Genomic DNA, 249,907 nt, shown 5'->3' on the forward strand with positions numbered 1-249,907 from the left:
GATAACCCAAACCTATATAATCCTATACCTATGTGCAAACTATAAATTATAAATAGTTCGTCGACCGGCGAGCGAAGCGACTATCGCGTCGGCTGCATCTCTGTACGCAGTCGCATACATGTATGCACAGGTAGAACGTAATGTACATAGTACTAATAGAATTTTGTTAATATCTCGAAAACCACGAGTATGCTGCACTTCGGACCACCATATACAACGAAATCTGCATCTTAAGGCATAAGCTTCCAGTGAAGGTGTCACGTGCCCTTTTACTCGTTTTATCCCAATAACCAAAGCCGTGTTCGGTCATTGCAACAATTGATAGCAGAATATATTTTGCAGCGTGTTTTCCTTTGAAGAATAGTCTTACGGTGTTCGAGATTTCTTTCTGCAGCGATTTTTTATATTCCATATCTTTTCACGTTACTATTTAGCAATTTTGTAAGCTGTTTTGGGATTTTCTTGGAAAATAAGTTGGTCATTGTAACAATTGATAACAGAATATCTTTATTTTAAGCACATTTTCCTTCGAAGAACAATCTCGGAGTCCAAGATTTCCTTTCGCATTTCTAATTTTCCATATTTTTTGCACAATTTTTTAAGCATGTTTTGCTTCTAACAACAGGGTGACGTCGAGGTGTTGAAGATTTGCTTCGATAGCCACGTTTTATTTATTTTTCTTTAATTGTTTAAAATATAGAAAAGATTTTTCAGCGAGAGAGACAAACTTTTATGACGAAAGTTTCTAATCAGCCTGGGAATAACTTGCATCTTCGTTTCGTTCCCGCGAAATCAGATTGCCGATATATTGTGTATGTTTCACGTATTGACAATCATCGAGTTTGCTGAAAAGATCGGCTGAACAAACGATTGAAAAGCCTGTGGATGGTGATGAACAACATAATTATCGATTCGACGATGAAAACTGGTTGATTGAACCGAACGATTGAAAATATGATTCAACGTTGTACGGTATAATAGAAATTAATATGAATCGATATTAGTATTAACAATTTTATAATTAATACTAATAATGATGTAATACTATGATAATTCTTAAAGTACTTAATTTATTTCCCACATATGATTTTTTAATTGAATATTATCGATATCCAATTAAATTTCTAATTAAATATTATCGATATCTGATTGAATTTTTAATTGAATATCTTTATTTTTTCTTTTTTTTTTTTTTTTTTGAGAATAACTTTAGTCATTTTCCGTGGAAATTACGATCAGTGGTATGTTTGAATTTTAATTTAATAAACTAAAATTTTTAAGTACGTAATATTTTCTTTTCTTATTATCGTATATCAATGCGATATTTTTAATTTTATTCGAGTAAACATTCTTCGAGAAATATAATTTTTAAGAATTCGTCATCTTATTTTAGTGATTTCTTTCTTGTAAGAGTTTCTTTAAGACGTTTCTAAATGACATTTTTATACGGGAAAAGTATCGCAATATATTTTACTCGGTTGATCTTTTCATCTATTTCATTCAGATAAGAAGATAATTTCTTTCAAAATTTGTTTTTTAAATTATCTTTAAACTATTCCAAGTAATTTAAAACATTTTCTTTATTAATAAAGGTAACCATTCATGTATGGCAGTAATGTATAAAATCTTCCTCCGTACAAATTAAATTGCTAAATATATACGGCACTGAATTACGAAAAATATGATAAAATATAATTATACGCGCGAATATTATGCTAATTTAATTTTTCGACATAAAAAGATAGATTGTTTCTCCTAAAAAGAAGCATGTTAACTTCTTCTAATTTCGCAGCGAAAGCTACAAATTTCGCATGTAAAAACGACTGCTATAAATGTTCATTAACACAATTATCACGTTATTTCGCTTCGCGAGAATAATATACCAACTCTCTCATTCATCTAGCAAAGATCATCTCTATTAAGTCTCATTTAGATATCGTTCTACCTACAAGCTTCTTTTCACCGTAGCGAAACAGCTTACCTCCTCGTGCTTCTTGTCACATTTTCTCTTCAAGCGTTACCGGAGCGCGTGTACATAATAAAAGTACGATTCGTTGAATAACTAACGTTCCATAGCATGTGAAACCAATTTACGAGCATCAAGTGTAAGTTTATACGATGTCGTACGAAAAGATCTTTAAACGAATTTCTTGAGAAAAGCTCCATCCCAAGAAATAATTTCTCCTCTGGCGCAATATCTTTCCCATCTTTTACTAAACTCGGATGTGAAAATCTAAGGAACATATTTCTTCAAAAAATGAATTATAGATTTGTATTTTCCAGATATCACACGTATTTATTACGTTATATTTATTATTACTTAAATCGAATTATAACGTTACTAAGATCACGTATCCAAGCATTGTTTTTATAAAGTTTACGTTAACGTGAAATTTTCTATTTGTTTTTACGAATATCATATGCTTGTATGTATAGTCAGCTCTTCGTTTGTTTCTCTAATTTATTTTTCGATTGGAATTCAATAAAAAAATCAATGAATGAGTAAATCGTTCTCAACGAGTTTTGTTGTTGCAATATAGTTTTGATAAAATCCAATTATTTTATTTGCACCAGCAAATAATTAGCAATATTACAAATTTTTTCTAATTCAACTTGAGCAAGGTTGGCAAACCAGTAACTTTGTCGAACGTGTTGACCATAACGATGAAGTAGGAGATGAAGTAGAAGTATAGCTTATCTCAACTTTCGAAATGTTCCTAAGCTTAGCGAATTAAGACACGCTTCAAACTTTTTTTGCACTTGCTGTTATGAGAATACACTTTTCGACCTTTTAAAGTATTCTTAATGAAAGTGGCGAACAACTTCGGCGAAGAAGAGGGTAAAGCATAATCTTTGCTACCGCGGATGAAGATGCCTAATTTTTAGATAAACTGACGATTTTTAAGAACTTTTTACTACACTTTCGTGATTTTATTCTTAAGAAAGTGAAGTATTTTATCATAATTTTTAGACTTGAATTCCTGAATTCCTAAAGTGGCAAAAATAATTTGCCATTGCGTCTTCTGCAATTCGAGAATAATGTTAAACGATTAATCGTTATTCTGACGTATCAAAAATTAGCACAATACTAAAATAAATATTTGTTCTATACTTATTTTTACATATTTCTTCTAAAAAGATGCATTTCGAATTTCAATTTGTACGCCGTCCATATTAATATTTATAATCATTATTAATATTTCACCTTCAGTTTATTAAATCATATTTCAAAACAAATAACTGCCTAACTTATTTTCAATAAAAACAAGCTTGTTTTTATTTCTTATCATTTAAATTCTTAATAAAGCACAATCTAACATCTACTTTTATCATCCAATTATTTTATCTCGCGTCAGTAAATAATTATCATTATTACACGTCTCAGTTTCATTTGTCTCCGACTTGCACCCTCATCTTTTTTCTCGGTAAAGAATCGCAGATATTAAACACACGAAGAAAGAACAAATTCATCGCAAAAAAGAAAAAAACAAAAATTAATTTTCAAACTAAATTTCAACAGAAACTAGTAATACGTTGCCGAACCAAAAATTACACCCACGAACAAGGTACAAAAAGAGTGTTAAAAATTCTCACCGAAGATCAAACGATTCTGATTGCACGTCGTTCGATTTGTAAAATTTGTTGTCAAGATAAAGTAAGAAGTGAGTCGTCAAGATACAAAAGATACTTCGAATAACTACGATAACAAATTCAAAATACGCAAGCAGCAACGAATATCATAAAAAATTGAGTAAGACTTTCGATTATTAAAAACCTCATTTCTCTTCCCTTTTTTTCAAAATAAAATTGCTGATTCTTTTCAACTCAAATTTAATATACAAACGACGATTTTGACTTTGGTTCGTATCACTGGTTACTTTGAAACGAAACTGAAGCTAAGTTTATTAGTAAACTGCATATTAAAAGAACGATATTTTTCACAAACTCACCTATTAGTACGCTCGATGAAAAGACGCTGGAATCTCCATAATGAACTCGTGTCGAAGATAAGCGTCTCGTTCGTCACATGGTCGTCGAAACAGTATGTACGACCGATGGTCACGAACGGATCCAGATGCCCCAAATTGATCGCATCGCGGAGAATCCGTGGTTCGATTTGATCGACGAGTCAACACAACAAGATCACGGTCATGAAAACATCGTCGACGACGGTGAACACGAACTTTGCAAAGAGACGAGAAGCACGTGGCGAAGCCACGACGCGTACTGGCTGCCTCGTACAGGACAGCTGACGAGGGGTGGCAACTCGGCGTTTGCCACCCTGCGCTTTCCCTCTTACTCTCTCGCTGATGCTCCGTATCGCTATGTATGTGTAGCTCTCGTTCCCCGATCCCCCACCAGTTTCTCAAAATTGATCAGATCGATGATTTATCGATGGTCTCTGTTTTTCTCTTCGTCCTCTTCTTTCGAGATTTTCCATCTTGATAAAGCGCGAGACCTGAAATTTTTTAAATGGAAGCGTTATCCTTAGCAGATGTAGGACGTAACAGAGTTCCGTTTTCGATACGTAGTTTTCAATGTTGTTTTCTGTACGTGATCGAACTAAATACTAAAAGGTAATTTGACGTTAGACGATAGATCAAAAAGGGAAAAATACGTGTTCGTGCGTTTATATTCGTTTAAGATTTTTCCTTTAAAAACGATTGTTTAGACGATACATAATTTATTTGGCCAGACATTATGTTATTTCGAACGAACGAAAATGCGAAAAATTTTATGTGACCTGTTTCGCGGTTATATTACAATTTTCGATACACCTCGTGCATATGCGATATACTTAGATACTACCACTCTAAAGGAATCTCCTCGTCTCGTTCATCGAAGAAATACTTTTCAAAGTTTAAAAGTTGAATATCGAGCGAAATTTGAGGAATGGTACGCACGTGCTAAGTTTGAAGCTAGCGTGCAGATATCATTCCTTGCATTTTCTCCTATATTCGATTGCTTGAAATCATATTGGGGAAGAAGAAGTTTTCTAGTATAATTCACGTTCATCGTATATTTTAATCGATCGATAATACGAACAGAAAATATCCGTAAAATAAATCCTGCGTCCTTAACAGGACAGAATTACATTATTCAATACAAGGTATACGTATAATATATATTTTATCCAAAGAAAAGAAATAAAGAAGAAATATAGTGTTGATTAATAATATACAGTAGAACCTTGTTTATCCGAACAATTCTGGGGACAAGGCAGTTTGGATGACCTAATAGTTCGGATAATAGGGGCTCCCTTAGGAGTTTGTATTTCTGAGGTTGGGTTTGAATTTGTTTGTACACACGAGGTGCGGATAACGCGAGGTTCTACTGTAATACAATAATATAGTACAATAGAAATATAGGTTAAATTTTATAATAATTAATTACGGTTTGTGCAGACATCGTGGCATTTGCACGTGAAGTAGTTGAAGTCAACAGAGCTCGAATTCATTGCAACAGAGAAAGAGAGAGAGAGAGAGATTTCCTGGTGAGAGATCCATTGTTGACAGTGCATTAGCAGTCTCCTGTGGTTCTACGGTACTCCATTCAGCGGTGGAGTTTTCTCGATATTCACTCGACAATGGGATTATCGATACCAAACCCGTGAACGGAAGTTATTAAAATCCGACAAACCTCGCCGGAAGGAAGATCGCAGCACGAAATATAAAAAAACATTTCCAAGATTGAGTGCTACCGCTATGCGCATTAAGCAAAATTTCCAATCGATTCTTCGATAATGTCTCAAGTGGACGACGTTTTTCGAGAATGAGGCACGTTTCACTATTGATTGAAACGCGTCGTTAGTATGTATAGCGTAATACGAAAACTTTACAGATCTTACTTTTAATTTATAATTTTGCGTATTTTGGTACTAGTATTTAGCAAAGGGCTGGAACTTGAAAAGATAGAGGAAAAGCTTTGTTAAATCGAATCGAATCATTTTATTATCAAATAAGACGGAAAAGACAAAATTTCGATCGTTTATCGTCGTAATGGTTATAATATTTTTTCTGTTTGAAAATGTCAAACATGACTAAATATCGTAACGATAATAGCACTGATTTATTTGTGCTTTAAGCTCATAGTCTATTACAAGGAAGATGTTGCGTTCTTATTCCTAGTTTCTTACGCTGTACTATATTTTTACATTGAATTCTTAATTCCTGTATTATATCGTGATTTTATTTATTGTTATACTAACTTAATCCTTTCTTAATAATTGCAACTAAGAATAAAATTCTGGAAAAAAGGAAATCAATTAATTCACTTTGAAAATTACTAAGTATCTTCTAGGATTTAGTATATGCTTCGTAAGCATCCCACAAAGATACATACCGCGCGATAATTCTATAATTATTGTTCGTATAAAAGACCTAGATATGATTACGACGAAATAATTTTTATAAGCATATCATGGCTTCGCCGATGATATTATTTCCACTAGAAACACAACGAAGTATAAAGGAACGCGGACACTCGCATCGATTTAAAGCCTCGTTATCGTCTTATTAATGGAGGAGCTAGGGAACCATATTTCTCGAATCGAGGTTGCTAGTGATTACTACTATTTACGTAGCCTTTTTCTCCATCGAAGTACCAATGAGATCTCAAGGAATTGGTAATTTAATCCGGAAATCGATCTCGCGTCTTTCCTCCACCCTGCCTGATTGCAGCCGCGATCGTTTCTGAAGAAATACAGGCAACGATCTCAATTTTTTTCCTCGGTATTTTCATCGTTACGACGGCAACTTAATGGCAGATTTCACCACAAAATCGCGAGGCGTAATTTCCAGACTTTGCCGAGTTCTCAGACGGTTCACCGAAAGAATCACTTCCAGTGTTACGATTCTACTTTCCCGACGAAATATTTTTCCGTTCGTCATATCGGCAGCGTTTAATAAGTTTTTATTTATCTTATCTTTTATTTTATTTAATTTTATATTCACAGTCTGAAAATGGACTTTTACAATATTTTCTGAAACTCACGCATACTAATACGTTTCTTACACTTGACTTCAGCTCATTTGGCATACAAAATTCATGAAACTAATCCTACTCCTCTATGTATGTATATGTATATTATAACTTAAACTCTCTTAACATATATATTTCTGTAGAAATTATAATTAATATGATAATATATATTAATAATAAATATATAATAATTATTATAATATGATTATATATATGATATAACACGAATACGTTTGCATTTGATTTATATAGATAGTTAGTTTCTACAACATAGAAAAAGAAATGAATATTATACGTGTCTTTTCTTCTGTGCAAATGATTGGAAATTAAATTTATGGGTGTTTTCGATTTTTGTGATAATATCGACATTTGGTTTACAGGAACAAATGTTTGATATTGCATAATTTTCTAATGAAAACACGTTCAGCTCTTTAAACACGATCGTTTTCAATAGACAACTGATGCACTTAACTATGTTGAAAAATTTGTACAAATGTTTTATTCATATATTTACATGCCTATATATATATAAATATATTTATTTATTTATTTATTATATATAAAGAATTGATAACAGATGTTCCAGAAAAGATATCTTATTTGAATTTTCTTGCAATCCTTATTTGGGTATTTTGATATAAATAGTATTTTTTTACTATATCAAAGAGCATACGATGGAATTTAAATTTAAAATTTTACAATGTAAAAACTACATGTACAGAAAAACATAAATTGTGTGTCATATCTATCCGTATCGTTTAGGATTCAGATTGATCTTGACTGGGTACTAAATAGCAGAACTATCTTCCCCTTATCTGTCAGAGGAATGCCTGTAGGATTCATTTACGATTTCGAAGGGATTGCTGAGCAACATCTGCGGGTTCTCGCGAAAAACCATTTCCTTGATAACACGTTTTATACATTTTTTTACTGTTCTTGTTGGTGCTGCTTGATGGATTATAGAGCCCCCTCCTTGTATCATCAGCGATATATTGACGATATAGGACCACATAGGTACACATGTAAATATATAAATATGTACAATGCTCTAAGAACGTTCCATTCCTTCACGGCAAACGCGAGAAAACGTTCATACAAATTATGATATCTAAAAGAATCGAACAAACGTCCTTGGAGCATCCTTAGAGCATTCGAGTGTTCGATTTCCGATTCGGCAAGCAATCGTCGAACTTCGAACGAATGTTGGTTTACACATTCGTTAGCTTCTATCAAATGCTGATAAAGGGAAAGAAAAGCGAGCAACGTTCGCATATTGTTAGTCTAAGCGCATCGTATTAGTACAAAATTTCAAGAGACTATAGCAAGCCTTTTTAATAGATACACATTAACGTGTCACGCATAATTATATTACCTCAAGAATAATGTCGAGATTAGCGATTTAAAAACCTTTTCTCAATTCCTATAGGAAGAATATTTTTATTTACGTATTCTATTATGTATATTTTATATGTATGCATACTACGTATGCACGAATTTCGAAAAAAATTTGTAATTATGAAGAAGCTTCATGAAATATCTATTCTCAAAAATGTATGGACTCTTTGAGTATCCGATAGCGTTAGGCCTCTTTCACACGCCGATACATGTATCGCGATACGTGTATGACATTATGGAAGCTATTATGAAGGCGATGTATAATCGGTATCCATCATACACGTGTCGCACATATGTATCGCTGTGTGAAAGAAGGTTTATTGTATACCTGCTACTTCTTCGCGTAATATAAAGATAAAAATTCTTACATAGAATCTATAAGATTGAGGTCAAGCAAAAGATTACAACAAATGATACACAAAAAGGATATCGCGAAGGACAATTTAACGAAAAGAGACTAAGACAAACGATACAAGGACCAATCAAACATTAAGGACGATTACACAAAAACAGATTACGACAGAATTGAACGAAAAGGTGCTCCGATAAACGATACATCGCAAGAAAGAATGAAACATTAAGGACGATTAAACAGAAAAAGATTACGATAAATGATACACGCAAAGGATATCGTGAAGGACAATTGAACGAAAAGAGACTAAGGTGAACGACACATCATAAGGAACAATGAAACGTTAAGAACGATTAAACTAAAAAAAAGATCATGATAAATGATGCACAGCGGAGGACAATTAAAACACATTAAGAATTGATGCAGGTTTCACCTGCACCACTTTCGCTATCAAGAAAAAGATTAGAAGGGAAGAGGAAATAGCCGAAAGGACTTCCAACTTCAATGAATCCTTTGAGCTGGATGCTCGTCGAGCGTGTATTAAATCGGATAAAGTCGCGAGATGTGATCATAAAGGTAAAAGGTATTTCGTAGGCAGCGTCCCTACGTATGAGACCTGTACAGGTTCTCGTTTTCACCACGTTTTCGGATTAGCCGCGTGTTCTTTCTAGGTATCGAAAGATCGAGCCGGCCCGTGAAAGCACGATAAAAGATGGATGATGGGAAAGAAGGATGCCGGAGAAACAGCGAGTTAAACGGAGAAACTCCGCATGAAGGGTGCTCCAAGATGGCATCGTCAGCGATATTCAGGAATCTTCTTTGTCCCACCTTCGCCCCTTTGTGTCTGTCTCGCTTTCTCTTCCAGCCTGCCTACTCTTTGACTTCGACCTCCGTCGCAGATACCCTCTTTTCGCCTTATACCCTCGATAACCTATATTTGGCGTTGCAACCGCGGAACCTCAAGGAAAGAATTTCCCTCTTAACCTGTATACGCGCTAACACCAGGCCCGTTGATTTTCATCGACAGTGGAATGAACCCGGAAATTCCCAAGGAATCATAAAAGGATACCCTGCCCTTTTTATACCGCGCCACCGACGAGAACGACTCTCTTTAAGACAATCGAACCATTTCGACGATGAAATTTACCAAGTCTTTGTTGGGTGAAAGAGGCGGGGAGCAGGGTTTGGGGGAGGATGGAAGCTATTTGAAGGACGTGGATAGGGAAGAGAGCGGAGGAGATAGATTGGTTTTGATAGGTTCGACTGGTATTATGTGGCGAACGTGTGCTTATATAGATCAGTCAGATAGTTATAGAAATTAATAATTGCGTAGTTATTCATTTTAATTGAATATCCACGGTATGATGAATTGATGCATTGTTGTTTTGAGTTACGGTAGGGTAATAGTAGTATTTGGACGAACCGGGCGACGGTTTTATGTCAGTTCGACAAGTCGGTAATCGGTGCGTCAACTGTCGAGTATGCGGATTAAATTTTCAACGAAATTTGACTGATATAGCGGAGTGTGAAAGATAAATTCAAGAGATAAGTAGTAGAAAGAACGCCATGATTTTAGAAAAAGAGTTCGTGATTGATAAGAACGATTAACTTGTTAGTGGATGTAATTAATGCGCGTATGTGTGTGTCTAGAATAAGCGAATGTTATCAACGTGGTAATGAAAATTTAGTACAAAATTATTATACACAAATAAGTAGTTCAAGCTTTCTCTTGTCCGCCACTGTATATACGCATTCGCATCTCAAACACGGAACGTTATTTCATCACGAACAAACAGATATTCACGCATGTAAAAGAAGAGAAGGAACAGTTTACTTTGACATTTCGAAATGATCTCTACGAACAGCTTTTTCATTTGTATTCCACGAAACGAGATAAAACGTCGGTGTCTCGAATGAAATTAATCAGTAGTCGATCCAGAAGCGGCGGAATGTTGAACGGAAGGTGGGATATACTCGAGATCGTGGAAAAGCATCGAAAGTACTCTGCGAAAGTTCTTAGGTAAAGAGGCTTCAGTCGAGCAAGCTCGCGTTCAGCTCACACTATCTCTCTTCATCGTCCTTCTTTTTTCCTATTTCCTTCTCTTTTTATCTCTACAAGTCGGACCTACATCTACTTGTTACGGGCATTGCTGATTTTTTGCAAAAAGAACGCAAAGAAAAAGGAACAGAAGTTTTAGGCGCTTTTAAGATCTCATAACAGGAAGCCGGCTTGTTTCTTTTTTTTTTCTGAGAAAGTTAAATTATACACTGGCAATCTGAAACGGAAGTCAAGAACAATCTTCAGGGAGATTCTCTTTGGAAAAGGAGATCAAGCCTTTATAGGAGAAGAGCTAATGATCATACCATTTTTGTTTTTATATTTACAGTCTTTATGAATCGTTCCAATTAACTCTTTTATTCTATCTTCACTAAAATGTTTATTAATTTTTGTATCGATTTTCTTAATTATCTTTGTCAGTTTCTAAGATCACATATTTCTTTATTTTTTAACGCCTGATACTTCGTTGAAAAAGGTGAAACATTTAGATAGACTAGATTATAATTAGATAGATTGTGTATCATAATAGTAGGCATAGATCGTTATTGTTATAATCGTAAATACTGTTGTTAATTGTTCATTTATCTGTTATTTGGTTATTGTTTATTACAAGTAGCTGGATTCGTTACGATGCAACGCTGTGATACGAAAACTTTTCCTTTTTCTCTACAAATGTTCCCATGATATAGCGATATAATAGATTTCCAACGTATTTTTAATTCATAAATTTAACGTCTATGCGTTTCATCGCCATACTAACATATCTTAACTTACATACATGTGACATCAAATATTTGAATTCGATACTTCCACTTGAGCATCGTGCAAAAAGGATGAGCAAAGACACCGACCCGCGTTCTAAAATTCTTCTTCGAAAACGTTCAATTTTGCTTCAGAGTATTCTCCCGAGATCCACTAAATCTCCGCTGCAGAAAGCTCCGTGCCCGAGATACGCGGAAAAAAGCGACGTTTCTTGCGCTTTTTCGTTCTTTTGTAATCCCATCGATCCGAGATTTCCAGCGAAATTACAGAAAATAATACACTGTCAAGATATTCAACTGCAGGTACATTCTTGAAGATTAAGAGAAGGAGAATTGGCCAACCGAACATCAAATTCTTCCCCCTTCTATTCTTTTTCCGTTGTATTGTTCGACAGAGAAAGTAGTTGGTCCGATCGATACGAAGCTTTAACGAGCTTCTCACAATCAAGGATAAACTTATACCTCGATTTACCGTAATCTGTCAAGAGGGACTCCACAATTTTCCCAACTCTTCTAGTCATAATTGGAATGACTGCTATCGAGATACAGTGGTCGCAAAAAGTATTTACACATCGATATATCGTAACATTTACATAGATATTGATCGATCAGGACCAAGTATATTAAATCGTAAATTTTAAATCACTTAATGCTAGTTTTATGCGACTATGAAAATTCGAATGAAAATTCTATGAAAATGAAATATAGAATACGATGAAAAAATATTTCACTGGAGAATAAAGGTATATGTGAATGTAAAAATTATTTAGATTTGTCAGCTTCTAGCTCAAAGTTGAAACTCGATAAAACGTATTTAGATTTATCATGAGTTATTTATGTACGTTAATTTCCAAATAGAAAAGATACATTTGAAATTTGATATTTTAATATTCAATTGCAACGCGTATACATATGGCGCTGTACATTGTTAATTCGTTAGCGTGTTGAACTGTTTATGTTGGAAGCACCCGATAGTTTTAGAAGGGAAGAACAATCGTAACGTAGTCTGTCATCGTTTAACGATTGTTGGAACAATTAACATGTACAAACACAATCAACGAGCACGAAAACATGTGTACTCAAAGTATTTGGAGGCCCGATATTTGAACAGTAGCGCTGTATACTCGACAAACAAATTAATTTTATAGACACACGAAACTGTTGTTCACTTTTTATTTGAACGCTGCATACCTAATTTCAATTTTATGTCTTTTCGCGGAAATTGTATTAATGAAAATTATATTTTTCGGGTTGTGTGAAAAATTGAAAGGCGCTAAGTGAGCAAAGAATCATTAAATAGAGAAGAAAAGAATTTGAAATAGGAAATCAAAACTTGCCTCGCACACAAGACAAGGAAAAGGTAGATACGAATAGGCACGCAGCCGAGTTTCATTTGCAATATTCCATGTTTGCTTGGCCCACGATGCTCACGAAAATCTTCTACTTTCCTGAGAACCCTCAATTCGGGGTCGCCTCATCGTCTGGCGAAATGAATTTGCGAACATTCGTCGCACAAACACAGCACAGCAAAAAATCATCTCGGTGAGATTTACTTCTCAAACTTTCGAATAAAATACCGCAAAATGCCTTCACCTTGGCAAATAAGTAATTAACGTAACGAAGATAAAAATGAACCAACAAGAGAATCATTCCCAACAGGGATAACGAAGATTCAGGAAGAAATGCAGCAAGTTGGAGAACGTACGAATATTTTTCACCTATCGTTTAATTACTTGAACTTTCTGTTCTTCTCTTTGGTATATTCTTGAAACTGAAATTCGTATTATAAAGCGTCGTTTTTAATCAATATTCCGCTTTAAAGTTTCCCGTGAATAATATGATACACCGGCGCTTTGCGCGAAAAGTTTCCTATCGAATTGACTTCTCGACTTTCGAATATACCGAAATTACTTTCGCGAGTAAGTTCTGCCACGAGAAACACCTTGAGACCAAAATCGTATGTTTCGACTAACGGTATAATGGAATTTTGAACAGCACGGTCTGTCAATATCGAATACAGAATCAACCTTGAAGAGATAAACGTTAAGGGCGAAAAAGAATTATTACAAGTTTATAAATAAAAAAAAAGGGTGTAACTGATCAACCCCGTTCTTTGTCAATTTTTCAAGTTTATTACATAAATACACGATCAGTATCCGATTCTTAGAAAACACTGATTATCCACCGCCATGAGCTCGTTTGGTAAAAACAGATAATACGAATAATAATGAATTGCAAGGTAGGTTTGAAAATAATGTTTATGATATATCATCACTTTTTTTACTTTTCAATTTATAGAGTTGAACAACGTGGCTCCTGAACGACGCAATTTATATACTCAAATTCTTGTCCCGTTTTTTAAAACATCCTATACACTGTTCGACTCTACTTTGGTTAAGGTAAAAGAAAAATTAAAATAAATCACCCTATACATCTGATCTAATAATCGGTCCTGACATTATAGAGAAATGTATACTTAATGTTCCATCCAAAAATGTACGTCGTTGTGAACTACTGCAAGTTGAACATCGTCGTACATTCTACGGTTATTTTAGCTGCTTCAACCGCATGATACTACATGCCTTTAGCATGCATAGCTTTTTTCTGCAACCACCTCGCTTAAACACACACCAACGATTCCTTATATCGTTTTAGATCTTGTCTGCATCATTGTTTTTGTTCTTATTCTATTATAGTTAGTAATTCCTGATATTTAAGTTATATTTAAGTACTTAGTTATTTTTTATCAATTACTTACTAGTCAGAATTATTGTTACAATTAGCTGTTAAGTTTCCAATAATTATAATTATTAATCCATTATTCACTTACTTGCGCATCTTTCCTCCCTCGTATTACTAATGGATTACTTACAATATAATATAATATTATGATATAATAAATAAAATAGAATAATGTAAAAAGAAGATATAAAACGAAGAATAATATAATAATGAAATAAAATAAAATGTACCTAAATCTACACCCTCTACTCAACCATTTAATTTAATTTAAAAAATAGCGTATATAATATTATTACTTTTACTTTTCCATTTATAGAATTGATCGATATAACTTTTGAAGTATACATATCTCCCGAAGATAATTATTTCGTTCGTAGAAAAGTTTTATCACCGAATAATCTACTATCTTTAAAATTCTATTTTATTCCCATAGGCTCCTAATTTTTTTAAATAAATTTAATCGCGCTTTCATACAAACAGGTATGTAAAAGATCTCAGATCGAAAAATATGTCTGTTGGTTCTCAAACTTCTCTCGGTTTTTCGTTCATATTTCTCCCATTTTCCGCTGTTTATCTCGCAGATGTTCATCGATCTGCTGGCACAGCCTCGATCGTAAGTCAAGAATGCAGTCTAGCGAAATGGAGATAAACCAGTGACGATTGATCGCGAACGCTTTCAAGGGTTCTCGATATCGTCCTTGACACCTGGTCCTTTGTCTTCTATTCTGCCTATGCTTTCGCTTATAACCGAGCAACAGAACTTTCTTAAGATTCTTTTTTAAAGCCATCTTCGTTGCGCGCCAAATTTATCACGCCACTCGTAAATTCAGATTTCGATCTCGAATTATCGACTTATATTTCACCTATTCTATATATACGTCAAAATAGTTCAACAAATATGAAAAAAGAACGACAAAATTATTTATTTCGTTAGCGAATATTGTTGAGAATAAATACGCGATATGAGTGTTTTTATCTTAAAAAGATTTAATAAACTGACGGTCTTTATGAAAATTCGATTAAATTATTGATCAAATGTAATTCTTAAGTTTCTTAAAAATATAACTGTACATTCTACGTGAAAGAAACTATTCCTCCGTTTTAGTCCTCGTTCAAGCATCGAGTCTTAATAAACGCGTAAAGTAATTTTCTCATTATTTCCTGCTCAATTGACGAGGTTCTGATGATCTCCATCCGAAGATGTTCTTCCCGGAAGATCCGGAAATTGCGTACTACCTTAACGGAGACATGATGGAAAACGTCACTGCGGATGAGACAGAATCCTTTCAAGTTCTTGAAGTCGATTATCGTTCGAGAGTCTTGATCTTGGCAGAATTCCAGAAAACAATCTTACCACGCATAGAAAGATGTCGTAAAATAATTTCTCACGTATAATATATTCAATATTATCCCTTCTAAAAAATCCTCTCTTCGTATCGAATACATTATCATCCGAATAAAAATCTATTCCTAACAGTAGAATTATCCGAATTCTACAATACGAACAAGAGTATTTGCTACTATTGAGGGTTTGAATAATTAATTTATTCCAAACACATTGTGAACTCCAGTACCGAGGAAATATCGAAATTATGGTCGTAAAAAAAATGTCGAGTACAAAAGTTTCTTCTTTTCCCTCATAAGAATCTGATTAACCGAATTCTTAATAGGAATCTACAGAAAACAATATATTTTTCTAATTAAAAAAAAAGTTGAGCTTCAAATAATCTTGAAAATGTTCTACATCTAAATTAATTAAATATCTTCTATTTTATATATATATTATTCCACGAGTTGCAGTTTTAAAGCACATGCAAATATTTAATTTACAGCTATAATATTTTACCAAATGTCCTACTGGACAAATTGTAAAATTTAAATAAATAAATAAATAAAAAAAACATGCAAATATTTGCCAGAAGTACAAGCAAATTAAACGTTATTCCTTATCGCTATACTTTTGCTTGTAAATGTTTTCCGAAGAGTTTGCGAAACTGAATCTTAGTACGAAAAAGCATGGACTGAAACGAGAAAAGTTTCTTGAAGAGATCTCAACGTAGTGTCCTCGCGCTGTCTACGTTGAACGAAACCACTAACGATTCCTTTAAGATTTCGGCTGTATCAATTTTTCAATACCACCTGCTCCCATCTCGAGAATGAATTGATACGAAGGGTAAATGGAAAAGGGACGACCAGGGGTTACGTTTAACAAAGGCTGAACGAAATTCAATTTCAGCTGGAAGTTGGAGCCTTCGAGGCTACTTTTTCAAACTCTTTCATACTGATCTCTTTTACCCTTTTGTAATTATTCGTTACAAATTACATATTACATGTTTCTAATCTTTTCTTATTAAGGATGGTCGCACTCCTTTGACTTGAGCGATCATAGCTAAAAAAAAGAAAATACTAATACTATGTAACATTTTTGGCTATCGAGACTGTTCACGACCTTTTCTTGCAAGTAACCTTCGATGCGAGCCTTACAACTACAACTCATGAGTTTACATATTTATTTTGTATCAAAACGTCTGAACCAAATAATTAAGAGAAAAAATATTTTCTTTTTCTTCTTTTATTTCGTCTCGTTGTCCTTTATTTCTTTCAGCTAATTTAGAGCGTCTATAATGTGATTCTTTGATATCAAAGCGATCTTTCAATTCAATTTGTACTTAAATCTTTGGGTTTAGATAAAAGATATTATTATCTAGCATATAGCAGCTACCCTTATCTTATATGGATGTTATCTGGTTGCAAATTATTGGTGTTGTTTTGCATAGGAGGTATTCGTGAGTGATTTTCGTGTGTCCGATTCTGAGCCTTGTCATAGTCGACTTTTATTTTCTATTTATGTTGAGAATGGGCGTTTGTTGATAGAAGTCTTTTACCAAGTCGTGTTTTCGTTCCTTTCGTCGTGTTCCATTTCTCTTTCTCGATATTGTAGATCGATCCGAGGAGGTCTTCATAAGGGATTGGTTTTTCTATTGCTTTTTTAATTTTTTTTTCTATTGTTTAATGGACCCGTTGTTGCTTCCTTGCTTATGGTGTCCGCTTTTTTGTTTCCAGGTATGCCTTGATGAGCCGAGACTCAGGTAAATTACTATATTTTTTTTTTATTTAATAATTTACATTCACAATTTGTCCAATTTGAACATTTGGTGAAATTTAAGTACTATATGTCTATTATTGTTTATGAGGTTCGAGCAGGTTTCTCGAATGGTCTGTATGATTTCACCTTTCTTTTTCTCGTTTATGGCTGTTATTGCGCCGACTAACGAAAGATATATTTATTTCCATTAAAAAATTAGAACTGTATTTTATGAAATCAATGTTCCTATTATCATAGTAACAAATGTACAACGTAGTCCCTCTTATTTTTACAATTGACTCGATGTGTTACGCCGCGTGAGACAATACACACGCCATCCCTCGCTGTCGGGCCTTCTACGGCCCACGCACCGTTATTCCGACCCTCAATAAACCTAGAAACCCATCCTAAACCGAAACTTCTAACTTAAGTATTTTAAGACCTACTTTTTAAAGTAATCCTTTAAAAGTAATCCACTCTAAGGGTTAAACCGGCTGGCTACGGAAACGATTAACACAAGCATAGAAAGAAGACTAAAAAGGAAACACCCAGCTGATCTCACAAAGGATATAACCTAAAAAACACGAAGATGGTACCCCGCTGGGCGTAACCATCCATATGCTATTCAATCACATGTTACAACATTTTACCTAGTGTCCCACTGGACAAATTGTAAAATTAAAAACAAACAATAAAAAAAATTTCCTCCGTAATCACACGAACACGAAACTCACTCTTTCTCAAGCTCTAGAACAGTCAAATTCTCTTCCTCGGTTCGCATCCGTCAATCATTCTGTATCTTACATAACGTCTTATCCATATTGTATATGAAGTTGTTGGAAATACATATATTTTATATCCTGTTAACGCGGTGTTATATCAAAACAATCACCCCTATTATCTTAACGGAAATCAGGGGATCGATCAACTCGTGGTGTCGATTATTATAATCGTAACGGGAATTTACGATTCCCGCTGACGTGATATCTCGCGAACGCGTCTCTCCGCGACTGGTTGAAAATACATGGTCCTCCGAGCCGGATTCAGTGTCAGTGAAGAGTACACTCACCAGTGACCATATAGTGTCACGTGAATCCACGCAATCTCCCGCCGCAGTTGTACTATCATCAACAGAAGTAAATTCCAACAATTTCAGTATCAATTATATAACAAATAATGGCAACCGGAGACGAACTCGCCGCCTTGCGCCGACGCCGAGGCAATTGTACCGGTCACTTTACACGCTCATCAAAAAGATTTGACGAAATCGAACAATCCGTCTGTCCGTAAGAGAGCGAGTTAATCCAAATTAAAAATGAGAATCCCATTCAAAACGAGATTATAAATATAGATGAGGGAGAAACCGCTCGCGGCTTTGAAATAGCAGACAAATATGAAAAATTAGAACTCCGAGTAATCAATCAACTAAACAACATACGACTAGTCACGCCGTCGAAATCGACAAACGGCGAATCAGCCGCCGGTCGCGAGTCTGCGCCGTTTAAACTATCGGAGATTCGGATACCTACCTTTGATGGCACCCTCGAGAATTGGCATTCATTTTACGACTCCTTCTCGTCAACGATAGATCGGGATGAACAATTGACACCATTCCAAAAATTCTATCATCTCCGATCAGCATTGACATGAAAGGCTGCGCAAATCATCCAGTCGTTGGACGTCACGGAGTCTAATTACTCTATCGCCATAAACATTCTGCGAGACAAATTTGACTGCTATCGTCAAATATGCGCGCGTCACTAGCATGCACTCCTCTATTATCCCAAGATGGCGAAAGAAACGCCCGAAACCGTAGAGGACCTCATCAAAACTTTCAAGATAAATTTGGAAGCGTTAGAGAAATTAGGCGATCCGCTGACGTCGAATACCGTAATAGGCGACCTGATCGCCTCGAAGTTACCTCAGTCCACCGTCCAACAATGGCATCGCACGTTGCCAAACGAAAGACTGCCCGATTATACCCATTTGATAGACTTCCTCCAAACAAGGGCAAACGGCGATCAGACGAACGCTCCAACACCAATGATAAAAGGGAATTCCTACCAACGCCCCCGTCATCGTCGGAACGCGCCACGAGGACATACATTCGCCACAACACATCGGAAGTTGGTGTTTAATAAAATTAGAAAAGCGTAGGACAACAGGGACAGAAACTATTAGCGCCGCGAATGATCACCAAACTAAGGAGTTTCGTAATGCAGAAGGAATACATGTCTCTGTAACCTACTCTTAATCCTATTTAACTTTGCACGAACCAGAGTGTCGATGCTCGCAAACACCGACAAAGCCGTTTCTTATGAAATTAATTTAGACGCGGCTCGAAACCATCTAAAGGTGCGTTTAGACCAAACGAGCAAGAACATAGTACGTTTTCGATTTTAACGAGCAAACGACGAATAAATGCTCGTTTATACTTTAATTTTAATAAAGTAGAAGAACTACTGTTTGTTCGACCAGTCGTGGGGAGACGCGATCGCGAGGAAGCGCATCAACGGGAGTCGTAAATTCCCGTTACGATTAGAATAATCGACACCACGAACAGATCCCCGTATTTCGGTTAGGAAAATAGGGGTGGTTGATTTTGTAGAACACTGCGGTTAACAGGTTATAATATGTATTTCCAACAACAATTTACCCTTTATATTTGCTACAATGATGCAAGTGTCGACTGCCAAGCTACGGTTGAGTACGACCTGAGACTCGTTTCGTGTTGGCGAAGGTGAATGAGTGTTGTCGAGATCTGACTGTTTTCGAACTGATATGTAACTCTGATGTGTATCTAAGATGTGTATCTGAGGTGTGTAGCTGAAATGTGTATCTAAGCGCGGACCGCTTCACGCGACGTAACAACAACAGACATTGGTTCGCTTTGAGGTGGATTATTATACTCGTAAAGAGACGAGTAATAAAATTGTAATAGTCAATGTATATTAAAATCACTGTAAGTACAAGTACAGAGATAATGTATGATAGTGTTTGGTTGTCGCTTGCTCAATGCTACTATTCAACTCTCTAATTGTTCAACTATTCAACTCGCTATAATGACTCGCTATAATGACTCGCTATAATGACTGTCCTAGAGAGCACGTTTATCTATTTGTATCGACCGGTGTTATTATAAAAAGTTCAAATGTAACTCTGGTTGACAATTACAAATAACAGCGATAATATTTTGTCCGGAGTTCGTTTACCTTTGAACCTAGCAAACCAAAATAACGTTGATATTCCAAGGAAGAATAATACGAGTCTCTCCCAATTCAAATTTTCCGTTGAGTCATGTGCTGCTACAGCTTGATCTAAACACACCTTAGCGGTGCAACCACGAGCGAGCATTCGCTCAGGAAAGTAAACCTACAGTGATGGATAGAAGAACACGCTATGCATTTTTTACAAGGACTAGAAATTTTTCACAAGTATTCGTTACAATCATAAATTTTGCCTTAGATCGCTTTTATTGAATTTAGGTCTAGTTAACAAAATTACATTGTTTTTTACATATCTTATCTTATAAGATTTCTTTTGTTCACCACTGTAATTGTGTAAAAAGGGCAACATTTTTTACAGTTTTGTTATCAAATTATTCTGACAAAGAAGACCGAACTCTCAATTAATTACATCGGCAGTTTATCGTAGCAACATAGTACACTATAATGTAGATAAAACGGATCATTTAAATTAATTTCGATCTTCGTGTGAAAGTCGATTTCAAATTATTCTGATTCCTTAACGAGATGCTACGCTACATATATTCATGTACAATGTATTTTGTGAATTTATTTAGCCAAATGAGAAACAAACTAGAAACAAGATTTTTAGAACACGCGATCACGAAACGGAATCGTCGATAAAGCGATGAAAATCTAGCGCGCATTAAATTCCACTTCACACAACTCTTATTTTCACTCAGACAGATGCTTGAGAAATTTTCCATGCGTCGTTATCTTCGATCCTTGATCGTTAAATAAATAATGCATTCTGCCTTTTGTACAGCTCATTTACTACTTCTCTCGCGTATTACAGCTTCGCATTATATACCGGGTGTGTTCAGATTTTCTTTCTACTAAAATAATAACTTTTCATTTCCAAAAATCCGCCCATTAATGATATGATTTAATTCAATGAAATATAATATTTAATATTCTTAAATAATGAATACTTTACATCAATATAACACACATATGAGTTCTAACAATAAATACACCGTTATTAAAAATCCAAGCTAACGAAAGAAAAATGTAAGTATATAAAGTCCCGTAACCCGGATGTTACTACAAAAACAATAATCTCTTAGTTACAAGAATTATTTTAAATTCATAAGGTCCCTAGATTACAAATTATTCTCGCGTAAACAAAAATTCACGTATGTAATTATTTCTCATGTAAATAAAATAATGATGACATGTAATGTGAATGAACAATATGTAAAATATGTAAATAAGATGGAATAAATACACGTACCAAAAATTCGTATAATCGAAAGAAACGTACGTGTTATTCATTCGTTAAGAATCACAAAATCTCCGCTTAATTTATTGCACCCTCTATACCGATCGTCTTCCAACTATAATCCCCCACATTCGACCAAGATAACACGTCCGATTCTCATGACAAAACGATTCTCAGGATGGCATATTTCATAGCTGTAGCACGTGTCGCTCAAAATCGACGCAGCTGTTGCATTTCGAAAATGTATCCCGGCCACCTCGTTCAAGGCAGTCACGTACGAATCTTCCGCCAAGATTAAAGCTTTCGATCCCTAATTCGAGGACACTCGTAAAGATACGATACCCGAAATATTATATCAATATATGGGAGCATTTCGAGTTTCAACATTCACGCAATTATTAATATCTCTTATATTATCGCTTTTAACGTCCGTTAGTCCTTCGACGTTTAATCAAATTTACTTATTGGCGACTAATGACGTTAATAGATTGTTTCAAAGATTACATTTTATTAATGTTCTAATCCTTATTAACCAGTCATTCTATTTCGTTAACAAATTCATATACCTTCCATAATTAATTATTATGTTAATTACGCCCACCACTGAATATATTTTTCCGTTTCGAATATATTATTTTATTACTATTATATATTTATATATTTATATTTTATTATATTTTATTACTGTTCGTGCACAAAGTGTCCTTTGCTTTATTCGATTCAGTGAATTCTGATTGGAAGGATTTAATATGAAACTAATAACATTCTAACGTAATTAAAAAACTGGAGAGTGGAGTGAGTGCAACGGGATCAGGAAAAATACATGACGTTGAAAAAGCCACGATGACGACATTAAAAAGCACAAACTTGATATAGAATATTGTCTAAAGCAGGTAGATCTCCCTGGCAACAGTAAAAAATCTTAAATATACTAACGCAACGAAATGTTTTCATCGCGATAGAGACGATTTCATAGAAATAGAAACAGTGAACGCTGTTGGCAATGAAGAGATGCCTTCTGACGCCCAAACGTCCGAGGCATTGGAAAAAGCGTTTCGATAGTTTAAAATACTAAAAGAATATAAATCTATGCAGTTATTTCTGGTGAAAGAATTATAATAAGATTTAGCAACCAAAAAGATATGGGATCCAGAAATATTTAAAGAAACTGCCAATTAATTTTAATCTATATTTGAAGAAGAGAAATTTTATATGAGAAAAGTGATATCATTCAATTATCCGAACAATTTTGTTTTTTCATATTATTTTGGATAAGCGAGATTTTTTGTTTATGCTATTTTTATATCGTCTTTAAGTTTAACTTTAGCTTAAACTTTAACTTTAGAACTATTACAAAAGCTATAAAATTATTTTCTTGTACAACAAGAAATAAGTGTTATTACGGTATGCAATAATCCAAATTGTTTGAAAAAACAAACTCCGACAAAAGATTTTGACATTAAATCGCTATTCTCAAACTCATCGTATTGTTAATATCACGTTGCACTACTATTTCCTTGAGTAACTAACAAAAGTTATTTTATTTCGAATTATTTCGACGTCGTAAACTGTTCCAATTTTTTACGACACGCTATATGTACTAATTAAAAACAGAAACAACACGTAAAACGCCTTTACTGCTGATGACTGACCGCTTTGTTGAACAATAATAGCGTAAATAACTATGTGGTCAAGGTACAATAGAGATATTAACCTAACATTGAAATGCTCTGTTCCGTGCAGATTTATGTTCTTTGCCTGAAATTGGTTTGCACTTGCGTAACGAATTATATGGAGTTTTCGCTAACAATTGAGCTGTCAGTGATTTGCATGTTTTTCGTCAATGGAATTTGGAAAGTGAAAGGCAATTAAAGGCAACTAATACGATGCAAAATATAAATAACAATTGTTGTGTTTGTTATAGATCATAAGTAGAATTTAATAACATAGAAATGTTATGAAATTTATAGAATCTATTTAAAATCGTATGGTTATGGAAATATGCAGACGTTTCCAAGTTGAAAATCATAATTCTTAATAATACCATAGAAAAGAAGTTTAAAATCTTTTTAGGTGATAGCAAAGAAACAAATACAATAGATAACACTGCAATACGAAAGATATCTATATTCTCTATATTTATTTTCTTATATTTTTATATTTTTGTTAAAGATATGTAACGAGTTAGGCTATAATAAGTATCGAATTTCTTATTTCATTTTGAATTTCAAAATTCGTAACATCGATCGTTGTGATACAAGTATTCAGATATATTCTTTGTTTGAAATTCTATTGGCCGTGATTCAGAATTTCATATTCGTTCCAGTTGTAAGAAGAAAGTCGGAGTTTGTAATTTTGTTTTATTTTTTTCTATGCACTTGGTAGAAGCGCTGTAAAATATGTCGAGTTTGAGATTTTTTGGCCACGGAACAATGTAATTATAAACATTTCCTTCGTATGTAAATGCTTTAATTAATTTTTTATTCAACTTATATAGATTTCTTAATTGTAGAAAAATTGTACTAATCAATACGTCAGTTTTAAAGTATATATTCATAGAACGAAACCCTTGGCGAACAAGAAATTAGATGAAATATTTATCGAATCAATTTAACTATAGAGATAAAATCAAACTAAATTTATATTTCTGGAAGCAAGCGTCAATTTGGAAATCCATGATTTCGCAGAATGGTATTGAGTAGAAGACAGTATTAACCACACAGTAGCTAAGAACTTCATAACTTTCTCAATCTAGATGAAATGAAAGAGTTTTGCATTATAATCGCCAAATACAGTGGCTGACTTAAATGGAAAAGAACAGGAATCAAGTTACTCAGATAGTTGCAGTTATCCGTTCATAACTTCATATTCTGCCGAATTAATAGTTTGAAATGAATTTAAATGGTTTGAATTAATTGAAAGTTATTCGACGGAGCGTAGAATTTAAAAACGCAAGCCCATTCAGCGAATATGCTTAGTAAGTTTATGCGAAAATAGGAAAAGAAGCGTCTGTTGTTTTACTCATTTTTTAATCACACGTCGGCAATCGAATAAACACGAAATATGTGCAAAAACTCTGCTTAATTTTGTTCTTTCTATTCATTGCACTCTAGCAAACTTTTTTATTTCATTTAGTAATACCGCAAAATCTCTCTCAAACTTATCTGTTATGAAATTGATTTAAATAAACTGCAAATGTTCAAGATAATTTTTTTTTAAAGAATTACGCAATTATGAGCTCTGAGGAAGAATAAATAATTAATTGTACGATGAATTTTTCTGTCTTGTCACAAAGATAAAAACAAAAATAAAAACAAAAACTCGATAACAAAGTTATATAACAGATGTTTGAAAAAGAAGAAAGTGGTCTACGAGAAGCGACATTGATATTTATTTTAAGAAATTCGTTAAACCAGAATAATTTTTTTCATATAGTGCATAGTACCACAGTGGATTCGATTATTTCCTTTCGAGTCACAATCGTTCATGGACGAAATACAAAAACTGTTCTCGAGGTTGTAGGAACGCGCAACTTAAGCGTGAATTAGATAAATCGCAGTCTCCTTCAGTCTGGCAAAGAAGAACGTGTACCATTGTATTTTAAGGTAAGTTCTTGCCTTCTTATATACCTTATTAAATATATATAATATATATAACAATATAAATATAGATAAATAATTCCAATTATTGTTTCATGTGAATTTTACACGAAATCTCGTCTAGATAATTGATTGTTTTTAAACTGATTCCTGAGCACAAGGTGGTAGGTTAAACGTAACCGAGAAACATTCAGTCTATATACTCAATATATTACATCGATATTTGTATAAAAATAATTCCATTATGTCAATAATTATAAAAATATAATTAGTAAAATTAATTCCTAAAATTTTCATTTTTGTAATTTTAAAACATTGTAATTTTAATCATGTGAAAATTGTAATCTTAGCAATTCATTAATATTTTATGTATTATAACTTCAAGATTATTATGTGAATTTATATCTTATATATATATAATAATTTCAAAATTAATACGATTGCGTATGATGTAAATGAGTAAAACATATTATGTCTAAAGCGTTTTACGTATCACTCTTATTTCTTAATACTTTCTATTATGTCTCTAAAGTTTACTAAAAAAAATACTACTACTTTCCCTCTGTTTTTTTAACGAGTATGTAATTATACCTTATATTTACCTACTTCCTTAATCACTGTTCCATATCTGATTCTTTTCAAAGTAATATATATGACTTATTGCAGTAGATATATACTCTAAATTACATTCCAACAACAATTTAATATTTACGTATAACAATTTCTTTCCCTTTATGGAGAATTACAATTATTTTTAAACTGGAAGAACAATTAAGTAAATGGAATAATCATTATTATTCGCTAAGTTTATAGTAACTAGTAAATATTAATTAATATCTAGTAACTATTGCCATAATACTTAACTATATACTTAACACAATACATTATTGATGCACAAAAAATATCTACGAAATTAATATTTATACTTTATACCACTTTCGTCGATTACTTTTTATTAGGTACTTTTATCAACAACAATTAAGATATATGTCGCGTTCGAAATATGTAGTCAGATCATCGAGCAGCCATTACAATGAATCTATTGAATCCAACGGAACTAAATTATAAAATAAAAGTCCCGATAAAATGAAATAAAATTTCAAACAAATTTTAATTACCTTGAGATATTTGCAAAATGTAAAATAATTCGTAGAAAGTAACAGCTTCGTCATCAGTAACTCTGGTTTTCGTTGATGCACTCACTTCGAATAAATTACCGTCTAAGAAAACTATGTAGTCCATTTTCATTTTACGTTCGTAAGAAACTATTTTCTACCTTTCGCGGAAGTAAAAGTACAAGACTATGTCTATGACATAACTTCGTTTTTAGGTATACACAATAAGCAAAAATGCGTGTGCTAAAGAAAAAGTGTCAGAAACGAATAAGATATCCATCGAGTTTCGAAAAATTGAAATGCGTGAATTAGGCATGAAACGAGTTTACTGGAGTGAATGTAAACTAATGAAAATCAAGTAGTGTCGCGTGTACTATGTACACATTTTACTACGCGAATCAGTGCATAAACTCCGTTCACGTCGTTTACAAATAAATCCTGTTACGTTTCACCCATCTTAATCTCTCCGGTACACGCGTCGACTACAAAAACTATGAGCGCACTAGCGACAATTTTTCGCGCCACAATCTTTTCACTTACGAAAGCACGATAAGCGCATCCTTTAAATATGAACAACGCGATTGCAGGACGACTCTTTTGTTAATACCTCGAAGGAGAAGAAATTGGACTTTTGATTGATGCGAGTAAAAGCGATAAAATTGTTGCGCGACAATTTTTCGTTTGTGCGCATAACCTAATAATCAAGAACCATTCAATGCGACTCCATAGTCAAACGTCGACTGAAGTCTACAATACGATATACAAATGCGCGACATAGCTGTTAATTGATACCATACAGGGAACGAGCGCTGTACTAAATCAAATTGTAAATCAAATATTCAATAGAATAAAGAAAAATCTTAGCAAATTCTTAATTGTATCGATATTTGTTAACTTCTTCATTGACTGAAATATCATATTAGTATTCGCAAGAATAAGAAGTCCGTCTATTTAAACTATAGGTATATGTAAATAAATACTAGGTAGATAATATGTACTTAAAAATTTGTTTCGTATGTTAAGAAATTGAAATATACGACAATATATGCATAATTAAAATATAAATTAAATTTGGTTCCTCGTCTAAATTTTTAAATTCGACATTAGAGTCTGTAAGTTTCGAATAGTTTGGATTAAAAAATTTTTGATTACAAATCTTTCGATTAATATTTAAATAAGTAATAAATGATGAGAAAAAGTAAATATTGATTTCATTCTCACGAAATTCCAAATCTAAGAAATATATAAGGAATACAAAAGTACATATTACAAATCAAAGTTTTAGAAATTTATGTTTTTAAACTTCAAACTTCTAGAATATGGGATTTGATAGTATTTGCTACGGCTGCACAGAGGGACCAACGATATTTTGTATTCAAAGAAAGTCTAGAAATGACAGAAACAAAGAAAACACGTTTTATCTTATAAAATAGGTCGCACCTACGACATTCTTATCAATACCATAAAAATCAAACATTCTTCAAGGATTTAAGATCGAAAAGAATTATATAAGATATTTTACCAAATTTGGGAGAAAATTGCATAAAAACATTTTCCTTGCTATTCCAATATTTATACCGATATCAAATAACAAAACTACAATATGGACTTTACAATAAATAAATTGAATTTCTACAAAATAAATAGCTTTCAGAATACAAACGGATGAAGTATTTAAATATATGTTTGTATTTCATCAAATTAATTCATCTGCTAATTACTTTTTCCACGTACTGTACATTATTAACGCGCATACAGCTACATCTTTGATTTCGGTTAATTTACTCGCAATATAAATCGTGTTTCACTACGTCGTTTCTTTTTACATCAGAGTCAATTTGCTACTTAATTTGAAAGAAACCAACTACATTCGTCGAAGTAGAGCTACATAGCAATAATTAAGTGCATTCCTGTATATATAGTATGATATACAGTACACAATAAAAATATTTGTATATCTCTTCTAACATAATTTATCTATCATAATGTATATATAGTGGTTCGTTAAATCCAACGTCCATTTATTAATTTATCCATTATATAGGTGCATACATATAAAGTTTCCATTATTTAATAATATCTTCATTCAATTACAAAAAGTCAGTGTCCAATTAATAACCATAGCAATGCGCATATGCTTTTTATATCAGCTGAAGTCACGGGTAGCCGTACGTAGAAAATCTTTGAAAAAGATAGCCTTCATACATGAGATCGCGAAGGAGATTATAAATTATAATAAAACGAAATACGAGATGTCAAAAACTAAAAACATATCTAATTGAACGAACTGTGTATAGAAGCTTTCATTGTAAACATCATTTTCGTTTATACCGATTCTAAATCATAATACATATTATTAAATAAGTAATGTAATAATATAAATATATTATATTCCGATCGACACGATCTCATATGTGCAAGTATTTTGCTTTGACTCTATAAAAATAGATAAATATGAAATAATGGAATGCCCCGTGTAAAACTAACAGCAAAACGTAACAATCGGAACAAATTGAAGAAATTAGCGACAATTAGCGAACGTTTTCGCAGCTTTCTGCTTATGACAATCTGAATGTCATGCCGATTGAAAATTTAATTACATCGCGACGCAAGCTACTGCAAGCTTTACTTGTGTTTCCATCCAATTATTCAAATCATATTTGTCCAAACTGTGGCACCGTTCCAACCAATAATATGTACTATCTCATTAATATAATATAATAATTCCACCGGAATTATTGGTCCAATCGAAATGCTACATCAAAAGCTATATCACCTTAGTTTCTTGAAATAAAAAGTTGTTCGTTATCAACTAGTGTCATCGAATTATATAAATAATAATAACAGAATAGATTTGAGAATATTATTAAATAAGAACTATCTTAGTACTATGTTTATCCCGATACTTATAAAACATTTAATTTATTAAGAAAGTATTTGTGTGTGTGTGTCTCTCTCTTTCTCTCTCTCTCTCTCTCTCTCTCTCTCTCTCTCTCTCTCTCTCTCTCTCTCTCTCTCTCTCTCTCTCTCTCTCTCTCTCTCTCTCTCTCTCTCTCTCTCTGCCTAAATATCATAAGATTATTAAATAAGATTTTTCCATGGCATAGTAATTTTACATACACAAAAACCCCAGTGATTTGAAAGGAACGTTGAATCTTCACGTATACATACACGACGCACTGCTGCGACTTCTCATACTCGCCTCCTTCATTTTCCTCCCCCAGAACAGCACTTTCGTTATGCTCCAGATCCTCCCTTTGCTCCTCGCCGCTAGCCATACGGAAAATCTAAAGTGGTAATAAGCCAACGCGTTTTGAGTTTCCCAGTTAGTCGGTTCTCGCGTTGGCAAAGACCAGCCGAACGAAGCTGATCTCTTTTATTCCACGGAAAGATGCCACCCGGACATAAACGGAAAAAATGTACAGCTTACAACGAATAGTTGGATACAGGACAGTCATTCTTCTCCTTTACCATGAACGTAAGAAGAACTTTCTTCCTTCGCTCTCACGTGTTTGAAAGATATTTACGCATTTCCATTTAACGCGGCTGAAATTGTGTCATCGATAGAACGTTATTAATTAACATAATTTTCCAATATATAATATTCTAATGCTAATAGCATCTTTACAGCACAATGACGTTGATTTCTTAGGACTAAGTTGCAACAATAAATTTGTTAAAGCTTACGAATATTTTATTATTTGGGAACTATCTTATTGTTTGGAAAGTCCAAACTGTTTAATTATCCGAACTCTTATTGCATATTTCGGCCTTATTTTTTCTCGTAGAATCACTCTACACCCAATTGTATCAATGGTTACGGACCACTTTGTATAAATGAGATGAGGAAGCGATCTTTTAAATTCATACAACTACTGATATTGTCTCATACGTCAAATAAAAGTCCTGTGGATTGATTGATGAGTAATTAATTATTAATATTTAATATTTAATTTGTTATTTATTTATATATGTATTTAATATTTAATTATTTGATTAAAAAGAAAGATATATATACTATAGCTAATTCTTTAAATAGATAATTTCAATGTATAATTTTCTAACTTCATAAGTACTGTTTTTAGCTACTAATTTGCCATTAATTTGTACTTTTTAATAAAAATTCGCATACTGTTGCAACAAATACTGTTACTGTTGAATATTTACCGGCGGCAATATATGGATTTAGCTGAAGATGGATTGAAATAAAGTAGTAGAAAAAAAAGTAGTAGAAGACGCTCTTCACTTTTATTTAGTCTCTTGGATTAGACAATTGCCTGCTCATATATTAGAGAAATATCCTGAATATTTATTGTTCTTTTGTTCAACATTTCGTATATAAGCCCAGGTCTTCCAGATTTTTGAATCAGTAATGCCAATGGCACTACATCTATCACTGTACTATCGTTACAAGTGCTGGACTAAACGTAGAAACATCTGATATTGGAGTATTACTGTCACAAACCATGTACAATACTGTATTATTAATTTACTTAATTACTTTATTTAATTAATTATCATTATTGTTTATTATACTATTGTTAAATTATTAATTTGTTTCCTTCTGTAATTAACTTTTATGTTGGAATTTCAAGCTCGGGATAGTATTTTATTGATATTTGTACTTTGAAATTTTACACTTCGTTCTCAATCAAATTTGTAATTTACTTAATCAATATTTGTGATAGCAGCTAAAATTATAACTATTTGCTGTACAATCAGTTCTACGAACTGTATGGGTACCTTAATAGATTGGATCAGTTTTTAAATTTGATCTGTAATCAACTTCTGTGAATGGTAAATTTTATTTGTTGCAGCTGATTTCGAGATGAACCTCGCACTGATACTACAGTTTTTTACCGTGCTATTTCTCTCGGAGTTAATAGTAACAACCGTGGGCACGATTTTCTTCTCATCCTTATTTTCGCGGCCAAAAGTGAAAATTAACTTTCAACCGCCGAAAACTAAACAGAAGCCACATATTATCATTATTCTTGCTGATGACATGGTATGTACAAATAACCGCAGAGAATCGATATATCGTATCCGTAAAAGAGGATGTTATAATTAAACAAAGTAACGTTATATCAGATGCGAAGAAAGACATTCTGAAAATAAAACTATAAATATCCTAAAGAATTACGAATTTTGTATCTTTTTAGTTATTAAGAATATTTCTCGCAAAATCCATATCAATTTTTATCGTGTCGCTTTAACTATATTCGTGATAATCATCTATTTTTATTAATATTTAATAGAAATTATATTTAATATATATTTAATATAAATTAAATAATATATCATTCAGATGTACTGAAAATAAAAGGCGATAATAATCAAATCCTCGATTGCTTAAAAAATGTTTATTTAAAATCATTGCATAGGGCTGGAACGACGTAAGCTTTCACGGATCGGATCAAATTCCTACGCCGAACATCGACGCCCTTGCATACAATGGTATCATCTTAAATAATCATTACGTTCCGGCATTGTGCACGCCAAGCAGATCCGCTTTGATGACTGGAAAAAACCCGATTCATCTGGGTATGCAACATTCTGTTCTCTATCCGACCGAACCACGAGGGCTTCCTCTAAGTGAGAAACTATTACCGCAGGTAGGTTTCTGAACGAATCACGCAACGTGAGTTTCTTTCGACTTTATCTTCTTAATAAAGTATCATTTATTGTAGTATCATAATTGTAGTATCGTGACTACTATAGTTAGTTTATTAATGATAAGTAGATTGAACAGGTGTAAATTAAACAGAAAATAATGTTCGTTAAACATGAACTAATCGCAGCAAACGTATAATAATCAGCACAACTAAGTAATTAATTAACGACTCGACTCTCACCAACGCAATCCGCACTCTTTGACATCTCAATTCGTACTGTTATTAATTCGTTCTTTGTCCCCTAGCAACCCCTTGCCTTTTGTCCTAGCCTCACTTCGTACATGCTCGGCGACCGCTCGTTTATAATTCACACGACACCCCCCAGGCCCCTCATTCATGATATCACATTTATTAGGAAGCTTACTAAATACTATGTTCTACTAAATATATAATATAATATATTACATTACATTAAATATTACATAGCTACTTTGTATTAGTACTATTAGCGTAACTTATATATATTAATATATAATTATATATATAATATATATATTAATAGTAATATTTGCGTAGCTTATTTACATAGCATTGATAGTGGCACAAGTAAAAAAGATTTCAAACTTGCTTTTATTAAATACGAAATCTACATTATATTTCTATTTCTATCACGCAAAATGGCATATTTATAGTGGCATCAGTTTTGCGTTAAACGGCAGTTACATCAATAGTATTTAGCATTTTCAAAAATATAAATTTTAAAAAGTCTCTCCTGTAAAATTTACATTTCTTAAGTTGTATCACTATTAATGCCAAGTAGCGATATTAACTATATAATATAATACTATCTACATCAAATAGTATTTATTGGGAAGTTTATTTAAAATATTTTACAATTCTTCTCACGAGTAGCTTCTATGTATAATCATAGTAAATTCTTTGTTAATCCATGATCATTTGCATGATCAAGCAAATTTACCATAAAGCAAATATTAAAATATCAGAATCTGCTTGATCAGAATACAATAGCATTATTCAAATAATAAAAGCTAGAATATATTCTTCTATATAATTCTCTACTTTCTATAATAATTCTCTACTTTCTATAATAATTCTCTACTTTGAAATAAAAAAAATTTGACGTAACTGCTGGCAATACACCGAGAAATGCTTATTCGAAATATTGACAATAATTTTTTATATCAATCGTAACTATTCTTCTAAATTACTTTCCCGCAAATATACTTCAATAACTTAGTATTGCCTATGGTCTCGAGTGTACCAAATTATCAGAATTCGTAAATTCATTAGTAAAGATATGTTTAATTATATAGTAATTTCGATTAAATATTCATGTTTTCTGTAATAAGAAAATCTTACTCTAATCAAATCACTGGATTAAATTACCGAAATTAATTATAAGAGACTATTTGCTATAATTTTCTCTGCGTTATCGATATCACAGGAAATACGTAAATACCTCGGAAACTATAGATGATACGAAAAAGGATTTGAAACAAATGTTATACGATTTCGAAGGGTACATACTGTGCTGATATTTACTTTACCTTGCAATGATTTTGAAATGCCCTGTGAAGGTCACAGATACATTTTTAAGTGAGAATTATGTATATGTTGTTATATGATGTACGTTCATATATATTTTTATTCCATATTCTTGTAGACGACATGAAAACATTTTAAAAACACTAAGCGAATCATTAATTTAAGTTTAATGCATTAAAGTACGATTTGGACAAAAACTTAATATATTTTTCGTACGAATGTTCGTTTCAGTATTTACAGGAGATAGGCTATAAAACACACGCTGTGGGAAAATGGCATTTAGGATATTTCAAAAAACAATATACTCCGACATATCGTGGATTTGACTCACACTTTGGATATTGGAACGGTCTTGAGGATTATTACACTCATATCGTGCAAGAACCGGTAAATATTTTGAAAATTAACTTCGTGATAACTTGTCATCTCTAAAATTTTATTTTCCTAAATATGAAACGTTAGAATATAAAACCTATATAAATCAGTTTTATATAAGAAAAATTTCCTTAGGATCCACTATATAACGAGTACAGAGGCTTCGATATGAGGCGAAATCTGACAGTGGCATGGGACACTGCAGGAAAATACGCTACCGATCTGTTCACAAACGAAGCTGTGCGACTGATTAACGAACACAATACTGAATATCCAATGTTTCTATACCTGGCTCACTTGGCCGCCCATAAAGGCAATGAAAATCAACTACTACGAGCACCGGAGGAAGAGATCCACAAATTTTCATACATTCTCGACCCGGAAAGAAGAATCCAAGCAGGTAAGCGTTAGCCTTTTTCTTGATAAATTGTCTACTTCAATTATACCTTAACACTTTGAGGACGGTATGCTCTGACAAGCATCTAGCCAGAATTCCAGTATTTTTGGAAAAGGTTCAAAAGGTCGCTCGGAAAGTTCGTTCCGATTTATGTTCCGATTCGATATACATTTATTGAATTATATAAGTTTTTTATATATAGATATTTTATTCCACGATCTTTCTCTATCTTTCACGCAACTTGAATATTCCATCCTTGCAGAACCTCTCAGATTTTTCGGCGAAAAACTTTTCAATATGATCTTTCATGTCGACCAAATTCCTTAAAAATCGGAACGAACTTTCCAAATAGCATTTAACAAGTGTAATATCTTATTAAGAATCAACGACTATATTTAAAGATATTTCTAGTAACGTTTTTTAGTGTGATATGCTTGAAAACAACTTCACCGATGAAGAGGTACTAAGCAAAATCTATTATTTTATTAAACTCCTTAAAAATCGGGACGAACTTTCCAAGCAGCCAATATTATATCTAATATATTGATAACGGTTTCATATTATTCAAGCATGTTTTGTAGCATACACTGCTTTCTTCTTACTGTTTTATTTAACAGCAGTTAACATTTTTAGAGGATTCTCTCATCGCCAACAGTTGAAAAATGAAAGACGCCAATTCGCGTCGCACGTGCGCAAAGTGTTAACTTTATTGTTTTTCAACATTTCCAAATAACAGCGTCCACAACGTACCTGCAGACCGCGGATCTGCTTTTTTAAACAATTCAAAATGGCGATCGTAATGTAAATAGATATTTAGCACTCTGCAATTAAAATATCAATTATCATACTCCCTTATCAAATTCTACGTTTTTCTAGGTAAAGAAACAATTTCCGTCGATAACGGAAGTTTCTGCGTGCGTGTTAAAAGAATAAAACATGGAAATAATATTCTAATATCGCGCTGAGTTCAAATATTATAATTTATACCTGTACTTACAGCCGTTGTATCGAAATTGGACCAAAGCGTTGGTGATGTGATGGACGCACTGCGAAGTCGCGGCATGTTGGAAAATAGCATAGTAGTCTTCATGAGCGACAACGGTGCACCAACCAACGGTATACTGAGCAATCAAGGCAGCAATTACCCTCTTCGTGGCGTAAATATAATCTACATAGAACGATTGTACGTTCATCTGGAACAGCTGAAACTTTGAGAATTTTTCAGATAAAGAACAGTCCATGGGAAGGTGGAACGAGAGGAGTCGCAGCTGTCTGGAGTCCCCTGATTAGAAAATCTAAAAGAGTGTCGAATCAAATGATGTTCGTGTCCGATTGGCTACCTACGCTTTTGTCTGCAGCAGGTTAATAGAATAATGTTAAAAGTATTAAAATCATTCTACGATATTAGAAATTCGCGTTCCATTAAATTCTCATTTCTCGCAAAATTTTCAAAACAAGTGTAAAACAAATTATTAAAAGGATCAAGATTTTGCTATAAGTCACTTTACGTCCATGTCTCTATAGAAATACTTTACCATATTGATATTGCAAGATATTACGGTAAAATTACTAAAAACGTTAACAAACGCTAGATTAATTGAAACGTTTGCGAAATCAGATTGATACATAGTAAAGTTTATTTTATTCAAAACTCGTGTAACCTTTAGGAGTGGACAGGATGCAACTCGGAAACATCGATGGATTCGATCTCTGGCCATCCTTGGTGTCGGACAAAATCAGTCCCAGATCCGAAATAGTGATCAACATCGATGACCTCGCCGATTATGCTGCTATTAGACGAGGCGATTTTAAATATATCAACGGCCGGACTGAAACTGGTATCGCCTGGCTTGGGGCAAGTGGAGACCCATCCGAGGGCGTTTCCCCTCGATACGATCCTTACAAAGTGTTGTACAGCAAAACTGGTGTCGCTATTTCTGGTATTATTACCGCTAAACAAGTGATGGAACTAAACGAAAAGAAAAAAGAAAACATAAGAATTGTGTACGATACTTCTCCAAAAACCAATTTTCAAGAGAAGATACTTACCAGCGAGGACATTATCGAAATGCGAAAAAAAGCACAGATAAAGTGTAACGTTACAGAGAGAGATAAGGTCAGTGTCGTACGAACAATGATATATTTTTTTATATCTTATAAAGATTTATTTTTATTTTCACTGGTAAAAATACCATAACTTATAATAAGTTTTATAACCGTCTTGTGTTGCAAACCGCTAAAAAATTTGTCTACAATTTTATTACAGATCCCTTGCGAGCCAATGACAGCACCATGCCTCTTTAATATAGAACAAGATCCTTGCGAAATGGTGAATCTTGCTGAGAGAAATCCTGTGATTTTAGCTATATTTGAAACGATTCTTATCAGGCACAGATTAACCATGATACCTCCTAGTAATTTAGATGGAGATCCCAGATCGGATCCATCGCTTTGGAATAACACCTGGACCAGTTGGGCCGAACCTAATCCATTAATGCTCGCTAATACGAATATTAAGCAGCTTAAATATTCCGCCGATCAGATGATCGCAATAAATTCTATCATTTTTTGTTCTTTATTCATCGGAGTAATAATTGCTTTTAAGTGTCGGAAAACTAATTCGAACAACTTGGAGAATTCTGAATATCAGAATTATCATGAAGGAGTCACTTGTACTATAGATGACAGCGAAAAAACATTTTCTATATCTAGTGTTGTACCAGATACAAGACGAAATGATACGCCTAGACACGAAGATATAAATTGACATCTTCGAATGAGATACACGAGCGCTAAACCTCTTTTAATTACCGTAAAAATTTATTACACTCGTTGTACTCTTTTGCAAAGATATTAATAATATTCTATTTGAATTCTAATAGTTAAACTACACACGATACTTGTTCATTTATAAATTCACGAAATGCATTAAATGAAAGCGTGTGCAGAAGTTTCACGGCTTTTATCTCGTGTCATCTCGTTCTTTACTTTCTTATAGAAAATGTGATCCATACGATATACAGAAGTATTATATCGTTAATAGGATGACAACGATAAAATACAAATTCCAAGTTTAAAGGTACCGCTTGTTCAGTAAGTTTGTTGTACTTTGAAGAAAATTCATCGAATAATTCGCAACATTTGTAAATAGTCGACAATCTTAATTAATGCTTACGAAATATTCATACTGACTAAAAACAAAAATTACACCTATGACTAGATTATATCACTTCTAACATAATTAAACACACGCGCACGTGCGTTCATTCAACTAAGATCTGTCACATGAATGATCAACAATAAAAACACTTTTATGAATAAATACTTCAGTTTCATAATTTATTTATTCACCGACGCTTTCTTGTCCCTGTACAAAATTTCGTGGAAATAGAAAGTTCGAGTCATCGCATTTAAAAAGCAACAAATACGGCACTTCCATTTGCGGTCGATATCTAGATTTCGATGATCCTGTGTTTTGCCAGCATTTTATTTCAATTTGCTATCAATTTCATCGATACCATTCTCTAGAAACGTTTACGTCAATAAATCGCTGGCAAATCACAGAGAATTTGCATGAAACGCATTTTGAACAAAACAGTTTGCAAAAACTAAGAGTAATCATCGGAACAAATATTCTTCCATCAAATATCGGAACTCGATACCCGAGAAACATCTTATACTATTAACAATTTCATAGCTAATAAAATAACTGAAATATACAGTTTTTCTCCAAGGCAATGTTTTGTTATAATATATCTAAACATAAAAGCTATACAACGATTATAATACAGTTTAGTCATGCTCTCACACTCTCTTTTCCTCTGAAGAGATGGAGCGACTTTTTCGTTTTAAAAGCTTCAGGAGAAGCTCCTTTAGAAGCATGACGCGATTAATGTTCCAACGCTCAGAATCGTCACATTAAAAATACAGACATCTTTGCATCCTTGAATCACAGGAATACGTGCGTCACATCTTTAATCACGTTTATCTCGTTCGATCTAGTCTAATTACAGGAATAGCCCCGGCAGTTGGCACTTGGCAGGAATGTATCCAGAAGGCAAGGATGGTGTTCACTTCACCGTCATTAATATTCCATCACATGTGCACCACCTTTGGCGTGCTACAATTACGTTGACATCATTTTATTTTATGATAAACATTTCTTGGATATACAAATTTCGAAAAAAGAAATAATAATGCGTTGTCTCGCGATTCTAAATATTTTCTTGAATTTATAAATCAAAATATAGAATGAAAGGGACAGATGAGGGAAAAAATTTTCATTCAACATTGAGATTAAGCATCCAAATATTTTATAGAATTAGAAACAATTAGTTAAAAGGTCAATGACTGTTATTATCTCTTTTTACTAATCAAAACTAATCTATACTGATATAATTAGAAAACTACCTTTTTCCCCACAGCCAATTCAGCAAAACGCTCGATTGACTCTGAACATCCCTAGCTGTAAGCAGAAAATTAGAAGATCTATAGCCAACGCTTTAAAAATACCTTGAAACTTCTATAAAAATCTTACAAAACACTTTCCTAAAATTTTATATCTTGTTAAATTTCTCTTCAAACTAATCAAATGTTCTACTACATCACTTTTATGATAATGATTAAGATTAAAAAAAAAGCTTAAAATATAATGAAAAACAAAATACGTACAAAGCCAAACGAGAGTCCTACGTACTATTGCTTAATACTCTGGAAGATGAAAACAGGAAATGTTAAATATGCCTGAGGATACATACAGAGTGTATAATTTGCATTGACGAGCCGGGCAGCTGCTTCTGGGGGCAGGGTACTTAGAACGTCTTTGTGCGCTAGCAAAGACATTTGCTGTGTGTGCCTCAATTCTCGCTCATCCCTCAATCGCACGTCTTTTGCGTGGCTCACCGTTTGCAGCTGCGACAGCCTAAAGGGAAAACTAGCTTGTACAATGAAATAAGGAGCTTACTATACTACTCACAAACACATCTTAACATATTTCCGCCGAGGAAAATGTAAAATTAATTCTCTTCTTACGAATGAAGTGCTCAGAAACGAATTTACCACCGCATTCACACATTTAAAGCTCTTATAAGTAGCTTATGTCTTTACGATCCGAGAATTTATTAAACAGAACCCATTAAAGTCCAATATCTATGTTTTCTTTTCTTTTGTTCAATCTAGAGATTCTATACAGGATGTCTCTGGAATCATGATACAAGCGATCGGGTGGTGATTTTACATGCAAAAATAGAATATCAGAAAAAAAAGAATATCACTTTTTTATTTAAGGCTCCGTTTTCGAAAAAATTAAGTTTAAAAGCCCATCAGGTACCCTATATTAGCTGGAAATTTCGAATTATGAAACTTTTGTTTTTGTTCGTGTCTGTATTATTAAACATGGACAATGTCACGACTTGCTGAGCTTTCAAACACACTTCTTTTGAAAATGAAGCGTTAAACGAAAAAATGTCATTTCTTCTTTTCGGCTTATTTTTGCACGTAAAATCACCACCCGACCGCTTGTACCATGATTTCGAAGGCATCTTGTATATAATTCAAGAAAAGAGATTTGAAAGAAAATTTTGCTTATCAAACCTTTGAATCTTTAATGTGCTGCGCGTAACAGGAGCTCCAAAAAATTGACACTCATTCGTTTCTTGAAACGCATTCATATTTAATTGAAAACATTTGTCTTGTTCAGATTAATTGGTGCAGAGCTTCAAACAACATGAACAGATCATACAGGGCTACAGAGGAAAGGATGAATCAACTTGGAAAGCTTGTTTCCAGATCTGCTACGCGCTAAGCAAACTTAGGGGCTAAACAAATGTGTAATCCTTTAATTAACACAATGTTAAAAACTCTTTTTATTGAATTATGATATCTTATTTAATAGGAATTATCAGCTAAACGAATAAAAAATATTACAGAGGATAATACGCTAGAATCAAACGAGTAATTACTTTCCTTGACACTAAAAGTATTATTTTTAAATAATAATTCTTCGACGAGATGTTTGAATTGAAATTCAATAATAATACATTTTTTCTTTGTGAATAAAAAAGAATCAAAATAAACCATGTCTGAAGACCACTTCTATTTAAAAACATAGAGATATATTATATGTATTAAGTTGTCTCAAATGTTTCTTTCGTTTTATAAGGAAATAATAGATGCACAATATTCTTTTGTTTTATATTATTTTATTGAATTACGTATGATCTATTTTGTTCCATTGGAACTATAAAACGAAAGAAAGAAACATTTAGGACAACCTAATACATTACCTCATATAAAGTTAAATATTAATGCCTCAACTATTCCAAAAAGGAATGTGTATAACACTATATAGCGACTATAGTAAATAATGATAGATATCAATGAATTATGTACTATATATACAATTTAATTAAGATAAAAGAATATAATACATACTTCAGAGCAAGAGTTTCCTTGTCTTCTCCAATTGGAGTATCAATAGCCTCTTTCGCTATCTCGACTGGTCCCTCAGACTTTGACGGTGAAGGATGTTCCACGATTGGTTCCACAGTGCTAGAAGATGACGCCTCCCTCTTTGGACTGAGGTCGGAGCTCGCTGAACTGCCCATCTTTCTCAGCTCTTCGTTCACTCTGATTGCGTTAGAGAGGCGTAATTGCAATGTGTCACGTTCTTCGAGTAACTGCATCAATTCATGCGTCAATTCCTCGCATCTGACATCCCTTTGATGAAGCATATACAACGCAAGATCTAGTTCTTGCGAAGTCGACGCTTTGTTTTCTTCGTCAGAAGCTTCTACGCTTCGAACTGCAGAAGTATCAGTCGCAGGAACGTCTTTCGTTAAAACATTTCGAATTAATTCATATTCCTTCACTTTCTCTTCTAAAAGTGTCTTCAATGAATTTATTTCCGTTTCTCTGGCCGCTAAAGTATTTTTGAACTCGGTAAGTTGTTTTCCTGCTTCATCGTATAATGCTAAAACTTCCTCTATACGTTCCTCCTTCTCATGAATTTGAATTTTCAAATTGTGAAGCTCCGCCTCTTTGGTGATACTCAATTCGGCCAACCTACGTTCCTTTTCTGCCAGGTCGGAGCTTACTCGAATCAATTCTTCGTCCTTCTGGTGCAATTCGTTTTTCATTGTCTGCTCTATCGTAGAAAATTCTTTCAGTTGCTTCTTCAGATTTTCAATGTCCGTATCCCTCAATCGTAGTTCGTTTAAAATATTTTGATTTTCCTTAACTAATCTTTGCTTTATTTCGTCGATCTCCATTTCTTTCTCTCTCAGTTTCTTCTCCAAGAATTCATGAGCCTCCAAACGAACCTGTTCTTTCTCGATATTAAGTTTTTGTATAACATCTTTAGTTGTTTCCGAGAGCCTCTCAAATTCTTGCAAACGAGAAACTTCTTTCTGCAATCCAACAATTGTTGATTTCAAATGTTGAATTTCCTGTTCCTTACCATATAATTCAGTAGTCAATCTCTGCACCATTTCACGCAATTCAAATTCATCTGATTGAGGCTCCATGCTGGTTTGAAGAGACAACTGAGAGTCTTTCTCAGCTATGACATACTTTAGTTCGTTAATTTCCTGTTCCTTGGCATACAACTCATTTTGAAGCCTAACAATTTGTTCTTGATCTTGAACCGATCTTCGATCTTTGGAATGAAGACTTGCCTCTTCTTTGGAAACAAATTCTTGATTTTGTATCTCTATTCGTTGTTTCAAAGCATCAATTTGTTTTTCCTTATCTTCGGCTCTTATAGTAGCTACTTCCAAAGCAGATTCCAACTCAGCCTTTTCATTATACAGGCAATTGATTCTTTGTTGCATTTCTTGAATTATAGTGGGATATGTATTTTCATTTAGAATGTATTTCAAATGCTCAATCTCTTCTTCCTTCCTTTCCAATTCAACCTGCATGTTATCTATCGTACGCTGTAAATTTTGTTCATTATTACCCATTCTAAAAACTGGTAAACCATCTATAGTGTTAGAAGAGCTCTGTTGGTGTTGACTCTGCTGTACAGTAGCTGATAATCTATCAATTTCCATTTGTTTCTCATTTAACATTTGACTGCTCTTCTCTAATAGAGATACCTTTTCATTCAAACTATGATGAGTTTCTTCTAATGTCTTACGAGTGGCTTCTAATTCCAAATTTAAACTGTCTATTCGTTCTGTTTTCCTTAAGAGCTCATTTTTCAAATCCTCTACGTTTTGTACCTCTGTACGAAGTTTATCAATTTCAATTTTATTGTTGTCTAAAACTGTCTTCTGCTCTGTGATTTCCTGAATATGGTGCTGCAAAATCGATTCTTTTTCCATCAAAGTTAACGTCGTACTTTGAATTTCTTGCTCTAAAGTCTGAATACGTAATATGTATTCATTTACACTGACTGATGCTGCTTCAGATTCATTCAAACGCTTATTCAGTTCTTCAATCGTTTCCATATATCTTTGATTATCCAACGACAATTTCTGAACTCTTGCCTTGCTTTCAGATAACTCTAGTTGTTTCTCAGTCAACTGGTCAGTTACTGATATTAAATTAACCTGAATAGATTCTAGACTTGACTCCTTTTCCATCAAATTCTGCTTTAAAAGTTCCAGTTCTTGTTGCAGAGCATGAAACTGAGAAATATTATTCTGGTTTTCAAGTGAATGCTCACTTATAACTTTCTCTAGCGTCGATAGTCTTTCATTAAGATTTTGTATCTGTTTTTCTTTTTCCTCAATTTCAATTGCATGTTTTTGTACTAACTCTTGAGTAGCTTGACTGACAGTAGCACTAACAGTTTCCATACTCTGTTGCTGAATACATTCATTTTCTTTGTCACTAAGAGATTTCTTCAGAATTTCCAGCTGTTGTTTCTTTTCACTGAGCTCCTGATTCAAACCCTGTATAGTGTCCTGCAATTTTAACTTTGCACCTTCATTGTCCGTATACTGTTTTTGAAGTTCCTGCTTCAAGTCCGCTACTTCTTGTATTCTGATATTTAAAAGATCGATCACTTCCACCATCGACGCATTCATAGAAGATAATTGTTTCTCTGAAGATGTTGTTAAAGCGGTTAGCTTTTCTTCTGCAGATACTTTTTCTTGTAGAACATCCTGTAATCTTTTCTGTAGTTCGATGGCATTTGATTCGGAGATTTCGATTTGTTGACGCAAATCAGCTATTTCCATTTCCAATTTATTAGTTTTTTCAAATGCTTCCTCCTTCAAAAAATCAGTATTTTGTCTCATGGCCGTAACTTGATCATTGGCATCCATCAAACTCTGTTCGTACTGCTTCCTCAATAAATCATATTCTTCTCTAGATTTGCTTAACATTCCCTGCAATTCCGAAATTCTTTTATTTAAATCGTCTACAATCTGGATAGATTCATTTTCTTCCGCAGTTCGTTTTGATTCTAAAGCAGATAATTTCATCTTTAAATCTTCTAAGAAATGTTGAAGTTGTTCATTTTCAGTTGCAAGCGCCTCCATCTCATCCTTAAGATCGTCGATCTCATCCTTATATGTTTTACACAAATTTTCATAATCTGCTTCTTGAACAGATCGCTTTTCTCGAGAACGTTCCTGTGTAGCTGGCTTAGACTCTTCGTTCGAAGAAATGTTTTCATTTTGAGAAATGTCATTTTCGTCTAACTTAACTGCACTTCCCTGTAGTCGTTTGTCAAGAGCCTCAACTTTATCAGATAATTCCTTATTTTGAATACGTAATACTTCCATATCCATGTCCTGTCTTTCTTTCATTTCCATATACCTTTCATTCGCAGAAACTACCACATCTAAACGTTTTATCAAAGCCTCTTTCTCAGCAACAGTATTTTTCTGTTCTTCTTTAAGCTCTACCAAGGTCTTTTCCAATTTACTAATCTGAGACTTCAATTCTTCCTCTATTGCAGAATCCAATTCATAAAAATCACTTGCTGACTTCTGTATTTTTATCTGTTGCTGGAGACTCTCCAACTGTACCTTGTACTCCTTCAATTTTTTTATCATTTTTGCATTCCTCAATTGAGTAGTTTTACTTTCTTCCATCATCTTCTCCTTCTCCTTCTCTAAATCTTTGATCTGATCCTTAAGATCATCTATTTTGGCTTGTAACTGCATTTCCTTGCTTGGAATCAATGTAGTAGTGAGATGTTGTTCATCAGCTAACTGAGCGTCATCCGCATTCCATCCCCAGGTTTCCTCGTCGAGTTTTTCCATCGATCCAGCATCCCATGCTGCTTCCACATCTAAGGAAACCTCCTGCTGAATTTCCTCTGTTGTAACTTTTGTGGTCTCCAGTTCTGTCTGTTGTCCAACAGTAATTTCCTCTAATGGAGTAGATTCTTTCGACGTATCCGTGATGGTAAGCGTTTTATCGGACTGTTTATTCGCCTCTTCCAGAGCTCGAGTAAGGTTTACAACTAGTTCTCTAGCTTCATCTCTCTCGTGCATAGTTTTCTCAATCTCCATCTGCAAGTGTCGTTCAACGTTTATAGAGTCCTTCAACTCCTCCATAGACCTAGACAAGTCATTCACTTGCAGTTGCAACAAATCTCTCTCTTTGGTAAGAATTGATACACGATTTTCCAGCTCTGGTATCAATTCAAGATCGGTAGAATTTTTTAGTTCTGCTTCTAAGTTATTTATTTGTAATTTGCACGAGTCTAAAAGGACTTTTTGTTGGTTTTGATCTTCAACAGTTTTGTTTAATTCTTCCTTCATGGAGATTAAAGTCATGTTTAATTTCTCTATCTGATTATCTTTAGCTAACAATGAATCCTTGAACTTATTTTCGATATCATTTTGCTGTTCCATCATTTGCGTACTAAGATTATGTAACTCTACATTCAGTGAATCAACCTGTTTTTCTTTTTCAGTCAGTACTTCTTTTAGCTTTTCCACATTTGCCTCTGCAGCATGTAATTGTTTCTGTGAAACTTCTAATTCTTCAACACGTTGACTATAATTCTGAGATATCTGTGTCCTCTCTTCAATCATCAATTTCTGCAGATGATTAATCTCTTGAGTTAGATTAGAGCACTGTGCTTCCTTTTCGTTTAATAAAGTCTGCAATCTTCTCACTTCTTTGTTAGTTAAAAGATCGGAATTGGAAGCAGATGACATACCAAAGATTTTAGAAGCATCAAATAATTGGGGAGTATTATTCTGAGGAGCATTGTCAAGAACGGGTGACTCTTTCTTTGATTTCTCTATAGATTCTGTATTCAAATTTCTATACGCATCTAACTCCATCTTTAATTCCTCCATTCTTTTTTCACTGGATTCTTTATCGACTTTAAGAGACTCAATTTCTTGTTCCAAACTGTGTCTAGTATCTTGCAACAATTTTTCTGCCATTTCTCTCTGTGCTTCCATTGATTTAAGAGAATCTATTTGTAAGCTCAATTGTTGTTCTAGTTCATCAGCGCGTTTCTGAACAATTTGCATTTTTTGTTGCATGTTTAATAATTCTGTTTCCCGTACTTTGCATTCTTTGGTTAAATCAGAATTTAATAGATCAGCACCTTCCAATCTTTCTGTGTTCTGTTTATTGTCTTCCAATATCTGCTCTGTTCTAATTATCTTCTCTTCCAAAGTGGCATTTCTAGATTGCTGTTCTTCAACTTTTCCTATCAATTCTTTATTTTCTCTCAATGTTTCTTCCAATTTTGCTTTCACCTCCTCGTGATTTGCTATCAATGAATTATACTGGAACAAAAGATCATTATATGGATCTTCTAATGATCTGTTTCTCATACTAGTTTGATTCATCAAATCGTTGAATCTAAGAGATTCTCTCATCTGAACAAAGTTACCAATAGAATTAGCTAATTCATTATCCAAATTCTCAATTTCAGCTTCTCGTTCTTGTAATTTTGCTTCCAATGCTTGCACCAAAGTCTGGCATTGTTCACAATGACTACAATGTTGGATTCCAGTCATTTTTGTATCATCCTCAGTAACTTCTTCTTCCAAAGTTTGAGTGGTTTCCGTTGATGTGTTAATAACTGCTTTCTCCATCTGCTCGATCAACAATCTGCGTTCTTCCGACTCTTTTTCAACAATTTCCAATTTTTCATTAATATGCGCCTGCTTTGACAGTAATAGCCCATTTTGAGCCTTAAGATCATTAATTAATGCAAGCTGGTCAACATACTCTGCTTCCATAACTTGCATTCGTACACTAAGCTCTCTAGCTTTCTCCTTTATGTCTTCTAGCTCCAATTGTTTACGTTCATTTTCTTGAATAACCTGCCGTTTATAAGATTCATATTCCAAGATTATATTCTGTTTGCTTTCTCTTTCTGTTGCAAGTTCTGCTGTAGAAGATTCAATATCTTTACGTAACTTCACAATTTCCTCTTCCATTTCTGTAAATTGTTGCATAAGGAGAGGCATCTTCTCCTTTGAATTAGTCAAATCATTTGTTAATCTTTCGATATTTTTGGAAGCTTCTGTGGACTCGTTTCTAGCTTGTATTAGTTTCTCTTCTAAATCGGCTATTCTATTATCCTTTTCGCGTATTGCAATCTCCACATCCTGAATTTGCTTGTTTTTAGCTTCTTTTTCATCCTTTTCGGTCGTCCACTTCTCTTCGAGCTCGGTAACTCTACTCTCAAGCTCTTGACATACCGCTGTCTTCTTCTTTAAATTAGCGGCAATTTTTTTCATCTTTTCTAGCTGCATTTGTATCTTGTCGTCCGAATCCTTTAACTTTTGCTCCAAATCGGCAACTTTAGCTTCTAAAGCAAGTTTAGCTTCTTCAGTTATATTATGACCAACTAGTCTTTCCTTTTCTTGTAATTCACCTTTCAAGATTTCACATTCTTGCATCTTGGCATTCAATTCTTCAATTACATTTTCAAGTCTTTGGTTTTGCAGTTGAGTATCTTCAGTATGCTTCACTTTTAATTGTTCTATTTGTTTATACGTGCTTCTTAATTCTGCTTGCACATCATTCACAAATCCTGTATTATTATCTATAATGCTCTGTAATTCCCAAACTTGCCTTTCAGCTTCACTTTTTTCATTCTTAGCTTCCACAATTTGTACTTCTAGATGATCTTTCATTGTAATTAAATCAACAAATTCTCGTTGCTTCTCGACTAATTGATTTTGAATATCGTAATTTTGCTGAGACAGATTTTTTACTTTTTCCAATAAATTACTATTTTCTTTCGTGGTTGCATTGATCTTACACTCTAGTTCATCAAGGATCATATCCTTATCTTTCAATTGCTCTACCAAAGCATCATAATCTTTCATAGGTTTTGATTCCTTTACTTTGTTATTCAATTCGACAACGTCTTTTCTCAAAGAATGTATTTCTTCTTCTTTACTTTTCACTAGATTACTAAGATTTGCTACTTCGTTAGATATCGACGTTAGCAATGAATCTTTGTCTTGGATTAACATTTTATAGTTATTAAGTTCATCCTGTAAACTATCTATCATAATCATTTTATTTTGTAATTCTGCATTTTTAGCTTGTAACTCTTGATTTTTGTCTTCAATAATTGCTTTAAAATTAGCAATTTCATTATCCTTTTCAGAGACAGCTGCAATCTGCTCCTGATGCCTTAATTCAAATGTCGTCGTTGTACTATGCAATTGTTGTTGCAGTGAAATAATTTCTGCATCTTTCTTTTCCTTTTCATCTAGTAATATTTTGTATTCATTTTGCAAAATTTTGAATCCCTCTTCGATGGAAGCTTTTCCTGCTTCCAGTTTCTCCATCTTTTCTTGCATTTCATTGCACTTATATTTCCATTCTTCTAAAGTATTAAACATTTCTTTTAATTCATTTTCCAAGCTTTCTGCTTTCTTTCCAGACTTTTCACATTCCATAATCTGTTTACCTTTTTCCTCTAATTCTTCTTCCTTGTTTGCAAGTTTTATTTTCATTTCTTCAATTAAGCCTGTTTGTTCTGTGATTAAGCATTTGCATTTTTCTATCTCATGTTCTAAGGAAGCAACAATCATGGATTCTGTTTGTTGAGACAGAGCATCATCGGATTGTGGAGTTTCAAATACTTCCTGACCCGATTTCTGTAAACCAGTGCTATCTTGAACAACATCTTGTTTTTCTTGATTTAGTTTTTCTAATTTTTCAATAAGTTCTAACTTCTCATTATCAGGATCATCTTGCAACATTTGATTCATTTTTAGATGTAATTTTTCTTTTTCTAGCATCACTTCAGTTAAATTATCTTTCAATTTTTGATTAAAACTTTTAAGTTCCGACACCTTTGTAACTACTTCTTCATTTTCTTTCAATAATTCTTCTATTTTGGTTCTCAAATCATTGATTTGAAGATCTTGAGTCGTTTCATGCCACTGATCTAGTGAATTACGTAATTCTTTTACCTCTTTTTGTAAAAGACTTTTTTCTTCCATTAATATATCAACTTGTGCTTTAAAATCAATTTCTCTAATTGATATCTCAGAAGCTTCAGATAATTTTGTTTCAATTTGAGAATCATCATCTAATTTGACAATAGTAGACAATGTTTCAATTTGTTTCTGCAATTTACTATTCTCTTCAATAAGATTTGTTATTTGAATTCTGAGGTTAGATAATTCTACAGACTGATTATCATTTTCTTGTAATAAAGTATCAACTTTTAATTTCAAATCAATATTTGATTTAGATTCTACATGTTCTAGTTGTTCCTCAAGTTTTGTAAGTTTAATAACAAGTTCGCTATTTTCTTGTGTGAGAAGCTCGATTTTTGTTATACTTTCGTTGTGCTCTGGAATCCGTTCAAAAGATTCTGTCGAACCCGTATCAGAAGATCCTTTCTCTTCCACTCTACTTAACTTCATCGTTAAATCTGTATTTTCTTGGGTTAATTGATCAATCTTCTTTAATAATTCATTTTTATCCGGGTCATTTATAGATTCTGTAGATTCAGCATGGAAATTTTCTTTTTCTTGAAGTTTGTTTAATTTAAGGGTTAAATTACTATTTTTCTGTGTCAAATCTTCGACCTTTTTCAATAAATCAGTCTTGTCTAATTCTTGTACAGTTTCGAACGACTCTGTTGACCCAGTGTCAGATGTTCCTTTTTCCTCGAGTTTTGATATTCTATTATATAACTCGGAATTTTCTCGTGTTAAGGTTGCCACTTGTTTGATCAATTCTGTATGATTAGCTTCCGTTGAAGATTCTAATTTACTTTCATTTTGCAATCTGTGCATAGCTTCTAATTGCTCTTCAAGATCAACCACTTTCATTTCTGCAGTTACTCTAAGATTTTCGGATTCTGCATTTTCTGCCTCTAGAGACGAAATTTCCCGCTTCGCCATATGGAGCTCTAAAGTGAAAATCAAATACTCATTATGGAATAATTAAATCTATATTTTATGCCTTTTAAAATGTTTTTTAAATCTGGTATTCAATATTAATTTTATATTCAAAATAATACAAAAAAAAAACAATACATAGATTACCTTGCATAAGATCCAATTTTTGATTCTCTAGAGTAGCAATGGCTTCAATTTGCATTTCAATTTCTTTCGTTTGAGCAGAAACTTTACTTTCAAGATCAACAACACGTTCTTGCCAATCTCCTGCTGAGGCTATGCAAATCGTACAACATGCCAATGATGTATGTATACAATTGATATTAATTGATAGTAAATGCAAAAGCAAGCAACTTAAATATTACATTATTACAAGTAAATCCAAGTCAACAATTTTTAATTAAACATATCAACTGTTCTCTAACTATTAATTAATCTTACACTAATTAATTAATTTTAAGATTAATTGATCTTACACTAAGCATGATTAATATTCTTCAAATCATTAATTCAACAAATAAATTCCCAAATTTAAAGCAAATATAAATTGGTCTGTTTGTTAATTTAATTATCGCCTATTTATTTATTAATATATCCAAATGTTAACTTGTATATTTTGAACCATATTAGACAGTTATTTTATATAATATTAATGATATTATACAATATTACTGCAAAGGTTTTAAAAAAGATGGCAAAATTGTTTTTTTTTCTAATTGTTCATGCAAATAAGTTAATTATACAAAAAATCATGTAAAAGATAATACAAAATTAAATATTTGCTAACAAATAAATCTAGTTCTATGAATCAGAGTGTAGCAAACTTTGACAAGTAAAGTAGGTACCATGTTATGTTAAAATAATAAACCTGATATAATATAATTGATTAGTAATCTCAATAAATATTTATATACTTTAGTACAAGTGTCTAACTAATCAGGTAAAAAGATTCCATCACCGAAAATTAGCACAATTACAATTGTCTCAATAGCAATATTTCTCTTATAGGGTAAGCAACAAGAATACAAAAAATATTAACAATTTCTGCTATATATATATATGTATATATATAACTATTTCATATATACAAGATCAGTTATCAAAAATTCAATATAAATTTCTTATATGTATCATTAAATATATATGTATAAATATGTACATAGGCATTGAAATTTCTCTGCAGTAAGGAAGACAACAACAGGACTTATGGATAATTATTTTAAGAATAATATAAATAGACAATGCATTGCACGTAAAATTGATAACAAAACTAGAACAATGAAAACAACGATGACAGAATTTCTGCCCTGGTTCCTACCTTTAAGCTCATCAAAGTCTACCAGACTCAGCTGAAGGTTACCTTTCTCTTCCTCTAATAATGCCACTTGGTTCCCCAATCTGACAAGTTCTGCATTTGTATCAGACACCTAAATTGCAAAATTACATGTAAATGAATTTCATTATTATTTTAAGTAAATAATTACTTATACTTTCAAATAATTGATCAATTTAAAAATTATAAAGCTTTGAAATGATTAATAAATTTTTGGCTTTATAAACTTATAAATTAATAATATTAATATATTTTACCTTTTTAAAGTTCTCCAACTGTTTTTGTAGGCTTTTTACTTTACTTTTATGTTGTGCTTTAATTTTAATCATACTCTTATTTAATTCTTCCAATTCTTTGGTAAGTTTCATCACTTTTTCACCTTCTTTAATAGTACTTTCTTCTGATAATTTTGCCACGATTTCATTTTTTTGTTCTTCAAGTTTATGTACCAAATTTTCAAGATCGGTTATTTTATTTGAATATTCTTCATTTTTTAATGTTAAATCTGCTACTTGATTTTGCAATTCTGCTTTAGATTCTTCTTCAAGAAGCTTATTAGATTGTTTTAACTCTTCTACTAAATTTTCAAGTTCAACTATTCTATTATCCTTTTCCATTATTGCACCATTACCATGCATAGATATATTTACAATTTTATCTTGTAATTCTGCAACACCTTTTTGTAACTCATATTTTTCATCTTGCAACTGCTTATTATTATGTTCCAATTTTTCCAATTTAAACTGCAAATCATCAACAGTCGGATCTCTGACTATTCCAATACCAGATTCCAATTTAAATACTCGTTCATTAGCTTCTGCTAACTTCAACTCATAATCTTTTAACTGTTGTAATAAATTCTCATTTTTCGCTTTAAGGGAAGATTCCATTAGTACAAAATTTTCTTGCATTGATTTCATTGCTTCTTTAGTTTCTACCAAAGCATCCATTGTGGAACGAGAAAAGTCAGCACTTGCTGACTCAGACAACTTTTGCTTGTTAATTTCTTTCTTAAACCTAAATAAAGTAATAGATAAAAGAAATAATAAATAAATATATTTTAATCAGTTATAAAATATATTTAACAAGTTTATAAAATTACCCATCAACCGAATTTTCTAGTTCTGTTATTTTATTATCCCTTTCTTGCAATTGTATTAAGAGATTTTCGTTCTTATTTTTCAGGGATGTCTCTAAAAGTACAAAGTGTTCCTGCATCGTTCGCATTTCGTCCTTCGTATCTTCGAGAGTATCTAACGTCGTTTTACCCTTTTTTGAAAGATCTGCGGACATAAGGGTAACTGCCTTTGTCTTAGATTCAATAACAGAATCTTTTTCTTTTAAATTTTCCTGGAGATCCATAATTGTAGCTTCAAGCTTCAAAATTTTATTAGTAAGTTCTGCAATTTTGTTTTCTTTTTCCTGAATACTCTCAATTTGTATTGGTGACATGACCTATAATTAAAATATTAAGTGTAATTACCAATAGCATAGTAAAAATATTTATTATCAAAAGGATGTAAAAATTATTTGCTAACATCAGAAGTAATCATGACTGGTTTAACAGGGGCAATGGATGATAATTGATCCCTTTGAAAACCCACTACTGCCACATCTTTTTCTTCTAACTGTTGCCTAATAGCTTCTACTTTCTCTTCAACTGCACGTTTAGTTTCTATTATTTCTTTGTTACGTTGTTCAAAAGCTTTTCTATTTTCTGCTAGCTTCTTTTGGAGTAAGGTAGACTTTGCTTTTGCAGTTTTTGCCTGGCTAATATCATCAATACTTCCTTCAGATGTATCTACCAAAGATGTCTCAGATGTATGAGTTACATCTGTAGAAGTCAAATTTCTTTCTCTACTCCTACGTGACAATTTAGCTCTGGATTTAATTTTGGAAAGTCTCCTTGCATATTCCTAAATTTAAATTTAAATTTTCAATGAAATGTTCAAATCTTTTCATTAAAATTTTATAAATTAATATTTATTACCTGAACTTCCTCTTCTTTCTTTTTTAAACTCTGTTTATTTTTCAACATAATTTCTTTAAGAGATTCCAACTGGCTTTTATTTTGTTCACATTTTTCTTTCGCATGCGCCATAGATTCAGATGCTTCCTCTTCCATGGTTCCTGGTGGTTCTTCTGATGCACCCCACATTGTAAACTGTAGAATTAAGAACAATAAAAACCACTTCATTATAATTTGTATACAACAAACTTGAACTCTTTTAAATAAGAAATTATGATGTCAATGGCAGTGAAAGTTTCTATAAAGTGGTCAGACAGTGTGTCACCCACTGCTCTCATTTTCATAGACTAATTGGATGAAAGCTAAATGGGGGTAAACTAATTGTATTATCTATGTGTATAGATATTGAATGTCAGAATAAACACGAGTTACCTTGTGGCATATTTAATGCTTACAACACAGCATTTAAGTAGGAACTTTTTCAATGACATCTTATATAAACTATCAGATAAGAAATATACTAATATTATAATCAGACTTATGTATTATACATAGACACTTTCATTAATGCATACTTATATATCACATATATTAATTTTAATGTATACATATTATATACAGCAATAAGAAATATACATTTAATATAAATCTAGATATAAAACTCTTATTACTTATGTATATTTAATATGAATTTATTTTTATATATCAAAACATTTATACAGCTACAATATAAAACATATATAAAATATTTATATATTTGCTTAATATAATATCAAAATATAATTAAGCAAATTCTACATACAATATTCTAAATTGAAATTATAACATGACACATATGGCTTTCTAATGAATAGATAACTGAAGAAGTTAACCTCAAAATATGTTTAATTAGAAAAAGAACATAATATACGTAAATTACGAATAGATAATATGATAAACAATAAATAAAATTACATAGATAAGTTTAAATAGTAACGAGATGACGTAATTTATGTTATAAGAGAAAAGCACATATTCTAACATTCTTTGACACTAAAAACTAGAAATCATATCAAAATAATTGATTTTCATATATGTTCTAAATAAACTTGTATTTTTATAAGAACACGAAGTAATTATTTTTCAAACTGTATTTACCTTTATTTATATTTCTGAAATTGTCAAGATGGAAACCCGTTATCATTCGTGCACATATTTTATTAAAGTATTTTTATCACTCACATCTGTATGTAATCAATACCGAATCCATTTATGTCCATATTTCATTAATTTTACAATATTTACAATAATTTTACTAATAAGTACATAAAAATACCAGGCAAGTTGTAATCCTATGCCTCAAAATGTAAAGTCTACATTACTCCCTTTACATACGAAAGCAGTGGGAGTTTGAAGTGTTGGTTGGATCTCTTAAACGCATATGTGCTGCCACATTACGGAAGTCTTTATGACTGTTAGATGATTTAGAATAATAATTTAAAACTTATACAATTCTATTCCGAATATATTCCCTAATTTTTCTTCATATATTAGAATTTTCATTTTAATATTAGTGAAGTACAAATTGGAAACCCCTATTATGTACTTACTATGAAAACCATAAATTTAATGATTTAATTTTGCAATATTTTATTAAAAACATTAATAAAATTGTTTACATTTGTCAGACAAGATTATGTAGGGTATAAACATACCACAATTGTAAAAATATAAGATTGTATAAGTATTGTTATTGAAAATAATTTTTTAGCAAGATTCACTATACCATTTTTTATTCATATTCTAATAATATAGGCGTATATTTAATAAATCGTTCATTAAAACTAAACAATTTTTTATACAATTTTTGATTCTTTTATTATTTTGGTATAAATAATTAAAAATTTATCTATATATTAATTAGTTTTTATTTCTTTACTTTTATACAATCAATAGTCAGTTTAGAATAATTGAATTATTGTATTTTACAAATAATGAATTGTTTAACTCCAGACGATCGTTTAACAGTAAAGAAAATAATCCTATTGTAACCTGCCACGTACGTTTCAATATAGGTACATACATCGTAACACAACAGGTGATAACAGCTGATTCTTATGTGTGTTGTGCAACAGAAAACATTTCAACACCTACAGAATAGCATGCAAAATCCAGTTACTCTTTATAGCGCTCTTTTTAAATGTTAAACATCTAACAGTAAATACATAATATTTATTAACAATTATTAATAAATTATATAAAGAATAAAAAAGGAAATGAATGTGAATGAATAAATAGATTTCAAATATTATTCTAATTAAATTTCTTTCTCTTTTAACACGTTGATAGTAGTCAGCTCTAATAAGAAAAGAAAAAAACATAAGTACAGTTCTAACCTAATACGTATGCGTAAACGCAGGTTTCATACACACATGTATATATAGATTGCATTGTACACTATAGAATAAGGTTTATTATATATACCCATCTATACAGATCTATACACATCTATATATATATATATATATATATATATATATATATATGTATGTATACACACATGTATATATATAGTTGTACACATGAAAGTGTATATATATGTATACGTATATTCGAGCTGGAGGTACGCGCTTGGTGCTACGGCGCATTTGCCAGTATCAACGGTCTGCGTTTATCGACTATCATGTATACTGTGGCAAATGCGATCCATTGACTTCAGACGCAAGAATTTCCGTGGCTTTTTCATTAAACGCTACCATCTTCAACCATGATGGACGTGCAGAACCAGTTCAAAGGTAGGAAGAGACCATTTCGATTTCTTCCTGTTGACACTTGAATAAAACACGTCGAAACAAGTCGAGTGAATCTACGGCGACACTGTGACAGTTACCACAAGCAAAACCATAATTCGTTGAACTTATGTTTTCGTTTATTAAGTATAGTTCATTGGCAGTTGATTGTATTTCTTTCACCTTCTCTACATTTTTTTACTTATTCTACGATTTCAAATATGATGTCGATGTATATGTGTATGTGTATGTGTATGTGTCGATATGCATTCGATTATTGACATACACTTTTGGAGGGAAGAAAACTGTAGGCGGAGATGTAAATAAACGCGCATTAATTGATCAATTTGGTCTTTTGTCTTTTGCTTGCTAATAAGTTTGATTTGTATAGCGGTTATCGTAATTATGAAAGGAAATTATCGTTTCTATTTTACCAACTTGTCCATAGCCACGATCACAGACACAAGGTGAGCGATATGAATTTAATCAATAATGAAATTAGTGTTTTCATCAAGACATTAACATGACCCCGCTTATCGTATCATGCAAAAAAATAAGGATATATACACCGTTCCCACTATGGAAGCTTTTATTTACAATGTATACAGGCAACGTTGGTATGAACGTAGATTAAGTTATTTATTTATTTGTGTTAAATAAATCCTTTACTCTATTTAAGTAAGTAATCCTTTTTGTTATAGAGAGATGAATGTATCATACAATAGTATCGAAGTTATAAATTGATTTCGAATTGAAAAATTAAAGTTATTCAATATTGAAAACATTTTAGTATCACATATAACCATCAATATTTTTCAATTCACGATGTACTCACTTCTAAAAATAACAGAGAGAACTGTTTTTTATAATAAAATAAATACATTCTCGAACACGCAAGAAGTAAGTATGTGTTGAATGTATTAAATAGTCTGTATTAAATTTAAATTTCTTTATGTAATGTATTAATTAATTCCTCACATATTATCTAATTATTACACGCAAGATATAGACATGTAATGCTTTGTGAGTCGAACTATATTCCAGACAAAATAGTATATATCCATAATTCATATTATGCAACAGATTATTGCACAGATATAAATCAAATAAAATTATAATTGAACTGTTTGAAGATACGCGGTGCAATAGGACAAATTATGCAAAAGCAATGTTTGACCTTAATGGGGTTAAATTGTCACGTGCGATTCAATTTTCGAATTAAGTCATATAATAAGCAAAGTTTCTTCATTGTAAATATTTTTAACAAAATCTAGCAAGAATGTTCAACGATGTTATGAAATTCATCTTCTTCATCTCCTTTTTTAACAAATGTTTATAATTGAAATTATACTTAATTGTAGTTACAATTAATATATATGTACATATTTCCTTATGCAATTATTTTATATGTACGTTACACTATGTACTTAATGCAAATAAAATAATGCAATATTCTAATATTTCATACTATTTCTATAAAAAATGTATATTATTGAATTTTTTGTATTTCTATTACTATATATACTGTGTTGATGCTTGCAGATTATGAATGATGGTTCAATTTGTATAATGCTTACACGTTATATGTATTTCACCTTTAATCTAGCTCGACATTTAAGATAGTTGTTATATGCTTAGCATTTGAATTATATATGTTCTCTCTAATATAACTTACCTAAGCCTTTAATCCGTTTATGGAGTTTTAAGCTTAACCAACTAGTTAAAACTTTGGATTATTTTATTTTTTTTATAAAAGCAATTTTTTATATGAAAAATTATTATCTATTTCATCATTTTTATCATATGACTCACATATACGTAATTAGTATAAAAAGATGTTTACATATTCGTTATGTTTAAAATAGAATTCGTGTTTATTTAGAATAGAAAATTAAAAAATAATGATGCTTTGTTCTCTACTATTGTTTTCACAAATTTATTGCACGAACATAAGTAAGACATATTACAATCGGATCCATTTATATCCAACTAGTATAATTCTACATGAAATGCATCAGATAATAAAAAGAATAATATATATAGAGGTCGTGAATATATTATCGTCATCATCAATGTTATACTTTAATGTGTTGTAAGTGCTATAATGTTCATGTAGATAGCGCAAGTAAATTAAAACTTAAAGAGCATCTTTTAATTATATCGTTTAGATGTAAAGTAACGCGTTCGGTGACTCGAATATTTACGAATCAAACAACGCTGGTCGTCAGGACGTCACAGGGGCAAGGGAGGTACTGTTTTCTATCGCTCACCGTCACACGTTGCTATATTGTTCTATCTGCATATGTGACACTTTTGACCAATACGTGTGCTTATCTTTATGATTGTGTTGAGTCTAACAGAAATAACCAATCGGACCCGCATTCTTCCCATCTGCCAACTTACCAGCAACGCATTATACATACACTGTACTGATGAATTATGAAATGTTGCAATTTAAATTTTTAGTATCACAGTTTTAATACTTTTCATGTAAGCTACATATATTCTTCTCTTTAGTTGGAAATTAGTTATTTTTATTCGAATATTTATCAAATAATTTAATGCAGAATGACTTGTGAACAACATTTTAGTTTTACACATTCATTGATTCAATCACAACAGTGATTCATTTAAACGTGTACGTTCATATTTGGAATACTTAAGCGTCAGCGAAAATACATTGTATATGCTCTTTGTCATTATGACATATAGATATATACATATGTATATTATACAAAACAGTGTAGTTTTATATGAAAAATATTTACATAAATAAGAATTAAGATTCGTATAAAACAAGAATTTCATGACTAATAGGAAAATATTTAAAAAATAATTAAAGCTATGGACTTTATGAAGGTAAATTTGATGATGAAATTATTTTTCATAATAAAACTGGGAAATATAAAGATAAATCAATTATAAGAAAACCATTGAATTCTTATCTCCGAGAAATTTTTAATCCAAAAGTTAGAACATTTGATAAATCTACTGATTTAACTTCCATTCAAAATATTCCAAAAGTTATTGTCAGAAATCAAACATAAACCTATTTAGCAGCGGTTAATGGACTTTTGACGATCTAATATTTACTTTCACGGACTAGTAAAAGATTAAGTGGTATAAGTAAAAAGGAGCGAATGGTGGAGGGGCAATTATATTGTCTGAGGTATAGTTAAGGATGAAAGAACACGAGTTCGGCCAGTATGTGTCACTCGACAACGCAATGCCGTACATCAGAGTCTGAACATAAAAACGTGAATATAAAAGGTGCGTGTTTTAATCAGATCCTGAGGACAAGTTTCACGATGGCACTACTCGAAACTTTTTTTCGACGAAAAGGTATAATATCAGTGAAGACAGAGACGAGAATATGTCTCGAAACGCGAATGAAGCGTGTCACTGTGCAAATGTACATTATAAATACATACTTCGAATTCTCCTTTCTTCGAATCCGCGCTTTGTGACACACACCATGTGCGAGATGTTCAGTAGAGTTTGTGAACCAAAGAGGGAGCTATGTATTTACTTGACACGTTAAGGAGACTTTCTTCGAATCTTGTTACGAGTAAATTGTGGATATTTATAAAGTGTTCCGACAATAGCAGTACGACCGGGTAGGGGATGATTCTTCGTGAAAAAATTAATCAAAAAAGTAGTAGAGTAAAGTTTTTGCGTGTGATACTTTATTTTCTAGAAAATCAAGTTTGAAAATTTGACAAGTATGCTTGAACTTGTATAACTCCGAACTGAACAAGACTAAATAATCGACAGAAAGTTATTCTGCATGTGACAATAAGTAAGAAATGTAGAATAAAATTTTTTCGTAAGACGTTTTGTTTTCGAGAAAATTAAATTTGAAAATTTATTATGCGCCTGTACTAAGCCAGTTCTTAGCCAAATATGTCCAAACTGTCGAGAACTTCTTGAAAACAAGGTTTGAAATGGAAAAATTTTATTTCACATTATTGTCTTATTTTCGCATATAGAGTAATCTCCTACCGATTGTCTCCTATTCATACCTAGTCTCTGATTAGCCGTTTAAATATACTTAACAAATTTTGAAACTCGATATTCTCGAAAGCGAACTCTCGTACGCAAAATCTGTACTGTATGTTTTTGACTCATTTTTTTACAAGAGTTCGCACTACAAAAATTTTCTTCACCCACTAGATATTATACATAATGATATATTTTACATATATTTTCTTATATATTTTCGTATATAATGTATATAAGTACACTCTATGCATTTTTTGCATCTTTAAATTTACCATAAATGCATAAAAAGATAAATATACATATCTTCAATAATAGAAAATGATAAATTTTCGAAATAAAACAATCTCGAAATAAAGATAATGAATACGAAATCTATCCATACTCAAAAACTCTATCTTAGAAAGATCACTATGGTATTATAAATCCTATCATTGAATTATAGGTAAAACAATGATCCGAAATCATTGATGCTACACAAGGAACTGTTACCGAGAAAATTGTTATAGAAGAATCTAATCTTCGAAAGATGTTTGTAACTATAATATGAACATTAAATAGAGGTTGCGAAATATGTCGCAATCGTGAAACAAAAAAAATTTTGTACAAATTTTCCATGTGTTATTGCATGTGCGGTAATGATAAATTTTTCCATATGAAATGTTAAATTTGAAATTTTCACGATAGTGAGATATCATGATATTGGTTTTTCGAGAAGGAGCTGTTACACTTACAACACGATTATATAACAATGATAATATCATAACTTTTGAAGACTTATAACTTAAACAAATATAACAAGTATGAGTATCCACGGCAAATTACAAATCAATGTTACGAATACGGATTAACACAAGTATATCTGTCAATGTTATCGAAAGCGTAAAAATAAACTCTTGGAGAATTGATGTATTTATTTTACAAGTGAAATCTTATTATGTTTTCAGAGCTCGTGAAACTTTCACCCTTACGTATTACGATATTATAGCAGAAGTCGCTTTTTAACGTGACTTGAAAATTCTACGTCTGACAATTTATAGAAATTATTTTAAAAAATTATATATATATATATATATATATAAAATTATATATTATCAAAACATCAGTAAAAGACATAACAAAAGCATGACATATTGATGTGCCTTGCATACAAATTATTCGATTAGACAAACAAAATTTTCCAGCACAGTATATCCATTTATAATTAGTTTTATCTGTTCATCTCATCAAACAACGCACTACTTCATAATCAGTCCAAATTTTATGAAAAATCATTAAGAGGATGTAATTTAAACTGATCTTACTGTGAAAGATAAACTAAATTTTGTAATATATATATGTATATATATTTTAGAAAATAAATTAAATGGCATAATAGATAGGTATATTTTAAAAATTAATGTACATTGAAAAGATTGAATAAGGGAAGATAAAGGGGACTTTAAATAAACATTAGCTAACAGGAAGGAAAATCGAAGCACAAAAAAGCCAAGGACATATTAATCTGATTGATGCGCGATAAAATGCTCAATAGATAGTAACAAAATAATATATCTAACAAATGATTCATTAAAAAAAGAAAATGAGTCACATAGATTTTTAAGCTCCACTTCCAGAGCAATCATATATAATACGTTATATGATGCACTATTCGAAATCATATTGTTTCATCTAATGAGATTTTTATTTTCCTTCTATCGCTTCAAAGCTGTAAGCTGTACGACACCTCATATATATATTAAGCAATACTTAAATCAATTTTTAAATACATTACAATATTAATTAGATCTTGACGTACAGGATGGCATGTTCGTAGCTGATTTAAACATTGATGCCAGTATCCGTTTATAATAGTCTTTTTTATGTTTCACGTATACTGTTTCCATGTAAAAATTGTTATATTTTGTAAAAATGTTGAATTCGTAAATATGGTATGTAATAATTCGAACGTCGATAATCGGTTTCGTGCAACTTGTCCGCGAACACGTTAAAAACGGTAATTGCACGTAATCGCACGTTTGAAAGGGCTAAAGTCGAGTGGCTGTTCAGTGCATTGTCGATCGAATCCGGGTTATCTTGTATAATGTCCTGTTGTGCAAACGTCGCACCGTCTTTCCTCACACATTTTTATTTGAAACCGAACTTTCTGCCATTACTATACTTTTCTGAAACATAATAAGAAACAAAAAAATTATACGGGATAAGTAATTAAAATAAGTAATCGCTCAATGTAATTATTAAATGTGAATTTAAATTTTTGAAAAAAAACGGCGAGCTTAAGTAACAATAACAACAAGATCAAAGAATATCTCTTCCAAATTACATAAATTAAATACCATTTGTGATGATATAAAATTGACGTAATCAAAGGAACTATAAAAACTATACATAAAGTTAATAATAATCTGTTCTTTACAGTGACGCCTGCGACCGGCGATGATTGTAAGAATCAAACACCACCAACTTTGCTTTCGAGTTTAAGAAGCGTCCTTTTCGTAATCGGAACCGTAGTGATCGGATTCGCTGCTTTTTGCAACTCGTTAACATGGTAAATTCTAACGTATGACGTATACCTATGAATATGGCTTCCGCATTTTTGCAATTCGATCAAATACTAAGAGATATTGTTACCTTTAAGATTGAACGACTCATGTTTACCATAATCATTTCACTGCTTCGATCCTTTCATTTATTAGGCATTTACAAAGATTTTGGGGAGCCTCTGGTGATTTCTGGCAAGCACAATGGGACAAAATCTTAGACAAATTAGGAGACGATCCTGTCACGCTTTGGGTTCATGGTATATCAAGATAAAACAACGAGAATATATACAATATACAGCAGTTCCTAGATAAGTACCATTTAAAATGAAAAATCCAGTTCGAGATCGATTGATGATGATGATGTCATCCGAATTGAATTTTATCACAAAACTATTTCAAATACGTTAGAGATATTAATAATAAGGAAGATGCTACACTTCTATGAAACATGATATACAATAATATACAATTGAGTTATCTTTTATTTCCTCTTTTTTTATTTAAGAAAAAAGATGTTTATACAAATATGATATTTTGTTATACGAGAACAAAAACAAGATCTACCAAAGAAAGAAGTTATTTGAAACTTATCTTGGAACATTCTTGTCGTCTTACGTATGTTTACCGATTTCTTGCAAAAATGTAAAAAATTACAAATTTGGAACTAATACGTTCCAGGCTCATTGGGACTAATGTTCTTCGTATATTGGTTCTTCGGTGGGATTTACACGATTCTAGACATAACTAATCGACCGGCTGCTTTGCGGAGATACAAAATACAACCGGGTACGAACGAACCAGTCGACACGAGGGAATTGTGCAAAGTAATCGCTCAAGTACTATTCAATCAGATCATTGTTGGAGTTCCTCTAGCGTGCGTCAGTTATCACTTTATGGAATGGCGCGGTTATCCGCCTGTACGCGAATTGCCGACCTTCCACTGGGTGCTCGTTGAAATCGCCATCCATATATTATGCGAGGAAATTGGATTTTATTACTCACATAGGTATGCAATTTCTTTTTTATCCCCTATTAAGGTATCTTGTTAACTTTGCTCTTAAGTCGCTCATAAAGCTTCATTAGAAAACATTTTATCGTTAATAAATATGGATTATACGAGATGGCCTGTATTAATCCCTAAATTAATTCATCTTGAAAGGTACGTATACTGAGTTAAAAGAAAATTAAATGTGCCAAATATCAGTTTCTAAATCTTTTTTGTATTATTTTTTGTACTAAATCTATTTATGTGTGTAGTAGATTAAAATGATTCATTATGTACATTGCTTAAAGTAATTAAGAAGTAATACTTTTGTATAAATAAACAGAAAAATAATTTTTAATTATCTTACTAGGCAATTAAAATCACATTTGAATAAATGTTCCTCTGCATTATTACGTATGTGTATTACGTAGTTTTATATGCTTATATTGTTGTAAACAAACTTATGTAAAAGTAAAATTACATTACAGATTTCTGCATAGCCGTTATCTCTATAAATATATACATAAGCAGCACCACGAATGGACGGCCCCTATAGCTGTAACATCGCTATATTGTCATCCTTTAGAACACATTGGCTCAAATCTATTACCACCGTTTTTGGGAGTATTCATCGTAGGTTCTCATGTGGCTACTGCTTGGCTTTGGTTCTCGCTTGCTATTCTCTCTACATTAAATGCTCATTCTGGTTACCACCTACCGTTCTTTCCATCTCCAGAAGCTCACGATTTTCACCACTTAAAGTAAGTAATTTTCATACATTTTTTCTTTGAGATTATTTATCCCTAACATTAAACAGATTGAACTGAGTTGTACACGCGCTAATAAAATAATTTGTTTACTTTCTTACTAGTATTTCATAAGTCTCTAGCGATATAAATATATTTTATATGGAAGTTTAATATTGAGTATTGGACTTATTATATTTTAGATTTAATCAATGCTTTGGAGTTTTGGGAGTATTGGATCGAATTCACGGAACAGATACGCAATTTCGTAATTCCAGAGCTTATCAACGTCATGTAATGATGCTTAGCTTGGTTCCTCCACGAGAAGCTTTTCCGGATGAAGTGAAGTATAAATCTAAGTAGAATGTTTTATCGAACATCGTGATTAAATATGAAAGTTCAGTACGAGAATATGTTTAATATGGAAATGCAGTATAAATACTTCTACATTTGTAGTATTTTTCTGTTTCTTTCTTCTTTCTATTTTATTAATTTTCGTGGAGAACAATCGATGAATTAAATTTAATCAACAAGATGTAGTAGAAGTTAAAATTTTTTAATGTTTATCGTTCGTCAACTAAGTACTCTTTTTTTATGTAGAAACTGTGTATTTTTCATTACTATCAGTTTGTAAACAGTTTCAATTACTACAAACTTTATAATGGTGCGATTGTAATATTATTATTATTAAACAATTTATCCGCGTAAACAATTTTTTTGTATGAAAACACGACAAATGTAACTTTCTGTGAGTATTTATAACGAATACTTTCAGATGTAAAAATGATCGTTCTAAAATTATAACGGAAAGAATTTTACTATAACTTTAATGGGCGAATTTTAGATTATTAGAATATCTTTTTTACGACAAATACATTGTTGGGAAATTTAGAAAGATATTGAGTATTTCATCTGGATATTACCCTGTTAATAATTACATGACATAGCAATATTCTGAGAACATCTACTTAACAAAATTATATTTATATTGAAATTACAACATTAAGATAAAGCTATTTGTGACAATTACTATTTTTATATTTAATTCAATAATAAAAGCAATAAATATTTAATCTAAGATGAAATTACGATTGTAGTATTATAGTAAAAATTATAATTGCTGTAGATTGTTATTAGCCATCAAAGATTATGCACTTTAAAACTTTAAATTTGCAAAATAAGTCAAACTATTTAAAAGTATTGAAGACATTAATATCAATAACTTCTTTCTCTAATCAAACTTATTTATATACTAAAAACACAGATCAAATCACGGAATTGAAGCTTTTTTTCGTATAAATTTTTACATGTATAAATTAAATTAATACATGTACACAAAATTATATATCATATTTATAACTGTCCTATAATTTGTTAACGATTATTATCAAAAATGGCTACATTATTCTTTGTCATTATAGACTTTGTAATTTATATGCAATGCTAATATGCATAATTTTATGTATCTACATAACAAGCTTACTAATAAAAAGAAAAAAACAAAACTACGAATTTTCCTTTACATTAAAATGTAATTATAATATATAACATGAAAGGTAATATAACGTAATATATAATGTAAAAAGTAATCAAACATTTTTAGTTACAAGTATTTATATTTTATAAGAATATGAATGATCTTATTACATATATATATATTATATTATATTATATATTATATATATAATATTATATATATAAATAGTTATTGCTTTATTACACCCAGATAACATACAAATTTTACGAACATTAAATAAACAAGAAGAATATAAAATTTCATCATTACTAATAACAATTGCAGAAACCTTATTGGATAAAGTAATTACATAAATCATTGCTTATATTTTCTATAGTATAATAAATTTACAAATGGACATTTGATTCCTATTCCATTTGCATATTTATAACAATAATTATTATTTTACATAAACATATCTTTCCAAAAATGTAAATAACAATTAACAATTATAGGAATTAAATTGAGATATCAAATTATTCAAATCAAATACTTCTTTGGTGAGCTAGATATTATTATTTTACAATTCGTAAATTATTCTCAAGAGCATTATTAAATTTAAAAATACAACCAAAGTATAGTGAGAAGGAAATTATATGGAAATAGAAAAAACCAATTTCCTTTAATGTGAAAACATTTTCATACTGTTACCAGAAAAATTTTACTTTGAGTTATTAAAAGAAATTATAATAATACTGTTCCCACAATCAAATTTGTAATACGTTTATTTCTCTATTGAGAACTTTTAGTGATAAATTAGCATAAGTTAATAATAAATCATTTACAGATAAAATTATTTGAGTGAAACCATTAATCTCAAAAATTATTTTAATGTACATTTCTTCACCTATAAAAGTTATAAACAGGTTAATAATTATCTTACAAAATAAGATTAAAGTTTAACTTTGAAACTACTTTATTTGTACAAATCATAAAATATTGCTATTGTTATAATTGTAAATTTGTTATTATTTCCATATTGTCTTCCCTAAGCACCATTTATCCAAATTTACAAACATGAATGTTCAAATTTCATACATGACATAGTATATATAAAATAACAAATCTCATATCAAGGTAGTAAAATAATAAAAATATATGCAGCAAGTTATAGTAAACCAAAAAATTTATAAGTATTTGTATATGGAATATATATATATGTTCATTGCAGCAATAATGGCAGAATAGTATATTCAATTGTTATATATTGCATATATGAAACTAGCATTAGGATCCCACTTTTTAAATGATATTTGTTGACATTAATCGTTATACATCCCATCAATAAGGAAATCCATTCTCCGATAGTGTCTTTTATCCCAACAATCTCTACCTTGTTTGTATATCATGAAAATAATACCACCCAAAACTGGTAGAGCTATAAGAGTAACAATAACTGGTAAAACATAATCAATTTTCTTTGGCATTCCTAAGCGTGAACCTGAGTAGTATGAGTTAGCATGATCTATAAATGCTTGCTTATCACTATGAGAATTTGCCTGTGTTCTAGTTGGTTTATGTTTATGTTCTCGGACTGACGATGCATTGTTTATTACAGCTGTACTTGGTAGTTTCTGCTGTATCACATTTGTAACTTGCAAAGTACTATTTACAGTAGTATTTGAAACAGTATTTGTATGCTTCTCAGTAATATTTGATTTTAATTCATTCATGTTTGTATCAATCTTTCCAATATTATGAACATTTGTTGTTGTTAAAGATTTAATTATTGTCTTCGTATCATTGGATGATATAGTTTCAGTGGAAGAATTTGCTCCTTTCCTTGATACAATTTTAGAAGTGGTTTTTTTACTTTTTACATAAGGAACATTATCATCTTCTGTCGATACATTAACTCGTACATCTAAACTGTCAGTAGCATTTGTTATATATTTATGTGAATTAGTAGAAAATGTTGGTTCAGTAATAGAAATAATTGAAATTGGGCCACCTTCCCCTGCAACTAAAGGGGTGGCAACATTTTTCTGTAATAACATTTACATATTTCAGTTATATATTTACTTGTCATCATTATATGTAGCTTATTTAAATAGAAAAGATTGTAAACATATTAAACAAACCGTTCGTTTTTTAAACGATATGATTTAAGTTTAAAGATAATTATTTCTATGCTTACTAATTTTCAAATACCATTACTACATACGTTTTGGGTTTTAGCAGAATTAACAGATTCAGACGTAAATTGAATTGGCGAAGATAAAGTTCGATGTTCAGTTTTGGAATCTCCATCAGTAAAGCTTGCATTTAACGTTAACGTTAAAGTCGTATCACCATCTGTTTTAATTTCATCACTGATAGATAAGGTTAGAACAGATACGAGCCATATAAACAGAATTAATTTATGGAATTTCTGCATCATAAAGAAACTCATTATTTTAATTATAGAATTGTATTTCTTAATATGGCCAATTGCAGATAAATCTGGCTAAAACTTTTATAAAAATATAGAAAAACTAAAAAAAAAAGTGGCCTCAACCACTAAGAAACTTCTCGTTCCATCGTAAGCAGGCATTAACTATTGCGTAAATATACATGTAGAAACATATAGCATAAATATATTCCACTAATTGAATGCATAGTTTCACTTTTTTTCTTGTTATGATTTTAAATAATTCAATTTTAGTAATTTATGTTTAAGAAAATATAAATTTAATTTCTTTCATTCTTTCTATTTTCTTTTTTTTTTATCTCTATACATCTCACATAATTGATCAAACACTTTTGCGTTATATAGTAAAGTAACTTTTCTGACTTTCCAGAATAATTTAAATTGTTTGGTTCTATTTTAAAAAAATAATTCTATTTGAAAGAGTGTTTGATCAATTATGTGAGTAACTGTATATACATATATATCTTGTTGAAATTTTTCACATTAAGTTTTTATCCTATTATGGATAAATGAATATCTAATGACAACAAAAAGTATGAAGATTTATTTGATATCGGGAATTAAATATGTAATTACACTTTAGACACCAAATAAGATTAGGAGATAAATCTTTTATAGATTTTTATTAATAGGAGCACAGGAGCATTTGATTGGATATGTTAAATTATTAGCTCATTTTGAATTTTAATAATTATGTTTTTTCTGTAAAATTTTTGTACTAACAGGATAGAAAGAGTGATGTTAAAAATACCAAGTATATTAAAAAAATTGTTAACTCGTATAATCATTTGCCACCCATTTAGTATAAAAAATTTGTAGTATATGATTAATACATAAAATATTACAGTGATTGTTTATTGTTTACTTAATGTAAAAAATGAGAATTATTGATAAATCACATACTGAAGTGCAAAATATAAATTTTCACATTAATCGTATCGACAATTATTTCAAAATATGGGCTATACAAAGTTATATTAGATTCTCGATACGATTAACTTATCATTAAATATGATACCTACATACCGTTACGAAGAACATTATATAACATTACACATATATACATTGTACTTCGAAGCAGACAATACTTACATTTATATTATTATAGCATATACCTAAATGTTTATTATTATATAACATCATATTTATATTTTCAACATTATTACATTCTGTTAGTCCAATTATACAAAAAAAAATATTTTTTTTATTATAGAATAATTTTATAATCAGATATTTGTGAACATTTTTATAATTAAAAAGATGCTTTCTAATATTTTATTAAGTAATTATTATATAAATTATATTCCGCATATTAAGTTATTCTTGTGCATCACAATTCCGATCGGTATACGTATGTATCAATAAATTTTTTCGTAGTTCTGATATATTAGGTCGCCCGAAAAGTTTCTTTCGTTTTATAAGGATATAATGGATGCGCAACATTTTTCGTTTTATATCATTTTATCGAATTACGTATGATCTACTTTGTTCTATCAAAATAAAGATCACAATGTTTGACAGATTATGTTTCATGTTTGTATAAAGATGCGTCGTAGTAAAAGACGTGTTTGTAAAAGAAAGACACTTTTCGAACAACCTAATACAATTACAATTGCATATTTCACTGCTTGTTACGATTATCGTGCTTCGTAAAGGGTTAAATATGTATCACGTTTAAGAAATTACTCTGTCGAAAAACACTCTGGAGTAATAACAGTGTTATAAGAATAGAGTTTAATAAAACACAAATATGAAAAGTACATTAGCAATTTTTAATACATACGACATCATTTATAACGTAAAGATTTCTACTAAAAAATATTGAATAGTGATTTTATCGCTATTTTCTAAGCTGTATGATTGATTAATAATTCTATATCGTTACCATTTCATGACAATACCTATAGAATTACTGTTCTATAGAAGCGATAAAGATATGCTTGTAACGATTCTTGATATCTCATTATCAGATAACTCACAAGGTCATATTCGTCATTGTTTCTTCAGTATCATCATTGCCATTATTTTTTTATACTAACTTCCTATAAATAACACGTATATATACGCATGTTTTCATTTCCATACCTATTTTCCTATATTACTTACTTCCGTAGATTAAAATAAATGTAGAATTTATCTGAGAATAAAACTTTCGTAAAAGAGACATTCTAAACAATCCATCATTCGTGATATTTTCAATGCATTGACGTTTGGATATTACTTGTATATACTAACTTTCATAACTCTGTTATCCAGGAAGGATTATGTTGAAATCCCATTTCAGTTCTTGTCTTAACATTTGTTTGATAACAATACCTAATTCATTTTGTCAAAGTCCCCTCGAACGAATACATTAATAGACATGTGAAGCAATTGTGAACTAATACTTTATACTTCAGATATAGTTGAAAACAATTATGTAATACAAACGAAATTTAAATAATCTTAACCAAAATTATTGGTTTATCTTAAAAACGATGATAGATCGGGATTAATCACAAATCCTGTTTGCCTCATCATAAGAAATCATGTTCATTTATGTATAAGAGATAAAGCTAATCTCCGTGTAAGTTGAATAAAATACACGCATTGTGTTTAAAAATAGTTTTATTAATTTACTCCATTTTTTTCGTGATAATGAAAGATATGTGTCCATTAATGTACAATTTTTAAATACTCGTATCCTTCGATAAATAATTCATTGATGTGAATTCATTAAGTCGCATTAAAAATAAAGCAACTAATCTTTATTATGCAGTTGTGAACAATAAATCTGACACATAAAAAAATTATTTATTTATATCTCTGTATAATTTATATAAAAAAAGGATTTTCTTATTATTTTATATATATATATATATGTATAATTATATAGTTGGAATAACGAAATTTTTACATACGATAATACCATAATAAATATAAAATACTACTGTATTTTTATTATACTATTAATTACATTTATATCTCTTGAAAATAATTTATTTATGTCGATTAAAATTTGATTAATGCCTCTCTCCAAAAATCAAATGTTTATTTATGAGTTCGTCCTTTATCATTGATTTAGTTTATCTTTAAATGTTATCTGTTTTTCGACCAAATTCTTTCCAATTGTTGCCTGTCATTTAGACTCGATATTATCTCGTTGATTTATTTTACTGAATTTTATTTAATTGAACTGATTATATTTCGTTGCAGATTACAGATATGGATTGGATTAGTCATTGAGAATATAATTCTTATTAATGTGATATATCTGTGATTGTGATATATAGAAAAATCGGATACGATCATTTAAAAAATAATATGCTATGATTACGTAGGTACATATATACGATGTCACTTTATAGGTACGGAAAGATCCACCTTCGTAATAATTTTTTTATATCCAATTACGTTTAACAAAGACGAGCACGAGTCTCCGTAGTCGGTCTTTAAATAATTGATTTCCTCTATGTCCCATAAGTACAGACTGCATTTTATCTACGTCAAAATTCTCTATTTCTTTCGTATCCAATGTGAGCACCTTTATCATCCAGCTTACATGGATGAATTCACGTTCGGCATCCTCGGCCAATTTCTCTTGAAATCCTTCCTTGGTATACAGACTCATATTGCATCCCATTTTACTTAGCGTGTTTATGAAAGTTTCGTAATACAGATCCAACAGATCATCGATTTGCTCCTCCGTTGTGTCGTTCTTTACGCTAGAGTAAAGGAAAAACAGCAGATCACGCAGGGGACTTCCGTAAAGGTATATTTGGAAATCGACGAATTTTACGCCATCGATTTTCCCTTTTTCGCTACGATGGAACATCACATTGTTCACCCAGAAATCAGAATGAATGATGGTCGTCCATGGTTCTCGAAGAGCGTCCGTCCAAAGATCTTCCATTTTCAATTGTGTTAAAATTTTCTCACATTTCTCGTAATAAGGACTTGTTTCTGGGTCATTCTTTATTTGATCGAGTACCATCGCAAACATATTATCCGTGTTGTCCTTTGAATGTTGTAAAGGTCTTGCGTACATCTTGAACACCTCGAAAATACCAGGTCTTTTCTCTTTCGTAGCTATTCCTAAAGCATGAAATCTAGCCAAAGCCTTGATTGCTTCCTCTGCGTGCTCTAAGTCGTAACCTGTATAAAACCATCAAACAGAATAATTAGAAAATAAAATTTCATTTTATAAGTACAAATATATCGAATGTTCGTCCAAAGCCGAGAGGCACGGACTAAATAAAAAAAAAAAAAAAAAAAAAAGTACAAATATCTTTCGAAATATTAGGTTTAGCAAATCTATAAGAAACTTGCTTAAAGTAAAATTTAATCGCTGTGTGTAAACAAATTTGTACGTGTTATTTATTATAAATAGAGTTTGTATAAGATGATCGAAATGAAGAAGATTTAACGATAAAATATAATTGAAATGTCATTAAAATTTAAATAAAGTTTGCATTTTATATTATATATAAACTTGTAATTCTCATCGTACGAAAAATCGTTGAGAATGAGTTCTTAACATAGAAATCAAGGCATTTACGTATTAAGGATTTCTTTAAATTGTCAAGGATATATGAGCGTGATTCAGCGAAAATACCAGAGTAAGAAATCTCGACAGTAGATATCAAACGATTATATACATAAATACTTGTTTAAGACACTGAACATAACTTAGTAGAAAAATTAAACATTGTTATTCGTAATTAATAACATATAAGTTTATAAATTCGTAAAAAATTAATTCGTAAAAAAATTAAGTTCGTAAAGAAAATTTTTATATTTAATTTTTATAAATTAATATTTTAAATTTTATATAAATTTTTATGTTAATTAAATTTTTCAGTGAATGTATTAAGTTTTACTTTGTGTTAATATTATTTTCATTTATATTATTTCATTTTTAATTTTTTCTATAAAAATACAGTACAGTTTTCTTTTATTAGTTCATAAGATAGAAACTGTTTCAAAGCAATCTATAACTAATAATCTTAAACGATTTTAAGAGAGAGTTGATTTATATATAATGTTAAAAATATACATATCAAACCGCTAATATTTCGTGTTAACATTTTTCGTTTTGAGCAAACTTTAAATGAAATTTCATTATTATTTCGTTGTAAAAATGAGTGTCCCGCTTTTTTTATTGGACAAATGATTCGAACAATTAAACCTTTGAACTTAAACGTAAAAAGTACAAAGAGATATGATTAAAAAGATAGCTACATTTTAAAACGATGTACAATTTTATAAAAAGATAGTATACAGACGTCCATATTTTTGTCGTTACCACAAATATAAACATATATTTTCAGATTATTCGATATTTTATTTATTAAATTACTGCATTACAAAAATTTATTTAATATAATTATTTTATCTATCCTTAATACTTCCAAAATTATGTACTAGACTGTAATAATGAAATTAAAATCTAGTCTATTCTCAAAGACGAATGGTAGTTAAGAATTTACTTAACAAATTGTACTAGAATATATATACATACCTATAGATCGATCGCCTGTGTAATAACCCTCAATTTTCAGATTCTCCATAAGGATAACAGCATCGTCATCGAACTCTCCATCCGGTTGTAGAGACAGTCTAGATCCATAAAATTTTGGCAAAATCTCGAACACCTCGTTCTTTCTCAATCCACACTCCACTTCCAACTTATTATAAGCTGGTAAAATAGTCTCATACATAAAGATTTCTTTCATAAATGTACGAGAACTATTGAAAACTTCTCTCTGAAATTCCGTTGGTGGACACATCTTTGCAATAAGATGAAGATCCTCCTTCTTTCCAGTATTTTTATCCTCCAATTCAACATCGACGCTAAAAATCGAACTTCCGTAATTTTCTCCAGGGGGTAATAATGATTTGCTGGTATAATCCCTGATGATCATATGATCCCCGATCCTTTGACGCAGAACCGACTCGATATCACGGAGTACAACATTCTTAATTGTAAACGCATCGTTGTTGTCATTCATTATTATAGCAGAGAGAAGTACACGAACGAGAGAAAAACGATCTAATAGTAAGTTTCCGATCGATCAGTCACGGCTGGCGAGAGAAGCACCGAAGAACAATTTGTAGGTTTTAGATATTGACTGAATTTATAAGATCGACTACTGACAAGATCACAAGATTAATGTTCTTATCAATTACTTCGGTGTATGACTATTATCAGCAATTCTATCCGATACAAATGTTAACGGTTCTTTCTGGCAAGTCAGTACGAACCCAATAACCAACTTACGTATTGTCCTCAGTTCCACTTATCATGTACTCTTCATGATAATGATCGCTTCTACGCACGATCTCTCCCACTTGTTGCTTACAGTTCGACCTCGATTTTAAGAAGGAAATCAAATCTTTCAAAATATATGCCCGTGTTTCCTTTGTAACATTTTTTTATTCGTGTAACATCTCAAAAATTATTTCATTTAAAATTTATGTTTTCCTTTTACACGTTTAGACACACTTGTTAATTAAAAGTATTCTTTTAATTATATTACAGTTCGTTTCACAGAATGAAAAGGTAAGTATATGATAAAAATTTTGTGACAAAAAGCATAAGTTTATTTATGAAAAAATATACTGATACAAAAATATGAAACAATAACAATACTATAACTCGTGCTTTATTGAAACAAATGTGTATATATCATATAAAGTTTTCATATCAATTGTTTCGCATAATGTACACGTACACCGTGTAAAGTTCGTCACATCCATCGAAATTCTTTTTATGCGAGACTTTATACATTTTTATATATGTATAACAATATCTTATATTATTTTAAATCGATATTTTTCCATTTTCATCAATTAGTTTGCTGTGGATATTCCATACATTCTGTAAAAATAACACATTTTACAATTTATCATAACAACAAAAACGATTTATAATAATTTTTCAGATAACTTATTATATAATGAAATTATAACATTACAAGTAATATTCCGTAATACAATACCATCAATAAATTATTATTAAACTGTTAAATACTATTAAACAATTAATGGACATTATTAATGTAAATTAATTATATAAACAACATAAAGAAAAGATGTAATGTTTCTGTAATAAACGAGAAAATAAGGAGTACAGAATTCTCAATTTTTTCTAATTTAAAAAGAAATAGAAAACTACAGATATGTAACAATACATATATGTAACAACAGATATGAAACAAAAATACAGATGTGTAATCCATATTTATGCAATGTTAAAAAATATAACTACCATTTTAACTGTTTTGTATTGAACGACGAAGGATTGCATCTCCATCTTCTTCAATCAATTTTTGATGTGTAGCACTGAGAGCCTGCATATATCATATAAATTCAAAAGTTATGAATTAAGTTCCAATTAGAATACAAATATCTCTAAAATTTTTGCTTTTCAAATATTTTAAACAAAAGTTTTTAAAATTGTAGGAAATTTATATTTTATACCTTGAAATATTTGACTGTCTTCACACGTAATTCTAGAGTTGCATCCTCATCACAAATAATTATTGTACGGGGATGTTGTTGAAAAGCTGATACAGTCCACATATGATTAATTCCTTCTTCTATTGCTTTGTAAAGAGCAAATGCTTTATGAGATCCTGTGATAAGAATCATTACTTCTTTGGCATCCATCACTGTGCCAACACCAACAGTCAATGCTTGATTAGGAACTTTAGAAATATCATTTCCAAAGAATCTCGCGTTAGCTTCTAACGTATCTTGTGCCAAAGTTTTTACTCTTGTACGTGATGCTAAAGATGAACCTGGTTCGTTGAAAGCTATATGACCATCTGGGCCAATACCTGAAACACAACATTTTGTTTCGTACCCAACTAATTTTTTATATGAATTTATTTGTTATATTACAAATTACATACCACCAATAAACAATTCAATACCACCAGCTTCTTTAATCTTAATTTCAAAATCATCACATTCCTTTATAAGATCAGGTGCATTACCATCAAGAATGTGTACATTTTGTGGATCTATATCTATATGTTTAAAGAAATTATTATACATATAGTAATGATAAGATTCTGGATGGTCCCTGGGCAAATCAACATATTCATCCATATTAAAGGTTTTTACATACTTGAAGGAAATTTTTCCTGCTTTATAGTATTCTATAAGCTTTCTGTACATTCCTAAAGGAGTACCACCTAAAGATGATAATCAACCATTGTAAATTTATTTCCCACAATTGTTGCTAACAGACATACATTAAATATTTCCCTCCCTTTTTCTTTTTCTTTTCTATTTGTAATACATGAAAGATAATAATATATACAGTAATACATACCTGTTGGAAGACCAAGAACAAAATATTTGTTTTCATTTGGTTGAAAATCATTAATTCTTTTTAAAACATACTTAGCAGACCATTCTGCCACATAATCCACTGTATCACAGATTACTAAACGCATTTTACAATTATGTTGTAATTGAACACTGAAAAAATTATAAAATTGTAGACACAATCGGAAAATATATATCGAAAAAATTTAAATAATTTATAAAAATGAAATATAATTCTTCAACAATATGACTAACATCTCAATTAATTATATAAATATGCACAGTATAGTTTTATCAGTTCTCGATAATATATTTATGCGAGTATATATGCAGAGATATCGTTACGACAAAGAACTTATCTGAACACACAGAATATTGAGATCACAGAATTTCAGATTCAAGTTTTATATTATCTTTATCTTTACATGAAATATTTCATTTGATTAAAGTAAATTTTATATAAAAATTGTATTCCGATCTTTTCTCTCTATTAGTCTTTATTTTTAAAATCTTAAGGAAGACGCAAATGTATTCAATAGATACATATTTTATCACTGTCAAGAACTTATTTCGAATACATATTTATTATGTCGTATGTGGTGCGCATGTTTTAAATGCAGGAATGTTGAATGGACTTCGGTAATTTATTTTAAAGGTCAATAACCAATGATCATTACTCTTTAAAAAACAAATATTAAATCTTTCTAACTAATAAATTTTAATATGTTATTAATTTTTATAAATTCGAATGCTACAACAACCCTGACATATAATAATTTATACTTGCTGCAAGAAACCAAAAAATGAAAGATGATAGAAGTATACTAACCTGAAGAAAAATTAAGAATTACCTACTCTTACAGTAGTTGGTCAAACATGAAATCAGCTGACATTCGACTGATGCCACTGATGTGAATGACCTAATCTCGAGCCCTTACTACTTGGCAAAAGATTTAATATATATTCCACTTATAGGGGTTGTTAATACTTGAAAATAGATTCTTATATAAAATAAATTAACTGATAAATCGAAAATAAAATATTTATTATATACCCTTATTACATATATATATATTTTTTTTTTGAAATCTAATAAACGAAATATATATTTCCTATTATTTTCTTTTTATTATAATTTTAGAAAGAAAAGTTAATTATATGTAATAGATATGTATCAGAACAAATATAAATTGTATACTTAGTACCAGTTAGTGCTTATACATACATATGTATGTAAGTAAATACTTTAATGGTGTATGTAATTTAATATCAAAGTACCTCAGAATTTGGCGGCAATGTGATCTTGATGTTTCTATAAATGCTATCTGAGAGATTCACATTTCTTATGTTATGAAAATCTTAATTTTTGTGTATATTGCATAAAATTTATAACGTTGCAATGCCAGACGTGACAATTAATAACGTTATTGTAAATTTTCCTTTTAAACCATATTCGATACAAGAAGAATATATGGTAAAAGTGATAGAATGTCTTCAAAACGGTAAAAATGGTGTTTTGGAATCTCCAACTGGTATTATTCACTCTTTTTATTATTATATATTAGTTAAGAAATATTAAAACTAATTCATAGAAATGTTATAGGTACGGGGAAAACACTCAGTCTTCTGTGTTCTTCTTTAAGTTGGTTATTAACAAAGAAAGCTCAATTACAAGCACAATCATTAATAGGTGCAATTGAGAAGCCTGATTTTGGTGGACATTTTTTTAATCAATTGAGTAATGGACTTAAAGAAGGAACAGGAGATTCCGAGCCTACTAGTAATTTAGGTTGGGCACCACCAAAAATTATCTATGCATCTAGAACTCATTCCCAACTGTCGCAAGCAATGCAAGAATTAAAAAGAACTTCCTATAAACATGTAAGCACAGCTGTTTTGGGATCTCGAGATCAGCTTTGTATTCATCCAGAAGTTTCCAAAGAAACTAGTGGTTCAAACAAAATATATATGTGTCATTCTAAAATCAAATCTAGGACATGTTTCTATTACAATAATGTTGAAAGCAGGTAAAAAAACTGTAACATTAATATTTAATAAATTTGATAAATTTCTTTTGTTAGCAAAAAGTATTGATGAAGAAATATATGTTTTAGGAAAGATGATCCTCTTTTTAAACAAGAAGTACTTGATATAGAAGACTTAGTAAAAGCTGGACAAAAATTTAAATGTTGTCCATACTTTTTGTCCAGGGAACTTAAACAGAATGCAGATATTACCTTTATGCCATATAATTACTTACTGGATTCAAAATCACGGAAGACACAAGGCATAGATATCCAAAATAATATTATTCTTTTAGATGAAGCACACAATATTGAGAAAACATGTGAAGAAGCAGCATCATTACAGGTATTAAATTAATTTATATTTAATAGCAATTATTATCAATCTAAGAAAAATTGAGTAAAATTAAGTTGGTAAAATATATATAGAAATTATTCTACATAAAATTTTTGTAGATATGTAGTACAGATATTGCAATGTGCATTGATGAAATAACAGCTGTAATGGAAGATATGGCTAGTAATATTGAACAAGAAAATGATTTTTCAATGGAAAATTCAGGAAATATTGTAAAAGATTTTACTGCGGATGACTTATGTATTTTAAAAGCTATGTTTCTGGAATTAGAGAAAGCTATTGATGCTATAGAAATCCTAAAACGCAATGAGGGAGATACATTTCCTGGTGGATACATTTTTGAATTACTAGGAAAGGCACAAGTACATAATTAATATTTTCTAATTTGTATAATTGTGTAAAGTAGATAAAAATAATAAATATATTCAACAGTTAACTCATGGCAGAGAACAACTTGTAATAGAAAAGTTGGAGAAAATTGCTTTTTACTTAACAACTACAAGCACTTCTCCATTTACAAGAAAAGGTCATGCACTTCAGAAATTCAGTGACCTATTAAAAACTGTATTTAGCAGTGGTAATAGTCCACGCTATAGAGAAAAAATCAAACAATGTTATAAAGTGTATATTCAATTAGAAGAACAGAAAAAAACAAAACAAAATGAAGTTTGGGAAACAAAAAAAATACTTAAAAAGAATGAAAGCAAAGTTATCAGTTATTGGTGTTTTAGTCCTGGATTTAGGTAAATCTTTCTTTTATTACTGCATTTAATCTTGAATAGACTGTATTGATGTATTCGTATATTAATTACAATAATCAAGTATGCAACAACTAATGGACCAAGGTGTGCGTTCAATAATATTAACAAGTGGTACATTATCTCCTTTGAAACCTTTTATATCTGAACTTGGAATACCAATTGAACTTCAATTAGAAAATCCACATATTGTGAAAGGAGATCAAATTTGTGTCGGTATCCTTAGTCAAGGACCTGATGGTTATTCATTAAATTCTTCTTTTAATACAAGGTATTTTTATTAAATATATTGTATGTAATATATAATCCCTTTCATAATACATCATGTAAAAAACATAATTTGTGTTTTAGAAATGATCCAAAATATATAGCATCTCTTGGGCGAACAGTGCTTAACTTTAGTTGTATTATTCCTCATGGTCTATTAGTTTTCTTTCCTTCATACCCAATAATGAAAAAGTGTAAAGAAGAATGGCAAACTACAGGCTTGTGGACTAAAATTGCAGATCGTAAAGTAATTACCTTTAATTGATTTTAATTTCAATAATATTCAAATGATTATAGCTATATATTATAACTAAGATAGTAAAACTTATTTATTTATATTTATCAGCCTATATATGTGGAACCTCAGTACAGAGATGGTTTTATAAATGTTATGAATGAGTATTACGAAAAAATCAAAGATCCCTCTTGTAAAGGTGCTATTTTTATGGCAGTTTGTAGGGGTAAAGTGAGTGAAGGGCTTGATTTTGCTAATGCAAATGGAAGAGCTGTATTAATTACAGGTCTTCCATTTCCACCTTTAAAAGATCCGAGAGTTATATTAAAACAACGGTATTTAGAAGAAATGAAGAAACAAAATAAAGAGGTAATTAGAATTGAGATATTAAACATTCATCAAGTATGTTAATTTTATGCATCTTATTCCTCTTCAGGCTTTGTCTGGTCAACAATGGTACCAGCTTGAAGCATCACGAGCTGTTAACCAAGCCATTGGCCGCATAATACGTCATAAAAATGATTATGGAGCTATAATTCTTTGTGATTGTCGATTTGATAATCCAAGTTTTAAGAAACATTTATCTGCTTGGCTCAGACCTCATATAAAAAATTTTACCTCTTTTGGTATTATTATGAAAGAGCTAAAAGATTTTTTCAAATATGCACAACACACTGTAAGTTTAATTTTATAAAAAAGGAAACATACTTAAGTATTGTTATTTTATAATTATTTTCAGTTTCCACAACCGAACATGCCTGGTGTACAATTTACAAGTAGTTATGTTTCATTACCAGCAATATCAGCATCATTTGATACAACCGTGTCTCGCACTGGAAAAGCTACTTTAAAGCAAAAAATTGAAACCCCTTCAACTAAAGATATCTTCAATATTGATTCATATACTAAGAAAGATGAGGGAAGTAAACAATCGGTTGAAACACAAAAAAGAAACTTGTTTGAACTTTTGGAAACAGAATCAAAGCCTGTAATTAATTTTAGTAATTGTAAATTAAAAAGTGATTATACCACTTGTGAACTAACAAAAAATAGCAGTGAACCTGTCACAAAAAAAAGGAAAATAAAAATGTTACCAATAGAATTTAATGAACATTTATCTGGTGCTTCAACTTCCTCATGTGTAAATAGGGATCATACAGATAATACAACATATTCTCAACAAATATGTGAAGAAACTAATAATGAAGAAACTGATAAAAAAGCTTTGGGCAAAGCATATTTAAAGGAAGTGAGTAATCATCTGCGATTATGACTAATTATGATTAATTATAATTATACATAATGAATAAAAGTTTAATTAACAAGAAATTTATATTGCAATAACTTTGCATATAATACATTCCTTAGGTAAAACGATCTTTATCAGAAGTTGATTATAAAATATTTGCGAAAATGATACAGGACTATACAAGAACAGGCAATCTGGAGGAATTGTTAAAAATACTTCAAAATCTATTTTCCCCTAATAAGGAATTGCTTCATTTATTTATAGGTATTTTATATATATTAATAAATATATATGTAGATCAGTTGTGTGATATTGTAATCCTTTATTGATCTAACACAATTTCTAGGTTTTAAATATTTTGTAAAGAAGCAACACATTTCTGTATTTGAAAATCATATTACTTTGATCACAAATACGCAAACGTAACAGTAAACATAGAAAAGAATTCAAAGATTCATAACATTTTAATATAAAGAGTTATTATTAAAAACACGTTACAAGTAAGTATTAACGAATTACACATATTTTATAGCTTTACCCATATCTAGATTAATATAGATTCATATTTATTTCCTGAGTCTACATCTTCAAGATCTCACAACCCCTGAGATACTTGTAACAGTCCTGTAAATTCAAGATCATGTTGAAGCGAGATCATTTTAGCTTAAGATCATCCTGGTTTTTGTATATTAGTGTAGCCTAAGGTTGTGGTCACAAATCTTGTGTTGTCTGACAATTTTTCATCATTGTTTTGGAAGTAACGCCGTTTTGAACTAACATGATGATTTTTGCGAAACATATCTCAAAATTCTATAGAATGGTTCAATAATATCTCTCGAATTTGTTCAACATTTTTTTTGGAAAAGTTTTAGAAAATATCTTTGTGCAATAGGATCGTGTAAATAAATATATATTATTATGGTTATAAAGAACTTATATTTCAGCAGTGAACGTTTGTTACTTGATATTCAAAAGCCATTTGTATAATATACAATAAATATAAGTTATAATATAAGTTTTCTAATAAAAATACGGAAATATTTGTTTTTATAAAAAAAATAGAATGTTGCATGTATATCAGAATCCATATAGCAATTTATGAATTACATTTGATGTAATAAATAAACTTAAAATGATTTCAGTTATTTCAAAAAATGCAATAATATTTAATTATGAATTAATTTAATTTTTGCATGTATATACAAATATATGTTACATATTTTTTCATTATAGATTTTGAATACAATATTTAAAATAACATTTGGAAATCATGTTAAAGCATCAAATATAAAAAATAAGTTGCAGCTCATCATAATAAGCTCAACTACAAAGTAAAAATTAAGTTACAGTTAACTTGTATGTAAAATAGTGATTGCATATAGTTAAAAACAAATAATTACTATTTGCAATATATGTGAAAATTGTTTTTTCCTTTTTATAAGTATTTTTCACTCGTACAATTAATTGTGTCTTTTATAACTTACATCAATATCAGAACTTTTTCTGTATAACGTTTTTGTTTTTATGTTTTTAATATATATTCTTTATTTTCTTTTTTTTTTTTTGTTAGAAAACTTAACGTATGAAAACAAATAAATTGTTACTTTAAGATATATATGTCACTTATTTTTTTAATTAATGTGCTATTTTATGAACACATAAATATGTTTCCCTTACAAAAATTGATTTAAAATCTCAATTGCTTTACAAGTCCATGGTATGAATTGCACTCATATCTTTATTACTTTCAGTTTCTTTTTTAATAAGTGCATTAGTAATGATTTCTTGATAATATTCTCCAAATACACTTCGATTATGAGAAATAAGTATCAAAAATTGAGCTACTATAGCTGTTAATTCTTCTTGTAGTGATGAAAGTCCAGGTGGAACTTGTTGTGGTGCCGTAGATTGAGATAATATTATTTTTTGTAAAAATTGCCGAATTCTTAAATCTAAAAAAGGTACGAAATAAATAAGATATAAAATAAATTTTATAGGTCCCATATAATACTTACTTATAAGATGCCTTATTTTATGTTCTGGATTGATGAGATCCAATATCTGTCCTTCTAATAATGTTTCTATCTCTGGAGATAAAGAAGCAGCATTAATTTCTTGCAATGTCGTTTTCAGGTCTGTTTTTACTTGTAATACAATATTTGGCATTACAGATTCCAAATCCCTATTAATAGTTAATATGAAAAATTTAATTTATAACTACTTATATATATATGTCAGATGTTATTATGTACATACTTATTTGAATGTACAGAATCTAACAACACATTAAGATGTTGTTTAATATTCTTCTTAAAATTTGATACACCATGAATTGGTGCACCTACTGTATTATTTACTAGCAATATTACAGATCCTATAATGCTTAGTCTGCTGGTCTTATCACGCAATTCCAGTAATCTACTTTGATCAAGCATCAAAGTCTGTAAAACAAATGGCAAAAAAATTTGTATTATTATTAATTCAAATAACCGAGGATTGACTATATTATTAACACAAATATTTGCATATGTACTTCTGCATCTGGACTAAAATCCCATTCTAGAAGATCAAGATACGCTTCAGTTAAAAGACAATGGGTAAGCTGACGAGCTGCATTAATGTCAGACGAACTGCTCATAATATTTGTTGGATCAAAATGCCTCAACAACCATTTTTCTGTAAATTGTAGACCATTTGTATTAACTTTTAAGAATTCAGCAAACTTGGCTTTCTCGTATTCAATACTTGAAGCAACTATATTTGGTCTCATCATAGTAATGGTAAAATTTGCCAAATCAAGTCGCATTAATTGCAGTACTTCCATTATTCCTTTGAATATTTCAATAACATGCGTTTCTTGACTAAGTTCTCGAATCTTCTCATCTCTTACTGGCGCACAAACTTTACTCATAATGGATATAACATATTGTGCATAATGGTGGAAGTCCAAAACACCGTTTTCTGCTTGCTGTTTAATTAAATCCACATCAAGTACTTCTTTTAAATTTTCTCGAATTTTTGCATGATGTGGTAATACTAGTTCATCTAATGTCTATAAAAAAGAAAGATTATTGAACATATGTAGATACAGAAATCATATATTATTTCATAAAATCCATATAAATATACTACTTCTTTAATTTCCTTTAGTAAAACCAACGCTTGTGTATAATTTGGAGGATCTTCATCTAATTGTTCTGCTAATAAATTCCAAAAAGCTTTATGCATAATTTCTTTTACTTTTCTGTGAATTGTGCCATCATCAGGTTCAAGTTTTTGTAACTGAAAATTTTTATCCACTGCAATTTCATGTGCTAATGCCATATTTTTCATACCATTTGCAGCATTTATGATTTCTTCGAGAGAAACAAATTTTGGTGGTGATGCTCCTATTAATCCACCTACCACAAAATTTGGTGTCTTTTGCCTGTGTGATACACATTTAATTACGAAAAATATTAATATAAAATCTAAACACATTTATTGATGAATAAATTAAGAAAATAATCATATTATATTTCAACTAAAAAAATAATTTACCCCTTTGCATTTTCTTCTTCTGTCTCAAGATGAGAATCAGATTTACAATCTACAGGTACAGATGTGCTAGCTTCATTGATATTGGATTTTTGTTCTCCATTGTTTTCCATTTTTTGATTCCTATATAATAATATGTATTATTAAAATTGAATTGTGATAACACACATACAAACTTATAAATGTTTTGAAAATACCATTAGTCTACAGCAATAAATAACATAACAAATAATAAAAAACAATGCACACTGTAAAATATAAACAATAAAACAATATTAATTATTTACTGTTAAATATTATGCTTAATATTCACCATTTGATTAATAAATAGATAGGATATATAACACACAGTAATCATTACATATAAAATTATAATTAGTGTATTAAAATTAATAAACAGTTATATAAATAACACTACAGATCTCAGATTATGCAAAGGTACACTGACTAAAACAAAATACCAGAAATAAAATCTAACAATGCCATTGAATATGGAAGTTTACAACTAATAAAGAGGCAGCAAAAAGTTATATCCCACATTATTCCAGCACTAACCAAAATTTTATTCCTAACAAAATATGTACCATTTTAGCATATGTTTAACTATATTTAAAAACATGTAGATTTGTTTTGAGTAATATAAATAATAAAAAATTTGTGTTTCATATAATTCAACATATAATTATCATAATAATCTTGTCTTTAAAAATAAAATTGAAAAATAAATATGTGTCGAATAATATTTCCTTAAATCAGATATATTGTAATAAAGAAATATTTTATGATTCCACCTTGTAAAATTTAAACTTGCCTCCAAAAGTAGTTTTCTTAATAAACAGATATTTTATAATTAGATAATAAATATAGTAATTCATATAATTATCATATATTCTTTACTATGTAACTAAAATGTTTTATAAATATATGAAAAATATACCTATCTGGCATGATTAATTTTTGATTTAACTGTTTTGTTGTAGCATGATCAGCACTGAGAAACAGCTGGCACTTAAATGCAATAGATATTGAAGACAAGGAGGTCAAACTTTGTCTATAAAAAGAACATTCACAAGGTGCATATAAGAACAACCCTCCTTATTTGATTTTAAAAGACTGATATAATATTTCTATTTTTTAATAACCTATCTCAAATTTACACTTATATCTGCTACATATTTAACATATGATATTAAAATAATTATTGATTATAATATATTTCATGTTATTTTCTAAAATATTTTATACTATGTATATTAAATACAAAATCATTATAAATATTTGTCTGTAAAACAAAAAATAAATAAAATTACTATATGTATACTTACAAATGTTTTTCATAGATCAACATTATATTTCTATTCTTTATTTAGAATTTAAAACTTACCATAGTTTCTATATTTTATAAAAAAAATGCACCTTTCGCAAAAGTTTAGTTTCTAAATATTTTTGATATCAATCCTAAATATTTTATATCAAAAATAATAATTTATGCATATCGCACGAAATATTTTTCTGAATGCAATTTTTTTTACTTTCTAATCAAACAACGCATGTATATGCTGATCTGTTTACAAACAAAACTAATTTTGCAATATTGTATACATAAACTTATTTTTTACCATTTATTTATTTAGAAACGAAAGAATACGAAAGTGCCTTTTTGTAGATTTAATTATATTTGATAATTTGCAATTAATTCGCTAGAAAGTCAAAATGCGTAAAATAATATCTAGACTTGATGTTTTACCAAAACATTCCAATGTTTTTATATAATACAATTCACATTTCTATTATAAATTTACCAGCAATTTTATATATAAATTGTCATGTTGAAAAATCAATTTTGTTCCAAACAACTACGAATTGTGTATTTACAACTTTTTAGATTGATGCTCAACAGTGAACTTAGAATATATAAGACAGTAGCGTCCTCTGCAAATTGTCATTTCTTAGTTTCCGCAAAATTATTTTTATTATTACCATATTTATCTTTTATATTCTTTTATAGATATTTATACTTCTACGTACTATTTCAAACAATAAAATGATACATTCAGGAAATAAAGATATGTACATTATTCATACATTTAATACTAAGGACATTAAACACAATAATATTAAAAAATATATACAGTGTAATTTTACACTTAATTAAAAATGATACTGTTTATAAATGACATGACATATTACATATTACAAAACATATGCACATACATATGTAATAAACTATATGCATGTAATATAAGCCAGGAATCAAAAACCATACTGAGCTATTCCATAAATTGAAATTTACAAAAAAATAACGATTACAAAAATTATTTTTACTTTGGAATTTATGATTACTTATGCTGCTTCTTTGTGATACATAAATTCACGAAATTAAGTTGTTTTTTAAGATATTGAATGCTTAAATACGGATTGCTTAAATACAAAATATGGAGTTGAATAATTTGGTTTCAGAGAAGTTCATATTTATAGTAAAGTCGCTACAATAATAATGATGATACATCAGATCTTAAGAATTTCAAGGTGCAGACGAACCATTTTCGGAAATAATATGAGTCACTGTTGTCCACCTTGAATCTTACAAAGGTTGTATAGGTACTAATAAATGAATTAATTCGAATATGTTCTTGCACAATAGTAAGTAAAAACACAATGTATATTTAACGATTATCCTTCGATTTTTTAAATAATTCATATTAACTTGCAATTCCTAATACTATATATAATATGACTAATGTAATTGTTATTATACATAATTACAATTTCTTATCAAAAATATAATATTATTTCATGTTAAAGAAAACGTTTTTAATTATTTTCTCTATTCATTAATCAGTTCCATTTGTCCAAATTTAACGAACATGTGCAAACTTATGTATAGGTATTTTAAAATCATCATATATATATACCTTGTATACCTATAATGGTGAAAATATTTGACTTCCCAAGAAATCAGTTGATCACGTACTTGTACATATGTATTTACTACCTAAGTATTTAATTACACACCTCCTTATGACCAATTGATAAAGATGTCCCATAACTTGTTAATCGAGAAAATTTCTACGGTTTTTAAAATGTCGGTTCATCGCGCGGTTTTTACTGGAAGGAAAATCAGGCTTCCCTATTAAATTAGAAGAGTCCCTGAGATTCATTTGATATGTTGATACTAAGAACACACTTCATATGTAAAATTACTCAAAAAAACAAATTTCTTTCAAATTTTTTACATAAATAAAAACATATGTATTATCAATTTTTAACGTTAGCTTTTCTGTTGATCCTCAAAGAAGGAAAAGGAAAAAATTTAAGGTAATATAATGATAATGATAGTTTAATATAATGATTTATAAGAAAAAGTCACATATTTATGTTATATATACATGTATATATATTCATATATAGTCATTTTGAAGACAGATTCAATGAGCTATAACAGTATATATAAATACTTTAAGATCAGCGAAAGTCACAAAGAAGAATTTAAATTCTATTTAAATGTCGCTGGAATGTTGAAAAACAAATGAAGAATTGTAAAGAGTTGAAGATTAACATCATATTATACTTATTACTTACGCAGAAAACTTTGCTTATACGATTTTCGCTGACATCAGTATTATACTTAGTGGCATTCTTAGTGTTATAAATCCTTGAATTTGGCTTCAAAATGGCTATAACTTACAAACAAACAAAATGTAACATTCGATAAAAAGATAAAGTTGGTCTTTTTATCTCGTTAACTTTTTTGTAACACACAATAAAACTATTTTTGCTATTCATTGCTCCCAATAAAACTATGTAATTTTTGTAAGAAACATTTTTTCAAATTTTGTGTTACAATGAAAATATATATTTCAGATGATAAAATTAAGTGCTAGGTACATATGTACGCTCTGTATGCTTCATTTGTATTAGCATGAAGTTGTGCGATTATCTATGTGGAGTATGCGCGGCTGTCATTCGTTAATAAATTAAAATTGTAATAAATATTTTAACATATTTACAAATCTTATTCCCGCTGTATAACAAATTTCTCTGCAATTGTTTCAAAATCGATGCATCGTAAATACGGCAAGTTGTTTCCTAAAGAAATTTGGTAATGGAGTGTCCTGTGCCATTCAAGTATAAAGGAAAAACTATAGAGCGACTTCCAGTCGTGCGTGTGGATAATAGAACCGGCCACACGCGCTTCCTCCATATTGCGTAAGGCCAAAATTGGCCCGTCAAAAATGTTAAGCTACGGTAGAGTTATAGGACGATTGCCAAAACTTACGAGACATTCATATGCCAATCACTACTGTCGACCTTCAAAATATGTTGGTAAGTACTGATATATTTAATTTTCAAAAACGTGGTTTTTTCTTAATTTATATCAATTTTTCTTCTGCTACTGAGCTTGTTAGTATTTTCCAATTAAATATTAAGTTAATTCTTTTATTTGACATTCTAATTACAAATATTGACAGTAAGATCTTATAATTGTATATACACATTCAAATGATACTATCTCTCAATTAATATTCTGTTAAATTTATATTCGGTTTATTTATCTGAAAATACACCATGCGATATAACCTCAAAATCAGACAATGTATACATTCTTTCAATGTATTTGTTTCATATGATGTTATTGATGAAAAAAATCCTTTTATTAAATGAAACCTAAAAGTTGTGTAGAGCATATTATTCAATTACAATTATTTTATAATGCTTAATTTTTCTTGCAGTAAAACAATTACTAATTTTATTTATATTTAAACAATTTCCAAATTAATGTTTAATGAGAATTATTCTTAAATTAACTATTATTATATTTTTCTGATTTTAGGAATATTTAGTGTTCATAATTTATGGTATAGTAGCAATACAAATGATAAAGCATTTAAACCTCCAGGGACCACCATAAAGCCAGAAGAATGTGTACCTGAAAGTAGTTATTCCAAACAAAAAAGAAGTGTCCCTATATGTGAGTCTCATCCTAATGCATCTTGTCCACCATCTTGTTATGAAATTTGTGGAAAACCAGATGATTCGAAGAAACCAAATGACAAGAAGCCTTCATCACCATATTGGAAAATATTGGCAACCTTATTCATAGCAGGAGTTACAATATATGCGGTATGGTACTAGAGATTTCTTTGTATATCATGTCTTATTTGTACTCTTGATTATAACAGACTATAATATTATAAATTTTTTGGTTTTTTTCTTTCTTTTTAATATTTTCATTGAAACATATTCTGTAGATATCTTCTTCAAATTGGTTTACTATGAAAAAAACAGATTCTCGAAAGGATGTAAGTAAGAGTAAGTTGAATAAGAGCTTGTACTTATAAAATGTCTTTTTAAATGTAGATGTTCATGATTAATTTATGTTTATGTCACATAATTAGGAAAAAAGAATGGAAGGAGAATTAGAAGATCACTTGAAAAAACTAAATCTCCACCTACTTCTAGTTCATTCCCTTCAGAAATACCTTATCTTTTAATAGGAGGTGGAACAGCTGCATTTTCTGCATTTAGGTCTATTAAATCTAGAGATCCTAGAGCTAAGGTGCTTTGTAATAATTTTGTTTCTTCATTTACTGAACTAGGATCTAGTAACATAATCAGTATTTTCCTTAGGTTTTAGTAATAACAGAAGAAGGAGATTTGCCATATATGAGACCTCCATTATCCAAGGAACTTTGGTATAATAGAGATAGAAAAATAAGTGCGCAATTACTTTTTAAGCAATGGAATGGTGCTCAAAGAAGGTAATAGAATGATCATTTATTCAAATAGAAATTTATTATGTTTTTATATAGTTAGTAATTTATTATATATTATGTTTACAGCATATTTTATGAACCACCAGAATTTTATTCAGATATTACTAATTTGAGTCAATCTGATAAAGGTGGTGTGGCTGTAGCTACAGGTTGGAAAGTTACAAAAATTGATGTTCCAAACAAAACTGTGATGCTTGACGATGGTTATGAAATAAAGTATGACAAGTGTCTTATTGCAACTGGTAAGTATAATTAATTTATATTTAAAATTTACATACAATTTTCATTATAATATATTTATAGGTGCATCACCTAAAAATCTCCCAGTTTTTGAATCAATGCAAGATGAACTTAAGGATAAAATCGTAACCTTCAGAACAAAAGAAGATTTTCTTGATTTAGAAGATGCTGTGCATAATCCTAAGCATAAAAATATAGTTATAATTGGTGGAGGATTTCTTGGTTCGGAACTTGCGTGCTCATTGGCTCGTAATTGTAGGTTTTTATTACATCTTTTATTATTAATACCATTGTTTAATTAATTATTAACATAAAATAATAACTAATTTTATTATTATTTAGTACCTGAGAATAGAAAAGTATATCAAATATATAAAGAGAAATTTATAATGGATCAAGTATTACCACAATACCTAAGCGAATGGGCAACAAAGAAAGCAATGTTAGAAGGTGTTAATTGTATTGCTAATTCTGAAGTAGAAGATTATTCTTATAAAGGTGGACAATTATCGCTCGTCCTTTCAGATAATCGTGTTGTACGTTTTATTTAAATATCTACACAAAAATAAAAATAATAATGAAAGTGGTAGTTTGTTTATAAGTGAGTGATTATTCTTTTTTTTTCTTTTTTTTGTTTACATGGAAAGATTGATGCCGATCAAGTGATTGTAGCAGTAGGTGTTGAGCCAAATACTGATTTGGCAAAAGCTTCACATTTAGAAACAGATCCTGAAATAGGCGGTTTTCTTGTTAATGCGGAATTAGAAGCAAGGAGTAATCTTTGGGTTGCTGGAGATGCAGCTTGCTTTTATGACATTAGACTTGGTAGAAGAAGAGTAGAACATCATGATCATGCTGTAATCTCGGGAAGATTGGCAGGAGAAAATATGACTGGTGCAAGTAAGTTAAGATTTTCTCAATATATGCTATGTTAATTATTAATATAAAAATTAAGATAAAACGAAAAATGATAAAATCTGTATTTCTGTGTTAACTAGGAAAACCATATCTACATCAATCAATGTTTTGGTCCGACTTAGGACCAGAGGTTGGATATGAAGCAATTGGTATTGTGGATTCATCACTGCCAACTGTAGGAGTTTTTGTAAAAACAACGAAGTCAGATGCTTCGATAACATCTGTTAATAGCTCAAATGAAATCACACAATCTTCAGATACGAAGGTAACGAATAGTATACTAATAATACAATCATAATTAATTTTATTTATATATTATGTACTTTTAAACCACAGAAATTGAATTCAACACAAATACAATCAAGCTTAGAAGAAACAGATAAATCAAAATGTTCCGATAATTCAAAAATCTCACTGGAGGAACCTAAAAAATATGACGATTTTGGAAAAGGAGTCGTTTTTTATTTGCGTGATGATATTGTGGTTGGCATAGTTCTTTGGAACATCTTTAATCGGATGTCTATTGCTAGACAGGTACGTTCATGAAATGTGTAGAACAGAAGAAAGTTCAGCTTTTATAAAATATATGTTAAAAGACATATTTCTTCTATATATATGTATCTCTTACAGGTGCTTGCAAGAGGCACAAAATATGATGATTTAAATGAAGTAGCAAAACTGTTTACTATTCATGATGACTGATTCCACTAATATGACAACTATATGATTATATCGTGTCATTATTGTACATAAGGTTATTTATCTATCAGTTCTAAAACATTTTACAAATAAAAAAAGTCTACAACTGGTATCTTATTCCTGAATTTATAAAATACGATTTGTATAAATATTGCACATACTACGTACAAAGTATTTTCCATAAAAATAAATGGTAACATTCTTATAGACAATGAGATATGTTTATTAAACTAGTTACAAGGTGTGAATTTTACTAGGAAATAAATGAAAATGTTTTGTTAGTTAATCAGAGTTTAATATTATATCATACCAATAATAGTTCTATATGTGTAAAACATTCATACATACATATAAATTCACTTCAAATTAAGTTTTAAAAGTTGTTTTGTGTTGATATATTTAAAGGTAGTTCTATTATTTAATATATTTATATATATATAATTATCTTGTTTTATTGATATAATGAATATTCATTAAAAAATGAAATTTTTTGCTATTTTTATATTTTATTCTTTTTAATTAAATCCTTTAACCGAAAATTTTGGTAGAATTTTGTTTCCATATCTTTTGTCTAATGAATCCATAAATTTGATATAATTGTGACATTGATAATCATCCAAAACCTATATAAATAACGTAGATAAATTATACAATATGTAGGCATTATATTTAATATGTGTTATGATACATACCATATGTTCTGGCCACAGTTTTCCATTCGTTGTGCTTTCCATTATTGAAAATTGACAATGATATAAAAGTGATACACAATAATATATTATATAATCAGGCGAAAACAAAACACAAATTGCGAAAAAATGCATAATTTGGGGCAATGGAAGTATACCCCAAAAACATTGAGATACCATTAAATTACATATTAAAGACCAATCCACTCCAGAAGCATTCTGCATTGGAATATAAATTAACATATAATAATCTGTGATGGAAGGCAAATAAGAATGAAATTTATTTTTCAATATATACCTTAAGTGCAAATTTGATATGTGGAAGTTCATTACTAACAATACTTTCTAAAATTTGCATAAATGTATATTGTGTGGCACATTCTTCTTTAATATTTTTATCCACAACTTTTCCCAAATTACACCATAAAAACGGAGTTACTGGGAATTGAATTAATTGAGTAATAAATGTTTTGCATCTGCAATTATCATATGCTATTATATCATAATATAACATAGGTCAATGATGTGAAATAGTTGTCTTATATGCATTATCATTGCAATGATGACCAAGTTTTCAACCTGAGACCTACCAATGATGATACATTGACTAGCTAGAGTTACCCCATAATCTTTTCTCAAAAAAGTAGTAGCAATTTCAATATTACTTTGTTCAGAAAGTTTTTGATCTATTTATTAAGATACTGCAGCATTTAGAAATTGCTACCAGGGGTATATTCGCGGTCAACTGAGGTATATGTGTATGAAGTATAATAGTAGAAAATAAAACAATTATTTAATAATTATAAAATGTTTGTGTTTTTTATATAAAATTATATTATGTAAAAATTTAATTTCCACTGGTAATTTTGTGTGTACCTGTCAACATCTCCTTTACAAATGATGAATACTGTTGATAAAAACCAATCAAATCCATCAAATTTTGCTGGTCTTTCATATTGTATAAATGCATAACATGCATTTATAAATTCTTGTAATTTTTCTTTCATTTCAACTGTATTTTTCAAAACATCATTTTGTTCTGCATAATACAGAACTAAATCAATTCCATGTATTTCTTCTGAAAACCAACAATCTATATTTGATGATATGTTTTCCTTCCATTGAAAGATTTCTCCCCATTCTGAAGTAGGAATTGCTTTTTGCATCTGATCCACTAGTTGAATTAATACTGTATTCTAGTAAATAAAAAATTTATCTTATAAAAATATAACAAGATAAACTTAACAAACTGAACCCAATAAAATCAGAAAACCTGTATTTACTTTTATTGGATCTTGCGATGCTATATACGCTTCTCTAATTTGTTGGACCCAATTATTATCTAATAATCCAGATCTATTTTCTCGAAGTAAACTTTCTAATTCCGTGCCATATTTGGTTTCTGAGAATGAATTTTCTTTGATTAATTCCAATGGAAATAACTTTGCTAGATTATATTCTTCTGGTTCTGAAGCTTCTTCTTCATCTTTACTTTTAACAAAATATGTTTTAGATATAATTTTATGTTGTATTAAAGTATAATCATCAATGTATTTTGTATTCAGTTCTTCACTTATTACTTCTGTATTAAAATTTTGAAATCCTAACAAGATATTCTGGAAAGATTTATATTATAAAAATATAAAAAAGAAGAAATTAAAATATCTTAGTCTTATAGCATGTAGATGTATTACCTGAAAATTCAGTAATTCTAATAGATATAAACAAATATTCAAATTCCAAATTACAATATTTAATGATAGAAGCCCTAAATAGTGATAATTTGATTCAGGATTTATTGAATCATTAAATAATTCTGATAAATTAAGTGGATAATTATGCTCTTCATTATTGTATGATTCTTTTATATTTGACATAAATGCACAAAAACCTATAAAATAAAAAATAAATAATTTACATAAATAAATTAAAATTAAATTAGTATGACATAATGAAAAATTTTTATCATTATTCTTACACTTAAAATTAAGAGAAAAAATTTTTAGTATATGTAAAAATTTCTGAATATTTTCATGATCCCATGGGTCATGAAAATAGTGTGGATCTTCTAGTATTTTACATGTTTCTGAGAGTAAGGTAGATAGGACATGGGGTGCAAGATTAGCAATTACATTATACCCCAAATGAAAAAAGGCAGCAGATGATACAAAATTAACTACTTCAATTGATGTCCATGACATTCTTAAAGGTGCAGTAGATCCTTCAATTAGTTCTTGAAATACTGATGATTCTTGAACAAGACTTTTCAATCCATATGGTATAGATACCATCTTAAGTAATAATGTATTAATTGCACTATAAATAAAATTTTACTTTCTTAATACTATATTTAACTAATAAAAACAGATGACATATATATTTAAATTACCTATTTATCTGTTGAGCTTTATTTTCATTCTCAAAATAAGATTTATCTAATTTCTTATAAAAATATGATACAGCAGGATAAAATTCTTTTTCTACTTTATACTGTATTATTTCATATGCATCAAATACATTAAATAACTTCTGTATTACTTCAAATAATTTAACAAGATATTCTACATTCATTATGGATAAAGGTTGCCGTAACATATTTGATGCTATTATTATAATAAACATAGCTGGACATTTAGATATGTTACTTTCAAAATTTACTGTATGTTCTTTGCATTCTGAGATAAGAAATGTAGAACCATCTGCTGTGTCTAACATACATAGAATAATATTTAATGTATGTGGCCATATATTAATGTTATTTTCAGAAAAAGATGATAAATGACATAATGCAATATGATAAAATTCATAATCATATAATATAGTTGATTGGTCTAAAACAAATTGTAGAGCATAACAAGAAACATCATATACACTGCTTAATGTTTCTATGGATAATTTATTTAAAGCTCTTAGAGAAGCAGTTAAAAATCCAGAAACTGAAAATGGAATGTCAAATGTATTTTCCTGTAGAAGTTCACGGCCTGCTTTATAAACACAGAGTTGGGATACAAAACATAAACAATGAAGATAAGTTACTGTTTCCACTGTACTTCCATTAATAATAACTTCCATTGGATCATCGTAAATAGAAACTGCTATAGAATGAGGAGGCTCTTCCAATCCTCTTTGTACATAATGCATTATTTGTTGTAATAAATTTGGTGATTTTCCTATAGCAGTTAGAAATATTTTTCTAGTAGCAAGACTAACAATCCATTTTCTACTCCAGTCAGCACGTGGTTCTAATACAGAAATAATATTCAGTATATTTAATGTTTTTGTCTGTGTTGCAGTTCCAAATTCATGTGTACTCAAAAATATTATAAATTCTTCTATCAATTGTTCTATAGTTTTATCAGGATTTCTTGCACTTTTTAACTTTTCTTCGTGATAACGAAGTATTAGATGTATGATACGAAATATTCTTTCATGGAAAAAGAATTTAAAATTAATTCCAGAAATTAATGTAGGTAAAATTTCAAATGTCTTTTGCGAGTGATATTGAGCATTAAAACCATTCAATAAATTTATATATACATCATACGATTGTAAACAAGAGAGCAATTTAGCGTGTACCTGTAAACTAGCTTCAAAAATAGATCTACTTTCATCTATAAGACCATCTAATAAAGCTTTTTGAAGCGAATCCCATATGGGATTATTATTTAAATTCGATAGCTCACTTTTTAATAAAATTTCGTAACCAGCTAATCTTACATGAGCAGGTTTATTTTGATTAATTTTATCGAGAATAACGTTATAGCATTCATCGTTATTTAATGAAGAATTCCAATCTTCACTTGTTTGATCACTGATGCAAGAGGAGGATGACTGTGGTCGCGAATCGAAGAGTAGAGTTGATGTAGATCTCGAAGCAGATTGTTCAACGATTGTAGCTCTTATAGAATTCACTAAAATGGACATTTCTTTTGAACGTATAATCTTTTGAGCAATATTAATATTGTCCACGTCTTCTCTCAATGATTTTTGTATATTTGCTTCAAATTCTTTTTTCAAGCACCTTTTTATCCACTTTTGAAGATTTGGAGAAATATCACCTTCCATATTTGCAAAATAAATAAATTCTATCTATACAATCATGTTTAGACAATTAGAGTAACTCGAAAATGTAAATGAAACCTTTATACTAAAATGTTTTGACTGTGTTTCTATAGTAACCATCTAAAGCAAATGAAGATATAGTATACTGTATATAGTATAACAAAAATTTAATTCTTTAATTAATATAATACATATTTTATATGTACTATTATCGCTTATAATCTCAATGTTAGAAAGATATAATATTTTACAATTACCTCATAATATTCTACATATAATATAGTTAAATAAAATATTACAATATATAAGTAATTTAAAATTATATATATATACATATATATACAAATTGTATAATTCTCAAATATGAAAATGTGGCGTTGTAATTTATTACATTAAAAAGTCCAGCATTTACACGTTACTTTTATCGTAATGCTACTATAACATTTGGAGATTTTGCCCGTAAGATAGAAATTCCTCCTTGTAAAGAACATACACCCACAACTCCGCATTTTACCAAAAAATCTGCAAACTACAAAACATTTTTATTCCAATGCTGAAAAACTAAATTTTGTATTATAATACTGACCAAGGCATTATTTTGATCATGAGGCCCAATAATTACAACAACGCTATTTTTATTTTCTACAAGTGGTTTTGCATGTGGTCCAAGAGTTTCAATATGAGTTAAGGAAAGTTGTACACTTGTAAATGGAATATTAATACTGCCTACTACAGCACCTCTTTCAAATCTATATAAAGAAAATGATTACCATATATATAGAAATGATTTAGAATAATGTAATATTTCCTTTACAGGTAAATTACTCACTGTATGTTATTGCGTACATCTACAGTTATTAATCTTTCAGGGCTATTGTTTAATAAATCTAAAAAGTCATCAACAGAAATTCTTGGCATTTTTTCAGTACCTGGTTCTGGTTCTAACCAATTTATATCCTAAAATGTAACATATTTTTTAAAATTTGTATTTAATAAATTATCTTGAAGAATACATAGAGTTTATATTTATACTTTTGGTTGATTAAACTGATGTTTTCTATAAGTAATACTAGGTGGTGTATTTTGGTACATCATCATAGAATCTTTAACACATAATTCGATGTCGATTTCAGGAAGATCAGAAAATAAGAGGATACATTCATTGAAACCTGAAGTTAAAAGAGAATCTCGTAATTGTTTTAATATTGCTAGTCCAACTAAAAGTGGAAATGATGAATCTCCTAATAGAAGTTTATCCCATAAATGAAGTATTTTGTGAAGTGGAAACACATCTAAAATAAGAAAGTTCAAGAATATGTAATAATCAACAATTTCAAAAGAGGAAAATTTATGATGTGAACAATTTTACATAATCCATACATTAATAATAAATGACTTACGTGAAAACATTGTTAAAAACCATGGAATTGCAAACAATTCTAATACAAAGTTGATTGATCTAAGATGATTAGCTAATTGTGGATCGTGGAAAGCTATAATTTGTGAAAATTTTCCTAAATATTCTTGTATAATAGCAGAATTATCTTTCAGAAAAAATTTGTGAAGATATTTTGGTATAAATGCAGACAGACATTCGAATGCTCTAGCTAAAATAAAAATATTAATAAAGTTTACATATATATACTATATAATTTACTTAATTTATTACCTTCGTTATTAAAATTAAGATATAGAAATGGAGCTGTTAACGAATCTAATCCTTGCCAATAAACATAATGAGGATTATTTCGAACCCATGCTTTGAGTAATCTTTGTAATCTTTCGTGACCAGCACCAGATGACAATAATTCACTATACTGATGACATCTTGGTATGTCTACCTCTATCTAAGATATTGTTAATAAATTAAAACATAAAGATAAATAATGTAATGCGACTGAATGATGAATTACTTGTCGATCTGTGTGCGTAGGTGTTTCTTTGTCAATCATATCATAACGTTTTTGAATATCACCAGTAATACCAAGCAATGCTGCCCATACGGCTCCCCTAACAGGTGGAGGTATATCTTTGTGTGCTTCTTCAATTATTGCTTCCCGTGTAATTGGATAAACCTAAATTATCAATATACATAACTAAATATTTTAAGTGTTCTATGAAAAGATTCTATTTTTGTAATAATTTATTGGTGACATTTTTTATTAATGAATTCATAGTAAATAATTTAAAACTTCCAAGATATTCAAAATAAAGTAATTACCTGTAACAGTTTATTATATATCAAATATTCAAAATAATATAATCACCTGTAGTAATCTATCATATAAAACAATCCTATAAAATTGATATTCTGTATCTCTTTCTCTTATAATTAAAGGTAACTGGGAAGCAGCATCTATCAAATCCTCTTGCGATTGAACGCGCATTCTATAAAGCATGTACAAAATGATTTATATAATATTGAAGAAAAATGTGAAATTTACATTTATCTTTATTATACCTACTGATTTGTTAACCATGGATAATTAGCTATATATGGAATATGAGACAAACGTTGATGTAGTGTATCAAGAGGAACTTTAACCACACGTAAATCAAGTAATCCTGCTGTGTCTCTTCTGCCAAACATTTGACCTAAAAGTATCACTAAACTAAAAAGAAAATTAAAATAAATTGTGCTTTTCTCCACAGAACATGATATTTATAAAACTTTTATTACTTTGGAATTGATAAAATAGGTGGTCTTGACCGAATAAATCCCTGTTTCTTTAACTCCACAGTAATATCGCCTCCTGCTAATTGCCATAAATAATATAATTCATCCATTTTTCTAACAATAACATTCTTATATAAATTTTTTTCTTTTTCTTTCTCATTTTGTAACAAAAATTCTTCAAATATAGGTAACTTCAGTAACTCTTCTGGTATCTTGCGCGTTAAGGGGTGAATTTGTAAGCAACAATCTATAAAATCCTTTACTTTATCAGGTAAATCCTAGAACAATAATAAATACAAAGAAATAACTATACAGTGTGACCCAGGATTTAAGAGTCAAATAAATTATACCTTATAAATATTGTAACAATTAGCTTCTCTTGCAAGACGTTCAAAAACAGAAGTTTCACAGTGTATTAGACTAAGAACTTTCCGCAAACATTGAGATAATTTTACACCTGGCCACATTGACTTTCCCAATAATAATTCTGCAATAATCATACCTAAAGACCAAGAATCTACTTTTGAGCTACTGACACCAGAACTCAGAAATACTTCAGGAGCTGTATACTTTGGATAACTAATAAAAAATTGTATTATGTATTTAAATAAGTATTTCTTATTTCTACTAAATATTCAATTACAGTTAAATTTTATTAAACTAAATATTTTATTATAAGACATACCCAATAGGAAAAGATACATTCTTTCCACTATCTGTCATATAATATAAACCAAAATTATATAACTGTACATTTCCACTTTTATTGACTAATATATTTTCAGGATTTAAATGTCTGTGTACTAAGCCTAAATTATTCATATGCTGTAAACCCAACAGGCATTGAAATGCTATTTTCACAATATCATCAATGTTCAAATTTTCTTTTTTATTTAATGTATCTCCATTATATTCTGCAACCACTACTACCCGTTCTACAAAAAATAATTTTAATTAGATAATCATATGAAATGTTTTTAAATTTCTAATTTTTAAATATAATAAGATTTACCATGTTTACTTCTAATTATATCAAGATATGTAGATAAATTTGGATGGTGAATAGTCTTTAAAAATTGAGATTTTCCATATATGGTTATCGAATTTGGTGTAAGAGGTAAACCATTGCTACCACAAACTTCAACTGGATGACTTTGGGCAAAAAATGTCATCCCTCCGAAACATCGTTCTTCATTTTCTAAAAGTGCTGGACACATTTTCGACTATAAAATAGAACATATTATTATACAGTATCTTAACAATATTTAAATAACTAATTTAATTTTAATAATGACAAAAAGTTTACATACATATAAAAAAATACATCATGTAATGCAAGAAATAATTATAAAATATACGTACTTGATTTATTAATATATATTTTTACGAAATTTTAAACTATAAATCGATATTTACATCATTAACCTCAACGAATACTTATAACCATTATCAATTATAAAAATATATTTAATTGTCTCTTAGAATTATGTCTTTTCATAGTTTAAATATTTATCATTTGTAAAGTAAATCAAATTACTGATTTATTTATCAATTTTGTTTACAAGAATAAACAAGACCTCCCACTTCATATATATACATATGTATATATGTATATATCACTGATATGTATATGTATCATGAACCACGATCATATAAATAGATCTGGACACTCGCTAGGGAAAATCGTTCGAAAATTGAATCATGTCTAGTTGTGAAAAATTAACATGGAAGATCAACAAAAGTCTGCGTTCTTACGAGATAGACAGAGATGAGTAGAGTGTCTCTTTCTCTGAGGTATTTATAGCATGTTACGGAGTGCAGAACGAGAACCTTCTTGCCTTCGATGTTAATTTTTCACAACTAGTCACGATTTAATTTTCAGACAGTTTTTCACAGACTTCGATATATATGAATGTAAGACCTGATAATAGGAATTCTGTGTACATTATATGTATAGTCTACATATATAGACTATATATATATCGATGCATACTGAAATAGTTAAATTTAAAGCCGAGTTCACATAAATTGCAAACACGACATCTGTGACAGTTTCATAAACTATAAGCTAGGATGCTCATAAACGTGGTCCCATCTAGCAAATATATATTGCTTTTACTGGTTCTGCTGTTAATGTAGCAGTTTCCTTTCTGATTTTAATCGTGCAGTAGATAGGACGTTTTCTTTTCAGTGATCTTGCAAAGAGGTACAATGACGTGAGTATCTAATCTTTTCATATTTTATAAATCTGAAATTTTTTTTCTTTGATATTATAAATAATATTTATTGCGATATATCTTTTTAATGTAATTACGAATATTTTTTAAAAATAACCGTTATTGAAGCTTTATATCGTACCAATTTCTGGACATGATATCTCCACATTGTACTATAACTTTTCAAATGCATCTTTAAAAGTCTTTTATAAAATGAATTTTAAGCATTTAATAAATATAAATAAATACTTTTTCTATTATGTGTTGAATTCTTTTTATTTTATAACAGTTTTATATCATACTTTATTTAAATTATATTCTAATCCTAATTAACTATCATTGTAGCATAGTATTATTGAAAATATTCAACTTTTATATATATACTATTTTAATATAATTTTATTTTAATAATAAATGAATTCACATGAGTTCACTATATGTTGGATATAAATAAAGGAAATGGGCACTGCTTATAAGATTAATTGTGAACACCAAGCAATATAAAAATTTCATGTACAAAAATGTTAGTAGCAGTTCATTTCTCATTTATAAATAATTTCATTAGAAACAGAAACATGCTAGTATCGATGAATCAACAAATCTCTGTCCGTATCTCACTCTTAAGACCCACTTTTTTTTATTTGTATTCTGTATATTATAATAGTAGTAATAATTGTTTTAAATTTCAACTTTGATTGTAATAATAATTTTAATCAATAGGTCCAAAGTATCACGTGATACTCTCTATGAATGTGTGAATGGTGTTATCCAAAATTCACAAGATAAAAAAAGGAAATTCTTAGAAACAGTGGAACTCCAAATTGGCTTGAAGAATTATGATCCTCAAAAGGACAAACGTTTCTCAGGCACCGTCAAGTATGTTTCTACCTGACATTGAGGATTCTTTTCGGTTTCTAATGATTACCATAAAATCTTTACTTCCCTTTTCTTTTCCTCTTTTTTTTTTTTTATTTTTTAACTAACATCCGAAAAGGTTGCCTCATGCATAGTCAGGAAGCTAGGTTTTGCCTAGCGGACCTCTACCCAGGGTCTTAAATAAATTGGGGAGGTTTTTTACCGTTATATTTATTACAGGGTCATGAATTATGATCCTGCTGGTAAGTCAATATTTGACTATGGCAACTATTCAATCAATTCAATTATTAAAACCAATGTTCAATGATGTTGAACTACTTTGCATGTATTATCTGAATACTTCGTGTGGTTATCCATTATGTTACTGAGAATATTGACTTTGATAATTGTATTTTCATTTTAAAGTAATTGGAATAATATTGAATTCCACTTTGACTGTTATTTTGAATATTTATTCATAATAACATATATAAAATCAACAGTTTAAGGAATATTAATTGCTTAATTACACACGTAATTTATCTCTATTGAAGGTTGAAGAATATTCCAAGACCAAAGATGCAAGTTTGTGTTTTGGGAGATCAGCAACACTGTGATGAAGCTAAAGCTAATAATATTCCATATATGGATGCAGAAGCATTGAAAAAATTAAATAAGAACAAAAAGCTTGTGAAGAAACTAGGTAATTTGAAGTTTATTTTGTCTATTTAATTCTTTTCTTTGTGCCTTCCAAAAAGCACCATTGCTACTTTGTAATGTGTAGTAGTGGTCGTCTACTGGAAGAAAATGAAATTCTTCACTTGGTGAGGACGTTGTGTTTTATTCCTTCGTACCTCAATCCGTGTCGAGACATCTTTTCATTCAACTTTAGTATAATTTGATTTAAAAATTAACTTGCACGTGCTTTTTACAGCTAAAAAATATGACGCCTTCTTAGCTAGTGAATCTTTAATTAAACAAATTCCACGTATTCTTGGTCCTGGTCTGAACAAAGCTGGCAAATTCCCTGGTCTTCTATCTCATCAGGAGTCAATGGTAGGGAAAATTGATGAGGTGAAAGCTACAATTAAATTCCAAATGAAGAAGGTAAATTTTGTTGCATATTCGTTGTTTCAAAAAATATTTTACTTACAAATTCTTGTTAAAACTGTAATTTATAATATTCAAACGTAATTTGAAAAACTTTTCAGGTATTATGTTTATCAGTGGCTGTAGGTCACGTGGGAATGACTCCAGATGAATTGGTACAAAATGTACATCTTTCAATTAACTTTTTAGTTTCATTGTTGAAAAAACACTGGCAAAATGTACGTTCTCTTCACATTAAATCTTCTATGGGACCACCTCAAAGATTATACTAATTTAATTAGTATAAGTACTATCGATGTACAATGAAAAAATAAAGCAGACAACTCAATGTATGATGTGTTACAATTTGTTACAAAAAATTTTCCTATTTGATATTTTTCAAACTTACAATTTAAAAATGTATTGATATCATAATTCATGTATTATAATTATCTTATTGAAAATCGTACAATTGTTGCATTTACTAGACTAAAGTTATATATGTTTTAACATAACGTATTCTCGTAATCATATTATATAATATTTCATTAAAAAGAAAAATTACTTTGTGATGCATTTATAATATTTTGTCGTTATTAAAATGGTACCAAAAATTTTATAATAAAGGAAACAGATTCATTTATTATATGTATCGGTGATTATGAAAATGCTGTATCGAAAAAAAAGTCGAGATTTTCATTTGTTTTATGTTGTATTGATTTATATTTTTATATAACTAAGAAATTTTTGCTAAATAGCTGAGAAATGAGTAACGATATGAGGAAGTCACTTCCATATTTATCCATGGAAGTTCCGATTTATCTACGTTCATTTTGACAGTGGTGTTGGTCACATATACCTTGTGCGTGAGCTGTGAGTTTGTGAAAAAAATAACAATTATATATTTTTGTATTATGTCAGAGAGGCAATAAGAGAGCTTACACCTATTGTTCTAGTTATTCCACAGTACAAATGTTGCACTACGGCCAAATCCTAAAACCAAGTCCTAGTGTTCCACGCTAGCATATACAAAAACCTATTTAATTTCACCGCAAACGAGGTATAGCCCAACAAATGAAGACGACGTATTCGTTAAGACGAAAGACAACTTTGAACGGCGGTGACCTAAGGTCTAAAGCTTACTCTTTTAACGAATGATATAACTAGACACGAACACAATACACCATTGATCTTTCTCATTTTCTTTCTTTTTCATGTGCTATTATATGTCATTACCTTTAATGTTAAGCATGTAAACTAAAAATTTTACAAGTAAATTTTCAAAGTAAAAGATAAAAATTTTGGTTAATAAATTAGTCAAGATGTCAAATCTTGTCTGTTGATAATTTTCTCTTCTGTTTTTATCGTTTCTGTAAATAAATACGCATGCAAACATATACATTACGTCAGAAATACTATTAGAGAGGAAGTTCCTCTCTGATATTATTCACAACCTATCAACCACTGAAATTACTATTAAAGTAAAATTTAAGATTTATCATAACGTTTATTATTTAGTATAAAGCAAATTTAATGTTAAATCTAAAAACCTATTGTGTATAAAATATATCAAAATTATTACTATTCATCATTCCACTAATTCATTATCGCTTAAACGGTAAGATTTCCTTTTCTTCTCTAAAAAGAATATAATAAATAATTAATTTCTCTTTCTGAGGCAACTTTCTTTCAGTATTGCGTGATTATGTTATTCTCTTATTTGTCTATCTCGAATAGAAAAGTATGAACTTGTTCATAAAACCGTACAATGAAATAGTTTTTTGTACCGTGGAACTAAATAAATGCATGTATATGCTAGCGTGGAACACCTTCAGTACTCGGACGTTGGGGGCAGTACTAATCCGGAAACAACCGGAAAGATACGCGTGAGTACTCTCATTTCCTCTCTAACTATGTCGTTAAATAAAGGCTCGGGTATGGGCTATGGTAATGCTTCATATGAAACATCAATGGATTTTGAAGCGGGATTTCATGTTTTAGACTTTTCATCGAAAAAATAAAGGCCAAAATTATGTTATAATTTACACTTACCTTCATGCAAATGTGGGGCCAAGAGAAAATTATAAAGATAATTATTTACTACTTTACATTTCACTAATTTATCAAGAATATTTTAAAGCCTTTAAACCTTCGAAACAAAATTTTGTTATTGAACCAGGAGATGATTAATAATTAATTCTACAAAATTACAATATATAGAACATAAATAAATAAATCTGTTTGTTTTAGCTTGTTTTCTTAATAAAATTCATTATTTTTTTTATCGTAAAAGATTACATATTTTATGAATATTTTATTTCATATTGGAAAAATATTTTGTAATACACTCAAACGCAAAAATTTAAATATTTAGAAATAAAATATATATGTCGCAAGTATACACATCAAATTGCATTAACATATGTGTGAAATGGTCAAATGATAAATCGCTTGAGAAATAAATAGTAATTCTATTTGTTTTTCCAACAATACAAATATAAAATTATACAATAATTGTAGCAATGTTAACAGATATCTATTTTTATTATTTAAGCAGATTTTTATCAAATTATTAATTACATATATATAGTTAACGTACCTTTTTATATCTATTTTATTAACTTGTCTCAAACATTTTTCATGAATATTCTAATATGATATTTTTTATATTGAAAAATTAAAAATTATAAATTAAAGATATACCAAAAAGTAAACAGAATAAAAGTGTCTTAAATTTTCCCTCATTTGCGCTTATATATACATAGTAAAATGAAGATTTCTTATTCGTCGAGTTTTCGTTTATCTTATATCAGTTTATATATTTTCTTTTCATTTAAAAGTCTTACTCAAATAATCAGTAATAAATAATTTATTATTTATTACTTAATTAATAAATTTAAGTTGTTCATCTCGTTTAAGTTGCACAAATATATTTTATAAATATACTATTCAAATACAAGTAAATATAACTTTTTGTGAGTTAAAAGGTTCAAATAATCAGAACACGTTATTTTTAACAACCTTTGAGGAGGTTATAATATATTCTTTAAAGATGTATATACATATGCTCCTCTATCTTGCTTCATAAATAAATTGCAGCTTCAATGAAGTTGTAGATTTATTCGAGAGCTTAATGCTGTTTTATTTTTTTTTTTACGATTGAATGTAATCTTAATATAACAAATTTCGATCATAGTGCTTAACATTCGATTCACATGTATTTTAGTAGAATGCGCAAAAACGTTAATGAAAACGGGGGTCTTATCTATATTAAAAGAAGACTGATATTTAATGAATAACATTGAGAGATTCAAATCACGGGAAAGTCTAATCTTTTGGGCAAGTACATTTTATGTTTAATTTAATACTTAACATACACAATTGCATTAAGAATTACGTACACATATATAATGGTATATAAATGTAGCTTAAATATTATAAATTATTTATTAATTATGATTTCCAATTATTAACAATGCGTTAACATATCAGTTATTATATATGCGTTATTACATATATATAATTACAGATATATAATTAAAATTATACAATTTTAATAATTATAAAACTTTTCGATAACAGCCATTTGTGTAATAATTGTGTTCAGTGATTTTATAAACTTATTATAATAAATATAATTCATGTAAGACTCCAAAGAAATGAATTTTTATAAAAGCTATATATAAAATATAATAAAAAATTGTTAAAATTCGTAAAATGATCAAGATAAATATTACCCTCATGTTTGATTAATAAAGTAGTACAGAGTACGCTTTTAAGAGTTTAAAATAGACTTGAGATTCTTATCAGCAATATCAATGACTATAGGAGGGATAAACGAAAACCTGTTGGTAAGTGATCAGAAGTCAGAATGATTATCAAGAAAATAACTAACACATCGAGTTTTCAAAATAGTTCTTCGTACCTTTGTTAATAGATCTCATTGATTCGAGTGTATAAATTTTTAATAATTTTATTGAAAACAACGAATTAATTCTTATGTGCAGAGTTTAATCCTGGATAAACCGACTTTTTCTCTAATAAGTGGATAAAACATAACAATCGTTTTGTATACGAAAAAGGTTTTAATTCGTAATGAAAAATATAGAATATATGTTTATAATTTATCAATGAAGAACAATTTTTTGTGAGATTAGGTAAAGAATCGTGAGCATTTGACTTTTCATATTACGATGATCTGTGAAAAAACATTGCTGATGGAATCGTGATTGATATGAGCTATAACATATCAATCAATTATTGTGAAATTCTACTTGCCACTTTAAACGCCTATTGTACATATACCGTTTTATTTTTAATATCTGATTTTTTACAATGCATTTATAAAATGAATAATACTAGCAATCAAAATAAATTCACATAACGTGTTAAATGAAGCGAAATGCACAATCATAAATGCACAAAACGTATAAAAATTACAATTTCAATTGTTGTCTTTGGTATAAAATTATTTCTCTGGTTTTAAATTATGATGCTAAATATATAATACTTTGAAATATATATATAATTAACATTTCAATTAATTTAGATAGCCTAAAAAATATCACTTTAAATAGAAAAAAGAATTATATTGGCAGAAACCAATGTAACCTATCTAAATAATGTGTTAAAAAGATGCATTGGTCAAAATTAAATCGATTATTTATCAAATTTCTTTATTTCTAATATTAACATTTTTCATTGTTCCTTCGAAATCATGGTTAATGAAACGTTTCCATTTCTAATTAATATACGATTTATTTGTGATAACAATGATATTTTTCGTTTGTGAATTGACTCGAGGTATATTTTAAGTTTATCGGAAAGAATAACAAATATTGATTCCGTTTTTAGTTGTAATATGAAATAAACCTTTCGAAAGTCTAGATTACATCGTTTCAAGTACGTAATGTTAACTATACGACGTATAAAGTGTACAATAAAATTATCACCAGAACCTGATACTTTACCTAGCGCAGTTAATTAATTAATTAAGATAAAAAAACATCAAACTGTTATCTTAGATTTTTACGATTTTAATAATGAAACTGTGTTCCAATTTACAATTTTATAGGTAACATGATACGAAAAAAACGATTGAAAGTGTTGATTTACGCACTACAGATCATCTATGTGCTCAGTGAAAATAATTTAATCGATCATCGACACATCGGACAAAATGAAACACTGACCGCTTCGATGAAAATTTTATCGTTTGATCTCAATGCTGAATATGTAGTATCTTCAGAACTAAATAATTCTATGAGCATAAAAGAGTTTCTAGACGAAGTTACGGAATTCGAACAAAATGAGCTCCTGCCGAATGATTACCTGAAAAGCAACGATACTAATATATCGATTCTCGATACAACGAACAATGACTTCATTCAAAAATTCGAGCATATTTCTATTTCATCTAACGAATTGAAAGATAACCAAATTTTATCGGAAGATATATTAGTGACATGTAACGAAAAAGGTATAATTATTTAGATAAAGGTCAGTATAAATGAATGATTTTACTATATACATTTGCTTTGTTTATAGATCGAGAAAATGTACAGAATCTAACGATTGATCTAGTTGCTACAGAATGGATATTTCTCTCCTGGGAACCTCCTTGTGATAATATAACAAGTGAATTGTTTTATACTATCGATATATGTTTGGACTTGAATCAACCATGTTTTTCAAGAAATAGAACTATAGTAAAAGATGTACAATATAATGCCACTGATCTAGAACCATGCAACAATTATACATTTATTGTAAAAGCCATTGACAAAGATTTAAACTCGACTGGAGTTATTGTAACAGGAGCGACGAGTTCTAATAGTAAAATTATAATATTAATACAAATTTAATATCCAATATAATTATTTAAATTTACTCTGGTTTAATTATTTTGCAGAAATTGCTTTTTAAAATATAATATACAATTTATATACTATTCATTCTTTTTAGTTACTGAAATTGGAGATATTCAAAAATTAGTTGCGCATACTGCTTCCAGTACAATTAAATTAAGCTGGAAATCACCAGGAGATTACCCAACATGTGTAAATCATTATTTAATTGAGCAATGTTTTAAAAATATTTGTAGTAATGCCTCAATTACAACTGAGGAATATATTTCATCAAATTTAGAACCATGTGAGGAATATTTCTTTATAATTAGAGCAGTTTCAATAAACAACAAACAATCTAATGGTGTTGATATTACATTAAAAACAAATTCTCCAAGTATGTTAGTCAGTGATTATACTAGTTTTTACACATAGCTACTAATTAATAATTTTTTGAGTAATGATAATTATTTTTATAAGAATCTAGTAGACCTCAAAACCCAACTGTGGAAGCTAATGCATTTTCTTTAGTTATTCATTGGGAACCACCAGAAATTGGAGCTAAATGTATTAAATATTACCGTGTTACTATTGATCCACAGCCAAAAACAGAACAAGTAACTGGAACAAATGTAACAATAAGTGATTTGTATGCATGTACTCCATATTACATTTATATTAATGCAGTAGATGAAGACAATAATGATGGGGAAATGATCAATTTTGATACAAGAACAGCATCAACAGGTGAAAAGAAATTATGAATATTATATATGTATATTTTATCAAATATTTATGTTTAAGAATAAATGAAAATTTTATTTAGTATCGAAATCACCAATATTAAATATGAAAGAACCAATTGTTACAACGCATGACATAATGCTTTCATGGAAGATTGAGAAAGGCAACAGTAACTGTACTTTAACATCTTTAAAAGCTGTGTGTAATGCTACAATGACAAACGGTCATGGTTATGAAGTTAAGAATGGGGAAACTGAAGTACATATAGATTCTCATATTCAAGATGAATATTTTACAAATTCAATAATAAAGAATGTCAGTCCATTTACTACATATATATGTTGGGCATATGTTCTTAATGAAGCAGGAAATAGTGAATTAAGTAAATTAATAAGTGTAACAACATCAGAAGATAGTAAGTAAGCAGAAATGCATAAAAATTATGTTAAACATATAGTTTTTAACCTATATTAAAAATACAAGAAATAACAAAAGTCATAAGTGATATTAATGGTAATGTATGATATTCTTTAATATTTCAGTACCATCTGCACCTTTTCTCAATGTTACAAATATAACATATTCACAATTTATATTTGTTTGGGAACCACCATCATATTTAGCAGGAAATTTACATGAATTTGAACTTATATTTGAAGGAGAAATATATTTCTATATGCCTGATTGGTGCAAACCAGTAACCTTAAAAACCATTAAACATTTTAATGGATCTACATTCATTTTTGAATATTTAAATGCAACAGCATTTACATATTATACAGCAAAAATCAAAGCAAGAACCTCTGCAGGCTGGGGAAATTATAACAATGACTTAGTGTTATTTAAAACACCAGCTGGAGGTAATTCCTTATTACATGGAATTATAGATATTTATAATTTCAATATCACTAAACTCTATTATATTACTATAGTTATTATATATTAGTTCCAGGGATGGTATCCAATTTTTCATATTCAATTGTAAACAATGAAAATAATAAAAATGTTTTGAATACCATTTTGACATGGGGCATTCCATGTTCTTTAAATGGAATATTGGAATATTTTAATGTATTTGTAGATGGGACTAGAACTAATTATGAACCACATTCTTTTACATTACAATTTTTATCAAATGATGTTAAAAATGATACAGTCATAACAAATTTAAAGGAGTTAAAAGCAGAATATAATTATATCATTAAAGTGGTAACAAAGGTTCAGGGAGTCCAAGATTTTGGAATACCAGCATTTAAAAATATTTCATATCCTGCTGGTAGTATGTACCTAACTCTAAATAATATAAACTAGCAGCTTTCATAAAATATTTATCTTTAAGTATTAAAATGTCGTTAATAAGTTACTACACATTATTTATATTTTAGTTCCACCTCAACCTGATGAAGATTATATAAAATCTATAACTATAGATCCAGCTAGTGCACGAAGAACTACAACAACAGCTACACTTTTACTTCCCTTATTCCCTAATACAAATGGCGATATTATTTATTATTCTATTATAGTATCAAGAATGAACTATAATACTCCATCAAGTATTAGATTTAATATAACGAATAATACGAATCGTATATTATGGCCAAATATATCTTCTTGGAAAGAAGCTATGCTACAAGACTTTACAATACCTTATCAAGCTACTAGACTATGTTGGAATCCTTATCGTAGGTGATATATTTTTCAATTTGTATTCAGATTTAATTAAAAATATTTGAATTATTATCGTATTTTTGCAGCTAATTCTGTTGCTGATTATGGCGATATGGAAGCAGTCAAGTATACACTTGGCAAAAATACAAATTGTAAAGAAATTTCATCTAATACCAATAAAAGAATTTATTGTAATGGTCCTCTTAAACCAAATACATGGTATCATGTTAGAATGCGGGCATTTACTCGTGGTGGATATTCTGATTCTACAACATTTTTAATAAAAACCAGTAAAGTGTTTATTGATTCTTAAAGTTATTTGTATTTTTCTTCGTTTAGTCGCTTCGATATTGGTATTGCAAAAATCATACATAATTAAATTTTATTGTATTCATTAAATATTTTAAATTATATTAGATGCTGAAATAGATATCGTACTTGTTAGTGGAGTTGTTTTTGGTATTTTATTCTTGGGAATTTTATCAACAATAATGTTATTATTTCGCAAATGTTCAATTCGTGCGTAAGTAAATTTTATTTTTTGTTTAGTTCAACATTGTCACAGTAAAAATAATATTCATCAAAATATAAAAATTTAAACATTTAAACATTGTAACAACGTATATATTGTGACCAAAAATTTACATAATTAATAATTTAATGATAATTTATACATGTTTTTTAGAATATTACGACGATTTTTACATTCTGACATGTCTGGATCACCAGTTCCTACACCTTTTTCAAAAAAGAAATTTATAGCTCATTGTCAACAATTTATTGATAATCCTGGAAAATTAAGCAATGAATTTCAGTTACTTCAAACTCTTAGTATTGATTTACAGATGCCAACCAATACTGCTTGTTTACAAGCCAATAAGAAGAAAAATAGATATTCTGATATTTTACCATGTAAAAATATTGATTTACATATTATAAAGATGTAAATTATATATAAAATGAAAAAAAATACTTTATTAAATTTATATTTTCAGATGATTTTTCAAGAGTTAAACTGGAAGTAATTGAAAATGATCCTAATACTGACTACATCAATGCATCTTTTATTAAGGTGAGTAACCATAAAATTATTTGTTTATATTAAATATAAATTATATTATGTATTAAATATGAATTAAATGGGTATACACTATTTTCAGGGCTATAGTGGCGAAAATGAATATATAGCTTGTCAAGGACCAAAAGAAGAAACAACATTTGATTTTTGGAGAATGATAGAGCAATATGACATCAATGTGATAGTTATGTTGACTGAGTTAGTTGAAAAAGACAAAGTAAGATTTTCACACTAAATATATTTAAATCTCGTTTAATGCATGAATGTTAAAAATTGATACCTTTGTAGGAGAAATGTCATCAATATTTTCCAACAATTAGAGAAACTTTTAAGTACGAAAATTTGACTATAAAATGTATAAGTGAATTAGATTATAGATCTTATACACAAAGAACGTTAGTATTACAAAAGGTATAAAATTTAGACTTAATTTACAAGATTTAATAAAATACATTTGTTCTTATATATATTAATTTAATTCTCCTATTTATAAATAATAAATATAGGAAAACAAAAAAAGGAATATAACACATTTACATTTCAAAGAATGGCCAGATCATGATGTCCCAGAGGATTTTGAACCAATAATCCATTTTTGCCAGATTGTACATCGTAATGTTACTGCTAATAAAGGGTATATTGTGATTCATTGCAGGTAAAAATATATGAGTTTAGTATAATAGTTAATAATATCATATATCGTTTTAATATTATTCAGTACTGTTATTACTTTACATTTTGAATTTATTTAATATTATTACTATTTCATTATTTTATATAAATTTATTATATATATATATATAATACATACTTTTACAGTGCAGGAATTGGTAGAACTGGCACTTTAATAGCAATAGATATAATTTTACAACATCTTCGAGATAATAAAAAATTGGATGTGTTTGGAACAGTATATAGATTACGACGTGATAGAATAAATATGGTGCAAAAAGAAGTAGGAAAATCTAAGATCTTTTATATTAATATTAATATAAATTATGTACTCATAAATTATATATCTATCGAATAACACGCAAAAATAGGCGTGATTCCTTGTGGGAAAATAAGGAAAAATATAGAATAAAATTTTTTTATTCTCGACTTAATCTTCGAGAAAATCGAGTTTGAAAATTCGTTAAGTATATTTGAATATGCCTAATTCCGGGCTGAACAGGATTAAATAATCGATAGGAAATCATTCCACGTGTGAAAATAAATAAAAAATGCAGAACAAAATTTTTTTACGAGATACTTTGTTTCCGAAAAAAATAAATTTGAAAATTTATCATACGCGTGTAGTAGGTCAATTTTTAACTAAATATGTTCAAACTTTACATTATTTTGTCCTGTCCAATCCGAAATTTGTCATGTTGAAGCATATAAATTTCATATATTTTCAACCTTGATTTTCTCGAAAACTAAGCCGAGAATGAAAAAATTTTATTCTATATTTTTTCTTATTTTTCCACAAGCAGTCACATTATGCCCGCTCTTACGGGTTATTCGATTGGATCTTGTATATCTAATACTATTAATATTTATTATATTTTTAGAGTCAATATGCTTACATATACAATTGTACAAAGCAAATATTAAAAAATCCCTATTGTTTAAAGAATTGTAAGTTTATCATGTTTACTACAAACAAATTTATTTACTATTATTTTTCGTTTTAAATATTGGAATTTGTCTCTAGATAAACCACCACCTATGAATCCAGTGTACGAAAATACCTCCAGGAAAACAAGAATAGTACAAAGTTCAAATATAAATCTACACTAGTCACAACTTTGAGGTAAGCATGTAACAAGTAATTTTAAATATTTATTTTTGTTTTGCACAATATTGAAATTTATATGTATAAAAAAGTGATAGAAATATGTATTTTTTTTAACATAAAATGAAGATGTATTATTTAATATAGAAGATCAATGTAATAAGTAATGTATGTATATATAAGTACAACTGTAATGAAACATGATACTTTGTATTTTGTTTATAATAATACGTGAATCAAATTTTATTCTTTATTATTTCTTAATACATAAATTTAATACATTTTTATTTCTATGGAATGCATATGATAATATATTTTTAAAGCAGATAGAACATTTTAAGAAAACTATAATAATAACATTTCAATATAAGGTTGTAATTGTTTAGTTTTAACTGGATATATGATTTAAAGATTACAGTAGATTTAATTAATATAAATGTCTAATCTTTTAATTGTTATTCAAGGTATAAGCTACCTACCTACCATTGCTTGACAAAAGTCCTATATGAGAAGTGCAATCTTCCTTTGAGTGTAAGTGTTTCTATTTTATTTAAATATATATACATATCAAAAATGAATAATATACACAAAACCAATAAAAATATGTTTTCAGGATTTAATTATCTAGTCTTTCTTCATTAAGCTATGATTTATTGACTTCTTCTTGTATAGAGAATAAATTAACCATTTTATACAAAACTATGATTGCTATTTACAGATAAATGTAAAATAATAAATATAGAAATATACTTAATATTTTTACAATAATTTGCATAAGTACATATATGCTACATATAACTTTATATTTATTTGTAATTATGATATATTTTTATTTATTGATGTAAGTTCAGTTATATACCAATATTTTCTCTCTGATTCATACATTAATATAAAATATTTTCTAATATTATAATTAATAAAAATAATTAATAACGATATTTTGTAGAATAATCTTTTGGTGAAACAACTAAACCTCTACCTTTTCTGGCACCTCTGTAGACTGTTTCAATAATATCAATCATTTCTTGTTTGTCCTCTAATGTCCAGTTTATTTTATTATTATTTCCAGTTCCCAAATCAATCATTATATGTTTATTTCGAAAGAAAAACATAACTGTACAAGGATCATACAATTCATACCTGTAAAGAATCATACTTATATCTCTCTGAAAATGTATATTTTTAATAGTATAAGATAATAAAAAACATTATCCAGTTTACTAACTAAAATAATACTATCAATAATGATTTAAACAATATTTTATCAAAATATAAAATAATTTCTTAAGATTTTTAATTGCATACTAAACCTTACATTTTATTAAAATCAGGTACTTGAGTAATATCAACTAGATAAATGACAGCAAAGTTTTTTACTTTTTCAGCAATATTATAAAGAACTTCATCCATTTTCATACACATTGGATCCCAGTCATGGCCAAATCTAATAACCTAAAAAATTTTGTTTTTAGTTATAATATCATATATAGATAGTCACTATAGATAGTACAATTACGAGGTGAAATTTCATTCATAATAGCCATTAAAAGTTAATGCAAATCAATTCGAGACTTACAACTACTCTATCTTCTTCAGATAATATTGCCTGATCTACTTGCCATCCATTGTGGAGATGCGACAACATATAAGACATTGTTTTCTGTTTATCAAATACAGATCCAAGAAAAGTGAACAAATTTAATGTAACCTATATTTTTATATTCAAGTTTAGAACACTTTTTATTGGCATATATCACAAACTAAAAAGTGTAGAATAACAATATATTCTACAAAATTATGTAATAATTATACACTATTTACATGGGTTTTATCATATGATTGAGATTATAGAATAAAGGTTTCTTTTAACTTCTCACAATATGATCAACACCACCGCTATAATACGTTTATTTGCGAAAGTCAAAATTTACCACCCATTATCCCATTGCTACCAACATATTAGCAATAATTTAAAAAATCCCTAGTTTCATTTTAATCTCTTCAATTATATCTAGTTATGTAGTATATTAATATTATAATATAAGATTATTAAATTCGTTCTACAATTTTATTCTATCGTATATCTATCTTTTCATACATATTAAATAATTACAATATATAAATTAACAATACAATTTCAAAGTTTTATCAAGATTTAAATGTTTTAAATCTGATCTATTTCTTCCAATAATGACAATAAAAATTATGTTATTAGTTGGTGAAATATTATTTTCTATCATCGTTATTAAAAATTTTTAATTTTGATTGATTTAGTAAAATATCTAAATATGTATTAAGATAATTAAACTTGGTATATTTTAGATTTAAAAATATCTCGGCTTTCTATTTGCACATCATACACATGTTGGCGATGGGCAATAAAGGAGTATAAATGTCAACGTGTACATATCTCGTGTGCATACCTACCATTCCTTGTTTTCTCTTTTTTTATTTCAGTAAAAATAAAGAAAAAGGTAAAATGAAAGTATTTATATACTTGAAAAAGAACATTACAGTTAGTATTATGTATTACTGTAGATATAAATCCTATGCACATTTTATTTTTATTGCTAAATATAAAATTTTTACTTACATACTTTACTTAAATACTAATCATATATCACATAATCATAAGGAATACACTTGTTTAACATAAATCTTTTATACTCTGAATAATTGGTATGTTTTATACTATTTCATATACTATATATTTTTTCTTAAATTACAATATATATTGTGTATTGTTACATTGATTTATAATTATTGCATTATTTCTTTAAATGTTATACTGAACATGAATTAAAAAATTAGGATTACATTTGACAAATAGTATTAAGCTTTAGATATGTTAATGTTTTATAAATATATCTATAATTTATTATATATAATCAAAGATTTATAATTAAATATATATATTTAATACACATACATACACATATGTTCAACAGTTTTCTAAAATGTTAAACATTAATAACAGTACATTTATAACTTTAATAAAACATCTTATTTTGTAGATGAAATGATCCATTAACTTTTATATTATAAAAATTGTTATAAAAAACATTATATGATGGAATCACAACAACGTAAGTCTATAATTTTAATATAAGAAATTGTAATAAATAAATTTAACATAAAATTAAATTTAGTATGTCTAATGGATTAACTAATATATTGATTCCTTAATCATTCTCTGATATCTTCTTCTTAATTTATTTTACAGGAAGTGCTCAGACACTAAAATACATTAGTTTAATTACACTTACATTACAAAATGCCCTGGTTGGGCTTAGTATGCGTTATGCACGTACAAGATCAGGAGATATGTTTCTTTCATCAACTGGTATATTACATTTTTTTATACAAATTAATTATTGTATTTATTATTTTTATTACATTCATGTAAGTTATTAATGTATAATAATTAAATGTTATTTCAGCGGTAGTTATGGCGGAGGTTGTTAAACTTTTAATATGTCTAATATTAGTTCTTGTTGAAGAAGGAAACTTTCCAAAATTTGTTGATGCCCTAAAGTCAACAATCATAAAACAGCCTGTTGATACTCTAAAAGTATCTGTGCCATCACTTCTATATGTTGTACAGAATAATCTTTTATATATATCAGCGTCTAATTTAGATGCAGCAACTTATCAGGTATATCCAATACTTAAGTATATATTTGATATTTTTCACCTATTAATACTATTTATTACATGCTTTTTATACATACTATTCCTCAGGTAACATACCAATTAAAAATTTTAACAACAGCATTTTTTGCTGTGATAATACTACGAAAGTCTTTAAAGAATACTCAATGGGGAGCTCTAATATTATTAGTCATAGGTGTAGTATTAGTACAACTAGCACAAAGTTCAGATACTGCTTTACCATCTGGTATAGAACAGAATCATTTACTTGGATTCTCAGCTGCCTTAAGTGCATGTTTTCTATCAGGGTTTGCAGGAATATATTTTGAAAAAATACTAAAAGATTCAGATATATCAGTATGGATGAGAAATATTCAATTAAGTTTACTATCATTACCTTTTGGATTAATTACATGTTTTGTAAATGATGGTGAAATGTTACGAAAACAAGGCTTCTTTTTTGGCTATGATCTATTTATTTGTTATTTAATTGTACTTCAAGCAGGTGGAGGTCTTATTGTTGCAATGGTAGTTAAGTATGCAGATAATATACTTAAAGGTTTTGCCACCTCTTTAGCCATTATAATTTCTTGTATAGCTTCTATATATCTTTTCGATTTTAACTTGAGTTTCCAGTTTTCTTTAGGTGCAATTTTAGTAATATGTTCGATTTTTATGTATAGTCACCAACCAAAATCGACATTTGTCGATAAACATTCTCGAAGTGATAAAGTTTAATGTAAATTAAACTAAACTTATTTGTAAGATGAAAGTGATATTTCCCAATTCAGCAAGTGTTTTAACATGTTCATTCAACAACATAATTTAATACATTTCTTCTATATAAAATGGGAATCTCTCTCTCATATGGTTTACTTATTAGTATCTATGTCATATCACTTACTTTATCAGTATTCTATTATACCTTCTAAGAAGAGGTATAATGGAATTGATCAAATATATAGAATCGATCGAAGAATAGAATCAATCAAATTGATTTCCTGATATTAATCATAATCAATAATATAATTTATTGATAGCTCAGAATATTTTCATAAGAAAATACAATTAATGGACCATATGCTAGAGAGAAATAAGAATATATAAATACATTATTGAATAAATTCTATGTTAAAATTAACTAAGATCAAGTATTACATCAATATATAAAAATATTCCATCTAAAATATATCTTAGACATTGAGATATATTTTTAGAGTATTATATATAAATAATTTTAATTAGAATGCATATAAAAAACAATAAGATTGTTTCCTTTTAATTTATATATTTTTATACAATGTTACAATGTTTGATTATAGATATAAGTATACATATGTATCGACAAAACTGAATTCATTATTATTGTACTTAAGTTTTAATAAATATGTCTTACAATGCATGCGCAACTTATATATTAAAATATATCTATTTACAATTTTAAAATATAATGTAAATTGTAGACTAAAAGAAGTAAGGAACAAGATGAAATAATTCTTAATTTTGTAATGCATTCAAAATATGAGGGAAAATACGTTTGGTTACAAAAGAATCAACATATGTACTTCTGTATAGATCTTATCTCTCATCGTTACTAGGGTCATTACATATAACAGTTACAAATAATAGATACTAATTTCAAATATCCAAATTGTAAAATATGAAAACCTAGAATTAAATAATATTTATATAAATATTACTATATTATTAAAATTATAAATCAATGGAATTTTGTTTAAATATTTGAATAATATCGATTTCAGATACAAAGGATCGATAATAAAAGTTACTTACGTAATGCAAGTAGTGTTGGAGAAAATTAAGTGGTAGTGTCATGCAAGTTGGCAAGCGTGTACAGTATTGTTGAATGCTGAATCGCTGCAGTGTAAGAAGCAGAATTTTCGATTTCCACTCGGTATATAAAAGTAACGATAAGAATGAGTGAGCCTCAATCGAAGAAAGTCAAGATGACGAACTCATTGACACAACTAAAAGAAATCACAACCATTGTCGCCGATACCGGTGACTTTCAAGGTAAGTAATAAAATAAGTTTTAAATAAACGATTTTGCACCTAATACACATACGGTCAAAGGTGAAGGTGACTAAAAAAAAGTATGGTAGAGATACACCAATAGCGCACTTTTAATTTATCTCTTAAACATCTTGTTACTTGAAGAATAAATATTTTTTATATATCTATTTTATTGTACATTCATTTTATAAATGCATATATGCATAAGCACTATAATAAAATACGCAATACTTCATTAGAAAACTAATATTAGTTTAAAGTTTAGATTACGTTACGCACATAAGAGTAGGGGAAATTACAAAATCTTCCGATCTTACGATTGCTTTTTTTTTAATAGTTTCATAATAATGCTATTTATACTTATCAATATTCTATAAAAATGTAACAAAACTAAAATGTAACTAGATTATTATTCTTTATCATCGTACATTTTAAAATATATAAATATATAAAATATATTTTATATTACCAAGTACATTATGTGATTTTATTGTAATTGTTATATCATTAAAATCATTGTATTTTCTCTTAATGAATAATTTATAACATATGTTAAAAAACCAAATTAATTGCATACAATTTTAATTATGTATTTAAAATGTAAAATAAGTAGTTTTAGTTTGATTCATTCTATTATAAATCTTCACTTTATAAACCATTCTTTTTAATACTATGTAGATAATATTTTATTGAATTAAATAGAAAAATTTCTATTTATCATGCAACGTAATCCGTAAGATATGTATGTATGTATCTATTACCTTTGATCTATAGATGTCAGTGATAACTCTTGGAATGTATGTAAATAAGTAAATATATATGAATGTCTTACACTAAAATATATGTTATTACAAACTAAAATAAATGTATTATCTTATTACTATATAAAATCTTTATTAATGCATTAATTTATTATTTCATTATACTTTTTAATTGTTTTTAGCTATGGAGCACTTTAAGCCAATAGATGCAACTACAAATCCTTCTTTGATCCTTGCTGCAGCTAATCAAAAAAAATATGCTCACTTAATAGATAAAGCTGTACAATATGGAAAAAAGTCTGGATCGTAAGTATATTATAACATTAAATAAACAAATTGAAAATATAGTTATTATAATAAATATTTTAAATAAATATGCTACTTTTACTATTACTTAAATGCCCATTATTTTACAAATTTTTAATATATATTAAATTTATTATCTTATTAAAATATTAGTACTAAATTATGAGATATTTATTTTAACACATTAAAGAAAAGTATATTTTTTAATACTAATTTGTAAAAATTAATACACTGAATTTTTATAGTTTTTAATTAGTAATTATTATAATTAAAAAATATATAAATGCTCGTTTTAGTAGATAGATTTGTAGATATAGAATCTATGGTACAGTAAAAGTTAATTTAAGACATTATAGGAATTATAAGGGATAAAATGATATACGTGAACAGAATAGTATACATATCAAGAAATATAAAGGAATTAAAGTAAATCTGTATGAAAATGTAGGAAATTCTATGAAGATTAGTATTAGGAATGGGAGAATATTAAAATTTATAAAAAAGAAAAATAAAAGGAAGTGTATGCAGCAAAAGGTATGAAAGAAAAGAAGTATTCACTTGAAATTATAACTGTGGTAATAATTAATATGATAATTTTATGACTTACGTGGCTTCTTAATTAGAGAAATGGGAGACTTATAAACTAATGTATTTGTTTCAGTTCTTTGACAGAACAAGTTGAAGCAGCTTTAGACATTACATGTGTTCTTTTTGGCAAAGAAATCTTAAATATTATACCTGGTAGAGTTTCCACAGAGGTAGATGCTAGGTTGTCTTTTAACAAAGAAGCTAGCATTGAGAAAGCCAAACGGTTAATTGCTTTATATGAAGAACTTGGTGTAAATAAAAATCGTGTGTTAATTAAGCTTGCTTCTACATGGGAAGGTATTCAAGCAGCAAAGTAAGCTGATCTCATTTTTATTATCAATCAGCTGTTTAATAAGAAGTTTAAACTCAAAATAGTGAAATTCATTTGTGTACAGAGAACTGGAAGAGAAATATGGAATCCATTGTAATTTAACGCTTCTATTTTCTTTTGCTCAAGCAGTTGCATGTGCAGAAGCAGGTGTAACTCTCATATCACCTTTTGTTGGTAGAATTTTAGATTGGTAAGTTCAACAATATTTTTTATAAGTATTAAAAAGCTGTACAAACGAAGTGATTTCTTAGGTACGTGGAAAATACAGATAAAAAATTATATGAACCTAAAGAAGATCCAGGTGTAATATCTGTAACTAAAATTTTTAACTACTATAAAAAGTTTGGATATAAAACAGTTGTCATGGGTGCCTCATTTAGGAACATTGGTAAATATAAAGATTAATATTTATTAGTGGGTTAAGATTATTTTGAAATTAATTATAGTTACTAAAACTAGAGGTTGTAATGAAAATTATATTATATGATTTTTTCATTAAGGTGAGATAAAAGAATTAGCTGGTTGCGATTTTCTAACTATAAGTCCCAAGCTATTAGAAGAATTGGAAAAGAACTATGAACCAATTCGCAGAGTACTTACAGTAGATGCAGCAAAGAAATCTGATCATAAAAAGACCAGTTTGAATGAAGCTGAATTTAGGTGGCTTCTTAATGAAGATCAAATGGCAACAGATAAATTAAGCGAAGGTATTCGAAAATTCACAGTCGATGTTCGCAAATTGGAGAAGCTATTGCATGCAAAGATACAATCTTAAATATAACCAAAATACTTTTCTTAAACATACTTATGTAACAAATGTTTTATCGTAAATATTGTACACATCAGTACTAAAAAATAATAATTATTTCGAATGATAAGTTTTCAATATGTAATACATTCCATTCTTTGTATCTCCACAATACGTGAACAATGTACAAATGAACATAGAAATTATATCTTTAACATTAAATAAAAATGAGATATTAAGAAAGTACATACTTATAAAGATTTATTTCAGGAGTTTAGTTTATTTATTCCTGATAAAGTATATTAGGACACCAAAATGGTGCACTTGATTAATTGCATGTAATTATGTAATTAGCTAGGAAATCAAAATAATGTTATATAGAGAAGATTTCTGAGAATTAAAACAATCCTAGAATAGTTAAGCAATTCACCTTGTAGATCGAAAAATTTAATTTTTTAATTTTGTCATAAAGAGATTAATTCTGTTATTTCATCGTGAGGTGGTTATAATATTTCAGAGCCTATGAGTATTGTCCACGTTAATTATTTCTTTCATGATCCTTTTAGAAATCGCGGAAGGAAATGATTATTGAGAACTCGACTTTTAATGGTAAGAAATAACAAATGTTTTATTAAGTAAGGAAACGAACTAAACAACTACAAGAATTACAAGAAAGAAAACACAAATGCTATGAATTGAAATTAAACATCGGAAATGGCCTTTTCCGTTTGAAGTATTGCGCCCTAATATTCGTTTCTACGAATGTGTTTATAGTTGTTTGTATAATTCACGGTAGTACCATGATAAACTCCAACGATCATGTGAACAGATCTCGGCATTCGCTAATGAGAACTATTCAAAAATTGTATCGCGTCTAATCGTAAAACATCAATATGGACGGTCAACAAAGTTCGCATTCTTACGAGATAGACAGAAAGAGAACATTTCTGTTTCTATCTGAGACACTCATAGCATATCACGAACCGTACAATGAGAATCTTCTTGCAACGATGATTCGATGTTAATTTTTCATAACTAGTCATGACCCAATTTTCAGATACTCAGTAAATTTGCTTATAACTAAGAAACCAGGGAGACTATTTAAATAAACCGGATAAAGTATGATAAAACCAATCTCAATTAATTCTTTAGGTTCTAAACTTTCATTTGAGCCAAGTTAAGAAATTTTGTTTAGGAGCCAAAAAAATTTTAATTTCTTAATTTTGCCACTTATTGATTGAATGTAATTAAATATTATATATGTATACTTCAAATTCAAATATTTCAGGATTAAATAATGGGCACGATATGTTTAAGGTTGTTGAATTTTTTTTTTATAATCAACAAGGATATTGAAGAATAAATATATAGTATAAATATATGTATAGACCTTATAATTTCTTTAAAAAATGAACATGAAAGAAATAGTTATAGTTTATTTTCTTCTCCGACATTCATCAAGTAGGTATTTATATTTTTTGTCTTAACAGTATCAAAGAGGAAATTTCCTCTCTGATAGTACCTTGTTCGCGAAAAAAGACTATTTTTACCGTTGCATGTGGTCCTTGAAATACTGTAATTTTGTCCTGAGAAGTTTTTTATACAACAATAAATAAGGCAAATATTTAGGTGATCCCATTTAGCTAAACCACTCTATATATTTTAAAAATACGAAAATAAATATACGAAATGAAGTGATTATGATGTATGTTAGACTGAAAGTAAACCATTAAATTAAACTAAACTGTATGGAATGATTTTGAATTCTACCCTAACCTTGTTCAATTAATCGAAATTGTACTCCAACGTTTCTAACCTCGTTTTATTATTAATCAAATAATTATATTTGTCAGGTTGATATTAAATTTTCCAAAATGCCGAAGAAAAAGACAGGACAAAGACGGAAAGCTGAAAAACAAAAATTAAGGCAGAAAGAAATTAGAACCGCTAAAGATCAATTAGATTTAGCTAAATTTCCATGCAATGCAGTAATGGTAAATATGATATATTATAATATACATCAGTATTATCATACTTTAACCCTTTTACAAATAAATACCGAAAATAAATCCCAATTTCACAAATATATTTTTTATATCATAAAATTTCAAATATATTAATTATTAATATTATCAATTAGTAGAAAATATTTAAAAATAGTCTATGTCTCATAAGCAGAGTATCAGTATTTCTATATATCACACTTATATCTAATTTTTAATAAAGGAATGTGACAAATGTAGCAAGAAACAAAAAAGTAGAGCCTTCTGTTATTTCTGTCAAAGTGTACAACGATTACCAATGTGTGCTCATTGTGGAAAAATAAAGTGTATGTTAAAAACAGGAGATTGTGTTGTTCGTCATCCTGGTGTGTTTAATACTGGATTGGGTATGGTAGTAAGTACATGTAACTTACATATAATTAAATATATATATAATTACTTATAATTAAATATAATAATTAAATATATTATACAGTATAAGAAACTATGAGAGTACAAGTAACAAACACAAATTTTTAAAGGGAGCCATATGCGATCATTGTGAAGCATGGGTTTGTCATGGAAGACGTTGCCTTACAACTCATGCATGTATATGTCCATTGATAGATGCAATTTGTCAAGAATGTGAAAGAGGTGTATGGGATCATGGTGGTCGAATATTCCGATGTTCATTTTGTAATTGCTTTCTTTGTGAAGATGATCAATTTGAACATCAAGCATCCTGTCAGGTTTTGGAGGCAGAAAGTTTCAAGTGTAAGAATATAAAAGAGATAAAAATATAAGTATAAATGTATTTTATGTATAATTATATTTGTGTCATAATTTTTGGTTTATTGTAAACAAATCAATATTTTTAGGTCAATCATGCAATCGATTAGGACAATACTCTTGCTTAAGATGTAAAACATGTTATTGCGAGGACCATATTAGAAGAAAAGGGTTTAAGTATGAAAAGAACAAACCTATACCTTGCCCCAAATGTGGTTTCGAAACATCTCAAACAAAAGATCTTAGTATGTCAAGTAAGTAATATATTTAATTCTAATACTACTTTTTTATATCTACATTTAATTAAAAAGTTATAATTTTTCGTAACTATTTTCAAAATTATATTTTCTATTTTATTGTAGCAAGAACTCATAAATTTGGTAGACAAGGTGGAACATACGAATCTGATGATGAAGGTGGGTATAATTATTATGGTAAAGGTTTTAAGTATTTTAACACTTGCTTATTGTCTTTATAGCCTGCTATATATCATTTTTTTACAGGAAATCAATCACAAGACTATATTCCTGAAAATCATACATCTTATCGGGAAGATGAAGATGAAGATGATGATAATGATGAGGATGTCGATGATGATGATGATAATGATGATGATGATGATGATGACGATGACGATGATGATGATGGTGATGATGAAGGAGAAAGAGAGCGGGAACATGAGCTAATAAGTGAAAATCAAGAAAATTGCAATAATAAATTGCATCAAAGTATTAATAAAAATGTTTAGCAAAAATTTAAATTTTGCAACTAAATGTAAAAATGGAAAAATAAATATATCATTTTGTTGTCTTTATAACAAATTATAACATGCTATTCTTTAATATGAAAAATTGTATATCGAATATCGATACGTATAGGATAAAGCTAATTGGGAAACCTAATAGTTCCTGACTATTAAATAATAATACATGAAAATATTAAATTTATTATACATCGGCTTTATGTAAAATAATTAGAAATTTTACAAAGCAATGAATATGGACGTATTGCATATACAGAAATGTATGTTACACACGCAATGAGGTATATTCAGATGGAAATGCAAAAGTATGAGAGCCAAAGGCATTAACACTTGGCAAAAGTCCCGCATTTGGAATAATATTCCATGATAATGTCAATGTTACATTCTTATTTCCCCTAGAAAAAGAAGCAAATATTAGGTTAATTTATAAAAATTTATAATTTCTTTGATTAAAAAATTCTACTTATAATTATTAGAAAAAATTACCTTAAACCATTACCATCATCCCAGAAGTAATATTTTGTATTCATATTTTTAAAATCAAGTACTGCATTATCCCCGCGCAGTACTATTTTATCCCATAACACTACCTAGGATACAGAAATATTTTAATATAACATACAAAATGAATATGATTATAAACTAAAAATATTCCTATATTATAATATTTATGTTATACCTGATTAAAACCATTATTTTCTGTTTGATACTCTGCTGTGAGATATAAAAATAATTGTTTAACATTCCAATTAAATAATGGAGTCAGATGTATATATACTAATATGTGTAAAGAAATGATATATTTTATAATCTTATATTATTATAAAAAGATAAAAATTAATATAAATATAAACAAAAATAAATAGAAAAGCTTGATAAATATTCCTATTGATATAAGTAAGCTTAAAGTATAAAAAATCAAAATATTCAAAAGTATAATAGATAAGTATTTATATAATAAAAAAGGATATCAGTTTGTAAATCAAATGTTAAGTATCCCAAGTCATTTTTTTCTCTTGAAGCACTGTAGTCTGCTACATTTTTCCTACAAAATAAAACGTGAATAATTATTAATACATTTATTTTCATAAATAAGTAAATAGTATTAATTTTAACCATTGATAAATAAATATTAATAATTTTAACCAAGAGGTTTATATTATATAGTTCTTCATAAGGTCTACCATAATTCAAATAATATTTTCATAATATATCATGTAACATTTTGCAAAAAAATTTATATTACGTCGAAATAAGTTTTATATTATATTATATTATATTAGATACATAATCCAGTAATGAAGAAGTCAGATATAATAAGTCATAATTTGAGATGAAAAATCGTGAATAAATAAGTTTATCTTTTTCCTGAATTTACTCTTATAATATCTGTAAAATAAATTCACTATACTTACACAACTACTTTTACAGTATTTAAAGTTGCATTTGCTCTGTAATCAATAAATACAGTAGAGAGAAAACAACAAAATGTTAGACACGCCGAAACAGTCAAAGTATATGCCACAATAGCATTACCGCGCGTAAAAACGGTATGCATTATTACGTTTTAATATTGATGATTAGGGTATACAAAATTCGTATTTAATAAATCAGTTAATCGAATCATGCATCAAAATATTTTAACCAAAATCATCGTCACCTCGATTTCGATTTTCAACGTCAGCACTTCGACACAATGGAACACCGGGTTGGTGTTCGAAAATATACCGAATAATGTACCGTGTTCACAAATAAAATAAATTTTACTTTATCAGTCAATGTTAGTTTACTTAAATTATGTAAATTTACTTATTTACTGTTTCCATTTTACAGAAATGCTTACAATACATGTTTGTAAACAATTAATGTGAAACTGTTGATAAAAAATATTAATTATTACATTCTATTGTTTAAATTATATCTTTATTAAAATCCATATTAACTTCATACTAAGATAAATGAGAGCATTAACAAGTAAAAAAATAAATTTCATATAGTATGTTTATAAGAGCAAATTGTAAAGAATATCAATTCTTTTAAAAATGATTGATATAATTATCACATTTCTAATAATGTGAATATATGTATTCATGTATAATAATTAGTATTCATGCATATACATTGAATTGGATTACTGGAATATAAAGAATCTAATTGATGATGTTGTTTCTTGTCTGGTGTGAATATATGCATATATACACATAATAGTTTACTTTTTAATCTGCAGCAACTTCAAGGAAGTGCAGATTACTATGCAACATGTTTATGTGGAATGTGTAATATATTGTATGAAAGAAAATAAATAATTTGTCTTAAGAAAGGAGTTGAATACGTTGGATATGTCGCATTTGGTAAGTAATTAAATATTACTAAAATATTTGTATGATTATTTCTAACTTCAAAACATTTTCTTCTCATGTAATCGTATATTAACGAGATAGATGTTAAGATTCGCATCATAACATTTTTTAAATTGTTTATTTTTTAACATGATTTATTTTTCGCTATAATGTTATACTAACAAACATATATGTTTTTAAATTAAATTATCTGCAAGAAAATTCTTAAAAATTGGTGACGATAATTAATTGTTTACTTATTAGATTATATATTAACAATATAATCATTAACATTGAATAACAGTTCTTCTTTTTATATCCTGTCTAATGTTTACATCAAATCTTGAAACATGTTATATTTTGAGACAATCATTTAATTTTTAAATTTAATATCAACCTCATAAACACTAAAATATATACATATTATATTACAATGACATTTGTATATTATATTAACAATGACATTTGTATTAAAATTAATTTGACTTATTTTATTTCAGAATAAAAAAGAATGGGTTGTGTCAATAGTCGAACAGATATTAATGATTTACATCCAAATGTTTTTCAAGTGATGAATGTAGATGATTTAGGTAATTTAATTACACCTGGACGTTTAGAAGTTACAGAAACTGATATAATACTTTACCAACGTGGTAAACAACCTATTAAATGGCCATTACGATGTTTAAGGCGATATGGCCATGATGCAGAAATTTTTAGCTTTGAATCAGGAAGGAGGTGCTCTACAGGACCAGGCATTTATGCTTTTAAATGTCGTAGAGCTGCACATTTATTTAATCTTGTGCAAACAAATATTCAGGTTTGTTTAGTTTTTATAATATTAAATGCATATGCATTGCATTAAATGCAAAAATATGCATATGAGTATTTTTCAAATAAAATTTATTATAGGTTTGTAATAATAGTGGAGATGATACAATATCCAGAGAACTTCCAGTTGCTTCTCATTCTGGTCCTACAGTAACAAGAGTGACAATACCAGTTGAGCCTAACTATTTGGATCTCATATTAAATAGAACTAATAATCATGTGGGTCCTAGATTTGCACATAATCAACAAAACGGAGTTGGAAGATTAGATAGTGTGGGAAGTAGCACTGGTCTTATGTCATCCCAAGGAAACATAAGTTCTCCTACATCACCTCCTGTGTTACCACCGCTACCACCACCACCACCACCACCACCACCTCCACCACCACCACCACCACCATTTCCTCAACCTCATCCGTCCTCACTTTATGTGAATGAAGAAGTATTGTCTTCTCTATCATTAGAAATGGAACATAATAACAACAAAAGCCTTAGAAGCGTAATACAGAGGTAACTAAGAATATAATTATATTGTTCATATTGTTTAGTAATATCTATAATCTTGTATGTTTTTATAGATCTCGTACAGTCAGTAATTCTATATCTGATAATGGTTCAGCATCATTAGAACTGACATCTATATACAAAAGTTCAGAAGTCACTTCTCAAATTAAATCACCACTCTCAGTAGCAACTTATATGAATGTAGACATTAATACTGATATTGGTCCACTTTCTCCAAGTCATAGTATTTCTGAAGCAATGCAGTTTAAAGAAGATAAAAATGAAAACAGTGAATCTGGACATGCCTACATAAATATAAGTCCTGGTCAAGAATATGCAGAATTTCTTAGTGCCAAATCACGACCATCGCCATTGTTGTCTATTCAATCTGATGTAGAAGAAACAACAAGACATTGCTATGCTAATTTAGAACCAAGTGAAATTGAAAATTTAAGAAAAAGATTTTCTGGAGTATCTGCTCCAGAGAAATCACCTCTGCCTCCATCAACACCACCAGGTGGTTCAGGTAAAGAAGTAAATTATGCTGTATTAGATCTGGATACAAAGGATGTACCAATGAATTCACCATTAGATGGTCCTCCAAATTCTGCCACATCTCCTCCAGAATCTCCAAATAAGATACAAAAAGGGTATACTACAATAGATTTTAATAAAACAGCTGCTCTTTCTCATTCAGTCAACCCAAATCTTGTGAATGATAATGAAGGTTCAAGGAAAACACGTCACAATTCTACAATTAGTGATTTAGCAGCCTCTGGTAGACGTAGTTCATCTATAAGTGAATAATATATTTTTTGTTTCCTGACTGTGCCTACATAATAAATATTTGTAGCATTTTATAAAAAATATGAAATAATACGCTTTCCTTTTTTATTGAATTCTAATATTGAATACTATAAAACCAAAGAAGAAATATTAAATTAGTTCGTATAGTTTTTGTACACTTATTTTGTATAATATTAAACAAATGAAATTTTTTAGTGCGTAAAAATACAACACATTTAATTAAAAAATCGTATTTCACGATTTGTTCTACAATTTATTATTCATTTGGTAGCATTTAGTTTTGTATAATGTACACAAAGGACATCACAGTATTTTTAAAGAATAAGTCATTTTCCAAGTGCTATTAGTATGCACAAAGGAAAAATCTCTTTTATATGTATAATATACAAATGTGTTTATAAAACATTGTACGTAAAATGATTTTTCAAATTGACTATTGTAGAGAAATTGGAAGCAGAAGTGCTCTAATTTTCCTGTATCATAGGAATTGATGAGGCTCAAATAGACTAACTGAAATGAGAGTTTATGACGTGATAATATAACAGGATGATGATAAAAGAATATATCATTTTAAATGGCTACTTTTAAAGTAGTCAATTAAAATTTAACTATGGCCATAATTTGGAGTGATTTTGATATAAATGATAGATATTTATAGTAAAACATTGCATATGTGTGTGTGTATATATATACATATTACACAGCACAGGTATTATATATACAGGTATATATATATATATACACATACAGAAACACAGATGTATATGGAGACTAGTATATAATATTATAGCTCTTTAGAAAAATGTTTTTAAAGTACACAATTTTAATAATACATTATCATGTTCTATCTAGAATTTGATATATTTTATAATTATTTGCCTTATAAATTGTATATATATATATATATAATATAATATTATATTATATTATATTATATATACATGAAAGTTGATTAAAATATGTTTCTTTTACACAATTAATCCGTAATAAGAACTTTGATTGTAATATATTTAAGATATATGTTGTTATAAATTGTATATATATATGAAAGTTGATTAAAATGTGTTTCTTTTACAAAATTAAGAGAAATAGTTCAATTTGTAATAAAAACTTTAATTGTACTACATATATTTAAGATATATGTGTGACATAATATATCACTCATTTTTATTCAGTAGATAAAAATATGATTTTTGTGTATTGATTAATTTTAAAACTGATGACTTTTTAAATATACACAAACAGTGTTTTCTATCTATATACATTTCTTTATGAGTAATGTTAATATTCTTATAATAATTTTGTTAAAATTAAAAAAATTTCAATATTATTTGCTTGAAATGTAATTTAGTGTTAGTAATTTGATTTTTCTGGATTATATTATTTTTTATAATTTTATTTTCTAAAAACGTCTAATATATGTGTTTAAAATCTTTAAAGTGTATAAAAATACTTTCTTACTAAAGATATATTTATCACACATTTATTATATGCTTCTATACAATATTTTGCATATTTATAGTTCAATAAAAAAATATTAATCATTGTTAGGCTATTTCTATCATGCTCATACCATAACATTTAGTTAAACATAACTGTTATTATCATATTTGTTATTTGCTAATTAGATTTAAATATGAAATTACTAAAAAGATGTTAAGATTGTTTTAATACCTAGTATATATTTTAAATCTTAATTTTGCATTGCACTATATTTACTGCACAGTTTTGTCAGCCTTCTTTTATCATAAGTATTAATACAAATGTTTAGAAGAAGTGAATGAAACTAGAATAACAAGTATGGTGCATTGCTAAGTTTAATATTAAAAACATAATTTTTTTATATTGAATATTGTCAAAAAATATAACATCACATATTTACAATATACAATAATATTTACAATATACATAACACACACATCTGAAAATATAATTAATTAAAATCATTTATTTTTTACAAGCATATAAACATGTTTAATGAATAGAAATGTTACAATGTTCTTAAATGCTATTCTGAGAAACTGATTATTCATTGAATACGTTAGACACTTTTACTTCTAGAAAGAATGTTGCATGTTATAAGTAATTTTAAATACATATTATAGTAACATGATATTAGAAAAAGATGTAATAAAAGATTGCGTGATTACACGTAACTACATGTTATCTCATAATATTGACATATTCACTGCCATAGTTTAACATCTATTAAGGAAACAAGTATAACTTTTCATATGGATTTAAAATAATTATTGCTAATACTTCATATTATGTTTCGTCGTATTATGAAGGAAATAAAACTTTGTTACAGTTACTGATAATCATACATATTTTGTATGAATAGATAATGGTAGTGAATAAATTGATATAAAATAGTAAAATATTCTGCTTTGTTATATAATAATTTTGTATGAGAATATATTTGACTACATACATAGATCTTATATTATCATTTAATATATGATTTGAATGCAGAGTGCACTTATATCCTTGAACACATTAAGAGCTTTATGTTCAAAATGTAATAGTAAATAAGAAAAGGCAGGCTGACCCATATAGAAGAATATATGTTTTCATAGTCATATAGGATTACACATATAGAAACTACTTCAATAAATAACTACACATGTATTCACTTTAAATTTTAAATAACCAGATCTAAAGAGTCAAAGAGCTTCTATTTTTATTTTTATTTATTAGATTCAAAAGCATGCTTGTATCATTCTCTTAATTCATAAGCTTTCTTTTCACAAATATTGTTCTTAAAGATATTTGAAAATATTATATTGTTAAAAGTTTGTTACATTTAAATGAAGCAAGTGATTTAATATACATTATTAACTTTATACATAGAATATATAAATATATAAGTGGTAAAAGACAACATTACATTATAAGTTGTATTTTCTTTCAATCTTTCAAGTTGTAACTAATTAAACTTGTTATGTGTTAAGTTGGATTTTTCTTGAATTTAATGCTTTCAATGTAATTAGAGGAGTATTATGCAAACTAAAATATAATACATTTGAAACTTTTCCCTTTTTTTTTTATCTAAATATGATGAAAATAAAAAAGAAGCTGTAAATAAAGAATGAATGTAACCTTTTGAAATTACTTTGTAGATATACATGTGTATAAACTTAAAATATAATGAACTTTACACCATTATATTAAATGATAGTGCTGATATGGAATAAAGACTATGGATATATATGAAGTTAAATTTATCGTTTAGGATACTTATATATTGGCAATAGTTCAATCTAATGACTCATAGAATGACAATGCAACATAAAATTACATTAAATTTTATGTTTTAATGCATATTTTACAATTAAACTCCAGTCTTAAGTTTAAAATGTTTCTTATAAAAAGTTAGATATTTTACATCATTAGTAAGGAAAAGAAAGAGAAGAGGGATATAGCCAAGAATGGATGAACAAAATGTTTTCATAATTCTAATATATTTGAAATAATATTTTTTGAGAATACTATAAGGTGCCAAAAATAATTTGTTTCATTATGTGTGAAATAAATTTTGAAGTACAATAAATTCTAGTATAATGTACTAAAAAAATTGTATGTTCATAAAAATAATTAAATCATTGTTTCATTTTTTGTATGTGATATAAATGTATCATAAAGCTATATATCGAATACGTTATATGAATGTTTCATTGCACTTGATACAATTAATACTTTTATATTATTGCAAAGATAAAAACTCGTTCTTATTTTTAAATATGACAGTATTATATGATCAATGGTCAATGATCACAGTTTATTAGTTTTGAAGAAGTTATAATTCATTGTTTAATATTATTAATCAATCTAGAAATACTATATAATAAAAATGTTTTTGGATGCTAATGCAACATTTCTTAATTTACATTTCAAAGGTAAATAAATTAAACATATATAAATTTATTACATATGTTTTGTTTGAAAAAGGAAAGTTAAATATTCTGTAACTGTTTATTGCATGCAACAAATATTATTCATTAACCATCAAACAAAGACCAACAAAATTTGTTGAAATAATAAACATGATCCAATCCTTCATTAATTCTTAAAACAAAGAGAACGTTGCATTAGACATTTCAAACAGTAAATGAATGAAAGAAAGGAATCAACTTTTTTACAGCAATTTATAAAATTGTGCAATGTCGGATTTTATCACAATGCATTGACAAAAGATTATAAGTAAGTGTGGCGCAACGACAAATTGGGCAAGCACGCTGAATGTGCAATTACTGAATGTAACGGCTGTGAAATATTTTAATTCTTCGACTGTCATTTTATAGCCATATGGAAAAATGATTCGTAATTGTTTTATCCATTATTTCATAGTAATCCACTTCCCAAATTTTAACTTTGTTTCAACTAATTGCTATTTATTTGAATAAAATATAGCTGTCCCTATTTTTAATTAATAATATGAGAGTCGGAAAATTAACAGCATACATTATTAAGATGAAACATTGCTTTCCATGCTTTTTTATATTTTAAACCAATTAGAGGATATGAAATTAGTATTTTTCTTAAATAAAAAAGTTATGTTTGTATGCATTTTACATTAAATATAAAGTAATTTTGAATCACGTATTTTAAAGTCGTTACGCAACTTTTGTTTACATGTATTGCGTTATATTTACTATAAAACTTTGTTTAAACGAATATTAACTAAAAATTGTTTTATACATAATTGTATATAAGTAACTATAAAAACATGATTATTTTATTATTTCTTTTTTTTAATTTTTTATGTATGATTTATAATGTATACAAAATATATAATGTTATTTTAATTAATCTATTATTACTTTTTTAAGTAATATTGTAAGATAATAAATTAACCATAAAGTTAAAGGCATATTTAATAAGGCAATATTTAAATTGATATTATTCCTTTATTTAGAATATAATGTTTTGATATCACACAAATCTTTAGAAGGCACTTTTATCCACAGCCAAAAATTATGGCATTTACATACATATGTATATATCATTTTTAATTATATTTGTCCCAGTTTTACATATTTGAATACTAGACAGTCTTGAGCAACAAGCAAATACTACTACTTATAATTGAAAAACAAAGAAGAATATGTACATGTGAATTACAATATTATGTAAGAATCTATTTTAAATTTTTCTTTTCCTGCGCTGTGGACCCCGTATAACTCGGAATTCATATAACATGGAACGTATCTCTCGCGTTATAAGGGGTCCCATTGTATGTACCAAAATTAATAAAAAAATTATATAATTTTATTAGATAATATATTTTAGTACTTAAATTTTATAGAAAAATATTTTATTAAGCCGCATGAAAAAATAACAGTCATATAGTTGATATTCTCAAAATTATCATACAGAGACTATACAAACATAAAATATTGTCTGTAGTATTACGGATATAATGTTCTAATACAGTCATTTATTTCAAAATTTGAACATTTTCAATAACAATAATTTTGAAATATATTTTTATATAAATATATATTTATTAAATATCCATATCAATATAAAAATGAATAACAATATAATCATCAGATTAATTGACTTTCGATTTTTTGACGAAATTCAAGATTTTATTACAAATTATGTTTCGATAAAAATAAAGGAAGCTTAATTCGATTGACCATGAATTCAGCAGTCTATTAATAAAAATAGATATAAAGAAATAATTAAGCAGCGAGCTGACGACGTCTACTCAATTCGTGATCTATTAAAATAGAAATATCAGGATGGCGATGAAAAATCGTCGTGCAATAGTTGACTGTTTGACTTGGGTCTGCGCCTGCTTTTAACAACAGACGTACTGCATTAACAAAGCCACTTTCGGCGGCTACTTGGAGGGCAGTCAATCCTTCTACGTTCAATTTCTCTAACTGTGCAAGGGGTGATGTAACCAACAAAGAAACGGTTTGATGAAAACCTCTTGCAGAGGCTAAATGCAACGGTGTATTACCACCAGCATCTTGTATACTAGGATCTTCTCCATGTTCCAACAGTTTCGCAACCATGTCAGCATAATTTTTTCTAGAGGCAATGTGCAATGGAGTTTCACCATAACGCGACATTATACCGGTTGGCGTGTGAGATATAAGTAAAAACGCGGTGTTTAAAGCACCGCACTCGAGGCACTCGTGTAAAGGAGTTTCTCCTCTATCATTCTTCAGTGATGGATCCGCGCCAGCAGCCAACAACGTTTCGATCAATGATTCGATTTCAGTTCTATGATTGTTGTCTGTAATAAGAAAAATTATTTTTATTTATTTATTACAAAAAATAAAAATAATTGGGAATAAATAGATGTAAAGATTACCTTTGGTATTTAAATATACATATAATTTTAATATAATAATAATTGTTTAAATTTATTTCTTATTTATTAATTAAGGTAATTTTTAAGTATAATTTTTTTAAATATTAAGAAATATGTTGTTATTTAACAAAATACTTTTTAATAATAAAAAAAGTAATGCTTTAGTTTATCTGAATGCACATGAAATTCATACCAAAAATAGTGGAGGAAGCTAAAATATGAAGTGCGCTGCGACCTTGATGGTCCTTTGCATTAACAGGACCAGCGCGTGCTAATAAATCAAGCGTTTCTAAAGCTGCTTCAAAATTATGATGTAAATTTTTTGATCCTTGTGCGTGAGCTAATTGGCGTGTTAATATGTGTAGCGCGGTTAAACCACCGCCAGCTTCTTTCACGCCTGACGGGCAACCATATTTCAGGAGTTCTCCTACAAATTGTAATACATTTCCTGGTCCTCCATTTAAAATCACTCTGTGAAGCGCCGTCTCACCACGAGGGGAACGCACAGCTGGATCGCATCCGTTCGCAAGTAGTAAACTACGAAAGTTGGAAATAATCGTTTTTTATTTTCGATTGTTCTGTATCTATCAAATTGCAATGTTATTACTGGTAAAAATAGGTTGTAAATAAATTTAATTTCAATAAAAATTACGATGTTAATTAAAGATAACAATACAAATAATTTGTCAATACTGAAATCCTACGTTATAGAACAATAGACTTTTAAGTCTGCTGCGTTCTTTAAATTATTTTTGATCCAATCGTATTTCTTTATCGTTAAACAATTTCTTAATTTTGAAGAAGACATAAAGGAAGAGTTATTAATGTGAAAAGAATCCCAAAATAAATGATGTGCTGATAAATGTATTGCTAAATTCATTTCAAATATAATGCTAAAGAATATTTTAAAACATTAGAAATTTTATGATACGATTTAGAAGTCGTTTTAATATTATTCGAAAAAAAATGGATAGTAAGTAGAATATTTTTACATTTCACGTGCAAATTATATTTCTGCGCATATTTGTTCGTGTTAGTACTACAGAATTACGTGAAATTCTTTCGGGAATATTATATCTTTGAACATCTGGTAACAACATGGCAAGAAAGATATTGAGGAAAACCATATAAACAAGAACATTTTCGTGGTTATTAACAAGTTTGATGGTAAAATTCATTAAGAATGATTCACGTATTCATTTACCTCGATCGTAATAATTCCGATGTTTGGATACTTTTTACGACGTCAACATATTTCCCCACTAAAATTCAGTGGGCAAAATTAGAATTCAGTAAAGTCGACAAAATTAGATCGCTGTATTTACTATAGGAAATATTTGAATCTTTTTTCTTCTGTTTAAAAGAATTATATTTTATGTAAGTTTAATATTTGATAGTAATATGGAATGTTAAAGTAATAATTCGTATACATAGGAAAGTAATAAAAGAAATGTGAAAATAATTAATAACAAGGAACTTTTAAATTAATTTTTTCAAGAACAAATTTATTATGATCAAAAAAAAGGTAAGCACTATTTATATTTTTAGTTGTATTTATTTAAAACATACTTATATATAGACATTAAACAAAATAAGTAATACTAAAAAATATTTCGAAGACCGAGAAAAATAATATATATAGCCATTGCACCTTTACATTTTTAGATATAACCCTCAAACTCAAATGAAAAGACTAAATGTATATACACCTGTGTCAATATCAAAAAATTGAAATATAATTTTAATAAAATTTCAGCAAATTTAAAAAAAATGTATACTTACTAATAATTATTAGGTATAATTTCGAAACTTTCAAATTAAATTTTTCAGAACTGTAGCTCACAATTATATCATTAGTATATACTTGTATATGTTTAACAAAAATCTTATTTAAAAATATAAAACAACTTTAACTTTTAACTTGTACAATTTATTGAAGAAATTTCTTACCTGAGAATAGGAAAACAATGGTTCGTAGCGGCTACTAACAGGGGTGGATCACCTGAAACATTCCAATCCGGTTCGTCCAGGTTTTGTACAGAGTCACTGGCCAGAAGTGCCGCAACGCACTTGGCGTCCCCAGCACGTACAGCTTCGTGAAAATTCAATTCACTTTCGGGATCATATATTTCCTCAACGTCTTTTTGATGAACCACATCTTCTAACGATCCATTAGAAATTTCATAATTGTTTGAAAAATCGCTCGTTTCCATAGTAATATTATCGATAGAATTCTGCAGTTCTTCTAACTTAAAATTATCCTCAGAAGAAAAATCGGTTCCACGTGTTTCCGACGTTGCATCTTGAGAATCACACTCAGTAAAAAACGCATCAACTTTCATTGATACGAGCGAATTTGAATCTGGTAATACACTTGATTCACAGTCTTTTAACACTTCGTTTCTAATTTCATCAATATTTTTTGCATTTTCATTATCTTCATTGCTAATTGAAGTATTTTCATTTTTCTCTGGAAATTCAGCATCTTCGATATTTTTACATTCTACGGTATCTTTAACTTTCTGTTCGAGCAATTCTGACGTAGAAAGCGCCAGTTTTTCTTGATTAACAAGGATTTTTTCTTGTTCCTGACCACTTGTTGCATGCTTCATCATTGCAGAATCAAATTCGGTGCTTTCCTCGCGCGTTGCTTGTTCTTTCTTGTTGTGCACTACTTTACTGACTACTGTGCCTGTCTTCTTCTCTATGTTCTGTTCCTGTGATATGAGTTCGTTTGTATAAGCAGCAGTCATTCTGATGATAGTTGCTCGCCTTTTAATTGAACCTGATTCTCTGGTAATTGGCTTGACGCCTTTTAAGAGGAAGATAGCCCCACACCGTGATCTACTTTACTGCAGTCATTGCTGTGTTCTGTTTTTTCTCGTTTTTAATACACCTGTTTGTTCATTGATCTTTCGGTACGGTGTAATTGTCTACCATACGATCGAGATATCGGTCGGTGAATAAAAATTATAAATCTCTGTACGTGAATCGAGTGTGGAAACAACTCATAAAACAGACCAACGAATCGCAAATACGTGACTGAAAATCAAATGAGTCTGCTTACGAAGCGTCGCTATGGATCTCTTTGCTTCCCCTCTCCTTCTGCTAAACATCCCCACCTTTACTCTTTACCCCACTTCTCAAAACCCCCTGCGGTGCATTCAAGGAATTTATTGTAGATTAACATACTGAAAAATTGGATCACAATCATGATATATATTCCTTTTTATTTCTACAGCTTTATGCGTTTTAGACAATCACGAATATTGTTTTATCTATCTGCTTCCCTTTCTCATTAATAAAGCGTTAATAGTGCAAGGATTTTTACTTATCAAAATAATTAACATTTTTAGTTTTCAAAGTAACATTTTACCATTCATCACTTTCCTTACATTACGTTAATATGCAGAGAATTTTATTTTTATTTATGCTGTTATATGAAAATAAATAATTTTAATTTAATTATGCAAAAATCGAATACATGGAGAAACTACAACAATACATAATTTTAGCTTTAATGACGTAAACTAATTAGAATATGTAATATCATCGTTAACTCATTTTTTATGATTTCATATATACATCGCGGAACATAATTTTACTTTTCATTCACATTTCCAGAAAGATAATTATTTTTTTTAAATCTTCAAATGTTATATCAAAAAGTATTAAAATATATCAATAATATATCAAATATTACTTATATACCAACAATTTGTTTTTTGTCTATTATTCAATATTTCGAAATTATGCAAATCAATTACTTACAGTTAATTTACTTTGATCAAAAAACAGGTTTTACAAAGAATGCATTTAGGATATTTTTCGCTTAGAAAAATAAAAAGGTTACTTCGCGAAAATGCGTACAAAACATTTTTTGAAATGATCCGTTCGTTATCTGTAAATATATTCACGGTGATATATGTACGTGTGTTATTATATATTATATAAAAAGTCCATGAGAGTCACATTTATTTTAATTTCATGCAAAAACCTCATTTTTAGGTTCTTGTTTAAAATTGTGCAAATAGGATTTGCATACGTATACATGTATATATAGTCTTCTTTTTTGTTACTAATCTCCTAACTATAATTTTGCTTTACTTCCTAAAACCACCTCTCACTCATTGCCAAATATTGTAAGTATATATATCTATGTGTCTAGACTTCTTAAGACTGCAAATGTTCCTTAGTATGCCCAACATTTTCTTGTATACATAAATTATATAAAAGTTCTACTAGCCCTGTGTGCAACATCTTACATTTAAGAGTATGTAATCAACTTATCGTGATGATTCTATTTTTGTTATTATAATGTGAAGGAGATTTTAGGAAGCAATATATGATTTAAATTACAACATCATGGAAGAGATATAGTGTGGCCATAAACTAAAATATTAAATAGTGATACAGACTGATCCAGATGCACTTAGGACCAAGAATATGTATATATATATACACCTTGAACATTTAAAAAATATAGGAACTATAAATGTATATTAATAATAATGTTTTCTCCATCTCTAGTCTATCACTGTATAAATATTTACTGACTAAAATTTTGTACAAAAAAAATTAAACAGGTTGTTCTAGAAATGTTTGAAATGTACATTAATATCTTAATTACTTAAAGTAGCACTTTTGTGCTAAGAAATATCACAGGTATCTTCAAATATGTACATATTTCGAAAGGCTAGAAAAAGTTTGCCACAAAAGAGCTTAATTGATAAAATAACATAAAAAAATGATGGTCATACACATATCAAATAAAGAATATACATCGTTTTATTTGTTGTGATATCTAGAAACAGATTTGGATTTGGCGGACTATGATCTCTAGAATCAGATCGCCGTTTATTACAAAGTTTCTCTTTAGTATAATCGCTTCTACTATGAGAACGGCTACGAGATGATGATCGCGAATGCTTGCTTCTTGATCTTGACCTCGAACGTGAGCGAGACCGTGACCTTGATTGCGATTTTGACCGTGAATAAGACCTGGAGTGGGATCTAAAATATATATTATATTAAAATCACGATTATATTGAAACTGCCTACAATTTCGGATTTTATTGCTTTTCTCTATCAAGTACATGTATTTATTTATGTCAATAGTATCAAATTTTCTACTTTTTCTATGAATGTAGCGTAGTATATCTTATACAAAATTTCAAGAGATTTATGGAATAATTGGGCTTGCAAAAATTGCGACAAGTACCCAGGAAAACTATCATAGTTTACTTCATACTCTGATAAAAGTAAAAATTACAGAAATATTAATATACTACTATAGTTTGTAAAATGGATCTTCATATTTTATAATATTTTCTGTCTTTTCTTTTGCTTAAATGTCAATATATAAGTATATATATATTATATTAATAAAATTAATTTAAATTGCTAAATATTACAAATAAAATGCTATATTAATTTTAAAACCAATTATATCTATTTTGTTCCATTATTATTTTAGTTATGTACCGTCTTTAATAGCTGTTTGTAGTAGAAAGTTGTAGAGTACGTAATAGCAATACCAGAAAGAAGAGAACAGATGAGTACTTATAGAGATGAAATCATATAGATATGTCAGGTATATGGACGAAGAGTGGCTAGATGAGATGACTCACAGTTTATCTTTTAGTGACCATTAGATCTATTATAATAATTTGGCAAAGATAATAAGACGAAGGAAGAATATCAGAGATACCAGTAGTGCTGATGCGCAAAAACTTTCAGTCTAAGGTGATCTCAGTGGTCGTTAGAAGTATCGCAGTATGCAGAACTAGCCACTCCATCGGCCGTGTTTTCCTCTTTTGCTTGTAGTATGCAGAAAGAAACCAGAGAAATGTGGATATTCTATGCTGTAACTACGTAGTATCACAAAGTGAACCCAAGGCGAATCTGATGAGAATCTCAGTAGCAACACGTTTCTCTTACGTATGCCTGTTCAGCGGGGTCTGCTATAAAAATGTCAATATTATATCGATATTGTTCTTGATAATGAAAGCACTTTGGTATAGTATGTAAAATTCTAATATACAAAATTATTTCGTATTTTATTTGTTACATAGACCAAACATAAAAAAAATAATTTCTTTTAATTAATATATATTAAAGTTTATCTTCTAATATAAATATTCTATTATAAAATGTAACTTACTAAACATTAAAATATATTAAAAAACCCAAACCTTATATAAAATTCATTATTACAAATTACTTTCATTGTACATTTAAGCATATATTTGTTAAATCAAATTCTGCATATATTTCTTGCTTACTTGTCTAATGGTTTTTTGCATGCCATAAAGTTTATATGAAGTGAATATGTTCTATACTTACCTTTTCTTACGAGTATTTCTATGTCGTTGACAATTTCTAGCATAGTGACCTCTTTCACCACATTCGTAACACCTATCTTCAGGATGAAATAGTTTGCCTACACCTCTTCTGAAATAACTTCTATCTCTTAATCTTCTCCCATTAGATGCTTCCACACGAGCTCGTCTTCCACATATAGTTCTCCCATCAAGTCCTCTTATTGCATCTTCTGCATCTCTAGCATCTTCAAATTCCACAAAAGCAAATCCAGGTGGGTTTCTAGCTACCCACACATTCCTTAAAGATCCATAATAAGAGAAAGCATCTTCCAATTCTCGTCTTGTTGCACCATTTCCTAAGTTTCCTACATAGACTTTACAATCTGAAGGGTATCTTGGCATCTGAAAAATATATTTTAATAATTTAATACTGAATATATATAAACAATTTCCTTTATTGTTTACTTAATAATGTATTTTAGACAATTAATGAATTTAATTTGTATGCTTTAATGATTTAACTACGACTGTAATATCTATTAATAATATTAAAAAGTATTAAAAGTCATAGCAGTCCTAAAGACTCAGACATTTGTAAACAATATATTATTTCTTTCTACGGAATATTTAATTTCTTTAAAAAATAAAGTATAACATATTCAACAAAATTATACCTTGTTCATTGTTGATTAATTTATTGAGCACGAACATACAACGATATAATATACAAAATTTTCAATTTTTCATATTGAAGAAAAAAATTGCATGTCAAGCGCGTCAATTTTTTACATTTAGTATTTCGCTGAAATGTAAGGGTTGATTAAAGTCTGGTTTCTATTTAAAAATATAGATGTAAACGATGAAAAATATGGAACTAACTGATATAATTACATATTTCTGTTATAATTTAAATATAATATAGATATAACTTCCTTTTTTCTGTTGTTTTTCAAACAAATAAAACAGATATTGAAAAGACTTAACATTTCCCAATTAAATTATTTCACGTATGTACAATGTTAATAGCACAATATTTTAATGATTTCGATTTTACTATTGGTAGAACTGAAATCGATTCAGACCACGATTTAGCCGAACTTCACGATACTGTACTATTGTAGTGTACTGTACGAATTATACATAATTGAAATTATATATAATTCACGTGTTGACGAAACGTTAGGAAATGTGATTACGAACTTTATGTGTTGTAACAAATATACATTTATAAAATAATAATTTTAAATTGAAATTTTGGTACTGGTTAAAAATTATTTAGTATAGTTAAAAATGGCAGTTAGAAAAGCACGTTGTATACGTGAACCGATGCAAAAGTCTATACAACATGTGAAACATATATCTTCAAAGCAAATGAATGAAAAAGATAAAAAAGCAATTGTTATTGCACAAGAAATTAAATTTGCTCGATTACTCTCATGTAACGATAAAGTAACTCGAGATAGAGTACTAAAAAATTTAAAAAGGTGGTTAATAGTTCGTTCGCAAAGTACTCTTGGTAAGATTTGTATTCTTGTTAATTAAAATTCCAAATAGTTCTGATTTTTGTTTATCTAAATTTATTTATCTAAATTTTGTTTATCTATTTATTCGTTATATTATTAGGAAAAGATATACTTTCTATGTTTTTTCTCAGCACTTACAAGGGCGGATTTTATGCGATTATGGAAAGGTTTATTTTATTATATGTGGATGTCAGACAAACCTTTGATTCAAGAAGAACTAGCAGAATCTCTTAGTAAAATTGTACATTGTTTAAAAAATAATGAGGTAGTATTACTCTATACAGAATGTGTTTTAAGAACATTAGGTATTGAATGGTTTGGTATAGATCAATATAGATTAGATAAATTTTGCATGGTAAGTATTAATATGATACCTTTTTATATAATATATTTATATATACACTCCTCGTCAAAAAGATAACCTAGGTGTGGTATCTTTAATTTCTCAATGACGCGTGTAAAGTCTTTTGTATGTAACGTATGATATCAAAACATTATGAGCTCAGAATATGCGGTTGGTTGAAACTAATTAAAAATATTATGAGGTTTAGTGTGTAACAAAAAAATTGTTTTATTTTAAGAACAAAATGATAACACACTCTGTTAATATGTTTAGAAATTGCTCAGTAGTTCATGATCTATCAACGGGTATAGATTACAGTACAATGTTATATAAATTTGTAAGTATAGGATGTGGAAAAAAATTAAACGAGTCTTAAAAAAAAAGCAAATTCTTGAACTAAAACAGCAACAGTTATCAGTAGCAAAAATATCGAACGTAATAAGAAGAAGTCGTAAAGTAATACACAATTTCTTAAGAAATGTTGAAGATTATAGCAAAAAGAGAAATGTAGTGTTAGTGTTTCAAGTGTTCGTTGAATTCTACCATCCTGCAAAAATATCAAGAGGCTAAAATTGAAAAAGAAACTTTCGTTAACAATGAAACACAAAGTAGAATGTTTAAGCTTTGCAAAAGAAAGAATGCATTGGAAAAAGAAATGGAGAAGAGTACTATTTTCAGACAAAAAAGATTCAACTCGGATGGTCCTGATGGGTTCCAATATTATTTTCATGACATAAGAAAAGAGACAATGTCAGCAATTCGACGACAAATGGGAGGAGGCAGTGTTGGGCCGACATCGGTTGTTTCGGCAAAACAAGTATCAAGTTCATCAATGAGAGAATGAATAGTGTCTGATACATAAATTTAATCAAAGAATAAATAAATAATCATGCAGAATGCATTTCTGGACCTGATTACATCTTTCAACAAGATAATGCATCTGTACACATATCAAGATTGTTACAATCATATTTTAATGAAAATAATATATCTATTTTGCCATGGCCTGCATGCTCCCTGGACCTTAATATTATTGAAAATTGCTGGGCAGAACTTGTTCACGGCGTATACACGAATGAAAAGCAGTATCAACAAGTACAAGAATTAAGAAATGCAATTATACGTGAATGGGATACGTTAAATCAAAATTATATCCAGAAACTATATAAATCGATACCAAATCATATAATAGAAGTAATAAAAAATAAAGGGGGATATGCCATTATTAAATAAGTATATATGTTTGATAAGTAATTATTGTTAGTTACAATTTATGTTGATTATTATTTTCTTATTGTAGATGTGTTATCATTTTGTTCTTAAAATAAAACAATTTTTTTTGTTACTCACTAAACCTCATAATATTTTTAATTATTTTCAATGAACCGCATATTCTGAGCTCATAATGTTTTGATATTATAAGTTACAGACGAACAACTTTACACACGTCATTGAGAAATTAAAGATAGCACCTGGGTTATTTTTTTAACGAGGGGTGTATTAAATTTTTTTATTAATAAGTATGTATTTACAGCTAGCCCGAAGAATAATTCGACAGACTTTCCAGAAATGTAAAGAGAATTTATGGGATATTGAATGGATAAAAGATATTTCTAAAATATTTGAAAAGTTATTAGTTGATCCAAGAATATGTCTTGGTTTTACTATGCATATAACAGAAATATATCTAGAAGAACTTGCAAAAGTATGTTATTTTATATTAAATATTGATTTATTGTTAATTGATTAACAAGTTTAATTTTTATAGATCAGTGACGGAAATATACCAGAAAATGTTGTTACAGAATTTATTAAACCATTTATTTCATATTTTATACTTATGGATGATGAAAGACAAATTAAACATGTAATGAGACATATTTTTAGATATCTGATTTTTCAATCAGATATTGGTATGGATTATATGGAAAAATTTAAAGCTTGGAGAAGTGTGAATATTAATGTTTTTTATTATCTTAAAACTTATATGAAATAATTTGTCTATAACTTATACTGACAATAATATGTATTATTGTTTCTATATAGGCTGGTTTTCCTGCTGGTTCTATTGATGCTATGGAAAAAATAGAACTGTCAGATGAAGAAGATAATAATATTACCAGAGACGTAGAAATTTATCTTGAAAAACAAATAAAATATAATACAGAGAAACCACTAGATCCTAGAGCTGGTAGAATAGATGTTGAATTGCCACAAATACCTTTTAATCCAAGACAGATAGCTGATTTGTTAAATAAGTATAAATTTCATTCCTTATCAACAACAAAATCACGTAGACAATTACGTCGTCTTATTAAAGAGTATGTATTGTGTGATTATCAATTAAAGAATATATTAAAGACATTAGTAACAAACTAATAAATTGTTTGAAATATCTTTGTAGGTTTATAGAATTATCAGATGGTAAAATGCCATTAGGCATTAAAGAAATAAGAATTCCAAAAATGCAAAAGAAAAATACAGATATAAAGTCAGCTGCAGTACGTCTTTTAAAATTTGAGCAGGAATTATATTCGGATACGCTACGAAAAGGGCGCAAAAGGAAAAAGAATAAGCAGTTAATACAAGATGAAAGTGATAAATTTAGTGAAGAAAAATCAGAAAATATTAACGATGAAACTAATCGTGAAAATAATACTGTAGAAATGAATAATGATGAAACTATTAAAAAAAAAAGAAAAACGAAGCATAAATTAGACTTTACTGATAATTTAATAAATACAAATTCGCAAATATTAGATGAAAATAATTTGAGTTTGAAGAAAAGAAAATTTAAGACAAAAGAAAATCAGAATATTTGTAAAGCAGATGCAAAAGATAGTAATTGTAAATTAAGAAATAATTTTTCATTATTAATTGAAGATATTGATGAAAATAAGAAAATAAAATTAAAAAAGAACGAGAATATAATTTCCAAAACACTAAACATTGACAAACAAGTAAAAAGAAAAAAGTCAACAAAATCAAAAGTTACTGGTAAATGGAATGCTTCTGATAATATAGAACCATCCACTCTTTTGATGGATAATAACAGCACAAAGTCATGTATGGAAATTAATGAAAATTCAGTTACAAGTAACCATGAGCAAAAAGATAATGTATATAGTAAACAACCAACTTGGTTGGTACCTATATTAACAAAATTGGAGAATAAAAAAAATGTAAGTCTTATGGCATTTACTTGTTATATTATTATTATTATTATTTATTTTAGTTCGTGCCTCTCGGCTTTGGACGAACTTTCGATTTTTACAACACATTATTGCACTTAGCATATTCTTACCTCTAATCTAAAACTAATGCTTACAATCTATTGCACCTTATGCTTACAAACTATTGCAACTTATGCCTACACACTATTGCCACTTTGGTCTTTTTGCCTCCTTGCTGTGCTACCTTCCTGTCATTCCACCCCGTCTTGTATTGCCTTTGCCCTTCTTTTCTCTATTATTGCTTTTAAGTCCATTAGTCCTTCCCCAGTCCCATTCAATATTTTTTCCATGTCCTTTGCCCTTTCTGTTATTTCACATTCTTCTATTACATGTCTCAGGTCCTCTTCTTCCCTTCCACATAATCTGCACCTTTTTTCTCCCTCCTCTTTCCAATGTTCTTTCACTTTGGTCTCGTTTCCACACCTGAATCTGGCTATAATTTTCCTGTCCTTCCACTTCATCCTCCCTTCCAAGTACTTTGGCATCTCATCTTTGGTTATGTTCCTGTAGTATCTGTTGTATTTGGATTCCCTTATCCTTTTCCTCCTCTCTTCTGTTTCTCTCTTCCTTCTTTCTTCTGCAATTTGGTCTCCTGTCCAACTTTCTTGCTCCCCTCCTGCTTCCCTCTGTGTCCCTCCGTTTCTCACCTATTCTAGTTCCTTCTTTCTCTTTCTTACTCTTTTCCCTTCCTGGCCATTTCCCCAGTTTCTCTCTCTTTCCTTTATGCACTCTTTTACCAGCTCCTTTTCCGATTCTAGAGTTCTTTCCTCATACCTTGCTGCTCTTTTTAATGCTTTTACCTTGATTTCCTCTATCTTGCACTCTTCTGTCAGTATGTAGTTTGGTGTTGTCCTGTCTAAACCTAAGATCCATTTTATGTACTCTCTTTTTATCCTATCCAGCGTTTCTTCCATGTTCCAACCCCATACCTCTGCTCCAAACAGCGCCATGCTCTCTACTAATGCTTCAAACATCTTCATTCTCCTCTTGTAGTCCTGTTTGAATATTCTTTCTCCCACGCTCCATGTTTTCTTCATTGCTATCGTCGCTCTCCTTTTCCTGTCTTGTATGTGCTTCTCATCGCTGCCGTTTTTCTGTAGTATGTACCCTAGGTATCTTATCTCTTCCACTTTTTCTAGTTTTTGTTCTGCCCAATTCCATCTTCTTTGTCTCCTTTTGTTCCTTCTTTTTTCAAATACTACTATTTTTGTTTTTTCTGTGCTTAGCTCCAATTCTGCTTCTTTTAGAAATTTTTTGAATTTCCTTAGCATCTCCTTTAGCTGCTCTTCCCTATCCGCCATCAACACAATATCATCTGTGTACGTCAGTGACCATACCTTTCTTCCTCCTATCGCTATGCCCCTGGCTTGTCCTTTCCTTAGTTCATCTTCCAGCCCTGTCGCGTAGATGTTAAATAATGTCGGGCTCAGCGGGCCATTTACTTGTTATATATTTTTGTATTTTTATTATTTTTCATTAAATACGTACGTATCTACTTTAAAATGGCAATTAAATTTTCAAACTTACTGTCTTTTTTTATACTGTTTGAAACTATTATCATATGATTATTGACATATATATATAAATTTCTTTATTATGTAGGAAACACCAATAAGCTTAAAAAGAAAACATGAAATAAGTACTACTACAAGTTCTAAAAAACGAGTGAAAATTGCTCTTCACTGTAATACAGCTCAACATACATCTGAATATATTTCACAAATTCGGAAAAGTCCAGCTATACCATTTGATGCAAACAAGAAACCATTAGCAGGTGTACTAAAAGCAAGTCCTATACCAAGTCCAATTAATCCATTTTATAGAAAAAATATATAAAATGTTTATTAAATGAATAAATGAAGTAATAATTATTTGTTAATAAAACAAATAACACTACGATTTTTTCAAATAAATTATTCTTATTAATTATTATTTTTCATGTATTATGATGGTTCTTACATATTTTTTGGAAAATTCATAACGCGGAAATAACAATTAACATACGGGAAATACAGAATATGGGAATACAGAGTTATCTACTTAACTCGTAACCCGTGTTTGCGATATATAAGATGGCAAGTGTCATGTACGTTTACTGTCAGTAAACTGCTATTTACTCGCATTTAACTTCTGATCATGGGCATAAAACTATAAATAAGATTGACGTAACATCATTGATAATTATGTATACGTATACTTGACGCTCATCTTAATTATCTCTGCCAAAACCATTGGAGTGATTAAACACATTGACGTCCAACCATCGGGATCACGGATACTCGTGTGTTCGGGACGGTCCGGAAAAAATCGGATGATCTCGTGCGGTGACACATGATATACGAATACTATATTTTTTATGCATAGTAGTCTACGGTGCGTGTGACCTTGCACTTGTAAAAAAATTATTGCAATCATAACTACGTATTTTAATTATAAACTTATAAACAATTAAGAGAAAAATTTTCATATAATAATATAAACTTAAATGTATTTATTGCATTTACATTTATTTTCATAATACTATACTAAAGTTTCATACATACTTACATTTACATAATAATAAAGTTTCATATATATATTTCTCGCATCATGAAATACATACACATTGGAACAAATATATTATTTTGATTTTTTTATAATTATAATATATATATATAATTATATAATAATATAAACTGTAATTATATAATATAAATTATATGATTATATAATTACAATTTATATTATTTTCCTTTTTGTCTATTTTTTTGTGATGACACACACATTACATGTAACAAATATATATCCTAATGTTTAAATAACAAAAATATTTAAATGTATTTATGGTTTAAAAATAGTATGAAGTATATTGAAAATGAAAAAATTAAGGTGTATATTATTATTCAAGCCAAATAAACAATGATATTTTATTAATAAATTATTTAAAATTTGAAAGCAATTAATATTAATCTATTTGCCTCTTGTCTTAACTGAGATAAGTAAAATTTTAATATCAATGACAATGAAAGTTTTAGAAAAAGTGGATAATTTAAACAGAGAAGTCTTTAAAATTTTTATACAACCTTCTTGTTTGAATACTGTTCATAAAAGTACACTAATACACATATCTTTTTGGCACATGAATTCACTTTTACTTATAACATTTCTATAGCTATAGAAAAATAGAGGATCAGCTACTATTACAAAACCAAATACTTAAAAATTATATTCTATGCATTTCATTCATATATTACATAATATTTTTAGTTTTAATACTAAGTTCCATTACAAAAGAATTGAAACTTTTAAGATTGTTTGTATAATTCAGTCAATACGAAAAGTAAAAGATTATATTCCATACCATTTAAATACATTGAAATGACACTTGGAGAAATTTTAAGTGCATAAGTATCTCATACTTTACTTTGATTGAATTTTAAATTTCGTAGGATTTTGAAATGTTTCACGAAAGTAATTTTATTTTATACCATATATGTATGTACATTTGTACTTTGAAATATGAGATAATGAGGCACTGTGTCCATCGTTAGCTAGATTGACTTTAATTATGATTCCTAAAAAATATTCAAACCAAATATTATAGCATTATGTAAATTAAAAAATATATATAGATATCTGACATTATTTAAATACATACATATAATACTGCTTGTATTATTATATCATTATATTGTAGATAGATTAAACATCTTCGAAAAATTATAATGCTTAATGCTGCTAAAATTTATGATCATAAAATTCATTAATTATTGCTAAACTACATATCTATGATTCGAAATTAATTATCATTTCATTTTATAGTGTTTTTCAATAGTTATAATATAAATTATTGATAAAAAGCAAAATTAAGATTCTTTTTTCAAAATTTGTTACAGTATTCAAATTATATTCAATGAAAGTATCATTATAACATGCATTTGCAACACATCTTAAGAAATTTGTATAATATCTATGATTTTTAAAGTATAAAAATCATAGTATGCGTGTGCTCACTGAATTATATTTAATTTAGAACGCTTTTCGTAATATCAAAATATATGTGTTAAATTAATATTATAATCTCTAGCAATAACATGTAATAAACTGACTATTTTTATACACATTTCATGCATAAATTTTGTATAAAGTACATTCCTAAGTAACACAGAAAGTTTTTTGAAAATTGATCTGGTAATTTGTATAAATGTAATATTTTAATTGTTTGTAATGTACAATTTTTAAAATGTCTGAAATATTTATACATGACATAAATAATTAGAGTTTTGTACCATTATTATACATTTTTATATTAAATATTGTTAACCTAATTGTATTCTTTATATGTGTTGAGTGCTGGATAAAAAAGTTATTTGAAAATTTGTTAATTTTTCTATGATTGTATTTTAATATTAAATACTTCTTTTCTCAGGCTTTAGAAACAAAAATAAAATATTGTCATATATATAAATCGAAACCATTTTTTATAAATATTAACACTGAATATGAGAAAAGGATACTACATTCTAAACATTTAAGTTAGCAAAATATATTTTTTTAAAAACTTGTCAATATTAGTATCAACTCTCCATAGTTTACAAACTGTATCAAGATATAAACAAAATTATGAAAAACAGTAATTTTTAAACCATACCACATAGTAGAAAAGGATAAATTAAATATTATGGTGTATATATATGGGATATATACAATCTTTATTTTCTATAATCAGAACTAAAAAATGTAAAATATAAATTCTTTTTTATAACTCGGTAATCTATGGAGGGCTAATTTTCCCACAACATTAAAGTATTATAATTTCATAGTTCCATCATTTTTTTTATCTAGTACACTATAGTAATACCTTTAATTTATGATATTAGACTAGCATTATTATTATATATTTCAGTCAAATATATTAAATTGTGTTTGTTCTAAATCAACTTTTTTAAATTAGTTCATATTAAATTTATATATTATCTATAAGATAAGTGTTCCCACATATTCTATGCTCTGCTTCGAATTGTCATTATACCACTTAAAATTTCTAATATATAAACTTATTAAAATTAATATCTTTTATCGATTTTTGAAAATTAAATCAACTTTAATTTACCCCAAACTCACATATAGATTATTTATGGATGTATAAAATATTTATAATAAAGTTTTAGAAATAATTTAATTTAATATTGGAATTTAATACTGAAATCTATTTGCATTAAATAGTTTAAAATTTTATTAATCATATTTTTTTGTAAGAAAGTGTGTTCTCCAACGCCAATACCATCCCATTTCAAGTTGATTAAAACCAGTAGTAAAAAATGATAGAGCAATAAAAAAAACTGAATGTACCAGTGTCCATAATTGGAATACTGGTGAAATAATAAGTAAAACTATCATACATCCTGAAATTTAAAAAAAAGATACGGTATTTTTAATAGAAATATTATCAAGAATTGTGAAAATAAGTAGAATAAAATATTACCTGTTAGAATGCTCCAAAAACTAAAGGCAATATGCAAAGGACGTAATTTTGTTAACGGCCAAATTTCAGCAGGAAAAGTTTTTTTTTCATAAAATTGTTTTAAGATTTCTTCTTTGTTAAACCACTTTTCTTCTAACCATCGCCTTAATGTTAAATCATCTGTTGGCACATCCGATGATGGTATTCGCTTAATATGAAAATGTACTTCATTTGGTAATTTTCCTTTGATCAAATCTAATTCAGATTGTGGAATATAATCAGGATATGCAATCGTTAAATCATAAACAGCATTGAGATAACTTGCTTGTTGAAGATGTCGAACTAAATAACTGAATCCTGTTGTCTTTGGATGAAGAGTAAAAGAATATTGTGGCAGAACATGTTGCATGGCATATTTGTCAGATTTCTCTTTGCTGTTTTTTGTTAGATCAGTACCCTCGGGAAATATAAGTAATTGAGAGCGCCTATCAAGAGCCACTAAATAATCCAAGGTACGTGACAATCGATTTTGATCTTCTTCCCAGCGACGAGTTATATAAAGGAAACCATACATTTGCATTATCCATCCTGTTATATAATGACATTATTTTGTTATGTTATTTAAGAAAAACAAATGGAATAATAATTAAGTTTTTAATGGTCATTGTATAAAAATGATGTGGTAGTTTTGGTATTATGAAAGGTACGTTATGAATATTTTTGGAGTATGTGGAATTATGATCACTTATCATATTACCTGGTCCTGGAATATGTCGTATAGGATCCTTTAAAACAAATTTTAATCTATGAGTTGCTACATTAGGTAAACATGCTTGATACATTGCAGCCCACAAAAAATTCCAATCCACCCGTGTTCTATGATTCATTACAAGAACAGCAGATTCATTTGGAGATATATGGTCTCCTGATACCAAAATTTTTACACCAAATACTTTTAAAAGAGCCTAGAATATATTGAAATTATTAGCTTATTCATGGTACAATTACATAACTCACATGTAAGGAAATTTTGATTCTGAAATAAAAAAAAAGAAAGAAAAAGAAGACATTTATTTTGCTTACTGTGGAATAAAGTTCCCAACAAGAAAGTAATAGATCACCATATTTTCGAAACTTTGGAGGACTAAAAAATAACAGTGGTAACATAGGGCAAGCAATAAATAGAAAACCAGCCACTATGCTGCTGTACCATAGTGCACAATATAAAGTACCACGTAAAAGTCCACGCATCTCAAATTGTGTCTTAAATATTTAAAGAAATATGTAATAATATATTTATTTATAACAATTATATGTATAAAGCTTAAGAACTTATCTATTATTATAAAATATATGTACTAGAAATACATACCTTAGAGCATTTACTTATAATTAAATCATATATGATATAAAAGAATTATAAGGCAAAAGATAGGAACTTTTGTTTATAACGAAACATTTTTAATTTATAAAAAAAATAGAAAATTTTTATTTTTAAATAATATTTAATATTAAAGAAGTAGGAACAGCAGAAGTGTAAGTTTAATATAAATTAAATTAAATGTTTACAAATTTGCATATATAATATTTTGAATAGTAGAACTTACCTTGTCATGTGTATGTTTTAAATGAACTACTTTTTTCAAGCATTTAATGTTAACTGAAATGTTCTGAAATGTTTTCTTTGGCTTCTCTTCTATCTTACTAGAGGGGCTTCCTCTACTTCACCCCTTTCACCCCATTCTCCACCCAATATCTACTAAGTTCTGGGATGCTGTGTTGGACCATTATTGATCTGTTAAAACAAGGGGAAAGTTCATAATTGTTTTTTAAATTTTGATTTGTTTCCACAATTTCTTCATAAATGTTATAAGAATAAATATTATAACAAAATGATATGTGTGTACATGCAGTAAAATAGATCTTTGTCATTTGTTTTTATTTTTTTGTTTTATGATTATGTTGATAATCTTAACTTTCTATTTAAGTTTGTTTTACTAATACAAAAATATATAATTACATAAATTAAAATGAACAAAAAAAAATATAACTATTAATATAAAAATTGTTGCAAATTATACAAATAAAATATTATAGATAATAATGAAAGTTTATTTTAATTGTAATATCAAAAGTAACTGGATTGATAAATATTTAGGGGACAAATCACTTGAAATTTACATTTTTTATAAGGTTTATAAAATTTAATTATACAAAAGTGTTTGTATGACTTTTTATATTATAAATTTTACTTAGAAGATGTATACAGTGAATATCACTAATAATAAATTCTATAAATTCTTTTTAAGAAAATAACTAAATCCAGGCGCTCCAATGTATATACCGTTTTCTATATATATCAAATATTATTTGCTAAATTGTACAACTAAAGTACATATTTCTAATTTACAAAACCTTGCACTAGTGACGTATATTTTTTATGCAGATCTTTACAAATTACATTCTTTCATAAAATTTAAATTAAAAGATTTACAATACATACTGCAATAGATAAAATATTTTGAAAATTGTTTAGTACCTATGTTTCATGTAATAATTGATTATAAATTGTTTGATGTTAACGTTTAGATTAAGCTGCAATATAGTTGTTTTTATCTGTATATGTATACGGAAATAGTATAATTATTAATATAGATGTGATGTACAAATACATTATTTTTCACTATGAACTATATCCTGAGTACTTGTCGAGAAGTTTACTCGCTTCCGTATGTACTTTTTCATCATCAGCTGATACAATTGGTTTTTCTAAAATTTCTTTTAATGAATCAATTGCACATGTATATTTCTTTAAAGCAATATAACATTTACTAATGTATAACTGAGTGTATGGATTTGTACTTCCAAGCCTTGCTGCAGTTTCAAAACAAATGAGTGTTTCTTCAATAGAAACATTTGGAATTTCAAATAATGTTGCTACCTGTAAAGAGTACAAGAAAATTTAAGCTATTTAGTATTAAATTGTAATATTATATAAAAATAATATTTTGTATATATTAAAATTTTTTAGTAAATTAAATTAGAAGTTAAACCTTTTTCTCGATCCAACTTAAATTAGCAATTTCATATTTAAATCTTCCTAGAAGATAATGTAATTCAAAGTCATCTGGTTGCATGTCTAAAGCCAGTTCTACATATTTCTTAAAAACAATGCCATTCTTTATTTTGTCTGGCACTGATAAATAGTCTCCATGTAGTCCTATAAGGATAGCATACCACTTATACAGATCTGCTTTTCGATTTTCAATAATTCTCTCACACTGTTGAATACCTATTAAAAATATCATTTGTTTTCATTACATTATGCAAAAATAAACACATATATTGTACTTACCTTCAAGAATGATTAACTTTCTAATATTCTTATCAATTTGTGCTTCTGCATAATGGTAGCTAGCTCTTGTGAATCTCCATACTACTTCTACATTGTCTGGGTGGGATCTCGCTAATGTTTGCAATATATAGTAAGTCTTGACATCAAATTGATCATTTAGTTGTTCATCAATCTCCTTAAGTATTATATCCAGCTGGTTCAGTTCGTCTGAGATCCTATATTACTGAACATATAATCTCTTCCTTTTACACTTTTAAAATAACTTTACTCGCCAAAATGATCAAATTCTAATTTTCCAAATTAGTACAAGTAATCACATGCTTAAATCACGAATTAAATAGTATAATTTGAATATTCTTAAGATGTTTCTTCAGGAAGTGGATTCACATTTTTACTAGAATAAATTATAAATCCTCGTACGTGTTATTTATATAAGTTTAACATATATTTATATAATACCAACCTTAAGTCACTATCGCTAACAATACTTTCACCATCGGAACAATCATAGAACTCATCATCTCCAATATCAGTTGTTGTTGAAAAAACATCAATATCTGTATCATTATCTAAAGTATAGGTACTATCATTAGAATTAAATTTTCGTGAAATTTTTCTTTTCTTTTTCTGTTGTTTTAGTTGTAACCTTAAATGAAACAAAATAATAATATATGCCAAAATAATTATTAATTTTATAGAATAATACATAAATTTAAGAAATATTTATGTAAATATTTCATATCAAAATAATATTATTACCTTAAAGCTTCTAATTCTGTTTGTAATTCATCAATTCTTTTATTGGCAGCATCTAAATCAGAAATTGTTGTGCTATATTGTTGATTTGCCAAAATTTTACGGTAAATAAAAATACTAGCTGCACTTATAACACCAACGGTTACACCGATGGCAGCAGCAATTAAATTATTATGCATTATGCTGTAAATATAGTATATATTAATATGTTAAAAAATCTAATTCTACATTACTATTTTTTATTAAATAAATAATATATATACATGCATAAAAAAAAGTTAAAAATTCTGTAAGTAGCATAAACATAGTAAAATACCGTTATTTTTCTGGGTTTCTTACTATAAATTACACTCAAAATTATATAAATTATCCACGACTATCATTCATTAATACACAATAACCATGTCCATAAAACAAACATTTTATTATCTCAATAAAAGAGAAACATATGTTCTTTCAAGTTACGCATATAAAACGTTTTTTCCTTTTTTCTATAAAATGTTGATCACGCATCACACAAACCACATTGTACGCCGGCAATTAAGACTTTCTTCGGCAAACGAATACTTAATTCAATTTCCATTAAAAATCTGACTTTATCATTCAACCATTTGCTAACGATATATAAATATAATGTTCTTTTTAAGTTCAAAGTACAAAATGATTTAAAACTCAAATTATAGAGCATGAACAACTACAATACGACTTGCTATATACGTATGCATGTATATACATACAATGCTTCTGCTATTTACATACATTCATGTGATTCTAAATCAATTCATTATATTTCACGAACATAAATTTTATGAAACATAACTATAATTTCAACTTTTTAATTGAGTAATTTTAAAATTAAGGGGAAAGAAAGAAATTCCATTATATCGTAAATTACAATATTTATATAATATGTATTTATACATGCAGTAGGCACTTCCTTTTTATTATTAAATAAATGTTCCTCTTTATATAATAAATAGATGTATTTTAATAAATTTAACATAGATAATATTGTATATACAGGTAATATTATTCAACCAAACAGTATAGTCATTACTATATTGCAAATATTTATGAATTTATGGAAAAATAAAATATATAAAAGTATACAAAACGCGGAATTGTACAAATGTCCATAATTTAATAACTATACATACATATGTATATTTATACGTACGTACATAGCAATTTGAATATTTAATATAATGTAATTTTGTATTCCATAAAAGAAATGTAATTTAATAACGATTAAAAATTATAATCATTACATTATCATATTGAAAGGCAAACTTTTAATATTAATAGTTACTTTTAATACTAATTTGCATGTTTTTTATATACTTATAGTTAGGATATGAAATTACAGAAAAAGGATAAGGAATAACTATAATTATGTAAGTAATTTGAATTTATTTAAATAAATGACTTTTATATTATTCCTCCTAATATTTTTTCAACATTATTTCATAAAAATATAGAGCTTCCTTTACAATAAGATAATAATAAGTAATGAAATAATTAAATGTAATTTTGCAACATTAATGGGATATTTTGTTATCTATATTTCGCCAAATTATTAATTTTTTTATCAATTAAAACATAAACTGAATAAATTTAGTAATAAAGTAATTGTAAAATTGTAAAATATTATATCAGTTATGTATTACAATATCCACATTGATAACATAAAAATTGATATAGAACAAGGGAATTATATATACTCTTATTTTTATAACATAGCTATACCATATATTTAGATATGTAGGAATAAATGAAATCCTCTTCTTCATTCTAAGAAAAAATATGTTTATTAACATATAAATGTATTTATATATATTTTTAATGGATAAATATTTAAAATTAAATAAAATTTAATTATACCTAGCAACTTTGGCATCGCATATATATGTATATATATATCGTATATACACATGTACATATGTATGTGTCGGTGTGTGTATGTATCATGCTATTAAATATTTTATTAAAATGTTAAATTTTTAATTTTTTCAATAAAAGACTGTATATGTTTTATTACTGATATTATAATTTTAATTTATTTATTTCATTTAACATTTGCACTATGATTTGGAGGCTTTTCCCTACATGCCTATTACGTACTCTAATTTTTAAAATTTGATATGATATTTATCTTTGGAATAGTTAATATTATTGTCATGCTACCAAATTGTGTATTATAAACAAAGCTCCTTAAAAATTTATTGTTACATAATAGTCATTAAAAAGTGCACCATTATTAAATTTTCTAAAAACTGATAAGTATATAATATTACGATATGAACACATTTACATAATACGTAAATATTACTTATGATTATAATAATACTTATATGATTATAATATCAGAAAAATATGCCAACAAAATTTAAATACATTGATAAAATAAATTTTGTTCTTTGTTCACATATGGTTTAAATTTTTAATATATGATAAAAGAAATATATATAACAGTACCTGTCATTAATGTTTCATATTTCAAATATATGTAATTTTTTACATAAAGAATTTGTAATAAAGATATTTTTTCACTTATGGCATAAATGATATAATATGAATAGAATTAATATTTAATATCAAATTATCTATAAAATTTTGATAAATGTGTGTAATGAAATAGAAAAAAGACTATACAATGGAAATAGCATTAACAAAGTATAGTCTTTCTAACGTATTACGAAAAATTTTCTGTTATTTTAACGGGAAATTCGATCATTTAATAAGTAGTAGAAGATTATAATAAATTATTATCCTTTTCTATTCGAAGCAACAAAGATAACATATTGATATCATTTATTTGTTTTATGGGTCGACCTTGATTGATACAATTAATCAAATATTTTTTGTCTTATTTTAAGTAAACTTTCAGTACATAGGACGAGTTTCATTTTTTATAGCAAAATAAAAGATTACTATAACAAAGAAATAAAATATTTAACGCATATCGATCTCAATCAATAATTTTAAATAAGTCAAAATAATTAATTAAAATTTGATTAAATACATTTCTGTCTTTCTTTACCTAACATGTAAATAATATATAATACGTAACATATTAATAAACAATATAAAATATACAAAGCTATGTACACATGTAACAGAAAGTAGAATTACAATTTCGTATCGATATTAGTTTGTGGAGATATATAAAAAAAATGTGTTATATTATTGAACGCAAAAGGATTTTTCAAATTCTTATAATATAGATTTATGATCTTAGATTATTATGATAGTTAATTATAACGTTTTAGCGTTGCTTAAAGCACAATTTTAATGTTATTTTAAGATCTGAAATATAACTTCTCTACCTAAAAAATAAATATAACTAATAATTTTTCAGTTAACCTGTATAATACAAATTTTTGAAAGATATACTATTCAATAATATATTATAGTAATTTAAATAAATATTTTACATAAACTATATTTGCATATTCAACATAGATTATAAAATATATCTTTTTAATGATGAAGAATTTACTAATTAGATGAAATTACTTAAACAATCATTTAATTAACTATGCTAATATACTCCATATAAATGAGGTACCTTATAGAATATGTTAAATCTCGTTTCAACTCTTTAATTGTGAAACTCGACCACATTAACCTTAAATTATGCGAACGATATAAAACGATTACATAGAATCTATAATATTATTGTATCGTTTTTTTCATTATCACAGATTGTTTTGGTGGTAGGCCTACTCCCAATATTAAGTTTTAAAGGCCTACAATGGACTAGTAAATTTTAACAAAATCTGACTGATTTCATTCTACACATACAAACCAACATCATGTTTCTAATGTTGGAAAAAGTCTTGTTAGCACAAAATAAGCTACATCGTAGTTACTCCAATATGTTGTATGTGCTGCTAATGTGTAAAAATAATTTCTTCCTAAACTTGCTCGAAGTACATAATCCAATCGTTCTGTTAATTCTAACAAAAAGAGTAAAAAGATATTGAATTATATACCTTTTATTGAATAACTTTTATCATTATTAGATTAATTAAAAATTAATGTAATATTTTTACCTTGACCTGGTTGGATAGGTGCAGAAACATCTTTTTTAACATTCCAACCAGCACGGACTAAGCCCCAAAGACTCCAACCTTTGTCTGGTGCACGATTAGACATATCTACTGAATTTTCTTCTTTTTCATCATTATCTGCTATTAAATATTTTAAATTGAAAATGAATAGAATAATCTGAAAATAAATAGAAACTATCTGATATACCTATAAGAGAACAATTTTGGTCAGCATTACTCATTGTTGGTGGTGACTGCTCTGTTTGTTGACCATCAACTCCTCCATATGGCGGAATTAGAACAGGTTCAATTTTGCTATATCCCCTTTCTAAAAGTGGTTCCATTCTATAAGCTACAGGATCAGACCAGTGAAATATATTGTAAAATCTTTTGCATAAACCTTGAGGCATCACATCTGTTTTGTTGGATGGAGAAGGTGTACGTAATACAAGAAATACTGATAATGGGGAACCCAAACAAAATAAATTTTCAATCTGGAATTATGAAAATATTTAAACTAAAATTTTTTAATATTACACTATATTGAATTATTCTTATTGTATATAAATATCTTGTATAAATAATATACAATTAGTAATAACACCTACAGGGAATTGTAATCGTTGTTTTAAAACTTCTTGCGTTTCTGGAGATGGAGGTCTTGTATCTGGAGCCATCCAGCCTGTGACAATGTCATAAACAATTACACATCCCAAAGAATGTGCTAAAATTGAAACTTTCCCTTTCCAACCAGGATGACGACTAGTAAACATAAAGTATAATCTATTTAACTCTTTTTGTAATCCAGCTCTTACTTCCCCTCCATAAAGAGGACTTGTGTAGTAGAGAATATCCATTGCTGATGTATTTAATAAGTGTCGTATGCTTACCACACTAAAGGGAGTGATAGCCTCTACTATACCTAAAATAATTTTCATTAAATACAAGATGCTATTAAAAAAATGTAAAAATCTAAAAATTAGTTAGAGAAATTGTACGTAAGTTTTTTACCTCCATCAAGCTTTAACGATGAACGCCATTCCACAGGGAAAAATTCTATTCTATAGTTAGAGTTAGGAAAATATTTTTGTTTCAACCAATCTACACAGTCTCTAAACCTATTTAAATATTAAATACAATAGATTAATTTCTTAAAACTTTTATATGGTATCAATTGCATATAGTATATTATAATCGTTAATTATATTTTCTACATACAATGTTGTATTACGAATAATTTTTCCAGTATCTCCTTTTTGACCAATTCCATGAACTACAAAAATTATATGATCAATATCATGAGGTTTATCTTCCTTTACAGCAGCGATTTTATATCCTCTTCTTAGTTGATAACCTGTTGCTATAAAAATCATTATAAGTAATGCATAAATTTTTAATAATAATTATATATTTTTAAAATACTTACTTTTTGCGAAACCTAGTTTTGATGTAACACTACGCATTAATTTTTTATGCCTATATTCGCTATATAATACTACATCATTTATACTATGCCAGTCAACATGAAATTCAGAAAAATGTTCCGTGTGTAATACTAGAAATACAAAAATTTAATTCCTTATTATATTACATTGTATATATACTATTACAGAAAATAATATATAATTAAAAGGAAAATTCATACCTTCGTAAGAGTGAGAAGGTGTATCATATGTTGAAGTGGATTGACCAGAATTTTGCTTTTGAAAAAGATTAAGATGAACTTCTTCTATAATTTTAGCTTGTTCTGCCTCTAAAGGTAACCAACTACCATCATAATACCAAGTCCCTCTCATAATTTCCCATTCTTCACCTTCAAATAAAATTAAAACTGATGATTACATTTATTTAAACAAAATCATATTCATACAATATATGTGTAACTATTTAATTAATTAAAAATTTAATGAATTATTTTTTTAATTATTTAATGAAATATTTTTAATTTAAAAGTGAAAAAATCATAAAAATATTTTTGTGCATAAAACTTTCTCTATCTGAAATACACGTAGAAATTGAAGAAAAATTACAATACAATATGCATATAACACTCACCCTATACTTTGATTACATTAATCATGGTTAAATGAAACTAATTATAGTAGATTTAAGATAACAAATTGATTGATTTTTATGGTAGACATAATAATTAGTACCCATAAAAAAAATGAACGATATTACTCAAATTAAATTAAAATATTATATACAATAAAGAAATTTGTAATTCATTTAGAATGTGAAATGTAATATGAAATAATTAAATATAAGCTTGAATTATTTTAGTTATTTTATATTTTGTTAAATTATATTAGAAAAATAATGATATATGAGATTGAAGCTAAATAAAACATATACCTGTACAATATATTGAAACACATTTCATTTTATCTAGTTCCACATCGTACATTCCTCCTCTAACTACAATTTTTTCAACAGTAGGTGGATTGTTGATTATATTATTACTTTTACTAAGGAAATTTTGATAATTTTGCCAAGCATATTCAATTCTTAAGCTATCATATCCACAGAATTCTACCCATCTTTTATCTACACCATCTCTATAAAACCATCGTATTTGTTCTGCAGTTAAAGGTTCTGCATATGTTAATTCATTTATTATATTTTGTGAGTTATCCTTTGAATTTAATTCTCTGGTAGTTTCTGGAATCCCTTTAAATATTAAAATTTGGAATTAGAATAAAATAAATTTAACATGGTACATATAATTTTTGTTATTTAATAAAATATAAAACTTATTAAAAACTTTGGTTAAAAAGATATAATGTTATAGTTTTTAATCTTTCAGTATATTATTTACAAACAATGTCAAATTATATAACATGCAATAACAAAAAATTTGAAATAAGAGATTCACACACAGTCATTATTAGTATATTTTAATTTAATAAATTGTAATACATGAGAAGTATATATGTTTAAATTATATGTATTACAAAGATATAAATTGAACACCATCGAGTAAAATTTCAAATATATACATATATTTCATTCATTGTTTATAAAATTGATAAATTATTGTTAAATTTCTATAGGTTTCATTAAATTATATTAAAGTGAGTTTTAGGTTTATTAGATATGATAAACATATAGAAAGTTTTTTTTATCAGATATTACAGATATTACAATTTGCAGTAACTCTGCATAATTTTCAAATTCTTCTTTATGTCGACTGCGCGTATCGAGTACATATGTAGATACTTATACGTATTATAGATATTCTGAGCATATGATTTGCTCCTTATTGACGACAGATGCACTAAGTAATAGATTCTTTTAATAGTTCGCCAAATTTGTATAATGAATAACGTTTAAGTTATTTGCAAAGACAATCTTAAATAATTGATAACTTTACCTTCGCAATTTTGAGATTCCAGAGGTGTTTCACTGAAAGGATCAATTTCAATCTTGTCAGACATCCTGCCACTTATGTAATAATCACAGGATATTTTCTAAATCATTAGATTAAAAAATTTTGCAATATTTTATGTCATATCAATTTTTTTGTAACATCTGACACGTACAAAGAGCAACAATCTTTATCAAAATCAACGTTAGACACTACTGAACACTTGTCATTGATAAAAATTTAATTATAACACAAAATCCACAGTCTGTCAGTAGAAAATATTATAAATTGTTTTATTAGTATTTATAAAGGATAATTCCTATGACGGTATCGTTGATTAAAATATAAAGGTGTCTCGTTCACAAGCAAATGCAACGTTGAGAGCTGATTGACGAACTGGCAATCGTTCTCTACAGTAGTTGGACGTTATCTCAAAACTGATTTTTAGGACTTGGGTCTCAACAAACAAACTTATTCACGTTTCGTTATCTTATATAATTCCAATTTCGTACTTCGTCAAAACCACTGCATTTAATGGTAGACAGCTGATGTATAAACGCAATGCGTAAAACAGTATGTGATATGTACAATTCATACGTACTTTTATATTACTATGTACCAATCTATATGTATATAGAGATATATAGTTATATATATATATATATATATATATATATAAATGTATGCATAAGCGCATATATTTACGAGTGATTGGATACGATGTGCTTATTGCTAATGCATATGAATCATGTAAAAAATAAAAAATAAATTGGAACGTATTACTGTATACATACAACTTGTTTGTAAAATTTGCATTTATATATAGGTCTAATATTTATTAAATACAATATAATATATTTTGCAAAAATTGCATATTTTTCATTTTTGATATTTAATTATTACATTTAATGTAATGTTATATTGAACTTAATTCGAATACGCACTATCGTTTGCCTTAATTTTTATAACAGAATGATAATTTCATCTTGTACAAACTAGATTCTTTTACAGATTTACTCATGCGCAAATTGAAAACGTACATAATGAAAAATATGCATATAAAATGTTAGTTTTTCCAATTGTCTCTTATGTATTATGCAAAAGAATTATTGGTTATTTTATATACAATGTGTTATCTCATCATTTACTCTCATTGATACCAGGCAAATAATTATTGTTTCCTTAGATAAATTTTTAAATAGAATTAGATAATATTAAATACATCTTTTATGTAACATACATATAAATATAATTTTTTAAAAATTTGATTTATTCTATTAATGATACTTTCACATTACCTACATACATATATTCTATTATCCTATTTTGTAAAAGTCAAATGAATGATAAATGTTGAATATTTATATTTTCATGTATTTATGTAAGAATTAATGTACATTTTTTCGAACGATTTATTGTTATTTAAAAAATAATAGAATTTCTTTAATGTTAAGAGAAATATATATTTCATTGAACTAATACATATATTCACATTCATTTAAAAATAATACAAGTTTAAAAAGAACCACATAACTATTTTATTATAAATACATAGATATGTGAAATAAGAAATCATATTATCCCAAAAATGATATTAAGGAGATTGTTCTATAGTATGTGATTATACAATAGTACAGTTTTTCTGTACATTATATATTTATTATTACAAACTTTAATATAGATCTTTCCTTAAAGGTAATTTTTATTATACACAAAATTATAGATGTATATTTATTCATTAATTATTTCCCATGTCCTGCAGCTCGACGTAGTAAAACATATATCTTTTCTTTAATCCAATCCTTATTGTATGGGGCATATGTGTTTGTGGATTTTTGATAAACAAGGCATGATAAATCTGTAAGTTGATCAACAAAATCAAACAATTGACTGATATCGTATGTTATAGTTGGCGTATTTGGATTTCGCCTTTTTAAATGTTCTTCATAAATCTTGCATACACCTGTATTAAAAATCAAGCTTATTTTCCTGTATTTATATCATGTATATATGTATTTGATATATGATTAAATATTCTGTGATTCAATTAAAAAATTACTAAGTTCCAACTACAATATAGAATATCTTTACCTTCCATACATTCATTAACACTTTCATAATCAGAGTATGTTCTTGTTTCAGGTCTATTACCTGGTTGTACAAGCAATATTGTGTGAGACTATAACAGATAAAAACAAATATTGCAATTTAGTTATTTTAATGTATACACTGTACTAAATAATTTTTCATTTTTAAATACTTATTGGTTATAATATTTCAAAAGAGTAAATATTTACATTCTTCGTGCCCTAGTGTAAAAAGACATAGGTACACATATGTATTTTAACATAAAGATATTATGATATCTAAAATTGGTTATAAACTGTGTAATAATTTTAACTTGGTTAAAACATATGTATATTTATAACTATTAACGTGAAAAGAAATTTAAGTTTCAAATAAACAAATATCAAAAGTTTGACATAACTTAAAGTAGTCAAAACAAAAGTCGTTTACCATTTTTGCTCTTGAATTAAGAACAACTCAATTATATGATTTTAGGGGCGTTTAACTTTTTTCCAATTTTTATCACTTTTGCCACAATAATTCCACGCAATAAAAAAAATAAAACGTTGAAATCCCTTCAGAAAGTAACCTCAAAATTTCGACTCTAGAGTTTTCGATGATAACACTTGATTCACTTGGAACTTGGAATTTGGAACATACATCAGTTCAATGGGAATATATCGTATTGTTCCTTCGTTCCTTGTATATCTCGTGGTTCAATTTACGTTCCACATGTTTAACATTCATGTTATGTTTAAATATAAATTTTGAAATTAACGTCGAGTTTTTAAAGAAATATGAAATTCGTAAAAACGAATGAAAAATTACAAGACTATATGATTAAACTTAATGATTTAGTAGTTAAATATATTAAATATATTTGATTACGATAAATAAATTATGTTAGGAGTATTGAATGTAAAACTACCTATTATATTAAAGAAATGTATATTATTCAATTTATTCAGCAAAGTTTTATTGTTCCTTATTCCATTTTTATACATAATACTAATTAAAAATATTAAGAAAATTCTATCAAAATCTATACGATAAAAATCCTTTATTTCTTTAACATTATCAAACTCATTTTAAATCATATTAAATTTATTGTATATTAAATAGTATTTAATGAATATTTGTTGAAAATTTACGTGTTTTGTAAAATTAAAATATTAAGATTTATATTTATATATAATGCAATTATAGTATGATAGTTTTTTGAAAGATATTCTTCAAACACCGTTCTTATGAGAGATTACGTTGAGAAGCAGCTTGAACATACAAGAAATGTTGGCACGTCTTGAATTAACTTTATATGCGAGTAGTCGACGTCGACATAGAGCCACATAGCACGAGTTTGGATTTCACACTGTCAGCGCGGTTTTCTTAAATTAAAAAAATGAAACCGAAACCAGAATTGACTACCGAAGCAGCATGGACTAAGTTGAAACAGTATTTTGATATTAATGGTTCAAAAATTAAAATATATGATCTTTTTCAACAAAATCCTAAACGCTTCGAAAACTTTAGGTGAGTTTTATTAATCCTTGACATATGACCTTGAGATGACCCGAAGGTTGTTTGCTCTAATAAAATGAGATTATTGTAAAAATCTTTGTCTGAATTGTTTATGAGATTAAAATGAAAAAAGCATTTCTATTTTACGTATTATTTTATATAATTATGATTTTTTTCTTGAAATATTTCTTTTGCACAATTTCATATACAATAATGGAATACCTTTCACATTAAAATATTATGGAAAATAATTGTAATATGATTTTAGATCATTTTAACGATATTTAATTTATTAATTAGTCTAGAAATTCCTACTCCTGAAGATGGGCCAATTTTACTTGATTATTCTAAGAATCGGCTTACCGAAGAAGCATTGCAACTGTTATTGGAATTAGTATGTATTATAATATTGTACAAGTATTAAACTTATATTGCATTAATTATAATAAGAAGAAACTTATATTTAAATATATTTAAATGCTATGCAATAATTTATTACATTCACAATTATAATATATTTTGTAAATTTTAAGGCAAGAGCACGTGAAATAGAAGCCGCAAGAGATGCCATGTTTAATGGAGAGAAAATTAATTTCACAGAGAATAGAGCAGTTTTACATATTGCTTTGCGCAATAGACTTAACAAACCAATATTAGTTGATAATAAAGATGTAATGCCAGAAGTGAATGCTGTATTAAATCACATGAAACAATTTACTAATGAGGTAAAATTTATATATATAAGACAATTTTATATTTTATTTTTAACTTTCAGAAGTAATAACTTTATATATAATATTTATTTGTTTATATTATATAGATTCTTTCAAAACAATGGAAAGGTTTTACTGGTAAACCAATTGAAGATGTTGTTAATATTGGAATTGGTGGTTCAGATTTGGTATGTTATATAAATTGTGATCATAAGATATATAAATTGATTCCTCTTTTATTCATGTAGCTATATATTTATATATATAGGGTCCTTTAATGGTAACTGAAGCATTAAAGGCATTTCATGTTGGACCACAAGTTCATTTTGTTAGTAACATAGATGGAACTCACATTGCTGAAACTTTGAAAAAGTTGAATCCAGAAACAACTCTTTTTATAATAGCATCGAAAACATTTACTACTCAAGAGACGATTACAAATGCCACTTCTGCTAAAATATGGCTTTTGGATGCTTTAAAAGATGTGAGTAATGAAATAATGATCTTAAATTTTGTGGTATATAAAATATCTTATTTTTATATAGCCTGCGGCAGTTGCACGTCATTTTGTTGCATTGTCTACTAATAATCAAAAAGTGAAAGAATTTGGTATTGATGAAAAAAATATGTTTGGATTTTGGGACTGGGTTGGAGGACGTTATTCGTTATGGTCAGCTATTGGTTTATCAATCTGTTTGTCTATTGGATTTGAAAATTTTGAAAAGTTATTGAGCGGTGCATACTTTATGGATCAACATTTCTGTAGTGCTCCATTGGAGAAAAATGCAAGTATATTCTTAATCTTTGTTTGTAATATTATAATTATATCTTGTTAATATTTTGAGAAAAATATTGAATCATCGAATTTTGTCGTGTATTTAATAAAACATTACTTTATAGGCACCAGTTATATTAGCTCTTCTTGGAGTATGGTACCATAACTTTTACAAAGCTGAAACACATGCATTATTACCATATGATCAGTACTTACATAGGTTTGCTGCTTATTTTCAACAAGGAGATATGGAAAGTAATGGAAAATATGTTACTCGTGCAGGAAAAATTGTAAATTACAGTACTGGTAAATATTTTATATATTTTATATGTTTAGAAAAAAATGCAATTTTTTATTTTCTCTAATTAAGTATTATAAGTGTTTTATTCAGTTAATGTGAAAAAAATTAAATATTTAAGGTCCAATTGTATGGGGAGAACCAGGTACTAATGGACAACATGCATTTTACCAGTTACTACATCAGGGTACTAGACTTGTCCCTGCTGATTTTTTAATACCAATACAGTCACATAATAAGGTATTATTATAATTAATAGTTGGAAACTATCATTCGAAAAGAAAGTTTTAATATAATAGCAGGTAATAAAACATTCTTATTTTAGGTTCAAGGAAATCTCCATCATAAAATATTGCTTGCAAATTGTTTTGCACAAACCGAAGCTTTGATGAAAGGAAAAAATGAGAACGAAGCACGAACTGAATTGCAAAAAGCAGGAATGAATCCTGAGCAAATAAATCTATTATTACCACATAAGATGTTTGAGGGAAATAGACCAACCAATACTATTCTTCTTAAGAAAATAACACCTTTTATTCTTGGAGCTTTGATTGGTAAATTTAATGCATATATTAATATGTCATTTAAATGTATCATTCAGTTTAATCGTAATTTATGTTTAAAGCAATGTACGAGCATAAAATCTTCGTGCAAGGGATTATTTGGGATATCAATTCCTTTGATCAATGGGGGTAAGTAATAACTTCATTGTTGAATACTTGAAAACTTTGAAATATGTAAAAATATATAATTTTATTTTAATAGTGTTGAATTAGGAAAGCAGTTGGCAAAGGTAATTGAACCTGAATTAGAAAGTACTCAAGCAGTTACAAACCATGATTCATCAACAAACGGGTTGATCGCATTTGCTAAAAATCATAACTCGTAAAAAGTTCCTCAAACGATATAAAATAAATAATTGAGGTACAATAAAGTAGTAATTGTCAATTGTTACAATCAAACACTTGTTAAAGTATATACAAGTTGTTATAGAAATATAATTTTTTAATGTTCTTTTACTGTTTCTTATCACAAATTGTAGTATCAAGAAATTTTTAATCATATCAATACACTTATTAAATCATTGTAAGTGAAAGATATAAGATGACACTGCAAATTGTTAAATGATGAAAAAATTATTTATCGAAATAATCTGTTGTTTTATTTTTGTGATATTATTCTATAATTTTTATAAATATGTATTTAATAAATAATATAATCATATTTTTCTGTTTCTTTTTTTATTATTACCTTGGTTTCTATGTTATTAACAAATATGTATGTATTAAATTCAATATCCAATATTAAATATCTAATTATAACTTTGTTTTAAACGTATATTATATGTCGTTCTAACAACAATATGTGAGACAAAATTTAATACAAAAATATTACAAATAAAGGCAAAAAATATAAAAAATTATAAAATAAAGCTTCAAAATTTATAACAAAGCGAATCTATATTTTAAAATATTTCGTCATACATACTGCTTATTACTATATTTTATTATGTACATATGTATATATATTGTACTGCGTATTTTACTATACATGCATACAATATGCAATATACGGCGGAAAAAGTGTTTCATCTTTCCAGACGATATCGCACCATTTACCCATTCACACTTCATACTCACGTTTTCCGTGATAGAAGATCGGGGGTGTGGTTATTGATGGTGTAGAACGCGTATTTTTAAGTACTTTATTAATAATGGAATTTCTTTTAAACAAATACAGACACTTCGAAGAAAGGATATTGCAAAGTTTGAAAGATAATGGCATAAAACATCGGTATGTTTATTACTCAGTGTATAAATGTAAAGATCAACGTGACTTAACCTAGAAATCTGTTTAAGAATTAACTATTTAATATGTTTAAATTTTGTATTTACATCATTAAAAATTATGTAATGTTAAATTTTATTCAATATATTGTAATATATAAATGTTTTGTATGTATAAATAATGTATATATAAATACTCTAAAATATTCAATTATGTATTATAAATTACTAATGTGTTTGATCTATTTTATGCTACTTATTTATAACTATAGTGATACCATTATTATAATAAAAGTGTTTTTATGATGATTTATCTTTAGCTAAGTTCCATATAAAAATATTAACATTAAGAAATATTTTCAGTATGCAAGCTGACAGTGGACTATGGCTTGGAACATTAGTAGGTTTAAGTGCAGTTTTAACTTTATTAAAGGAAGGTGCTAGTTACTCTGAAATCTGCCTCATTGTGGGTCTCACGGGAATTGGTCTTGTTATTAGTTCCATATGTTTATATTTGAAATTGTCAACTGAGAAAGTGACAGTTAAAGATTTTCAAGCTATATATTTTTTACCAGCTATAATAACATCCTTATTATACCTTCTTGTAGTAAATAAAGGTATATCAATTTATAAATATTGTTTTATATTTTTAATAATATTCTTTAATATTTTATGAATTAATTAAAGTTAAATTATATTAAGTTTTATAATATGATTTGTTTAAATCAACTCTTTTATGTAAATATTCATTATCTATTTTATAAAATCATATTATTTTAGTTAAAGCAAATTATTTTATTTATTGATAAATAAGAACAGGATTACTAGTGAGTGTCACATGGGGCTTAAGTATCGGAAGTTTAGGAACATGGGGTATTCTTCAATTGATGTCTACATTTCCTTGTTGTTTCACAATTGGAGAAGCAACAGCAGTTATGCATGGATGTATTTTGTTTCTAATGTCTGTAGTAACAAACTTGCCACTAAGATATCATCTACCACCAATCCATGATGACGATATTGCAACAGTTATTTTACAGGTATTCCAGAGGAAATCTTCTACAGATAATAAATTTGATATGATCAATAATTGAAAATTATAATTTCAGGTTGCAATGTTATATGTGATATCAGTATGTTTAATATCTAGTTATTTTCCAATGTTTCGCTTAGCCAGAAATTTTTATTTAATGACAATCGCACTTTTATTGATTGTAGTCTTACCATTAATGTATATTTTATTGGATCAAAATCCTCTAATCTGGACGTTTTACTTTGTTTGCAATAAAACAAATAAGGTGTGCATAATAATAATTTTGCAGTAATTCTTATATAAGTATCAAATTATTTTTAACAGTTGCAAATATTACAGATCATATTGATTGGATACTGGGCTTTATGTTTAGTACTAGGTGTAATAGTTGTCACATACCAGGTATTATTAAATCTCCAAGCAACATCTTCAACTCGAAAAATGTTTCACTTATTGGCTGTACTTGTGTATATACCTGGTTTAATATATGAACGCATATTGTTGTATCTAGCTAGTGGTGTAATAATGGGACTGTTTGTATTTCTTGAGGTATATCAAGTTTAAGAAACTAAGTTTTCTTGAATTTTATATCTACAATATTTTTAAATTTTCTATTGATAATTTCTTACTTTTTTAGTTGATGAGGTACTTACAAATATCGCCTCTTGGAGAATTATTACAGCAGGGATTTTCTGTGTTTGCTGATGAGAAAGATAATTTGATTTCTTTAACACCTCTCTATTTGCTTTGTGGTTTGTCTTTCCCACTTTGGATGCCTACCAACAATCTCTCATTATTAGTTTTGCTTAGTGGTATCTTAACAGTTGGTGTGGGTGATACTGCTGCTAGTTTTGTTGGTAGTAGATGGGGCTTTCATAAATGGACCAATTCAGATAAGTCTGTTGAAGGAACAATTGCTTGTATTTTTAGCCAAATTGGATTAATATGTCTTTTAGCATTTATGGGTATGTATTATTTAAAATTTTTCTCTCAAATTTTTATGAATTAAATTTATGTATATTGTAAATATATATAAATTTAAATATATTTAATATAATTAATAATATCCTTGTGGAAGTCTGATAAAATACTGATTAAAAGAACTAATTATTAAAATTGTTATTTTTAAAAAATATATACTGGTACACCACAAAATTAATGTATGTTTTTTAATAGGCTACGTAGATAATGGTTGGTTATTTTTACAAAGCTTATTATCGAGTATCGTGTTGTCATTTATTGAAGCACAAACAAATCAAGTTGACAATCTGGCATTACCATTGTTCATGTACATGTGTCTAATGGTCTAAGCAAACAATAGGTAACAGTAACTGTTTTAAAACAAATTTGAACATATTTGATTGTTCAATGTAGTGTGGACCAAAGGTGTAGTGTTTCCTTAATTCATTTCTTTATTTGTGTCGTTATATTTGAAGATACGTATATATTTCCTTGTATATAAGATCCTTTTTCACACTAACTTGTTTTGTTACGAGTAATACTTAAAATTAGTTACTAGTCAAAAGTTTTTTTTTGCACTATATACTGTTTCATTATTATATAGCTCTATAGTTTTATATCATTTAAAAATGTATGCATTATTTGAAATATTTATTTTGTAATTTATATTTCAAGTGAATAACAGAAAAATCTTACTCATGTATATTACTGTTGAAAGTTATGTTAAATAATATTTATATAAAATTGTTCATATTTGTATATAAATATTATATTAAATGTGTATATGAATTTGTTTGACACACAAAATAGCACATGAAACATTAGCTACTTTATGCTTGATATTGCATTTAATCATTTGATTTGTTTAAAAAAGATGAGTGGAATGCCTGTACTGTTACGGCGGCTCACATAATTTGGTATTCCGTAACGCGTAATTTATTCATTCCTACCGATGCATTTTTGTATTTCACTCGAAAGAGTTTGTAAACAAAATCTAATAATAAAATATTTTTATAGTTGTATGTATGTATATTATTGATATTTTATTGTTTAATAATTACAGAAAAGAATAAACAAAAAAAGAAAAAATAAATGTTTATTGTAAGGTGGAATAACTTTTATTTGCGTTAATCTTGCAGTAATCTGAAAGTGTAATTAATTCGTATTATATTAGTATATTGTATTCTTTTCTAATGTCAAATATTTCTCGTAAATAATATAGCTACCATAAGGTATGCTATATATTTAGAAGAGGACGAGTCTGAAAAAGATCATTAAAATTATCTCGTTTCATTATTTTATTGACCACACAGCCTTAAAATCTGACCGTACACATGTCATTATACGCCATGTCTATACGCGTACATGATATGCGGAATGTTCGAAAAGCACCGATTTCTTGTCAAGGCTTATCATTAATTGCAAACTCTGTATTAAGTATAACTATTATACCGCAAGTTTTATTCGTGAAGAAAAATATTAATAACATTATATATTAAAAGTGTCTACATTTCTTTCTTATTTTTTTTTTCTAAATCGCTTGACGTGTCTTGTCACGTTATCGCATATTAATTTCTGTGTAGAAATCGTTTGTTTACAAGAAGAGTCGAATAATAAACTAAAATTATAAATACATCTAAATTAATATTGGATTAAAAAACATTGATATAGTAAAAATATATGTATGCGAAAATATTACAATCGTATAAATTGTAGATCTATAATTTTAAGTTTATGTAAACTGATATGTGTAGTGGCATAGTTTCTCTGTTAACATTTTTCTTCACGAATTATTTTTTATACCATTTTTTCAAACAACTTTTTTTAAATATTAGTGGTTATGTTGTATTAATTTATTAAAGTTTATTGGTATTTATATGTGTGTATATTTATGAATCGTTTATAAGTGCCATTAGCTTTTGTAAATATTAAAGGTGCGGTTAGATATTTTTATTTCAAGAAGTACAGTTTATTTATAACTGCCGATTGATTGCATCATTTAAAACACAACATTAAAATGATCTGAAGAGAAAGATGAAAACAAAAAGAAAGAGGACGAAATAGAAACAAAGTAGAAAATTTATATTATCTTTTCCAATATAAAAATTATCACAAAAATAAAATACTTCTTATTGTGGTTATTCATATTGTTAAAGAGTTTATACATAAAAGTAGCTTATTACATAACTTATGAGTTATGTGTAGTTTGTTTAATCTGGCGTTGCAATATGAAGCATGATACGGAAGTCATGAATTATTTCAAATTATTTTTGCGAAATAGTATTGAAAACTTATTTTGCAAAAGATTCTTATTAATTTATTAAGTTGAAAATATACGATATTTAAGGTATAATATAGAATTAATTCATAAATAAATATATTAATTATAAATAAATTAATCTAGGAATAAATAAAATGTTTAAATTATTTACGCATCTTTTACTGCATTTCCAACTTACACGATGTTAATTATTGTCCCACCGCATGTAAGTATTTGCTTTTGTAAAAAATGTCAGGCTGTTTTAATGTCAAATGAAACGTTTTTCAATATATTAATACAGTAAATTATTTTTAGTATATAATCTTTTTTTTACATATGTATACACCTCAAATTTAAATTATACGTTGAGAAGTGTAATTATTATATTATAAAGTTTTATTGAACAATAAAAAGTTTATCGTTGTCAAAATTATTATATCGACAGTTATGTCTCATAAAAATTATGGACCAAGCGACAAATATGTTCTGAAACATACATATAAAACAGAAAATATTGGAAAATAATAAATTATATCGATATATGACGAATTAGAAAATAATTTTTAAGCGACTCATTGCATTTAAATATGTATGATAAATTCACTTATTATACATTATTGGAAAACAGGGAAGGGTTGGATTCTAAACAATTGAAATGAATCTCTTTTCTATATTCCGTAAACGACTATCAACTACATCGTAAATCTCAATACAAAAAATCGTTGTTGTAATGTCCATAACCGCGAAATTATCGACAAATAAAAGAAGAAAAACGATGAAAGGAACTGTGACAAGAACGGTGATTTTCCAGCATTCCATACCGACGTTCATTATGTTACATCGCATCTGTCGATCTCACGAAGCTGGGTTTTCGCATTGGTAAATCGCTGTCTTATTCGAAAATCGTCGAACGATTAATAGTAAGCTCAAGGAGAACGACAGATGATATTTATGAGATGTTTTACTACGTGCTACTTATTATAGTCGTTTCTTATATAGTTGTATTTGTAATTGTATAGCAATTAAATAAATATCCTGAAACTCTCGATCGTATAATTCAGTTTTATTTTTATCTTTCGTTCCACCATGGTGCGCAATAGTACCGATCTTCTGGTTTCTCTCTTTTCTTTCTACTATATTTAATTACGAAAATTTATGTATTCGGTGTATTTTTTGAATTTTTTTGTGATATATTACGATGTATCTGTTGTTACTTTCGTTTTTTATTGGTGCTGATCTATGCCCACATTTTGTCGTTGCATCTTCCTCTTTTGCAAAGAATCGGTTTCTCCCTTTGCCTTAGCAGCTCTCTTTCTGGTCTTGCCATTGCATCTTTCGCAAAGGAAGGACGATGGAGCGAAAAGTTACGATAAAAAAATAAGCAATCGCTTTATATCTTACCAGTTACCGACTGACACGCATATGTATTTAAACGTTTTACACGTCAGGCGCTTTCCTTTTACGAACAGGAAATACAGATTGCATTTTTGCTTGGTTTAATTTGACCCTCTGTGGCGGTGCTTTTTATTCCGTTCTGGTATATCACGTCATTAACGAATTCAAACTTCCATAAAAGCCAATAAATTTCATTCACGCCTTGCTTGATTCGATCTACGTGTTTCAAATTCCCTTTTTCGGTTAAATAATTATGTGACTTATTTTCGCTTTCACTTATACTTCGTATGCATGTTATTTAACACTTTCATTGATATTTATAACTTTACGAGTGCATCTGTATTACAATTTCATTATTTCGACATTCATCATGAAATGCAACATCACGTGGTTGGTTGTCCTGCTTTTACATAAACAAGAAATATATTAACGCCGACTTACTTGGAACTGGAACTTTCTAAACTTTGGATCTGAATTAAATCGAGGTAACGGAATAAGTAAACGAGATTTATTGAATGAAATTGCAATCTAGGTCGGACTTACTGTAAGTTTGTCAATAACCTACAAATTATATTTTGAAATGTATAATGTCTAAAATGTGAAACTTTTGTAACTTTGCATTGAAAAACGTTGCTCTGCCTTTCATCAAACGTTCGATACATTAAAAATATTCGCTTAATCGAGTTATGCGTGATTACTTTCTAGGAACATTTCTGTTGCGTTCACCGTGAGACTCTCGCTATGTTTCGTTAAACACATCGTCAGAAAAAATGTTCCAAACATAGCAAATATTTCGTAATTCGCAGTGGTCGGTTATGCTGCAGTAATCTAGTGTACTTTACAGTTTAGTCACAAAGCTGATATTCTCATAATTGATCCACGTGTATAAGTTCCGTATGTTAAAGGTTATCTCAAGTTTAAAGTAACTTTAAAGTTTCGGTGAATTCGAGCCTACCATAATACTTAATCGATATTCGTTATTCATTGCAGTGTTGTATTTGCGGCACATGCGAACGGGGCCTTTAAACAGAAACTCCTCATTCTTATACGATTTAAATTCATTGTATCGATTGCCGATATCTCGCGTGCATATTTATCTACATTAATTTACTCTCCGGTGAAACAGATTAAGAAGCTATTAACTTCCCTTCTAAAGAATTATAGGATCGTTTTTAATCGTACCCTTACGTATATATCTAAGTTTGTCAAATAATTCAGACGTACAACGATAATAGAATAAAAATAATCCTCTATTGATAACAATAGGTACATCAATACACTGCTAAGTAACAAATCTTCATTTTCAAAGTAATATATTTAATTAAATAGTGTAAAGCAGAGTCGACAATACTTTCATTCGTTGAAAGCGGTGTTTTGCTATCTTTACTACCATTTCAACAATAATCGACTATTACTGGAAACATTTCAACAAGATCCACTACTTAATGGTTGATCTCTTGTTGCACTCTGTGTAAATGGAATCTTTTCATAAACTATAGTCATAAATTCTAATTTTTTCATTAATCGCAATTGAAACCACAATGGGTTCGTCGTAACTAAATAAAGAGCATCGTATCATTCTTTTTCCCCCCTTCATTTAAACGTAAATTACATATTTACAATCGCGAAGCGGTCTCCGTTGGCACTTCAAAACAACGTCACAATTCCTCGACCCCGTTCCACAATTATTAATGACACGAAGAAAATGCTTCGCTTTCGTTAAAGCAAGTAAGGGCAATCATATATGTATTTGAAAGAAATGAAAATTTGCAACAAATATAACGTAAGTAATTCAACAATAATGATAATTCAATAATTCAATGCACCATGAAGCTTTTATAGCAATACTGTGTCTTCCCTCCTATGCATTTGTTACAGTGCTTTTTCCCGGAGCACGTCAAGAATCTTATTCAATGTTCTCCAAGAATTTTATCTCGAGGAGAAGCATTTTTATTTGAAGTTTTTCGATATTCCGAAAAGTCGACGCTGAAATCTGTATTCACCAGCGATCGTAACTTTCCTTATTATTAATTATCGAGTTATAATTGTCGTTCGGCCAGTTGACGTGGAGTTAGAGAATTTTGGAACAGGAACGAATATGCGTATTATTGTTTTTAAGTAGATCAATGCTTTTGATATTAGCGGTATCATCTCCACGTCTTCCGGTGTTTGCATACGTTTTATACAAGAATCGCTCCAAAACCGTATTCTATTCGTTTATCTATTAATATATATATATATATATATCTCTTTGGAGAGTTCTATTAATTCTCCGAATTCTGTGTATTATAAATATTAAGAAATAGCAATCGAAGCAAAACTAAATATTCTATTTTCTCTTTTCCACTATATCTTCCTCTCTCTTGTTTTCCTTTTCTTTTCTCTTTCCCTAAGAGTAGAGACTGACTGAAAATCATATTAAAAGATTGCTCCCGATTATCGTAATTTGTTGTTCGACGAACATTTTGGAGAGATTCTTGCATTTACACAACGAACGAGATAAACACAGTTGCGAGTGTGTCGCGTGATTTTCGATATTCTTTTTACGATTAATTCACATTAACTTCACCAAAACCGATGGTTTTTGTGATCTGACAGGGTCGTGCGAAATTTTCGCAGCACGTTTGTTTGCATTAAAAAAGAACCAAATCAGTTAAATGGAATACAAACGTTATTTTTAAACTGTAACAAATTTTCATTGAAACATTCTTCTTTCGTAAAATACAAATATATTGTTCGAAACAAGGTCCTCCGTAAACATTCACGTAGATCAGTTTTAAGCTTTTATCATTGAAGTCAATGACCAAAATTGAAAAGTAGATAAATGAAAGATTAAGATAAATTTTCATGTACTATACTTTAGTGAGAGTTTTATTAATTGCTGATAAAATATTCGAATTTGATTTTTTCAAATCAAACTACATGCATTATAAAATATTAGAAACCAAAGGTTTTGCATGGAATTCGAGATACACTTAAGTATCAAGAATTCTTCTTTCAACTTTTCGATTAAAAGCATTGATTTTCTATAGTACGACCCTGTGCAGCAATGTTCAATAATCGGCAAATTAGCTTTGTATTTTACTGTTTCATTTTCCTCCTCCCTTTGCCACCTGGTCGGAAATCTTAACAACTATATTTATATCGTAAAGCATTTTGTATGCGTTTCTCCCGCGATCGTTTGTCACTGCGATCAACGAAGACGCGATCTACGTTCGAAGAGTGAACGATCTAACTCGATTTGCTCGAACGAAATCAATGATCCTGAATTTATCATCACTGTCCATTATCTTTTTCAGCGAATAATTGTTTCTCTGAATAGTATAAATCCATAGCTCTATCAATATCATCTCCAGAGGAGTGAGCATTATTTTGTGTGTTTCTGTTACGTGAAAATCTTAAAACTTAAAATACGAAAGCTTAAAACTTACGCAATGAATTCGAACTGACGAGGAAGATTGATAATCTCAATTCGTTCGGTATCCAAACGAAAAACAGGTGTGGTTTCGCTATCGAGTCGAACTGCGTTCAAAATTGATCGGATAATCAGAAGTAGCTCTTCGTAGTGCACGTCTCGTACCGACAATGCCGACACGTAACACGGTTAGACGACTACTAGACAGTATTAGACAGTAACATTTCACACGGTGTATACGCAGTGGCATCGATCGCGGGTGGACGTGCCGCCACTCGTTTCAAGCCTAATATACATCGAGTATTAGGTTTACAAAACAGATACCCTACTTCATCGTAGGGTTTCAAGGGGTGAATCAGTGGTTTCGCAATGGAGAAGGACGTGGGGCATTTGGATAGTTGGAGACGGGATTCTAGGAAAGTTGACAGGGCTGGGAGAGACTAGTTTTACTCCCTTAATTTGTGCCAATCGGCGATCTGCCTCTGCGGTGAGCTACAAACTTCCCTCCAATGATTCAGAGCGGATCCTTGACAATTCGGTCCACCGAATTCGAGTCGTCCAATCACCTAAAAAATGTACAATTATGTGCATAATGGGTACGAGAAATATATTTTTTGTTGATTCTATCTTGTTTACAGAACAGTTTACCGAACTACGACTTCTCTGAAATTAATTGGTTAATTGATAATTGTTATAGTTTCTGGAATGTAAAAGATCAATCACGAGATAAGACGAGACGAGTTCAAAAGAGATTTTAATTGTTCTTCGATTGTGTTATTTATAAAAATGTTGTATGTATGTATCATATATCTACAAATAAATACTTTGACTTTAAAATAGAAGGTAGAGTAAGTGGGTATTATATAGCATAAGCGTATCTCTAACGGATAGAATAATTACGTAATTAATCAGTTTTAAGTTAATTTCGTCATCTCGCAAGAAAGATCTTCCATTTGAAAGCTGAAAATTCTGAATAATTTACGAAATAATCCGTGATTTACCATTACGTATATTTCCTATTAAATGCGTTTTTCATTCTTCCGATGTGTAAACGGATTAAAATCTTTCAAAAAGTTCAAATTTATATTGTTATTATATTTGTTTAATTTTATATTATTATTATATTGCTTGGTGTCCTTTGTAGAGAAACCGAAACTAAATGATCTACTATCAGCTTTGTTTCGTTTGATTTTATTTGATTAATCAAATTACTATTTGAATTTATTCGGTATGTTATGGATATAATTTGACCTAATTGCATAGAGTATTTCGTACAGCTAAATAAAAACGTGACATGCGGTAATCATTTTGAAAATTCGGATTGTTCACGGATTGATTTATCGATCGAATGGGAGTTCGCCATGCTTAGTTAGTGTTATGTTACGTAAGAAAATTATGAAAAATCACGCTACACCGTGCGAGTCTACGACTTTCAGTCGCGTCACGCTATACCTGTCTATAGTGTTACAGTTTGAGGGTCGTACAGTATGATACGTACACACGCATCACTGTATGCATGTGCATGACTTAATTGTTCGATCAATCACATACATTTTTGTTGACTAACACTGGTACGAACGAAATTACCTAGTAGGTATATTCCTAGAAATTCTTAGCTTCGTGTTTTGCATACTGCGAGAAGGATTTGTAACATAATACTACGTTACATCGTAATATCTTTAACTGTAGAAGGAATTCTTGGGTTTTTTTACAGACCTCGCGAAACTGATTTTTCTCTCTTCGATTTGCTTTTACACGTTGCTTATTAAAAATGTAACATTATAATTTAAAATTATAATCTAAAATTAAACTTTCAAATTTATTTTAATTTTATTAAATTTTAATATTATAACTTTTAATTTAATTCAAATTAGAATTTCAAAAGATTGACGAATGCAAACGTTAATAATCACATACTGTATAACGATTATTAAAATATTTTATTTTCATTTGAAAAGAAATCATTTGAAAAATTTCAAACTATAACTAAAAGTCATGAACCAGAGAAATTATCCTAAAGTTAATTCCAAAATTTTACCTTCATAAATCACTTAAAAATTCACTTCTAACTAGGATAGTAACGAAACGCTAAATAATGCAGTGATTATCCACATATATATGCATTACCTATAGATCGTGCGCGTGAAAAACAAGTTAGAAATTGATCTTTTGGTGAAGTGCAAGCAGTGAATGGTTTCATGGATGGTGTACAAAAATTAACTAGATAATTCGATGGCTGTTTTTGAACACAAAATATAAATATACGAAACTTTATCGGTAAAGTTACTATATCGAAAATTGTTAATTATCGTTATTTAACTGGAGAATTATTAATCACATACGACCGAGGTTGAAATATTACTGTGATATCGAAAAGTCGACGAAACATTTGTTTTACAAATGTAACATTTCGTTCGTAAAGGGACGGAAAATAAACAAAATATCTACTCTAACTGCTATATATGTATATAAGAATATATTAGTAATTCAATTATAATTTTTAAGGAGATAAATTTGCAAATGAAAGTTGCACGTTGGAGAAATAATCGAATTTACTGATCAAAATGGGGGAACGAAAGTGACACGTAGTAAGCTAGAAACACGGTTGAAGGCACGTACCTCGTTTCTTGTAACGCGATCCCAATCGATCAGCATAAACTCGAGGCTGACGTTGTTAAGACCATCAGCACCGTTCGGGATGTCAAAGCCAAATGATTCGTTAAAGACCGGACTAAGGGTGCGTTTCTTCACGCGCGTCTTCCTCTTCGCTATGCGCTGAGAGTTATACAAAAGATAGATCTTGACGTATGGATCTGCCAGCCCAGTCACGTCCATCTTCGGTAAATTCTGCGCCTTCAGCACAACCACCGTCAACCGGCTGTTGATCGGTTGCCAACAAAGGGAGACTAGCAGTTCACCCCTGCCTTGTGATTGAATCTATAATCACAGACATGATTTTAATTTTTCTTTTACTATAAAATATAACGTACTTTTTTGACAAATAAATTGACAAGTCATAAAAAGATAGAAATTTTATACTATTTGTATAGTTATCAAGATATCATTTTTTTTTTTAATTCCTTTAACGCAACGTTTAGAGTAGATCGTAGGAAAGAAAATGCAAAATGTATTTCTATTGCATCGCGCGTTCGATTTTTAGCCTTCTTCTTTTCCTCTTTTTCATCAAGTTTTGCCACATTAACAAACGTGTACCTTTTCCTATTGATATTACGAAAATCTCTCATGATTTCTTAAATGAAAATATGGCTTTGGATGATCAATCTGTTTGCTAGATAATTAATTAAATAAAATTCGTTCTCGTATCTTTCTTTTTTTCACGAGGAGCTGTAAAAGCGTTAATATACAAATTACGTTAATTTTTCGTAATTTTTGTTTTCCGCATTATCTTTGTTCGCTGCGTTGTGTTGCGTATGAGAACGGAGAAAGAAAATTTTTCAGAAAAAGCTTTAACGAACGTTTGTTAACGCTAATTGTGAAATTCGACAAAAATTGTAAACTATTAGTAGAGTAACTTGAAAAAGTTAATTTTTCATTAGTGTTTTGTTTCTTACCTTTAGACTCCTAGGGCATATTTTTCGACACAATGATATCTCCTGGTTATCAGCGTTCTCCAAATCGGGCACTGATGAAAGTGCACATGTCAGTTCACCGATAATATCGTCCCGAGAATATCTATCGAAGCTGAGCACTATAAAGTGCAAACTGATTTTCTGTGAACGATAACGAAAAGATACGTTTCGATGAGATATCTCGATTCGTTTTCTAATTGTTCTAATCTTTATATTTATTTATATCTTGAACTCGACTAATTCTAAATTTAGAATATTTATGTCCTGAACTTAATTCAGTTTGAATTTAAAATATTATATATATTACAAAATCTTCATTCTCTTTTTTGTCTTTATAAATTCATCGCATATATATCTTTCCCTATGGACATAGAATAATCAAACATTTCATGCAACAAAGTCTAATTAATAACAATAACATATAATAATAACATATATCGAAACACGAAACGAAAAAAATATTGACAAATGTATTAACGCAGCTTAAGCCAGAAATATTGTACCGTATCGTCACTTTAACATTATAGTCATTGGTTTTAACGTCAATTATTTGTTATCACTTTGTTTCGAGGTGACAATAAAGAAAGTAAATAATAAAGAAGTAATCTCAAGCGAATTATTAGATACTATTGTAATTTCACTTTCGATCGTAATTCTCTGTTGTCCATAACAAACTTCTAAGTTTCACGCTCTTAACATTCGAATACCATTGAAATATTAACGATAAATTAAAGCAAAAAAAATAAACAAATAAAAATCTGTAATTTAATTGTTGCTTTTTAAAAGACAAAAAGTAGAAAGAATTTGTTACCTGAAGCTGGTCCTTCGATATTCCAAAGAACGTGAAATCTTCATCATAGACGGGGTCTCTGGTGTTTCTGAGTACCCTGGTCTTCGCCTGGTGTTGTTTATCCGGCAACAACTTCAATTTCACGTAAGGATCGCTGGTAGCTCTCGCAGGTAGACCCTTGCAGTTCACCACTGTCACTCCAAGTGCATTTTGTTCGTTTACGTACCGCAATTTGAATACCAATTGACCCATATCGCCTTTGTTATTCTCTGTTCCGTGGTTCTTTTCACGTTCTGTTTTCTCATTGTTCTCAATTTCCGCCTTGTCCCGTTCATTCTCGATGCTTAGAGTAACCTCGCCAGAAGGTGTCTGAGCCGGGGTGCCTGTAGTTGATTGAACGAGCAACCGATATTTTAATCATCGATAATAACCCAGTCTCGTCTAACTTGTTAATACGCTGGCTTAGGAATAATCTCTATCGAGTACATTTAATCATTTAGCAATTTAAAGTAATTTCTATCAACCATATTCATTCATTGTTTTACGTGGTTAGTACTTTAGAATTTATTTGTCTTAATTTCTCGTTATTGTACAGCAAGAATTTTTCCTTCCGCGAGTACTGTCTTTTACGTAGAATTGGAATAAATTTTAAATGAACTTCCAAGAGGGGACGAAAGTGTTGCTTCTAAGTTAAACCGTAGCAAACGTCTTTCAGCTACCAAGGTTACAGAAAGAAGCTTGTATATATATCTTCACTCGTTTCTTACGACGCGATTCCAACAGCTAAATAGTCAAATGTTTGATAGTAAAAGTAAAGATGTTAAAATTTATCCGATTCTTGTATCCAATTACGGAAGTAATAACCGGAGGTATTAAATTTTGTACAAGTTAAATGGTTCTCATCGTGTTACCCCTTAACGCTCCTGTTATTCAGCTAATCGTTCAAAGCGCACAAGCCCGTATCAACCGCTAACCAACCATTTTTAATTCATTCTTCGTACAAATAAACAATCACGTTTTCGTATTTATAAAAAAAACGCTTACTTTTTTCATTTCCTATCTTGTGTTTTGCATTTTGTCGTATTATAAACGTAAGATATAGAATTAAAATTACAGAGGAATGCATTAATATATAGCCAGGAAATAATTCCGCTGAAAATAAAATTGTGCATTTTCGACCGACTCGATTGTTAGATTAGAAAAGGGTGTTAATAAACGTACTTGAACGAAGATTTATACCTGTACCCTGAGGTGTTCTTGGCTGTGATCCAGGATTCGACGATTGGGATCCGGTCGGGCTGGGCGTCTGTCCACCTGAACCAGGAGGACTCTTGGCTAGTCCGGTCGGGCTGGGACTCTTCTTCAGGTAGTGGCTGGTACTACCGGGACTTTTAACTGCCGTCGGTTTTCTGTGGGGCGGCCTGAACGCCAGGGACTTGTCGGAGTTCAGCTTGGTGTGTTCACGACGTCGTCGACAAAGCCACCAGGTCATGGCGACGGCGCAAAGTAGGAAAACGGCTCCTATACATAGTGCGACTACGGTCGTCGTCGACACTGAAATTCACGCATATTTTTCCTTGAAATTTTGTTATTTTTTACTTATCGGCAGTTCACTGAATTTTTGTTTTTAATACGCGTTTCGTTTGTGAACGATCATTATGGAGGAATTAGTAATCAAGTATGTGTATTTTATGTTTAAAACTACTGTACTTACATGCGTATATATAAGTATATGACGTTGAAAGGTATCATCGTATTTCTTATAACATTTTGTAAATATGCGTTGTATTTTTGAATTTTCTTGCTCTTAAGACCTCAACATACGACAAAGATAAAACACAACTTTCTTCCTTTAATTTAACATTCTCAGTTTTATATTTTAACCTATTCTTCTCACTAATTATAAAAGAATATTTTTCAATTTAATTTCTTATCGCGTGTTTTAATTCCATTACGCGCTTGAATGCAAGTGGCAGCCGGTTGTAGTTAATGAGAACTATGGGCCAGGAAAAAATCTATCTAAAATCTGTAGTTATACTTTCTGCGCAATTAGCATCGAAGAAATTAATTCGTACGAAGACGAAAATATATATCGATCAGAGAAGATTTGAATTTCGTAAGAAGGTTAGCCTCTCATTGCTGACTAATAGCAAATTCTGGCAACGTTGGATCATCGTGATAACGTGCGCATCTTATTTGCTAGTTTAATCAAACTTCGTAAACGTCACGAATCGATCAAAAATAAGACGAGTTCCAATAAAAGTCACGCGATACTGCTAAAATACAATTTATGCTATTTTTATATCTGTCTTAATAATGTTTTCGTTGAAATGTTATAAGAAACACTCGAATTTCATCCCCTATTCAGGGTACTGTGTTTTAGTTTATACTCTATCACGAATAACATGGTCATTAAGTTTCCTTATAACGAGTTATGGAACCGTATGGATTCGTAACGTTGACCCCAAAACATCCCAAAACAGCATCAACCGTCGAATTTATGTATATACATGAACTAATTGATACTGATAATATAAGCATCGGCTGACAAATATCACATGTTGTTGTGTGTCGTTAGCCGTAAAATCAATCATCCTCCACTACATGCATACATCGTCGAATTAAAGCAATTTATTAAATCATTCATCAACCATTGTGATTACATGTATAATTCTAAAGTAGTTAGTCTACGTTGACTCATCTACAAGCAGCTAACGGTACGAAGCAACGAGAACAAATTCGAAACTAATTTACTTTGAATCAACTACAAGCAGCTACAAACAACAAGAAGAAATAAAATAAAAGCGATCGCAATCGATGGAAACACCCAGTCAAGAAACACACAAGATTACGCGGTGTAACAGCTGTCTGCGGTTATCGGCGCCACGATTCCCTCGATTCCGAACCAGTGTCCCATTCGAATGAGTCGAATGACATCTTCGAAATCGAATTATCCCCGAAAGAAGGAGAAGCGATGCACGATGGTGTAATCGCGTAAATCGAGCAAGGAGCTCGGAATCGTAGTTGCGAAGGAGGATCGATGTCGGTTGAATCACGAGGATTGCCCGGTTCGAAGAAGATACGCAAAAAAGGCTAAGGCAAGTCGAATTTCACGTAAACGTGGTCCACTCACCGAAATCGACGGGTCGAATCACAGGTCCGTCTTCCGTCACTCCTCCGACCATGTTCGGCCACGTTTTCCTTCGTCTATTTGGACGCTTTTATCCGCGTAAGTTACTCGGCCACGACGCACTGAACGAATATTTACGGCGTGCGGACCGTTCGTGGTATTCTGAGGCGACCATCGGACGAAATGCTCCGATCAATAGTAACGTCCGGGGCTTGCGCGGAATAGACGTCGCTGGAAAAGGAACCAACGACGACCACGACGCCGACGATCAAGACGGTGATGACGACCATGACGCCAGGGACAATGCTGTTTCGATGGTCGTACGACGAAAGAAGGGCCCCCGTCCCTGCAGGTAACGAAGGATTTCACAGGATGATGCACTTGAGGGGAAGTGGCGCAACCAGGGGTCGAATCGACGGGATATCGATTCCTGGAGTAGCTTCGTTTTAGAACTGATATTCTGAGAAACGATAGGATGACTAGTTTTTATTACCCACGAAGGATGACTCATGATGGAAGAGGGATTTCAGGGAAAAGGGAAGAGGAATTAAAAGATTTGTGCGCGTTTCTGATAATCCTGGGATTTTGAAGCCCGAGAGAGTTAAGGTGGTGTTTTATTTTTGACGTGTCACGGTGAGCGTGATACGATTGAGAAAGAGTTTGGAGATAGCGAGGACTGAATGATAACACGTTTTATGTAATTTTGGTTTAGCGTAAAGATATTTCCTTTTTCTTATTTTTAGGATCGACTCCCCTCTACATTTTTAATATAGAGTATCGATACAAATATATATGTTCCTTTTATCGTTTAGTCATTACGTTGAAAGCATATTCATACAGTTTTGTAACCGTCAGAATATTTCATTGTGGAATTCATTTTTGTTTTTGTAATGTAAGGCCAATACCGACTCGGAGAACGTACTGATTTTTAAGAAAACAATAGGTAATATCTATCTATATTTATATTTGGGCGTGGACTACAGGTACAATGGACCCTTCTGCATGAAACTGACGTACTTACATATTTGTAATTTAAATGTTTTGTTTTAATAATCTTCATTGATACGTTTTGAAATAGCGATAAAAATATTGCGATATAGTAATACCGAAGAAATTATTATATAAATACTAATAATATAGATATTTTACATGTTCAGGAAGAATTATGCCGCGATATTTTTAATTATTTACTTCGGACGATATTATTATCATATTTATATTAGTTATGTTTATTAAAGTTAATTTATTTTCACCCCTTCGGTAAAATGGAGAAAGCATCAAAGTCGAAGGGAAAGGTGAGACTAAAAGTAAAACTGCAACTTTAATCCACTTCGCGCGAGTTCTGTTTTGAATTATCGATCTACATTACAGCTAACATACGGAAGATAAGTCTCTATGAGTCATCTATTGCCTCAAACCTTCTAATTAAGCGAACAAATTAACATTCGTATGATGGGACGAATCACGCATAAATTGCGAATTTTATGTTACTAATTAAATTAGAACGTCATATTTCTTACATTTATAATCTCAGAAATATATGTCAAATATACGTATACAAACAATTTCTTTGTCTAAATTGAAGAAATTTGTTAAAACCGCCAAATATTTTAGAAATATATCTCTTGTCTTTTGTAATGTTAAATTTTTCTTCGTATCAAATTTGTCCAAAATTTATTCATACAAATATCATTTCCACTGGATCGAAATATCGATGAAGGCCGTGTTGCGCATACATATGAGTGTATTCGTAACTGTGAAATATTTTTAAGGATCGAATACTAACCTTTTCATTCACGTGGACATGTTCGTATTTTCTGTGTCCGAAAACACAAGCGATGATGTTCGACGTGAAAATAAATTTCCGTAAAATATCGTGTACGCAGAGCGCGACACGGCGCGTGCACATCTACTACATTTTTTAAACGAATTGGGATTACGTGAGTGACAGATAACTGCTCTCATTTTCAAGCTTTTATAGAAATTATTACTAAATCTTTAACGATCGCGTAAATCTTTTTTTTTTTTAGAAAAGAATAGAATAGATTTTCAATCAAAATAAAGAAATTCATTCGAATCTTATTAATAATTGGTCTTTATACATACTTTTTACATAAATGCATTTCTTCAAAAAGTTTATCTATAATAATTTTGTACTTTTCTACTTATAATCTTCATTTGTAATCGTTATTTTATGTCGTACAATATCAATATTTAGTTTTATTGTTTGATGTTTTAATTTTTATTTTTATCTTTAGATTACTCTTTTGGTATTTTCCCCATCTATAAAATATCATGATGTTAAAAATAAAACAGTTGTATTTGAAAGTAGTTTCTAAAAATAGCTATTAATTTTAAATCATTGGTATTTTTAGCGACATATCATTGATAGGAAATTTAGGATCTCTTTAAATACAAGTTATATTAAGGACTATCGTATAAACGAACCTTGATCATTCCGTTAATTATAATTTAAGCAGGTAACCGAGAAAAGTGATGACTCGTTTAATTATCTTAACAAATTGGATGAGTCCGACCATTTGAGGATAAGTGTGAGCTTTATTATCAGCCGCCTTTGTCAATTACATCATCGCTATCTTATCTGTTATCCGCCTATGACGTCATTAGACTTGAATAAAAGCATGCGCGTTTCCATCACGAGGCTACAGCGCCATGATACGTGAAAACACTTTACCTGGGCGCATGTTTATCCACGCTTAACCAATGGGGCCAACGTAATGTTGTTACGTCATCGTTGGTAGAACGCGTGTATATGGGAAACTTCAAAAGTGGCGAGCATAATTTTAAAAGTACTAATATTCAGGAGCTTCTAAATAGTCATATAAATATTGATGGTATAATATTTTTCCATAATCGTCGTATTTTCACGTTATCGCTGACGCAATGTGGATATACAGGATGCTTAAAAACTGAAAAAAATGTGTACCAAAATGATGAGAGAAATTATTTGAATTATTATCTTGTTTGTTTTTCTTCCTGAATTACATATCTTTTACGAAACTTCGTCATTTCAACCGCATTGATAAAAGCAGATAACACATATGTACGTTAACCACGGAGCAGTTGTATCATCGATATAATAGTAAATACTATAATATGTAAAATGGAAAGTGACGTTAAGTTTATCATTTACTATTCTACTGCACCTTGATCTTTTTTTATCGCTTCTCAGTCTGATACCAATGATTGAAGTGCAGTTGAATAGCACATAATGAATCTAACGTCACCTTATTTTTTATCACTGTTGGACCTGATAGCTAAGGTTAAAGTGTAGCAAAACAGTAAATATTGAATTTAATGTCACTTTCCAATTCTCTTTGAATCATAACCTCTCTTTTAGATTTTTCAGCGCGAGAGTAACAAGCGTCGTTGTCAATAATCCGTTTGAAATGGCCTGTAGCATCGTTCTACCAGCACTGCGTCAGTTGGTATGTGCGCAGAAGACAAATATCGAATGGTACGTAGTAACGTGGACTCGTAACTACGATCAGACCGGCTTTTACGAGCGGCTCGATATAGCCGCGCTGCGTGTGCTCAGTGTGTGGAACAAGAACGACGGATGAACGAGCGTATGTTGGACGATCGCATATCTATCCCAGAACGTCATTGGAATAATTAATAAATAAAGAAACAAGACGAATTTATAAATCAAGTGACCGCGAAAGGTGTGACCGTGTCGCAACAGACATGGGACTAAAGGATTTCCGAATAATCTACGACAATCCTTGGGAGACTTATTATCCAGGACAGACCGTCAGTGGAAATATCATCGTGGTATTAAACAGTACGAAGAAGATTCGTGGTATGTTATGCATATTCGAAAGTATTGTCGAGTGACTCAGTCAGACGATGTTATTTCCGGATGAATAATGTGTGATAGTATATACTCGATTAGTAATATCTAGAGATCGACAGGTGTTTCTAAGTGTTCGAGATGCGCGACATTCATATAGCTTTCTTATTGGAAATACGGCTGTGTGTCGCCGGGCAGATCATGATGTGTAGTGCATTTTGCAGATTCGAAGATATATGCCGTATTAGAAAATAAGGAGAGGTAGTGGTAGTAAGTACGAAGAAATAACGAGAATTATTTGTAGTATTCTTCGTTTAGTTAGATAATTTAAACGAAGAAAGATCTGTAATTTAAATGAAAAAGAATTCTTTAATTCTTTGAAGAATTAAAGAAAGACTATTAACATTTAGAAAAGTAAGTTTTGCTCAAATTTAAATAGCAAAGGAATAAGTGAAATTATTTAGTATTTTCTATTAAGGAAATGTCGTTAAATTATTTCCCATCTGTAAGAACTCTAAAAAGTTAAAGCGAATGTGGAACAAAGAACTATTACTTGAGTGTGGGAGAAACTATGTATAATATTAGATGCATTCTCCGTATACTGCTTATGTAGGAGCATGTTCTATTCTAAGTTTCCTTCTAATTTCGAAATGATATCCGATGTATATTGTTGAGCTCCTGTCGCCGCATTCCTGTGGAGAATATTTTTTTCTTCTTTGTGGTAAGGTGTAGTTTAATTATAGCACGACCATATACACCCGCACAGTGGAAATGAACAGTGGCGATCGGCCGTGGAACACTTGTTTTCGTCACGCTGTATTGTATTACTATATTATATATAACACTATTCTTCTAATTACTTTACTATAGCTAATATCCTATTTTAGTATTGGTACTATTTCTTCGCTGTAATATTATTTGATAACATTATTTGCTATTATATTACAGTCTCACATGTGATAGAGTATTGTTATCAATTTAATTTTTCTGAAATTTGTATATATTATTATTGCTTATTTTTGTTAATTATTTTTATGATTTTATGCCTTATCACCTTTTATTCTTGTAACATTTTTAACAGATCACGAACGTTTCTTCTATAAGCGATGCTATTTATATTTTAAATTTATGTCAGCCACATAGAAATATTCTATAGGATTCTCTCGTGGTGCGATATTCTTGACATTTATTTGACGTTGATGTAATGTTTTATTAGCATCGACTTGCGGTTGGCTCGCGGTTAATTTTACACCATTATCTCATTGTTAATGGTAATTTCAAAAATGTGTCACTTTCTGTTTAAACCGAGCAATGTGAAACTCCTTAAATAATTGAAAGTATGGAGCTCTGATAATTTTGCTATTTAGAGTTATCTGAAATCGAGTTAAACGTTAGAACCATACAAGGAAATGTATACTATCACATATTATATATACATTTATATCATACGCAATGAAATGGGTAACAAAACTATTTAATTTTAGTATTAAATTACATCTATATTACCTAGAGCGAAGATGTAAAGAAAGTAATAATCAGTTTTCAATGTTCTCAAAAACAATACCTCAATCTTACTCATATTGTATCGGAGTACAATTGTATTCAATTGTACTTAAATCAATATGTGATTTCAATTAGATAAATTTAAAAGCCATTACCGTATGCAGTATGGAACTAAGATTGATGAATTTGAACTATATGTAATTTCTCTTTATAGTATAGAATGTCATATGTATACGATATTCTATAATTTATGTAAGAGAAATATCAATTGATCAATAATAATATCTAACAATTTCATTATTTTTCCAGGCATATGCGTAAAAATAAAAGGTGTGGCGAACACATGTTGGACAACAGACAAACAGGATATGGATGAGAGAGGACAATACAGAGATGGAACTCAGACGGTCACCGCACATGAAGAATACTTCGATACAAAGTATTATCTTGTTGGATCAGCTTCTGGTAAAATTTTACCTTAAATTATTTCATTGGTTAGAACTTTCATTGGAAAAAGTAATAAATTTTTTTTAGGAGGTGAAATCGAGATACAAGGCGGCGAGCATAAATTCCCGTTTCAATGTATTCTACCCATGAATTTACCTAGCAGTTTCGAATCCGATTTTGGCCACGTTCGGTATACAGTCAAAGCGACACTGGATCGCCCTTGGAAATTCGATCAAGAAGTAAAGAGCCCCTTTACAGTAGTGTCGCCTTTTGACCTTAATCAAGAAGCAAGATCCTTGGTACGTATTCATCAGAAAATTCTCCATTCAGTAAAAATTTAGTGAACGTTTCACGATTGAAACTGAAGCTACGAATAATTGACATTCGTTAAACAGTTATGGGAACACTCAGTTCCTTAAAATTTAGCATACATTTCGAAGTAGAAAATTAAATCGGGAGTGAAAATTTCCATATTTAAAATTTATAAAAATTGCAGCAAAATTATGTTTCATAGTTTAACTTTTGCACATACAGTTGATCTAGTAAAATTTTATTATGGTATAAAGAAACGCATATATTTTCAGACAAAAGTGCAAGTAGAAATGAGTAATACGTTTTGCTGCTTATGTTGCGGAACACCATCATTAACTGTTAACTATTCGTTACCAGTGAGGGGATACGTACCAGGTCAAACAATGCCAATAAAGGTGAACGTTGAAAATTTGTCAGGAGTCACTGTGGAGACTGTAAAACTCATTTTGTGTAAGGTATATACAGTTTGATGATGCTGATAAATATGCGATATCGGTAAAAATATTTCGAGATAATAATGGAATCACATGAAGTCTAGATCGTGACTTTTCGGGCTACCACACCGACTACTGATACTAAAACGGAGGAAATTGTGATAGCGGAAGTTTCCAAAGGACCCGTCGAAGGACGCGGAACTGCAGATTATGAACAGAAGCTCGATATCCCTCCACTTCCTCCATCGAACCTGACGAATTGTGGAATTATTGATCTGGAATATAATCTTAAAGTCGTAGCTTGTGTCTCAGGATGGTTAGTATATGTTACTTTATGCAGAATATTTTATTTGCGAATTAATTAATTTTTATATACGCAAAAGTTTGTATACTATTAATTTTACTATAAGAGAATGTTTTTAACGCTACATGTTTCAAGTGAAATTAAATACATGCGCTATTACATTTGTGAAGCATTATAAATAAATTAGTGCTATTCACTATTTGTATGATACGATGATACTAAGACTCATCGAGTGATCTGCAAAGAATGGCAATTGAACGACACAATGGAAAATTGGCCCTATAAGACCGATTTTAGTTGCTCGTTAAAATGTTTTTGAATGAGTTAGAGCGGTTGATTCTATGTTAGGTACCATCGAAATTTGACGCATAACACCCTTATATTCGTGGGCACGGTGCCATTAATAAATTATCAAACTCCAAGTGCTCCATCGGCCGAAGGATATCCACAACCCTCAGAAATTGGATGGACGACGACAGGAATTCCACTTTCAAGCGTTGACGGAAGTCCACCATCGAATTTGTACCCTAATCTGCGTAAGAATATTTTCATGTATTTCTTATAATTATATAGTTTTAATGAATTAAACTATTGCATTCTAAGAAAGGATATAGTTTAACAGTAGTTAATGTATAAAATTATATAGCTCCACCATCGTACGAAGAATCAACCAATGGTGCTAGAAGTCTGTGGGAACGTGGTGAATCCGAGTATATTTTTGGTGTGTCGAATCGTTTCGCGCCAAAATATCCCGTGTTCAATTTTGCGGCGAATCAGTAAACAACGAAATGAAATAATTTGGTGCTTTGTTTTGAGAAAGAAAAGCGAAAGTCATACACGCGTTACATATTACAGTCTATAAAACAGATTCTAAGAGCTTTGATCAAAATTAGGAGCTCGCGATTGTGTTTGTTGTTTAAGCTGATAGCCTGAATTAAGAGTTATTCAAGCACGCCTTGTTTAACTTTGTTTAAAACAGAAGGATACGGGCAAAATAATTAACCAAAGCAAATCCCAAGAAAATAATTATTTAAAGCATAAGAATGACAGTATAATTTAATTTATGTAATTTCTCATTAGGGATATTACTTTTTAATTGAGATGCGGCTTAGTCACATACCACTAATGTCAAACATTGTAATTAGTTTTGAAGGTTGCATTTCTGCAACGAAGAAATCGTTCTGATTAATTAAGGCGCACAATTAGAAAATACTCAAAATGCAAAAAAATACTATGCATATTTTTCTATGATATTTTTCGTAGGAATGACTACAATCTAAAGCAATATTTAACATTTTTAAACTGCCGATACGAGAACATTTAGCTTTTATAATTTGTTCGAGTTAAATTTTTATATGTATTTAATTATATGCTATCATTAGTTATATCAATATATTGTGTATAATGAAGATACAAATCCCTAAATTTGTATTTGTATCTATCTTGTTGTCAGTAAAACGTTCTTTTTCATATATTTACGATATTTAATTATATACTGTTGAATTATATTAACTGTCATTAAGGGATAATTGCTGTCATCTGGTATCGCTTATATATAAGTACAGGCTTGACTTTATATGCCAAATTGATTAAACGTTATAATGTTACTGAATTATTGCAAAAAATTCTACATAAGTAAGTAGAATGCAATTAGGATACAATCGTTTACTGTGCAGGCATTAGTTTCCATTCTAAGATAAATATCTTCATTAATTTGATATTTGTAAGTATACTATTACACTTGATTAAGTTTTATTTCATATTATCTTTTCTTATAATAAAGTAATCAATTTTAGAAATAAATAAATATCTCCTATCTATAATTCTTATCCTTCGTGTGTTATTATTTTTTATTATTCTTATTCTATCAATATATTTAATAAAATGTACGAGTAAAACATTTCGAAAATGTTATATACTATTACATGCTCAATAGATTACAGTTGCATTCATCTCATTTCTGATCTTACTTTTCAGTATTGTACTTTAATAAAGTCCCAGTTACTCAACCTTGTCTGTGCAGGAATGTTCTTACCTACTGCAGTTACGGTAGACGCGAAAATGTCTGTCCGAGAATTAAACGAATAACTCTCTCCAATAAATTAAAATCAATTTCTTACATTAAAAATGAATTAAACAAATGAAATGAATTCCTTCAAATAATTGTAAATTAATCAAAATTTTTAACGAATTAAAATTTCCCGTTCTATCGACGCCTTTCATGCGATTAGAATTACTTAAAATCTTAAGTTTCAGCATATGTAAACTATAATAGTATATAGAAATTTATCAATTAGATTAGCCGATCACCTCTTTCGTTTATGAATCTAATTCCATCGAAAAATGAATAATATAACTGCGTTAAAAATAAAAACGCTTTATATCTTATTCTCTGATCACGACATGGGCGTTCAAGGTGTCTATTGATTTCATGTTAATCGTGTTTTGCGGAAAGATCTCTATCGATAACTTCGTCATATCGAGGAATGATTCGTCACACACGGTATTTCTTATCTATGTGCTGCATCTAAACAATACATGACTCGATATCGTGCTGCTACATTTTTATTGCGGAACGGATCCTATCAGTGGTACAACGTTAAATTCGATTCACGGGATCGTCTAATTTTTTAAGTTTCAACTTTAAATCGATAGAACCGTTGTGTTTCCTCTTTGATTTTATAGTGGAATTGCGTATTATTTAAATCGAAATAAAACACTGGAGAGTTTGTAGAAAATAATTTTTGTCACTAACAACACAATTATTATTTGGAATTTTTCATTTGAAATGAACTCAAAAAGATTTTCTCGTATTCACAGTAATGACATTGGCTCTTAATACTTGTTCTTAATGAATTTGTACAAATATTCTCGAGTTCTTTCGTCAACTGACCATTACTATCCCTTCCACTCCTCTCGGCTCACTAAGCCTTGATTTGCTAACTGGCCGCGAACTCTTAGTAGTGTGATGCATAGCTTTCAACTAATAATATAATATATAAAAATAAGGAAATATAAATGTTTCCTTATTTGAAACTACTAATCAAACAAAATAATTTCATCCGCGTTTTTCTTCACGTATCAATTATTTTAATTCTTTACTGAATTTTCGTTCGTTATTTTTAGAAACAGCATTAATTACTTTATAACCTGTGTATATATTAGGTATATACAAACCGCATAGTTTAGGTACATACAAATTAGGTATATACAAATATTTTTGCAGAAATTCGTATAGTGCTGTTCATAAATGGACGGACCTTTGATTGGACCAGAGAAATTTGAATAGAAATGATATCGAGTACGGTTACACCTAACTTAAATTATAAGTATTGTATAAATAGTATAAATATAAATTATAAGTATATGTATAGCTAACATATCCCTAGATCTTTTCTACTTTTGTTCCTTCTAAATTAGAACGAAAAATATTTTGTCATATAGTGCGAAAGAACTTTCCTTCATCCATAGCGCACTTGCACGGCGTGAAGATTTACGAAAGTCTTAATATAACAGATATTATATCTTATATACAAAAGCTAGGAAAAATGAGACAGAATCAAAATTGCACGTCTAGTTCGATGCACAGTGGTGACAAAAAGTATTTGTGTATACCCTTATTTCCTAATGACACACTTTTTGACAGTTACATGAAAATGCTATTGTACAAAATGACATGAAATTTGATATGCTTGAGCCTAACTAATTGCTATATAAATGTTATACTAAATACAATGGTGTAGAGATACTTTTCGTAGCCACTGTAGGAACACAAAGGGTTAAGTTAATGGAACTATATTCCTATTGTATGTGGATCGAACAGAAGCTCCGTTGATTCGAGTGTTAACGAGGTCTCCTGTGATATCGTGCAAGAGTCGAACATCGACGTATCGCGGTCACAGAGGTATCACGTTTCAATTCTACTCGTGTATAATACATAACTACGTATTGCGATGTTCAATATACCGCATAAGTGTTAGCCGCTAGTTGGACAAATGAGGCGTTAAATTTTAACCAATTTTAGCGTACCACTGAACCATAATCTATTGTTACGTAAGTTACATTCGAAACGTTGTCGCTAATTAAAGCATCGTGGTTTATAATTGAACGTGTCGGGTTGTCCAGCTCGACTCGTCGATGCTCTAATTTAGCCGGTTAAATTTCCATATTTGGAATTTATAGAGGCTCGGTGGAGTGACGTATTATCGTTATTCCACGTTCGATATCGTTGGACATGCAATAGCAAATTTCTAAGGCGTGGCAACGATTACTCTCGATCGAGGTAATTACATATTGCTACACAAATATGCGCAGATGTTTTGATATTTTGTCATGTTTACACGATTATCGTACCGGAGATTGCTAAGTAAGAGACCCGCTGTGTTGTAATTTACATGTTTCAAATTGATTTAAACGTGAATGAAGTATAGTATTTTAACTCCTTTCTGGCAACGACACTGATAATATGAAAATTTTAGATTACAAACATTCACGATCATTATTAACATGACATATCTGCGGTTCTTTTATTAATTGAGAACACATTTCTAATTGTTTGTGGGCGAAGTTCGATTTTAAAACAAGTATGGAAAAATGTAAGCCCTGAAACATACCGGAAAATTAAGTGACCGTCTAAGGCTGATCGATTACGTGGAAGTATCACTGGGACGGTTTTGCGTCCTTGAGAGTAGCAAATGAAATATTCGTAGGCTATGGTCTAACTTTTGTGCGGATGTTCAACTAGCAAGGATAGTATGGATTACGATAGAGGTAGGCTGATTTTTGTCCAGTTGCTTGAAAATTTTCATTATGAAGAGCCATTGCGTGGGGTACACGTGTCTTTAACCAACAGCCGTAAAAATACGACCATTCGGATGATAATTTAAATGCAATAGTAATTCTTTTATGTTTGAAAATAATATTTCAATTTGTATGATAATTCTTTTCATGATTGTGCGATCGAATATTGCAAGATTGAAGTTTAGAATTAACATATTAATATACGTATATGTATTTCTCTCCTTTTTAATATATATATATATTTATTATATATTAAATATTATATGTTTATAATATGAATATATAATATAATATTAAATATAATATTATTATATATTGTAATTACATTGATAATATAGACATTAATTATGTAATGTAATGCGTATAAAATATATCAATCGTGTTGAAATTCTTCGCCAATTAGTCATTCTGATGGTTTCATATTAATTTTCTTACTCGAAGTAATGAATAGATAATAAAATGCATTTTATTTTAACATATATTTAAATATGTATGTACTCGCTATCTTGTCATTTTGCAGTTATTTGTAATTCGTATGGAACAAAACAAGTGCAGTAGATGAGTAGGTAAGCAATATGAACCGGAAAGTATAAAGTGGTAGGTACGTAATGTGTGTAAAATTTCTATGAAATGGATATACAGCAATCAAAATTTAAAGTTTCTTGCGGTTATAATTATTGTACAGTTTAGATTTAATCATTTTTATAAATTCAGACAGGAACTTTTATCTGTTTCTACCAATTATGATATTCGAAACTAAACAAAATTTATTAAATGTAAAAAAATTGTAAAAAGTAAGATGTAAAAAATTATTAATAAAATTAATTGCAAATAATAAAATTTTGTCACTGTATGTTAAAAAATGCTACTATGCTTATGTAAGAAAAACTATAACTTTCTAACGAGGTGTTTAATATTTTGAAGACTTCAACATAACAAATTATCCTTACTGGTATTAAATTTAGTAGCTTGAAAGCCTTAGCATACAAAATTAGTCCATTAAAAAGTCATTATCACCTAGAGTGTGCCATGTTTCTTTCATCCCTTCATCGTTTCACTTTCCTAAATTGTTCAGGAACTTGATCCTCTAATTTATTTTGAATACTGTATTTTCCATTCTCTACCGTGTTATTTGACATAAAATAAACGGATAGTCTAGCTTATTCGTAATTAGCCATCTGACCAGCCATACATGTTTGCATAAAATACAGTTCCCTTCCTAAATTCTTCTAAGTTAATTATATATTTTCTTTGTTTTGTTGTGTTTTATATTTAGCTATACTATACTTCAATTTATTGAATTTTATAAACAAAATAGTAAGTAGTAAATTAGTACATATTGTTATTGTTTCATTTGGCTTTTTTAGATAACGAATGATCTTAAAAATGGTAGATCTAGAGTTTGTTTACAATAACGTAAATAGATATAGAATATTTTATCTATTACATTCAATTACACGTTGACAAGAATAGTTGATCACTTCAACTACTCTAATAAAAATTATTACAAAATATACGACTATCATATTATGTATATATATATTTTTATACTAACAGTTATATTACACCCCCTTGTAAAAAAATATTAAATTATAAAAGATTTCGATTTTAGACGTATTGTTTGACCTCTACCAAACATGGAAGCGCATACAAATCAGATGCCAGGCTATTTTTCAGCTTCTACGAAACGGATCGAGATAAAGTATACCCTATTTTCTTTCCTAAAAATTAAGCTCTACACCAGAGAAAACCCCATCAAAAACCGTTCAAAGTAGTTCTTATTTTTAGTAGTTTTAACAAGCAGTGATACAAATACAAACGAACAGACAAAAATTGCAAAGATGAGCTTTTTGAACTCCATAACTTATGGCTGTTCCTGAATGACGGATGTTTTATGTTGTTTATTCAATGTATAAACACAACCCTTCTACTGTTTTATTACGTATGTAGATTGTATAGATTAATTTTGAAGTTCAAAGTCACAGAATAAGCCAGCTTTTGTTTACGAATTGCCTGGTAAGATTCCAAGCGTTACAGTTGGTGCGCCTGCTTAATGAGCCGAGGGGCACGATGCGCGTGAACGTATGCGCGATGGATGGAGGCGCGTGTGTACGCCTCCTGTCAGAGCTGTCCGTCCGTAACGCCGCAGGACGAGTTGTCTCCGTAGAAAAGCCGCCTATGGTGGTAGTGGTAGCTCGCGAGTCTCTCGAGGGACCATTTTTTTTTCTACATTGCCCTACAGCTTTTCGCGCACAATCGATAGTCAAAGCGTGTGTGCCTCACGCGCCACGGCATATACACGTGTACGCGAATGGATCGCTGGTACACGTGCCTATCATCGTAGACAGGTGCAGATCCACGGTGGTTTCCTCTCCATTCTCGGTTTGCTGTCATAATTTTGTGCAAGCAAGTGAACAATGAACAATTCTTGGTTAGCAAGCGCAGGAATCGATGCGACCAGGACGTCTCAAGGAATCTTCGTCCACATACCTTCGAATGCATTGGTGATCTGGTGATTGATAATATGTGATTTGGATAACAGTTTGTTTCTCCGTATTATCTCTCTCTTGGTACACATCTCGTTCTTCTGGGTTGTTGTCATAACAGGTAAGCATTTATTTTTGTATTATTAGGCGTGTGATCGTTGACTTGCTTTTGTTTTGGGTTCCTCTTTGATAGTAAATTCGATTTACGATGTAAAGTTATGTTATATTTTCTTGTTAGGAAATTTTAATGGGCTCACTAGTTGAGAAGCAACACAACCTAAAAACGAGGGATGTTTATACATGATAATGATGTTAAAGAGTTGTTATATAGATGTTAAAGAGATTTTTTTTGTATTGATTGCTACATGGTAAAGTGAATAAATAATTCGAATAATTGGAAATTTATAAATTCTTGCATTTTGGTGCTGCAATTGAGAAACAATATTGGAAACGATACGACGTTAAAAACAATTTCACTGAACTATGTCAGCTAATTAATCAAATGTTAAGAAAGAAAAAGAAGTGTAGTTCATGTTTTTTTACGATGACACTTTTATCGAATACCTTGAACATTTTTACGTTATTGGATACTTGAGCGACCGATAAAATTACTCGAGTACGTGATCTTTTAATTATTTTTTTCATCTTCGCTGAAAATATCGTATGTTTATTATAAAACCATGAAATCGTGTTCTTTACAAAGCTTACTACATATAGGTAAAATAGTATGCTAAAAATATTCAAGTGCATAATTTAAATTCTCTGCCCAATCATCTATGACAACTAATTGAAAAATACAAATTATTATGTTGATCATAAAACAGAGATTAATTCACATCATTAAGTTGCTAGAATATAAAAGTTATTGATAAAACTATATATACTCTGTAATATTTATTTCATTATCGTAACAATTTATTAATTCTCTAACGTTTTTAAAAAAGTATGTCACGAATTCTTAATTTTACCCTCGAGTGAAATCCATGTCTGCCTTGCGTTTGATCCTGATTACTTGTACTTACTTAATTACCCACTTCGTTTAATACAATTTCTTTTATTTCGCGTATTATCTATAATATTAAGTAGTCGGTGAATTATCTTTAGTTTCTCATTAGATCAAGTGTCAAGGTAAGAAATACATTTTCTAGCGTGTTTTCAGTGATTTATCCGCGTAGTCGATAATTGACGCGGGTTAGTAACCCAAAGGTTTGCGTTTCATGAGTAATCGGGGTCGAAGTTCAGAGCACATACTAGGGTTATGTGAGCTCCAGATATTTATGAAATTTCATTATGCTAATTATTAGTACGGAAACAGGCAATGTAATTAACGAATTAATATACGCGTGAAGTGATAAGATCAATGCACGCAGTGTTCCATTTAAACAACCTTTTCTTAGATTAGCGAGGAACATGAATGTTTCGTGGAAAATAAGCATGTAACTTCGACGCCATAAGCGGCAGAAGGTCTTCTATTTCGTTGAAAATTATTTTCGTTGATTTCTATATATGACGTAACATTATAGAAACGACGAATAATTATATGCATGGCAGGAATTTTTCCGAAGATAAAACAAGAATATTATAATTAACAAGAATTAAAAAATTTGAAATTATTACGAAAGTTATATTACATGTAAATTATAACGTTTTGTTGATTAATTGGTTACCTGTGCGTTAATTCTCTTAATATCTTATTATATGGATATATTAGCGATATAATGAACCATTCATTCAAATCATTTCTGATCCTATGAAAAAGAACCCAATGTTATTTCTACCGAGAATTACTTGTACATAATTGAAATTTAAATTTTGTTGCTCGCTGTTCACTTTTATCCAGTTAAAGCACGACGACACCACATTTACATCATTGATTTAAATCCGACACTGAGTATTTCGCGCATGTACATACGTAGCTTGTTTTTCGTGTCACGTTCTCATTGTTCCGCGAAATACGCCATCGCGAATTGAACCTATTTTTCGGAGAGTGAGCTAACAGTGAAACGAGTACATATTTTTGTTTGTGTGAAGCGACATGGAAGTAGTTGATTATCGTGTGTTGCAACGATCTATTTGCAGTTGGTCGAATTTTGCTGATAGCGGAAAATCTAGTGGGAAAGCGAGATCTTTGCTGAGGATACAATTTTTATTTTTTTAGAATATTTTCGAATAAACGTTTTTGTTTATTTTCAATATGAAACGATTTGCCACTTTACAGCGAGATTGTAAAATCCATCAGTAAACCAAGTAATCGTGTTTTGGTTGTCAGGATGAAGGAATTGACAGACATATGGGCACATGCGGACTTAGAACTGAACGGACAATCCTGGAATGAAATTTTTAATAAATACTCTACTATGTTTGTACCTTATATATGTATACTAATAAATATTTGTATTTTTCTTATTTGCAAATCAAATGCCGTTAATTATGTGTTGTCATTTTCTCTCATGGTGTGAGATCTTAAAACAGAAATGGGTCTACATCCCTAAGAAATTATTCGGTAGCCGTTGAATGATTTAATTTTCATGTAAATTTCAGCCATCAAAATTCATTTAATATTTATATGCTTCATCTTGTACTCACATACAATATTATAATATGTTTTTACATTTTGATGAACATTAATAATGCTGTAGATGTATTGTAATGCTGTAGAAACGGTATTAAATTGTCATACATCTGTTTCTATACTTCTCATCATTATTCGCATAAAACAATAACAATTTTGTACCATATGTGCATATTCGTATATATACGTTGTGTGAGTGATTTTTCATAGAATCGTAGGATGAATTTTGCCGTGACATAATACGCATCACACTCGATTCTAATACGGTGTAAAGCTTTTATCCGATTGACTTCTTAACCAAAGTTGCCGATTTTATAAAGTTTCCAAGATGGTGCGACAATGAAACGAAAAGAAAAGCATACCTGATTGAGTACAACTACCTGTTATCGTCGAATGACTTTAGCACGATTTAGTACCGACATTTATGCCATTTTCTTCTACGCTGGAAAAATATCGATCCTCCTTAAATTATTTAATGACACCCTATGGTGACTCACAGTGATTGCCTCTGGGTAATTTGCTTAATTATGTATCGATTTATGTTCGCTATTCTACATCTGTGTAGTATGTAACTGTTACTACTATTCTGACCTATATACATATATTCTGATTATTATCCTGATAGTATCTGAATACGTATCGACGTTCACAAGAGTTTCTTTTATTATATAATATTATATAACATTTATTAATGTTATATAATAACATAGAATTATTCGAAGATTATTAAGATCAATTTCTAAGTTTACGATTCTGGATATTTATTTGATTCTCTGATTAAGATTTTACCGTCAAGGTCCTATTGAAAGTAACGAGGTTCTGGTGCCTTCGAGGTACAACACGCGGAAATGTGATTTTCGGGCCATTTTTCTTTAGGAATATATATAATGTCATATTTTGTTTATACTAGATTTGTTTTCACGAAAACGAGCTTATGTGCTACGACGAAGATATATTAATTCAGATGATTTTAAGTTTCAAAATTTCATTGCCAAAAATTTCATTGTTTCGAAATTGACACTTATTTTGTAACGACATAGTTGTAGTCGAAGACCAAATGTATTTTCTCTCTTACGTTTTTTAGTTATCCTCCTGTCTTCGTACTTCTTTTATCTATAGATGGACGTCTCTGACGGATAAGGAACACGAAGTAGGTGTCTAGAATAGTAGATACAATCTGTACACGTTGAAGTCATCAACACAGCGCTTAGAATCGAAAATTAGGTCAAATAGAATATCAGCAAGTTGTTCGAACGCTATTTGCACTGTCGGTTTAAGCGTACAGTGATTATAATTGTTTATACATTCAATTTTATTGTATCGAATAGAAAATACGCTTTTTACTATTGTTTTGGTAACAGCGTGACGTACCCTATCTATAGTGTAGACTTTTTAGCAGCACGAAGTATTATAATTCTACTTTATATACATAGCACTTAAGGTCAAAGAGATGCAAGTGCAATAACGTTATTTTCATATATTCGATAATTCGTAACACATTTGAATTTCAAACTCGATTTCCTCGATATCAGAAAAATGTCATTTGCATCCCTTTGGCTCTGGGTAGCTCATATTTCTTGCAAGATTACGGTTTTTAATCGTTCCGACGATATTTTAACCTTTAAATCGTAATATTAACTTTACGGGTTTAGATTCGTTGTTTCTTCAATTAGAATAATAATTAAAGCTTTTTGACCGCGTGACCTAATACTGTCTACTTGTTAATTTATTTATCCCGAATATTTTGCAGTTGTGAACAGCTGTACTTTATCAACATCGGATGGGAATAAATCAGAAAAGAAATAGAAGTTCAATGTGGAAACATTTATAATGAAACTGTTAATCTTCATGACGATTTTATCTTATTTTATGGAGACGACGAATTAGGATCAGGATGCTATACTAAATTTAAATGTCACAACGAAATTTTACGTAACTATTTATATTATTTCTGCCTAAAATATTTGTCCCGTTATTCGTATTTCTCCTGCAGAATTTTTCACTTAAACTTCAATATTGAAGTTCATTCTCCTTGATGCAGGAGAAGACCCGCATTTGCGATTAACCGTGACTTATAAAAGCTGCCTTTTAAAGGAGAGAGACTCGCGATGAATTAAAATTACGACATGAAAAGAGCACGTGCAGAGTAAACGACGAAATCGCCCAAGAACTATTACAACTACACTGTCGGCCAAAAGATTTATGTCATTTGCATAATTGCGCCAATATTTAATCTTCCGTTACGTTTCTTGTTCACTGAAACTTGTTCACTATACGGATCTTAAGGGCAATTATGAATTGTTTCTGCTCGCTTCCTTCCTAGATAATAAATAGCGAGCAACTTTTTCAATTAATTAAAAAATTCTTCATTTTTCTGAACATCTATGTTCCATGAATTGCATAGTGATCTCATGTTCTTCAAGAGATTACTCTGGCTGACTTTTAGGTGGGAATGTTTTTCAGTTAACTTGTAAAATTCTTAATTTTCTTTCTTTAACATTTTCATGCTTCGCCCATTCAGTTATCCCAGTGCTGAACTAGAAACTTTCAAAATTTCAATTTCATTTTCACGTTCCTCTGAGTCCTTCGAACTGCGTCCTACTGACCTTAAATTTTCTATTTCAATATCACAAAATCGTTTGAACCCATTTCTACCTATGAATAAAGATTTTTAACTTTTGATCGGGCAGCATATGATTTCGCTTTGTCGTCCGTTTAACGAAGAGCAATGATTCTGAGCTTCACCGATTTTTCGAACTTAAATAGTCGAGTAAAGCTTGATTCACACTAGCGATCATGGTAGGGTCAGATCGCATCAAGTCAAGTGCCGGTCAAAATCGTTCACACGTGATCCGATGAGAGCATTAGCGATGGATGATTCGGTCAAGTCAAATGAAAATCTGTTGACCGTGGCTTGTCGATTTGCTGACGATCAAGATCACGGTCAACAGTCGAAAACGAACATGAAGAACGTGATTGAATTTGTACGAAATTGCAACGTGATGTCAGTCCATGATTTCAGTCGCGAAAGATATCGTGACACACTGACAAAATGCAACTTTGGATCGGAATAGGGAAGAAATTTCAAAAAGAATCAAAATCTCAAGAATCAAAAATTTCTAAAAAAAAAAAAAGAAAAAAATGGAAGAGACTTGAAATGGATGTGATTGCGTCTGATCTTTTAGTGCGAATGTTTGGGAAAAATCTTAGATTTCTGATTGATCGTGATCTAACCGTACGTTTGACCGCTAGTGTGAATCAGGCTTTATTCTTTCGTTCGCTGCGAAAATCAGGTGAACAGAGGGCAACGTAATTTTTCTTCTTTTCACTCGCGTTTGCTGGTATTCTTCGATCTATACCTCTTCCTTGAAAGTCCCACTGGGCTATGATAAAAGCCCTGACGTCTGTCTTCGTTTGAAAAACGAATCGTTTAGCACAGTTACATAGCATATTGCTCCCAGAAGAGCGATGCTGCCTGAGAAATGTCTGCTTTTTGACAAGGTCAAATATCCTATTTTGTGTCCGACGTTAAATCGTGTCTGCTTCTATTCGCTTTTGAAAATCATTGGTGAAAATTTTCCAGATATTTTCAAACTGTTTGTTGATAATTCCAATTAACGAGTGTTATTGTCAATAGCAATAATAATCTTTTTTTCTATTGCACGAAACTATATAATTTAAATTGTACAGTTGGTACTCGAACTGCCAGCGCTTTAATTGTAAACAAAAAGATATAAAAAATGGTATTATGTAGTGTATCTTGTTATGAGGAGTTATTATATACACAGTGTTTTATAATACGTAGTGTAAATATTTCGTGATCACGTTTGATCGCCGAAGCAAATACAAATAACGTATATGTATATGAATTTTGAGAGTAAACTGTCAAACTGTTTCCAATGCAAATGTTTTGCGGCTGGTTATCAACGATAACTGTTTAAGCAGTTTCAGATCGTTTAGGAACTGCGCGGTTCGAATTTTCGAATCACGCGTTAAATGGAAAGTCACGTATTTCGTTTTGTTAAGCCTTAAACTGAACTTGACACGTGTCTAACAACAATTTGGTCGCTGATTGCGTGATTCTGTCGATAAATTTCAAGAGAGAATTTCAGACGCTGTATAAAATATATAAATTTTGTTCAGTAACTTTGTTAGCAGGTATTTAATGCTCAACTTGTTTTTCATTGTTTCCTTTAAAATATGTAAATATATGCGAGATTAGCTAGCAGTTTCAAATTTATTTTCCAGCTGTCATTCGAAATAATGAATTTTTACTATGCTAGTTTATTGTGGTAAACGGAGCAACATCATAGAAAGTAGTTTGTTACGGTAAAAATAGATATTTAAACTTGATCTTTTGTTTCAAGACCTTATCAAAACTTTGATAAATAGAAGATTGCAGTTAGATTTGTTTTCTGCAGGTAATATTGCTAAAAGATCGGGGAAGATTTGAGAAGAAAGTGAAAATTATTTAATATTAGCATACGTTATTATTTAATTAATTAATCAATTGTAGAATTATCCATTATTCGACCAAACATCTTCAAAGGCCGAGAAAAAAAGCATGATTTTCACCAAACAATATTTAATAACATCCATAAAGTGGCAAACTTAAATTCTATTTTACATGTTAGATTATTTCGCGGAATGAGTAGCGAGTGAAAGAGCGTGCAAGTATGAAATTCAGGATGGGACGACTTTATCGGTGCCGTCTTCTTGGATAGGAGTTTCTCCAGTTCCTGAAAATATAATCTACAGGATTCAGTGAAACGTCAGTCGAAGTTGTAGAAGCTTTTATAAATTCACTAGCCGGCAGTCAGTAACTTTTGTACCGCTTTGCCTACCAAAGTTCCCATTATACCTCCTCTTCTATTGTGGATCGTCTTCTCAATTTCGTGTTCAAAATTCAAGATGCTGAATCGATTCTAATATCCTTTCGTTCGCGAAAGCACGATGACGTGAGATAAGTAATTTCATTAAAAGTATATCATTTACGGCGTCGCGGTAGTAGGTTTATGTAAAAGTATACTTTTATAGATCTTTCCGAAGCACGATACGCTAAATTATATTGTCAATAGATTTCTCAGCGAATTACATAAAGGAATTTATCAAAACAGACTGTCGGTCTATCTCGTACGATGTGCAGGAATTTTCCCTGTAAGAAATATGAATTAACGTTATTTATACGAAAGGAACGCGGTTTATAATTTTCGATATTGGAAAAATAATATTCCCTTTAAATAATATCTGTATCATTTTCTTAATAATATTCGAAGAGATACATATTCAATTTTTCTTTAATTTATCTTATATTACACTTTTACCCTATATCTTATACTTTCAATCTTTTCACTGTAACGTTAAATTACAAATTATTATAAAAGGTCAATTTCTTCGAGATCTCGATTACTTTTCATTTCACGAGAAAGGCTATGAAAATACCGTGAATGAATATCAGACATTCTATACGAAATAATGTTAATTATTTTTCTGAAATATAAAAGTTTCGTTATAGAATCAGGGTGAGTATATATCGTTTCAAGAACTGGCTAATGTTAACAGTTCTAATACGTTGAACAGATAAACATGACCGATCGAAAAGTCGGTTGGTCATCAAGGTTATAATCATCTTTCATTTATTTAACTCGATTTATACGTGCCTGTTATTACACACAGCTAAAACATCGTGTCTGTTGAACAATAAGATTAGACTTGACTGGGAATCACAATATAATGGCCACACATATAATACATACATATATATGTATATCACTCGTTATCATTAACGACGCTTATCTTACGTAGGTATCGTTTTTATTAGGAAAATTACATGAAATCGCTTTGTCGTTGATTTCTAAGATGCAAAGTATTTGCTCTTTGATATCGGTTCAGAAATAACGTACAATTTTCCTGCTGTAATTGAAATTATGTAATGTAACGAATAATGATATTAACGAGAATAATTTTGAAGCAAGTTGATTCGTTAATTTGAATTTCGTTGCTGTTGCCTTTGGAAATGTTTTGTCGTCGCGTTCTTTAAACTTTGTGTTTCTTGCTTCGTGTTTAACGCCGTCTTAGCATTTGCAAGGACAATGAATAAGAACCATGAATAATTCAAACATGTTCAGAACACTTCGATAGCAATTGTGCCCATACAAAATTCAAGGATTTCCTTTGCCAAGCTTCTGAATTAAGAGATATACTTGCAGCGATACTTTATTACTCGTTATTATAGCGTTACTCGAGATAAAGCAAGTGTTCACTGACTGACTTATAACACTATCTTATATAGTGAGTTAGAGTTGTTTTACATAATTGCATGTTTTCATTCATTCGCAATTTGAATATATTTATTCCTACATGAACGCATGCTTGGTTTCATTCATACTTTAACATTGTACTTTTCTAGTATACACGAAATTTTATTTACAGTTGTCCACAATATAAATTCCAGAACGAATACAAAATTGATGTTTATATAGTGATTAGGATCTACATTTTAATTCCATTCAAATAGAAAAATATTTCTTTACAATTAGTGATAGAAGAAAATGCTTGTTACGTTAGATTAAATATTTTTCTATTAAAATTAGAAAGTATTTAGCGTTTCGTGTGTTATATATATTAATTAATATATATTAATCGATATAATTAATAATTAATATATAAATTATTATATATAACACATGAAGCGCTAAATACTTTCTACTTTTGATATAAAATATTTAATCTGACATAACAACGATTCACTTATACACATATGTATGTTAAATTTTGAAAAATTGTTCCATTCCTTTAACCCATGAAAGATCAAGCATTAATCATAATTTATAAATACTTCAGTTTCTCTTGATTTTATGAAATTGTATAATCTAAATGGAAAACACAGTGACGTAAAAAACATTAGTCGAATCCTTGGAATTTCCTTTTAATGTCGAAATATTAAAAAGCAGAATTCGATAACGTAAATTAATTGGCAAATAAATCGTCAATAAAATATCGCGTGAACTCAACGTTGAGTTATTATCACTGATGGCTTGAGGATAATAACCAATACAGATAGTAATAGTGATACGTAGTATTTCATCTCATACTTCGGCCAAGAAGTAGCAACTTAGTCACGATAATGATAAAAAAAATTTGTATTTCAATCGTAAACAGTATTTATCGGTTTGAGTCTATAAAAGTAAATCTTTCGAGATAAATTCGTCTAATTCGAAAATTTATTAATATTATTTTACTTTATTAAAAAATTTATTCATAGAAGACTATTTTCCTTTCCGCAAATAGCTAGATTTTCATGTATCATCATTAATTTGTCACTCGATAATTGCCGGATAGTTGGCCATTTAATTAACGGAAATCGGGTATGTTTTGTAAAGCTGCATCCATGTCGGAATAAACACCAGCTAATAATCGATACTTTTAAAACCGCGACAATGCATTCTCTCTCGTTTTCCCCTTTCTCCACATGCACTCGATAAAAAGTACATCTGGCTAATATATTTCTTTCTATTCCTTGGTGGAGATAAAAGAAGCTAAATCTGTAAGCAAATCTGAAGCGACCTGAATAGAAAATACGATTAAAGAAGGAAGGGGATCATTTAGCATGACGACTCCACATCGATCATTGATAGACGTCGATATAAATCTTGGGTACTATAGTTATTTATTGGAAAGCAAGGGAAGGGCAGCTTGTCACGAAACGTTTTCAGTCGACGATGTTTCGTATTCCGTTTCCTAAGCATCAATTTTCAATGAGCGATTTCAAGATATATTGGTCGAGCCTTTTCCTTCGCGAACTGAATACACACACAGCAAACGGAATATGTAATTTTCGCAAATATATAATTCGTGTAAGTTATCAAAGTTACTTGGATTTTTAATTCAAAATTCAGAAGAAAATCTATGATAAAGCTTTGTCATCCGGAAATTTAATTTCTAAGAAAGTCGAGCTCGAAAATTCATTGCTCGTCTATGTAAAAAATGTTATTCTATATTTTCTTCTTATTTTAGTCGCTGCTAAGAAATAGTCGCGTTATACGTAGCATGGTAAATCGATTTGTAGATGAAAGGAGAAGCGATGACTAGATGTTTAATGTTCCTAATGTACTTCGCTAACGATCCCATGCTGCGCGTAGCAAATGGTTTCCTCTTCGAACACATCACGGTCGAAGGGTTAAGATTATGGGGATTATGGTCTGATTGAGTGGCGTTTGAAATTGTTCTGTCATGGATGCTAGACACATGGTAATAACGTTTCGTATCGATGATACGTACTGATATAAATTATCTGATTATTGCGTTACGGTATTAATGAACAATAGGTGGCAATGTAGGTCGAAAGGTATTTACACAGTTATGATCGTGTTGATGGTGTCTTCTTGTTCTTTGATAAGTAATTTTGCATTTCGAGTTTATGGTAAAATCGTTAATTTCGTAAACTATGCTTACGTCAAATAGATTATGCTACATGTGAAATATTTGACGTTAGAGCAAAATACTTGTACAAGGTATAAGATTTGTGTAAACTGTACATTATCAAATTTGTAGGTCATCAGAATCTGTAGAATGTAAAAGCTGCGGAAAATAGGATTTATTAAATCCGAAGCTAAAACAGAATCAGGATTTTATGGGCTACAGATTTCATAGGTCGTAGGATTTATAGGTTACAGGATCTGTATATCAGATTAGAAAATTTGTAGAATGTCGAATTTATTATAGCTGTTATAATTTTCTGTTGTTAAACGTGTTATAGGATGGAAATCGATTACGTAAATCGAGATGATGATACCTGCTAAATTTACGCTATAACGACTCTATTTTTGTCAACTCCACACGGTATTGATCATTTCCATGAAATGTCACAATATCTAGTTTGTTAATGTGCCATCGATTATGAAATACCTTTCGCGCGTTCGTTATTGCGGACGTTTTGCACTCTGTTAATCACCGCATTGCACGCTTTTTCGTTATAATATCATGTAATTATCCAAAGATTATATAATTTTCATTTTCTATCGTATCGATTAAAGAATTTGTGGATAATCTTTGGGATTTCATAATTCGAAGTAGTAAGTAACTTAAAGTACAAAGTAGAGAATTAAAAGCAATTAATTTACTGTATCGTATAGTTAAGTTGTTCATTGACGTTCGAGCAGATAAAATTGAAGAAACTGTCGTATCGTTATATGCAAATGTACAGAATTCGTTATCACCTGTAGAGGTAAAACTGTAGAGGCTGTAGTAGTTAAAACATACCTGTTAATCTTTATGTCTAACGTGCGCTTAAAAAGTTTACGATCCTTCGTAGAAGACGAATACAAGAAATATATTGGATTGCTAAAATAAAATATCATCTCAGTTTCGTTCATTTAAAAATTGTACCAGTCTATTGGCGAGTCTAAAGACGGCGGTTCTGTATGAAGAAATAAGTCGGAAACGTGGAATAAAATAGTTTCGTGCGATGTTGAATCATATATGACGAAATGGGGCAGTAAATATAATTTCATAAAAAATTAATAGCTATAATAGGTGATATTATGTAATAGAATAAACATATAATGGAATAGAAGACATTTGCGACAATTCATAAAGTAGTAAAATTATCATGCATATAAATATTTAGTATCGTGTATATGTTCTTGGAGGAATTTCGTGGTATGTTCGTTTAATAATTTGTAATACAATTTTTATTGCCTTTGTTCCTATAGTAGATAAGTCCCCGATAAGAAAAACTATTCTCTTGATGTATCGCAGAGTTAGATATTCTTTTACGTCACTTGTTGTCAGTGGGTGATTAAATAACTGACACGAAATGGCTATCTCCATCATTGGTTACACGTTATTTCTGCATTTTATATTCTATATTGCTTAAATATGTGTTAGCCACGTAGGTTATTTATTTTACAATGAAATTTTAAACCACTGAACTGGAATAAAAATAGAACCATTAAATGATCTACAAGGCGTTCCACGTAACCAGGGCAAATTATAACGCTGAAACAGTGAAAGATAGGACAAAATTTCATTAGACGTAGCAGTTTTATGCGTCATCTGTACCTTTGGTGCAATATTCTTTTATGGCGTACAGATTGTTGGAAAGAAGCTTTATATCCCTTTTTTCGCTTAAAAGCGCGTATTTTCTGAATAAAAATAGCTTTTAAAATTAATTATATCCTTTATATTATCGCTGGTCACATAATGAGATTGTTGCACCTAATAAAATAATTCATCAGATTGGAAAGATTTATTGACCTTTTCTTTTTTCAAAAGCGAATTTTAATCGAGTAGTTTTAGTCTATATGGAAGAATGGGTTGGTCAGTGAATTGTCCTAGAATTTCGAAGTTCACGAGTTCGTTAAATGTCAAGTCGCTTGCTATTTGAGGTCTCCATTATTTTTCTGACGATGTATTGATCGATGCTATGTGGTCATAACAGATTTGATTATTAATTATTGACTATTGTATCGATTCAAAGTGTAGGCATAATATGTTTTTAATAAATATCATGAATACGCTATTTGTTTTATATTCTGTCTATTTAATTCTGGCAGTACGAAAAAACAAATATTTCCCGATCCACTTAAGTAGATATACAATATGCTTAAATAATATTACAAAATATAATATAGTATAATATAATATAATATAATATAAAGTATAATATAAAATGCATAAAAACATTGGCCTCTCGTTGGAAGCAACAAATTTCCGTATAATTATACCTGTTAGTGAAAATAATAATTTTTGTTCGTTGGTTAATGGGTCAGAATACCTCTGCTGCTATTTTTTCAGTTAATATCTCTTCCCTTACCTTTTACTTCAAATAACGAGCATAGTTAACATCTACATAAATGCCGTAAAAAAATTAGACGAACCTCTGAGAATATATTCAGTTTACTTTCAAGATTAAAAACTTCGTAGCCTGTTAATATCGTGGTCCTATGAGGTTCCCGAAATTAAGGATAATTTGATTACATAATTTCGTTAAGCGCGTAATAGGAAGACGGAAGCGCGAGATACGTCACGGTTCAGCATGATTTTAATCTAAAAGTCCATCAAACGTTGATTGCAATAGATGTGACTTTGACGCTGTATTGTTGAACTCTGCGCGAGAAGTTCTCAACAAAGAACTTTGTGAAAACGGAAGGTATGAATCCCGTACGCAAGTCAAGTGAATGCTTGTCTCGGAGTCTGTGTAACAAGAGGGACATAAGTAGATCGTTATCCTCCCAGTCTCATTATTTTAGATACAGTTAATGACATACAGCAACCTTCATAATTATTCGAGTGATAGCTGATTCGAATCTAACTGCAGTCAGGCACGTTACTTTTTGTAACGTACTGTTTAACGTAGTTCTTATTTGATAAATTCCGGTATTTTTATGTTCCACTTAGAAGGGAAATTTTATTTTAACATTTTCTATTCTGTAGCTTTAGTTTCAATGATTTTTTTTTTAATTCATACCAGGCTAGTGTTTACAAAATGCTTAATTACTGTATAAATCATCGTTAGTGGCTTGAAAATAATGTTCTTTATTGAGGAGGTATTTTATATTTCAAATTCAATTTCAACGTAGTTCTTTCACAGTATCACATATTTGATGAAAGTCATTGTCGCACGATTGGAAGCAGTTTCCTCCTGCTGGTTATTTAGAGTTTCTTAAGAGATCGCATGCTCTCCGTGCATTTCCATTCGCCTCCGTAATGTACTTTATCAAAATACATAATTCACTTTACACGCGAATCACGTGAACTATTTATGTATCATGTTATACGTAGAATTGTTCGTTAAGTAGGATCTCAGATGACTTAAGAAGTGGTTTCGTTGAAAAATACAATGGCGTGTAGTTGTTTACAACAGTTTACAACGCATTAAATTACTGTTACTCGGTGGCTTCGTATTAAATCATTCTTAGTGGCTTTAAAATGATGTTTTCGAATGGAGAAGTTTACTCGGCATCAGAAATAATTTTCTAAGGAAATTAATGGTGTCGGATGAGAAAAACGAATAGTATTATATATTATATATATTTTGTATTGGCTTCGCGATATTAGTTTTATAAATTTAGGATGAATCAAGTAGTCCAGAATCGAAACCTGATTTATGTTTGCTTTATTATTATCATTTTAAAAATTGTTTTAGCATACGATGAAGCAACGACATATAGATCTAATACAGAAATCGGAAATCTCTTAATACATAGAAGAAGAATGAACATAATACCAAGAGTAGAATGAAACAGCGGTTAGAAAACATAATAGATTTATTATATGTGTGTCTGAAATAGTTGCAGCGAAACTTTTGCTTCTTCCTATGAGTACTACACCCGTAGTTTAGCCTCATTCTTTCTTGCACCCTATAGATAATTATCGATATTTTTATTACCTATATTCATCGGTAGTACGTATATTCGTATAAGTTCTTTGCAATCTAAGGTTCAAAATGAATTAATAATTCGTAAATGTACTTTGTACGCGTTATGAAATCTACATGTTGGATTTACTTCCAAAAATAAACGACAGAAAATCTCAAGTTTCAATTTAATAGTATCCAGACACCAGGCACTGCCAATTTCAAAATCTTTATACGCATTCGCAATTTCCATTGCTACGTAAATATTCGCATAATAGCATAGTCGCGAGATATGGACATCGTGGTAAATCGCGTTTTAATGGTTGGATTGTCGTCATCGTGATAAAAAAAAAATGAGTTGGAAAAAAACTCGGAGAGCTCGCGTCAAGTTGTGTTCCCTTGTCGCTGGAAAAACTGTTTACAGTTTTCTTCTTACTTCTTCTTCTACTTCTTCTTCTTTTTTTAAAGAAGGGGCGCCAGCTAAATTGATAGACGAAGGACAGACAGGAAAAAAGTATCACGTGCAACGATAAGGTCACTGTCGGTCTAAGAGACACGAACGATCTCGCATGTCTATACTGTACGATCCACTACATAATTCCAGTTGAACTAGACCTACTAACCGGACAGCATTTCTATCGATCTATTTCACACGCACGTAATGTGTACTCTTAACAAACAGCTGTCGGTGGTCTACGCGTCTCCGCTTCGATGACCGAGGGTATGAGAACGTGAAGCGTGTCTATAGGCAAAAATACATATGGGAACGGTCACGTCAGTTGCAATTCAGCGTAATATACGTATATAGAGCGAGTTACAGAAATGTTCGTGCTCTCGCTATTATTGAATCTGATTATTGATTAATGTTCTTTAATAATAAAAATTATATTTCCGAAGATTATATCGAAGTCAAAGATTTCATGTTTTCTTCTCACTTTTCGGCATAGTTTTTTGACGCTGTTGGTTTTTTTATACAACTTAGATATATATATATATATATATATATATATATAAATTTACTGTAACGTATATATGTCTAATAGATTATAGAAATATATCGTAAATTGAAAACGTGTGCGTGTAGCGACTAAATCGATATCTATGACTACTATATATTCATACACTCCTCGTCAAAACGATAACCCAGGTGTGCTATCTTTAATTTCTCAATGACGTGTGCAAAGTTTTTCGTCTGTAACGCATAATATCAAAACATTATGAGCTGAGAATATGCGATTCGTTGAAAATAATTAAAAATATTATGAGGTTTAGTGTGTAACAAAAAAAATTGTTTTATTTTAAGAACGAAATGATAACACACTCTGTTAATATGTTTAGAAATTGTTCAATAGTTCATGATCTGTCAACGAGTAAAGATTACAGTACAATATTATATAAATTTGTAAGTATGGGACGCGGAAAAAAATTAAACGAGTCTGAAAAAAAGCAAATACTCGAACTAAAACAGCAACGGTTATCAGTAACAAAAATATCGAAAGTAATAAGACGTCGTAGAGTAATACACAATTTCTTAAAAAATGTTGAAGATTATGGCAAAAAGAAAAGTACTGGTCGGCCGTCATCGTTACCCGATCGTGATAAGCGAGCAATTTTGCGTGCAGCTTCCAACTCGCAGTTAACAACGAAGCAAATAATGGAGAAATGTAGTGTTAGTGCCAGTGTTTCAAGTGTTCGTCGAGTTCTACTATCCTGCAAAAATATCAAGAGGCTAAAATTGAAAAAGGAACTTTCTTTAACAACGAAACACAAAGTAGAACGTTTACGCTTTGCAAAAGAATGAATGCAGTGGAAAAAGAAATGGAGAAGAGGGTACTATCTTCAGACGAAAAAGATTCAATTTGGATGGTCCTGATGGGCTCTAATATTATTTTCATGACATAAGAAAAGAGACAATGTCAGCAATTCGACGACAAATGGGAGGAGGCAGCGTGATGGTTTGGGCCGGCATCGGTTATTTCGGCAAGACAAGTATCAAGTTCATCAATGGGAGAATGAATAGTGTCCGATATATAAATTTAATCAAAGAACAAATAAATAATCATGCAGAATGCATTTCTGGACCTGATTACATCTTTCAACAAGATAATGCATCTGTACACACATCAAGATTGGTCCAATTATATTTTAATGAAAATAATATATCTATTTTGCCGTGTCCTGCACGCTCTCCGGACCTTAATATTATTGAAAATTGCTGGGCAGAACTTGTACACGGTGTATACGCGGTTGGAACGCAGTATCAACACGTACAAGAATTAAAAAATGCAATGGTACGCGAATGGGATACGTTAAGTCAAAATTATATCATTATTAAATAAATATATATGTTTGACAAATAATTATTGCCGGTTACAATTTATATTGATTATTATTTTCTTATTGTAGATGTGTTATCATATCGTTTTTAAAATAAAAAAATTTTTTTTTGTTACACACTAAACCTCATAAGATTTTTAATTATCTTCAACGAACCGCATATCCTGAGCTCATTATGTTTTGATATTATACGTTACAGATGAAAAACTTTGCACGCGTCATTGAGAAATTAAAGATAGCACACCTGGGTTATCTTTTTGACGAGGAGTGAAAGCACTAAATTTGGATTTATATTTTTATGTGAATATTTATTTTGCATATTAGTCGGGTTTTAACATTCTGTATATTGTTTATATGTAAACGTGGAAGGTTTAATTATTTTGTATTCACGCGGCGTACGTTCCTATGATAAAACAACAATGAGAATGACGATTTATGATAAGCTGTTTAGAAGTGTCGTTTTGATACCAAATTGCTGGCAATACGAAAGAACTCTGTCATCGTTGAATGATTTATGGTGTTGGTTATTGGTACGATCTACATATCCATAGTCAAGAGATTTTGTATATTGGCAGATCGCTTTATTGCTAGTTTTCAGTCTACTTCGCGTAGTTCATGTTCAAAGGTGTGATAATCAAAAGTTGTTCCTCTTTCTCACGAGAAATATGTTTTAAATCAATTTTCAGTATTTCCAATAATTTTCAAGTTGTAAAGATATTTCAACATTAAGCTTATCTTTTCCTTTCGGTATTTATAATCGCATCAACTGATCGTACGAGTTACTTATAACGCAAAGCAATGGAAAGATAGATGTGGCACTGTAGATTACTGTATCATATGGAATATTTCAAGTAATTTAATTCAGCTGTTAGTATCCTCTTGTATTATCTTTTCAAACAGAAAGAAATGTGTAACGATAAAAAATGCACGATTGAAACGTTATAAGAATATATGTATAGAATCATAGATTTAATGAGAGTATAAAAATAAAATGTAGAATTGCGAGAAGAATTATTCATTGCCAGTTAATTAGTGATACGTAAATGGGTTGAAAAATTGTTGTAAAGTGGTCTGTAAGGTTGATGATATGTTTCGAGGACAGCAGCAATCAGCAGCTCAACGATTATATCTATGTCTACCTACAAGATACAACTTTTTCACAACAGCAATCAATATGTGACCTAAATTGGTTTCGTAGAAAAAATAGTCGTATTTCTTTCACAGTAGTCTTGGCAATTACAGTCGAAATCACGTGTAAGATGCGTACAATTTTAGCATAAGATCCATTACTCAGCTTGTATTTAACGAGTACCACCGATAATTTGTTACTTTTAATAATATCATATAATGTGATGGAATATATTATATCAAGACCAAATTTACTTTATAATATAAAATAATTTCAAATTGTATGAAATATCATCTGCATTTTATCGCACGTCTGCCAAATTTTACAAAATTCTATACCTTCGATTAATCGAATAATAATTATTAATTGTATTTAACGGTATTACGGAATTTATCAGAGAACGCAATATTATTAAATCTGCAATATTAACTTGCCGATTGATTGCATGAAGTAACTGATTGTTAATTAAGGTTGTGATTACTTCAGAATTAGATTATTAATAACTCGATGAGACGCAACGAACAAATAATCTCCTCGATAGTTCTTTTATGTTTAATTATGAAACTTTATAAATAAAAAGCCGCCGTATTTAAATTACCTAAAATATACTTGTTAAATATGTATACACAATTTGCTATTAATCGATGGTAGAAAATGTGCAGTCCTGGTTAATGAATTATTATAATTATTACATCATTGCAATAGGTGGCCAATTAAATCGATAACATGTTATACACGAAGAACACGAAACGTTGCGGTGACTAAAATTAATTTCTAAAACTGTCGAAACAAATATAAAATATAATATAAATACTATAAATATTAAATAATACAAATATAAAATAAAATATAAAAAATTGTAATGCTCGTTTCCGTGATTTTATATTTTCATTAATACATCAAATATTATTTACGAATGAAAGGAATCTCCAACTTCAGATATTTCGATGGAAAAATTTAATAAACACACGTATGTCCATATTAGTGTAGAATTCCACCGAGAAGAATTAAACTTTCCTTTTTAAGTTTTCCTCGATTTCTTTTTCCTACTCTCTGTTTATTCTTGACAATTGAAATTCCAATAATTAACGAAAACTTTCTCTGTTTATCGTTACAGAGCGAAAGAAGATCAATTTTGTTGAAGTAGCATACTGCAAACAGTTCGACTCGAGATTCTTTGTAAGCTGGGCATGGTCTTAGGGACGACGGCGGGGCGATGACGCTCTACCACCGTCCTTCGTCATCGCCAGGAGTCCTTCAGGACTCGCACAGTCTCCCGAACCCGATCCTGAGTTTCGCCTCGATCCTTACCTCAGATAACAAACGTTACTATCGTTGTTCAACGTGGAAACTGGCAAAGACGAACGCCACCATCGCGTTCGTTAGGAGGCATGAAGGATCGACCTCATCGACCTTACCGAGACCATCACGGACAGGCGATGCCTCTAGAGGAGGTTCAGGGATTGCTGCTTCCACCCTCCAGAACAGGTAACACGTTCCTCTCTTTATCTTATCTATTGCCATCGCATAAAATTTCCTCGTTTTTTCACACCTTTTTAACGAATTATGAGGTTTTTGTCTTCTCCGTATTGTACCATCTTTGTATCGCTCCTGGAAAAATTTTCTATTATCTTTTATGATTCGGGATGGTTTTCATCAGATACATTCTTTGTTTATACCTACGCAGACTAACGCTAACTTTACCAGGTTCGGTTGAATGACCGATTTCAAAATTTAATTTAAAACGTTCATTGTAGTTTCTTTCGTTCATCTAACTTTATGTAGATTCCTATATTAAGAAAAATCGAGAAATTGATTAATCGGATAATATAAGAATTTGCATAAAGTTAGAATTTACAGAAGAAATAACAGTAAATGTACAATTTTCAATGAAATTTTGAAACCGGTCATTTAACCCAGCCAGGTGAGGTTAGCGCTAAGTATCATTTTGAATCAGTGGAATAAATCAAAGTGCTCTTTTTTGGCGACTTTAGCAGAAAATTAAATAAACTAAAGTGTTTCTTCGTAATTCACGACAGTTAACTTTCAACATCGTTAAGCACTTTGCGTACTTGTTTAATCTCTTAAGTACAGTTGAAGTTTGTGAGGGGTTGTTTCTCTGTACGGCAGTTTGACGCGAATTACGCGTAAACGATACAGCACTGCAATGCGTGACGAAAAGGCTGTTCTCTACACAAGCACATTGCAATCAAGTTTTTGATAATTAAATGATAATTTTTATTGAAGATATGATGCATATACTTTAACTTTAATAATTTACTTTAATAATTAATAATACAATTGAGTGTGATATATTTTAAAGCACGTCACAATTTTCACATTCATAGTGCGATAATGTTTTTCAAATTGCTCTTCGTTTTCTATGTTGAAGCGATATTTTGAGGTTGGAGATTCTAAAAAATTATAAGGATACGGATCAACATGTTAAAAAGAGCAAATAATAATGGTATATTTATTTTATCGGAAAGCAACAATTGATATCTGACACTGGCGTATCAAAAACAAAGACTGTATATTCTGTCTGTATATTGTTAACACTGTTATAAAACGTTGCGAGGACAAGAAAAGTGTGAAGCAAGACAAATGAAAAAGATCGTTTAGTTCAAACGGTGAGCGAATGAGTCAGTAGAGTGAGCCACTATAGTGGCGTGTCGTAATATATGATGACATCCGCGAAGTCACTATAGTGGCGCATCGTACCTAAGAGATTAAATATACGTAGGTACGCTCAGTCGAAAAAACTTCTTGTGCCGTTTGAAGAATAATTTTCATTCTTAATCCTAAAACTTTTTTTAGCCCATCTGTAAATTTGTTTTTGCAAGTTTTCTTCGTCTTTCACATGTGTTACGCCACGATGCTTTCCATAGGCCGTATTCCTAACCGTCGCTCGTGGCACCACAGTGTCGCGAGCGAATCGTCTCAATCGGCCCGACAAATATACAATGTAGCGGCAAACATCAAACAGAGCGAGTTCTAGAAACGTCGATTTGTTCCGTTATTTTAAATACACTCAGAAGGTGACACGCGTGATCATGGCGTGATCGGTGGCGTGACCCGAGCGTGGTGGGGATCGCCTCCTATAGAACACAAAGGGCCCATCGAAGGGCAATCAGTATCGATTGAAGATCCGAGCGGAATGCACTAAGAGAATCTAACGAACGAAATCCAAGTCGCCTAATCTACGAAATACATAAAAGAATATTGTAAAGTCGAGTCGAATTATTGTATCAAACTAACTGCATAATTCTTAAAATAATTTGTGGCGTTTCATTATACTATTTTATATATGGTCAAATATACCATTTTTTGTTAATCCTGTTAATTCAGTGTTAACTTCATTTAACCACCTCTGTTATCTTAACCGAAACAGGGGAACGACTAATTCGCGGCGTCGATTATCCGAATCGTAACGAGAATTTACGCCTCTCGCTGACGCGCTTTCCTCGCGATAGCGTCTCTCCGCGAACGGTCGTAACAACATGTTTTATAAATGTTTACTCAGTATTGAAGAATTTCTTATACCGTTTGAAGAACAGTTTCTGTCTTTGATCCTAGAACTGTCTGTATTTTACCTTGTTTTCTTGGTTTTTCACACAATTTTTAAACGAATACTCATGTGAAGAAGTTTTTGTACTTGATAGATTTTAAATTTTAATGCTTGAAGGAGCCGTAAGAGGAGGCTACGCCAATCGTAAGATTTCAAATTACAATCTTTTTTTTATAAAACAAACTTCTCGTAAAATTATTTCTAACTCGATTAAGCTTTCATACAAGTTGGATTTACCTATAGTACCAATGTTTTATAAATACAGCAGAGTTCGTTTATATGGACCTGTCGGAGGACTGGTCGTTTCATATAACTAGGTCGTTCGTATAATAGAAGTCCACCTATTTCTCCCCACCATCTATCATTTTTCGTTCAGTTTAATAGAAAGTTCACGTTCGTACGAGAGGAGTCCACGAAACATTGCTTTTGCTTTTGAATACATAATCAATAATGAATGACGAGAGTGTGTCGCATAATGCGTGCTTTTATTGTTTATATCTTATTGTTCGATATTCGGTATAAATGGATTGATTCTCGGCAGTAGTTCAGATAATAGGAGCTCAGTTAAAGTTCAGTTAATCAGGCACGACTGAAATTTCATTTACGCAAGTGGAGTTACATAATCCGTATAAATGTATTAAATACAATATTTTTTAATATTTTGTATATATATATATTTTTTTACACTGGACGATATTCAGAAGAGCATAGAATTTTTACCGATATTGTGAATAAGATATGGAAAATTCGTCGGGCAATCATTACGTTAACGATGAATCTCGTTTAAGCGAGATTATGCAGCGTCCGTTAAATTTTCATGAAAATCTGGATGGTCCTGCACCGAGTGCGCCAGTCGATATAATTTTGAATTTGGTCATCGGTTATGAAAAGCCGAGCTTTACGAGGGCTGTTTAAGCAGTAAAATTTTATTGTCTTCCTTTATTACGTATACGATATATTCGGAAGTCAGTAGTATTCTACCGGATTATACAGACAGGACGCGATAAGGATTTGATGTTTCTTCGTATTTATCGTGAAATCTTTGGCACGATGGTCAACTATTTCGAAGGAGAAATAAAACGTGACGAGTAACGATGGCTCGAATGAATAACCGTGTATTGGTTGTGTAGCTTTGATAGTCGAATCTTGCACAAACAATTCCTACTTTTTAAGTCATATACTTGCCATTTTTGACCTTTATCATAAACGTCTTGCAAGTAATCGGATTTTTCGTATCGGATAGCTACGCGATTTCGATTTTCTCAGCTTCACGAATACGTCTGACCATACGCAAGTTAAATCCCTGTTATAAATCGTAAAAGGAAGTAAAAATAGCATTGATCTATTTGTCTTACATGGCCCTTAGAAATACGTCGCCGTTCACAACTACTACATCTTCTTTACTCAAACATAATGTCTCTATTCCCTTATATCTCTTTTTCCTATCTACCAACATTTAGCAAGGATAGTCCCCGAGGAGACCTGGTAAAACTGTGAAACAACGAAAGGTCGGTAAGTTTAACCTGTAGGAAGATATATATACATACATACACACGTACACACAAATATTATATGTCTAATTGTGTCAGAGAAAAGGTCATAGCATTAAATCATCGGATAGCAGGTTTAACAAAGTATATTTCAGAGTATATTACACATCGACGCTCTTTCCGAGGAATTGATTGTTTTCTTTCGGAAACTCTATCACATCGGATATTTTCGATAATTTATTGAATCGGAAATCAGGGGAGGCATAGATTAAGAGTTAAGTGGCTTTAACGTTGACACAGCTTACTCGAGGCTCGGTAAAACGAAGGTTAATTGCCACTTAGTAACGTTCCCGAGAAACTCATCACCTATTTCCTCGTTCATAATCGTATTCCTTCGAATAATTATAATCTGCCATTGTCAACGACGTCGATCGGTTGACCGACGTTGATGAATAAATATAACGTGGAAAAAATTCCAAGCCGTCGACTACTCGTACTTTGATCGATCTTCGTTGGCCATTTTTATATTATCGAAAATGATAACATCGTGGGAAACATCGTGAGCGTTTAACTATTTGCACGCACCTTCGTTTACTTTTATCGGCAGTCTTCAAATCGGTTATGACAAATGAAATTAATTCAATTATTAATAAACTCAGCATTCACGAAAGATGAAGTAAACTGATGTAAACATGCTCGATTTAATTTTGTGTTTCAATTACAGAGCCTGGCGATCTAATATCAGATTTACTTTCAAGTTAAAGTAAGATATCTTTGAATATTCAGTGACGCGTCGCGAATTTACTCTTCCCGAGATTAAAAGATCTTTAGTCGCATTGATACGCGATTTTTGCACGGTTGGCTGCTCGTTGAATTAGTATTGATCGACTGATTCACGGTGAAAAGTGAGTGGAAAATAGATGTTCCCAAACGATGGATTAACTCGAACGATACGAACGTTAAAACGTTAGTGAAATGATTCTGCAGGACTATTCGACGTTTCTATTCTGCTGATGAAATGGTTCGAATAATCGCCTATCCAATTTGTTCGAGAGTTCGAGTCGTTCGAGTGTTAGATGTTCCTCCGTCTGATAATTCAAGTGTTTCTGACTTGCAAATTTTCAACGCTGACCTTGCAAGGGCCATGCAAGGGTGATTTTCGACATTATACATGCTGATTGGTATTCATCGAACGCAAGGATGTTTCAATGAACGTGTTTCTAAGGTGTCGCGCACACCATTGCGTGCGCGTTTCACGTACCGCAGAGAAAGGATGAAACATTTTCTATAGAAGATTGCATGCATATAGATGTAACATACCGCATTAACGTAATTGTATTTTTAGTCGAGCTCGTGGTAATTAATTATCGCATCTACAGCGCCAGTATCGATCGAAAAAATGGCCTCTGGCTATAATAATTCCCGAGAAACTATATGTAACTTCAGCATATACGAAGTTGCATTCTTTTTCCATTTATCGAACGAGTAATTTACTCTTGGTTAATTATCACTGGGTTATTTGAGATGGAATTCTAGATGGAATAAAAAGATATATATGCTTCATTCTACTATTACGCCTGTATATATGAAAGAAAGAAACTTGTTAGTGATTGACTTGTTAATGATAAAATTCGTTTATACGGATTATATTTCTAATAATTTTGTAATATCCGTAGTTCTTCTTATACTTACAGTACATACAGCTTTCATCATTTTTCTATCGTTTTATGTTTCCGTGGGTTACATGATAATCATTTGTAAAGTTACACGCATAGTCGAGAATATAATACAAATTTATAAAGTAATAGGAAGTAATTTATAAAATAATACAAAGAGCTTTATCAAATACTTTTAATTAAGACTCTGAGATAAGAAACTGTGAGGAAGATAAAAAAATGTAAAAAAAAAGGTTGTATAAATTGATCGAAGAAAAAAAAATACAAATGAAACCGTCTTGACGGATTAATGCAAGTTCCAATTTGCAAGTTAGTCGGTAAACACGCAATACATTGGTCGACGAATTGACCGGAAGTAGTACCAGCGAGCACCGTCGTTGCAAACATCTAGACGATGTATTTTTGGTGTCCGGGCCTCATTGCAGTTTCTCTGTTTTACGACAGGTAACCGGGGACCTCTGAACGTGACGATTGTACAGGTCGGAAAAGGAAACGGGGGCGGTGGAGATGGCGGAAGTGATTTACTGAGATTGGAACCACCGTCGGATTTAAGGCCAGCACCGTCGCCCTTATCCGACACGAGTGCTACGCTGCAGTCCGACAACAATGATACTTTTAGCGGAGGTGAGGTTGTTCACGATTATTGTTCCCTTTCTTTCTTTCCGTTGATGCACTTGAATATTGCGATATCTATTTACCTTTAATATCATAATGTGTTGAGAATTTCACGGCCCGGTTTGTTAGATGGCAATCGACTGTAACCACCTCGTTCATTGGAATTTGAGCTTTATCTTCTTAACACTTTACTGACCGCTAGCTGTTCAACAGTATACGCACGTCCGACCGGCAGCTCAGGCTCAGCACATTCTCCCTGCCGTCGGCTCTGTTCCGGTTTAGACTCTCCAATACCATTCTTTTCGTTCATCGCGAATGGTAAGTTTTTCAAATTGGTATAAAATTGTGGGAGCTTACAAAGCAACGCAACTAACGCAACTGAGCAACGTACCTTAGTACTAAATAACAAATTACTGCTCAAATAATGAGAAAGATTGTCGACGACAATTAATAGGCTATCGGTCGGTAAAGTGTTAATTTTTGTGTGTTTCGTGGACCTTTCAAATTGATTTATCGAATCGTAATGGCCTTGTATTTTGTATTATTGTTGAGGTTTTATATCTCTGAACAGAAAGGGAAACGCGTGGATGAATGTATTATAGGATTTCTTTATCAGAAATGTTAGAAATCAGGATTTCCAGTGGTTTCTATTCTACATGATACTGTATTGATAAATTGATTCATTACAGTGGATTAAACAGAAAACGATGATTATTTAACGTGAACTTAATGCAGTAGTGTGACTTTTGACTCTTGACTCTCCGGTGGCTAACTGAACATCAACTGCTGCGGTGCCGAAATATATTGATGGCCGTTAGGCCTATTGAAGTTTTCCCACCCTTTCGGCTTGTCAACATTTGCGCTTTATCGTCGACATTGTCTGTATGTCGACGATCTTTCCGCGGTACTGGATTGTCAATTAAGTGATTGCGGATTTTGTCATTACCAACTAATGACAAAATTCGCAATCACTTAGTTGCCAACCCAATATAATAGAGACGAATGAAGCTGCTGTAAAGAGAATCGTTGTGCCAAAAACTAAACACTAGAGAAGATGTAGAGTTTTCCTAGAAGTGAGACCCACTTCAACAATTATCGACCCTTTTTCCTCCATATATGTTACTTTGCATAATGGTCTATTATAATCGTGTTTTCTTATAAATTAAACGCTTCTTAATATATCACGAGAACGGGAAGGAAGATATTTTGCATAACGAGATAATTGAACAAAAGATTGCACAGAATAAGAGACAAATTATCAAATCGAGAAGATTCATAATCAGAAATAAAGGAAACAAACATGTACCGTGCTATAGTATTTCTGGATAAGAAATTATTTTTTCTTCAAATTTTAGTGTAAAGTAAGTTGGTGAAATGTGAAGAATTGTTGGGATTTCTTGGACACCGGTGGCGTATGTAGGTACAGGTTAAATATTGACTGCGAAGGATCGGCTTACTTTCAGTTCGTAATGGAAGGGTAGATGACGTCATATCCTGTAAGCGGAAGCGTTTCAGGGGTGAGGTCCTGGTTACAGTCAGGTTGCTAAGCGATAGTGGGAGAAAAAAGTTAGTAAAGCGCTAGATCAAAGGTGGATAAATTCATGATTGTATCGAATGTATCTTTGGATACACCGATATCTGGGGTACAAACAATATAAGCTTGATAAATAATTTATTCTATACGCGATGAGGTATTAAAAACGAATATGCTTCGAATTAATATGAAAATAATGGCAGACGGTAAAGAATTTATCGGAAAAGAACGATATACTTGGAAAATGGTGCAAACTATCGGAGAAAAGTTTTGTTAAATTAAAAAATTACTTACCACTGTAAGTAACGATATATCGGATTTTTAATATTTTAAATATTTCATTTGAAAATCTAACTTTTTGTCATGTGTTTAGCTCAGTTTGATCATTGAATACGTAGCGCATGTAAAACACATTGTTTTTTGCAAATTACGTTTGAAGGGAAGATTGATCTTATCGTCTCGGATAAGTGTAATTAGTTGAAGATTTTATTTACATCTCAATCTCCTACGCCTTCGATGTACTTAAATTTCTTAAATGACACAATGCCACAGTTTCATGGTCTGCTGAATTTTTTAAGCCAACGATTGTTTAAAAGTTCAGATGCAGTTATATGTCGTTTTATATACAGATCAATTCCCGTTTTAAACTAATTTTTCAATGTCTCAAGTATTCCGCTTATTAGACACAGAAGAAGAAGTAATAAAATATAACATGCCGTATTATAATCAGGCAAGAGCACATGAAAAATTAATACCCTTTATAGCCATTGTAACATTAAATTCAATCGCTCGAAATTGTTCGACTCGTGGCTCGAATAGTATTAATTATGAATATCCCCTGAGAATATCGTATTTCCTTATGAGTGACACGCTTTAATTCCGCATCAAATTGTTTCCGCCCGCTTCAAGTTCATGCGTGGCCGATATTTACTCGCCAAATAATTGGATTACTCGGAACCTGTGGTTCGTGTTCAGCTTGCTGTGGTTTTTTCGTGGGCGCGCTCGACAGTTTTTAATGAAAGAGTGACGGATAAAAAGGCGCGGATCGAACCGCTCGTGCAATCGTGCGTCTCTCCCTCGTCAATTCTGTCCCGTAGCAGCCACAAATTTTTATCTCGACAGATGACAATCCATTCGATCGAACAGGCGTCTCTTTGCCGCACTCGACAAAAATTAATGTACTTTTTGATAAGAAACGTAAGTTGAATTAGCATACTGAACTTTTATTGAAAAAGTTTCGAGCAATTTGCTATTTGATTGGCGATAGAATTTCATTATTGTATTTACTAAATTTGTAAATTTCTTATATAATAAAGCTTTTCATTCTTGGGTTATTCAATAAGAATTTTAATAATATTAAATTTTAATAATAAATTTTATTTTACATTCTGATGGAATTGTTTTTTAAAGATACGTATATCGTCAAAAAGAGTTGGAAAATTTCATTTGTACGACTTTGTTTAATAAATAAACGAATAAATCCTATTGAACGCAGCGCCAGTGGATAATAAATAATTACGTATTAATCGACTTGAACGTAACTCGTATTATAGTTCATCGATAATATGGTGTTCGATGTTTTGTAATTGCTGCCGCGAGTGTGCAGTGCCGTACGTTGCACAAGGAAATTTTTGCGATCGATTGCGAAAACGATGGAAATAATAACAATACCTTCGGAATAGGAGCGTTTCTAAGATGATATCAATCTTACTTAAATGATATAGGTCTTGTAAATACAAAATTTACTATTAAGAATCGACGAGGATGATAGTAAATAATAAAATTCGATTTAATTATTTTAATTAAATACGGGTTTTATTTTATACTATCTTTATCAAACGAAATCATAGCTATGAATTATCAAAGAGATTCAATTGCATTGAACGCGTTTCTATTTCATACATGGGCTTCGCGATGTGCTTTTGCAGCAGTTTCGCGAAACATCTGAGGCTTTGACAAATGGTAAATAGTTTATGCGATTATATAACATAATACGATCTCTATGCAGATTATATGTATACGGGATGGATGTATAATGCGGAGATGCGTTCCAAGCTACATCGTGTACGTAATTCCTGGTATGAATTAATAATTTAGTGTATTGAAGGCTCATGCTTTAACCAAGTAACAGGATCTTCGGACGAATAAACTAATTAACAATAATCTACTTGTGTTTCCCCTAAGCCTTGAACCAAGTATTTGATTGTTGCATAATAAACAGATTACGGACATTTATGCAAATTCATAATTTTATCAATGCAACTAAAGAAATCAAATCTAAGAAACAAAACCTTTGGATGCTTTGATTTAAAATATATCATTTTACATTTTCCACAAATAACGTTATATAAATAAACGTTCGTATGTAGTCTGATACTTAATAAATATAGTTTTGAGACGAGTGGTATGCGGAAATAGCTACAACTAGTTTTAAAATGAACATTTTTAATCAAACAAAGGATCTGAAACAATATACGTTTTAAAATAATTGTGTAAGTTCTTTTGATTTCTGTTGCTGTATCGGTTCGGTGCAATTTGATCAAATTGATATTTATGAAAAATGGTCGAAAGTCGGTGATTCAACTTGTCAAATCGCTGCTTGCAAAATGTAGAACGTACAATAGCTTTGAGAATATTATTGAGTCGGTGAAGAAAATAGTCGAAGCTTTCCGAACAAGGTAATACACGAATGAAAATAATTATTGGAAGTTTTATGGCTTTAAAATAACTGAAAGCCTGATATTTATTATGTAACGGTCTGATACTCGTAACAACGTTAATTGTGGTTTAAGCTTGAAATCATAAAACAATATCTGATAAAATTCTTTTTTAATGTGCTTCGCGTGTAAATAAAATTATAAAGCTCAGTGTCTATAAATTATTTTACAATGCATAACCGGTGCCGATTAGTCTATGTGAGAGAACTTCTATTGAATTCTATTTCTTATTGATATTAAATTTTCTCGAATAATTCCTCGACAAATTGTTGTGAATGTTTGTACACCTGGTGGATTGAAATTAACTTTTAAAGTTACTTATTTTTATCAGACTGAATCGAAAATATTTATATGTGTGTATATACATATATGTAATGTATTACGTAACCAAAATGTGCATTTATTGTCATGTGTCATAAATATGTGCTTCTACGTTGTTAATATTTATTTAATAGTATTTAACAGGAAGAATTTATTTTTGCATGTGTCTAGATTTTTCAAAATTTTGCAATACGTGTATACGTATTTAAGTTAAAAACTTTGAATTAAAAATTCTGATGTCATTTTTATTCCTATTATTCCTATTACATTCGTTCGCTGATAACTAAAATCTTAAATCATATAAAATTACCATACTTCGTATTAATTAAGTTTCAATGAATAAAGAAAATATATGTGGAAATACGAGAAGTAAAATATCTCCGGAACGAATTTCATTAAAAAATATTAGATCCTTTTAAAAGAAACTCTCTCAAAGAAACGGCGCTAACATTACACTAAAATGAAATATTCTGACAGAATGTATAGAAATAAAATATTTGGTACGCAGATGATCTAACAATAAACCTTTACGTTATACTGTACGTAGACTTAGTCTAACGTTTTCACAGTCCTCGTATCTATCCTTTAGCTTCGCGGAAACTCAATGCTTTGTGAAATGTTACTTTAAATTCTTGACGAAAAGTCTTCAAATTTTCGTACTTTTATCGGTGTTTGGAGTATTCAACGAAATTTCACGAATGTTCAGGTGTTGATCCACGATTACTGTTGGGTGCAAGTACCGGCGGCGAACGTAACACGTGGGAGGGTCGTTATCACGTAAAGGAACATCGGCGTGCTGGAAAGGCGACCTTTCAGGGCCAAGTTTACAACTTCCTGGAGCGTCCCACTGGCTGGAAGTGCTTCCTATACCACTTCTCTGTGTAAGTACCTATCAATTTTATATATATACATTGTTCGATGTTATTGATGCTTTCGATGTTTCGTATCGTTATTCCTTTTATCGATGACTATTGTTACCGTATGGAATATACGTTATCGCTTTTGTCTTTAGCTTATATCGTACGTTCTGTTAACAGTCATATATGTATTGTTACTATAAAATAATTCAAGTTTCTGAGTATCTATGAGTAGCATAAATGTATATGGATTTTGGAATTTCTCTACGTGAAGTAGGAGAAAGTATATTTCAATAGAAGCTTTTAAGTTTCGACGTTTCGTAGTAGAAAAATGTGAATTAACTAAATATTCTCTATATTAAAATGACACACGATATACCTGGTTAAAAGTTTGCTGTAAACCGAGTGGCACAGAAGCTTGCATTTACATAAAATGTAATACTTTTTAGTCGAACTGAATCAGCAGTTTTCGCCTGTGCTATGATTCTAATACATAAACATTGACCGTGGATATTCCACGATGACTAACTAATTTTTTCTATGTGTATGATATTTTTCCTTTAAGAGTCTTTTCTCCATCGATTAACCGAATTTTTCACGTTAGAAGACATTATGCAATAAGTAATGAATAATAAATGAACACCGTGAATAATAAATAGACGGCTGATGTTTATGCATTTCTGAAAAATTTAAGCGTGCAAGGACGTACAATAATAGTTACGTACATAGAAATATATGAAACGATCAAAGCAAGATATTCATTGAAATATTTAAAATCTAGAGGGTGGTTCGGTCAGGTACTATTTTTTCAATCGTCCTCGTAAAAGTGTGAACTTATATAAACATTAATAATTTAATAGGACACGTTATTTCAAGCAACTTCGTTTGGATGCTGTCTTGCGTGGTGATATGTCAAAGGCGGATTAACGGTAGTATATTGGTCCCGCTTCCTATATTATCTTCCGTGAACGTTACCACATCGATCTTTGTTGTCAGTTAATAAATATCATGGAATACGGTGTATTTCGTAAGATTGATCGCGCCAATAGAGTATTTCACGAAGCACGGGAAATACACATCGTATCTTATCCATCAGTTTGTTTATACAAATGTATGAAACATATATTCCGCGCAATTGAAACACCTTGTTCCTCTTTCCCAATTGCAAATACAAAAAAAAGTGAAAAACAAAAGAAATGTTAGACAACCTATTATTTGGAAAGATTAGAAAAAGATGTTAAAATAACAACACTAGAAATATCGAAGATATTTCTTGTATCCTTTGTAAAAATGTGTATCCTCCTTTATTATATTTTAAAATTGTCGCTAAAAGAACAATTTTCTTTAATTTTTAAAATTAAAATTAAAATTAAGCATAACTTTAATTTATACAAAAAATATGGTATAAAGTATAATGCATATCTAAAATTTCTTAAATGATAAAAATAATTACAAAACGTAGATTTAAATGTATTTAAATTATTAGTTAGGATCGATAGTTCCATCGTTGTTTACAGAAGATTTATTGCCCTTGCTAGGAAGTTGAATTCTCTTCGCACAGATGGCGTGTTCTATACCGACCTGTATCCCTTGGTCTGATCAATATCCTGGCTACATCACTTACTGAGCGTCTATGCAGAAATCTGCAATTCGATTTGTCGTACTTTGGCCCTTCTTACAAAAGCTTTTACACGTTTATAGCAACAATTAACGTTACAAATTAACAGCATCCGTGCCGTATACTACACAGAATTATAATTCTTGCAACGTAAACATTTGTTGTAAAAACAAAATCCTTAAATAATTCTTTCTGCTTTACGTTTCTATTGCTACATCTTATCTTAGCATTTATATCGTTTTATACTTTTCGAAAGTCATATACATGTTTTTGATGACTCACTGATTTTTATATTAAGAAAACAGCTGTTTTTACTTGAACCTACCCCACAAACAGAATTTTTCTACAAAGATTAGCGACCGTCTATTTGTCAATTTTCCGACAGATGAAAAACACCGTTTATTTTTCCTTACTTCGTTTATCTGGAAAAAAATACTGCTATCTCTTTTTTCCTTCGGTGGAATATGGTTCTTAATTAAATCGCGTCGATAGAGTGACGTTTTCCAGGGAGATATTCGATGAAGAAGTTGCATTAGGATATCGAAGTAGAGCAAAGTAACATTCCTGATATTTTCTTTACGTAACGAAAGCTTTTTATTTTGTTTCAAAAAAACCTATACAGTAATCTTCGTCCTTTTCTTAATTTTTTTTATCACTAGAAACAGTACAATATACAACCTTCAATTTATTAATATCGTTGCAGCAACATCAGTGGAGTACGAAAGGTTAAAAAGAAAGGTGCTTTTCATCTAAATTCGTAAATGAGCTACTGATAACGAGTACTAGTTAGGTTGGTGATTAAAACGGTTGGGACCCCAATTCAGAAATAGAATGTTGCAGTGGTTACTACTGAGAGTGGTAACTCATTGATGTAACAAAGCGGTTAATGTAACTAATGTAAGCCAGGCTTACAATGGTTGTTGCAAATTGAGCGTGTATGAACAAGGTTCTCGCGATAATAATTCTCGCTCTCATTCTGCTTTGTAGCACTGTTGGAACATGCAAATGTTGCTTGTAATAATATATAATATGCTTTAATTACGTAAATTTGTAACGAAGTGATTATGCGTATGTCGAGATTGTAGGGAAGCTATACTTGTTACACCGATTATGACTAAAATATAATACTTTGAATTAGTAAGATTGATAAAGTAATATTTGCCAGTTACATTTATCGAACATTAGCTGATTCGTTACAGTAAGTATCGAAATTAACATGTAAATGATGTTATTTAGAAAAGTTAAAGATGGTCCTCTTTTAAAGAGATAAGTGTGTATTATGGATAACGCTTGGCAATATTCAGATTGAAATATCATTTACAAAAAATTAACAAACTACATCCGATTAGTGAATTTAGAAAGTCATTCAAAATTTAAAATACAGTTTTATTTACAAAAATCAAAGTAATATAGTCTCTGTTAATATCAGGTTGTCCGAAAAGTTTCTTTCGTTTCATAAGGTGATAATAGATGAGCAACAATTTCTGTTTTATATTATCTTATTGAATTAGGTATAATCCATTTCATTCTATTTCTATTATTATATTCATGTATAATTCAATAAACTAATATAAAACAAAAAAACATTGTGCGTCTATTATTTCCTTATAAAACGAAAGAAATATTTCGGACAATTTAATAAAAACAGGATATTTTAAAAACTTATTGATCGCTAAAAATTGCCTGATATTACATATGAAATGTTATATATTTTTATATAGAAAATTAAATAAATATATAATTTCAGATATTTTTCTCTGAAATTGTTTGCTACGAGCTATACTCACTACGTCTTAGATATTTTTGCATTTTATACGAATTCTATGTATTTTTGTGTAACAGAACATGAGTAGAGGACAATTCCAATAATGTTGTTGTTTTACTTCGGAGTATCAAGATCGTTAGGATACACGTAATGTAATAATAAATGAACTCCGAGAAAAACAATGTTGCCGCTACGTGCAACCGTCAAGCAAAGACGAATTTGAATTTTCCGACTCTCCCCAGACCAATATAAATAAACGGACGCGATCGCGAGCGAATCAGTATATACCGAGTATCTACAAATTATCGATCAATATCTAGGAATTATCAGCGAGCAATTATACACTATCTTAGCGAATACGTTTGTACGACCGTCTCTCGACATTATTTATATTTATTAATTTATTTAATTCTTTTAAATATATCTGATGGATTGCAACAGCAAGTTCTCGTTATTGTATATTTCAATTCTCTACTAATTCTGTACATTTGTATCTTCGAATCCACAAATTCATACGAATCCATAATCTAATCATCAGACCATGCACGAGATTCGAAGCCATTCCCAGTCATCTAAAGTTGCGCGACTGAATCCGATTTTAATTAAAAATTTTCGGCCAACGAGATCACACGTTTTCTGACGCTGTCGGTCCGCTTTACGATCGCCCGTCACCGTCCCAGAAAAAGAATCGTAAGACATGCAATTAAGTAATTTGCCTTGTCCATCGCGGAGGAATTATTCGTGGTACGCTATTGCTGTCGTGTCAAGTTATTCAAATTATTCAAATTGGATCATGTGACGGCTCTGCATGTGGTGTTCTGCCCCCTGCGCATATATCATCGAAGGGGCCAGAAGTTGTTCGCGTGAGGAATGTTTCAATGATGATAACCGGCGCTTTCATACTAATACACCTGGGGGAGCCTGCCGCGAAAAAGTATATCGTTTCCTCGTGGAACGTTGTTCGGAAGGGAGCACGTCTGAAATAGGGTCAACGCGGTATCGAGGAGTACGTAGGGTATTTTGAAAGAAAGGCTCGGCTACTTTTATGACGTACATTCGTTTCATCGAAGCAGGCGCAGCATAGGTTCTGAGACGATATTGCTTTTATACAGAGTAGGGTCAATATATCAGACAATCGGACAGGAGGTGATTCTTTATAAAAAAATGTTGAGCTTGAGTAATAAGTTCACTCGTCAAGTCCTATCATTTATATAAAAAATCTATCCATTCAAGAAGTAGCTTTTTCGTTCCATTTATTTAAAATATTCTTCCTTATATATGGCTTAAAAAATTCAATTACGTTCAACGTATTTAATTTATATCTGTTAAACACTTTCTACAATAGTTTTTGAAATGAATGCATTAGCGAAAGGCGAAGGAATTTATTATTCAATCCGATAGGTTAATTCTGCGAATTATTTTTTAAATCACTTTCGAGCCGATCGTGATTTACTATCGCTAAAACGTTTCTTAAGCTTGAGGAACGTATTGTTACATATTGCGGTACAACGAGGAACAGCATATGATCTCTTGAAAATAATGATTTTTTTATTCACGCATCTTTATTATGTAAAATATTACTCTAGATTATGTAAAATAATACTCTATGGAACTTTTGCATCGTATAATTTATATTCGTAGCTGTTCGTTCGATACATCAACCGAGCATTAAGGCCATTAATCTACGAACGGCAGAGGAAGATCACATAGAATTTTTAGTTGCTGAATTTTAATCTCTTTCCTAACAGTATACCAAGTTGCTTATAAATACGTAATATGCATTGTATCGTTTTAAGAACAGACAAGCAGAGTGAAGCGCATTTCGCGAGATCTTCCAAAGGCCGGGTAAAGCAAAATTACACATCGTTTAATGGCAACGTGGTAGCGAAATGCGTTGCTCGTTTTACTTGAAACGGCATTAAACCGAGAATTGCGTCTCAAAACGGAATATTCCTTGTAGAACGTGCGCATACAGAGGATGTATGTTCGGAATTTTGTAATTTTAACCGACCAGGGGTTAAGAAGATCGTTATTTTCTTGAATATAACTGGATACAATATTTTAGCATTTTTGTGTTGTTTAGAATTGTTAATAGCCACCGAAATAAGTATTTCGCTTTATTTCTTTCTTCACGAAAAACATGAATTTCTCAAACGTTTTTGCACGGATATTTTCCTTTTGACGTTTCAATCTGTAGGAACATCTTTCAAAGCTACACATCATACATATGGTTAAGTATCGAATAACTCTGGAAGCAAATATTTTCCACAATTATCAGCACGCCACTGTTGCATTAGGCATTATCAATGTAACGAGTTAAGAGTCACATTCGATACACAGTCTCGCCTTTGTTACATGTTATTCTTGACACGAATTTCTTTAACGAGATCCAATCAGAATTCGCTGTCATAATTCAGCCTGTTTTGCTCCATCATTACTATCGATCTTGGACAGCAATTTCCTTCTTTTTGCTGGCCAACATCGTCCACCTGTTTTCCCATTAACGAAATGTTTTCATAACATTCCCACGACTTTGCTTTTCTTTGCGTTTTTCCGAACGAAATTTTTCTCTCGTATTGAATTTTTGTATATCTTTTACCAAAGTAAAATATAATTCCAGAATAATTTCTTCCAACTGGAACAGTGCATTAAAATCATAAACTTTTCACTAGAAATCTACTGTTAATTATTAACGCTCGTGTTATTATAACGTTACACATATTTGCTGTATCAGCTATGTGGAAGATTTTCGACCGTATTGGAGGATAATTGTTTATCGATATACCTGATGATGTTCTGTGTTTTTATTTATTTTTCGAAAAAAGACAACTTTCTGTAGATAAATATAACATTTCAATTTTTTAAGATGAATTCCATAATATTACAACGCTTCGCAAGATACACGAACGTGGTGGTTCGTTGGGTCTCCTCCCAATTTACGAAGAATTTTTTACATTATACAAGAGTTCTCCATATTTGTAGGACACAAAGTCGAAATCATGAAGATAGAAGTTTAAAAAATCACATATAGATATCGTGATCGAAGAATGCGAATAATTAAATTCTTTATTACACGAGGATTTCATTTTTGCTATCTTCGAACTGCTACTGACTCAGTACTGAGTGTGCGTAGATACGAGTATGATACATGAGACCGTCTAACATGAGATTCTGAATCATACGGCGACGTATGAGCATCATCGTTCGTAGGATACCTAAATAACGTTAACATGATTGTATACTTTCCTACATCTCGAAATAGGAAGAGCGGAGAATATTTTCATTGCTGTGGAGAATAGTTTCAAAGGGACTGAGGAAAAGAAAAAAAAAAACGGATATTGATGAATATCGCGAACAATGTATCGAGAAATTTAGAGGACGCTTCGGAGTTGGCATCGAAAAAGGGAATAGGACGAAATCAAGGCCCGGTGTATCAGAGGGAAATGGATGATGAATCGGAGGAGGCAGGATAGGATAGCTAGCAGCTTAACGACTAATATCGATTTTCTCACTTTTGTAACTATACGTATGAATATCAGAGCTGTACGTCTACGTTATCCTTCTACGTTCATCTTGGTGTTTCGTTCTTTTCCTGGTCCCATCGTACTGGACAGTGGAAATGGATGCCAATGAAGTTTTGTTAAATAGAGCTTGTTTACATAAAAATTTAAATATTCATTTCGATTATTTACTATTTAATCGAAACTATTTAATTAAAATTAAATTGTAAATAAAGTATAACAAATATGTATATGTATAATAATATGGAAGATAAAATGTATAATAAATAAAATTTAGGTATATAATTCACATAGTTTTGTCCACATATTTTTGTCCTCGACTATGTGTGGACCCCGTAACCTACTTCTTTTCAAGGCACAACGTTGGAGAACAGAGAAGGACGTTTGTAAAGCGACCCTAGTCGACCGCTTTAAGACGAGATTCGCGTGGATCCAAGCTTCTGTGCTAGATTGTGCTTCTGTTTTGCGAGCTTGGCCCAGCTACTCGTGTTTCCTCGCACAGTTACCGCGGTTTCCCCTTTTAATTCAAATTGTTCATGTTGCGTAGGATTGCAACGTGTTATCATTGCGTTGCAAAGCTTTCAACACGATTACCTTAATGCTTCATGGCTTTTCATACGTTGAATTAACTTTGCGTTGATCCTCTGTGTATCGTATTTTGTTATATACCGATGCAATAATGAAGAATAAAATCATAACAGATCCTACGTGCGTTCTATACAGGTGAGAAAATTGTCAATTTAAAAAGAATTAAATAAATTAGAATTAAGACGAACGATGAACCAGGTTTTTTAACTCCTTCCTTTTCTTTAACTTTTAAAGGAAAATAAAGGATCGAGTGAATGTTTAATTTAGACATTGGACGATAGCTTGGTCGAGTAGAGTATGTATGCGTCATGTATGTGTATGAATATTTAAACTTTGTGACCAAAGTCCTGCATATTTTTTAAATAGGTTACGAATCAATTTTGAGTATTTCGGAAATGTGGGACACTGGCCGTCTTTTTGTACACGCGTACGTACAACTAATATATTTGCTAAGATATTATTTTTGTCATAAGCTATTGATATTTATAGAATTATACGCGGATTTTTTTTATTTTTACAATTTTTTTCTCCCTTCCAATAAATTCTACCTAACCAAATATACATTAATGGTGCGTGTCGTATCGAAATATCTTCTACAATAAAAACGTGACGGTTATTAAAGAGTATGTTATACGAATCGATTAAGCAAACAGTTATGAAATGCGAGGAAAATTTTCTAGCCATTGAAAAAATCGAATACTGGAAAGTTGAAGAATTTTATACGCAGGAAGTTAAATAACTCGCAGAGGGACAAATCTAAAGTTCCATTGTAACGAAATTGTTATTGTTTACTGTAAATTTTGAAACTTTATGCCAATTTCCTCGATCTGTGAACGGATTCTGAATAATTCGAGAAATTTGAAGTGGATTTTATAAATCAAATTTCTGTTTACGTTGTTCTTCTTCGTGCATAAGGATATGAAACTACAGTGTCAAAATGAACAAAAGTAATATATTTGATATGATATAATGACAATTATTAAACAACGCTTCGTTCTCACTCTGTTTCTCTTAAATATTAAAATAATTATGCTACTATTCAGCCGTTAAACGACGACATTTTCTTGTTACACTGAGAGTTTTATCCGTGAAAATATTTTAACGTCGCTAGTGGATTAATTCGATATTTAAAATTATCCGCTGGAAGCTGACACGAATTAATTAGAAAGTTATTAATCGATACACGAAAAGGAAGGAAACGATGGGAGGATTAACATCTTCAAAAATTCATTAGCAATTGCAATAATAGTAGACACAATATTCGCAGGTTGAATGGTTAATGACAAGACTTTAACTTCTCTACTTTTCAGCGAATTGAATTTTGTGCTTTTCAAGGAGTAGTTATGACCGTGATTAAAAATATTGCCTGAGCGTTTCTCCTGCGTAACGTAAAGCCTGGTAGCATTTTAAACGAATGAATTTTTAAACGAACGAATGAATTTTAAAGAAATCCAGTCCAATATAAATATTGACAAAGCGACAAAACATTAAAATGAATTTTTTTCCACTGCAGCCTTTTTCTCCACATCGTAAACTGAATGAAGAACGGTTTTCACGATGCTTCAAGTTATTTTTGTTACAATTGCCTGAATATTGCTCGCTCTTTCGTTCTTCCGTTTCTTCATGAAATTTGCATGTTCAAAAATTCGCAATGTTTCGCATGGAATTCGATGTACTATATCATAAATATAAACATATTAGGTTGTTCGAAAAGTTTCTTTCGTTTCATAATGTGATAATAGATGAGCAACAATTTTTGTTTTATATTATTTTATTGAATTAGGTATGATCCATTTCGTTCTATTTATATTATTATGTTCATGTATAATTCAATAAACTAATATAAAACAAAAAATATTGTACGCTTATTATTTCCTTATAAAACGAAAGAAACTTTTCGGACAATCTAATATGATCGGCGATGAGGATAATGCTATGCGAAAATGTAGAAATAATTTTATGAAGAATAATTTTGAAGATTATAAATCAGTACAAGAATTGTTAATAGGATTCGGTTGCTTATACAAACGTATATTTTACAGAAAATTGATTTGTCTTTTCTTTTAAAAAATTGATCCGCGTATTATTTCGCATAATTTCATGTTACACAATTTTCGCAGATTTTGATAAGATTATATTTCGTACACGTCTATCGTCTGTTTTTTTCTGTAATATCTGGTTTTTGATAACGAGCGCTTATACTGAAGACTTCGTTATTCCAGAATATTTTCACAATTTTCAATATACTTATCATGCGTAAGTTGGCATATTACATTTTCATATTTCCCATATTTCATTCACATATTTCAACATCCATAATCTAGGTATCGTTAATTTTTAATCCCATTGTGTAATTATCTCATTCTCTCGCGTCACTGATAACTAGATTTTACGCATTTATAGGAGATTAAAAAGCGTAAAATTACACGGGAAGCACACGGTATGAACAAAATATGTGTACAAAATATCCAATGCCTTTTATGATATTCGAAACAATTTTCTACCGTCGTTCTATTTTTGTTTTAATTATATTCTTAAAACTACGAATTTGCGTAATTACTGAAAACGATTCGTCTGTTTGTAACTCCTGCAAGCCTGCGTAGTCGATACGGCTATGAACAACAGAAAAAGAAAAACAAGGAAAGGTCAAGGCATCCGCGATAAACAAATTGCAAATAATTTGTCGCGAACAAAATCAGTATCCGCTTGTGTTGAGGTTGACTGATAGAGGAACGAGTGGATGAATTTGTAATAGAAAAATATAAGGAAACAAGTATAGATATAAGTATAAGTACAGGTATAGTGTATGCTGGTCCAGATCCTCACTCTGTCAATGTTACAATACAATAGTATTGAATATGCAGCACGTTCATAGCAAAGGACATCACCAAAAAGTTAATTTTGGTAGCTCTAGCTGAAGGCTACAAGAAACAGCAATAAAAATCTAGTTATAACTCATTTGCTTCTAGACCTTTTTTTCTAGACCCAATTTCTAGACCCAAAACAAAATTTATATTCAAAGGCACAATAATATGGACCTCTCCTTATTTTCAATTTTTTTCACTAAATTCTATTCTCTTCGTAGCAGCTGTCTCCAGGTCACGGATATACAAAAGTAAAGATGTAGAGTTTTTCTTGAAGTAATTATTGGTTTGGCAATTAAGTAATTGCGGATTTTGTCAGTATACAGTATTGACCCAATCCAATACTTCAACAGCTTGCACGGATCCACGTACCTAGCTGTACCAGCCACGTACCAGTAGCTGTAATTGCAAGTAAAAAGAGCAACGAGTATTGGATAGGAGGAGCGATCGGAATTGCTTGATTCGAATTGGTGTTGCTTTGCAAAGGTTGACGCGTATAATGCGTTTGTTGCTCGCGCGTCGATGAAAAACCACGCTACCGGAAACCATTATCGATCAACGTGTCTCGTTGCCGTGATTTAGCCGTTGGGAAGCTCGATAGGCCTGGGAGATTCCAATATCGTCTTGAAAAGAATTCGCTTTGTGCCCGCTAGCACAATATCGACGAGCCGATCGGTTTGTGCTCACGTGTTCGTGCCACTATCGCGTTCGTCCATCCTTTCAGTTTTTAAATTTAGTAAAGTTTCTTTTTGCGAAAAGCGCACAATTGTTACCGCGTGCACCGCACTATAATTTGATATATCCGTACGTGGTGGATTTAGGAGATTCAGAGGATTTATTGGGTTGGCAACTAAGTAATTGCGGATTTTGTCAATACCACCTAATGACAAAATCCGCAATCACTTAGTTGCCAACTCAATAGAGTAATTTAGTTTTCAAAGCGGCGGGATGAGGACGAATCGATCTATATTATCACGTTTAACGAAGATTTTGACGAAGGAATATAATGACAAAGTTTCAACTTTTTCTTCGCCGGTTAAATCTATTTAAACTGGAAACTATCTTTTTTAAATGGTTAATTTCATGGTTAGTGGGAGGCTGACAATGAATGCCGCTGGACCAAAAAGCCGGGTTTAAGACCCACCTTTAAGTTTGAAATTCTATAAACAAGACATACAATGATTGTAGGAAGAATGTCGACATCATTATAGAGACTATTATATAGATAGATAGAGACTATTATAGAGACTAGGTTGACGTAGATTAAAAATTTTTCTAAAAATTTCATGTCTTTGACGATACACATTAACGATAGACAGTTCCGCGATTATGAAAGTATGATGGAATCGATGTGTCTTACGTATGAGTATAAACATGCATCATCCTCGACGTCCTATCATCCAATAAATCATGTTTAGTTACTATAGTCTCGGTACAATTTATTCATCTTTAACCGTGCCATACGTTACGTCCGTAATATGAGATATTAATTTTCTGACTTTTCTAGAATATCGATTACGTAAAGGACACCATGTAAGCAAGGAATACGTTGATATTAAGAAATAAATAAATAACAACGATAGAGAGCGAGTGACCGTTATCAACAACATATCTATTTTCTTAATTACTGTTTCATCCTTAATAGTTGCAAAGTTTAAGAAGATTAAGAAATTATTGCAACTTAAATAGCAAATAATAAGTATTTCAAATTCTGTCAGACGTGTCATAAATTTATAAATTTCACAATACAAAAAAAAAAAAAAAAAAAGGGGGAAAGAAAGAAGTGAACCTAACAGAACGCGATCAAAAGTTAACAGTTAAGGAGACAGATAAGTTAGTTTCTAAACGACAGTAAACGAGAGAGCGTACGTCTATGATCGAAGACGCAATTTCTGTAACTTCACGTGAAACTTTTGATAAAATAAAAACTCGTGGTACGATCTAATGCGTCGGTGAATGCATTAAAAAAGGGTAGTTAGTTATCTGTTAATGTCTCGATTAGTCGCATTCCAGGCATTCACCATGCAAACGTCCATCGTTGAATAGGATAACCGGTGCGCAGCGAGAAAATTATTGTGACACAGAGCAGTCGGCACGCGAGGCTTGGTGACCCGCAAACAGCGAGACACCCCGTTCCACAAAAGCCATCCATCAAGCATCAATAATGCAGAAGGGTCGTGGTGTGGCCTTGCTGCGAGATATCGACCCGCATGTGAATATCGATTCTTCCCATTCGGCGACCAAAAGACCCCTGCCACGAAGTATAACTCTTGCTGTTGCGTTCGCTTCGCTGCTTTTCACGTTTCCCTCCTACCTCGCAATCGTTTTTCTTCCGCGTTTATTTCCTTCTTGCTCCCAGCAATTGGATGTTCTTCCTGTCTCTTCGAAATTTTGGTTCCGCGCCACTTAAGTTGCGAGTCGTTGCCGGACAGGCAACGTTCTTGCATTCTTGGCACCGACTTGTTTGAATCAACTTGTTCGATGGAAAGTTCGGAGTTTGTACGTTTCTCGATGGTTGTTTGCGGTGAATTTGTAGAATTCATGGTCCTTGCACCATGCAATGAATGAAACGAGAGACGCTTAGAAAACACGCGTGTAATATCTCCTTAGAAAAGATTATGTTTTCAATGATCTAGAATGAATAATTCGTTGGATGGAAAGCTTTTTTTCCAGGTGGCGAAATTCTAGAATTCCTGGTTCTTGCACTGTGTGCCGGATAAAATGAATATCTCGTTAAGAGATATTGTTTGTACTTGATTACTTGGAACGAATAACTTGTGATTCGTTCGTTGTTAGATGTATCAAGTTATTTGTCTTTTGTTTCCGAACAGTTGCTTCTGGACATGTAGAAATATGTAGAAATATGGAGAGAATGCATATAACGTGTAAATATACAATGTAAAATATTTAGCAAGTTTTACAATCGTTGAGATATTTTAGTAGATGGAACAAATCTACGTTTGTGTTCCATTCGTTCAATCATATTTGCAGAAACATGAAATTACATAAATATTCAAGAGAAGGAGACACGAATTGTATCTACATTTTTATTCTGAATCTAAGAAGCGAAGACATATATTGCATCTACATTTTGAATCCGAATTTAAATACTGTTTAGGCACAATCGTACGAAAAGCAAAGTTTGACGAGGTAAAAAAGCTTGCGGTTGAAAGATAAACGATTCGGGCGTGAACGGTGGAAGTCTGTGAAAGTTTTCATTGGGAGAAAAGAGCTATTGAAGTTCACGTTTGATCGAGGTTTAGGGAAAAAAGGCGCAATTCACCGAGAGCTGTACACTCGTCCAAGTCTGAATATCGATACTTTGCCTGATCGATCGACAGATCTGTGGTTGCAGAGTGATTCTCTTCTTGTAGAGTTCGAAATATTGCTTTGAATCGCCACCTTCTTTTCTCCTTTTCATGTCTTTCCCCTCTATTTTTCTCCGTTTTGTATTTTATTTGTGCATCCTGACGACAATTTCAGCGACGAAAAGAAGAGGCACTTAAGTTGCACGACACGAGAAATATACGGAAAACACGGTGAAGTTGCGAACAATGTTAGCAAACATATCATTATACTACATGGTATACTTAGGTATATTTGCTGTATTATCTGTACGTCTTCATATGCTTATTACATATTTGTCGAGAAATTACATATCGATCGATTAAATGTTGCGAATATTTTTTTATAATTAGAATGGAGTGTTATAATAGCGATTACTTTATGATGCATCTTCTCTAATTTCAAGTGTTTAATTTCCGAGATCAATCATGAGATAAATAACAAAAAATTTGATAAAAATTCATGTATTTTATGATATTTTTTTAGGAAGTTGATTCGTTGTGCAAATAACATCGTTCACTTTTTTTTGTAATCGTCAGGTTAACAAATAAATACGAGCTATATTTGTTGTTAAAATAATTCCGCAAACGAGAACATTTAATTTTACCGTAAAATATCAGACATTGTCGAAATATATTTTCTCGATGGCATTTCATGATATCAATTTTGTACACAGTATATTGTTATTTTACATATACTGTATATTGTAATTTTGTACACAGTAGGGGAAACGTACATAGATATAATTTCTACATGATTCGCGAATCTAATCATTAATCTTCAAGAAGATTAAATTCAACGTATACTCTGACTATGAATTTCAACCTGTAATTCATGCAGTTTAATATTTTCATTTACGAACTTTAATCTAGCCTTT

At 29.9% G+C, this 249,907-nt stretch overlaps 35 protein-coding genes and 1 long non-coding RNA gene across 75 annotated transcripts in view; 17 read left to right on the forward strand and 19 right to left on the reverse strand.

The window, feature by feature from the left end:
* The window catches only part of LOC122568370 (gamma-aminobutyric acid receptor alpha-like), a 106,959-nt gene extending 79,670 nt beyond the window's left edge, over window positions 1-27,289 (reverse strand). Inside the window, exons 1-2 of the mRNA XM_043728046.1 lie at window positions 26,560-27,289; window positions 3,951-4,459 (exon numbers count right to left, since the gene is read on the reverse strand). The gene's annotated coding sequence lies outside the window, so the exon portion shown is untranslated. The remainder of the gene's footprint in view (window positions 1-3,950; window positions 4,460-26,559) is intronic.
* LOC122568369 (arylsulfatase B-like) lies at window positions 25,319-37,833 on the forward strand. Of its 2 annotated transcripts, none has more exons than XM_043728045.1 (9): window positions 25,319-25,447; window positions 31,374-31,564; window positions 31,941-32,171; window positions 33,969-34,124; window positions 34,248-34,512; window positions 35,509-35,666; window positions 35,735-35,870; window positions 36,177-36,625; window positions 36,776-37,833. In XM_043728045.1, exons 2-9 carry the CDS (start codon window positions 31,385-31,387, stop codon window positions 37,274-37,276), a joined length of 2,076 nt encoding a protein of 691 aa, XP_043583980.1. In that variant the 5' UTR covers window positions 25,319-25,447; window positions 31,374-31,384; the 3' UTR covers window positions 37,277-37,833. The 2 variants fall into 2 exon arrangements, with proteins under 2 accessions (XP_043583980.1, XP_043583979.1); XM_043728044.1 differs by lacking the exon at window positions 25,319-25,447 and adding an exon at window positions 29,739-30,034.
* Window positions 37,828-54,502, reverse strand: LOC122568361 (golgin subfamily B member 1-like). Of its 7 annotated transcripts, none has more exons than XM_043728003.1 (11): window positions 54,254-54,502; window positions 53,138-53,311; window positions 52,686-53,063; window positions 52,250-52,602; window positions 51,405-52,164; window positions 51,175-51,241; window positions 49,962-50,090; window positions 40,942-49,825; window positions 39,267-39,430; window positions 38,920-38,974; window positions 37,828-38,629 (listed from the first exon to the last, which is right to left on the reverse strand). In XM_043728003.1, the coding sequence occupies exons 2-11, from the start codon at window positions 53,303-53,305 to the stop codon at window positions 38,605-38,607; spliced, it is 10,983 nt and encodes a 3,660-aa protein (XP_043583938.1). In that variant the 5' UTR covers window positions 53,306-53,311; window positions 54,254-54,502; the 3' UTR covers window positions 37,828-38,604. The 7 variants fall into 7 exon arrangements, 6 of the variants coding, with proteins under 6 accessions (XP_043583938.1, XP_043583936.1, XP_043583937.1 ...); XM_043728001.1 differs by having other exon boundaries at window positions 51,133-51,241; XM_043728002.1 differs by having other exon boundaries at window positions 51,133-51,241; window positions 54,338-54,488.
* A 1,210-nt stretch (window positions 54,503-55,712) lies between these two features.
* Window positions 55,713-65,052, forward strand: LOC122568198 (fatty acid hydroxylase domain-containing protein 2). Of its 3 annotated transcripts, none has more exons than XM_043727656.1 (6): window positions 55,713-55,890; window positions 62,302-62,431; window positions 62,580-62,683; window positions 63,105-63,432; window positions 63,900-64,172; window positions 64,361-65,052. In XM_043727656.1, the coding sequence occupies exons 1-6, from the start codon at window positions 55,863-55,865 to the stop codon at window positions 64,518-64,520; spliced, it is 1,023 nt and encodes a 340-aa protein (XP_043583591.1). In that variant the 5' UTR covers window positions 55,713-55,862; the 3' UTR covers window positions 64,521-65,052. The 3 variants fall into 3 exon arrangements, with proteins under 3 accessions (XP_043583591.1, XP_043583588.1, XP_043583589.1); XM_043727653.1 differs by lacking the exon at window positions 55,713-55,890 and adding an exon at window positions 59,076-59,226; XM_043727654.1 differs by lacking the exon at window positions 55,713-55,890 and adding an exon at window positions 59,076-59,154.
* A 1,513-nt stretch (window positions 65,053-66,565) lies between these two features.
* LOC122568199 lies at window positions 66,566-68,217 on the reverse strand. The gene is made up of 2 exons (XM_043727657.1): window positions 67,838-68,217; window positions 66,566-67,658 (listed from the first exon to the last, which is right to left on the reverse strand). Exons 1-2 carry the CDS (start codon window positions 68,063-68,065, stop codon window positions 66,936-66,938), a joined length of 951 nt encoding a protein of 316 aa, XP_043583592.1. The 5' UTR covers window positions 68,066-68,217; the 3' UTR covers window positions 66,566-66,935.
* Window positions 68,218-71,430: 3,213 nt separating this feature from the next.
* On the reverse strand, window positions 71,431-74,339 carry LOC122568833. The gene is made up of 2 exons (XM_043729050.1): window positions 73,584-74,339; window positions 71,431-72,217 (listed from the first exon to the last, which is right to left on the reverse strand). The coding sequence occupies exons 1-2, from the start codon at window positions 74,071-74,073 to the stop codon at window positions 71,463-71,465; spliced, it is 1,245 nt and encodes a 414-aa protein (XP_043584985.1). The 5' UTR covers window positions 74,074-74,339; the 3' UTR covers window positions 71,431-71,462.
* Window positions 74,340-74,642: 303 nt separating this feature from the next.
* Window positions 74,643-77,369, reverse strand: LOC122568834 (glucosamine-6-phosphate isomerase). Of its 2 annotated transcripts, none has more exons than XM_043729052.1 (6): window positions 77,229-77,369; window positions 76,404-76,552; window positions 75,979-76,263; window positions 75,545-75,903; window positions 75,333-75,414; window positions 74,643-74,942 (listed from the first exon to the last, which is right to left on the reverse strand). In XM_043729052.1, exons 2-5 carry the CDS (start codon window positions 76,525-76,527, stop codon window positions 75,337-75,339), a joined length of 846 nt encoding a protein of 281 aa, XP_043584987.1. In that variant the 5' UTR covers window positions 76,528-76,552; window positions 77,229-77,369; the 3' UTR covers window positions 74,643-74,942; window positions 75,333-75,336. The 2 variants fall into 2 exon arrangements, with proteins under 2 accessions (XP_043584987.1, XP_043584986.1); XM_043729051.1 differs by lacking the exon at window positions 77,229-77,369 and adding an exon at window positions 76,655-77,162.
* Window positions 77,370-77,587: 218 nt separating this feature from the next.
* On the forward strand, window positions 77,588-86,134 carry LOC122568830 (regulator of telomere elongation helicase 1 homolog). The gene is made up of 13 exons (XM_043729041.1): window positions 77,588-77,931; window positions 78,003-78,426; window positions 78,514-78,769; window positions 78,880-79,143; window positions 79,214-79,524; window positions 79,604-79,810; window positions 79,891-80,053; window positions 80,153-80,410; window positions 80,478-80,717; window positions 80,781-81,290; window positions 81,410-81,554; window positions 81,637-81,790; window positions 85,808-86,134. The coding sequence occupies exons 1-12, from the start codon at window positions 77,799-77,801 to the stop codon at window positions 81,714-81,716; spliced, it is 2,991 nt and encodes a 996-aa protein (XP_043584976.1). The 5' UTR covers window positions 77,588-77,798; the 3' UTR covers window positions 81,717-81,790; window positions 85,808-86,134.
* LOC122568832 (T-complex protein 11-like protein 1) lies at window positions 82,207-88,492 on the reverse strand. Of its 6 annotated transcripts, none has more exons than XM_043729044.1 (8): window positions 86,630-86,771; window positions 85,765-85,878; window positions 84,831-84,950; window positions 84,423-84,717; window positions 83,824-84,342; window positions 83,547-83,731; window positions 83,306-83,472; window positions 82,207-83,242 (listed from the first exon to the last, which is right to left on the reverse strand). In XM_043729044.1, exons 2-8 carry the CDS (start codon window positions 85,773-85,775, stop codon window positions 82,995-82,997), a joined length of 1,545 nt encoding a protein of 514 aa, XP_043584979.1. In that variant the 5' UTR covers window positions 85,776-85,878; window positions 86,630-86,771; the 3' UTR covers window positions 82,207-82,994. The 6 variants fall into 6 exon arrangements, with proteins under 6 accessions (XP_043584979.1, XP_043584981.1, XP_043584982.1 ...); XM_043729046.1 differs by having other exon boundaries at window positions 86,212-86,734; XM_043729047.1 differs by having other exon boundaries at window positions 86,575-86,722.
* A 372-nt stretch (window positions 88,493-88,864) lies between these two features.
* On the forward strand, window positions 88,865-92,747 carry LOC122568831 (apoptosis-inducing factor 1, mitochondrial). Its single transcript, XM_043729042.1, has 12 exons — window positions 88,865-89,153; window positions 89,662-89,951; window positions 90,080-90,140; window positions 90,227-90,387; window positions 90,459-90,589; window positions 90,671-90,846; window positions 90,908-91,099; window positions 91,187-91,380; window positions 91,492-91,744; window positions 91,843-92,027; window positions 92,099-92,296; window positions 92,393-92,747. Exons 1-12 carry the CDS (start codon window positions 89,063-89,065, stop codon window positions 92,462-92,464), a joined length of 2,004 nt encoding a protein of 667 aa, XP_043584977.1. The 5' UTR covers window positions 88,865-89,062; the 3' UTR covers window positions 92,465-92,747.
* Window positions 92,748-92,864: 117 nt separating this feature from the next.
* Window positions 92,865-97,271, reverse strand: LOC122568829 (protein broad-minded-like). The gene is made up of 8 exons (XM_043729040.1): window positions 95,540-97,271; window positions 95,129-95,466; window positions 94,845-95,041; window positions 94,434-94,766; window positions 94,027-94,346; window positions 93,449-93,626; window positions 93,154-93,369; window positions 92,865-93,084 (listed from the first exon to the last, which is right to left on the reverse strand). The coding sequence occupies exons 1-8, from the start codon at window positions 97,213-97,215 to the stop codon at window positions 92,977-92,979; spliced, it is 3,366 nt and encodes a 1,121-aa protein (XP_043584975.1). The 5' UTR covers window positions 97,216-97,271; the 3' UTR covers window positions 92,865-92,976.
* A 105-nt stretch (window positions 97,272-97,376) lies between these two features.
* On the reverse strand, window positions 97,377-101,794 carry LOC122568642 (TBC domain-containing protein kinase-like protein). The gene is made up of 15 exons (XM_043728601.1): window positions 101,645-101,794; window positions 101,252-101,562; window positions 100,902-101,112; window positions 100,575-100,824; window positions 100,240-100,468; window positions 99,893-100,167; window positions 99,678-99,824; window positions 99,480-99,600; window positions 99,126-99,287; window positions 98,882-99,059; window positions 98,613-98,819; window positions 98,245-98,504; window positions 98,042-98,169; window positions 97,799-97,961; window positions 97,377-97,741 (listed from the first exon to the last, which is right to left on the reverse strand). Exons 3-15 carry the CDS (start codon window positions 101,104-101,106, stop codon window positions 97,634-97,636), a joined length of 2,433 nt encoding a protein of 810 aa, XP_043584536.1. The 5' UTR covers window positions 101,107-101,112; window positions 101,252-101,562; window positions 101,645-101,794; the 3' UTR covers window positions 97,377-97,633.
* A 168-nt stretch (window positions 101,795-101,962) lies between these two features.
* LOC122568647 (60S ribosomal protein L10a) lies at window positions 101,963-104,402 on the forward strand. Its single transcript, XM_043728610.1, has 5 exons — window positions 101,963-102,105; window positions 102,826-102,981; window positions 103,515-103,663; window positions 103,895-104,067; window positions 104,172-104,402. The coding sequence occupies exons 1-5, from the start codon at window positions 102,101-102,103 to the stop codon at window positions 104,340-104,342; spliced, it is 654 nt and encodes a 217-aa protein (XP_043584545.1). The 5' UTR covers window positions 101,963-102,100; the 3' UTR covers window positions 104,343-104,402.
* LOC122568650 lies at window positions 104,271-105,124 on the reverse strand. The gene is made up of 2 exons (XR_006317169.1): window positions 104,992-105,124; window positions 104,271-104,920 (listed from the first exon to the last, which is right to left on the reverse strand). It is a non-coding gene; the product is annotated as an uncharacterized LOC122568650 (long non-coding RNA).
* On the forward strand, window positions 104,914-115,864 carry LOC122568641 (tyrosine-protein phosphatase 10D). 6 transcript variants are annotated; one of them, XR_006317168.1, is made up of 21 exons: window positions 104,914-105,935; window positions 109,124-109,528; window positions 109,597-109,884; window positions 110,014-110,292; window positions 110,376-110,642; window positions 110,722-111,054; window positions 111,182-111,499; window positions 111,586-111,918; window positions 112,025-112,324; window positions 112,397-112,600; window positions 112,728-112,833; window positions 112,996-113,222; window positions 113,306-113,382; window positions 113,471-113,605; window positions 113,677-113,799; window positions 113,895-114,043; window positions 114,208-114,343; window positions 114,942-115,008; window positions 115,085-115,183; window positions 115,630-115,696; window positions 115,779-115,864. XR_006317168.1 is itself a non-coding variant. In XM_043728595.1 (21 exons), the coding sequence occupies exons 3-20, from the start codon at window positions 109,129-109,131 to the stop codon at window positions 115,168-115,170; spliced, it is 3,828 nt and encodes a 1,275-aa protein (XP_043584530.1). In that variant the 5' UTR covers window positions 104,914-105,667; window positions 105,787-105,935; window positions 109,124-109,128; the 3' UTR covers window positions 115,171-115,183; window positions 115,630-115,864. The 6 variants fall into 6 exon arrangements, 5 of the variants coding, with proteins under 5 accessions (XP_043584530.1, XP_043584534.1, XP_043584531.1 ...); XM_043728595.1 differs by having other exon boundaries at window positions 104,914-105,667; window positions 105,787-105,935; window positions 115,630-115,864; XM_043728599.1 differs by having other exon boundaries at window positions 110,427-110,642; window positions 115,630-115,864.
* Window positions 115,865-115,951: 87 nt separating this feature from the next.
* LOC122568649 (thioredoxin-like protein 4A) lies at window positions 115,952-117,098 on the reverse strand. Of its 2 annotated transcripts, none has more exons than XM_043728613.1 (3): window positions 116,785-117,098; window positions 116,481-116,617; window positions 115,952-116,305 (listed from the first exon to the last, which is right to left on the reverse strand). In XM_043728613.1, the coding sequence occupies exons 1-3, from the start codon at window positions 116,785-116,787 to the stop codon at window positions 116,092-116,094; spliced, it is 354 nt and encodes a 117-aa protein (XP_043584548.1). In that variant the 5' UTR covers window positions 116,788-117,098; the 3' UTR covers window positions 115,952-116,091. The 2 variants fall into 2 exon arrangements, with proteins under 2 accessions (XP_043584548.1, XP_043584547.1); XM_043728612.1 differs by having other exon boundaries at window positions 116,742-117,093.
* A 161-nt stretch (window positions 117,099-117,259) lies between these two features.
* Window positions 117,260-119,942, forward strand: LOC122568644 (UDP-galactose translocator). Its single transcript, XM_043728604.1, has 5 exons — window positions 117,260-117,639; window positions 118,180-118,251; window positions 118,389-118,508; window positions 118,606-118,820; window positions 118,907-119,942. The coding sequence occupies exons 2-5, from the start codon at window positions 118,233-118,235 to the stop codon at window positions 119,552-119,554; spliced, it is 1,002 nt and encodes a 333-aa protein (XP_043584539.1). The 5' UTR covers window positions 117,260-117,639; window positions 118,180-118,232; the 3' UTR covers window positions 119,555-119,942.
* A 719-nt stretch (window positions 119,943-120,661) lies between these two features.
* LOC122568645 (transaldolase) lies at window positions 120,662-123,830 on the forward strand. Its single transcript, XM_043728605.1, has 6 exons — window positions 120,662-120,850; window positions 121,794-121,917; window positions 122,579-122,818; window positions 122,901-123,026; window positions 123,088-123,224; window positions 123,337-123,830. The coding sequence occupies exons 1-6, from the start codon at window positions 120,754-120,756 to the stop codon at window positions 123,609-123,611; spliced, it is 999 nt and encodes a 332-aa protein (XP_043584540.1). The 5' UTR covers window positions 120,662-120,753; the 3' UTR covers window positions 123,612-123,830.
* Window positions 123,831-124,985: 1,155 nt separating this feature from the next.
* On the forward strand, window positions 124,986-127,259 carry LOC122568646 (zinc finger protein 330 homolog). Of its 3 annotated transcripts, none has more exons than XM_043728607.1 (7): window positions 124,986-125,045; window positions 125,438-125,578; window positions 125,811-125,981; window positions 126,109-126,340; window positions 126,445-126,609; window positions 126,718-126,771; window positions 126,859-127,259. In XM_043728607.1, exons 2-7 carry the CDS (start codon window positions 125,459-125,461, stop codon window positions 127,101-127,103), a joined length of 987 nt encoding a protein of 328 aa, XP_043584542.1. In that variant the 5' UTR covers window positions 124,986-125,045; window positions 125,438-125,458; the 3' UTR covers window positions 127,104-127,259. The 3 variants fall into 3 exon arrangements, with proteins under 3 accessions (XP_043584542.1, XP_043584541.1, XP_043584543.1); XM_043728606.1 differs by lacking the exon at window positions 124,986-125,045 and adding an exon at window positions 125,141-125,289; XM_043728608.1 differs by lacking the exon at window positions 124,986-125,045 and adding an exon at window positions 125,308-125,330.
* A 34-nt stretch (window positions 127,260-127,293) lies between these two features.
* On the reverse strand, window positions 127,294-128,821 carry LOC122568648 (signal peptidase complex subunit 3). The gene is made up of 5 exons (XM_043728611.1): window positions 128,534-128,821; window positions 128,090-128,163; window positions 127,798-127,886; window positions 127,605-127,708; window positions 127,294-127,513 (listed from the first exon to the last, which is right to left on the reverse strand). Exons 1-5 carry the CDS (start codon window positions 128,674-128,676, stop codon window positions 127,384-127,386), a joined length of 540 nt encoding a protein of 179 aa, XP_043584546.1. The 5' UTR covers window positions 128,677-128,821; the 3' UTR covers window positions 127,294-127,383.
* Window positions 128,822-128,994: 173 nt separating this feature from the next.
* Window positions 128,995-132,393, forward strand: LOC122568643 (tripartite motif-containing protein 66-like). 2 transcript variants are annotated; one of them, XM_043728603.1, is made up of 5 exons: window positions 128,995-129,469; window positions 129,958-130,277; window positions 130,370-130,797; window positions 130,866-131,317; window positions 131,384-132,393. In XM_043728603.1, the coding sequence occupies exons 2-5, from the start codon at window positions 129,969-129,971 to the stop codon at window positions 131,596-131,598; spliced, it is 1,404 nt and encodes a 467-aa protein (XP_043584538.1). In that variant the 5' UTR covers window positions 128,995-129,469; window positions 129,958-129,968; the 3' UTR covers window positions 131,599-132,393. The 2 variants fall into 2 exon arrangements, with proteins under 2 accessions (XP_043584538.1, XP_043584537.1); XM_043728602.1 differs by having other exon boundaries at window positions 130,866-132,393.
* A 4,065-nt stretch (window positions 132,394-136,458) lies between these two features.
* Window positions 136,459-142,304, reverse strand: LOC122568055 (ankyrin-1-like). The gene is made up of 3 exons (XM_043727367.1): window positions 139,880-142,304; window positions 138,123-138,466; window positions 136,459-137,851 (listed from the first exon to the last, which is right to left on the reverse strand). Exons 1-3 carry the CDS (start codon window positions 140,680-140,682, stop codon window positions 137,289-137,291), a joined length of 1,710 nt encoding a protein of 569 aa, XP_043583302.1. The 5' UTR covers window positions 140,683-142,304; the 3' UTR covers window positions 136,459-137,288.
* Window positions 142,305-142,454: 150 nt separating this feature from the next.
* On the reverse strand, window positions 142,455-145,094 carry LOC122568060 (serine/arginine-rich splicing factor 7-like). 3 transcript variants are annotated; one of them, XM_043727375.1, is made up of 3 exons: window positions 144,927-145,094; window positions 144,275-144,654; window positions 142,455-142,942 (listed from the first exon to the last, which is right to left on the reverse strand). In XM_043727375.1, the coding sequence occupies exons 1-3, from the start codon at window positions 144,933-144,935 to the stop codon at window positions 142,684-142,686; spliced, it is 648 nt and encodes a 215-aa protein (XP_043583310.1). In that variant the 5' UTR covers window positions 144,936-145,094; the 3' UTR covers window positions 142,455-142,683. The 3 variants fall into 3 exon arrangements, with proteins under 3 accessions (XP_043583310.1, XP_043583312.1, XP_043583311.1); XM_043727377.1 differs by lacking the exon at window positions 142,455-142,942 and adding an exon at window positions 142,949-143,889; XM_043727376.1 differs by lacking the exon at window positions 142,455-142,942 and adding an exon at window positions 142,949-143,892.
* Window positions 145,095-145,390: 296 nt separating this feature from the next.
* LOC122568054 (ribosomal RNA processing protein 1 homolog) lies at window positions 145,391-151,264 on the forward strand. Of its 3 annotated transcripts, none has more exons than XM_043727365.1 (7): window positions 145,391-145,768; window positions 145,907-146,040; window positions 147,653-147,823; window positions 147,887-148,069; window positions 148,165-148,439; window positions 148,523-149,300; window positions 150,954-151,264. In XM_043727365.1, exons 1-7 carry the CDS (start codon window positions 145,543-145,545, stop codon window positions 151,185-151,187), a joined length of 2,001 nt encoding a protein of 666 aa, XP_043583300.1. In that variant the 5' UTR covers window positions 145,391-145,542; the 3' UTR covers window positions 151,188-151,264. The 3 variants fall into 3 exon arrangements, with proteins under 3 accessions (XP_043583300.1, XP_043583299.1, XP_043583301.1); XM_043727364.1 differs by having other exon boundaries at window positions 145,392-145,768; window positions 145,907-146,130; XM_043727366.1 differs by having other exon boundaries at window positions 145,639-145,768; window positions 145,876-146,130.
* LOC122568058 lies at window positions 149,807-151,871 on the reverse strand. 4 transcript variants are annotated; one of them, XM_043727371.1, is made up of 2 exons: window positions 151,396-151,871; window positions 149,807-150,747 (listed from the first exon to the last, which is right to left on the reverse strand). In XM_043727371.1, exons 1-2 carry the CDS (start codon window positions 151,472-151,474, stop codon window positions 149,999-150,001), a joined length of 828 nt encoding a protein of 275 aa, XP_043583306.1. In that variant the 5' UTR covers window positions 151,475-151,871; the 3' UTR covers window positions 149,807-149,998. The 4 variants fall into 4 exon arrangements, with proteins under 4 accessions (XP_043583306.1, XP_043583309.1, XP_043583308.1 ...); XM_043727374.1 differs by having other exon boundaries at window positions 151,356-151,871; XM_043727373.1 differs by having other exon boundaries at window positions 151,311-151,871.
* A 530-nt stretch (window positions 151,872-152,401) lies between these two features.
* LOC122568056 (lysocardiolipin acyltransferase 1-like) lies at window positions 152,402-157,469 on the reverse strand. Its single transcript, XM_043727368.1, has 6 exons — window positions 157,334-157,469; window positions 156,402-156,589; window positions 155,878-156,057; window positions 155,552-155,759; window positions 154,816-155,382; window positions 152,402-154,735 (listed from the first exon to the last, which is right to left on the reverse strand). Exons 3-6 carry the CDS (start codon window positions 156,043-156,045, stop codon window positions 154,569-154,571), a joined length of 1,110 nt encoding a protein of 369 aa, XP_043583303.1. The 5' UTR covers window positions 156,046-156,057; window positions 156,402-156,589; window positions 157,334-157,469; the 3' UTR covers window positions 152,402-154,568.
* Window positions 156,977-159,627, reverse strand: LOC122568057 (regulator of microtubule dynamics protein 1-like). 2 transcript variants are annotated; one of them, XM_043727369.1, is made up of 6 exons: window positions 159,222-159,627; window positions 158,909-159,088; window positions 158,613-158,795; window positions 158,150-158,364; window positions 157,848-158,086; window positions 156,977-157,735 (listed from the first exon to the last, which is right to left on the reverse strand). In XM_043727369.1, exons 2-6 carry the CDS (start codon window positions 159,082-159,084, stop codon window positions 157,478-157,480), a joined length of 1,071 nt encoding a protein of 356 aa, XP_043583304.1. In that variant the 5' UTR covers window positions 159,085-159,088; window positions 159,222-159,627; the 3' UTR covers window positions 156,977-157,477. The 2 variants fall into 2 exon arrangements, with proteins under 2 accessions (XP_043583304.1, XP_043583305.1); XM_043727370.1 differs by having other exon boundaries at window positions 159,169-159,627.
* Window positions 159,628-161,683: 2,056 nt separating this feature from the next.
* LOC122568696 (phospholipase DDHD1-like) lies at window positions 161,684-166,933 on the reverse strand. 4 transcript variants are annotated; one of them, XM_043728736.1, is made up of 11 exons: window positions 166,331-166,929; window positions 166,102-166,234; window positions 165,313-165,627; window positions 164,603-164,770; window positions 164,384-164,512; window positions 164,176-164,317; window positions 163,969-164,075; window positions 163,566-163,879; window positions 163,166-163,451; window positions 162,961-163,098; window positions 161,684-162,864 (listed from the first exon to the last, which is right to left on the reverse strand). In XM_043728736.1, the coding sequence occupies exons 3-11, from the start codon at window positions 165,362-165,364 to the stop codon at window positions 162,719-162,721; spliced, it is 1,482 nt and encodes a 493-aa protein (XP_043584671.1). In that variant the 5' UTR covers window positions 165,365-165,627; window positions 166,102-166,234; window positions 166,331-166,929; the 3' UTR covers window positions 161,684-162,718. The 4 variants fall into 4 exon arrangements, with proteins under 4 accessions (XP_043584671.1, XP_043584670.1, XP_043584669.1 ...); XM_043728735.1 differs by lacking the exon at window positions 166,102-166,234 and having other exon boundaries at window positions 162,961-163,095; window positions 166,331-166,933; XM_043728734.1 differs by lacking the exon at window positions 166,102-166,234 and having other exon boundaries at window positions 166,331-166,932.
* Window positions 166,934-167,942: 1,009 nt separating this feature from the next.
* Window positions 167,943-169,050, reverse strand: LOC122568804 (enhancer of rudimentary homolog). The gene is made up of 3 exons (XM_043728987.1): window positions 168,842-169,050; window positions 168,416-168,503; window positions 167,943-168,287 (listed from the first exon to the last, which is right to left on the reverse strand). Exons 1-3 carry the CDS (start codon window positions 168,842-168,844, stop codon window positions 168,067-168,069), a joined length of 312 nt encoding a protein of 103 aa, XP_043584922.1. The 5' UTR covers window positions 168,845-169,050; the 3' UTR covers window positions 167,943-168,066.
* Window positions 169,051-169,703: 653 nt separating this feature from the next.
* Window positions 169,704-172,919, forward strand: LOC122568568 (glucose-6-phosphate isomerase). Its single transcript, XM_043728445.1, has 11 exons — window positions 169,704-169,921; window positions 170,210-170,303; window positions 170,443-170,634; window positions 170,730-170,810; window positions 170,891-171,106; window positions 171,168-171,407; window positions 171,523-171,703; window positions 171,817-171,935; window positions 172,021-172,249; window positions 172,321-172,387; window positions 172,461-172,919. Exons 1-11 carry the CDS (start codon window positions 169,791-169,793, stop codon window positions 172,582-172,584), a joined length of 1,674 nt encoding a protein of 557 aa, XP_043584380.1. The 5' UTR covers window positions 169,704-169,790; the 3' UTR covers window positions 172,585-172,919.
* Window positions 172,920-173,120: 201 nt separating this feature from the next.
* Window positions 173,121-176,497, forward strand: LOC122568569 (dolichol kinase). Its single transcript, XM_043728447.1, has 7 exons — window positions 173,121-173,489; window positions 173,846-174,099; window positions 174,302-174,522; window positions 174,592-174,780; window positions 174,855-175,064; window positions 175,153-175,480; window positions 175,692-176,497. Exons 1-7 carry the CDS (start codon window positions 173,410-173,412, stop codon window positions 175,823-175,825), a joined length of 1,416 nt encoding a protein of 471 aa, XP_043584382.1. The 5' UTR covers window positions 173,121-173,409; the 3' UTR covers window positions 175,826-176,497.
* Window positions 176,498-176,755: 258 nt separating this feature from the next.
* Window positions 176,756-190,260, reverse strand: LOC122568570 (synaptotagmin-4). Its single transcript, XM_043728448.1, has 6 exons — window positions 190,059-190,260; window positions 188,165-188,479; window positions 186,947-187,308; window positions 186,118-186,276; window positions 185,165-185,482; window positions 176,756-183,111 (listed from the first exon to the last, which is right to left on the reverse strand). Exons 1-6 carry the CDS (start codon window positions 190,108-190,110, stop codon window positions 182,992-182,994), a joined length of 1,326 nt encoding a protein of 441 aa, XP_043584383.1. The 5' UTR covers window positions 190,111-190,260; the 3' UTR covers window positions 176,756-182,991.
* On the forward strand, window positions 183,104-193,639 carry LOC122568572. Of its 2 annotated transcripts, none has more exons than XM_043728454.1 (2): window positions 183,104-183,141; window positions 193,417-193,639. In XM_043728454.1, the coding sequence occupies exons 1-2, from the start codon at window positions 183,119-183,121 to the stop codon at window positions 193,637-193,639; spliced, it is 246 nt and encodes an 81-aa protein (XP_043584389.1). In that variant the 5' UTR covers window positions 183,104-183,118. The 2 variants fall into 2 exon arrangements, with proteins under 2 accessions (XP_043584389.1, XP_043584388.1); XM_043728453.1 differs by lacking the exon at window positions 183,104-183,141 and adding an exon at window positions 190,107-190,407.
* Window positions 193,566-198,698, forward strand: LOC122568571 (arrestin domain-containing protein 17). 4 transcript variants are annotated; one of them, XM_043728451.1, is made up of 7 exons: window positions 193,566-193,878; window positions 195,682-195,837; window positions 195,907-196,118; window positions 196,404-196,586; window positions 196,670-196,881; window positions 197,293-197,405; window positions 197,516-198,698. In XM_043728451.1, the coding sequence occupies exons 1-7, from the start codon at window positions 193,764-193,766 to the stop codon at window positions 197,647-197,649; spliced, it is 1,125 nt and encodes a 374-aa protein (XP_043584386.1). In that variant the 5' UTR covers window positions 193,566-193,763; the 3' UTR covers window positions 197,650-198,698. The 4 variants fall into 4 exon arrangements, with proteins under 4 accessions (XP_043584386.1, XP_043584384.1, XP_043584387.1 ...); XM_043728449.1 differs by having other exon boundaries at window positions 193,569-193,878; window positions 197,218-197,405; XM_043728452.1 differs by lacking the exon at window positions 193,566-193,878 and adding an exon at window positions 193,983-194,139 and having other exon boundaries at window positions 197,218-197,405.
* A 5,114-nt stretch (window positions 198,699-203,812) lies between these two features.
* On the forward strand, window positions 203,813-236,268 carry LOC122568821 (potassium voltage-gated channel subfamily KQT member 1-like). Its single transcript, XM_043729020.1, has 5 exons — window positions 203,813-204,276; window positions 223,669-224,039; window positions 229,730-229,909; window positions 235,179-235,353; window positions 236,190-236,268. The coding sequence occupies exons 2-5, from the start codon at window positions 223,943-223,945 to the stop codon at window positions 236,254-236,256; spliced, it is 519 nt and encodes a 172-aa protein (XP_043584955.1). The 5' UTR covers window positions 203,813-204,276; window positions 223,669-223,942; the 3' UTR covers window positions 236,257-236,268.
* On the forward strand, window positions 220,494-220,886 carry LOC122568430. The gene has a single exon (XM_043728128.1). The coding sequence runs from the start codon at window positions 220,494-220,496 to the stop codon at window positions 220,884-220,886; it is 393 nt and encodes a 130-aa protein (XP_043584063.1).
* Window positions 236,269-249,907: the final 13,639 nt, after the last annotated feature.

This window comes from Bombus pyrosoma, linkage group LG6 (genome assembly GCF_014825855.1).
Source record: "Bombus pyrosoma isolate SC7728 linkage group LG6, ASM1482585v1, whole genome shotgun sequence".
Classification (NCBI taxonomy): domain Eukaryota; kingdom Metazoa; phylum Arthropoda; class Insecta; order Hymenoptera; family Apidae; genus Bombus; species Bombus pyrosoma.

Excerpts from the sequence above, each read along its gene's own strand:
- LOC122568369 (XM_043728044.1), top strand. The coding sequence starts at position 29,974 with ATGTACAGCTTACAACGAATAGTTGGATACAGGACAGTCATTCTTCTC. Across the intron at positions 30,035-31,373 it reads TCTTCTCCTTTACCATGAAC|CTGATTTCGAGATGAACCTC; the intron begins GTAAGAAGAACT and ends TATTTGTTGCAG. Across the intron at positions 31,565-31,940 it reads TTATTCTTGCTGATGACATG|GGCTGGAACGACGTAAGCTT; the intron begins GTATGTACAAAT and ends ATCATTGCATAG.
- LOC122568361 (XM_043728000.1), bottom strand. The coding sequence starts at position 53,344 with ATGAAGTGGTTTTTATTGTTCTTAATTCTACAGTTTACAATGTGGGGT. Across the intron at positions 50,091-51,132 it reads AGACTTTGATGAGCTTAAAG|CCTCAGCAGGAGATTGGCAA; the intron begins GTAGGAACCAGG and ends CGATTTGCATAG. Across the intron at positions 38,975-39,266 it reads CAATGCAAATTATACACTCT|CTAGGGATGTTCAGAGTCAA; the intron begins GTATGTATCCTC and ends TTCTGCTTACAG.
- LOC122568198 (XM_043727653.1), top strand. The coding sequence starts at position 59,091 with ATGTGTCACTCGACAACGCAATGCCGTACATCAGAGTCTGAACATAAA. Across the intron at positions 62,432-62,579 it reads TTTTGCAACTCGTTAACATG|GCATTTACAAAGATTTTGGG; the intron begins GTAAATTCTAAC and ends TTCATTTATTAG. Across the intron at positions 63,433-63,899 it reads GGATTTTATTACTCACATAG|ATTTCTGCATAGCCGTTATC; the intron begins GTATGCAATTTC and ends ATTACATTACAG.
- LOC122568199 (XM_043727657.1), bottom strand. The coding sequence starts at position 68,065 with ATGAGTTTCTTTATGATGCAGAAATTCCATAAATTAATTCTGTTTATA. Across the intron at positions 67,659-67,837 it reads ATTCTGCTAAAACCCAAAAC|AAAAATGTTGCCACCCCTTT; the intron begins GTATGTAGTAAT and ends ATGTTATTACAG.
- LOC122568833 (XM_043729050.1), bottom strand. The coding sequence starts at position 74,073 with ATGAATGACAACAACGATGCGTTTACAATTAAGAATGTTGTACTCCGT. Across the intron at positions 72,218-73,583 it reads CACAGGCGATCGATCTATAG|GTTACGACTTAGAGCACGCA; the intron begins GTATGTATATAT and ends GGTTTTATACAG.
- LOC122568834 (XM_043729052.1), bottom strand. The coding sequence starts at position 76,527 with ATGCGTTTAGTAATCTGTGATACAGTGGATTATGTGGCAGAATGGTCT. Across the intron at positions 76,264-76,403 it reads TGTTCTTGGTCTTCCAACAG|GTGGTACTCCTTTAGGAATG; the intron begins GTATGTATTACT and ends TATCATCTTTAG. Across the intron at positions 75,415-75,544 it reads AGACAGTCAAATATTTCAAG|GCTCTCAGTGCTACACATCA; the intron begins GTATAAAATATA and ends TGATATATGCAG.
- LOC122568830 (XM_043729041.1), top strand. The coding sequence starts at position 77,799 with ATGCCAGACGTGACAATTAATAACGTTATTGTAAATTTTCCTTTTAAA. Across the intron at positions 80,054-80,152 it reads CTAAAATTGCAGATCGTAAA|CCTATATATGTGGAACCTCA; the intron begins GTAATTACCTTT and ends TATATTTATCAG. Across the intron at positions 81,291-81,409 it reads GCAAAGCATATTTAAAGGAA|GTAAAACGATCTTTATCAGA; the intron begins GTGAGTAATCAT and ends TACATTCCTTAG.
- LOC122568832 (XM_043729043.1), bottom strand. The coding sequence starts at position 86,175 with ATGTTGATCTATGAAAAACATTT. Across the intron at positions 85,879-86,152 it reads TTGATCTATGAAAAACATTT|ACAAAGTTTGACCTCCTTGT; the intron begins GTAAGTATACAT and ends TTCTTTTTATAG. Across the intron at positions 84,951-85,764 it reads AAATTAATCATGCCAGATAG|GAATCAAAAAATGGAAAACA; the intron begins GTATATTTTTCA and ends ATTATTATATAG.
- LOC122568831 (XM_043729042.1), top strand. The coding sequence starts at position 89,063 with ATGTTAAGCTACGGTAGAGTTATAGGACGATTGCCAAAACTTACGAGA. Across the intron at positions 90,141-90,226 it reads TCGAAAGGATGTAAGTAAGA|GAAAAAAGAATGGAAGGAGA; the intron begins GTAAGTTGAATA and ends TCACATAATTAG. Across the intron at positions 91,381-91,491 it reads TCCTTTCAGATAATCGTGTT|ATTGATGCCGATCAAGTGAT; the intron begins GTACGTTTTATT and ends TTACATGGAAAG.
- LOC122568829 (XM_043729040.1), bottom strand. The coding sequence starts at position 97,215 with ATGGAAGGTGATATTTCTCCAAATCTTCAAAAGTGGATAAAAAGGTGC. Across the intron at positions 95,467-95,539 it reads AAAGCTCAACAGATAAATAG|TGCAATTAATACATTATTAC; the intron begins GTAATTTAAATA and ends TTTTATTTATAG. Across the intron at positions 95,042-95,128 it reads TTTTTCTCTTAATTTTAAGT|GTTTTTGTGCATTTATGTCA; the intron begins GTAAGAATAATG and ends TTTATTTTATAG.
- LOC122568642 (XM_043728601.1), bottom strand. The coding sequence starts at position 101,106 with ATGTGTCCAGCACTTTTAGAAAATGAAGAACGATGTTTCGGAGGGATG. Across the intron at positions 100,168-100,239 it reads ATTGTTACAATATTTATAAG|GATTTACCTGATAAAGTAAA; the intron begins GTATAATTTATT and ends TTATTGTTCTAG. Across the intron at positions 98,820-98,881 it reads TCTTAATTTTAATAACGAAG|CTAGAGCATTCGAATGTCTG; the intron begins GTAATAAATTAA and ends TTTTTATTTTAG.
- LOC122568647 (XM_043728610.1), top strand. Across the intron at positions 102,982-103,514 it reads CGTTTCTCAGGCACCGTCAA|GTTGAAGAATATTCCAAGAC; the intron begins GTATGTTTCTAC and ends TCTCTATTGAAG. Across the intron at positions 104,068-104,171 it reads TTAAATTCCAAATGAAGAAG|GTATTATGTTTATCAGTGGC; the intron begins GTAAATTTTGTT and ends AAAACTTTTCAG.
- LOC122568641 (XM_043728595.1), top strand. The coding sequence starts at position 109,129 with ATGATACGAAAAAAACGATTGAAAGTGTTGATTTACGCACTACAGATC. Across the intron at positions 112,834-112,995 it reads CGCAAATGTTCAATTCGTGC|AATATTACGACGATTTTTAC; the intron begins GTAAGTAAATTT and ends CATGTTTTTTAG. Across the intron at positions 113,606-113,676 it reads AGTTAGTTGAAAAAGACAAA|GAGAAATGTCATCAATATTT; the intron begins GTAAGATTTTCA and ends ATACCTTTGTAG.
- LOC122568649 (XM_043728612.1), bottom strand. The coding sequence starts at position 116,819 with ATGTCTTATATGTTGTCGCATCTCCACAATGGATGGCAAGTAGATCAG. Across the intron at positions 116,618-116,741 it reads CTGAAGAAGATAGAGTAGTT|GTTATTAGATTTGGCCATGA; the intron begins GTAAGTCTCGAA and ends AAAATTTTTTAG. Across the intron at positions 116,306-116,480 it reads GTACCTGATTTTAATAAAAT|GTATGAATTGTATGATCCTT; the intron begins GTAAGGTTTAGT and ends GATTCTTTACAG.
- LOC122568644 (XM_043728604.1), top strand. Across the intron at positions 118,509-118,605 it reads TATGTTTCTTTCATCAACTG|CGGTAGTTATGGCGGAGGTT; the intron begins GTATATTACATT and ends ATGTTATTTCAG. Across the intron at positions 118,821-118,906 it reads TAGATGCAGCAACTTATCAG|GTAACATACCAATTAAAAAT; the intron begins GTATATCCAATA and ends ACTATTCCTCAG.
- LOC122568645 (XM_043728605.1), top strand. The coding sequence starts at position 120,754 with ATGAGTGAGCCTCAATCGAAGAAAGTCAAGATGACGAACTCATTGACA. Across the intron at positions 122,819-122,900 it reads GAAGGTATTCAAGCAGCAAA|AGAACTGGAAGAGAAATATG; the intron begins GTAAGCTGATCT and ends ATTTGTGTACAG. Across the intron at positions 123,225-123,336 it reads TGCCTCATTTAGGAACATTG|GTGAGATAAAAGAATTAGCT; the intron begins GTAAATATAAAG and ends TTTTTCATTAAG.
- LOC122568646 (XM_043728607.1), top strand. The coding sequence starts at position 125,459 with ATGCCGAAGAAAAAGACAGGACAAAGACGGAAAGCTGAAAAACAAAAA. Across the intron at positions 125,982-126,108 it reads ATACTGGATTGGGTATGGTA|GGAGCCATATGCGATCATTG; the intron begins GTAAGTACATGT and ends AAATTTTTAAAG. Across the intron at positions 126,610-126,717 it reads AAAAGATCTTAGTATGTCAA|CAAGAACTCATAAATTTGGT; the intron begins GTAAGTAATATA and ends ATTTTATTGTAG.
- LOC122568648 (XM_043728611.1), bottom strand. The coding sequence starts at position 128,676 with ATGCATACCGTTTTTACGCGCGGTAATGCTATTGTGGCATATACTTTG. Across the intron at positions 128,164-128,533 it reads AATACTGTAAAAGTAGTTGT|GAAAAATGTAGCAGACTACA; the intron begins GTAAGTATAGTG and ends TTTATTTTGTAG. Across the intron at positions 127,709-127,797 it reads AAAATAATGGTTTTAATCAG|GTAGTGTTATGGGATAAAAT; the intron begins GTATAACATAAA and ends TCTGTATCCTAG.
- LOC122568643 (XM_043728602.1), top strand. The coding sequence starts at position 129,969 with ATGGGTTGTGTCAATAGTCGAACAGATATTAATGATTTACATCCAAAT. Across the intron at positions 130,278-130,369 it reads TTGTGCAAACAAATATTCAG|GTTTGTAATAATAGTGGAGA; the intron begins GTTTGTTTAGTT and ends AATTTATTATAG. Across the intron at positions 130,798-130,865 it reads CTTAGAAGCGTAATACAGAG|ATCTCGTACAGTCAGTAATT; the intron begins GTAACTAAGAAT and ends ATGTTTTTATAG.
- LOC122568055 (XM_043727367.1), bottom strand. The coding sequence starts at position 140,682 with ATGACTGCTGCTTATACAAACGAACTCATATCACAGGAACAGAACATA. Across the intron at positions 138,467-139,879 it reads CATTGTTTTCCTATTCTCAG|TTTACTACTTGCGAACGGAT; the intron begins GTAAGAAATTTC and ends CAACTTTCGTAG. Across the intron at positions 137,852-138,122 it reads AGCTTCCTCCACTATTTTTG|ACAACAATCATAGAACTGAA; the intron begins GTATGAATTTCA and ends TTCTTATTACAG.
- LOC122568060 (XM_043727375.1), bottom strand. Across the intron at positions 142,943-144,274 it reads AGAAATACTCGTAAGAAAAG|ATCCCACTCCAGGTCTTATT; the intron begins GTAAGTATAGAA and ends TATATATTTTAG.
- LOC122568054 (XM_043727364.1), top strand. The coding sequence starts at position 145,543 with ATGGCAGTTAGAAAAGCACGTTGTATACGTGAACCGATGCAAAAGTCT. Across the intron at positions 146,131-147,652 it reads GATTAGATAAATTTTGCATG|CTAGCCCGAAGAATAATTCG; the intron begins GTAAGTATTAAT and ends ATGTATTTACAG. Across the intron at positions 149,301-150,953 it reads AATTGGAGAATAAAAAAAAT|GAAACACCAATAAGCTTAAA; the intron begins GTAAGTCTTATG and ends TTTATTATGTAG.
- LOC122568058 (XM_043727371.1), bottom strand. The coding sequence starts at position 151,474 with ATGCGAGTAAATAGCAGTTTACTGACAGTAAACGTACATGACACTTGC. Across the intron at positions 150,748-151,395 it reads TCGCAAACACGGGTTACGAG|GGCTGGAAGATGAACTAAGG; the intron begins TTAAGTAGATAA and ends TCTACGCGACAG.
- LOC122568056 (XM_043727368.1), bottom strand. The coding sequence starts at position 156,045 with ATGCGTGGACTTTTACGTGGTACTTTATATTGTGCACTATGGTACAGC. Across the intron at positions 155,760-155,877 it reads GTTGGGAACTTTATTCCACA|GCTCTTTTAAAAGTATTTGG; the intron begins GTAAGCAAAATA and ends AATATATTCTAG. Across the intron at positions 154,736-154,815 it reads TTTTTGGAGCATTCTAACAG|GATGTATGATAGTTTTACTT; the intron begins GTAATATTTTAT and ends TTTAAATTTCAG.
- LOC122568057 (XM_043727369.1), bottom strand. The coding sequence starts at position 159,084 with ATGCATAATAATTTAATTGCTGCTGCCATCGGTGTAACCGTTGGTGTT. Across the intron at positions 158,796-158,908 it reads ACAGAATTAGAAGCTTTAAG|GTTACAACTAAAACAACAGA; the intron begins GTAATAATATTA and ends GTTTCATTTAAG. Across the intron at positions 158,087-158,149 it reads AAAGTTAATCATTCTTGAAG|GTATTCAACAGTGTGAGAGA; the intron begins GTAAGTACAATA and ends TATTTTTAATAG.
- LOC122568696 (XM_043728734.1), bottom strand. The coding sequence starts at position 166,394 with ATGTCTGACAAGATTGAAATTGATCCTTTCAGTGAAACACCTCTGGAA. Across the intron at positions 164,076-164,175 it reads ATTATTCGTAATACAACATT|GTTTAGAGACTGTGTAGATT; the intron begins GTATGTAGAAAA and ends ATATTTAAATAG. Across the intron at positions 163,452-163,565 it reads AACAACGATTACAATTCCCT|ATTGAAAATTTATTTTGTTT; the intron begins GTAGGTGTTATT and ends TCATAATTCCAG.
- LOC122568804 (XM_043728987.1), bottom strand. Across the intron at positions 168,288-168,415 it reads TGTTAATGAATGTATGGAAG|GTGTATGCAAGATTTATGAA; the intron begins GTAAAGATATTC and ends TTTTTAATACAG.
- LOC122568568 (XM_043728445.1), top strand. The coding sequence starts at position 169,791 with ATGAAACCGAAACCAGAATTGACTACCGAAGCAGCATGGACTAAGTTG. Across the intron at positions 170,635-170,729 it reads TGAAACAATTTACTAATGAG|ATTCTTTCAAAACAATGGAA; the intron begins GTAAAATTTATA and ends TATATTATATAG. Across the intron at positions 171,936-172,020 it reads CAATACAGTCACATAATAAG|GTTCAAGGAAATCTCCATCA; the intron begins GTATTATTATAA and ends TTCTTATTTTAG.
- LOC122568569 (XM_043728447.1), top strand. The coding sequence starts at position 173,410 with ATGGAATTTCTTTTAAACAAATACAGACACTTCGAAGAAAGGATATTG. Across the intron at positions 173,490-173,845 it reads GATAATGGCATAAAACATCG|TATGCAAGCTGACAGTGGAC; the intron begins GTATGTTTATTA and ends AAATATTTTCAG. Across the intron at positions 174,523-174,591 it reads TTGCAACAGTTATTTTACAG|GTTGCAATGTTATATGTGAT; the intron begins GTATTCCAGAGG and ends TTATAATTTCAG.
- LOC122568572 (XM_043728453.1), top strand. The coding sequence starts at position 190,109 with ATGTTCGGCCACGTTTTCCTTCGTCTATTTGGACGCTTTTATCCGCGT. Across the intron at positions 190,408-193,416 it reads AAGGGCCCCCGTCCCTGCAG|ATTTTTCAGCGCGAGAGTAA; the intron begins GTAACGAAGGAT and ends CCTCTCTTTTAG.
- LOC122568570 (XM_043728448.1), bottom strand. The coding sequence starts at position 190,110 with ATGGTCGGAGGAGTGACGGAAGACGGACCTGTGATTCGACCCGTCGAT. Across the intron at positions 186,277-186,946 it reads TATCGAAGGACCAGCTTCAG|AAAATCAGTTTGCACTTTAT; the intron begins GTAACAAATTCT and ends TATCGTTCACAG. Across the intron at positions 183,112-185,164 it reads ATCGCGTTACAAGAAACGAG|GTGATTGGACGACTCGAATT; the intron begins GTACGTGCCTTC and ends TACATTTTTTAG.
- LOC122568571 (XM_043728449.1), top strand. The coding sequence starts at position 193,764 with ATGGGACTAAAGGATTTCCGAATAATCTACGACAATCCTTGGGAGACT. Across the intron at positions 196,587-196,669 it reads TAAAACTCATTTTGTGTAAG|ATCGTGACTTTTCGGGCTAC; the intron begins GTATATACAGTT and ends CATGAAGTCTAG. Across the intron at positions 196,882-197,217 it reads GTAGCTTGTGTCTCAGGATG|GTACCATCGAAATTTGACGC; the intron begins GTTAGTATATGT and ends ATTCTATGTTAG.
- LOC122568430 (XM_043728128.1), top strand. The coding sequence starts at position 220,494 with ATGGGACGCGGAAAAAAATTAAACGAGTCTGAAAAAAAGCAAATACTC.
- LOC122568821 (XM_043729020.1), top strand. The coding sequence starts at position 223,943 with ATGAAGGATCGACCTCATCGACCTTACCGAGACCATCACGGACAGGCG. Across the intron at positions 224,040-229,729 it reads GCTTCCACCCTCCAGAACAG|GTAACCGGGGACCTCTGAAC; the intron begins GTAACACGTTCC and ends GTTTTACGACAG. Across the intron at positions 235,354-236,189 it reads TTCCTATACCACTTCTCTGT|GACACGTTATTTCAAGCAAC; the intron begins GTAAGTACCTAT and ends ATAATTTAATAG.